We start from the raw sequence: 288,358 nt of genomic DNA on the forward strand, positions 1-288,358 counted from the left end.
AGGAATTATTACATTCTGTTCCCAATCTTTTGGTATTCTCTCTTTTGCCCATATTAGTCTGTAAAAGTCCCATATTAATTTTTCTATTTCCTTTCCACCATATTTTATAAATTCTGGATGTATATTATCCCAACCGGGTGCTTTACCAGTTCTTAAGGATTTAATTGCCTCTTGTACTTCTTTTAGTTGGATTTCTCCCTCAGCTTCCACGTTCTCATTTTCTTCCCTCATGGGTCTTTCCTCATACAATTCCTCTTCTTCTTCTCAAAACGTTTCCGCATAATATCCATTCCACGTATCTAAAACTTCCTTCATATTGGTTTTCACCTCGTTATTCTTGTTTTTGATGTTCCATATTTTCTTTCCTCGTTTTCCTTTCAGATTTTTCAACACATGCCAAAATTTTCTTGGATTATTTTTATGATTTTCTTCTATTTCCTTTCCAAATTGTTCCCAGGTTTCTTTCTCCGCTGTTCTCACTATCCGTTTTGCTGTATCTCTTGCCTGTATATAAGTTTCTTTGTCCTCCATTCTTTTGGTCTTTAAGTATTTTAGCCACGCTTTCTTTTTAATTGCAACTTTTTCTTTCACATTATTGCTCCACCATCTTGTCTGCTTCTTTTTATTTGTTATCTTTACTCTTCCACATATTTCTGTTGCAACTTGCTTTCATTAATTTCCATATATTTTCCACATTCCATTCTTGTCCATGGTTTTGTTCTTTTTCTCTAAGTTTTTCTTTCAGTTTCCTCTGAAACTCCTTTCTTTTATGTTGATATTTTAAGTTTAGTAAGGTTTATCTTAATTGGTGCAGGTAGTGGTTTGAATCGGGTCGTCATTACTAGTAGTCTATGTTGATTACTGAGCTCGGCGCTGCGAAAAACTCTTACATCCATTACATCATAATGGGTGTTTTTTTGTATATACGCAGTAATCTATTGTGCTCTGTGCTCCTCAAAGATAGTTTGATGTATTCTTTTATGCGGGAAGAAGGAGTTTCCGATGCGTAGCTCGTTATCAATACAGAACTCCAGCATTTTATCTCCATTGCTGTTTCGGGTCTTTTCAGCACCATACCTTCCCAAACTTCCATGTCCTCGTCTAATTTCATTTCCCACTCTAGCATTCCAATCTCCCATTCCGTTACATTTCTAGCCTTATCTAATATTTGTTGGTGGGAGTTGTAATATAGTTGTTTTTCTAGTTCATCTTTATCCTCTGTAGGAGCGTATACTTGTATAATGGCAATCCTACGGGTTAAATCCAATTCCAAATTCAGTCTTATTATCATAGAGTTAACTGCTTTCCAGTCAGTTACTCTAGTGTTCAGTCTTTCGCTAATAATAATTCCCACACCTTCTTTTGTACAGCTCCTTCCTTCTACTCCTGAATACCTTAGAACGTATCCATTTTCCATGTCAACCTCTCCTGATCCTTTCTTTTTGACTTCACTAATTCCTAATATTTCTAGTTTGTATTTCTCCATTTCCATTACAATCTCCACTTCCTTTCCTGAGAGGGAGGTTCCAAATCTCATAGTCCGTTTTACCTTGCATTGTCGTCGTTGTTTACTCTGTTCGGCTTCCATTCCTGTGTTTCTCTGAATATGTATTTATTTCACTTCATGTGGGTTATTAGCCCTACGATGAAGCTAGGGCAGTGGGAGGAGTGCTCCCTTTAAGCTTCTGCCCTTGCTTGGTTTTCTTTCTGGGTTTGCTCCCATAGCCTTCGGGTCAAAACCCTTACCACAAGGCAGTGGGGTTGTAGCTCTTCCGCCTCTTAGGATGTTGGAACTCTACAATCTCTTCCATCTCTAGAGCCGTTGGCCGGTTTTCTGTTAGGGTTCCTTCCCTTAGTCCTTGGGGGTTCCCTACCCCACCTTCAAGGCAGTAGGGGCAGTGCTCATTTAATGGAGGCACTTCCTCGCCATGTCACAATGCTGTCATTGGGCTTTTCTGGGTTCTTATTGAGTACGGACTTGCCAATGACCATCCTCCCCAGGCCCTGTTAGCATTGTCGCCTCCGTCCGGGACTGCTTATTTGGCATTGCCTTATTCGCAGCTAACCACCATATCTGGTGGTCGTTCGCTATCCGCCACCTGCGACCCGCCCAGTTGCTGAGACTCGCATCGGAATAAAGCTTCATAGAGGCTTCTACCGATGGGATAGTCAAAATCAAATAATTAAAACGCTTTTCAGGCACTGAAAAGCATAATAATACAACATTTTTGTGAAAATCATCTCTGGCTTAGTCTATGTAGAAAAGGAGTTTCAAACGAGTACTAGCATTGAAAGAGAATTTCTCAAGAAATCAAGTTTTGATCCCATAGTCGAAGTGAAATAATTATAACCCTTTTCGGGCTCTGAAAAACATAATATGGCTTGGTCTGTAGAGAAAATGAGTTTCAAACGAGTAATAGCATTGAACATGAATTTCTCGAGAAATCAAATTTTTTACTTATAGTCAAAATGAAATTATTAAAACGCTTTTCATGCTCTGAAATGCATAATAATACCACATTTCTATGAAAATCATCTCTGGCTAGGCCTGTATAGAAAACGAGTTTCAAACAAGTACTAACATTGAACACGAATTTCTCGAAAAATCGAGTTTTGATCCCATAGTAAAAATGTGATAATTAAAACGCTTTTCAGGGTCTGAAAAGCATAATAATATAACATTTTTATGAAAATCATGTCTGGCTAGGTCTGTATAGAAAATGAGTTTCAAACGAGTAGCTACTAGCAATGAACACGTATTGCTCGAGAAATCAAATTTTGATATTATAGTCAAAATGTGATAATTTCAACGCTTCTCAATCTCTCAAAAGCATAATAATACAATATATATATGAAAATCATCTCTGGTCTCGTCTGTAGAGAAGATCAGTTTTATACGACTATTAGCATTGAACGCGAATTTCTAGAAAAATCAAGTTTTGATCCTATAGTCAAAATTTTTTACTCTTCTACTTCTTCTTTTGCCTTATGCTCACTTAGGCATCGGGTCCTTTCAGCCACTTCTTGAAAGAAGTTCTACCCTGTGCCAGTCTTGTCACTTCGTCCGGTGTCTTCCCTCTCTTCTGTACCAGTCCATAAATGTACTGGTTCCAGTTCAACCTGGGTCGTCCATTTCCTCTCTTTCCTTCTGGTCGGGCCTGAAATTTTGTTTCGGTTTACGCTCTTCCTCCATCATAATAAGATGTCCCAGCCAGACTAATTCTCTCTTCTCGATGATTTCAATCAGTGGTTCCTGATTCAGGCATTCTCTTCTTATTGTTGTGTTTAGTATCATATCTCTCCTTGTCTTTCCTACAGTTTTTCTTAAGAATTTCATTTCAGTAGCAGTATGTTTGCTCTCCAATTTAATTTGCATTATCCAGGTTTCTGATCCATATAACAGAGTTATATATTTTCATTTTTGTTTCTTTAGTAATCTCCTATTTACCTATAATAGTGTTACTTACATTATTGTACAGATCATTTGTTTTCTGAATTCTGTGATTAATTTCAGAGTCCATTTTCCCGTCCGCAGTTAGCATGGTTCCTCAATATTCAAACTGTTCTACTTGTTCTAAGGTCTTATTATTCCAATGAATGCGCATCCTAGCTGGTTCTTGTATAGTGAAGTGCACGACTTTCGTCTTGCTAACATTGGTTTCCATCTCTCGTTCTTTGAATGCTCGGCCCCACTCTAGGACAGCATTTTGTAGGCTGTTGCTATCTTTTGCTAGGTGAACAATATCATCAGCGTATACTAATGTTTGTACCCATCTTTTAATTACCAATTTTACATTTTCTTGTTCTTCTTTTGCATTGCTTTATAATTTGAACCATGAATAATATGAAAAGAAGAGGACTAAGTCCATCACTTTGTTTTACACCTTTTCTGATATTAAATTCGTTGGAGGATTGTCCACTTATTCTAACAGTTCCTTTAACGTTCTTATATAGACTTTGAATTATTCTAGTTAGTTTTGACGTTACTTGGAACTGATGAAGGGCCTTCCATATTTGTCCTCTTGGTACTCTGTCGAAGGCAGACTTTAAGTCAATAAAAGCTGTAAATATTTCCCCTCCTCTGCTTAGTATCTTCTCTATTGCGTTCCTCAGGGAGAAGATTAGATCTTGAGTTTGACGATGAGGCCTGAAACCTGCTTGCTCTTCTTCCAATTTATCTTCCACTTGTGGCCTTCATCTTTTTTCTATAATGTGTGGATATAGTTTCTGGGCCACTGGCGCTAAGCATATTGCTCTATTGTTTGAGCAATCGAGGGTACTTCCTTTTTTATGTATAGGAATTATTACATTCTGTTAACAATCTTTTGGTATTCTCTCTGTTGCCCATATTAGTCTGTAAAAGTCCCAAATTCATTTTTCTATTTCCTTTTATCCATATTTTATAAATTCTGGATGTATATTATGACAAACGGGTGCTTTACCAGTTCTTATGGATTTAATTGCCTCTTGTACTTCTTTTAGTTGGATTTCTCCCTCAGCTTCCACGTTCTCATTTTCTTCCCTCATGCGTCTTTCCTCATACAATTCCTCTTCTTCTTCTCAAAACGTTTCCGCATAATATTCATTCCACGTATCTAAAACTTCCTTCATATTGGTTTTCACCTCGTTATTCTTGATTTTGATATCCCTTATTTTCTTTCCTCGTTTTCCTTTCAGATTTTTCAACACATGCCAAAATTTTCTTGGATTATTTTTATGATTTTCTTCTATTTCTTTTCCAAATTGTTCCCAGGTTTCCTTCTCAGCTGTTCTCACTATCCGTCTTGCTGTATCTCTTGCCTGTATATAAGCTTCTTTGTCCTCCATTCTTTTGGTCTTTAAGTATTTTAGCCACGCTTTCTTTTCAATTGCAACTTTTTCTTTCACATTATTGCTCCACCATCTTGTCTGCTTCTTTTTATTTGTTATCTTTACTATTCCACATATTTCTGTTGCAACTTTCTTTCATTACTTTCCATATATTTTCCACATTCCATTCTTGTCCATGGTTATGTTCTTTTTCTCTAAGTTTTTCTTTCAGTTTCCTCTGAAACACCTTTCTTTTATTTTGGGTTTCTAATGTTGATATTTTAAGTTTAGTAAGGTTTATCTTAATTGGTGAATTTCTCGAGAAATCAAATTTTTTACTTATAGTCAAAATGAAATTATTAAAACGCTTTTCATGCTCTGAAATGCATAATAATACAACATTTTTATGAAAATCATCTCTGGCTTGGTCTGTAGAGAAGATTAGTAACATAATAGTATTGGCATTGAAAATGAATTTTTCGACAAATCAAGTTTTAATACTACAGTCGTAATGTCAGAATTAAAACGTTTTTCAGGCTATGAAATGCATAATAATACAACATTTTTATGAAAATCATCTATTGCTTGTTCTGTATAGAAAATCAGTTCCAAACGAGCGCAGCATTGAACGTGAATTTCTTGATTAATCAGGTTTTGATAATATAGTCAAAATGTAAAAATTAAAACGCATTTGAGGCTCTGAGTGGCATAATAATTCAACATTTTAATTAAATTCTTCTCTGGCTTGGTCTGATGAGAAATTGAGTTTCAAACGAGAACTAGCATTGAACGTGAAATTCTCGAAAAATCAAGTTTTGAAGCCATTGTCGAAATGTAATAATTAAAACGCTTTTCCGTCTCTGAAAAGCACAGTGGAGCAACATTTTTATGAAAATCATTTCTGGCTTGGCCTGCATATTCCTTATTTTCTTTCCTCGTTTTCCTTTCAGATTTTTCAACACATGCCAAAATTTTCTTGGATAATTTTTGTGATTTTCTTCTATTTCTTTTCCAAATTGTTCCCAGGTTTCCTTCAGGCTGTTCTCACTATCCGTCTTGCTGTATCTCTTGCCTGTATATAAGCTTCTTGGTCCTCCATTCTTTTGGTCTTTAAGTATTTTAGCCACGCTTTCTTTTCAATTGCAACTTTTTCTTTCACATTATTGCTCCACCATCTTTTCTGCTTCTTTTTATTTGTTATCTTTACTATTCCACATATTTCTGTTGCAACTTTCTTTCATTACTTTCCATATATTTTCCACATTCCATTCTTGTCCATGGTTTTTTTTTTCTCAAAGTTTTTCTTTCAGTTTCCTCTGAAACACCTTTCTTTTATTTTGGGTTTCTAATGTTGATATTTTAAGTTTAGTAAGGTTTATCTTAATTGGTGCAGGTAGTGGTTTGAATCGTGTCGTCATTACTAGTAGTCTATGTTGAGTACTGAGCTCGGCGCTGCGAAAAACTCTTACATCCATTACATCATAATGGGTGTTTTTTTTTTGTATATACGCAGTAATCTATTGTGCTCTGTGCTCCTCAAAGGTAATTTGATGTATTCTTTTATGCGGGAAGAAGGAGTTTCCGATGCGTAGTTCGTTATCAATACAGAACTCCAGCATTTTATCTCCATTGCTGTTTCGGGTCCTTTCAGCACCATACCTTCCCAAACTTCCATGTCCTCGTCTAATTTCATTTCCCACTCTAGCATTCCAATCTCCCATTATAATAACTTTTTCCGTTACATTTCTAGCCTTATCTAATATTTGTTGGTGGGAGTTGTAATATAGTTCTTTTTCTAGTTCATCTTTATCCTCTGTAGGAGCGTATACTTGTATAATGGCTATCCTACGGGTTAAATCCAATTCCAAATTCAGTCTTATTATCATAGAGTTAACTGCTTTCCAGTCAGTTACTCTAGTGTTCAGTCTTTCGCTAATAATAATTCCCACACCTTCTTTTGCACAGCTCCTTCCTTCTACTCCTGAATACCTTAGAACGTATCCATTTTCCATGTCAACCTCTCCTGATCCTTTCTTTTTGGCTTCACTAATTCCTAATATTTCTAGTTTGTATTTCTCCATTTTCTTTACAATCTCCACTTCCTTTCCTGAGAGGGAGGTGATGTTCCAGGTTCCAAATCTCATAGTCCGTTTTACCTTGCATTGTCGTCGTTGTTTACTCTGTTCGGCTTCTATTCCTCTGTTTCTCTGAATATGTATTTATTTCACATCATGTGGGTTATTAGCCCTACGATGAAGCTAGGGCAGTGGGAAGAGTGCTACCTTTAAGCCTCTGCCCTTGCTTTTTTTTTCTGGGTTTGCTCCCATAGCCTTCGGGTCAAAACTCTTACCACAAGGCAGTGGGGTTGTAGCTCTTCCGCCTCTTAGGAGGTTGGGACTCTACAATCTTTTCCATCTCTAGAGCCGTTGGCCGGTTTTCTGTTAGGGTTCCTTCAAGGCAGTAGGGGCAGTGCTCATTTAAAGGCGGCACTTCCTCGCCATGTCACAATGCTGTCATTGGGCTTTTCTGGGTTCTTATTGAGTACGGACTTGCCAAAGACCATCCTCCCCAGGCCCTGTTAGCATTGTCGCCTCGGTCCGCGACTGCTTATTTGGCATTGCCTTATTCGCAGCTAACCACCATATCTGGTGGTCGTTCGCTATCCGCCACCTGCGACCCGCCCAGTTGCTGAGACTCGCATCGGAATAAAGCTTCATAGAGGCTTCTAAAGATGGGATAGTCAAAATCAAATAATTAAAACGCTTTTCAGACTCTGAAAAGCATAATAATACAACATTTTTGTGAAAATCATCTCTGGCTTAGTCTGTATAGAAAAGGAGTTTCAGAAGAGTACTAGCATTGAAAGAGAATTTCTCAAGAAATCAAGTTTTGATCCCATAGTCGAAGTGAAATAATTAAAACCCTTTTCGGGCTCTGAAAAACATAATATGGCTTGGTCTGTAGAGAAAATGAGTTTCAAACGAGTCAAGCATTGAACATGAATTTCTCGCGAAATCAAATTTTTTACTTATAGACATAATGAAATTATTAAAACGCTTTTCATGCTCTGAAATGCATAATAATACAACATTTCTATGAAAATCATTTGTGGCTAGGCCTGTATAGAAAACGAGTTTCAAACAAGTACTAACATTGAACACGAATTTCTCGAAAAATCGAGTTTTGATCTCATAGTAAAAATGTGATAATTAAAACGCTTTTCAGGGTCTGAAAAGCATAATAATATAACATATTTATGAAAATCATGTCTGGCTTGGTGTGTATAGAAAATGAGTTTCAAACGTGTACTAGCTTTGAATACAAATTTCTTGAAAAGTCAAGTTTTGTTCCTATTGTCAAAATGAAATAATTAAAACCCTTTTCAGTGTCTGAAAGCATAATAATACAACATTTTTATGAAAATCATGTCTGGCTTGGTCTGTAGTAACATAATAGTATTGTCATTGAAAATGAATTTTTCGACCAATCAAGTTATAATCCTACAGTCGTAATGTCACAATTAAAACGTTTTTCAGGCTATGAAATGCATAATAATACAACATTTTTATGAAAATCATCTATTGCTTGTTCTGTATAGAAAATCAGTTCCAAACGAGCGCGGCATTGAACGTGAATTTCTTGATTAATCAGGTTTTGATAATATAGTCAAAATGTAAAAATTAAAACGCATTTGAGGCTCTGAGTAGCATAATAATTCAACATTTTAATTAAATTCTTCTCTGGCTTGGTCTGTAGAGAAAATGAGTTTCAAACGAGAACTAGCTTAGAACGTGAAATTCTCGAAAAATCAAGTTTTGAAGCCATTGTCGAAATGTAATAATTAAAACGCTTTTCCGTCTCTGAAAAGCACAGTAGACCAACATTTTTATGAAAATCATTTCTGGCTTGGCCTGCATATGAAATGAGTTTCAAGTGAGTATTAGCATTGAACGCGAAATTCTCGAAAAATCAAGTTTTGATGCTGTAGTCGATATGTCAGAATTAAAACCATTTACAGGCGCTGAGAAGCATAATAATACAACATTTTTGTAAAAATCATCTCTGGCTAGGTCTGTATAGAAAATGAGTTTCAAACGAGTAGTTACTAGCAATGAAAACGTATTGCTCGAGAAATCAAATTTTGATATTATAGTCAAAATGTGATAATTTCAACGCTTCTCAATCTCTCAAAAGCATAATAATACAATATATATATGAAAATCATCTCTGGTTTCGTCTGTAGAGAAGATCAGTTTTATACGACTATTAGCATTGAACGCGAATTTCTAGAAAAATCAAGTTTTGATCCTATAGTCAAAATTTTTTACTCTTCTACTTCTTCTTTTGCCTTATGCTCACTTAGGCATCGGGTCCTTTCAGCCACTTCTTGAAAGAAGTTCTACCCTGTGCCAGTCTTGTCACTTCGTCCGGTGTCTTCCCTCTCTTCTGTACCAGTCCATAAATGTACTGGTTCCAGTTCAACCTGGGTCGTCCATTTCCTCTCTTTCCTTCTGGTCGGGCCTGAAATTTTGTTTCGGTTTACGCTCTTCCTCCATCATAATAAGATGTCCCAGCCAGCCTAATTCTCTCTTCTCGATGATTTCAATCAGTGGTTCCTGATTCAGGCATTCTCTTCTTATTGTTGTGTTTAGTATCATATCTCTCCTTGTCTTTCCTACAGTTTTTCTTAAGAATTTCATTTCAGTAGCAGTATGTCTGCTCTCCAATTTAATTTGCATTATCCAGCTTTCTGATCCATATAATAGAGTTATATATTTTCATTTTTGTTTCTTTACTAATCTCCTATTTACCTATAATAGTGTTACTAACATTATTGTACAGATCATTTGCTTTCTGAATTCTGTGATTAATTTCAGAGTCCATATTCCCGTCCGCAGTTAGCATGGTTCCTAAATATTCAAACTGTTCTACTTGTTCTAAGGTCTTATTATTCCAATGAATGCGCATCCTAGCTGGTTCTTGTATAGTGAAGTGCACGACTTTCGTCTTGCTAACATTGATTTCCATCTTTCGTTCTTTGAATGCTCGGCCCCACTCTAGGACAGCATTTTGTAGGCTGTTGCTATCTTTTGCTAGGTGAACAATATCATCAGCGTATACTAATGTTTGTACCCATCTTTTAATTACCAATTTTACATTTTCTTGTTCTTCTTTTGCATTGCTTTATAATTTGAACCATGAATAATATGAAAAGAAGAGGACTAAGTCCATCACCTTGTTTTACACCTTTTCTGATATTAAATTCGTTGGAGGATTGTCCATTTATTCTAACAGTTCCTTTAACGTTCTTATATACACTTTGAATTATTCTAGTTAGTTTTGACGTTACTTGGAACTGATGAAGGGCCTTCCATATTTGTCCTCTTGGTACTCTGTCGAAGGCAGACTTTAAGTCAATAAAAGCTGTAAATATTTCCCCTCCTCTGCTTAGTATCTTCTCTATTGCGTTCCTCAGGGAGAAGATTAGATCTTGAGTTTGACGATGAGGCCTGAAACCTGCTTGCTCTTCTTCCAATTTATCTTCCACTTGTTGCCTTAATCTTTTTTCTATAATGTGTGAATATAGTTTCTGGGCCACTGGCGCTAAGCATATTGCTCTATAATTTGAGCAATCGAGGGTACTTCCTTTTTTATGTATAGGAATTATTACATTCTGTTCCCAATCTTTTGGTATTCTCTCTTTTGCCCATATTAGTCTGTAAAAGTCCCATATTCATTTTTCTATTTCCTTTCCTCCATATTTTATAAATTCTGGATGTGTATTATGACAAACGGGTGCTTTACCAGTTCTTATGGATTTAATTGCCTCTTGTACTTCTTTTAGTTGGATTTCTCCCTCAGCTTCCACGTTCTCATTTTCTTCCCTCATGGGTCTTTCCTCATACAATTTCTCTTCTTCTTCTCAAAACGTTTCCGCATAATATTCATTCTACGTATCTAAAACTTCCTTCATATTGGTTTTCACCTCGTTATTCTTGTTTTTGATATTCCTTATTTTCTTTCCTCGTTTTCCTTTCAGATTTTTCAACACATGCCAAAATTTTCTTGGATTATTTTTATGATTTTCTTCTATTTCTTTTCCAAATTGTTCCCAGGTTTCCTTCTCAGCTGTTCTCACTATCCGTCTTGCTGTATCTCTTGCCTTTATATAAGCTTCTTGGTCCTCCATTCTTATGGTCTTTAAGTATTTTAGCCATGCTTTCTTTTCAATTGCAACTTTTTCTTTCACATTATTGAAACACCATCTTGTCTGCTTCTTTTTATTTGTTATCTTTACAATTCCACATATTTCTGTTGCAACTTTCTTTCATTACTTTCCATATATTTTCCACATTCCATTCTTGTCCATGGTTATGTTCTTTTTCTCTAAGTTTTTCTTTCAGTTTCCTCTGAAACACCTTTCTTTTATTTTGGGTTTCTAATGTTGATATTTTAAGTTTAGTAAGGTTTACCTTAATTGGTGCAGGTAGTGGTTTGAATCGTGTCGTCATTACTAGTAGTCTATCTTGAGTACTGAGCTCGGCGCTGCGAAAAACTCTTACATCCATTACATCATAATGGGTGTTTTTTTTTGTATATACGCAGTAATCTATTGTGCTCTGTGCTCCTCAAAGGTAATTTGATGTATTCTTTTATGCGGGAAGAAGGAGTTTCCGATGCGTAGCTCGTTATCAATACAGAACTCGAGCATTTTATCTCCATTGCTTTTTCGGGTCTTTTCAGCACCATACCTTCCCAAACTTCCATGTCCTCGTCTAATTTCATTTCCCTCTCTAGCATTCCAATCTCCCATTATAATAACGTTTTCCGTTACATTTCTAGCCTTATCTAATATTTGATGGTGGGAGTTGTAATATAGTTCTTTTTCTAGTTCATCTTTATCCTCTGTAGGAGCGTATACTTGTATAATGGCAATCCTACGGGTTAAATCCAATTCCAAATTCAGTCTTATTATCATAGAGTTAACTGCTTTCCAGTCAGTTACTCTAGTGTTCAGTCTTTCGCTAATAATAATTCCCACACCTTCTTTTGCACAGCTCCTTCCTTCTACTCCTGAATACCTTAGAACGTATAAATTTTCCATGTCAACCTCTCCTGATCCTTTCTTTTTGACTTCACTAATTCCTAATATTTCTAGTTTGTATTTCTCCATTTCCTTTACAATCTCCACTTCCTTTCCTGAGAGGGAGGTGATGTTCCAGGTTCCAAATCTCATAGTCCGTTTTACCTTGCATTGTCGTCGTTGTTTACTCTGTTCGGCTTCTATTCCTGTGTTTCTCTGAATATGTATTTATTTCACATGATGTGGGTTATTAGCCCTACGATGAAGCTAGGGGAGTGGGAGGAGTGCTCCCTTTAAGCCTCTGCCCTTGCTTGGTTTTCTTTCTGGGTTTGCTCCCATAGCCTTCGGGTCAAAACTCTTACGACAAGGCAGTGGGGTTGTAGCTCTTCCGCCTCTTAGGATGTTGGGACTCTACAATCTTTTCCATCTCTAGAGCCGTTGGCCGGTTTTCTGTTACGGTTCCTTCCCTTAGTCCTTGGGAGTTCCCTACCCTACCTTCAAGGCAGTAGGGGCAGTGCTCATTTAATGGCGGCACATCCTCGCCATGTCACAATGGGCTTTTCTGGGTTCTTATTGAGTACGGACTTGCCAAAGACCATCCTCCCCAGGCCCTGTTAGCATTGTCGCCTCGGTCCGCGACTGCTTATTTGGCATTGCCTTATTCGCAGCTAACCACCATATCTGGTGGTCGTTCGCTATCCGCCACCTGCGACCCGCCCAGTTGCTGAGACTCGCATCGGAATAAAGCTTCATAGAGGCTTCTAAAGATGGGATAGTCAAAATCAAATAATTAAAACGCTTTTCAGACTCTGAAAAGCATAATAATACAACATTTTTGTGAAAATCATCTCTGGCTTAGTCTGTATAGAAAAGGAGTTTCAGAAGAGTACTAGCATTGAAAGAGAATTTCTCAAGAAATCAAGTTTTGATCCCATAGTCGAAGTGAAATAATTAAAACCCTTTTCGGGCTCTGAAAAACATAATATGGCTTGGTCTGTAGAGAAAATGAGTTTCAAACGAGTCAAGCATTGAACATGAATTTCTCGAGAAATCAAATTTTTTACTTATAGACATAATGAAATTATTAAAACGCTTTTCATGCTCTGAAATGCATAATAATACAACATTTCTATGAAAATCATTTGTGGCTAGGCCTGTATAGAAAACGAGTTTCAAACAAGTACTAACATTGAACACGAATTTCTCGAAAAATCGAGTTTTGATCTGATAGTAAAAATGTGATAATTAAAACGCTTTTCAGGGTCTGAAAAGTATAATAATATAACATATTTATGAAAATCATGTCTGGCTTGGTGTGTATAGAAAATGAGTTTCAAACGTGTACTAGCTTTGAATACAAATTTCTTGAAAAGTCAAGTTTTGTTCCTATTGTCAAAATGAAATAATTAAAACCCTTTTCAGTGTCTGAAAGCATAATAATACAACATTTTTATGAAAATCATGTCTGGCTTGGTCTGTAGTAACATAATAGTATTGTCATTGAAAATGAATTTTTCGACAAATCAAGTTATAATCCTACAGTCGTAATGTCACAATTAAAACGTTTTTCAGGCTATGAAATGCATAATAATACAACATTTTTATTAAAATCATCTATGGCTTGGTCTGTAGAGAAAATGAGTTTGAAACGAGTAATAGCATTGAACGCGAATTTCTCGAAATATCAAGTTTTTAACCTATAGTCGAAATGTGATAATTTAAAAGTTTTTCAGGCTCTGAGAAGCATAATAATTCATCACTTTAAAGAGAATCATCTCTGTCTTGTTCTGTATAGAAAATCAGTTCCAAACGAGCACGGCATTGAACGTGAATTTCTTGATTAATCAGGTTTTGATAATATAGTCAAAATGTAATAATTAAAACGCTTTTGAGGCTCTGAATAGCATAATAATTCAACATTTTATTTAAATTCTTCTCTGGCTTGGTCTGTAGAGAAAATGAGTTTCAAACGAGATCTAGCATTGAACGTGAAATTCTCGAAAAGTCAAGTTTTGAAGCCATTGTCGAAATGTAATAATTAAAACGCTTTTCCGTCTCTGAAAAGCACAGTAGAGCAACATTTTTATGAAAATCATTTCTGGCTTAGCCTGCATATGAAATGAGTTTCAAGTGAGTATTAGCATTGAACGCGAATTTCTCGAAAATCAAGTTTTGATCATATTGTCGAAATGTAATAATAAAATCGCTTTTCAAACTCTGAAAAGCATAATAATACAAAATTTTTAAGAAAATCCTGTTTGGCTGGTTCTCTATAGATAATGATTTTCAAGCGAGTTTTAGCTTTGAACGCAAATTTCTCGAAAAATCAAGTTTTGATGCTGTAGTCGATATGTCAGAATTGAAACCATTTACAGGCGCTGAGAAGCATAATAATACAACATTTTTGTGAAAATCATCTCTGGCTAGGTCTGTATAGAAAATGAGTTTCAAACGAGTAGCTACTAGCAATGGACACGTATTTCTCGAGAAATCAAATTTTGATATTACAGTCAAAATGTGATAATTTCAACGCTTCTCAGTCTCTCAAAAGCATAATAATACAATATATTTATGAAAATCATCTCCGGATTCTCTCTTCTCGATGATTTCAATCAGTGGTTCCTGATTCAGGCATTCTCTTCTTATTGTTGTGTTTCGTATCATATCTCTCCTTGTCTTTCCTACAGTTTTTCTTATGAATTTCATTTCAGTAGCAGTATGTCTGCTCTCCAATTTAATTTGCATTATCCAGCTTTCTGATCCATATAATAGCGTGGGGAGATAGACTGTTTATATATTTTCATTTTTGTTTCTTTACTAATCTCCTATTTACCTATAATAGTGTTACTAACATTGTAGTACAGATTATTTGCTTTCTGAATTCTGTGATTAATTTCAGAGTCCATTTTCCCGTCCGCAGTTAGCATGGTTCCTAAATATTCAAACTGTTCTACTTGTTCTAAGGTCTTATTATTCCAATGAATGCGCATCCTTGCTGGTTCTTGTTCAGTGAAGTGCACGACTTTCGTCTTGCTAACATTGATTTCCATCTTTCGTTCTTTGAATGCTCGGCCCCACTCTAGGACAGCATTTTGTAGGCTGTTGCTATCTTTTGCTAGGTGAACAATATCATCAGCGTATACTAATGTTTGTAACCATCTTTTAATTACCAATTTTACATTTTCTTGTTCTTCTTTTGCATTGCTTTATAATTTGCTCCATGAATAATATGAAAAGAAGAGGACTAAGTCCATCACCTTGTTTTACACCTTTTCTGATATTAAATTCTTTGGAGGATTGTCAATTTATTCTAACAGTTCCTTTAACGTTCTTATATAGACTTTGAATTATTCTAGTTAGTTTTGACGTTACTTGGAACTGATGAAGGGCCTTCCATATTTGTCCTCTTGGTACTCTGTCGAAGGCAGACTTTAAGTCAATAAAAGCTGTAAATATTTCCCCTCCTCTGCTTAGTATCTTCTCTATTGCGTTCCTCAGGGAGAAGATTAGATCTTGAGTTTGACGATGAGGCCTGAAACCTGCTTGCTCTTCTTCCAATTTATCTTCCACTTGTTGCCTTAATCTTTTTTCTATAATGTGTGAATATAGTTTCTGGGCCACTGGCGCTAAGCATATTGCTCTAGAGTTTGAGCAATCGAGGGTACTTCCTTTTTTATGTATAGGAATTATTACATTCTGTTCCCAATCTTTTGGTATTCTCTCTGTTGCCCATATTAGTCTGTAAAAGTCCCATATTCATTTTTCTATTTCCTTTCCACCATATTTTATAAATTCTGGATGTATATTATCCCAACCGGGTGCTTTACCAGTTCTTAAGGATTTAATTGCCTCTTGTACTTCTTTTAGTTGGATTTCTCCCTCAGCTTCCACGTTCTCATTTTCTTCCCTCATGGGTCTTTCCTCATACAATTCCTCTTCTTCTTCTCAAAACGTTTCCGCATAATATTCATTCCACGTATCTAAAACTTCCTTCATGTTGGTTTTCAGCTCGTTATTCTTGTTTTTGATATTCCTTATTTTCTTTCCTCGTTTTCCTTTCAGATTTTTCAACACATGCCAAAATTTTCTTGGATTATTTTTATGATTTTCTTCTATTTCCTTTCCAAATTGTTCCCAGGTTTCTTTCTCCGCTGTTCTCACTATCCGTTTTGCTGTATCTCTTGCCTGTATATAAGTTTCTTTGTCCTCCATTCTTTTGGTCTTTAAGTATTTTAGCCACGCTTTCTTTTTAATTGCAACTTTTTCTTTCACATTATTGCTCCACCATCTTGTCTGCTTCTTTTTATTTGTTATCTTTACTCTTCCACATATTTCTGTTGCAACTTGCTTTCATTAATTTCCATATATTTTCCACATTCCATTCTTGTCCATGGTTTTGTTCTTTTTCTCTAAGTTTTTCTTTCAGTTTCCTCTGAAACTCCTTTCTTTTATGTTGATATTTTAAGTTTAGTAAGGTTTATCTTAATTGGTGCAGGTAGTGGTTTGAATCGGGTCGTCATTACTAGTAGTCTATGTTGATTACTGAGCTCGGCGCTGCGAAAAACTCTTACATCCATTACATCATAATGGGTGTTTTTTTGTATATACGCAGTAATCTATTGTGCTCTGTGCTCCTCAAAGATAGTTTGATGTATTCTTTTATGCGGGAAGAAGGAGTTTCCGATGCGTAGCTCGTTATCAATACAGAACTCCAGCATTTTATCTCCATTGCTGTTTCGGGTCTTTTCAGCACCATACCTTCCCAAACTTCCATGTCCTCGTCTAATTTCATTTCCCACTCTAGCATTCCAATCTCCCATTCCGTTACATTTCTAGCCTTATCTAATATTTGTTGGTGGGAGTTGTAATATAGTTGTTTTTCTAGTTCATCTTTATCCTCTGTAGGAGCGTATACTTGTATAATGGCAATCCTACGGGTTAAATCCAATTCCAAATTCAGTCTTATTATCATAGAGTTAACTGCTTTCCAGTCAGTTACTCTAGTGTTTAGTCTTTCGCTAATAATAATTCCCACACCTTCTCTTGCACAGCTCCTTCCTTCTACTCCTTCTACTCCTTAGAACGTATCCATTTTCCTTGTCAACCTCTCGAGATTCTTTCTTTTTGACTTCACTAATTCCTAATATTTCTAGTTTGTATTTCTCCATTTCCTTTACAATCTCCACTTCCTTTCCTGAGAGGGAGGTGATGTTCCAGGTTCCAAATCTCATAGTCCGTTTTACCTTGCATTGTCGTCGTTGTTTACTCTGTTCGGCTTCTATTCCTGTGTTTCTCTGAATATGTATTTATTTCACTTCATGTGGGTTATTAGCCCTACGATGAAGCTAGGGCAGTGGGAGGAGTGCTCCCTTTAAGCCTCTGCCCTTGCTTGGTTTTCTTTCTGGGTTTGCTCCCATAGCCTTCGGGTCAAAACCCTTACCACAAGGCAGTGGGGTTGTAGCTCTTCCGCCTCTTAGGATGTTGGAACTCTACAATCTTTTCCATCTCTAGAGCCGTTGGCCGGTTTTCTGTTAGGGTTCCTTCCCTTAGTCCTTGGGGGTTCCCTACCCTACCTTCAAGGCAGTAGGGGCAGTGCTCATTTAATGGCGGCACTTCCTCGCCATGTCACAATGCTGTCATTGGGCTTTTCTGGGTTCTTATTGAGTACGGACTTGCCAAAGACCATCCTCCCCAGGCCCTGTTAGCATTGTCGCCTCGGTCCGGGACTGCTTATTTGGCATTGCCTTATTCGGTGGTCGTTCGCTATCCGCCACCTGCGACCCGCCCAGTTGCTGAGACTCGCATCGGAATAAAGCTTCATAGAGGCTTCTACCGATGGGATAGTCAAAATCAATGATTAAAACGCTTTTCAGGCTCTGAAAAGCATAACAATACAACATTTTTGTGAAAATCATCTCTGGCTTAGTCTGTATAGAAAAGGAGTTTCAAACGAGTAGCTACTAGCAATGAACACGTATTTCTCGAGAAATCAAATTTTGATATTATAGTCAAAATGTGATAATTTCAACGCTTCTCAGTCTCTCAAAAGCATAATAATACAATATATTTATGAAAATCATCTCCGGTTTCGTCTGTAGAGAAGATCAGTTTTATACGACTATTAGCATTGAACGCGAATTTCTAGAAAAATCAAGTTTTGATCCTATGGTCAAAATTTTTTACTCTTCTTCTTCTTCTTCTCCCTTATGCTCACTTAGGCATCGCGTCCTTTCAGTCACTTCTTGAAAGAAGTTCTATCCTGTGCCAGTCTTTTTACTTCGTCCGGTGTCTTCCCTCTCTTCTGTACCAGTCCATAAATGTACTGGTTCCAGTTCAACCTGGGTCGTCCCCTTCCTCTCTTTCCTTCTGGTCGGGCCTCAAATATTTGTTTCGGTTTACGCTCTTCCTCGATCATAATAAGATGTCCCTGCCAGCCTAATTCTCTCTTCTCGATGATTTCAATCAGTGGTTCCTGATTCAGGCATTCTCTTCTTATTGTTGTGTTTCGTATCATATCTCTCCTTGTCTTTCCTACAGTTTTTCTTAAGAATTTCATTTCAGTAGCAGTATGTCTGCTCTCCAATTTAATTTGCATTATCCAGCTTTCTGATCAATATAATACCGTGGGGAGATAGACTGTTTTATATATTTTCATTTTTGTATCTTTACTAATCTCCTATTTACCTATAATAGTGTTACTAACATTATAGTACAGATTATTTGCTTTCTGAATTCTGTGATTAATTTCAGAGTCCATTTTCCCGTCCGCAGTTTGCATGGTTCCTAAATATTCAAACTGTTCTACTTGTTCTAAGGTCTTATTATTCCAATGAATGCGCATCCTTGCTGGTTCTTGTTCAGTGAAGTGCACGACTTTCGTCTTGCTAACATTGATTTCCATCTTTCGTTCTTTGAATGCTCGGCCCCACTCTAGGACAGCATTTTGTAGGCTGTTGCTATCTTTTGCTAGGTGAACAATATCATTAGCGTATACTAATGTTTGTACCCATCTTTTAATTACCAATTTTACATTTTCTTGTTCTTCTTTTTTTTGCTATATAATTTGCTCCATGAATAATATGAAAAGAAGAGGACTAAGTCCATCACCTTGTTTTACACCTTTTCTGATATTAAATTCGTTGGAGGATTGTCCATTTATTCTAACAGTTCCTTTAACGTTCTTATATAGACTTTGAATTATTCTAGTTAGTTTTGACGTTACTTGGAACTGATGAAGGGCCTTCCATATTTGTCCTCTTGGTACTCTGTCGAAGGCAGACTTTAAGTCAATAAAAGCTGTAAATATTTCCCCTCCTCTGCTTAGTATCTTCTCTATTGCGTTCCTCAGGGAGAAGATTAGATCTTGAGTTTGACGATGAGGCCTGAAACCTGCTTGCTCTTCTTCCAATTTATCTTCCACTTGTTGCCTTAATCTTTTTTCTATAATGTGTGAATATAGTTTCCGGGCCACTGGCGCTAAGCATATTGCTCTATAGTTTGAGCAATCGAGGGTACTTCCTTTTTTATGTATAGGAATTATTACATTCTGTTCCCAATCTTTTGGTATTCTCTCTTTTGCCCATATTAGTCTGTAAAAGTCCCATATTAATTTTTCTATTTCCTTTCCACCATATTTTATAAATTCTGGATGTATATTATCCCAACCGGGTGCTTTACCAGTTCTTAAGGATTTAATTGCCTCTTGTACTTCTTTTAGTTGGATTTCTCCCTCAGCTTCCACGTTCTCATTTTCTTCCCTCATGGGTCTTTCCTCATAGAATTCCTCTTCTTCTTCTCAAAACGTTTCCGCATAATATCCATTCCACGTATCTAAAACTTCCTTCATATTGGTTTTCACCTCGTTATTCTTGTTTTTGATGTTCCATATTTTCTTTCCTCGTTTTCCTTTCAGATTTTTCAACACATGCCAAAATTTTCTTGGATTATTTTTATGATTTTCTTCTATTTCCTTTCCAAATTGTTCCCAGGTTTCTTTCTCCGCTGTTCTCACTATCCGTTTTGCTGTATCTCTTGCCTGTATATAAGCTTCTTTGTCCTCCATTCTTTTGGTCTTTAAGTATTTTAGCCACGCTTTCTTTTTAATTGCAACTTTTTCTTTCACATTATTGCTCCACCATCTTGTCTGCTTCTTTTTATTTGTTATCTTTACTATTCCACATATTTCTGTTGCAACTTTCTTTCATTACTTTCCATATATTTTCCACATTCCATTCTTGTCCATGGTTTTGTTCTTTTTCTCTAAGTTTTTCTTTCAGTTTCCTCTGAAACTGCTTTCTTTTATTTTGGGTTTCTAATGTTGATATTTTAAGTTTAGTAAGTTTTATCTTAATTGGTGCAGGTAGTGGTTTGAATCGTGTCGTCATTACTAGTAGTCTATGTTGATTACTGAGCTCGGCGCTGCGAAAAACTCTTACATCCATTACATCATAATGGGTGTTTCTTTGTATATACGCAGTAATCTATTGTGCTCTGTGCACCTCAAAGGTAATTTGATGTATTCTTTTATGCGGGAAGAAGGAGTTCTCGATGCGTAGCTCGTTATCAATACAGAACTCCAGCATTTTATCTCCATTGCTGTTTCGGGTCTTTTCAGCACCATACCTTCCCAAACTTCCATGTCCTCGTCTAATTTCATTTCCCACTCTAGCATTCCAAACTCCCATTATAATAACGTTTTCCGTTACATTTCTAGCCTTATCTAATATTTGTTGGTGGAAGTTGTAATATAGTTCTTTTTCTAGTTCATCTTTATCCTCTGTAGGAGCGTATACTTGTATAATGGCAATCCTACGGGTTAAATCCAATTCCAAATTCAGTCTTATTATCATAGAGTTAATTGCTTTCCAGTCAGTTACTCTAGTGTTCAGTCTTTCGCTAATAATAATTCCCACACCTTCTTTTGTACAGCTCCTTCCTTCTACTCCTGAATACCTTAGAACGTATCCATTTTCCATGTCAACCTCTCCTGATCCTTTCTTTTTGACTTCACTAATTCCTAATATTTCTAGTTTGTATTTCTCCATTTCCATTACAATCTCCACTTCCTTTCCTGAGAGGGAGGTTCCAAATCTCATAGTCCGTTTTACCTTGCATTGTCGTCGTTGTTTACTCTGTTCGGCTTCCATTCCTGTGTTTCTCTGAATATGTATTTATTTCACTTCATGTGGGTTATTAGCCCTACGATGAAGCTAGGGCAGTGGGAGGAGTGCTCCCTTTAAGCCTCTGCCCTTGCTTGGTTTTCTTTCTGGGTTTGCTCCCATAGCCTTCGGGTCAAAACCCTTACCACAAGGCAGTGGGGTTGTAGCTCTTCCGCCTCTTAGGATGTTGGAACTCTACAATCTCTTCCATCTCTAGAGCCGTTGGCCGGTTTTCTGTTAGGGTTCCTTCCCTTAGTCCTTGGGGGTTCCCTACCCCACCTTCAAGGCAGTAGGGGCAGTGCTCATTTAAAGGCGGCACTTCCTCGCCATGTCACAATGCTGTCATTGGGCTTTTCTGGGTTCTTATTGAGTACGGACTTGCCAAAGACCATCCTCCCCAGGCCCTGTTAGCATTGTCCATTCGGTAAGGGACTGCTTATTTCGCATTGCCTTATTCGCAGCTAACCACCATATCTGGTGCTCGTTCACTATCCGCCACCTGCGACCCGCCCAGTTGCTGAGACTCGCATCGGAATAAAGCTTCATAGAGGTTTCTCCCGATGGGATAGTCAAAATCAAATAATTAAAACGCTTTTCAGACTCTGAAAAGCATAATAATACAACATTTTTGTGAAAATCATCTCTGGCTTAGTCTGTATAGAAAAGGAGTTTCAAAAGAGTACTAGCATTGAAAGAGAATTTCTCAAGAAATCAAGTTTTGATCCCGTAGTCGAAGTGAAATAATTAAAACCCTTTTCGGGCTCTGAAAAACATAATATGGCTTGGTCTGTAGAGAAAATGAGTTTCAAACGAGTAAAGCATTGAACATGAATTTCTCGAGAAATCAAATTTTTTACTTATAGTCATAATGAAATTATTAAAACGCTTTTCATGCTCTGAAATGCATAATAATACAACATTTCTATGAAAATCATTTGTGGCTAGGCCTGTATAGAAAACGAGTTTCAAACAAGTACTAACATTGAACACGAATTTCTCGAAAAATCGAGTTTTGATCCCATAGTAAAAATGTGATAATTAAAACGCTTTTCAGGGTCTGAAAAGCATAATAATATAACATTTTTATGAAAATCATGTCTGGCTAGGTCTGTATAGAAAATGAGTTTCAAACGAGTAGCTACTAGCAATGAACACGTATTGCTCGAGAAATCAAATTTTGATATTATAGTCAAAATGTGATAATTTCAACGCTTCTCAATCTCTCAAAAGCATAATAATACAATATATATATGAAAATCATCTCTGGTTTCGTCTGTAGAGAAGATCAGTTTTATACGACTATTAGCATTGAACGCGAATTTCTAGAAAAATCAAGTTTTGATCCTATAGTCAAAATTTTTTACTCTTCTACTTCTTCTTTTGCCTTATGCTCACTTAGGCATCGGGTCCTTTCAGCCACTTCTTGAAAGAAGTTCTACCCTGTGCCAGTCTTGTCACTTCGTCCGGTGTCTTCCCTCTCTTCTGTACCAGTCCATAAATGTACTGGTTCCAGTTCAACCTGGGTCGTCCATTTCCTCTCTTTCCTTCTGGTCGGGCCTGAAATTTTGTTTCGGTTTACGCTCTTCCTCCATCATAATAAGATGTCCCAGCCAGACTAATTCTCTCTTCTCGATGATTTCAATCAGTGGTTCCTGATTCAGGCATTCTCTTCTTATTGTTGTGTTTAGTATCATATCTCTCCTTGTCTTTCCTACAGTTTTTCTTAAGAATTTCATTTCAGTAGCAGTATGTTTGCTCTCCAATTTAATTTGCATTATCCAGGTTTCTGATCCATATAACAGAGTTATATATTTTCATTTTTGTTTCTTTAGTAATCTCCTATTTACCTATAATAGTGTTACTTACATTATTGTACAGATCATTTGTTTTCTGAATTCTGTGATTAATTTCAGAGTCCATTTTCCCGTCCGCAGTTAGCATGGTTCCTCAATATTCAAACTGTTCTACTTGTTCTAAGGTCTTATTATTCCAATGAATGCGCATCCTAGCTGGTTCTTGTATAGTGAAGTGCACGACTTTCGTCTTGCTAACATTGATTTCCATCTCTCGTTCTTTGAATGCTCGGCCCCACTCTAGGACAGCATTTTGTAGGCTGTTGCTATCTTTTGCTAGGTGAACAATATCATCAGCGTATACTAATGTTTGTACCCATCTTTTAATTACCAATTTTACATTTTCTTGTTCTTCTTTTGCATTGCTTTATAATTTGAACCATGAATAATATGAAAAGAAGAGGACTAAGTCCATCACTTTGTTTTACACCTTTTCTGATATTAAATTCGTTGGAGGATTGTCCACTTATTCTAACAGTTCCTTTAACGTTCTTATATAGACTTTGAATTATTCTAGTTAGTTTTGACGTTACTTGGAACTGATGAAGGGCCTTCCATATTTGTCCTCTTGGTACTCTGTCGAAGGCAGACTTTAAGTCAATAAAAGCTGTAAATATTTCCCCTCCTCTGCTTAGTATCTTCTCTATTGCGTTCCTCAGGGAGAAGATTAGATCTTGAGTTTGACGATGAGGCCTGAAACCTGCTTGCTCTTCTTCCAATTTATCTTCCACTTGTGGCCTTCATCTTTTTTCTATAATGTGTGAATATAGTTTCTGGGCCACTGGCGCTAAGCATATTGCTCTATTGTTTGAGCAATCGAGGGTACTTCCTTTTTTATGTATAGGAATTATTACATTCTGTTAACAATCTTTTGGTATTCTCTCTGTTGCCCATATTAGTCTGTAAAAGTCCCATATTCATTTTTCTATTTCCTTTTATCCATATTTTATAACTTCTGGATGTATATTATGACAAACGGGTGCTTTACCAGTTCTTATGGATTTAATTGCCTCTTGTACTTCTTTTAGTTGGATTTCTCCCTCAGCTTCCACGTTCTCATTTTCTTCCCTCATGCGTCTTTCCTCATACAATTCCTCTTCTTCTTCTCAAAACGTTTCCGCATAATATTCATTCCACGTATCTAGAACTTCCTTCATATTGGTTTTCACCTCGTTATTCTTGATTTTGATATCCCTTATTTTCTTTCCTCGTTTTCCTTTCAGATTTTTCAACACATGCCAAAATTTTCTTGGATTATTTTTATGATTTTCTTCTATTTCTTTTCCAAATGGTTCCCAGGTTTCCTTCTCAGCTGTTCTCACTATCCGTCTTGCTGTATCTCTTGCCTGTATATAAGCTTCTTTGTCCTCCATTCTTTTGGTCTTTAAGTATTTTAGCCACGCTTTCTTTTCAATTGCAACTTTTTCTTTCACATTATTGCTCCACCATCTTGTCTGCTTCTTTTTATTTGTTATCTTTACTATTCCACATATTTCTGTTGCAACTTTCTTTCATTACTTTCCATATATTTTCCACATTCCATTCTTGTCCATGGTTATGTTCTTTTTCTCTAAGTTTTTCTTTCAGTTTCCTCTGAAACACCTTTCTTTTATTTTGGGTTTCTAATGTTGATATTTTAAGTTTAGTAAGGTTTATCTTAATTGGTGCAGGTAGTGGTTTGAATCGTGTCGTCATTACTAGTAGTCTATGTTGAGTACTGAGCTCGGCGCTGCGAGAAACTCTTACATCCATTACATCATAATGGGTGTTTTTTTTTTGTATATACGCAGTAATCTATTGTGCTCTGTGCTCCTCAAAGGTAATTTGATGTATTCTTTTATGCGGGAAGGAGTTTCCGATGCGTAGTTCGTTATCAATACAGAACTCCATCATTTTATCTCCATTGCTGTTTCGGGTCCTTTCAGCACCATACCTTCCCAAACTTCCATGTCCTCGTCTAATTTCATTTCACACTCTAGCATTCCAATCTCCCATTATAATAACTTTTTCCGTTACATTTCTAGCCTTATCTAATATTTGTTGGTGGGAGTTGTAATATAGTTCCTTTTCTAGTTCATCTTTATCCTCTGTAGCAGCGTATACTTGTATAATGGCTATCCTACGGGTTAAATCCAAATCCAAATTCAGTCTTATTATCATAGAGTTAACTGCTTTCCAGTCAGTTACTCTAGTGTTCAGTCTTTCGCTAATAATAATTCCCACACCTTCTTTTGCACAGCTCCTTCCTTCTACTCCTGAATACCTTAGAACGTATCCATTTTCCATGTCAACCTCTCCTGATGCTTTCTTTTTGGCTTCACTAATTCCTAATATTTCTAGTTTGTATTTCTCCATTTTCTTTACAATCTCCACTTCCTTTCCTGAGAGGGAGGTGATGTTCCAGGTTCCAAATCTCATAGTCCGTTTTACCTTGCATTGTCGTCGTTGTTTACTCTGTTCGGCTTCTATTCCTGTGTTTCTCTGAATATGTATTTATTTCACTTCATGTGGGTTATTAGCCCTACGATGAAGCTAGGGCAGTGGGAAGAGTGCTCCCTTTAAGCCTCTGCCCTTGCTCTTTTTTTCTGGGTTTGCTCCCATAGCCTTCGGGTCAAAACTCTTACCACAAGGCAGTGGGGTTGTAGCTCTTCCGCCTCTTAGGATGTTGGGACTCTACAATCTTTTCCATCTCTAGAGCCGTTAGCCGGTTTTCTGTTAGGGTTCCTTCCCTTAGTCATTGGGAGTTCCCTACCCTACCTTCAAGGCAGTAGGGGCAGTGCTCATTTAATGGCGGCACTTCCTCGCCATGTCACAATGCTGTCATTGGGCTTTTCTGGGTTCTTATTGAGTACGGACTTGCCAAAGACCATCCTCCCCAGACCCTGTTAGCATTGTCGATTCGGTCCGGGACTGCTTATTTGGCATTGCCTTATTCGCAGCTAACAACCATATCTGGTGCTCGTTCACTATCCGCCACCTGCGACCCGCCCAGTTGCTGAGACTCGCATCGGAATAAAGCTTCATAGAGGTTTCTACCGATGGGATAGTCAAAATCAAATAATTAAAACGCTTTTCAGACTCTGAAAAGCATAATAATACAACATTTTTGTGAAAATCATCTCTGGCTTAGTCTGTATAGAAAAGGAGTTTCAAAAGAGTACTAGCATTGAAAGAGAATTTCTCAAGAAATCAAGTTTTGATCCCATAGTCGAAGTGAAATAATTAAAACCCTTTTCGGGCTCTGAAAAACATAATATGGCTTGGTCTGTAGAGAAAATGAGTTTCAAACGAGTAAAGCATTGAACATGAATTTCTCGAGAAATCAAATTTTTTACTTATGATAATGAAATTATTAAAACGCTTTTCATGCTCTGAAATGCATAATAACACAACATTTCTATGAAAATCATTTGTGGCTAGGCCTGTATAGAAAACGAGTTTCAAACAAGTACTAACATTGAACACGAATTTCTCTAAAAATCGAGTTTTGATCCCATAGTAAAGATGTGATAATTAAAACGCTTTTCAGGGTCTGAAAAGCATAATAATATAACATTTTTTATGAAAATCATGTCTGGCTTGGTGTGTATAGAAAATGAGTTTCAAACATGTACTTGCATTGAACACAAATTTCTTGAAAAATCAAGTTTTGTTCCTTATGTTAAAAATTAAATAATTAAAACGCTTTTCAGGGTCTGAAAAGTATAATAATACAACATTTTTATGAAAATCATCTCTGGCTTGGTCTGGTGAGAAGATTAGTAACATAATAGTATTGGCATTGAAAATGAATTTTTCGACAAATCAAGTTTTAATACTACAGTCGTAATGTCAGAATTAAAACATTTTTCAGGCTATGAAATGCATAATAATACAACATTTTTATGAAAATCATCTATTGCTTGTTCTGTATAGAAAATCAGTTCCAAACGAGCGCGGCATTGAACGTGAATTTCTTGATTAATCAGGTTTTGATAATATAGTCAAAATGTAAAAATTAAAACGCATTTGAGGCTCTGAGTGGCATAATAATTCAACATTTTAATTAAATTCTTCTCTGGCTTGGTCTGATGAGAAAATGAGTTTCAAACGAGAACTAGCATTGAAAGTGAAATTCTCGAAAAATCAAGTTTTGAAACCATTGTCGAAATGTAATAATTAAAACTCTTTTCCGTCTCTGAAAAGCACAGTGGAGCAACATTTTTATGAAAATCATTTCTGGCTTGGCCTGCATATGAAATGAGTTTCAAGTGAGTATTAGCATTGAACGCGAATTTCTCGAAAAATCAAGTTTTGATCATATAGTTGAAATGTAATAATAAAATCGCTTTACAAACTCTGAAAAGCATAACAATACAAAATTTTTAAGAATATCATCTTTAGCTGGTTCTCTATAGATAATGATTTTCAAGCGAGTTTTAGCTTTGAACGCGAATTTCTCGAAAAATCAAGTTTTGATGCTGTAGTCGATATGTCAGAATTAAAACCATTTACAGGCGCTGAGAAGCATAATAATACAACATTTTTGTGAAAATCATCTCTGGCTAGGTCTGTATAGAAAATGAGTTTCAAACGAGTAGCTACTAGCAATGAACACGTATTGCTCGAGAAATCAAATTTTGATATTATAGTCAAAATGTGATAATTTCAACGCTTCTCAATCTCTCAAAAGCATAATAATACAATATATATATGAAAATCATCTCTGGTTTCGTCTGTAGAGAAGATCAGGTTTATACGACTATTAGCATTGAACGCGAATTTCTAGAAAAATCAAGTTTTGATCCTATAGTCAAAATTTTTTACTCTTCTACTTCTTCTTTTGCCTTATGCTCACTTAGGCATCGGGTCCTTTCAGCCACTTCTTGAAAGAAGTTCTACCCTGTGCCAGTCTTGTCACTTCGTCCGGTGTCTTCCCTCTCTTCTGTACCAGTCCATAAATGTACTGGTTCCAGTTCAACCTGGGTCGTCCATTTCCTCTCTTTCCTTCTGGTCGGGCCTCAAATATTTGTTTCGGTTTACGCTCTTCCTCCATCATAATAAGATGTCCCAGCCAGCCTAATTCTCTCTTCTCGATGATTTCAATCAGTGGTTCCTGATTCAGGCATTCTCTTCTTATTGTTGTGTTTAGTATCATATCTCTCCTTGTCTTTCCTACAGTTTTTCTTAAGAATTTCATTTCAGTAGCAGTATGTCTGCTCTCCAATTTAATTTGCATTATCCAGCTTTCTGCTCCATATAATAGAGTTATATATTTTCATTTTTGTTTCTTTACTAATCTCCTATTTACCTATAATAGTGTTACTAACATTATTGTACAGATCATTTGCTTTCTGAATTCTGTGATTAATTTCAGAGTCCATTTTCCCGTCCGCAGTTAGCATGGTTCCTAAATATTGAAACTGTTCTACTTGTTCTAAGGTCTTATTATTCCAATGAATGCGCAACCTTGCTGGTTCTTGTTTAGTGAAGTGCACGACTTTCGTCTTGCTAACATTGATTTCCATCTTTCGTTCTTTGAATGCTCGGCCCCACTCTAGGACAGCATTTTGTAGGCTGTTGCTATCTTTTGCTAGGTGAACAATATCATCAGCGTATACTAATGTTTGTACCCATCTTTTAATTACCAATTTTACATTTTCTTGTTCTTCTTTTGCATTGCTTTATAATTTGAACCATGAATAATATGAAAAGAAGAGGACTAAGTCCATCACCTTGTTTTACACCTTTTCTGATATTAAATTCGTTGGAGGATTGTCCATTTATTCTAACAGTTCCTTTAACGTTCTTACATAGACTTTGAATTATTCTAGATAGTTTTGACGTTACTTGGAACTGATGAAGGGCCTTCCATATTTGTCCTCTTGGTACTCTGTCGAAGGCAGACTTTAAGTCAATAAAAGCTGTAAATATTTCCCCTCCTCTGCTTAGTATCTTCTCTATTGCGTTCCTCAGGGAGAAGATTAGATCTTGAGTTTGACGATGAGGCCTGAAACCTGCTTGCTCTTCTTCCAATTTATCTTCCACTTGTGGCCTTAATCTTTTTTCTATAATGTGTGAATATAGTTTCTGGGCCACTGGCGCTAAGCATATTGCTCTATAGTTTGAGCAATCGAGGGTACTTCCTTTTTTATGTATTGGAATTATTACATTCTGTTCCCAATCTTTTGTTATTCTCTCTGTTGCCCATATTAGTCTGTAAAAGTCCCATATTCATTTTTCTATTTCCTTTCCTCCATATTTTATAAATTCTGGATGTATATTATGACAAACGGGTGCTTTACCAGTTCTTATGGATTTAATTGCCTCTTGTACTTCTTTTAGTTGGATTTCTCCCTCAGCTTCCACGTTCTCATTTTCTTCCCTCATGGGTTTTTCCTCATACAATTACTCTTCTTCTTCTCAAAACGTTTCCGCATAATATTCATTCCACGTATCTAAAACTTCCTTCATATTGGTTTTCACCTCGTTATTCTTGTTTTTGATATTCCTTATTTTCTTTCCTCGTTTTCCTTTCAGATTTTTCAACACATGCCAAAATTTTCTTGGATTATTTTTATGATTTTCTTCTATTTCTTTTCCAAATTGTTCCCAGGTTTCCTTCTCAGCTGTTCTCACTATCCGTCTTGCTGTATCTCTTGCCTGTATATAAGCTTCTTTGTCCTCCATTCTTTTGGTCTTTAAGTATTTTAGCCATGCTTTCTTTTTAATTGCTACTTTTTCTTTCACATTATTGCTCCACCATCTTGTCTGCTTCTTTTTATTTGTTATCTTTACTATTCCACATATTTCTGTTGCAACTTTCTTTCATTACTTTCCATATATTTTCCACATTCCATTCTTGTCCATGGTTTTGTTCTTTTTCTCTAAGCTTTTCTTTCAGTTTCCTTTGAAACTCCTTTCTTTTATTTTGGGTTTCTAATGTTGATATTTTAAGTTTAGTAAAAACTTGGTGCAGGTAGTGGTTTGAATCGTGTCGTCATTACTAGTAGTCTATGTTGAGTACTGAGCTCGGCGCTGCGAAAAACTCTTACATCCCTTACATCATAATGGGTGTTTTTTGTATATACGCAGTAATCTATTGTGCTCTGTGCTCTTCAAAGGTAATTTGATGTATTCTTTTATGCGGGAAGAAGGAGTTTCAGATGCGTAGCTCGTTATCAATACAGAACTCCAGCATTTTATCTCCATTGCTGTTTCGGGTCTTTTCAGCACCATACCTTCCCAAACTTCCATGTCCTCGTCTAATTTCATTTCCCACTCTAGCATTCCAATCTCCCATTATAATAACGTTTTCCGTTACATTTCTAGCCTTATCTAATATTTGTTGGTGGGAGTTGTAATATAGTTCTTTTTCTAGTTCATCTTTATCCTCTGTAGGAGCGTATACTTGTATAATGGCAAACCTACGGGTTAAATCCAATTCCAAATTCAGTCTTATTATCATAGAGTTAACTGCTTTCCAGTCAGTTACTCTAGTGTTCAGTCTTTCGCTAATAATAATTCCCACACCTTCTTTTGCACAGCTCCTTCCTTCTACTCCTGAATACCTTAGAACGTATCCATTTTCCATGTCAACCTCTCCTGATCCTTGCTTTTTGACTTCACTAATTCCTAATATTTCTAGTTTGTATTTCTCCATTTCCTTTACAATCTCCACTTCCTTTCCTGAGAGGGAGGTGATGTTCCTGGTTCCAAATCTCATAGTCCGTTTTACCTTGCATTGTCGTCGTTGTTTACTCTGTTCGGCTTCCATTCCTGTGTTTCTCTGAATATGTATTTATTTCACTTCATGTGGGTTATTAGCCCTACGATGAAGCTAGGGCAGTGGGAGGAGTGCTCACTTTAAGCCTCTGCCCTTGCTTGGTTTTCTTTCTGGGTTTGCTCCCATAGCCTTCGGGTCAAAACTCTTACCACAAGGCAGTGGGGTTGTAGCTCTTCCGCCTCTTAGGATGTTGGGACTCTACAATCTTTTCCATCTCTAGAGCCGTTGGCCGGTTTTCTGTTACGGTTCCTTTCCTTAGTCCTTGGGATTTCCCTACCCTACCTTCAAGGCAGTAGGGGCAGTGCTCATTTAATGGCGGCACTTCCTCGCCATGTCACAATGCTGTCATTGGGCTTTTCTGGGTTCTTATTGAGTACGGACTTGCCAAAGACCATCCTCCCCAGGCCCTGTTAGCATTGTCGCCTCGGTCCGGGACTGCTTATTTGGCATTGCCTTATTCGCAGCTAACCACCATATCTGGTGGTCGTTCGCTATCCGCCACCTGCGACCCGCCAAGTTGCTGAGACTCGCATCGGAATAAAGCTTCATAGAGGCTTCTACTGATGGGATAGTCAAAATCAAACAATTAAAACGCTTTTCAGGCTCTGAAAAGCATAATAATACAACATTTTTGTGAAAACCATCTCTGGCTTAGTCTGTATAGAAAAGGAGTTTCAAACGAGTACTAGCATTGAACATGAATTTCTCGAGAAATCAAATTTTTTACTTATAGTCAAAATGAAATTATTAAAACGCTTTTCATGCTCTGAAATGCATAATAATACAACATTTTTATGAAAATCATCTCTGGCTTGGTCTGTAGAGAAGATTAGTAACATAATAGTATTGGCATTGAAAATGAATTTTTCGACAAATCAAGTTTTAATACTACAGTCGTAATGTCAGAATTAAAACGTTTTTCAGGCTATGAAATGCATAATAATACAACATTTTTATGAAAATCATCTATTGCTTGTTCTGTATAGAAAATCAGTTCCAAACGAGCGCAGCATTGAACGTGAATTTCTTGATTAATCAGGTTTTGATAATATAGTCAAAATGTAAAAATTAAAACGCATTTGAGGCTCTGAGTGGCATAATAATTCAACATTTTAATTAAATTCTTCTCTGGCTTGGTCTGATGAGAAAATGAGTTTCAAACGAGAACTAGCATTGAACGTGAAATTCTCGAAAAATCAAGTTTTGAAGCCATTGTCGAAATGTAATAATTAAAACGCTTTTCCGTCTCTGAAAAGCACAGTGGAGCAACATTTTTATGAAAATCATTTCTGGCTTGGCCTGCATATTCCTTATTTTCTTTCCTCGTTTTCCTTTCAGATTTTTCAACACATGCCAAAATTTTCTTGGATAATTTTTGTGATTTTCTTCTATTTCTTTTCCAAATTGTTCCCAGGTTTCCTTCAGGCTGTTCTCACTATCCGTCTTGCTGTATCTCTTGCCTGTATATAGGCTTCTTGGTCCTCCATTCTTTTGATCTTTAAGTATTTTAGCCACGCTTTCTTTTCAATTGCAACATTTTCTTTCACATTATTGCTCCACCATCTTTTCTGCTTCTTTTTATTTGTTATCTTTACTATTCCACATATTTCTGTTGCAACTTTCTTTCATTACTTTCCATATATTTTCCACATTCCATTCTTGTCCATGGTTTTTTTTTTCTCAAAGTTTTTCTTTCAGTTTCCTCTGAAACATCTTTCTTTTATTTTGGGTTTCTAATGTTGATATTTTAAGTTTAGTAAGGTTTATCTTAATTGGTGCAGGTAGTGGTTTGAATCGTGTCGTCATTACTAGTAGTGTATGTTGAGTACTGAGCTCGGCGCTGCGAAAAACTCTTACATCCATTACATCATAATGGGTGTTTTTTTTTTGTATATACGCAGTAATCTATTGTGCTCTGTGCTCCTCAAAGGTAATTTGATGTATTCTTTTATGCGGGAAGAAGGAGTTTCCGATGCGTAGTTCGTTATCAATACAGAACTCCAGCATTTTATCTCCATTGCTGTTTCGGGTCCTTTCAGCACCATACCTTCCCAAACTTCCATGTCCTCGTCTAATTTCATTTCCCACTCTAGCATTCCAATCTCCCATTATAATAACTTTTTCCGTTACATTTCTAGCCTTATCTAATATTTGTTGGTGGGAGTTGTAATATAGTTCTTTTTCTAGTTCATCTTTATCCTCTGTAGGAGCGTATACTTGTATAATGGCTATCCTACGGGTTAAATCCAATTCCAAATTCAGTCTTATTATCATAGAGTTAACTGCTTTCCAGTCAGTTACTCTAGTGTTCAGTCTTTCGCTAATAATAATTCCCACACCTTCTTTTGCACAGCTCCTTCCTTCTACTCCTGAATACCTTAGAACGTATCCATTTTCCATGTCAACCCCTCCTGATGCTTTCTTTTTGGCTTCACTAATTCCTAATATTTCTAGTTTGTATTTCTCCATTTTCTTTACAATCTCCACTTCCTTTCCTGAGAGGGAGGTGATGTTCCAGGTTCCAAATCTCATAGTCCGTTTTACCTTGCATTGTCGTCGTTGTTTACTCTGTTCGGCTTCTATTCCTGTGTTTCTCTGAATATGTATTTATTTCACTTCATGTGGGTTATTAGCCCTACGATGAAGCTAGGGCAGTGGGAAGAGTGCTCCCTTTAAGCCTCTGCCCTTGCTCTTTTTTTCTGGGTTTGCTCCCATAGCCTTCGGGTCAAAACTCTTACCACAAGGCAGTGGGGTTGTAGCTCTTCCGCCTCTTAGGATGTTGGGACTCTACAAACTTTTCCATCTCTAGAGCCGTTGGCCGGTTTTCTGTTAGGGTTCCTTCCCTTAGTCATTGGGAGTTCCCTACCCTACCTTCAAGGCAGTAGGGGCAGTGCTCATTTAATGGCGGCACTTCCTCGCCATGTCACAATGCTGTCATTGGGCTTTTCTGGGTTCTTATTGAGTACGGACTTGCCAAAGACCATCCTCCCCAGACCCTGTTAGCATTGTCGATTCGGTCCGGGACTGCTTATTTGGCATTGCCTTATTCGCAGCTAACAACCATATCTGGTGCTCGTTCACTATCCGCCACCTGCGACCCGCCCAGTTGCTGAGACTCGCATCGGAATAAAGCTTCATAGAGGTTTCTACCGATGGGATAGTCAAAATCAAATAATTAAAACGCTTTTCAGACTCTGAAAAGCATAATAATACAACATTTTTGTGAAAATCATCTCTGGCTTAGTCTGTATAGAAAAGGAGTTTCAAAAGAGTACTAGCATTGAAAGAGAATTTCTCAAGAAATCAAGTTTTGATCCCATAGTCGAAGTGAAATAATTAAAACCCTTTTCGGGCTCTGAAAAACATAATATGGCTTGGTCTGTAGAGAAAATGAGTTTCAAACGAGTAAAGCATTGAACATGAATTTCTCGAGAAATCAAATTTTTTACTTATGATAATGAAATTATTAAAACGCTTTTCATGCTCTGAAATGCATAATAACACAACATTTCTATGAAAATCATTTGTGGCTAGGCCTGTATAGAAAACGAGTTTCAAACAAGTACTAACATTGAACACGAATTTCTCTAAAAATCGAGTTTTGATCCCATAGTAAAGATGTGATAATTAAAACGCTTTTCAGGGTCTGAAAAGCATAATAATATAACATTTTTTATGAAAATCATGTCTGGCTTGGTGTGTATAGAAAATGAGTTTCAAACATGTACTTGCATTGAACACAAATTTCTTGAAAAATCAAGTTTTGTTCCTTATGTTAAAAATTAAATAATTAAAACGCTTTTCAGGGTCTGAAAAGTATAATAATACAACATTTTTATGAAAATCATCTCTGGCTTGGTCTGGTGAGAAGATTAGTAACATAATAGTATTGGCATTGAAAATGAATTTTTCGACAAATCAAGTTTTAATACTACAGTCGTAATGTCAGAATTAAAACATTTTTCAGGCTATGAAATGCATAATAATACAACATTTTTATGAAAATCATCTATTGCTTGTTCTGTATAGAAAATCAGTTCCAAACGAGCGCGGCATTGAACGTGAATTTCTTGATTAATCAGGTTTTGATAATATAGTCAAAATGTAAAAATTAAAACGCATTTGAGGCTCTGAGTAGCATAATAATTCAACATTTTAATTAAATTCTTCTCTGGCTTGGTCTGATGAGAAAATGAGTTTCAAACGAGAACTAGCATTGAAAGTGAAATTCTCGAAAAATCAAGTTTTGAAACCATTGTCGAAATGTAATAATTAAAACGCTTTTCCGTCTCTGAAAAGCACAGTGGAGCAACATTTTTATGAAAATCATTTCTGGCTTGGCCTGCATATGAAATGAGTTTCAAGTGAGTATTAGCATTGAACGCGAATTTCTCGAAAAATCAAGTTTTGATCATATAGTTGAAATGTAATAATAAAATCGCTTTACAAACTCTGAAAAGCATAACAATACAAAATTTTTAAGAATATCATCTTTAGCTGGTTCTCTATAGATAATGATTTTCAAGCGAGTTTTAGCTTTGAACGCGAATTTCTCGAAAAATCAAGTTTTGATGCTGTAGTCGATATGTCAGAATTAAAACCATTTACAGGCGCTGAGAAGCATAATAATACAACATTTTTGTGAAAATCATCTCTGGCTAGGTCTGTATAGAAAATGAGTTTCAAACGAGTAGCTACTAGCAATGAACACGTATTGCTCGAGAAATCAAATTTTGATATTATAGTCAAAATGTGATAATTTCAACGCTTCTCAATCTCTCAAAAGCATAATAATATATATATATATGAAAATCATCTCTGGTTTCGTCTGTAGAGAAGATCAGTTTTATACGACTATTAGCATTGAACGCGAATTTCTAGAAAAATCAAGTTTTGATCCTATAGTCAAAATTTTTTACTCTTCTACTTCTTCTTTTGCCTTATGCTCACTTAGGCATCGGGTCCTTTCAGCCACTTCTTGAAAGAAGTTCTACCCTGTGCCAGTCTTGTCACTTCGTCCGGTGTCTTCCCTCTCTTCTGTACCAGTCCATAAATGTACTGGTTCCAGTTCAACCTGGGTCGTCCATTTCCTCTCTTTCCTTCTGGTCGGGCCTCAAATATTTGTTTCGGTTTACGCTCTTCCTCCATCATAATAAGATGTCCCAGCCAGCCTAATTCTCTCTTCTCGATGATTTCAATCAGTGGTTCCTGATTCAGGCATTCTCTTCTTATTGTTGTGTTTAGTATCATATCTCTCCTTGTCTTTCCTACAGTTTTTCTTAAGAATTTCATTTCAGTAGCAGTATGTCTGCTCTCCAATTTAATTTGCATTATCCAGCTTTCTGCTCCATATAATAGAGTTATATATTTTCATTTTTGTTTCTTTACTAATCTCCTATTTACCTATAATAGTGTTACTAACATTATTGTACAGATCATTTGCTTTCTGAATTCTGTGATTAATTTCAGAGTCCATTTTCCCGTCCGCAGTTAGCATGGTTCCTAAATATTGAAACTGTTCTACTTGTTCTAAGGTCTTATTATTCCAATGAATGCGCAACCTTGCTGGTTCTTGTTTAGTGAAGTGCACGACTTTCGTCTTGCTAACATTGATTTCCATCTTTCGTTCTTTGAATGCTCGGCCCCACTCTAGGACAGCATTTTGTAGGCTGTTGCTATCTTTTGCTAGGTGAACAATATCATCAGCGTATACTAATGTTTGTACCCATCTTTTAATTACCAATTTTACATTTTCTTGTTCTTCTTTTGCATTGCTTTATAATTTGAACCATGAATAATATGAAAAGAAGAGGACTAAGTCCATCACCTTGTTTTACACCTTTTCTGATATTAAATTCGTTGGAGGATTGTCCATTTATTCTAACAGTTCCTTTAACGTTCTTACATAGACTTTGAATTATTCTAGATAGTTTTGACGTTACTTGGAACTGATGAAGGGCCTTCCATATTTGTCCTCTTGGTACTCTGTCGAAGGCAGACTTTAAGTCAATAAAAGCTGTAAATATTTCCCCTCCTCTGCTTAGTATCTTCTCTATTGCGTTCCTCAGGGAGAAGATTAGATCTTGAGTTTGACGATGAGGCCTGAAACCTGCTTGCTCTTCTTCCAATTTATCTTCCACTTGTGGCCTTAATCTTTTTTCTATAATGTGTGAATATAGTTTCTGGGCCACTGGCGCTAAGCATATTGCTCTATAGTTTGAGCAATCGAGGGTACTTCCTTTTTTATGTATTGGAATTATTACATTCTGTTCCCAATCTTTTGTTATTCTCTCTGTTGCCCATATTAGTCTGTAAAAGTCCCATATTCATTTTTCTATTTCCTTTCCTCCATATTTTATAAATTCTGGATGTATATTATGACAAACGGGTGCTTTACCAGTTCTTATGGATTTAATTGCCTCTTGTACTTCTTTTAGTTGGATTTCTCCCTCAGCTTCCACGTTCTCATTTTCTTCCCTCATGGGTTTTTCCTCATACAATTACTCTTCTTCTTCTCAAAACGTTTCCGCATAATATTCATTCCACGTATCTAAAACTTCCTTCATATTGGTTTTCACCTCGTTATTCTTGTTTTTGATATTCCTTATTTTCTTTCCTCGTTTTCCTTTCAGATTTTTCAACACATGCCAAAATTTTCTTGGATTATTTTTATGATTTTCTTCTATTTCTTTTCCAAATTGTTCTCAGCTGTTCTCACTATCCGTCTTGCTGTATCTCTTGCCTGTATATAAGCTTCTTTGTCCTCCATTCTTATGGTCTTTAAGTATTTTAGCCATGCTTTCTTTTCAATTGCAACTTTTTCTTTCACATTATTGCTCCACCATCTTGTCTGCTTCTTTTTATTTGTTATCTTTACAATTCCACATATTTCTGTTGCAACTTTCTTTCATTACTTTCCATATATTTTCCACATTCCATTCTTGTCCATGGTTATGTTCTTTTTCTCTAAGTTTTTCTTTCAGTTTCCTCTGAAACACCTTTCTTTTATTTTGGGTTTCTAATGTTCATATTTTAAGTTTAGTTACGTTTACCTTAATTGGTGCAGGTAGTGGTTTGAATCGTGTCGTCATTACTAGTAGTCTATGTTGAGTACTGAGCTCGGCGCTGCGAAAAACTCTTACATCCATTACATCATAATGGGTGTTTTTTTGTATATACGCAGTAATCTATTGTGCTCTGTGCTCCTCAAAGGTAATTTGATGTATTCTTTTATGCGGGAAGAAGGAGTTTCCGATGCGTAGCTCGTTATCAATACAGAACTCGAGCATTTTATCTCCATTGCTTTTTCGGGTCTTTTCAGCACCATACCTTCCCAAACTTCCATGTCCTCGTCTAATTTCATTTCCCTCTCTAGCATTCCAATCTCCCATTATAATAACGTTTTCCGTTACATTTCTAGCCTTATCTAATATTTGATGGTGGGAGTTGTAATATAGTTCTTTTTCTAGTTCATCTTTATCCTCTGTAGGAGCGTATACTTGTATAATGGCAATCCTACGGGTTAAATCCAATTCCAAATTCAGTCTTATTATCATAGAGTTAACTGCTTTCCAGTCAGTTACTCTAGTGTTCAGTCTTTCGCTAATAATAATTCCCACACCTTCTTTTGCACAGCTCCTTCCTTCTACTCCTGAATACCTTAGAACGTATAAATTTTCCATGTCAACCTCTCCTGATCCTTTCTTTTTGACTTCACTAATTCCTAATATTTCTAGTTTGTATTTCTCCATTTCCTTTACAATCTCCACTTCCTTTCCTGAGAGGGAGGTGATGTTCCAGGTTCCAAATCTCATAGTCCGTTTTACCTTGCATTGTCGTCGTTGTTTACTCTGTTCGGCTTCTATTCCTGTGTTTCTCTGAATATGTATTTATTTCACATGATGTGGGTTATTAGCCCTACGATGAAGCTAGGGGAGTGGGAGGAGTGCTCCCTTTAAGCCTCTGCCCTTGCTTGGTTTTCTTTCTGGGTTTGCTCCCATAGCCTTCGGGTCAAAACTCTTACGACAAGGCAGTGGGGTTGTAGCTCTTCCGCCTCTTAGGATGTTGGGACTCTACAATCTTTTCCATCTCTAGAGCCGTTGGCCGGTTTTCTGTTACGGTTCCTTCCCTTAGTCCTTGGGAGTTCCCTACCCTACCTTCAAGGCAGTAGGGGCAGTGCTCATTTAATGGCGGCACATCCTCGCCATGTCACAATGCTGTCATTGGGCTTTTCTGGGTTCTTATTGAGTACGGACTTGCCAAAGACCATCCTCCCCAGGCCCTGTTAGCATTGTCGCCTCGGTCCATGACTGCTTATTTCGCATTGCCTTATTCGCAGCTAACCACCATATCTGGTGGTCGTTCGCTATCCGCCACCTGCGACCCGCCCAGTTGCTGAGACTCGCATCGGAATAAAGCTTCATAGAGGCTTCTAAAGATGGGATAGTCAAAATCAAATAATTAAAACGCTTTTCAGACTCTGAAAAGCATAATAATACAACATTTTTGTGAAAATCATCTCTGGCTTAGTCTGTATAGAAAAGGAGTTTCAGAAGAGTACTAGCATTGAAAGAGAATTTCTCAAGAAATCAAGTTTTGATCCCATAGTCGAAGTGAAATAATTAAAACCCTTTTCGGGCTCTGAAAAACATAATATGGCTTGGTCTGTAGAGAAAATGAGTTTCAAACGAGTCAAGCATTGAACATGAATTTCTCGAGAAATCAAATTTTTTACTTATAGATATAATGAAATTATTAAAACGCTTTTCATGCTCTGAAATGCATAATAATACAACATTTCTATGAAAATCATTTGTGGCTAGGCCTGTATAGAAAACGAGTTTCAAACAAGTACTAACATTGAACACGAATTTCTCGAAAAATCGAGTTATGATCCCATAGTAAAGATGTGATAATTAAAACGCTTTTCAGGGTCTGAAAAGCATAATAATATAACATTTTTATGAAAATCATGTCTGGCTTGGTGTGTATAGAAAATGAGATTCAAACGTGTACTAGCATTGAACACAAATTTCTTGAAAAATCAAGTTTTGTTCCTATTGTTAAAAATTAAATAATTAAAACGCTTCTCAGGGTCTGAAAAGTATAATAATACAACATTTTTATGAAAATCATCTCTGGCTTGGTCTGTAGAGAAGATTAGTAACATAATAGTATTGGCATTGAAAATGAATTTTTCGACAAATCAAGTTTTAATCCTACAGTCGTAATGTCAGAATTAAAACGTTTTTTAGGCTATGAAATGCATAATAATACAACATTTTTATGAAAATCATCTATTGCTTGTTCTGTATAGAAAATCAGTTCCAAACGAGCACGGCATTGAACGTGAATTTCTTGATTAATCAGGTTTTGATAATATAGTCAAAATGAAAAAAATAAAACGCTTTTGAGGCTCTGAATAGCATAATAATTCAACATTTTAATTAAATTCTTTTCTGGCTTGGTCTGTAGAGAAAATGAGTTTCAAACGAGAACTAGCATAGAACGTGAAATTCTCGAAAAATCAAGTTTTGAAGCCATTGTCGAAATGTAATAATTAAAACGCTTTTCCGTCTCTGAAAAGCACAGTAGAGCAACATTTTTATTAAAATCATTTCTGGCTTGGCCTGCATATGAAATGAGTTTCAAGTGAGTATTAGCATTGAACGCGAAATTCTCGAAAAATCAAGTTTTGATCATATAGTTGAAATGTAATAATAAAATCGCTTTACAAACTCTGAAAAGCATAATAATACAAAATTTTTAAGAAAATCATCTTTAGCTGGTTCTCTATAGATAATGATTTTCAAGCGAGTTTTAGCTTTGAAAGCGAATTTCTCGAAAAATCAAGTTTTGATGCTGTAGTCGATATGTCAGAATTAAAACCATTTACCGGCGCTGAGAAGCATAATAATACAACATTTTTGTGAAAATCATCTCTGGCTAGGTCTGTATAGAAAATGAGTTTCAAACGAGTAGCTACTAGCAATGAACACGTATTGCTCGAGAAATCAAATTTTGATATTATAGTCAAAATGTGATAATTTCAACGCTTCTCAATCTCTCAAAAGCATAATAATATATATATATATGAAAATCATCTCTGGTTTCGTCTGTAGAGAAGATCAGTTTTATACGACTATTAGCATTGAACGCGAATTTTTAGAAAAATCAAGTTTTGATCCTATAGTCAAAATTTTTTACTCTTCTACTTCTTCTTTTGCCTTATGCTCACTTAGGCATCGGGTCCTTTAAGCCACTTCTTGAAAGAAGTTCTACCCTGTGCCAGTCTTGTCACTTCGTCCGGTGCCTTCCCTCTCTTCTGTACCAGTCCATAAATGTACTGGTTCCAGTTCAACCTGGGTCGTCCATTTCCTCTCTTTCCTTCTGGTCGGGCCTCAAATATTTGTTTCGGTTTACGCTCTTCCTCCATCATAATAAGATGTCCCAGCCAGCCTAATTCTCTCTTCTCGATGATTTCAATCAGTGGTTCCTGATTCAGGCATTCTCTTCTTATTGTTGTGTTTCGTATCATATCTCTCCTTGTCTTTCCTACAGTTTTTCTTAAGAATTTCATTTCAGTAGCAGTATGTCTGCTCTCCAATTTAATTTGCATTATCCAGCTTTCTGATCCATATAATAGAGTTATATATTTTCATTTTTGTTTCTTTACTAATCTCCTATTTACCTATAATAGTGTTACTAACATTATTGTACAGATCATTTGCTTTCTGAATTCTGTGATTAATTTCAGAGTCCATTTTCCCGTCCGCAGTTAGCATGGTTCCTAAATATTGAAACTGTTCTACTTGTTCTAAGGTCTTATTATTCCAATGAATGCGCATCCTAGCTGGTTCTTGTATAGTGAAGTGCACGACTTTCGTCTTGCTAACATTGATTTCCATCTTTCGTTCTTTGAATGCTCGGCCCCACTCTAGGACAGCATTTTGTGGGCTGTTGCTATCTTTTGCTAGGTGAACAATATCATCAGCGTATACTAATGTTTGTACCCATCTTTTAATTACCAATTTTACATTTTCTTGTTCTTCTTTTGCATTGCTTTATAATTTGAACCATGAAAAATATGAAAAGAAGAGGACTAAGTCCATCACCTTGTTTTACACCTTTTCTGATATTAAATTCGTTAGAGGATTGTCCATTTATTCTAGCAGTTCCTTTAACGTTCTTATATAGACTTTGAATTATTCTAGTTAGTTTTGACGTTACTTGGAACTGATGAAGGGCCTTCCATATTTGTCCTCTTGGTACTCTGTCGAAGGCAGACTTTAAGTCAATAAAAGCAGTAAATATTTCCCCTCCTCTGCTTAGTATCTTCTCTATTGCGTTCCTCAGGGAGAAGAATAGATCTTGAGTTTGACGATGAGGCCTGAAACCTGCTTGCTCTTCTTCCAATTTATCTTCCACTTGTTGCCTTAATCTTTTTTCTATAATGTGTGAATATAGTTTCTGGGCCACTGGCGCTAAGCATATTGCTCTATAGTTTGAGCAATCGAGGGTACTTCCTTTTTTATGTATAGGAATTATTACATTCTGTTCCCAATCTTTTGGTATTCTCTCTTTTGCCCATATTAGTCTGTAAAAGTCCCATATTCATTTTTCTATTTCCTTTCCTCCATATTTTATAAATTCTGGATGTGTATTATGACAAACGGGTGCTTTACCAGTTCTTATGGATTTAATTGCCTCTTGTACTTCTTTTAGTTGGATTTCTCCCTCAGCTTCCACGTTCTCATTTTCTTCCCTCATGGGTCTTTCCTCATACAATTACTCTTCTTCTTCTCAAAACGTTTCCGCATAATATTCATTCTACGTATCTAAAACATCCTTCATATTGGTTTTCACCTCGTTATTCATGTTTTTCATATTCCTTATTTTCTTTCCTCGTTTTCCTTTCAGATTTTTCAACACATGCCAAAATTTTCTTGGATTATTTTTATGATTTTCTTCTATTTCTTTTCCAAATTGTTCTCAGCTGTTCTCACTATCCGTCTTGCTGTATCTCTTGCCTGTATATAAGCTTCTTTGTCCTCCATTCTTATGGTCTTTAAGTATTTTAGCCATGCTTTCTTTTCAATTGCAACTTTTTTTTCACATTATTGCTCCACCATCTTGTCTGCTTCTTTTTATTTGTTATCTTTACAATTCCACATATTTCTGTTGCAACTTTCTTTCATTACTTTCCATATATTTTCCACATTCCATTCTTGTCCATGGTTATGTTCTTTTTCTCTAAGTTTTTCTTTCAGTTTCCTCTGAAACACCTTTCTTTTATTTTGGGTTTCTAATGTTGATATTTTAAGTTTAGTAAGGTTTATCTTAATTGGTGCAGGTAGTGGTTTGAATCGTGTCGTCATTACTAGTAGTCTATGTTGAGTACTGAGCTCGGCGCTGCGAAAAACTCTTACATCCATTACATCATAATGGGTGTTTTTTTTTGTATATACGCAGTAATCTATTGTGCTCTGTGCTCCTCAAAGGTAATTTGATGTATTCTTTTATGCGGGAAGAAGGAGTTTCCGATGCGTAGCTCGTTATCAATACAGAACTCGAGCATTTTATCTCCATTGCTGTTTCGGGTCTTTTCAGCACCATACCTTCCCAAACTTTCATGTCCTCGTCTAATTTCATTTCCCTCTCTAGCATTCCAATCTCCCATTATAATAACGTTTTCCGTTACATTTCTAGCCTTATCTAATATTTGATGGTGGGAGTTGTAATATAGTTCTTTTTCTAGTTCATCTTTATCCTCTGTAGGAGCGTATACTTGTATAATGGCAATCCTACGGGTTAAATCCAATTCCAAATTCAGTCTTATTATCATAGAGTTAACTGCTTTCCAGTCAGTTACTCTAGTGTTCAGTCTTTCGCTAATAATAGTTCCCACACCTTCTTTTGCACAGCTCCTTCCTTCTACTCCTGAATACCTTAGAACGTATCCATTTTCCATGTCAACCTCTCCTGATCCTTTCTTTTTGACTTCACTAATTCCTAATATTTCTAGTTTGTATTTCTCCATTTCCTTTACAATCTCCACTTCCTTTCCTGAGAGGGAGGTGATGTTCCAGGTTCCAAATCTCATAGTCCGTTTTACCTTGCATTGTCGTCGTTGTTTACTCTGTTCGGCTTCTATTCCTGTGTTTCTCTGAATATGTATTTATTTCACATGATGTGGGTTATTAGCCCTACGATGAAGCTAGGGCAGTGGGAGGAGTGCTCCCTTTAAGCCTCTGCCCTTGCTTGGTTTTCTTTCTGGGTTTGCTCCCATAGCCTTCGGGTCAAAACTCTTACGACAAGGCAGTGGGGTTGTAGCTCTTCCGCCTCTTAGGATGTTGGGACTCTACAATCTTTTCCATCTCTAGAGCCGTTGGCCGGTTTTCTGTTACGGTTCCTTCCCTTAGTCCTTGGGAGTTCCCTACCCTACCTTCAAGGCAGTAGGGGCAGTGCTCATTTAATGGCGGCACTTCCTCGCCATGTCACAATGCTGTCATTGGGCTTTTCTGGGTTCTTATTGAGTACGGACTTGCCAAAGACCATCCTCCCCAGGCCCTGTTAGCATTGTCGCCTCGGTCCGGGACTGCTTATTTGGCATTGCCTTATTCGCAGCTAACCACCATATCTGGTGGTCGTTCGCTATCCGCCACCTGCGACCCGCCCAGTTGCTGAGACTCGCATCGGAATAAAGCTTCATAGAGGCTTCTAAAGATGGGATAGTCAAAATCAAATAATTAAAACGCTTTTCAGACTCTGAAAAGCATAATAATACAACATTTTTGTGAAAATCATCTCTGGCTTAGTCTGTATAGAAAAGGAGTTTCACAAGAGTACTAGCATTGAAAGAGAATTTCTCAAGAAATCAAGTTTTGATCCCATAGTCGAAGTGAAATAATTAAAACCCTTTTCGGGCTCTGAAAAACATAATATGGCTTGGTCTGTAGAGAAAATTAGTTTCAAACGAGTAAAGCATTGAACATGAATTTCTCGAGAAATCAAATTTTTTACTTATAGACATAATGAAATTATTAAAACGCTTTTCATGCTCTGAAATGCATAATAATACAACATTTCTATGAAAATCATTTGTGGCTAGGCCTCTATAGAAAACGAGTTTCAAACAAGTACTAACATTGAACACGAATTTCTCGAAAAATCGAGTTTTGATCCCATAGTAAAGATGTGATAATTAAAACGCTTTTCAGGGTCTGAAAAGCATAATAATATAACATTTTTATGAAAATCATGTCTGGCTTGGTGTGTATAGAAAATGAGATTCAAACGTGTACTAGCATTGAACACAAATTTCTTGAAAAATCAAGTTTTATTCCTATTGTTAAAAATTAAAAAATTAAAACGCTTCTCAGGGTCTTAAAAGTATAATAATACAACATTTTTATGAAAATCATCTCTGGCTTGGTCTGTAGAGAAGATTAGTAACATAATAGTATTGGCATTGAAAATGAATTTTTCGACAAATCAAGTTTTAATACTACAGTCGTAATGTCAGAATTAAAACGTTTTTCAGGCTATGAAATGCATAATAATACAACATTTTTATGAAAATCATCTATTGCTTGTTCTGTATAGAAAATCAGTTCCAAACGAGCACGGCATTGAACGTGAATTTCTTGATTAATCAGGTTTTGATAATATAGTCAAAATGAAAAAATAAAACGCTTTTGAGGCTCTGAATAGCATAATAATTCAACATTTTAATTAAATTCTTCTCTGGCTTGGTCTGTAGAGAAAATGAGTTTCAAACGAGAACTAGCATAGAACGTGAAATTCTCGAAAAATCAAGTTTTGAAGCCATTGTCGAAATGTAATAATTAAAACGCTTTTCCGTCTCTGAAAAGCACAGTAGACCAACATTTTTATGAAAATCATTTCTGGCTTGGCCTGCATATGAAATGAGTTTCAAGTGAGTATTAGCATTGAACGCGAAATTCTCGAAAAATCAAGTTTTGATGCTGTAGTCGATATGTCAGAATTAAAACCATTTACAGGCGCTGAGAAGCATAATAATACAACATTTTTGTGAAAATCATCTCTGGCTAGGTCTATATAGAAAATGAGTTTCAAACGAGTAGCTACTAGCAATGAACACGTATTGCTCGAGAAATCAAATTTTGATATTATAGTCAAAATGTGATAATTTCAACGCTTCTCAATCTCTCAAAAGCATAATAATACAATATATATATGAAAATCATCTCTGGTTTCGTCTGTAGAGAAGATCAGGTTTATACGACTATTAGCATTGAACGCGAATTTCTAGAAAAATCAAGTTTTGATCCTATAGTCAAAATTTTTTACTCTTCTACTTCTTCTTTTGCCTTATGCTCACTTAGGCATCGGGTCCTTTCAGCCACTTCTTGAAAGAAGTTCTACCCTGTGCCAGTCTTGTCACTTCGTCCGGTGTCTTCCCTCTCTTCTGTACCAGTCCATAAATGTACTGGTTCCAGTTCAACCTGGGTCGTCCATTTCCTCTCTTTCCTTCTGGTCGGGCCTGAAATTTTGTTTCGGTTTACGCTCTTCCTCCATCATAATAAGATGTCCCAGCCAGCCTAATTCTCTCTTCTCGATGATTTCAATCAGTGGTTCCTGATTCAGGCATTCTCTTCTTATTGTTGTGTTTAGTATCATATCTCTCCTTGTCTTTCCTACAGTTTTTCTTAAGAATTTCATTTCAGTAGCAGTATGTTTGCTCTCCAATTTAATTTGCATTATCCAGCTTTCTGATCCATATAACAGAGTTATATATTTTCATTTTTGTTTCTTTAGTAATCTCCTATTTACCTATAATAGTGTTACTTACATTATTGTACAGATCATTTGTTTTCTGAATTCTGTGATTAATTTCAGAGTCCATTTTCCCGTCCGCAGTTAGCATGGTTCCTAAATATTCAAACTGTTCTACTTGTTCTAAGGTCTTATTATTCCAATGAATGCGCATCCTAGCTGGATCTTGTATAGTGAAGTGCACGACTTTCGTCTTGCTAACATTGATTTCCATCTCTCGTTCTTTGAATGCTCGGCCCCACTCTAGGACAGCATTTTGTAGGCTGTTGCTATCTTTTGCTAGGTGAACAATATCATCAGCGTATACTAATGTTTGTACCCATCTTTTAATTACCAATTTTACATTTTCTTGTTCTTCTTTTGCATTGCTTTATAATTTGAACCATGAATAATATGAAAAGAAGAGGACTAAGTCCATCACCTTGTTTTACACCTTTTCTGATATTAAATTCGTTGGAGGATTGTCCATTTATTCTAAAAATTCCTTTAACGTTCTTATATAGACTTTGAATTATTCTAGATAGTTTTGACGTTACTTGGAACTGATGAAGGGCCTTCCATATTTGTCCTCTTGGTACTCTGTCGAAGGCAGACTTTAAGTCAATAAAAGCTGTAAATATTTCCCCTCCTCTGCTTAGTATCTTCTCTATTGCGTTCCTCCGGGAGAAGATTAGATCTTGAGTTTGACGATGAGGCCTGAAACCTGCTTGCTCTTCTTCCAATTTATCTTCCATTTGTGGCCTTAATCTTTTTTCTATAATGTGTGAATATAGTTTCTGGGCCACTGGCGCTAAGCATAATGCTCTATAATTTGAGCAATCGAGGGTACTTCCTTTTTTATGTATAGGAATTATTACATTCTGTTCCCAATCTTTTGTTATTCTCTCTGTTGCCCATATTAGTCTGTAAAAGTCCCATATTCATTTTTCTATTTCCTTTCCTCCATATTTTATAAATTCTGGATGTATATTATGACAAACGGGTGCTTTACCAGTTCTTATGGATTTAATTGCCTCTTGTACTTCTTTTAGTTGGATTTCTCCCTCAGCTTCCACGTTCTCATTTTCTTCCCTCATGGGTTTTTCCTCATACAATTCCTCTTCTTCTTCTCAAAACGTTTCCGCATAATATTCATTCCACGTATCTAAAACTTCCTTCATATTGGTTTTCACCTCGTTATTCTTGTTTTTGATATTCCTTATTTTCTTTCCTCGTTTTCCTTTCAGATTTTTCAACACATGCCAAAATTTTCTTGGATTATTTTTATGATTTTCTTCTATTTCTTTTCCAAATTGTTCCCAGGTTTCCTTCTCAGCTGTTCTCACTATCCGTCTTGCTGTATCTCTTGCCTGTATATAAGCTTCTTTGTCCTCCATTCTTTTGGTCTTTAAGTATTTTAGCCATGCTTTCTTTTTAATTGCAACTTTTTCTTTCACATTATTGCTCCACCATCTTGTCTGCTTCTTTTTATTTGTTATCTTTACTATTCCACATATTTCTGTTGCAACTTTCTTTCATTACTTTCCATATATTTTCCACATTCCATTCTTGTCCATGGTTTTGTTCTTTCTCTCTAAGCTTTTCTTTCAGTTTCCTCTGAAACACCTTTCTTTTATTTTGGGTTTCTAATGTTGAAATTTTAAGTTTAGTAAAAACTTGGTGCAGGTAGTGGTTTGAATCGTGTCGTCATTACTAGTAGTCTATGTTGAGTACTGAGCTCGGCGCTGCGAAAAACTCTTACATCCATTACATCATAATGGGTGTTTTTTGTATATACGCAGTAATCTATTGTGCTCTGTGCTCTTCAAAGGTAATTTGATGTATTCTTTTATGCGGGAAGAAGGAGTTTCCGATGCGTAGCTCGTTATCAATACAGAACTCCAGCATTTTATCTCCATTGCTGTTTCGGGTCTTTTCAGCACCATACCTTCCCAAACTTCCATGTCCTCGTCTAATTTCATTTCCCACTCTAGCATTCCAATCTCCCATTATAATAACGTTTTCCGTTACATTTCTAGCCTTATCTAATATTTGTTGGTGGGAGTTGTAATATAGTTCTTTTTCTAGTTCATTTTTATCCTCTGTAGGAGCGTATACTTGTATAATGGCAATCCTACGGGTTAAATCCAATTCCAAATTCAGTCTTATTATCATAGAGTTAACTGCTTTCCAGTCAGTTACTCTAGTGTTCAGTCTTTCGCTAATAATAATTCCCACACCTTCTTTTGCACAGCTCCTTCCTTCTACTCCTGAATACCTTAGAACGTATCCATTTTCCATGTCAACCTCTCCTGATCCTTTCTTTTTGACTTCACTAATTCCTAATATTTCTAGTTTGTATTTCTCCATTTCCTTTACAATCTCCACTTCCTTTCCTGAGAGGGAGGTGATGTTCCAGGTTCCAAATCTCATAGTCCGTTTTACCTTGCATTGTCGTCGTTGTTTACTCTGTTCGGCTTCTATTCCTGTGTTTCTCTGAATATGTATTTATTTCACATCATGTGGGTTATTAGCCCTACGATGAAGCTAGGGCAGTGGGAGGAGTGCTCCCTTTAAGCCTCTGCCCTTGCTTGGTTTTCTTTCTGGGTTTGCTCCCATAGCCTTCGGGTCAAAACTCTTACCACAAGGCAGTGGGGTTGTAGCTCTTCCGCCTCTTAGGATGTTGGGACTCTACAATCTTTTCCATCTCTAGAGCCGTTGGCCGGTTTTCTGTTACGGTTCCTTCCCTTAGTCCTTGGGAGTTCCCTACCCTACCTTCAAGGCAGTAGGGGCAGTGCTCATTTAATGGCGGCACTTCCTCGCCATGTCACAATGCTGTCATTGGGCTTTTCTGGGTTCTTATTGAGTACGGACTTGGCAAAGACCATCCTCCCCAGGCCCTGTTAGCATTGTCGCCTCGGTCCGGGACTGCTTATATCGCATTGCCTTATTCGCAGCTAACCACCATATCTGGTGGTCGTTCGCTATGCGCCACCTGCGACCCGCCCAGTTGCTGAGACTCGCATCGGAATAAAGCTTCATAGAGGCTTCTACCGATGGGATAGTCAAAATCAAATAATTAAAACGCTTTTCAGACTCTGAAAAGCATAATAATACAACATTTTTGTGAAAATCATCTCTGGCTTAGTCTGTATAGAAAAGGAGTTTCAGAAGAGTACTAGCATTGAAAGAGAATTTCTCAAGAAATCAAGTTTTGATCCCATAGTCGAAGTGAAATAATTAAAATCCTTTTCGGGCTCTGAAAAACATAATATGGCTTGGTCTGTAGAGAAAATGAGTTTCAAACGAGTAAAGCATTGAACATGAATTTCTCGAGAAATCAAATTTTTTACTTATAGACATAATGAAATTATTAAAACGCTTTTCATGCTCTGAAATGCATAATAATACAACATTTCTATGAAAATCATTTGTGGCTAGGCCTTTATAGAAAACGAGTTTCAAACATGTACTAACATTGAACACGAACTTCTCGAAAAATCGAGTTTTGATCCCATAGTAAAGATGTGATAATTAAAACGCTTTTCAGGGTCTGAAAAGCATAATAATATAACATTTTTATGAAAATCATCTATGGCTTGGTCTGTAGAGAAGATTAGTAACATAATAGTATTGGCATTGAAAATGAATTTTTCGACAAATCAAGTTTTAATACTACAGTCGTAATGTCAGAATTAAAACGTTTTTCAGGCTATGAAATGCATAATAATACAACATTTTTATGAAAATCATCTATTGCTTGTTCTGTATAGAAAATCAGTTCCAAACGAGCACGGCATTGAACGTGAATTTCTTGATTAATCAGGTTTTGATAATATAGTCAAAATGAAAAAAATAAAACGCTTTGAGGCTCTGAATAGCATAATAATTCAACATTTTAATTAAATTCTTCTCTGGCTTGGTCTGTAGAGAAAATGAGTTTCAAACGAGAACTAGCATTGAACGTGAAATACTCGAAAAATCAAGTTTTGAAGCCATTGTCGAAATGTAATAATTAAAACGGTTTTCCGTCTCTGAAAAGCACAGTTGAGCAACATTTTTATGAAAATCATTTCTGGCTTGGCCTGCACATGAAATGTGTTTCAAGTTTGTATTAGTATTGAACGCGAATTTCTCGAAAAATCAAGTTTTGATCATATAGTCGAAATGTAATAATAAAATCGCTTTACAAACTCTGAAAAGCATAATAATACAAGATTTTTAAGAAAATCATCTTTGGCTGGTTCTCTATAGATAATGATTTTCAAGCGAGTTTTAGCTTTGAACGCGAATTTCTCGAAAAATCAAGTTTTGATGCTGTAGTCGATATGTCAGAATTAAAACCATTTACAGGCGCTGAGAAGCATAATAATACAACATTTTTGTGAAAATCATCTCTGGCTAGATCTGTATAGAAAATGAGTTTCAAACGAGTAGCTACTAGCAATGAACACGTATTTCTCGAGAAATCAAATTTTGATATTATAGTCAAAATGTGATAATTTGAACGCTTCTCGGTCTCTCAAAAGCATAATAATACAATATACGAGGGGGTGCTGGTAATTTCTTAGCCTTACCGCCTTCATGTTGTCTTATTTTCATGAATTTGATCTTAAATTGCAGCTTAATGTCTGTATATTGTTGGTAGAGAAAAGTATATTTGTACGTCTAATGGATTTTTGTTTATTTCAGATGTGACTGAAAGATCTCAGCACCTGAAGCAACATTTACAATAAAAGATCATAGAATGGTGATAAATTTTTTATTCCTGTAGAGAAAGTCCGGCAAGGAGATACATGACACGTTGGTGCAGACTTTGGGGGACCATGCCCCTGCATATGCCATTGTTAAGAACTGGGTAGCTAAATTTAAAACCTGCCATTTCAGCACAGATGATGAGCCACACACAGGAAGGCCAGCATGTGTGGTTGTTCCGGAAGTAATCGATGCTGTGCATGATCTAATTCTTCAAGATCGGCGAATTTCCACTAAAATCATTGCAGAGTTTCTAAACATCTTCCGTGAAAGAGTTGGTGTTATTATCCATGACCATCTAGGTATGAGTAAGGTTTCAGCAAAGTGGATCCACGAAACTTTTGAACGCTGATCAGCACCGTGACAGGGTGGGGACATCCAAAGTGATTCTTGATTATTTTCAAAAGGATGTGTCCACATTTTTGTCTCGATTGGTGACTGAGGATGAGACCTGGATCTACCTCTATGATAATGAAACAAAAGAACAGTCAAAGGCATGGACCCACTCTGAGTCACCACGGCCAAAGAAGGCCCGTGTGCAAAAGATGGCAGCCAAGGTGATGGCCAGTGTTTTTTAGGACAAAGACGGTGTACTGCTAATTGACTTTTTGGAAAAGGGTTCAACTATTACAGGCGCATATTATTCATCACTTCTTGATAATTTGAAGCAGACAATTAAGTCCAAACGACGCGGAAAATTGACAAATGGAATTCTGTATTTGCACGACAATGCCTCTCCACACACTGCAGGCAGCAAAAATTAAAGGATTTGAAGTTCACAGTTTTGGAACACCCTGCTGATTCGCCAGATCTGGCCCCTTCTGACTACTTCCTATTTCCAAATCTCAAGAAATTTCTGAAGGGGTCAGATTTGGGTCACTTTCTGAGGCACAGGATGCTGTACGTACGTGGTTTGCGGACCAACCAAAAGAAATTTTTTTGGGGGGTTACAACAACTGGAGAAAAGACTAAGGAAGTGTGTTCACCTCAGAGGGGATTATGTTGAATAAAAAAAATTGATTCCCATCTCTGTCTCATTCGTTTCTTGCAAAGGCTAAGAAATTACCAGCACCCCCTCGTATTTATGAAAATCATCTCTGGTTTCGTCTGTAGAGAAGATCAGTTTTATACGACTATTAGCATTGAACGCGAATTTCTAGAAAAATCAAGTTTTGATCCTATGGTCAAAATTTTTTACTCTTCTTCTTCTTCTTCTACATTATGCTCACTTAGGCGTCTTGTCATTTCAGCCACTTCTTGAAAGAAGTTCTATCCTGTGCCAGTCTTTTCACTTCGTCCGGTATCTTCCCTCTCTTCTGTACCAGTCCATAAATGTACTGGTTCCAGTTCAACCTGTGTCGTCCCCTTCCTCTCTTTACTTCTGGTCGGGCCTCAAATATATGTTTCGGTTTACGCTCTTCCTCCATCATAATAAGATGTCCCAGCCAGACTAATTCTCTCTTCTCGATGATTTCAATCAGTGGTTCCTGATTCAGGCATTCTCTTCTTATTGTTGTGTTTCGTATCATATCTCTCCTTGTCTTTCCTACAGTTTTTCTTAAGAATTTCATTTCAGTAGCAGTATGTCTGCTCTCCAATTTAATTTGCATTATCCAGCTTTCTGATCCATATAATAGCGTGGGGAGATAGACGGTTTTATATATTTTCATTCTTGTTTCTTTACTAATCTCCTATTTACCTATAATAGTGTTACTAATATTATAGTACAGATTATTTGCTTTCTGAATTCTGTGATTAATTTCAGAGTCCATTTTCCCGTCCGCAGTTAGCATGGTTCCTAAATATTCAAACTGTTCTACTTGTTCTAAGGTCTTATTATTCCAATGAATGCGCATCCTTGCTGGTTCTTGTTTAGTGAAGTGCACGACTTTCGTCTTGCTAACATTGATTTCCATCTTTCGTTCTTTGAATGCTCGGCCCCACTCTAGGACAGCATTTTGTAGGCTGTTGCTATCTTTTGCTAGGTGAACAATATCATCAGCGTTTACTAATGTTTGTACCCATCTATTAATTACCAATTTTACATTTTCTTGTTCTTCTTTTGCATTGCTTTATAATTTGATCCATGAATAATATGAAAAGAAGAGGACTAAGTCCATCACCTTGTTTTACACCTTTTCTGATATTAAATTCGTTGGAGGATTGTCCATTTATTCTAACAGTTCCTTTAACGTTCTTATATAGACTTTGAATTATTCTAGTTAGTTTTGACGTTACTTGGAACTGATGAAGGGCCTTCCATATTTGTCCTCTTGGTACTCTGTCGAAGGCAGACTTTAAGTCAATAAAAGCTGTAAATATTTCCCCTCCGCTGCTTAGTATCTTCTCTATTGCGTTCCTCAGGGAGAAGATTAGATCTTGAGTTTGACGATGAGGCCTGAAATCTGCTTGCTCTTCTTCCAATTTATCTTCCACTTGTTGCCTTAATCTTTTTTCTATAATGTGTGAATATAGTTTCTGGGCCACTGGCGCTAAGCATATTGCTCTATAGTTTGAGCAATCGAGGGTACTTCCTTTTTTATGTATAGGAATTATTACATTCTGTTCCCAATCTTTTGGTATTCTCTCTGTTGCCCATATTAGTCTGTAAAAGTCCCATATTCATTTTTCTATTTCCTTTCCTCCATATTTTATAAATTCTGGATGTATATTATCCCAACTGGGTGCTTTACCAGTTCTTAAGGATTTAATTGCCTCTTGTACTTCTTTTAGTTGGATTTCTCCCTCAGCTTCCACGTTCTCATTTTCTTCCCTCATGGGTCTTTCCTCATACAATTCCTTTTCTTCTTCTCAAAACGTTTCCGCATAATATTCATTCCACGTATCTAAAACTTCCTTCATATTGGTTTTCAGCTCGTTATTGTTGTTTTTGATATTCCATATTTTCTTTCCTCGTTTTCCTTTCAGATTTTTCAACACATGCCAAAATTTTCTTCGATTATTTTTATGATTTTCTTCTATTTCCTTTCCAAATTGTTCCCAGGTTTCTTTCTCCGCTGTTCTCACTATCCGTTTTGCTGTATCTCTTGCCTGTATATAAGCTTCTTTGTCCTCCATTCTTTTGGTCTTTAAGTATTTTAGCCACGCTTTCTTTTCAATTGCAACTTTTTCTTTCACATTATTGCTCCACCATCTTGTCTGCTTCATTTTATTTGTTATCTTTACTATTCCACATATTTCTGTTGCAACTTTCTCTCATTAATTTCCATATATTTTCCACATTCCATTCTTGTCCATGGTTTTGTTCTCTTTCTCTAAGTTTTTCTTTCAGTTTCCTCTGAAACTCCTTTATTTTATTTTGGGTTTCTAATGTTGATATTTTAAGTTTAGTAAGGTTTATCTTAATTGGTGCAGGTAGTGGTTTGAAACGTGTCGTCATTACTAGTAGTCTATGTTGAGTACTGAGCTCGGCGCTGCGAAAAACTCTTACATCATAATGTGTGTTTTTTTGTATATACGCAGTAATCTATTGTGCTCTGTGCTCCTCAAAGGTAATTTGATGTATTCTTTTATGCGGGAAGAAGGAGTTTCCGATGCGTAGCTTGTTATCAATACAAAACTCCAGCATTTTATCTCCATTGCTGTTTCGGGTCTTTTCAGCACCATACCTTCCCAAACTTCCATGTCCTCGTCTAATTTCATTTCCCACTCTAGCTTTCCAATCTCCCATTATAATAACGTTTTCCGTTACATTTCTAGCCTTATCTAATATTTGTTGGTGGGAGTTGTAATATAGTTGTCTTTCTAGTTCATCTTTATCCTCTGTAGGAGCGTATACTTGTATAATGGCAATCCTACGGGTTAAATCCAATTCCAAATTCAGTCCTTTTATCATAGAGTTAACTGCTTTCCAGTCAGTTACTCTAGTGTTCAGTCTTTCGCTAATAATAATTCCCACACCTTCTTTTGCACAGCTCCTTCCTTCTACTCCTGAATACCTTAGAACGTATCCATTTTCCATGTCAACCTCTCCTGATCCTTTCTTTTTGACTTCACTAGCCTTCATAGCCTTCGGGTCAAAACCCTTACCACAAGGCAGTGGGGTTGTAGCTCTTCCGCCTCTTAGGATGTTGGGACTCTACAATGTTTTCCATCTCTAGAGCCGTTGGCCGGTTTTCTGTTAGGGTTCCTTCCCTTAGTCCTTGGGGGTTCCCTACCCTACCTTCAAGGCAGTAGGGGCAGTGCTCGTTTAATGGCGGCACTTCCTCGCCATGTCACAATGCTGTCATTGGGCTTTTCTGGGTTCTTATTGAGTACGGACTTGCCAAAGACCATTCTCCCCAGGCCCTGTTAGCATTGTCGCCTCGGTCCGGGACTGCTTATTTGGCATTGCCTTATTCGCAGCTAACCACCATATCTGGTGAACGTGAAATTCACGAAAAATCAAGTTTTGAAGCCATTGTCGAAATGTAATAATTAAAACGCTTTTCCGTCTCTGAAAAGCACAGTAGAGCAAAATTTTTATGAAAATCATTTCTGGCTTGGCCTGCATATGAAATGAGTTTCAAGTGAGTTTTAGCTTTGAACGCGAATTTCTCGAAAAATCAAGTTTTGATTCTGTAGTCGATATGTCAGAATTAAAACCATTTACAGGCGCTGAGAAGCATAATAATACAACATTTTTGTGAAAATCATCTCTGGCTAGGTCTGTATAGAAAATGAGTTTCAAACGAGTAGCTACTAACAATGAACACGTATTGCTCGAGAAATCAAATTTTGATATTATAGTCAAAATGTGATAATTTCAACGCTTCTCAGTCTCTCAAAAGCATGATAATACAATACATTTATGAAAATAATCTCTGGCTTCGTCTGTAGAGAAGATCAGTTTAATACGACTATTAGCATTGAACGCGAATTTCTAGAAAAATCAAGTTTTGATCCTATGGTCAAAATTTTTTACTCTTCTTCTTCTTCTACTCCCTTATGCTCACTTAGGCATCGGGTCCTTTCAGCCACTTCTTGAAAGAAGTTCTATCCTGTGCCAGTCTTTACACTTCGTCCTGTGTCTTCCCTCTCTTCTGTACCAGTCCATAAATGTACTGGTTCCCGTTCAACCTGGGTCGTCCCCTTCCTCTCTTTCCTTCTGGTCGGGCCTCAAATATTTGTTTCGGTTTACGCTCTTCCTCCTTCATAATAAGATGTCCCAGCCAGACTAATTCTCTCTTCTCGATGATTTCAATCAGTGGTTCCTGATTCAGGCATTCTCTTCTTATTGTTGTGTTTCGTATCATATCTCTCCTTGTCTTTCCTACAGTTTTTCTTAAGAATTTCATTTCAGTAGCAGTATGTCTGCTCTCCAATTTAATTTGCATTATCCAGCTTTCTGATCCATATAATAGCGTGGGGAGATAGACGGTTTTATATATTTTCATTCTTGTTTCTTTACTAATCTCCTATTTACCTATAATAGTGTTACTAATATTATAGTACAGATTATTTGCTTTCTGAATTCTGTGATTAATTTCAGAGTCCATTTTCCCGTCCGCAGTTTGCATGGTTCCTAAATATTCAAACTGTTCTACTTGTTCTAAGGTCTTATTATTCCAATGAATGCGCATCCTTGCTGGTTCTTGTTCAGTGAAGTGCACGACTTTCGTCTTGCTAACATTGATTTCCATCTTTCGTTCTTTGAATGCTCGGCCCCACTCTAGGACAGCATTTTGTAGGCTGTTGCTATCTTTTGCTAGGTGAACAATATCATCAGCGTTTACTAATGTTTGTACCCATCTATTAATTACCAATTTTACATTTTCTTGTTCTTCTTTTGCATTGCTTTATAATTTGATCCATTAATAATATGAAAAGAAGAGGACTAAGTCCATCACCTTGTTTTACACCTTTTCTGATATTAAATTCGTTGGAGGATTGTCCATTTATTCTAACAGTTCCTTTAACGTTCTTATATAGACTTTGAATTATTCTAGTTAGTTTTGACGTTACTTGGAACTGATGAAGGGCCTTCCATATTTGTCCTCTTGGTACTCTGTCGAAGGCAGACTTTAAGTCAATAAAAGCTGTAAATATTTCCCCTCCGCTGCTTAGTATCTTTTCTATTGCGTTCCTCAGGGAGAAGATTAGATCTTGAGTTTGACGATGAGGCCTGAAATCTGCTTGCTCTTCTTCCAATTTATCTTCCACTTGTTGCCTTAATCTTTTTTCTATAATGTGTGAATATAGTTTCTGGGCCACTGGCGCTAAGCATATTGCTCTATAGTTTGAGCAATCGAGGGTACTTCCTTTTTTATGTATAGGAATTATTACATTCTGTTCCCAATCTTCTGGTATTCTCTCTGTTGCCCATATTAGTCTGTAAAAGTCCCATATTCATTTTTCTATTTCCTTTCCTCCATATTTTATAAATTCTGGATGTATATTATCCCAACTGGGTGCTTTACCAGTTCTTAAGGATTTAATTGCCTCTTGTACTTCTTTTAGTTGGATTTCTCCCTCAGCTTCCACGTTCTCATTTTCTTCCCTCATGGGTCTTTCCTCATACAATTCCTTTTCTTCTTCTCAAAACGTTTCCGCATAATATTCATTCCACGTATCTAAAACTTCCTTCATATTGGTTTTCAGCTCGTTATTGTTGTTTTTGATATTCCATATTTTCTTTCCTCGTTTTCCTTTCAGATTTTTCAACACATGCCAAAATTTTCTTCGATTATTTTTATGATTTTCTTCTATTTCCTTTCCAAATTGTTCCCAGGTTTCTTTCTCCGCTGTTCTCACTATCCGTTTTGCTGTATCTCTTGCCTGTATATAAGCTTCTTTGTCCTCCATTCTTTTGGTCTTTAAGTATTTTAGCCACGCTTTCTTTTCAATTGCAACTTTTTCTTTCACATTATTGCTCCACCATCTTGTCTGCTTCTTTTTATTTGTTATCTTTACTATTCCACATATTTCTGTTTCAACTTTCTCTCATTAATTTCCATATATTTTCCACATTCCATTCTTGTCCATGGTTTTGTTCTCTTTCTCTAAGTTTTTCTTTCAGTTTCCTCTGAAACTCCTTTATTTTATTTTGGGTTTCTAATGTTGATATTTTAAGTTTAGTAAGGTTTATCTTAATTGGTGCAGGTAGTGGTTTGAAACGTGTCGTCATTACTAGTAGTCTATGTTGAGTACTGAGCTCGGCGCTGCGAAAAACTCTTACATCATAATGTGTGTTTTTTTGTATATACGCAGTAATCTATTGTGCTCTGTGCTCCTCAAAGGTAATTTGATGTATTCTTTTATGCGGGAAGAAGGAGTTTCCGCTGCGTAGCTCGTTATCAATACAGAACTCCAGCATTTTATCTCCATTGCTGTTTCGGGTCTTTTCAGCACCATACCTTCCCAAACTTCCATGTCCTCGTCTAATTTCATTTCCCACTCTAGCTTTCCAATCTCACATTATAATAACGTTTTGCGTTACATTTCTAGCCTTATCTAATATTTGTTGGTGGGAGTTGTAATATAGTTGTTTTTCTAGTTCATCTTTATCCTCTGTAGGAGCGTATACTTGTATAATGGCAATCCTACGGGTTAAATCCAATTCCAAATTCAGTCCTTTTATCATAGAGTTAACTGCTTTCCAGCCAGTTACCCCAGTGTTCAGTCTTTCGCTAATAATAATTCCCACACCTTCTTTTGCACAGCTCCTTCCTTCTACTCCTGAATACCTTAGAACGTATCCATTTTCCATGTCAACCTCTCCTGATCCTTTCTTTTTAACTTCACTAATTCCTAATATTTCGAGTTTGTATTTCTCCATTTCCTCTACAATCTCCACTTCCTTTCCTGAGAGGGAGGTGATGTTCCAGGTTCCAAATCTCATAGTCCGTTTTACCTTGCATTGTCGTCGTTGTTTACTCTGTTCGGCTTCTATTCCTGTGTTTCTCTGAATATGTATTTATTTCACTTCATGTGGGTTATTAGCCCTACGATGAACCTTGGGCAGTGGGAGGAGTGCTCCCTTTAAGCCTCTGCCCTTGCTTGGTTTTCTTTCTGGGTTTGCTCCCATAGCCTTCGGGTCAAAACCCTTACCACAAGGCAGTGGGGTTGTAGCTCTTCCGCCTCTTAGGAGGTTGGGACTCTACAATCTTTTCCATCTCTAGAGCCGTTGGCCGGTTTTCTGTTAGGGTTCCTTCTCTTAGTCCTTGGGGGTTGTCTACCCTACCTTCAAGGCAGTAGGGGCAGTGCTCATTTAATGGCGGCACTTCCTCGCCATGTCACAATGCTGTCATTGGGCTTTTCTGGGTTCTTATTGAGTACGGACTTGCCAAAGACCATCCTCCCCAGGCCCTGTTAGCATTGTCGCCTCGGTCCGGGACTGCTTATTTGGCATTGCCTTATTCACAGCTAACCACCATATCTGGTGGTCGTCCGCTATCCGCCACCTGCGACCCGCCCAGTTGCTGATTCTTGCATCGGAATAAAGCTTCATAGAGGCTTCTACCGATGGGATAGTCAAAATCAAATAATTAAAACGCTTTTTAGGCTCTGAAAAACATTATAATACAACATTTTTGTGAAAATCATCTCTGGCTTAGTCTGTATAGAAAAGGAGTTTCAAACGAGTACTACCATTGGAAGAAAATTTCTCAAGAAATCAAATTTTTTACTTATAGTCAAAATGAAATTATTAAAACGCTTTTCATGCTCTGAAATGCATAATAATACAACATTTCTATGAAAATCATCTCTGGCTAGGCCTATATAGAAAACGAGTTTCAACAAGTACTAACATTGAACACGAATTTCTCGAAAAATCGAGTTTTGATCCCATAGTAAAAATGTGATAACTAAAACGCTTTTCAGGGTCTGAAAAGCATAATAATATAACATATTTATGAAAATCATGTCTGGCTTGGTGTGTATAGAAAATGAGTTTCAAACGTGTACTAGCTTTAGATACAAATTTATTGAAAAGTCAAGTTTTGTTCCTATTGTCAAAATGAAATAATTAAAACCCTTTTGAGTGTCTGAAAAGCATAATAATACCACATTTTTATGAAAATCATGTCTGGCTTGGTCTGTAGTAACATAATAGTATTGTCATTGAAAATGAATTTTTCGACAAATCAAGTTATAATCCTACAGTCGTAATGTCACAATTAAAACGTTTTTCAGGCTATGAAATGCAAAATAATACAACATTTTTATTAAAATCATCTATGGCTTGGTCTGTAGAGAAAATGAGTTTGAAACGAGTAATAGCATTGAACGTGAAATTCTCGAAAAATCAAGTTTTGAAGCCATTGTCGAAATGTAATAATTAAAACGCTTTTCCGTCTCTGAAAAGCACAGTAGAGCAACATTTTTATGAAAATCATTTCTGGCTTGGCCTGCATATGAAATGAGTTTCAAGTGAGTATTAGCATTGAACGCGAATTTCTCGAAAATCAAGTTTTGATCATATTGTCGAAATGTAATAATAAAATCGCTTTTCAAACTCTGAAAAGCATAATAATACAAAATTTTTAAGAAAATCCTGTTTGGCTGGTTCTCTATAGATAATGATTTTGAAGCGAGTTTTAGCTTTGAACGCGAATTTCTCGAAAAATCAAGTTTTGATGCTGTAGTCGATATGTCAGAATTGAAACCATTTACAGGCGCTGAGAAGCATAATAATACAACATTTTTGTGAAAATCATCTCTGGCTAGGTCTGTATAGAAAATGAGTTTCAAGCGAGTAGCTACTAGCAATGGACACGTATTTCTCGAGAAATCAAATTTTGATATTACAGTCAAAATGTGATAATTTCAACGCTTCTCAGTCTCTCAAAAGCATAATAATACAATATATTTATGAAAATCATCTCCGGATTCTCTCTTCTCGATGATTTCAATCAGTGGTTCCTGATTCAGGCATTCTCTTCTTATTGTTGTGTTTCGTATCATATCTCTCCTTGTCTTTCCTACAGTTTTTCTTAAGAATTTCATTTCAGTAGCAGTATGCCTGCTCTCCAATTTAATTTGCATTATCCAGCTTTCTGATCCATATAATAGCGTGGGGAGATAGACTGTTTATATATTTTCATTTTTGTTTCTTTACTAATCTCCTATTTACCTATAATAGTGTTACTAACATTGTAGTACAGATTATTTGCTTTCTGAATTCTGTGATTAATTTCAGAGTCCATTTTCCCGTCCGCAGTTAGCATGGTTCCTAAATATTCAAACTGTTCTACTTGTTCTAAGGTCTTATTATTCCAATGAATGCGCATCCTTGCTGGTTCTTGTTCAGTGAAGTGCACGACTTTCGTCTTGCTAACATTGATTTCCATCTTTCGTTCTTTGAATGCTCGGCCCCACTCTAGGACAGCATTTTGTAGGCTGTTGCTATCTTTTGCTAGGTGAACAATATCATCAGCGTATACTAATGTTTGTACCCATCTTTATATTACCAATTTTACATTTTCTTGTTCTTCTTTTGCATTGCTTTATAATTTGCTCCATGAATAATATGAAAAGAAGAGGACTAAGTCCATCACCTTGTTTTACACCTTTTCTGATATTAAATTCTTTGGAGGATTGTCAATTTATTCTAACAGTTCCTTTAACGTTCTTATATAGACTTTGAATTATTCTAGTTAGTTTTGACGTTACTTGGAACTGATGAAGGGCCTTCCATATTTGTCCTCTTGGTACTCTGTCGAAGGCAGACTTTAAGTCAATAAAAGCTGTAAATATTTCCCCTCCTCTGCTAAGTATCTTCTCTATTGCGTTCCTCAGGGAGAAGATTAGATCTTGAGTTTGACGATGAGGCCTGAAACCTGCTTGCTCTTCTTCCAATTTATCTTCCACTTGTTGCCTTAATCTTTTTTCTATAATGTGTGAATATAGTTTCTGGGCCACTGGCGCTAAGCATATTGCTCTAGAGTTTGAGCAATCGAGGGTACTTCCTTTTTTATGTATAGGAATTATTACATTCTGTTCCCAATCTTTTGGTATTCTCTCTGTTGCCCATATTAGTCTGTAAAAGTCCCATATTCATTTTTCTATTTCCTTTCCACCATATTTTATAAATTCTGGATGTATATTATCCCAACCGGGTGCTTTACCAGTTCTTAAGGATTTAATTGCCTCTTGTACTTCTTTTAGTTGGATTTCTCCCTCAGCTTCCACGTTCTCATTTTCTTCCCTCATGGGTCTTTCCTCATACAATTCCTCTTCTTCTTCTCAAAACGTTTCCGCATAATATTCATTCCACGTATCTAAAACTTCCTTCATGTTGGTTTTCAGCTCGTTATTCTTGTTTTTGATATTCCTTATTTTCTTTCCTCGTTTTCCTTTCAGATTTTTCAACACATGCCAAAATTTTCTTGGATTATTTTTATGATTTTCTTCTATTTCCTTTCCAAATTGTTCCCAGGTTTCTTTCTCCGCTGTTCTCACTATCCGTTTTGCTGTATCTCTTGCCTGTATATAAGTTTCTTTGTCCTCCATTCTTTTGGTCTTTAAGTATTTTAGCCACGCTTTCTTTTTAATTGCAACTTTTTCTTTCACATTATTGCTCCACCATCTTGTCTGCTTCTTTTTATTTGTTATCTTTACTCTTCCACATATTTCTGTTGCAACTTGCTTTCATTAATTTCCATATATTTTCCACATTCCATTCTTGTCCATGGTTTTGTTCTTTTTCTCTAAGTTTTTCTTTCAGTTTCCTCTGAAACTCCTTTCTTTTATGTTGATATTTTAAGTTTAGTAAGGTTTATCTTAATTGGTGCAGGTAGTGGTTTGAATCGGGTCGTCATTACTAGTAGTCTATGTTGATTACTGAGCTCGGCGCTGCGAAAAACTCTTACATCCATTACATCATAATGGGTGTTTTTTTGTATATACGCAGTAATCTATTGTGCTCTGTGCTCCTCAAAGATAATTTGATGTATTCTTTTATGCGGGAAGAAGGAGTTTCCGATGCGTAGCTCGTTATCAATACAGAACTCCAGCATTTTATCTCCATTGCTGTTTCGGGTCTTTTCAGCACCATACCTTCCCAAACTTCCATGTCCTCGTCTAATTTCATTTCCCACTCTAGCATTCCAATCTCCCATTATAATAACGTTTTCCGTTACATTTCTAGCCTTATCTAATATTTGTTGGTGGGAGTTGTAATATAGTTGTTTTTCTAGTTCATCTTTATCCTCTGTAGGAGCGTATACTTGTATAATGGCAATCCTACGGGTTAAATCCAATTCCAAATTCAGTCTTATTATCATAGAGTTAACTGCTTTCCAGTCAGTTACTCTAGTGTTTAGTCTTTCGCTAATAATAATTCCCACACCTTCTTTTGCACAGCTCCTTCCTTCTATTCCTTCTACTCCTTAGAACGTATCCATTTTCCTTGTCAACCTCTCTTGATTCTTTCTTTTTGACTTCACTAATTCCTAATATTTCTAGTTTGTATTTCTCCATTTCCTTTACAATCTCCACTTCCTTTCCTGAGAGGGAGGTGATGTTCCAGGTTCCAAATCTCATAGTCCGTTTTACCTTGCATTGTCGTCGTAGTTTACTCTGTTCGGCTTCTATTCCTGTGTTTCTCTGAATATGTATTTATTTCACTTCATGTGGGTTATTAGCCCTACGATGAAGCTAGGGCAGTGGGAGGAGTGCTCCCTTTAAGCCTCTGCCCTTGCTTGGTTTTCTTTCTGGGTATGCTCCCATAGCCTTCGGGTCAAAACCCTTACCACAAGGCAGTGGGGTTGTAGCTCTTCCGCCTCTTAGGATGTTGGAACTCTACAATCTTTTCCATCTCTAGAGCCGTTGGCCGGTTTTCTGTTACGGTTCCTTCCCTTAGTCCTTGGGGGTTCCCTACCCTACCTTCAAGGCAGCAGGGGCAGTGCTCATTTAATGGCGGCACTTCCTCGCCATGTCACAATGCTGTCATTGGGCTTTTCTGGGTTCTTATTGAGTACGGACTTGCCAAAGACCATCCTCCCCAGGCCCTGTTAGCATTGTCACCTCGGTCCGGGACTGCTTATTTGGCATTGCCTTATTCGGTGGTCGTTCGCTATCCGCCACCTGCGACCCGCCAAGTTGCTGAGACTCGCATCGGAATAAAGCTCCATAGAGGCTTCTACCGATGGGATAGGCAAAATCAAATGATTAAAACGCTTTTCAGGCTCTGAAAAGCATAATAATACAACATTTTTGTGAAAATCATCTCTGGCTTAGTCTGTATAGAAAAGGAGTTTCAAACGAGTAGCTACTAGCAATGAACACGTATTTTTCGAGAAATCAAATTTTGATATTATAGTCAAAATGTGATAATTTCAACGCTTCTCAGTCTCTCAAAAGCATAATAATACAATATATTTATGAAAATCATCTCCGGTTTCGTCTGTAGAGAAGATCAGTTTTATACGACTATTAGCATTGAACGCGAATTTCTAGAAAAATCAAGTTTTGATCCTATGGTCAAAATTTTTTACTCTTCTTCTTCTTCTTCTCCCTTATGCTCACTTAGTCATCGGGTCCTTTCAGCCACTTCTTGAAAGAAGTTCTATCCTGTGCCAGTCTTTTCAATTCGTCCGGTGTCTTCCCTCTCTTCTGTACCAGTCCATAAATGTACTGGTTCCAGTTCAACCTGGGTCGTCCCCTTCCTCTCTTTCCTTCTGGTCGGGCCTCAAATATTTGTTTCGGTTTACGCTCTTCCTCCATCATAATAAGATGTCCCAGCCAGCCTAATTCTCTCTTCTCGATGATTTCAATCAGTGGTTCCTGATTCAGGCATTCTCTTCTTATTGTTATGTTTCGTATCATATCTCTCCTTGTCTTTCCTACAGTTTTTCTTAAGAATTTCATTTCAGTAGCAGTATGTCTGCTCTCCAATTTAATTTGCATTATCCAGCTTTCTGATCCATATAATAGCGTGGGGAGATAGACTGTTTTATATATTTTCATTTTTGTTTCTTTACTAATCTCCTATTTACCTATAATAGTGTTACTAACATTATAGTACAGATTATTTGCTTTCTGAATTCTGTGATTAATTTCAGAGTCCATTTTCCCGTCCGCAGTTAGCATGGTTCCTAAATATTCAAACTGTTCTACTTGTTCTAAGGTCTTATTATTCCAATGAATGCGCATCCTTGCTGGTTCTTGTTTAGTGAAGTGCACGACTTTCGTCTTGCTAACATTGATTTCCATCTTTCGTTCTTTGAATGCTCGGCCCCACTCTAGGACAGCATTTAGTAGGCTGTTGCTATCTTTTGCTAGGTGAGTTGTAATGTAGTTCTTTTTCTAGTTCATCTTTATCCTCTGTAGGAGCGTATACTTGTATAATGGCAATCCTACGGGTTAAATCCAATTCCAAATTCAGTCTTATTATCATAGAGTTAACTGCTTTCCAGTCAGTTACTCTAGTGTTCAGTCTTTCGCTAATAATAATTCCCACACCTTCTTTTGCACAGCTCCTTCCTTCTACTCCTGAATACCTTAGAACGTATCCATTTTCCATGTCAACCTCTCCTGATCCTTTCTTTTTGACTTCACTAATTCCTAATATTTCTAGTTTGTATTTCTCCATTTCCTTTACAATCTCCACTTCCTTTCCTGAGAGGGAGGTGATGTTCCAGGTTCCAAATCTCATAGTCCGTTTCACCTTGCATTGTCGTCGTTGTTTACTCTGTTCGCCTCGGTCCGGGACTGCTTATTTGGCATTTGTGTTTCTCTGAATATGTATTTATTTCACTTCATGTGGGTTATTAGCCCTACGATGAAGCTAGGGCAGTGGGAGGAGTGCTCCCTTTAAGCCTCTGCCCTTGCTTGGTTTTCTTTCTGGGTTTGCTCCCATAGCCTTCGGGTCAAAACCCTTACCACAAGGCAGTGGGGTTGTAGCTCTTCCGCCTCTTAGGATGTTGGAACTCTACAATCTCTTCCATCTCTAGAGCCGTTGGCCGGTTTTCTGTTAGGGTTCCTTCCCTTAGTCCTTGGGGGTTCCCTACCCTACCTTCAAGGCAGTAGGGGCAGTGCTCATTTAATGGAGGCACTTCCTCCCCATGTCACAATGCTGTCATTGGGCTTTTCTGGGTTCTTATTGAGTACGGACTTGCCAATGACCATCCTCCCCAGGCCCTGTTAGCATTGTCGCCTCGGTCCGGGACTGCTTATTTGGCATTGCCTTATTCGCAGCTAACCACCATATCTGGTGGTCGTTCGCTATCCGCCACCTGCGACCCGCCCAGTTGCTGAGACTCGCATCGGAATAAAGCTTCATAGAGGCTTCTACCGATGGGATAGTCAAAATCAAATAATTAAAACGCTTTTCAGGCTCTGAAAAGCATAATAATACAACATTTTTGTGAAAATCATCTCTGCCTTAGTCTATGTAGAAAAGGAGTTTCAAACGAGTACTAGCATTGAAAGAGAATTTCTCGAGAAATCAAGTTTTGATCCCATAGTCGAAGTGAAATAATTAAAACCCTTTTCAGGCTCTGAAAAACATAATATGGCTTGGTCTGTAGAGAAAATGAGTTTCAAACGAGTAATAGCATTGAACATGAATTTCTCGAGAAATCAAATTTTTTACTTATAGTCAAAATGAAATTATTAAAACGCTTTTCATGCTCTGAAATGCATAATAATACAACATTTCTATGAAAATCATCTCTGGCTAGGCCTGTATAGAAAACGAGTTTCAAACAAGTACTAACATTGAACACGAATTTCTCGAAAAATCGAGTTTTGATCCCATAGTAAAAATGTGATAATTAAAGCGCTTTTCAGGGTCTGAAAAGCATAATAATATAACATTTTTATGAAAATCACGTCTGGCTTGGTGTGTATAGAAAATGAGTTTCAAACGTGTACTAGCATTGAACACAAATTTCTTCAAAAATCAAGTTTTGTTCCTATTGTCAAAATGAAATAATTAAAACGCTTTTCAGGGTCTGAAAAGCATTATAATAAAACATTTTTATGAAAATCGTCTCTGGCTTGGTCAGTAGAGAAGATTAGTAACACAATAGTATTGGCATTGAAAATGAATTTTTCGACAAATCAAGTTTTAATCCTACAGTCGTAATGTCAGAAGTAAAACGTTTTTCAGGCTATGAAATGCATAATAATACAACATTTTTATGAAAATCATCTATGGCTTGGTCTGTAGAAAAAATGAGTTTCAATCGAGTAATAGCATTGAACGCGAATTTCACGAAATATCAAGTTTTTAAGCTATAGTCGAAATGTGATAATTTAAAAGTTTTTCAGGCTCTGAAAAGCATAATAATTCATCACTTTAAAGAGAATCATCTCTGTCTTGTTCTGTATAGAAAATCAGTTCCACTTCATGTGGGTTATTAGCCCTACGATGAAGCTAGGGCAGTGGGAGGAGTGCTCCCTTTAAGCCTCAGCCCTTGCATGGTTTTCTTTCTGGTTTTGCTCCCATAGCCTTCGGGTCAAAACCCTTACCACAAGGCAGTGTGGTTGTAGCTCTTCCGCCTCTTAGGAGGTTGGGACTCTACAATCTTTTCCATCTCTAGAGCCGTTGGCCGGTTTTCTGTTAGGGTTCCATCCCTTAGTCTGTTAGGGTTCCCTACCCTACCTTCAAGGCAGTAGGGGCAGTGCTCATTTAATGGCGGCACTTCCTCGCCATGTCGCAATGCTGTCATTGGGCTTTTCTGGGTTCTTATTGAGTACGGACTTGCCAAAGACCATCCTCCCCAGGCCCTGTTAGCATTGTCGCCTCGGTCCGGGACTGCTTATTTGGCATTGCCTTATTCGCAGCTAACCACTTTATCTGGTGGTCGTTCGCTATCCGCCACCTGCGACCCGCCCAGTTGCTGATTCTTGCATCGGAATAAAGCTTCATAGAGGCTTCTACCGATGGGATAGTCAAAATCAAATAATTAGAACGCTTTTCAGGTTCTGAAAAGCATTATAATACAACATTTTTGTGAAAATCATCTCTGGCTTAGTCTGTATAGAAAAGGAGTTTCAAACGAGTAATAGCATTGAAAGAAAATTTCTCGGGAAATCAAATTTTTTACTTATTGTCAAAATGAAATTATTAAAACGCTTTTCATGCTCTGAAATGCATAATAATACAACAACATATGAAAATCATCTCTGGCTAGGCCTGTATAGAAAACGAGTTTCAAACAAGTACTAACATTGAACACGAATTTCTGGGAAAATCGAGTTTTGATCTCATAGTAAAAATGTGATAATTAAAACACTTTTCAGGGTCTGAAAAGCATAATAATATAACATTTTTATGAAAATCATGTCTGGCTTGGTGTGTATAGAGAATGAGTTTCAAACGTGTACTAGCTTTGAATACAAATTTCTTGAAAGGTCAAGTTTTGTTCCTATTGTCAAAATGAAATAATCAAAACCTTTTTCAGGGTCTGAGAAGCGTAATAATACAACATTTTTATGAAAATCATCTCTGGCTTGGTCTGTAGAGAAGATTAGTAACATAATAGTATTGTCATTGAAAATGAATTTTTCGACAAATCAAGTTATAATCCTACAGTCGTAATGTCAGAATTAAAACGTTTTTCAGGCTATAAAATGCATAATAATACAACATTTTTATGAAAATCATCTATGGCTTGGTCTGTAGAGAAAATGAGTTTCAAACGAGTAATAGCATTGAACGCGAATTTCTCGAAATATCAAGTTTTTAACCTATAGTCGAAATGTTATAATTTAAAAGTTTTTCATAATAAGATGTCCCAGCAAGCCTAATTCTCTCTTCTCGATGATTTCAATCAGTGGTTCCTGATTCAGGCATTCTCTTCTTATTGTTGTGTTTCGTATCATATCTCTCCTTGTCTTTCCTACAGTTTTTCTTAAGAATTTCATTTCAGTAGCAGTATGTCTGCTCTCCAATTTAATTTGCATTATCCAGCTTTCTGATCCATATAATAGCGTGGGGAGATAGACTGTTTTATATATTTTCATTTTTGTTTCTTTACTAATCTCCTATTTACCTATAATAGTGTTACTAACATTATAGTACAGATTATTTGCTTTCTGAATTCTGTGATTAATTTCAGAGTCCATTTTCCCGTCCGCAGTTAGCATGGTTCCTAAATATTCAAACTGTTGTACTTGTTCTAAGGTCTTATTATTCCAATGAATGCGCATCCTTGCTGGTTCTTGTTTAGTGAAGTGCACGACTTTCGTCTTGCTAACATTGATTTCCATCTTTCGTTCTTTGAATGCTCGGCCCCACTCTAGGACAGCATTTAGTAGGCTGTTGCTATCTTTTGCTAGGTGAACAATATTATCAGCGTATACTAATGTTTGTACCCATCTTTATATTACCAATTTTACATTTTCTTGTTCTTCTTTTGCATTGCTTTATAATTTGATCCATGAATAATATGAAAAGAAGAGGACATCACCTTGTTTTACACCTTTTCTGATATTAAATTCGTTGGAGGATTGTCCATTCATTCTAACAGTTCCTTTAACGTTCTTATATAGACTTTGAATTATTCTAGTTAGTTTTGACGTTACTTGGAACTGATGAAGGGCCTTCCATATTTGTCCTCTTGGTACTCTGTCGAAGGCAGACTTTAAGTCAATAAAAGCTGTAAATATTTCCCCTCCTCTGCTTAGTATCTTCTCTATTGCGTTCCTCAGGGAGAAGATTAGATCTTGAGTTTGACGATGAGGCCTGAAACCTGCTTGCTCTTCTTCCAATTTATCTTCCACTTGTTGCCTTAATCTTTTTTCTATAATGTGTGAATATAGTTTCTGGGCCACTGGCGCTAAGCATATTGCTCTATAGTTTGAGCAATCCTTTTTTATGTATAGGAATTATTACATTCTGTTCCCAATCTTTTGGTATTCTCTCTGTTGCCCATATTAGTCTGTAAAAGTCCCATATTCATTTTTCTATTTCCTTTCCACCATATTTTATAAATTCTGGATGTATATTATCCCAACCGGGTGGTTTACCAGTTCTTAAGGATTTAATTGCCTCTTGTACTTATTTTAGTTGGATTTCTCCCTCAGCTTCCACGTTCTCATTTTCTTCCCTCATACAATTCCTCTTCTTCTTCTCAAAACGTTTCCGCATAATATTTATTCCACGTATCTAAAACTTCCTTCATGTTGGTTTTCAGCTCGTTATTCTTGTTTTTGATATTCCTTATTTTCTTTCCTCGTTTTCCTTTCAGATTTTTCAACAACATGCCAAAATTTTCTTGGATTATTTTCATGATTTTCTTCTATTTCCTTTCCAAATTGTTCCCAGGTTTCTCTCTCCGCTGTTCTCACTATCCGTTTTGCTGTATCTCTTGCCTGTATATAAGCTTCTTTGTCCTCCATTCTTTTGGTCTTTAAGTATTTTAGCCACGCTTTCTTTTTAATTGCAACTTTTTCTTTCACATTATTGAAACACCATCTTGTGTGCTTCTTTTTATTTGTTATCTTTACTATTCCACATATTTCTGTTGCAACTTTCTTTCATTACTTTCCATATATTTTCCACATTCCATTCTTGTCCATGGTTTTGTTCTTTTTCTCTAAGTTTTTCTTTCAGTTTCCTCTGAAACTCCTTTCTTTTATTTTGGGTTTCTAATGTTGATATTTTAAGTTTAGTAAGGTTTATCTTAATTGGTGCAGGTAGTGGTTTGAATCGTGTCGTCATTACTAGTAGTCTATGTTGAGTACTGAGCTCGGCGCTGCGAAAAACTCTTACATCCATTACATCATAATCGGTGTTTTTCTTGTGTATATGCAGTAATCTATTGTGCTCTGTGCTCCTCAAAGATAATTTGATGTATTCTTTTATGCGGGTAGAAGGAGTTTCCGATGCGTAGCTCGTTATCAATACAGAACTCCAGCATTTTATCTCCATTGCTGTTTCGGGTCTTTTCAGCACCATACCTTCCCAAACTTCCATGTCCTCGTCTAATTTCATTTCCCACTCTAGCATTCCAATCTCCCATTATAATAACGTTTTCCCTTACATTTCTAGCCTTATCTAATATTTGTTGGTGGGAGTTGTAATGTAGTTCTTTTTCTAGTTCATCTTTATCCTCTGTAGGAGCGTATACTTGTATAATGGCAATCCTACGGGTTAAATCCAATTCCAAATTCAGTCTTATTATCATAGAGTTAACTGCTTTCCAGTCAGTTACTCTAGTGTTCAGTCTTTCGCTAATAATAATTCCCACACCTTCTTTTGCACAGCTCCTTCCTTCTACTCCTGAATACCTTAGAACGTATCCATTTTCCATGTCAACCTCTCCTGATCCTTTCTTTTTGACTTCACTAATTCCTAATATTTCTAGTTTGTATTTCTCCATTTCCTTTACAATCTCCACTTCCTTTCCTGAGAGGGAGGTGATGTTCCAGGTTCCAAATCTCATAGTCCGTTTCACCTTGCATTGTCGTCGTTGTTTACTCTGTTCGCCTCGGTCCGGGACTGCTTATTTGGCATTTGTGTTTCTCTGAATATGTATTTATTTCACTTCAAGTGGGTTATTAGCCCTACGATGAAGCTAGGGCAGTGGGAGGAGTGCTCCCTTTAAGCCTCAGCCCTTGCATGGTTTTCTTTCTGGTTTTGCTCCCATAGCCTTCGGGTCAAAACCCTTACCACAAGGCAGTGTGGTTGTAGCTCTTCCGCCTCTTAGGAGGTTGGGACTCTACAATCTTTTCCATCTCTAGAGCCGTTGGCCGGTTTTCTGTTAGGGTTCCATCCCTTAGTCTGTTAGGGTTCCCTACCCTACCTTCAAGGCAGTAGGGGCAGTGCACATTTAATGGCGGCACTTCCTCGCCATGTCGCAATGCTGTCATTGGGCTTTTCTGGGTTCTTATTGAGTACGGACTTGCCAAAGACCATCCTCCCCAGGCCCTGTTAGCATTGTCGCCTCGGTCCGGGACTGCTTATTTGGCATTGCCTTATTCGCAGCTAACCACTTTATCTGGTGGTCGTTCGCTATCCGCCACCTGCGACCCGCCCAGTTGCTGAGACTCGCATCGGAATAAAGCTTCATAGAGGCTTCTACCGATGGGATAGTCAAAATCAAATAATTAAAACGCTTTTCAGGCACTGAAAAGCATAATAATACAACATTTTTGTGAAAATCATCTCTGGCTTAGTCTATGTAGAAAAGGAGTTTCAAACGAGTACTAGCATTGAAAGAGAATTTCTCAAGAAATCAAGTTTTGATCCCATAGTCGAAGTGAAATAATTATAACCCTTTTCGGGCTCTGAAAAACATAATATGGCTTGGTCTGTAGAGAAAATGAGTTTCAAACGAGTAATAGCATTGAACATGAATTTCTCGAGAAATCAAATTTTTTACTTATAGTCAAAATGAAATTATTAAAACGCTTTTCATGCTCTGAAATGCATAATAATACAACATTTCTATGAAAATCATCTCTGGCTAGGCCTGTATAGAAAACGAGTTTCAAACAAGTACTAACATTGAACACGAATTTCTCGAAAAATCGAGTTTTGATCCCACAGTAAAAATGTGATAATTAAAACGCTTTTCAGGGTCTGAAAAGCATAATAATATAACATTTTTATGAAAATCATGTCTGGCTAGGTCTGTATAGAAAATGAGTTTCAAACGAGTAGCTACTAGCAATGAACACGTATTGCTCGAGAAATCAAATTTTGATATTATAGTCAAAATGTGATAATTTCAACGCTTCTCAATCTCTCAAAAGCATAATAATACAATATATATATGAAAATCATCTCTGGTTTCGTCTGTAGAGAAGATCAGTTTTATACGACTATTAGCATTGAACGCGAATTTCTAGAAAAATCAAGTTTTGATCCTATAGTCAAAATTTTTTACTCTTCTACTTCTTCTTTTGCCTTATGCTCACTTAGGCATCGGGTCCTTTCAGCCACTTCTTGAAAGAAGTTCTACCCTGTGCCAGTCTTGTCACTTCGTCCGGTGTCTTCCCTCTCTTCTGTACCAGTCCATAAATGTACTGGTTCCAGTTCAACCTGGGTCGTCCATTTCCTCTCTTTCCTTCTGGTCGGGCCTGAAATTTTGTTTCGGTTTACGCTCTTCCTCCATCATAATAAGATGTCCCAGCCAGCCTAATTCTCTCTTCTCGATGATTTCAATCAGTGGTTCCTGATTCAGGCATTCTCTTCTTATTGTTGTGTTTAGTATCATATCTCTCCTTGTCTTTCCTACAGTTTTTCTTAAGAATTTCATTTCAGTAGCAGTATGTTTGCTCTCCAATTTAATTTGCATTATCCAGGTTTCTGATCCATATAACAGAGTTATATATTTTCATTTTTGTTTCTTTAGTAATCTCCTATTTACCTATAATAGTGTTACTTACATTATTGTACAGATCATTTGTTTTCTGAATTCTGTGATTAATTTCAGAGTCCATTTTCCCGTCCGCAGTTAGCATGGTTCCTCAATATTCAAACTGTTCTACTTGTTCTAAGGTCTTATTATTCCAATGAATGCGCATCCTAGCTGGTTCTTGTATAGTGAAGTGCACGACTTTCGTCTTGCTAACATTGATTTCCATCTCTCGTTCTTTGAATGCTCGGCCCCACTCTAGGACAGCATTTTGTAGGCTGTTGCTATCTTTTGCTAGGTGAACAATATCATCAGCGTATACTAATGTTTGTACCCATCTTTTAATTACCAATTTTACATTTTCTTGTTCTTCTTTTGCATTGCTTTATAATTTGAACCATGAATAATATGAAAAGAAGAGGACTAAGTCCATCACTTTGTTTTACACCTTTTCTGATATTAAATTCGTTGGAGGATTGTCCACTTATTCTAACAGTTCCTTTAACGTTCTTATATAGACTTTGAATTATTCTAGTTAGTTTTGACGTTACTTGGAACTGATGAAGGGCCTTCCATATTTGTCCTCTTGGTACTCTGTCGAAGGCAGACTTTAAGTCAATAAAAGCTGTAAATATTTCCCCTCCTCTGCTTAGTATCTTCTCTATTGCGTTCCTCAGGGAGAAGATTAGATCTTGAGTTTGACGATGAGGCCTGAAACCTGCTTGCTCTTCTTCCAATTTATCTTCCACTTGTGGCCTTCATCTTTTTTCTATAATGTGTGAATATAGTTTCTGGGCCACTGGCGCTAAGCATATTGCTCTATTGTTTGAGCAATCGAGGGTACTTCCTTTTTTATGTATAGGAATTATTACATTCTGTTAACAATCTTTTGGTATTCTCTCTGTTGCCCATATTAGTCTGTAAAAGTCCCATATTCATTTTTCTATTTCCTTTTATCCATATTTTATAAATTCTGGATGTATATTATGACAAACGGGTGCTTTACCAGTTCTTATGGATTTAATTGCCTCTTGTACTTCTTTTAGTTGGATTTCTCCCTCAGCTTCCACGTTCTCATTTTCTTCCCTCATGGGTTTTTCCTCATACAATTCCTCTTCTTCTTCTCAAAACGTTTCCGCATAATATTCATTCCACGTATCTAAAACTTCCTTCATATTGGTTTTCACCTCGTTATTCTTGATTTTGATATCCCTTATTTTCTTTCCTCGTTTTCCTTTCAGATTTTTCAACACATGCCAAAATTTTCTTGGATTATTTTTATGATTTTCTTCTATTTCTTTTCCAAATTGTTCCCAGGTTTCCTTCTCAGCTGTTCTCACTATCCGTCTTGCTGTATCTCTTGCCTGTATATAAGCTTCTTTGTCCTCCATTCTTTTGGTCTTTAAGTATTTTAGCCACGCTTTCTTTTCAATTGCAACTTTTTCTTTCACATTATTGCTCCACCATCTTGTCTGCTTCTTTTTATTTGTTATCTTTACTATTCCACATATTTCTGTTGCAACTTTCTTTCATTACTTTCCATATATTTTCCACATTCCATTCTTGTCCATGGTTATGTTCTTTTTCTCTAAGTTTTTCTTTCAGTTTCCTCTGAAACACCTTTCTTTTATTTTGGGTTTCTAATGTTGATATTTTAAGTTTAGTAAGGTTTATCTTAATTGGTGCAGGTAGTGGTTTGAATCGTGTCGTCATTACTAGTAGTGTATGTTGAGTACTGAGCTCGGCGCTGCGAAAAACTCTTACATCCATTACATCATAATGGGTGTTTTTTTTTTGTATATACGCAGTAATCTATTGTGCTCTGTGCTCCTCAAAGGTAATTTGATGTATTCTTTTATGCGGGAAGGAGTTTCCGATGCGTAGTTCGTTATCAATACAGAACTCCATCATTTTATCTCCATTGCTGTTTCGGGTCCTTTCAGCACCATACCTTCCCAAACTTCCATGTCCTCGTCTAATTTCATTTCCCACTCTAGCATTCCAATCTCCCATTATAATAACTTTTTCCGTTACATTTCTAGCCTTATCTAATATTTGTTGGTGGGAGTTGTAATATAGTTCCTTTTCTAGTTCATCTTTATCCTCTGTAGCAGCGTATACTTGTATAATGGCTATCCTACGGGTTAAATCCAATTCCAAATTCAGTCTTATTATCATAGAGTTAACTGCTTTCCAGTCAGTTACTCTAGTGTTCAGTCTTTCGCTAATAATAATTCCCACACCTTCTTTTGCACAGCGCCTTCCTTCTACTCCTGAATACCTTAGAACGTATCCATTTTCCATGTCAACCTCTCCTGATGCTTTCTTTTTGGCTTCACTAATTCCTAATATTTCTAGTTTGTATTTCTCCATTTTCTTTACAATCTCCACTTCCTTTCCTGAGAGGGAGGTGATGTTCCAGGTTCCAAATCTCATAGTCCGTTTTACCTTGCATTGTCGTCCTTGTTTACTCTGTTCGGCTTCTATTCCTGTGTTTCTCTGAATATGTATTTATTTCACTTCATGTGGGTTATTAGCCCTACGATGAAGCTAGGGCAGTGGGAAGAGTGCTCCCTTTAAGCCTCTGCCCTTGCTTTTTTTTCTGGGTTTGCTCCCATAGCCTTCGGGTCAAAACTCTTACCACAAGGCAGTGGGGTTGTAGCTCTTCCGCCTCTTAGGAGGTTGGGACTCTACAATCTTTTCCATCTCTAGAGCCGTTGGCCGGTTTTCTGTTAGGGTTCCTTCCCTTAGTCATTGGGAGTTCCCTACCCTACCTTCAAGGCAGTAGGTGCAGTGCTCATTTAATGGCGGCACTTCCTCGCCATGTCACAATGCTGTCATTGGGCTTTTCTGGGTTCTTATTGAGTACGGACTTGCCAAAGACCATCCTCCCCAGACCCTGTTAGCATTGTCGATTCGGTCCGGGACTGCTTATTTCGCATTGCCTTATTCGCAGCTAACAACCATATCTGGTGCTCGTTCACTATCCGCCACCTGCGACCCGCCCAGTTGCTGAGACTCGCATCGGAATAAAGCTTCATAGAGGTTTCTACCGATGGGATAGTCAAAATCAAATAATTAAAACGCTTTTCAGACTCTGAAAAGCATAATAATACAACATTTTTGTGAAAATCATCTCTGGCTTAGTCTGTATAGAAAAGGAGTTTCAAAAGAGTACTAGCATTGAAAGAGAATTTCTCAAGAAATCAAGTTTTGATCCCATAGTCGAAGTGAAATAATTAAAACCCTTTTCGGGCTCTGAAAAACATAATATGGCTTGGTCTGTAGAGAAAATGAGTTTCAAACGAGTAAAGCATTGAACATGAATTTCTCGAGAAATCAAATTTTTTACTTATAGTCATAATGAAATTATTAAAACGCTTTTCATGCTCTGAAATGCATAATAACACAACATTTCTATGAAAATCATTTGTGGCTAGGCCTGTATAGAAAACGAGTTTCAAACAAGTACTAACATTGAACACGAATTTCTCGAAAAATCGAGTTTTGATCCCATAGTAAAGATGTGATAATTAAAACGCTTTTCAGGGTCTGAAAAGCATAATAATATAACATTTTTTATGAAAATCATGTCTGGCTTGGTGTGTATAGAAAATGAGTTTCAAACATGTACTTGCATTGAACACAAATTTCTTGAAAAATCAAGTTTTGTTCCTATTGTTAAAAATTAAATAATTAAAACGCTTTTCAGGGTCTGAAAAGTATAATAATACAACATTTTTATGAAAATCATCTCTGGCTTGGTCTGGTGAGAAGATTAGTAACATAATAGTATTGGCATTGAAAATGAATTTTTCGACAAATCAAGTTTTAATACTACAGTCGTAATGTCAGAATTAAAACATTTTTCAGGCTATGAAATGCATAATAATACAACATTTTTATGAAAATCATCTATTGCTTGTTCTGTATAGAAAATCAGTTCCAAACGAGCGCGGCATTGAACGTGAATTTCTTGATTAATCAGGTTTTGATAATATAGTCAAAATGTAAAAATTAAACGCATTTGAGGCTCTGAGTAGCATAATAATTCAACATTTTAATTAAATTCTTCTCTGGCTTGGTCTGATGAGAAAATGAGTTTCAAACGAGAACTAGCATTGAAAGTGAAATTCTCGAAAAATCAAGTTTTGAAACCATTGTCGAAATGTAATAATTAAAACGCTTTTCCGTCTCTGAAAAGCACAGTGGAGCAACATTTTTATGAAAATCATTTCTGGCTTGGCCTGCATATGAAATGAGTTTCAAGTGAGTATTAGCATTGAACGCGAATTTCTCGAAAAATCAAGTTTTGATCATATAGTTGAAATGTAATAATAAAATCGCTTTACAAACTCTGAAAAGCATAACAATACAAAATTTTTAAGAATATCATCTTTAGCTGGTTCTCTATAGATAATGATTTTCAAGCGAGTTTTAGCTTTGAACGCGAATTTCTCGAAAAATCAAGTTTTGATGCTGTAGTCGATATGTCAGAATTAAAACCATTTACAGGCGCTGAGAAGCATAATAATACAACATTTTTGTGAAAATCATCTCTGGCTAGGTCTGTATAGAAAATGAGTTTCAAACGAGTAGCTACTAGCAATGAACACGTATTGCTCGAGAAATCAAATTTTGATATTATAGTCAAAATGTGATAATTTCAACGCTTCTCAATCTCTCAAAAGCATAATAATATATATATATATATGAAAATCATCTCTGGTTTCGTCTGTAGAGAAGATCAGTTTTATACGACTATTAGCATTGAACGCGAATTTCTAGAAAAATCAAGTTTTGATCCTATAGTCAAAATTTTTTACTCTTCTACTTCTTCTTTTGCCTTATGCTCACTTAGGCATCGGGTCCTTTCAGCCACTTCTTGAAAGAAGTTCTACCCTGTGCCAGTCTTGTCACTTCGTCCGGTGTCTTCCCTCTCTTCTGTACCAGTCCATAAATGTACTGGTTCCAGTTCAACCTGGGTCGTCCATTTCCTCTCTTTCCTTCTGGTCGGGCCTCAAATATTTGTTTCGGTTTACGCTCTTCCTCCATCATAATAAGATGTCCCAGCCAGCCTAATTCTCTCTTCTCGATGATTTCAATCAGTGGTTCCTGATTCAGGCATTCTCTTCTTATTGTTGTGTTTAGTATCATATCTCTCCTTGTCTTTCCTACAGTTTTTCTTAAGAATTTCATTTCAGTAGCAGTATGTCTGCTCTCCAATTTAATTTGCATTATCCAGCTTTCTGCTCCATATAATAGAGTTATATATTTTCATTTTTGTTTCTTTAGTAATCTCCTATTTACCTATAATAGTGTTACTAACATTATTGTACAGATCATTTGCTTTCTGAATTCTGTGATTAATTTCAGAGTCCATTTTCCCGTCCGCAGTTAGCATGGTTCCTAAATATTGAAACTGTTCTACTTGTTCTAAGGTCTTATTATTCCAATGAATGCGCATCCTAGCTGGTTCTTGTATAGTGAAGTGCACGACTTTCGTGTTGCTAACATTGATTTCCATCTTTCGTTCTTTGAATGCTCGGCCCCACTCTAGGACAGCATTTTGTAGGCTGTTGCTATCTTTTGCTAGGTGAACAATATCATCAGCGTATACTAATGTTTGTACCCATCTTTTAATTACCAATTTTACATTTTCTTGTTCTTCTTTTGCATTGCTTTATAATTTGAACCATGAATAATATGAAAAGAAGAGGACTAAGTCCATCACCTTGTTTTACACCTTTTCTGATATTAAATTCGTTGGAGGATTGTCCATTTATTCTAACAGTTCCTTTAACGTTCTTACATAGACTTTGAATTATTCTAGTTAGTTTTGACGTTACTTGGAACTGATGAAGGGCCTTCCATATTTGTCCTCTTGGTACTCTGTCGAAGGCAGACTTTAAGTCAATAAAAGCTGTAAATATTTCCCCTCCTCTGCTTAGTATCTTCTCTATTGCGTTCCTCAGGGAGAAGATTAGATCTTGAGTTTGACGATGAGGCCTGAAACCTGCTTGCTCTTCTTCCAATTTATCTTCCACTTGTGGCCTTAATCTTTTTTCTATAATGTGTGAATATAGTTTCTGGGCCACTGGCGCTAAGCATATTGCTCTATAGTTTGAGCAATCGAGGGTACTTCCTTTTTTATGTATTGGAATTATTACATTCTGTTCCCAATCTTTTGTTATTCTCTCTGTTGCCCATATTAGTCTGTAAAAGTCCCATATTCATTTTTCTATTTCCTTTCCTCCATATTTTATAAATTCTGGATGTATATTATGACAAACGGGTGATTTACCAGTTCTTATGGATTTAATTGCCTCTTGTACTTCTTTTAGTTGGATTTCTCCCTCAGCTTCCACGTTCTCATTTTCTTCCCTCATGGGTTTTTCCTCATACAATTACTCTTCTTCTTCTCAAAACGTTTCCGCATAATATTCATTCCACGTATCTAAAACTTCCTTCATATTGGTTTTCACCTCGTTATTCTTGTTTTTGATATTCCTTATTTTCTTTCCTCGTTTTCCTTTCAGATTTTTCAACACATGCCAAAATTTTCTTGGATTATTTTTATGATTTTCTTCTATTTCTTTTCCAAATTGTTCCCAGGTTTCCTTCTCAGCTGTTCTCACTATCCGTCTTGCTGTATCTCTTGCCTTTATATAAGCTTCTTTGTCCTCCATTCTTATGGTCTATAAGTATTTTAGCCATGCTTTCTTTTCAATTGCAACTTTTTCTTTCACATTATTGCTCCACCATCTTGTCTGCTTCTTTTTATTTGTTATCTTTACAATTCCACATATTTCTGTTGCAACTTTCTTTCATTACTTTCCATATATTTTCCACATTCCATTCTTGTCCATGGTTTTGTTCTTTTTCTCTAAGCTTTTCTTTCAGTTTCCTTTGAAACTCCTTTCTTTTATTTTGGGTTTCTAATGTTGATATTTTAAGTTTAGTAAAAACTTGGTGCAGGTAGTGGTTTGAATCGTGTCGTCATTACTAGTAGTCTATGTTGAGTACTGAGCTCGGCGCTGCGAAAAACTCTTACATCCATTACATCATAATGGGTGTTTTTTGTATATACGCAGTAATCTATTGTGCTCTGTGCTCTTCAAAGGTAATTTGATGTATTCTTTTATGCGGGAAGAAGGAGTTTCAGATGCGTAGCTCGTTATCAATACAGAACTCCAGCATTTTATCTCCATTGCTGTTTCGGGTCTTTTCAGCACCATACTTTCCCAAACTTCCATGTCCTCGTCTAATTTCATTTCCCACTCTAGCATTCCAATCTCCCATTATAATAACGTTTTCCGTTACATTTCTAGCCTTATCTAATATTTGTTGGTGGGAGTTGTAATATAGTTCTTTTTCTAGTTCATCTTTATCCTCTGTAGGAGCGTATACTTGTATAATGGCAAACCTACGGGTTAAATCCAATTCCAAATTCAGTCTTATTATCATAGAGTTAACTGCTTTCCAGTCAGTTACTCTAGTGTTCAGTCTTTCGCTAATAATAATTCCCACACCTTCTTTTGCACAGCTCCTTCCTTCTACTCCTGAATACCTTAGAACGTATCCATTTTCCATGTCAACCTCTCCTGATCCTTTCTTTTTGACTTCACTAATTCCTAATATTTCTAGTTTGTATTTCTCCATTTCCTTTACAATCTCCACTTCCTCTCCTGAGAGGGAGGTGATGTTCCTGGTTCCAAATCTCATAGTCCGTTTTACCTTGCATTGTCGTCGTTGTTTACTCTGTTCGGCTTCCATTCCTGTGTTTCTCTGAATATGTATTTATTTCACTTCATGTGGGTTATTAGCCCTACGATGAAGCTAGGGCAGTGGGAGGAGTGCTCACTTTAAGCCTCTGCCCTTGCTTGGTTTTCTTTCTGGGTTTGCTCCCATAGCCTTCGGGTCAAAACTCTTACCACAAGGCAGTGGGGTTGTAGCTCTTCCGCCTCTTAGGATGTTGGGACTCTACAATCTTTTCCATCTCTAGAGCCGTTGGCCGGTTTTCTGTTACGGTTCCTTTCCTTAGTCCTTGGGATTTCCCTACCCTACCTTCAAGGCAGTAGGGGCAGTGCTCATTTAATGGCGGCACTTCCTCGCCATGTCACAATGCTGTCATTGGGCTTTTCTGGGTTCTTATTGAGTACGGACTTGCCAAAGACCATCCTCCCCAGGCCCTGTTAGCATTGTCGCCTCGGTCCGGGACTGCTTATTTGGCATTGCCTTATTCGCAGCTAACCACCATATCTGGTGGTCGTTCGCTATCCGCCACCTGCGACCCGCCAAGTTGCTGAGACTCGCATCGGAATAAAGCTTCATAGAGGCTTCTACTGATGGGATAGTCAAAATCAAATAATTAAAACGCTTTTCAGGCTCTGAAAAGCATAATAATACAACATTTTTGTGAAAACCATCTCTGGCTTAGTCTGTATAGAAAAGGAGTTTCAAACGAGTACTAGCATTGAACATGAATTTCTCGAGAAATCAAATTTTTTACTTATAGTCAAAATGAAATTATTAAAACGCTTTTCATGCTCTGAAATGCATAATAATACAACATTTTTATGAAAATCATCTCTGGCTTGGTCTGTAGAGAAGATTAGTAACATAATAGTATTGGCATTGAAAATGAATTTTTCGACAAATCAAGTTTTAATACTACAGTCGTAATGTCAGAATTAAAACGTTTTTCAGGCTATGAAATGCATAATAATACAACATTTTTATGAAAATCATCTATTGCTTGTTCTGTATAGAAAATCAGTTCCAAACGAGCGCAGCATTGAACGTGAATTTCTTGATTAATCAGGTTTTGATAATATAGTCAAAATGTAAAAATTAAAACGCATTTGAGGCTCTGAGTGGCATAATAATTCAACATTTTAATTAAATTCTTCTCTGGCTTGGTCTGATGAGAAAATGAGTTTCAAACGAGAACTAGCATTGAACGTGAAATTCTCGAAAAATCAAGTTTTGAAGCCATTGTCGAAATGTAATAATTAAAACGCTTTTCCGTCTCTGAAAAGCACAGTGGAGCAACATTTTTATGAAAATCATTTCTGGCTTGGCCTGCATATTCCTTATTTTCTTTCCTCGTTTTCCTTTCAGATTTTTCAACACATGCCAAAATTTTCTTGGATAATTTTTGTGATTTTCTTCTATTTCTTTTCCAAATTGTTCCCAGGTTTCCTTCAGGCTGTTCTCACTATCCGTCTTGCTGTATCTCTTGCCTGTATATAAGCTTCTTGGTCCTCCATTCTTTTGGTCTTTAAGTATTTTAGCCACGCTTTCTTTTCAATTGCAACTTTTTCTTTCACATTATTGCTCCACCATCTTTTCTGCTTCTTTTTATTTGTTATCTTTACTATTCCACATATTTCTGTTGCAACTTTCTTTCATTACTTTCCATATATTTTCCACATTCCATTCTTGTCCATGGTTATGTTCTTTTTCTCTAAGTTTTTCTTTCAGTTTCCTCTGAAACACCTTTCTTTTATTTTGGGTTTCTAATGTTGATATTTTAAGTTTAGTAAGGTTTATCTTAATTGGTGCAGGTAGTGGTTTGAATCGTGTCGTCATTACTAGTAGTGTATGTTGAGTACTGAGCTCGGCGCTGCGAAAAACTCTTACATCCATTACATCATAATGGGTGTTTTTTTTTTGTATATACGCAGTAATCTATTGTGCTCTGTGCTCCTCAAAGGTAATTTGATGTATTCTTTTATGCGGGAAGAAGGAGTTTCCGATGCGTAGTTCGTTATCAATACAGAACTCCAGCATTTTATCTCCATTGCTGTTTCGGGTCCTTTCAGCACCATACCTTCCCAAACTTCCATGTCCTCGTCTAATTTCATTTCCCACTCTAGAATTCCAATCTCCCATTATAATAACTTTTTCCGTTACATTTCTAGCCTTATCTAATATTTGTTGGTGGGAGTTGTAATATAGTTCTTTTTCTAGTTCATCTTTATCCTCTGTAGGAGCGTATACTTGTATAATGGCTATCCTACGGGTTAAATCCAATTCCAAATTCAGTCTTATTATCATAGAGTTAACTGCTTTCCAGTCAGTTACTCTAGTGTTCAGTCTTTCGCTAATAATAATTCCCACACCTTCTTTTGCACAGCTCCTTCCTTCTACTCCTGAATACCTTAGAACGTATCCATTTTCCATGTCAACCTCTCCTGATGCTTTCTTTTTGGCTTCACTAATTCCTAATATTTCTAGTTTGTATTTCTCCATTTTCTTTACAATCTCCACTTCCTTTCCTGAGAGGGAGGTGATGTTCCAGGTTCCAATACTCATAGTCCGTTTTACCTTGCATTGTCGTCGTTGTTTACTCTGTTCGGCTTCTATTCCTGTGTTTCTCTGAATATGTATTTATTTCACATCATGTGGGTTATTAGCCCTACGATGAAGCTAGGGCAGTGGGAAGAGTGCTACCTTTAAGCCTCTGCCCTTGCTTCTTTTTTTTTTTCTGGGTTTGCTCCCATAGCCTTCGGGTCAAAACTCTTACCACAAGGCAGTGGGGTTGTAGCTCTTCCCCTCTTAGGAGGTTGGGACTCTACAATCTTTTCCATCTCTAGAGCCGTTGGCCGGTTTTCTGTTAGGGTTCCTTCCCTTAGTCATTGGGAGTTCCCTACCCTACCTTCAAGGCAGTAGGGGCAGTGCTCATTTAAAGGCGGCACTTCCTCGCCATGTCACAATGCTGTCATTGGGCTTTTCTGGGTTCTTATTGAGTACGGACTTGCCAAAGACCATCCTCCCCAGGCCCTGTTAGCATTGTCCATTCGGTAAGGGACTGCTTATTTCGCATTGCCTTATTCGCAGCTAACCACCATATCTGGTGCTCGTTCACTATCCGCCACCTGCGACCCGCCCAGTTGCTGAGACTCGCATCGGAATAAAGCTTCATAGAGGTTTCTACCGATGGGATAGTCAAAATCAAATAATTAAAACGCTTTTCAGACTCTGAAAAGCATAATAATACAACATTTTTGTGAAAATCATCTCTGGCTTAGTCTGTATAGAAAAGGAGTTTCAAAAGAGTACTAGCATTGAAAGAGAATTTCTCAAGAAATCAAGTTTTGATCCCGTAGTCGAAGTGAAATAATTAAAACCCTTTTCGGGCTCTGAAAAACATAATATGGCTTGGTCTGTAGAGAAAATGAGTTTCAAACGAGTAAAGCATTGAACATGAATTTCTCGAGAAATCAAATTTTTTACTTATAGTCATAATGAAATTATTAAAACGCTTTTCATGCTCTGAAATGCATAATAATACAACATTTCTATGAAAATCATTTGTGGCTAGGCCTGTATAGAAAACGAGTTTCAAACAAGTACTAACATTGAACACGAATTTCTCGAAAAATCGAGTTTTGATCCCATAGTAAAGATGTGATAATTAAAACGCTTTTCAGGGTCTGAAAAGCATAATAATATAACATTTTTTATGAAAATTATGTCTGGCTTGGTGTGTATAGAAAATGAGTTTCAAACATGTACTTGCATTGAACACAAATTTCTTGAAAAATCAAGTTTTGTTCCTATTGTTAAAAATTAAATAATTAAAACGCTTCTCAGGGTCTGAAAAGTATAATAATACAACATTTTTATGAAAATCATCTCTGGCTTGGTCAGGTGAGAAGATTAGTAACATAATAGTATTGGCATTGAAAATGAATTTTTCGACAAATCAAGTTTTAATCCTACAGTCGTAATGTCAGAATTAAAACGTTTTTCAGGCTATGAAATGCATAATAATACAACATTTTTATGAAAATCATCTATTGCTTGTTCAGTATAGAAAATCAGTTCCAAACGAGCGCGGCATTGAACGTGAATTTCTTGATTAATCAGGTTTTGATAATATAGTCAAAATGTAAAAATTAAAACGCATTTGAGGCTCTGAGTAGCATAATAATTCAACATTTTAATTAAATTCTTCTCTGGCTTGGTCTGATGAGAAAATGAGTTTCAAACGAGAACTAGCATTGAACGTGAAATTCTCGAAAAATCAAGTTTTGAAGCCATTGTCGAAATGTAATAATTAAAACGCTTTTCCGTCTCTGAAAAGCACAGTGGAGCAACATTGTTATGAAAATCATTTCTGGCTTGGCCTGCATATGAAATGAGTTTCAAGTGAGTATAAGCATTGAACGCGAATTTCTCGAAAAATCAAGTTTTGATCATATAGTTGAAATGTAATAATAAAATCGCTTTACAAACTCTGAAAAGCATAAAAATACAAAATTTTTAAGAAAATCATCTTTGGCTGGTTCTCTATTGATAATGATTTTCAAGCCAGTTTTAGCTTTGAACGCGAATTTCTCGAAAAATCAAGTTTTGATGCTGTAGTCGATATGTCAGAATTAAAACCATTTACAGGCGCTGAGAAGCATAATAATACAACATTTTTGTGAAAATCATCTCTGGCTAGGTCTGTATAGAAAATGAGTTTCAAACGAGTAGCTACTAGCAATGAACACGTATTGCTCGAGAAATCAAATTTTGATATGATAGTCAAAATGTGATAATTTCAACGCTTCTCAATCTCTCAAAAGCATAATAATATATATATATATATATATGAAAATCATCTCTGGTTTCGTCTGTAGAGAAGATCAGTTTTATACGACTATTAGCATTTAACGCGAATTTCTAGAAAAATCAAGTTTTGATCCTATAGTCAAAATTTTTTACTCTTCTACTTCTTCTTTTGCCTTATGCTCACTTAGGCATCGGGTCCTTTCAGCCACTTCTTGAAAGAAGTTCTACCCTGTGCCAGTCTTGTCACTTCGTCCGGTGTCTTCCCTCTCTTCTGTACCAGTCCATAAATGTTCTGGTTCCAGTTCAACCTGGGTCGTCCCCTTCCTCTCTTTCCTTCTGGTCGGGCCTCAAATATATGTTTCGGTTTACGCTCTTCCTCCATCATAATAAGATGTCCCAGCCAGCCTAATTCTCTCTTCTCGATGATTTCAATCAGTGGTTCCTGATTCAGGCATTCTCTTCTTATTGTTGTGTTTAGTATCATATCTCTCCTTGTCTTTCCTACAGTTTTTCTTAAGAATTTCATTTCAGTAGCAGTATGTCTGCTCTCCAATTTAATTTGCATTATCCAGCTTTCTGATCCATATAATAGAGTTATATATTTTCATTTTTGTTTCTTTACTAATCTCCTATTTACCTATAATAGTGTTACTAACATTATTGTACAGATCATTTGCTTTCTGAATTCTGTGATTAATTTCAGAGTCCATTTTCCCGTCCGCAGTTAGCATGGTTCCTAAATATTCAAACTGTTCTACTTGTTCTAAGGTCTTATTATTCCAATGAATGCGCATCCTAGCTGGTTCTTGTATAGTGAAGTGCACGACTTTCGTCTTGCTAACATTGATTTCCATTTTTCGTTCTTTGAATGCTCGGCCCCACTCTAGGACAGCATTTTGTAGGCTGTTGCTATCTTTTGCTAGGTGAACAATATCATCAGCGTATACTAATGTTTGTACCCATCTTTTAATTACCAATTTTACATTTTCTTGTTCTTCTTTTGCATTGCTTTATAATTTGAACCATGAATAATATGAAAAGAAGAGGACTAAGTCCATCACCTTGTTTTACACCTTTTCTGATATTAAATTCGTTGGAGGATTGTCCATTTATTCTAACAGTTCCTTTAACGTTCTTATATAGACTTTGAATTATTCTAGTTAGTTTTGACGTTACTTGGAACTGATGAAGGGCCTTCCATATTTGTCCTCTTGGTACTCTGTCGAAGGCAGACTTTAAGTCAATAAAAGCTGTAAATATTTCCCCTCCTCTGCTTAGTATCTTCTCTATTGCGTTCCTCAGGGAGAAGATTAGATCTTGAGTTTGACGATGAGGCCTGAAACCTGCTTGCTCTTCTTCCAATTTATCTTCCACTTGTTGCCTTAATCTTTTTTCTATAATGTGTGAATATATTTTCCGGGCCACTGGCGCTAAGCATATTGCTCTATAGTTTGAGCAATCGAGGGTACTTCCTTTTTTATGTATAGGAATTATTACATTCTGTTCCCAATCTTTTGGTATTCTCTCTTTTGCCCATATTAGTCTGTAAAAGTCCCATATTAATTTTTCTATTTCCTTTCCACCATATTTTATAAATTCTGGATGTATATTATCCCAACCGGGTGCTTTACCAGTTCTTAAGGATTTAATTGCCTCTTGTACTTCTTTTAGTTGGATTTCTCCCTCAGCTTCCACGTTCTCATTTTCTTCCCTCATGGGTCTTTCCTCATACAATTCCTCTTCTTCTTCTCAAAACGTTTCCGCATAATATCCATTCCACGTATCTAAAACTTCCTTCATATTGGTTTTCACCTCGTTATTCTTGTTTTTGATGTTCCATATTTTCTTTCCTCGTTTTCCTTTCAGATTTTTCAACACATGCCAAAATTTTCTTGGATTATTTTTATGATTTTCTTCTATTTCCTTTCCAAATTGTTCCCAGGTTTCTTTCTCCGCTGTTCTCACTATCCGTTTTGCTGTATCTCTTGCCTGTATATAAGCTTCTTTGTCCTCCATTCTTTTGGTCTTTAAGTATTTTAGCCACGCTTTCTTTTTAATTGCAACTTTTTCTTTCACATTATTGCTCCACCATCTTGTCTGCTTCTTTTTATTTGTTATCTTTACTATTCCACATATTTCTGTTGCAACTTTCTTTCATTACTTTCCATATATTTTCCACATTCCATTCTTGTCCATGGTTTTGTTCTTTTTCTCTAAGTTTTTCTTTCAGTTTCCTCTGAAACTGCTTTCTTTTATATTGGGTTTCTAATGTTGATATTTTAAGTTTAGTAAGTTTTATCTTAATTGGTGCAGGTAGTGGTTTGAATCGTGTCGTCATTACTAGTAGTCTATGTTGATTACTGAGCTCGGCGCTGCGAAAAACTCTTACATCCATTACATCATAATGGGTGTTTTTTTTTGTATATACGCAGTAATCTATTGTGCTCTGTGCACCTCAAAGGTAATTTGATGTATTCTTTTATGCGGGAAGAAGGAGTTTTCGATGCGTAGCTCGTTATCAATACAGAACTCCAGCATTTTATCTCCATTGCTGTTTCGGGTCCTTTCAGCACCATACCTTCCCAAACTTCCATGTCCTCGTCTAATTTCATTTCCCACTCTAGCATTCCAAACTCCCATTATAATAACGTTTTCCGTTACATTTCTAGCCTTATCTAATATTTGTTGGTGGAAGTTGTAATATAGTTCTTTTTCTAGTTCATCTTTATCCTCTGTAGGAGCGTATACTTGTATAATGGCAATCCTACGGGTTAAATCCAATTCCAAATTCAGTCTTATTATCATAGAGTTAACTGCTTTCCAGTCAGTTACTCTAGTGTTCAGTCTTTCGCTAATAATAATTCCCACACCTTCTTTTGTACAGCTCCTTCCTTCTACTCCTGAATACCTTAGAACGTATCCATTTTCCATGTCAACCTCTCCTGATCCTTTCTTTTTGACTTCACTAATTCCTAATATTTCTAGTTTGTATTTCTCCATTTCCATTACAATCTCCACTTCCTTTCCTGAGAGGGAGGTTCCAAATCTCATAGTCCGTTTTACCTTGCATTGTCGTCGTTGTTTACTCTGTTCGGCTTCCATTCCTGTGTTTCTCTGAATATGTATTTATTTCACTTCATGTGGGTTATTAGCCCTACGATGAAGCTAGGGCAGTGGGAGGAGTGCTCCCTTTAAGCCTCTGCCCTTGCTTGGTTTTCTTTCTGGGTTTGCTCCCATAGCCTTCGGGTCAAAACCCTTACCACAAGGCAGTGGGGTTGTAGCTCTTCCGCCTCTTAGGATGTTGGAACTCTACAATCTCTTCCATCTCTAGAGCCGTTGGCCGGTTTTCTGTTAGGGTTCCTTCCCTTAGTCCTTGGGGGTTCCCTACCCCACCTTCAAGGCAGTAGGGGCAGTGCTCATTTAATGGAGGCACTTCCTCGCCATGTCACAATGCTGTCATTGGGCTTTTCTGGGTTCTTATTGAGTACGGACTTGCCAATGACCATCCTCCCCAGGCCCTGTTAGCATTGTCGCCTCCGTCCGGGACTGCTTATTTGGCATTGCCTTATTCGCAGCTAACCACCATATCTGGTGGTCGTTCGCTATCCGCCACCTGCGACCCGCCCAGTTGCTGAGACTCGCATCGGAATAAAGCTTCATAGAGGCTTCTACCGATGGGATAGTCAAAATCAAATAATTAAAACGCTTTTCAGGCACTGAAAAGCATAATAATACAACATTTTTGTGAAAATCATCTCTGGCTTAGTCTATGTAGAAAAGGAGTTTCAAACGAGTACTAGCATTGAAAGAGAATTTCTCAAGAAATCAAGTTTTGATCCCATAGTCGAAGTGAAATAATTATAACCCTTTTCGGGCTCTGAAAAACATAATATGGCTTGGTCTGTAGAGAAAATGAGTTTCAAACGAGTAATAGCATTGAACATGAATTTCTCGAGAAATCAAATTTTTTACTTATAGTCAAAATGAAATTATTAAAATGCTTTTCATGCTCTGAAATGCATAATAATACAACATTTCTATGAAAATCATCTCTGGCTAGGCCTGTATAGAAAACGAGTTTCAAACAAGTACTAACATTGAACACGAATTTCTCGAAAAATCGAGTTTTGATCCCATAGTAAAAATGTGATAATTAAAACGCTTTTCAGGGTCTGAAAAGCATAATAATATAACATTTTTATGAAAATCATGTCTGGCTAGGTCTGTATAGAAAATGAGTTTCAAACGAGTAGCTACTAGCAATGAACACGTATTGCTCGAGAAATCAAATTTTGATATTATAGTCAAAATGTGATAATTTCAACGCTTCTCAATCTCTCAAAAGCATAATAATACAATATATATATGAAAATCATCTCTGGTTTCGTCTGTAGAGAAGATCAGGTTTATACGACTATTAGCATTGAACGCGAATTTCTAGAAAAATCAAGTTTTGATCCTATAGTCAAAATTTTTTACTCTTCTACTTCTTCTTTTGCTTTATGCTCACTTAGGCATCGGGTCCTTTCAGCCACTTCTTGAAAGAAGTTCTACCCTGTGCCAGTCTTGTCACTTCGTCCGGTGTCTTCCCTCTCTTCTGTACCAGTCCATAAATGTACTGGTTCCAGTTCAACCTGGGTCGTCCATTTCCTCTCTTTCCTTCTGGTCGGGCCTGAAATTTTGTTTCGGTTTACGCTCTTCCTCCATCATAATAAGATGTCCCAGCCAGCCTAATTCTCTCTTCTCGATGATTTCAATCAGTGGTTCCTGATTCAGGCATTCTCTTCTTATTGTTGTGTTTAGTATCATATCTCTCCTTGTCTTTCCTACAGTTTTTCTTAAGAATTTCATTTCAGTAGCAGTATGTTTGCTCTCCAATTTAATTTGCATTATCCAGGTTTCTGATCCATATAACAGAGTTATATATTTTCATTTTTGTTTCTTTAGTAATCTCCTATTTACCTATAATAGTGTTACTTACATTATTGTACAGATCATTTGTTTTCTGAATTCTGTGATTAATTTCAGAGTCCATTTTCCCGTCCGCAGTTAGCATGGTTCCTCAATATTCAAACTGTTCTACTTGTTCTAAGGTCTTATTATTCCAATGAATGCGCATCCTAGCTGGTTCTTGTATAGTGAAGTGCACGACTTTCGTCTTGCTAACATTGATTTCCATCTCTCGTTCTTTGAATGCTCGGCCCCACTCTAGGACAGCATTTTGTAGGCTGTTGCTATCTTTTGCTAGGTGAACAATATCATCAGCGTATACTAATGTTTGTACCCATCTTTTAATTACCAATTTTACATTTTCTTGTTCTTCTTTTGCATTGCTTTATAATTTGAACCATGAATAATATGAAAAGAAGAGGACTAAGTCCATCACCTTGTTTTACACCTTTTCTGATATTAAATTCGTTGGAGGATTGTCCATTTATTCTAAAAATTCCTTTAACGTTCTTATATAGACTTTGAATTATTCTAGTTAGTTTTGACGTTACTTGGAACTGATGAAGGGCCTTCCATATTTGTCCTCTTGGTACTCTGTCGAAGGCAGACTTTAAGTCAATAAAAGCTGTAAATATTTCCCCTCCTCTGCTTAGTATCTTCTCTATTGCGTTCCTCCGGGAGAAGATTAGATCTTGAGTTTGACGATGAGGCCTGAAACCTGATTGCTCTTCTTCCAATTTATCTTCCACTTGTGGCCTTAATCTTTTTTCTATAATGTGTGAATATAGTTTCTGGGCCACTGGCGCTAAGCATAATGCTCTATAGTTTGAGCAATCGAGGGTACTTCCTTTTTTATGTATAGGAATTATTACATTCTGTTCCCAATCTTTTGTTATTCTCTCTGTTGCCCATATTAGTCTGTAAAAGTCCCATATTCATTTTTCTATTTCCTTTCCTCCATATTTTATAAATTCTGGATGTATATTATGACAAACGGGTGCTTTACCAGTTCTTATGGATTTAATTGCCTCTTGTACTTCTTTTAGTTGGATTTCTCCCTCAGCTTCCACGTTCTCATTTTCTTCCCTCATGGGTTTTTCCTCATACAATTCCTCTTCTTCTTCTCAAAACGTTTCCGCATAATATTCATTCCACGTATCTAAAACTTCCTTCATATTGGTTTTCACCTCGTTATTCTTGTTTTTGATATTCCTTATTTTCTTTCCTCGTTTTCCTTTCAGATTTTTCAACACATGCCAAAATTTTCTTGGATTATTTTTATGATTTTCTTCTATTTCTTTTCCAAATTGTTCCCAGGTTTCCTTCTCAGCTGTTCTCACTATCCGTCTTGCTGTATCTCTTGCCTGTATATAAGCTTCTTTGTCCTCCATTCTTTTGGTCTTTAAGTATTTTAGCCATGCTTTCTTTTTAATTGCAACTTTTTCTTTCACATTATTGCTCCACCATCTTGTCTGCTTCTTTTTATTTGTTATCTTTACTATTCCACATATTTCTGTTGCAACTTTCTTTCATTACTTTCCATATATTTTCCACATTCCATTCTTGTCCATGGGTTTGTTCTTTCTCTCTAAGCTTTTCTTTCAGTTTCCTCTGAAACTCCTTTCTTTTATTTTGGGTTTCTAATGTTGAAATTTTAAGTTTAGTAAAAACTTGGTGCAGGTAGTGGTTTGAATCGTGTCGTCATTACTAGTAGTCTATGTTGAGTACTGAGCTCGGCGCTGCGAAAAACTCTTACATCCATTACATCATAATGGGTGTTTTTTGTATATACGCAGTAATCTATTGTGCTCTGTGCACCTCAAAGGTAATTTGATGTATTCTTTTATGCGGGAAGAAGGAGTTTTCGATGCGTAGCTCGTTATCAATACAGAACTCCAGCATTTTATCTCCATTGCTGTTTCGGGTCTTTTCAGCACCATACCTTCCCAAACTTCCATGTCCTCGTCTAATTTCATTTCCCACTCTAGCATTCCAAACTCCCATTATAATAACGTTTTCCGTTACATTTCTAGCCTTATCTAATATTTGTTGGTGGAAGTTGTAATATAGTTCTTTTTCTAGTTCATCTTTATCCTCTGTAGGAGCGTATACTTGTATAATGGCAATCCTACGGGTTAAATCCAATTCCAAATTCAGTCTTATTATCATAGAGTTAACTGCTTTCCAGTCAGTTACTCTAGTGTTCAGTCTTTCGCTAATAATAATTCCCACACCTTCTTTTGTACAGCTCCTTCCTTCTACTCCTGAATACCTTAGAACGTATCCATTTTCCATGTCAACCTCTCCTGATCCTTTCTTTTTGACTTCACTAATTCCTAATATTTCTAGTTTGTATTTCTCCATTTCCATTACAATCTCCACTTCCTTTCCTGAGAGGGAGGTTCCAAATCTCATAGTCCGTTTTACCTTGCATTGTCGTCGTTGTTTACTCTGTTCGGCTTCCATTCCTGTGTTTCTCTGAATATGTATTTGTTTCACTTCATGTGGGTTATTAGCCCTACGATGAAGCTAGGGCAGTGGGAGGAGTGCTCCCTTTAAGCCTCTGCCCTTGCTTGGTTTTCTTTCTGGGTTTGCTCCCATAGCCCTCGGGTCAAAACCCTTACCACAAGGCAGTGGGGTTGTAGCTCTTCCGCCTCTTAGGATGTTGGAACTCTACAATCTCTTCCATCTCTAGAGCCGTTGGCCGGTTTTCTGTTAGGGTTCCTTCCCTTAGTCCTTGGGGGTTCCCTACCCCACCTTCAAGGCAGTAGGGGCAGTGCTCATTTAATGGAGGCACTTCCTCGCCATGTCACAATGCTGTCATTGGGCTTTTCTGGGTTCTTATTGAGTACGGACTTGCCAATGACCATCCTCCCCAGGCCCTGTTAGCATTGTCGCCTCCGTCCGGGACTGCTTATTTGGCATTGCCTTATTCGCAGCTAACCACCATATCTGGTGGTCGTTCGCTATCCGCCACCTGCGACCCGCCCAGTTGCTGAGACTCGCATCGGAATAAAGCTTCATAGAGGCTTCTACCGATGGGATAGTCAAAATCAAATAATTAAAACGCTTTTCAGGCACTGAAAAGCATAATAATACAACATTTTTGTGAAAATCATCTCTGGCTTAGTCTATGTAGAAAAGGAGTTTCAAACGAGTACTAGCATTGAAAGAGAATTTCTCAAGAAATCAAGTTTTGATCCCATAGTCGAAGTGAAATAATTATAACCCTTTTCGGGCTCTGAAAAACATAATATGGCTTGGTCTGTAGAGAAAATGAGTTTCAAACGAGTAATAGCATTGAACATGAATTTCTCGAGAAATCAAATTTTTTACTTATAGTCAAAATGAAATTATTAAAACGCTTTTCATGCTCTGAAATGCATAATAATACAACATTTCTATGAAAATCATCTCTGGCTAGGCCTGTATAGAAAACGAGTTTCAAACAAGTACTAACATTGAACACGAATTTCTCGAAAAATCGAGTTTTGATCCCATAGTAAAAATGTGATAATTAAAACGCTTTTCAGGGTCTGAAAAGCATAATAATATAACATTTTTATGAAAATCATGTCTGGCTAGGTCTGTATAGAAAATGAGTTTCAAACGAGTAGCTACTAGCAATGAACACGTATTGCTCGAGAAATCAAATTTTGATATTATAGTCAAAATGTGATAATTTCAACGCTTCTCAATCTCTCAAAAGCATAATAATACAATATATATATGAAAATCATCTCTGGTTTCGTCTGTAGAGAAGATCAGTTTTATACGACTATTAGCATTGAACGCGAATTTCTAGAAAAATCAAGTTTTGATCCTATAGTCAAAATTTTTTACTCTTCTACTTCTTCTTTTGCCTTATGCTCACTTAGGCATCGGGTCCTTTCAGCCACTTCTTGAAAGAAGTTCTACCCTGTGCCAGTCTTGTCACTTCGTCCGGTGTCTTCCCTCTCTTCTGTACCAGTCCATAAATGTACTGGTTCCAGTTCAACCTGGGTCGTCCATTTCCTCTCTTTCCTTCTGGTCGGGCCTCAAATATTTGTTTCGGTTTACGCTCTTCCTCCATCATAATAAGATGTCCCAGCCAGCCTAATTCTCTCTTCTCGATGATTTCAATCAGTGGTTCCTGATTCAGGCATTCTCTTCTTATTGTTGTGTTTAGTATCATATCTCTCCTTGTCTTTCCTACAGTTTTTCTTAAGAATTTCATTTCAGTAGCAGTATGTTTGCTCTCCAATTTAATTTGCATTATCCAAGTTTCTGATCCATATAACAGAGTTATATATTTTCATTTTTGTTTCTTTAGTAATCTCCTATTTACCTATAATAGTGTTACTTACATTATTGTAGAGATCATTTGTTTTCTGAATTCTGTGATTAATTTCAGAGTCCATTTTCCCGTCCGCAGTTAGCATGGTTCCTCAATATTCAAACTGTTCTACTTGTTCTAAGGTCTTATTATTCCAATGAATGCGCATCCTAGCTGGTTCTTGTATAGTGAAGTGCACGACTTTCGTCTTGCTAACATTGATTTCCATCTCTCGTTCTTTGAATGCTCGGCCCCACTCTAGGACAGCATTTTGTAGGCTGTTGCTATCTTTTGCTAGGTGAACAATATCATCAGCGTATACTAATGTTTGTACCCATCTTTTAATTACCAATTTTACATTTTCTTGTTCTTCTTTTGCATTGCTTTATAATTTGAACCATGAATAATATGAAAAGAAGAGGACTAAGTCCATCACTTTGTTTTACACCTTTTCTGATATTAAATTCGTTGGAGGATTGTCCACTTATTCTAACAGTTCCTTTAACGTTCTTATATAGACTTTGAATTATTCTAGTTAGTTTTGACGTTACTTGGAACTGATCAAGGGCCTTCCATATTTGTCCTCTTGGTACTCTGTCGAAGGCAGACTTTAAGTCAATAAAAGCTGTAAATATTTCCCCTCCTCTGCTTAGTATCTTCTCTATTGCGTTCCTCAGGGAGAAGATTAGATCTTGAGTTTGACGATGAGGACTGAAACCTGCTTGCTCTTCTTCCAATTTATCTTCCACTTGTGGCCTTCATCTTTTTTCTATAATGTGTGAATATAGTTTCTGGGCCACTGGCGCTAAGCATATTGCTCTATTGTTTGAGCAATCGAGGGTACTTCCTTTTTTATGTATAGGAATTATTACATTCTGTTAACAATCTTTTGGTATTCTCTCTGTTGCCCATATTAGTCTGTAAAAGTCCCATATTCATTTTTCTATTTCCTTTTATCCATATTTTATAAATTCTGGATGTATATTATGACAAACGGGTGCTTTACCAGTTCTTATGGATTTAATTGCCTCTTGTACTTCTTTTAGTTGGATTTCTCCCTCAGCTTCCACGTTCTCATTTTCTTCCCTCATGCGTCTTTCCTCATACAATTCCTCTTCTTCTTCTCAAAACGTTTCCGCATAATATTCATTCCACGTATCTAAAACTTCCTTCATATTGGTTTTCACCTCGTTATTCTTGATTTTGATATCCCTTATTTTCTTTCCTCGTTTTCCTTTCAGATTTTTCAACACATGCCAAAATTTTCTTGGATTATTTTTATGATTTTCTTCTATTTCTTTTCCAAATTGTTCCCAGGTTTCCTTCTCAGCTGTTCTCACTATCCGTCTTGCTGTATCTCTTGCCTGTATATAAGCTTCTTTGTCCTCCATTCTTTTGGTCTTTAAGTATTTTAGCCACGCTTTCTTTTCAATTGCAACTTTTTCTTTCACATTATTGCTCCACCATCTTGTCTGCTTCTTTTTATTTGTTATCTTTACTATTCCACATATTTCTGTTGCAACTTTCTTTCATTACTTTCCATATATTTTCCACATTCCATTCTTGTCCATGGTTATGTTCTTTTTCTCTAAGTTTTTCTTTCAGTTTCCTCTGAAACACCTTTCTTTTATTTTGGGTTTCTAATGTTGATATTTTAAGTTTAGTAAGGTTTATCTTAATTGGTGCAGGTAGTGGTTTGAATCGTGTCGTCATTACTAGTAGTGTATGTTGAGTACTGAGCTCGGCGCTGCGAAAAACTCTTACATCCATTACATCATAATGGGTGTTTTTTTTTTGTATATACGCAGTAATCTATTGTGCTCTGTGCTCCTCAAAGGTAATTTGATGTATTCTCTTATGCGGGAAGGAGTTTCCGATGCGTAGTTCGTTATCAATACAGAACTCCATCATTTTATCTCCATTGCTGTTTCGGGTCCTTTCAGCACCATACCTTCCCAAACTTCCATGTCCTCGTCTAATTTCATTTCCCACTCTAGCATTCCAATCTCCCATTATAATAACGTTTTCCGTTACATTTCTAGCCTTATCTAATATTTGTTGGTGGGAGTTGTAATATAGTTCCTTTTCTAGTTCATCTTTATCCTCTGTAGCAGCGTATACTTGTATAATGGCTATCCTACGGGTTAAATCCAATTCCAAATTCAGTCTTATTATCATAGAGTTAACTGCTATCCAGTCAGTTACTCTAGTGTTCAGTCTTTCGCTAATAATAATTCCCACACCTTCTTTTGCACAGCTCCTTCCTTCTACTCCTGAATGCCTTAGAACGTATCCATTTTCCATGTCAACCTCTCCTGATGCTTTCTTTTTGGCTTCACTAATTCCTAATATTTCTAGTTTGTATTTCTCCATTTTCTTTACAATCTCCACTTCCTTTCCTGAGAGGGAGGTGATGTTCCAGGTTCCAAATCTCATAGTCCGTTTTACCTTGCATTGTCGTCGTTGTTTACTCTGTTCGGCTTCTATTCCTGTGTTTCTCTGAATATGTATTTATTTCACTTCATGTGGGTTATTAGCCCTACGATGAAGCTAGGGCAGTGGGAAGAGTGCTCCCTTTAAGCCTCTGCCCTTGCTTTTTTTTTCTGGGTTTGCTCCCATAGCCTTCGGGTCAAAACTCTTACCACAAGGCAGTGGGGTTGTAGCTCTTCCGCCTCTTAGGAGGTTGGGACTCTACAATCTTTTCCATCTCTAGAGCCGTTGGCCGGTTTTCTGTTAGGGTTCCTTCCCTTAGTCATTGGGAGTTCCCTACCCTACCTTCAAGGCAGTAGGGGCAGTGCTCATTTAATGGCGGCACTTCCTCGCCATGTCACAATGCTGTCATTGGGCTTTTCTGGGTTCTTATTGAGTACGGACTTGCCAAAGACCATCCTCCCCAGACCCTGTTAGCATTGTCGATTCGGTCCGGGACTGCTTATTTCGCATTGCCTTATTCGCAGCTAACAACCATATCTGGTGCTCGTTCACTATCCGCCACCTGCGACCCGCCCAGTTGCTGAGACTCGCATCGGAATAAAGCTTCATAGAGGTTTCTACCGATGGGATAGTCAAAATCAAATAATTAAAACGCTTTTCAGACTCTGAAAAGCATAATAATACAACATTTTTGTGAAAATCATCTCTGGCTTAGTCTGTATAGAAAAGGAGTTTCAAAAGAGTACTAGCATTGAAAGAGAATTTCTCAAGAAATCAAGTTTTGATCCCATAGTCGAAGTGAAATAATTAAAACCCTTTTCGGGCTCTGAAAAACATAATATGGCTTGGTCTGTAGAGAAAATGAGTTTCAAACGAGTAAAGCATTGAACATGAATTTCTCGAGAAATCAAATTTTTTACTTATAGTCATAATGAAATTATTAAAACGCTTTTCATGCTCTGAAATGCATAATAACACAACATTTCTATGAAAATCATTTGTGGCTAGGCCTGTATAGAAAACGAGTTTCAAACAAGTACTAACATTGAACACGAATTTCTCGAAAAATCGAGTTTTGATCCCATAGTAAAGATGTGATAATTAAAACGCTTTTCAGGGTCTGAAAAGCATAATAATATAACATTTTTTATGAAAATCATGTCTGGCTTGGTGTGTATAGAAAATGAGTTTCAAACATGTACTTGCATTGAACACAAATTTCTTGAAAAATCAAGTTTTGTTCCTATTGTTAAAAATTAAATAATTAAAACGCTTTTCAGGGTCTGAAAAGTATAATAATACAACATTTTTATGAAAATCATCTCTGGCTTGGTCTGGTGAGAAGATTAGTAACATAATAGTATTGGCATTGAAAATGAATTTTTCGACAAATCAAGTTTTAATACTACAGTCGTAATGTCAGAATTAAAACATTTTTCAGGCTATGAAATGCATAATAATACAACATTTTTATGAAAATCATCTATTGCTTGTTCTGTATAGAAAATCAGTTCCAAACGAGCGCGGCATTGAACGTGAATTTCTTGATTAATCAGGTTTTGATAATATAGTCAAAATGTAAAAATTAAAACGCATTTGAGGCTCTGAGTAGCATAATAATTCAACATTTTAATTAAATTCTTCTCTGGCTTGGTCTGATGAGAAAATGAGTCTCAAACGAGAACTAGCATTGAAAGTGAAATTCTCGAAAAATCAAGTTTTGAAACCATTGTCGAAATGTAATAATTAAAACGCTTTTCCGTCTCTGAAAAGCACAGTGGAGCAACATTTTTATGAAAATCATTTCTGGCTTGGCCTGCATATGAAATGAGTTTCAAGTGAGTATTAGCATTGAACGCGAATTTCTCGAAAAATCAAGTTTTGATCATATAGTTGAAATGTAATAATAAAATCGCTTTACAAACTCTGAAAAGCATAACAATACAAAATTTTTAAGAATATCATCTTTAGCTGGTTCTCTATAGATAATGATTTTCAAGCGAGTTTTAGCTTTGAACGCGAATTTCTCGAAAAATCAAGTCTTGATGCTGTAGTCGATATGTCAGAATTAAAACCATTTACAGGCGCTGAGAAGCATAATAATACAACATTTTTGTGAAAATCATCTCTGGCTAGGTCTGTATAGAAAATGAGTTTCAAACGAGTAGCTACTAGCAATGAACACGTATTGCTCGAGAAATCAAATTTTGATATTATAGTCAAAATGTGATAATTTCAACGCTTCTCAATCTCTCAAAAGCATAATAATATATATATATATGAAAATCATCTCTGGTTTCGTCTGTAGAGAAGATCAGTTTTATACGACTATTAGCATTGAACGCGAATTTCTAGAAAAATCAAGTTTTGATCCTATAGTCAAAATTTTTTACTCTTCTACTTGTTCTTTTGCCTTATGCTCACTTAGGCATCGGGTCCTTTCAGCCACTTCTTGAAAGAAGTTCTACCCTGTGCCAGTCTTGTCACTTCGTCCGGTGTCTTCCCTCTCTTCTGTACCAGTCCATAAATGTACTGGTTCCAGTTCAACCTGGGTCGTCCATTTCCTCTCTTTCCTTCTGGTCGGGCCTCAAATATTTGTTTCGGTTTACGCTCTTCCTCCATCATAATAAGATGTCCCAGCCAGCCTAATTCTCTCTTCTCGATGATTTCAATCAGTGGTTCCTGATTCAGGCATTCTCTTCTTATTGTTGTGTTTAGTATCATATCTCTCCTTGTCTTTCCTACAGTTTTTCTTAAGAATTTCATTTCAGTAGCAGTATGTCTGCTCTCCAATTTAATTTGCATTATCCAGCTTTCTGCTCCATATAATAGAGTTATATATTTTCATTTTTGTTTCTTTACTAATCTCCTATTTACCTATAATAGTGTTACTAACATTATTGTACAGATCATTTGCTTTCTGAATTCTGTGATTAATTTCAGAGTCCATTTTCCCGTCCGCAGTTAGCATGGTTCCTAAATATTGAAACTGTTCTACTTGTTCTAAGGTCTTATTATTCCAATGAATGCGCATCCTAGCTGGATCTTGTATAGTGAAGTGCACGACTTTCGTGTTGCTAACATTGATTTCCATCTTTCGTTCTTTGAATGCTCGGCCCCACTCTAGGACAGCATTTTGTAGGCTGTTGCTATCTTTTGCTAGGTGAACAATATCATCAGCGTATACTAATGTTTGTACCCATCTTTTAATTACCAATTTTACATTTTCTTGTTCTTCTTTTGCATTGCTTTATAATTTGAACCATGAATAATATGAAAAGAAGAGGACTAAGTCCATCACCTTGTTTTACACCTTTTCTGATATTAAATTCGTTGGAGGATTGTCCATTTATTCTAACAGTTCCTTTAACGTTCTTACATAGACATTGAATTATTCTAGATAGTTTTGACGTTACTTGGAACTGATGAAGGGCCTTCCATATTTGTCCTCTTGGTACTCTGTCGAAGGCAGACTTTAAGTCAATAAAAGCTGTAAATATTTCCCCCCCTCTGCTTAGTATCTTCTCTATTGCGTTCCTCAGGGAGAAGATTAGATCTTGAGTTTGACGATGAGGCCTGAAACCTGCTTGCTCTTCTTCCAATTTATCTTCCACTTGTGGCCTTAATCTTTTTTCTATAATGTGTGAATATAGTTTCTGGGCCACTGGCGCTAAGCATATTGCTCTATAGTTTGAGCAATCGAGGGTACTTCCTTTTTTATGTATTGGAATTATTACATTCTGTTCCCAATCTTTTGTTATTCTCTCTGTTGCCCATATTAGTCTGTAAAAGTCCCATATTCATTTTTCTATTTCCTTTCCTCCATATTTTATAAATTCTGGATGTATATTATGACAAACGGGTGCTTTACCAGTTCTTATGGATTTAATTGCCTCTTGTACTTCTTTTAGTTGGATTTCTCCCTCAGCTTCCACGTTCTCATTTTCTTCCCTCATGGGTTTTTCCTCATACAATTACTCTTCTTCTTCTCAAAACGTTTCCGCATAATATTCATTCCACGTATCTAAAACTTCCTTCATATTGGTTTTCACCTCGTTATTCTTGTTTTTGATATTCCTTATTTTCTTTCCTCGTTTTCCTTTCAGATTTTTCAACACATGCCAAAATTTTCTTGGATTATTTTTATGATTTTCTTCTATTTCTTTTCCAAATTGTTCCCAGGTTTCCTTCTCAGCTGTTCTCACTATCCGTCTTGCTGTATCTCTTGCCTGTATATAAGCTTCTTTGTCCTCCATTCTTTTGGTCTTTAAGTATTTTAGCCATGCTTTCTTTTTAATTGCTACTTTTTCTTTCACATTATTGCTCCACCATCTTGTCTGCTTCTTTTTATTTGTTATCTTTACTATTCCACATATTTCTGTTGCAACTTTCTTTCATTACTTTCCATATATTTTCCACATTCCATTCTTGTCCATGGTTTTGTTCTTTTTCTCTAAGCTTTTCTTTCAGTTTCCTTTGAAACTCCTTTCTTTTATTTTGGGTTTCTAATGTTGATATTTTAAGTTTAGTAAAAACTTGGTGCAGGTAGTGGTTTGAATCGTGTCGTCATTACTAGTAGTCTATGTTGAGTACTGAGCTCGGCGCTGCGAAAAACTCTTACATCCCTTACATCATAATGGGTGTTTTTTGTATATACGCAGTAATCTATTGTGCTCTGTGCTCTTCAAAGGTAATTTGATGTATTCTTTTATGCGGGAAGAAGGAGTTTCAGATGCGTAGCTCGTTATCAATACAGAACTCCAGCATTTTATCTCCATTGCTGTTTCGGGTCTTTTCAGCACCATACCTTCCCAAACTTCCATGTCCTCGTCTAATTTCATTTCCCACTCTAGCATTCCAATCTCCCATTATAATAACGTTTTCCGTTACATTTCTAGCCTTATCTAATATTTGTTGGTGGGAGTTGTAATATAGTTCTTTTTCTAGTTCATCTTTACCCTCTGTAGGAGCGTATACTTGTATAATGGCAAACCTACGGGTTAAATCCAATTCCAAATTCAGTCTTATTATCATAGAGTTAACTGCTTTCCAGTCAGTTACTCTAGTGTTCAGTCTTTCGCTAATAATAATTCCCACACCTTCTTTTGCACAGCTCCTTCCTTCTACTCCTGAATACCTTAGAACGTATCCATTTTCCATGTCAACCTCTCCTGATCCTTTCTTTTTGACTTCACTAATTCCTAATATTTCTAGTTTGTATTTCTCCATTTCCTTTACAATCTCCACTTCCTCTCCTGAGAGGGAGGTGATGTTCCTGGTTCCAAATCTCATAGTCCGTTTTACCTTGCATTGTCGTCGTTGTTTACTCTGTTCGGCTTCCATTCCTGTGTTTCTCTGAATATGTATTTATTTCACTTCATGTGGGTTATTAGCCCTACGATGAAGCTAGGGCAGTGGGAGGAGTGCTCACTTTAAGCCTCTGCCCTTGCTTGGTTTTCTTTCTGGGTTTGCTCCCATAGCCTTCGGGTCAAAACTCTTACCACAAGGCAGTGGGGTTGTAGCTCTTCCGCCTCTTAGGATGTTGGGACTCTACAATCTTTTCCATCTCTAGAGCCGTTGGCCGGTTTTCTGTTACGGTTCCTTTCCTTAGTCCTTGGGATTTCCCTACCCTACCTTCAAGGCAGTAGGGGCAGTGCTCATTTAATGGCGGCACTTCCTCGCCATGTCACAATGCTGTCATTGGGCTTTTCTGGGTTCTTATTGAGTACGGACTTGCCAAAGACCATCCTCCCCAGGCCCTGTTAGCATTGTCGCCTCGGTCCGGGACTGCTTATTTGGCATTGCCTTATTCGCAGCTAACCACCATATCTGGTGGTCGTTCGCTATCCGCCACCTGCGACCCGCCAAGTTGCTGAGACTCGCATCGGAATAAAGCTTCATAGAGGCTTCTACTGATGGGATAGTCAAAATCAAATAATTAAAACGCTTTTCAGGCTCTGAAAAGCATAATAATACAACATTTTTGTGAAAACCATCTCTGGCTTAGTCTGTATAGAAAAGGAGTTTCAAACGAGTACTAGCATTGAACATGAATTTCTCGAGAAATCAAATTTTTTACTTATAGTCAAAATGAAATTATTAAAACGCTTTTCATGCTCTGAAATGCATAATAATACAACATTTTTATGAAAATCATCTCTGGCTTGGTCTGTAGAGAAGATTAGTAACATAATAGTATTGGCATTGAAAATGAATTTTTCGACAAATCAAGTTTTAATACTACAGTCGTAATGTCAGAATTAAAACGTTTTTCAGGCTATGAAATGCATAATAATACAACATTTTTATGAAAATCATCTATTGCTTGTTCTGTATAGAAAATCAGTTCCAAACGAGCGCAGCATTGAACGTGAATTTCTTGATTAATCAGGTTTTGATAATATAGTCAAAATGTAAAAATTAAAACGCATTTGAGGCTCTGAGTGGCATAATAATTCAACATTTTAATTAAATTCTTCTCTGGCTTGGTCTGATGAGAAAATGAGTTTCAAACGAGAACTAGCATTGAACGTGAAATTCTCGAAAAATCAAGTTTTGAAGCCATTGTCGAAATGTAATAATTAAAACGCTTTTCCGTCTCTGAAAAGCACAGTGGAGCAACATTTTTATGAAAATCATTTCTGGCTTGGCCTGCATATTCCTTATTTTCTTTCCTCGTTTTCCTTTCAGATTTTTCAACACATGTCAAAATTTTCTTGGATAATTTTTGTGATTTTCTTCTATTTCTTTTCCAAATTGTTCCCAGGTTTCCTTCAGGCTGTTCTCACTATCCGTCTTGCTGTATCTCTTGCCTGTATATAAGCTTCTTGGTCCTCCATTCTTTTGGTCTTTAAGTATTTTAGCCACGCTTTCTTTTCAATTGGAACTTTTTCTTTCACATTATTGCTCCACCATCTTTTCTGCTTCTTTTTATTTGTTATCTTTACTATTCCACATATTTCTGTTGCAACTTTCTTTCATTACTTTCCATATATTTTCCACATTCCATTCTTGTCCATGTTTTTTTTTTTCAAAGTTTTTCTTTCAGTTTCCTCTGAAACACCTTTCTTTTATTTTGGGTTTCTAATGTTGATATTTTAAGTTTAGTAAGGTTTATCTTAATTGGTGCAGGTAGTGGTTTGAATCGTGTCGTCATTACTAGTAGTGTATGTTGAGTACTGAGCTCGGCGCTGCGAAAAACTCTTACATCCATTACATCATAATGGGTGTTTTTTTTTTGTATATACGCAGTAATCTATTGTGCTCTGTGCTCCTCAAAGGTAATTTGATGTATTCTTTTATGCGGGAAGAAGGAGTTTCCGATGCGTAGTTCGTTATCAATACAGAACTCCAGCATTTTATCTCCATTGCTGTTTCGGGTCCTTTCAGCACCATACCTTCCCAAACTTCCATGTCCTCGTCTAATTTCATTTCCCACTCTAGCATTCCAATCTCCCATTATAATAACTTTTTCCGTTACATTTCTAGCCTTATCTAATATTTGTTGGTGGGAGTTGTAATATAGTTCTTTTTCTAGTTCATCTTTATCCTCTGTAGGAGCGTATACTTGTATAATGGCTATCCTACGGGTTAAATCCAATTCCAAATTCAGTCTTATTATCATAGAGTTAACTGCTTTCCAGTCAGTTACTCTAGTGTTCAGTCTTTCGCTAATAATAATTCCCACACCTTCTTTTGCACAGCTCCTTCCTTCTATTCCTTCTACTCCTTAGAACGTATCCATTTTCCATGTCAACCTCTCCTGATGCTTTCTTTTTGGCTTCACTAATTCCTAATATTTCTAGTTTGTATTTCTCCATTTTCTTTACAATCTCCACTTCCTTTCCTGAGAGGGAGGTGATGTTCCAGGTTCCAAATCTCATAGTCCGTTTTACCTTGCATTGTCGTCGTTGTTTACTCTGTTCGGCTTCTATTCCTGTGTTTCTCTGAATATGTATTTATTTCACATCATGTGGGTTAGTAGCCCTACGATGAAGCTAGGGCAGTGGGAAGAGTGCTACCTTTAAGCCTCTGCCCTTGCTTTTTTTTTCTGGGTTTGCTCCCATAGCCTTCGGGTCAAAACTCTTACCACAAGGCAGTGGGGTTGTAGCTCTTCCGCCTCTTAGGAGGTTGGGACTCTACAATCTTTTCCATCTCTAGAGCCGTTGGCCGGTTTTCTGTTATGGTTCCTTCCCTTAGTCATTGGGAGTTCCCTACCCTACCTTCAAGGCAGTAGGGGCAGTGCTCATTTAAAGGCGGCACTTCCTCGCCATGTCACAATGCTGTCATTGGGCTTTTCTGGGTTCTTATTGAGTACGGACTTGCCAAAGACCATCCTCCCCAGGCCCTGTTAGCATTGTCCATTCGGTAAGGGACTGCTTATTTCGCATTGCCTTATTCGCAGCTAACCACCATATCTGGTGCTCGTTCACTATCCGCCACCTGCGACCCGCCCAGTTGCTGAGACTCGCATCGGAATAAAGCTTCATAGAGGTTTCTCCCGATGGGATAGTCAAAATCAAATAATTAAAACGCTTTTCAGACTCTGAAAAGCATAATAATACAACATTTTTGTGAAAATCATCTCTGGCTTAGTCTGTATAGAAAAGGAGTTTCAAAAGAGTACTAGCATTGAAAGAGAATTTCTCAAGAAATCAAGTTTTGATCCCGTAGTCGAAGTGAAATAATTAAAACCCTTTTCGGGCTCTGAAAAACATAATATGGCTTGGTCTGTAGAGAAAATGAGTTTCAAACGAGTAAAGCATTGAACATGAATTTCTCGAGAAATCAAATTTTTTACTTATAGTCATAATGAAATTATTAAAACGCTTTTCATGCTCTGAAATGCATAATAATACAACATTTCTATGAAAATCATTTGTGGCTAGGCCTGTATAGAAAACGAGTTTCAAACAAGTACTAACATTGAACACGAATTTCTCGAAAAATCGAGTTTTGATCCCATAGTAAAGATGTGATAATTAAAACGCTTTTCAGGGTCTGAAAAGCATAATAATATAACATTTTTTATGAAAATTATGTCTGGCTTGGTGTGTATAGAAAATGAGTTTCAAACATGTACTTGCATTGAACACAAATTTCTTGAAAAATCAAGTTTTGTTCCTATTGTTAAAAATTAAATAATTAAAACGCTTCTCAGGGTCTGAAAAGTATAATAATACAACATTTTTATGAAAATCATCTCTGGCTTGGTCAGGTGAGAAGATTAGTAACATAATAGTATTGGCATTGAAAATGAATTTTTCGACAAATCAAGTTTTAATCCTACAGTCGTAATGTCAGAATTAAAACGTTTTTCAGGCTATGAAATGCATAATAATACAACATTTTTATGAAAATCATCTATTGCTTGTTCTGTATAGAAAATCAGTTCCAAACGAGCGCGGCATTGAACGTGAATTTCTTGATTAATCAGGTTTTGATAATATAGTCAAAATGTAAAAATTAAAACGCATTTGAGGCTCTGAGTAGCATAATAATTCAACATTTTAATTAAATTCTTCTCTGGCTTGGTCTGATGAGAAAATGAGTTTCAAACGAGAACTAGCATTGAACGTGAAATTCTCGAAAAATCAAGTTTTGAAGCCATTGTCGAAATGTAATAATTAAAACGCTTTTCCGTCTCTGAAAAGCACAGTGGAGCAACATTGTTATGAAAATCATTTCTGGCTTGGCCTGCATATGAAATGAGTTTCAAGTGAGTATTAGCATTGAACGCGAATTTCTCGAAAAATCAAGTTTTGATCATATAGTTGAAATGTAATAATAAAATCGCTTTACAAACTCTGAAAAGCATAATAATACAAAATTTTTAAGAAAATCATCTTTGGCTGGTTCTCTATTGATAATGATTTTCAAGCCAGTTTTAGCTTTGAACGCGAATTTCTCGAAAAATCAAGTTTTGATGCTGTAGTCGATATGTCAGAATTAAAACCATTTACAGGCGCTGAGAAGCATAATAATACAACATTTTTGTGAAAATCATCTCTGGCTAGGTCTGTATAGAAAATGAGTTTCAAACGAGTAGCTACTAGCAATGAACACGTATTGCTCGAGAAATCAAATTTTGATATGATAGTCAAAATGTGATAATTTCAACGCTTCTCAATCTCTCAAAAGCATAATAATATATATATATATATATATGAAAATCATCTCTGGTTTCGTCTGTAGAGAAGATCAGTTTTATACGACTATTAGCATTTAACGCGAATTTCTAGAAAAATTAAGTTTTGATCCTATAGTCAAAATTTTTTACTCTTCTACTTCTTCTTTTGCCTTATGCTCACTTAGGCATCGGGTCCTTTCAGCCACTTCTTGAAAGAAGTTCTACCCTGTGCCAGTCTTGTCACTTCGTCCGGTGTCTTCCCTCTCTTCTGTACCAGTCCATAAATGTTCTGGTTCCAGTTCAACCTGGGTCGTCCCCTTCCTCTCTTTCCTTCTGGTCGGGCCTCAAATATATGTTTCTGTTTACGCTCTTCCTCCATCATAATAAGATGTCCCAGCCAGCCTAATTCTCTCTTCTCGATGATTTCAATCAGTGGTTCCTGATTCAGGCATTCTCTTCTTATTGTTGTGTTTAGTATCATATCTCTCCTTGTCTTTCCTACAGTTTTTCTTAAGATTTTCATTTCAGTAGCAGTATGTCTGCTCTCCAATTTAATTTGCATTATCCAGCTTTCTGATCCATATAATAGAGTTATATATTTTCATTTTTGTTTCTTTACTAATCTCCTATTTACCTATAATAGTGTTACTAACATTATTGTACAGATCATTTGCTTTCTGAATTCTGTGATTAATTTCAGAGTCCATTTTCCCGTCCGCAGTTAGCATGGTTCCTAAATATTCAAACTGTTCTACTTGTTCTAAGGTCTTATTATTCCAATGAATGCGCATCCTAGCTGGTTCTTGTATAGTGAAGTGCACGACTTTCGTCTTGCTAACATTGATTTCCATTTTTCGTTCTTTGAATGCTCGGCCCCACTCTAGGACAGCATTTTGTAGGCTGTTGCTATCTTTTGCTAGGTGAACAATATCATCAGCGTATACTAATGTTTGTACCCATCTTTTAATTACCAATTTTACATTTTCTTGTTCTTCTTTTGCATTGCTTTATAATTTGAACCATGAATAATATGAAAAGAAGAGGACTAAGTCCATCACCTTGTATTACACCTTTTCTGATATTAAATTCGTTGGAGGATTGTCCATTTATTCTAACAGTTCCTTTAACGTTCTTACATACACTTTGAATTATTCTAGTTAGTTTTGACGTTACTTGGAACTGATGAAGGGCCTTCCATATTTGTCCTCTTGGTACTCTGTCGAAGGTAGACTTTAAGTCAATAAAAGCTGTAAATATTTCCCCTCCTCTGCTTAGTATCTTCTCTATTGCGTTCCTCAGGGAGAAGATTAGATCTTGAGTTTGACGATGAGGCCTGAAACCTGCTTGCTCTTCTTCCAATTTATCTTCCACTTGTTGCCTTAATCTTTTTTCTATAATGTGTGAATATAGTTTCTGGGCCACTGGCGCTAAGCATATTGCTCTATAGTTTGAGCAATCGAGGGTACTTCCTTTTTTATGTATAGGAATTATTACATTCTGTTCCCAATCTTTTGGTATTCTCTCTTTTGCCCATATTAGTCTGTAAAAGTCCCATATTCATATTTCTATTTCCTTTCCTCCATATTTTATAAATTCTGGATGTGTATTATGACAAACGGGTGCTTTACCAGTTCTTATGGATTTAATTGCCTCTTGTACTTCTTTTAGTTGGATTTCTCCCTCAGCTTCCACGTTCTCATTTTCTTCCCTCATGGGTCTTTCCTCATACAATTTCTCTTCTTCTTCTCAAAACGTTTCCGCATAATATTCATTCTACGTATCTAAAACTTCCTTCATATTGGTTTTCACCTCGTTATTCTTGTTTTTGATATTCCTTATTTTCTTTCCTCGTTTTCCTTTCAGATTTTTCAACACATGCCAAAATTTTCTTGGATTATTTTTATGATTTTCTTCTATTTCTTTTCCAAATTGTTCCCAGGTTTCCTTCTCAGCTGTTCTCACTATCCGTCTTGCTGTATCTCTTGCCTTTATATAAGCTTCTTTGTCCTCCATTCTTATGGTCTTTAAGTATTTTAGCCATGCTTTCTTTTCAATTGCAACTTTTTCTTTCACATTATTGCTCCACCATCTTGTCTGCTTCTTTTTATTTGTTATCTTTACTATTCCACATATTTCTGTTGCAACTTTCTTTCATTACTTTCCATATATTTTCCACATTCCATTCTTGTCCATGGTTATGTTCTTTTTCTCTAAGTTTTTCTTTCAGTTTCCTCTGAAACACCTTTCTTTTATTTTGGGTTTCTAATGTTGATATTTTAAGTTTAGTAAGGTTTATCTTAATTGGTGCAGGTAGTGGTTTGAATCGTGTCGTCATTACTAGTAGTCTATGTTGAGTACTGAGCTCGGCGCTGCGAAAAACTCTTACATCCATTACATCATAATGGGTGTTTTTTTTGTATATACGCAGTAATCTATTGTGCTCTGTGCTCCTCAAAGGTAATTTGATGTATTCTTTTATGCGGGAAGAAGGAGTTTCCGATGCGTAGCTCGTTATCAATACAGAACTCGAGCATTTTATCTCCATTGCTTTTTCGGGTCTTTTCAGCACCATACCTTCCCAAACTTCCATGTCCTCGTCTAATTTCATTTCCCTCTCTAGCATTCCAATCTCCCATTATAATAACGTTTTCCGTTACATTTCTAGCCTTATCTAATATTTGATGGTGGGAGTTGTAATATAGTTCTTTTTCTAGTTCATCTTTATCCTCTGTAGGAGCGTATACTTGTATAATGGCAATCCTACGGGTTAAATCCAATTCCAAATTCAGTCTTATTATCATAGAGTTAACTGCTTTCCAGTCAGTTACTCTAGTGTTCAGTCTTTCGCTAATAATAATTCCCACACCTTCTTTTGCACAGCTCCTTCCTTCTACTCCTGAATACCTTAGAACGTATAAATTTTCCATGTCAACCTCTCCTGATCCTTTCTTTTTGACTTCATTAATTCCTAATATTTCTAGTTTGTATTTCTCCATTTCCTTTACAATCTCCACTTCCTTTCCTGAGAGGGAGGTGATGTTCCAGGTTCCAAATCTCATAGTCCGTTTTACCTTGCATTGTCGTCGTTGTTTACTCTGTTCGGCTTCTATTCCTGTGTTTCTCTGAATATGTATTTATTTCACATGATGTGGGTTATTAGCCCTACGATGAAGCTAGGGGAGTGGGAGGAGTGCTCCCTTTAAGCCTCTGCCCTTGCTTGGTTTTCTTTCTGGGTTTGCTCCCATAGCCTTCGGGTCAAAACTCTTACCACAAGGCAGTGGGGTTGTAGCTCTTCCGCCTCTTAGGATGTTGGGACTCTACAATCTTTTCCATCTCTAGAGCCGTTGGCCGGTTTTCTGTTACGGTTCCTTCCCTTAGTCCTTGGGAGTTCCCTACCCTACCTTCAAGGCAGTAGGGGCAGTGCTCATTTAATGGCGGCACATCCTCGCCATGTCACAATGCTGTCATTGGGCTTTTCTGGGTTCTTATTGAGTACGGACTTGCCAAAGACCATCCTCCCCAGGCCCTGTTAGCATTGTCGCCTCGGTCCGGGACTGCTTATTTCGCATTGCCTTATTCGCAGCTAACCACCATATCTGGTGGTCGTTCGCTATCCGCCACCTGCGACCCGCCCAGTTGCTGAGACTCGCATCGGAATAAAGCTTCATAGAGGCTTCTAAAGATGGGATAGTCAAAATCAAATAATTAAAACGCTTTTCAGACTCTGAAAAGCATAATAATACAACATTTTTGTGAAAATCATCTCTGGCTTAGTCTGTATAGAAAAGGAGTTTCACAAGAGTACTAGCATTGAAAGAGAATTTCTCAAGAAATCAAGTTTTGATCCCATAGTCGAATTGAAATAATTAAAACCCTTTTCGGGCTCTGAAAAACATAATATGGCTTGGTCTGTAGAGAAAATTAGTTTCAAACGAGTCAAGCATTGAACATGAATTTCTCGAGAAATCAAATTTTTTACTTATAGACATAATGAAATTATTAAAACGCTTTTCATGCTCTGAAATGCATAATAATACAACATTTCTATGAAAATCATTTGTGGCTAGGCCTGTATAGAAAACGAGTTTCAAACAAGTACTAACATTGAACACGAATTTCTCGAAAAATCGAGTTTTGTTCCCATAGTAAAGATGTGATAATTAAAACGCTTTTCAGGGTCTGAAAAGCATAATAATATAACATTTTTATGAAAATCATGTCTGGCTTGGTGTGTATAGAAAATGAGATTCAAACGTGTACTAGCATTGAACACAAATTTCTTGAAAAATCAAGTTTTATTCCTATTGTTAAAAATTAAAAAATTAAAACGCTTCTCAGGGTCTGAAAAGTATAATAATACATTTTTATGAAAATCATCTCTGGCTTGGTCTGTAGAGAAGATTAGTAACATAATAGTATTGGCATTGAAAATGAATTTTTCGACAAATCAAGTTTTAATCCTACAGTCGTAATGTCAGAATTAAAACATTTTTCAGGCTATGAAATGCATAATAATACAACATTTTTATGAAAATCATCTATTGCTTGTTCTGTATAGAAAATCAGTTCCAAACGAGCGCGGCATTGAACGTGAATTTCTTGATTAATCAGGTTTTGATAATATAGTCAAAATGTAAAAATTAAAACGCATTTGAGGCTCTGAGTAGCATAATAATTCAACATTTTAATTAAATTCTTCTCTGGCTTGGTCTGATGAGAAAATGAGTTTCAAACGAGAACTAGCATTGAAAGTGAAATTCTCGAAAAATCAAGTTTTGAAACCATTGTCGAAATGTAATAATTAAAACGCTTTTCCGTCTCTGAAAAGCACAGTGGAGCAACATTTTTATGAAAATCATTTCTGGCTTGGCCTGCATATGAAATGAGTTTCAAGTGAGTATTAGCATTGAACGCGAATTTCTCGAAAAATCAAGTTTTGATCATATAGTTGAAATGTAATAATAAAATCGCTTTACAAACTCTGAAAAGCATAACAATACAAAATTTTTAAGAATATCATCTTTAGCTGGTTCTCTATAGATAATGATTTTCAAGCGAGTTTTAGCTTTGAACGCGAATTTCTCGAAAAATCAAGTTTTGATGCTGTAGTCGATATGTCAGAATTAAAACCATTTACAGGCGCTGAGAAGCATAATAATACAACATTTTTGTGAAAATCATCTCTGGCTAGGTCTGTATAGAAAATGAGTTTCAAACGAGTAGCTACTAGCAATGAACACGTATTGCTCGAGAAATCAAATTTTGATATTATAGTCAAAATGTGATAATTTCAACGCTTCTCAATCTCTCAAAAGCATAATAATATATATATATATGAAAATCATCTCTGGTTTCGTCTGTAGAGAAGATCAGTTTTATACGACTATTAGCATTGAACGCGAATTTCTAGAAAAATCAAGTTTTGATCCTATAGTCAAAATTTTTTACTCTTCTACTTCTTCTTTTGCCTTATGCTCACTTAGGCATCGGGTCCTTTCAGCCACTTCTTGAAAGAAGTTCTACCCTGTGCCAGTCTTGTCACTTCGTCCGGTGTCTTCCCTCTCTTCTGTACCAGTCCATAAATGTACTGGTTCCAGTTCAACCTGGGTCGTCCATTTCCTCTCTTTCCTTCTGGTCGGGCCTCAAATATTTGTTTCGGTTTACGCTCTTCCTCCATCATAATAAGATGTCCCAGCCAGCCTAATTCTCTCTTCTCGATGATTTCAATCAGTGGTTCCTGATTCAGGCATTCTCTTCTTATTGTTGTGTTTAGTATCATATCTCTCCTTGTCTTTCCTACAGTTTTTCTTAAGAATTTCATTTCAGTAGCAGTATGTTTGCTCTCCAATTTAATTTGCATTATCCAGCTTTCTGATCCATATAACAGAGTTATATATTTTCATTTTTGTTTCTTTAGTAATCTCCTATTTACCTATAATAGTGTTACTTACATTATTGTACAGATCATTTGTTTTCTGAATTCTGTGATTAATTTCAGAGTCCATTTTCCCGTCCGCAGTTAGCATGGTTCCTCAATATTCAAACTGTTCTACTTGTTCTAAGGTCTTATTATTCCAATGAATGCGCATCCTAGCTGGTTCTTGTATAGTGAAGTGCACGACTTTCGTCTTGCTAACATTGATTTCCATCTCTCGTTCTTTGAATGCTCGGCCCCACTCTAGGACAGCATTTTGTAGGCTGTTGCTATCTTTTGCTAGGTGAACAATATCATCAGCGTATACTAATGTTTGTACCCATCTTTTAATTACCAATTTTACATTTTCTTGTTCTTCTTTTGCATTGCTTTATAATTTGAACCATGAATAATATGAAAAGAAGAGGACTAAGTCCATCACTTTGTTTTACACCTTTTCTGATATTAAATTCGTTGGAGGATTGTCCACTTATTCTAACAGTTCCTTTAACGTTCTTATATAGACTTTGAATTATTCTAGTTAGTTTTGACGTTACTTGGAACTGATGAAGGGCCTTCCATATTTGTCCTCTTGGTACTCTGTCGAAGGCAGACTTTAAGTCAATAAAAGCTGTAAATATTTCCCCTCCTCTGCTTAGTATCTTCTCTATTGCGTTCCTCAGGGAGAAGATTAGATCTTGAGTTTGACGATGAGGCCTGAAACCTGCTTGCTCTTCTTCCAATTTATCTTCCACTTGTGGCCTTCATCTTTTTTCTATAATGTGTGAATATAGTTTCTGGGCCACTGGCGCTAAGCATATTGCTCTATTGTTTGAGCAATCGAGGGTACTTCCTTTTTTATGTATAGGAATTATTACATTCTGTTAACAATCTTTTGGTATTCTCTCTGTTGCCCATATTAGTCTGTAAAAGTCCCATATTCATTTTTCTATTTCCTTTTATCCATATTTTATAACTTCTGGATGTATATTATGACAAACGGGTGCTTTACCAGTTCCTATGGATTTAATTGCCTCTTGTACTTCTTTTAGTTGGATTTCTCCCTCAGCTTCCACGTTCTCATTTTCTTCCCTCATGCGTCTTTCCTCATACAATTCCTCTTCTTCTTCTCAAAACGTTTCCGCATAATATTCATTCCACGTATCTAAAACTTCCTTCATATTGGTTTTCACCTCGTTATTCTTGATTTTGATATCCCTTATTTTCTTTCCTCGTTTTCCTTTCAGATTTTTCAACACATGCCAAAATTTTCTTGGATTATTTTTATGATTTTCTTCTATTTCTTTTCCAAATTGTTCCCAGGTTTCCTTCTCAGCTGTTCTCACTATCCGTCTTGCTGTATCTCTTGCCTGTATATAAGCTTCTTTGTCCTCCATTCTTTTGGTCTTTAAGTATTTTAGCCACGCTTTCTTTTCAATTGCAACTTTTTCTTTCACATTATTGCTCCACCATCTTGTCTGCTTCTTTTTATTTGTTATCTTTACTATTCCACATATTTCTGTTGCAACTTTCTTTCATTACTTTCCATATATTTTCCACATTCCATTCTTGTCCATGGTTATGTTCTTTTTCTCTAAGTTTTTCTTTCAGTTTCCTCTGAAACACCTTTCTTTTATTTTGGGTTTCTAATGTTGATATTTTAAGTTTAGTAAGGTTTATCTTAATTGGTGCAGGTAGTGGTTTGAATCGTGTCGTCATTACTAGTAGTCTATGTTGAGTACTGAGCTCGGCGCTGCGAAAAACTCTTACATCCATTACATCATAATGGGTGTTTTTTTTTTGTATATACGCAGTAATCTATTGTGCTCTGTGCTCCTCAAAGGTAATTTGATGTATTCTTTTATGCGGGAAGGAGTTTCCGATGCGTAGTTCGTTATCAATACAGAACTCCATCATTTTATCTCCATTGCTGTTTCGGGTCCTTTCAGCACCATACCTTCCCAAACTTCCATGTCCTCGTCTAATTTCATTTCCCACTCTAGCATTCCAATCTCCCATTATAATAACTTTTTCCGTTACATTTCTAGCCTTATCTAATATTTGTTGGTGGGAGTTGTAATATAGTTCCTTTTCTAGTTCATCTTTATCCTCTGTAGCAGCGTATACTTGTATAATGGCTATCCTACGGGTTAAATCCAAATCCAAATTCAGTCTTATTATCATAGAGTTAACTGCTTTCCAGTCAGTTACTCTAGTGTTCAGTCTTTCGCTAATAATAATTCCCACACCTTCTTTTGCACAGCTCCTTCCTTCTACTCCTGAATACCTTAGAACGTATCCATTTTCCATGTCAACCTCTCCTGATGCTTTCTTTTTGGCTTCACTAATTCCTAATATTTCTAGTTTGTATTTCTCCATTTTCTTTACAATCTCCACTTCCTTTCCTGAGAGGGAGGTGATGTTCCAGGTTCCAAATCTCATAGTCCGTTTTACCTTGCATTGTCGTCGTTGTTTACTCTGTTCGGCTTCTATTCCTGTGTTTCTCTGAATATGTATTTATTTCACTTCATGTGGGTTATTAGCCCTACGATGAAGCTAGGGCAGTGGGAAGAGTGCTCCCTTTAAGCCTCTGCCCTTGCTTTTTTTTTCTGGGTTTGCTCCCATAGCCTTCGGGTCAAAACTCTTACCACAAGGCAGTGGGGTTGTAGCTCTTCCGCCTCTTAGGATGTTGGGACTCTACAATCTTTTCCATCTCTAGAGCCGTTGGCCGGTTTTCTGTTAGGGTTCCTTCCCTTAGTCATTGGGAGTTCCCTACCCTACCTTCAAGGCAGTAGGGGCAGTGCTCATTTAATGGCGGCACTTCCTCGCCATGTCACAATGCTGTCATTGGGCTTTTCTGGGTTCTTATTGAGTACGGACTTGCCAAAGACCATCCTCCCCAGACCCTGTTAGCATTGTCGATTCGGTCCGGGACTGCTTATTTGGCATTGCCTTATTCGCAGCTAACAACCATATCTGGTGCTCGTTCACTATCCGCCACCTGCGACCCGCCCAGTTGCTGAGACTCGCATCGGAATAAAGCTTCATAGAGGTTTCTACCGATGGGATAGTCAAAATCAAATAATTAAAACGCTTTTCAGACTCTGAAAAGCATAATAATACAACATTTTTGTGAAAATCATCTCTGGCTTAGTCTGTATAGAAAAGGAGTTTCAAAAGAGTACTAGCATTGAAAGAGAATTTCTCAAGAAATCAAGTTTTGATCCCATAGTCGAAGTGAAATAATTAAAACCCTTTTCGGGCTCTGAAAAACATAATATGGCTTGGTCTGTAGAGAAAATGAGTTTCAAACGAGTAAAGCATTGAACATGAATTTCTCGAGAAATCAAATTTTTTACTTATGATAATGAAATTATTAAAACGCTTTTCATGCTCTGAAATGCATAATAACACAACATTTCTATGAAAATCATTTGTGGCTAGGCCTGTATAGAAAACGAGTTTCAAACAAGTACTAACATTGAACACGAATTTCTCGAAAAATCGAGTTTTGATCCCATAGTAAAGATGTGATAATTAAAACGCTTTTCAGGGTCTGAAAAGCATAATAATATAACATTTTTTGTGAAAATCATGTCTGGCTTGGTGTGTATAGAAAATGAGTTTCAAACCTGTACTTGCATTGAACACAAATTTCTTGAAAAATCAAGTTTTGTTCCTATTGTTAAAAATTAAATAATTAAAACGCTTTTCAGGGTCTGAAAAGTATAATAATACAACATTTTTATGAAAATCATCTCTGGCTTGGTCTGGTGAGAAGATTAGTAACATAATAGTATTGGCATTGAAAATGAATTTTTCGACAAATCAAGTTTTAATACTACAGTCGTAATGTCAGAATTAAAACATTTTTCAGGCTATGAAATGCATAATAATACAACATTTTTATGAAAATCATCTATTGCTTGTTCTGTATAGAAAATCAGTTCCAAACGAGCGCGGCATTGAACGTGAATTTCTTGATTAATCAGGTTTTGATAATATAGTCAAAATGTAAAAATTAAAACGCATTTGAGGCTCTGAGTAGCATAATAATTCAACATTTTAATTAAATTCTTCTCTGGCTTGGTCTGATGAGAAAATGAGTTTCAAACGAGAACTAGCATTGAAAGTGAAATTCTCGAAAAATCAAGTTTTGAAACCATTGTCGAAATGTAATAATTAAAACGCTTTTCCGTCTCTGAAAAGCACAGTGGAGCAACATTTTTATGAAAATCATTTCTGGCTTGGCCTGCATATGAAATGAGTTTCAAGTGAGTATTAGCATTGAACGCGAATTTCTCGAAAAATCAAGTTTTGATCATATAGTTGAAATGTAATAATAAAATCGCTTTACAAACTCTGAAAAGCATAACAATACAAAATTTTTAAGAATATCATCTTTAGCTGGTTCTCTATAGATAATGATTTTCAAGCGAGTTTTAGCTTTGAACGCGAATTTCTCGAAAAATCAAGTTTTGATGCTGTAGTCGATATGTCAGAATTAAAACCATTTACAGGCGCTGAGAAGCATAATAATACAACATTTTTGTGAAAATCATCTCTGGCTAGGTCTGTATAGAAAATGAGTTTCAAACGAGTAGCTACTAGCAATGAACACGTATTGCTCGAGAAATCAAATTTTGATATTATAGTCAAAATGTGATAATTTCAACGCTTCTCAATCTCTCAAAAGCATAATAATATATATATATATGAAAATCATCTCTGGTTTCGTCTGTAGAGAAGATCAGTTTTATACGACTATTAGCATTGAACGCGAATTTCTAGAAAAATCAAGTTTTGATCCTATAGTCAAAATTTTTTACTCTTCTACTTCTTCTTTTGCCTTATGCTCACTTAGGCATCGGGTCCTTTCAGCCACTTCTTGAAAGAAGTTCTACCCTGTGCCAGTCTTGTCACTTCGTCCGGTGTCTTCCCTCTCTTCTGTACCAGTCCATAAATGTACTGGTTCCAGTTCAACCTGGGTCGTCCATTTCCTCTCTTTCCTTCTGGTCGGGCCTCAAATATTTGTTTCGGTTTACGCTCTTCCTCCATCATAATAAGATGTCCCAGCCAGCCTAATTCTCTCTTCTCGATGATTTCAATCAGTGGTTCCTGATTCAGGCATTCTCTTCTTATTGTTGTGTTTAGTATCATATCTCTCCTTGTCTTTCCTACAGTTTTTCTTAAGAATTTCATTTCAGTAGCAGTATGTCTGCTCTCCAATTTAATTTGCATTATCCAGCTTTCTGATCCATATAATAGAGTTATATATTTTCATTTTTGTTTCTTTACTAATCTCCTATTTACCTATAATAGTGTTACTAACATTATTGTACAGATCATTTGCTTTCTGAATTCTGTGATTAATTTCAGAGTCCATTTTCCCGTCCGCAGTTAGCATGGTTCCTAAATATTGAAACTGTTCTACTTGTTCTAAGGTCTTATTATTCCAATGAATGCGCAACCTTGCTGGTTCTTGTTTAGTGAAGTACACGACTTTCGTCTTGCTAACATTGATTTCCATCTTTCGTTCTTTGAATGCTCGGCCCCACTCTAGGACAGCATTTTGTAGGCTGTTGCTATCTTTTGCTAGGTGAACAATATCATCAGCGTATACTAATGTTTGTACCCATCTTTTAATTACCAATTTTACATTTTCTTGTTCTTCTTTTGCATTGCTTTATAATTTGAACCATGAATAATATGAAAAGAAGAGGACTAAGTCCATCACCTTGTTTTACACCTTTTCTGATATTAAATTCGTTGGAGGATTGTCCATTTATTCTAACAGTTCCTTTAACGTTCTTACATAGACTTTGAATTATTCTAGATAGTTTTGACGTTACTTGGAACTGATGAAGGGCCTTCCATATTTGTCCTCTTGGTACTCTGTCGAAGGCAGACTTTAAGTCAATAAAAGCTGTAAATATTTCCCCTCCTCTGCTTAGTATCTTCTCTATTGCGTTCCTCAGGGAGAAGATTAGATCTTGAGTTTGACGATGAGGCCTGAAACCTGCTTGCTCTTCTTCCAATTTATCTTCCACTTGTGGCCTTAATCTTTTTTCTATAATGTGTGAATATAGTTTCTGGGCCACTGGCGCTAAGCATATTGCTCTATAGTTTGAGCAATCGAGGGTACTTCCTTTTTTATGTATTGGAATTATTACATTCTGTTCCCAATCTTTTGTTATTCTCTCTGTTGCCCATATTAGTCTGTAAAAGTCCCATATTCATTTTTCTATTTCCTTTCCTCCATATTTTATAAATTCTGGATGTGTATTATGACAAACGGGTGCTTTACCAGTTCTTATGGATTTAATTGCCTCTTGTACTTCTTTTAGTTGGATTTCTCCCTCAGCTTCCACGTTCTCATTTTCTTCCCTCATGGGTTTTTCCTCATACAATTACTCTTCTTCTTCTCAAAACGTTTCCGCATAATATTCATTCCACGTATCTAAAACTTCCTTCATATTGGTTTTCACCTCGTTATTCTTGTTTTTGATATTCCTTATTTTCTTTCCTCGTTTTCCTTTCAGATTTTTCAACACATGCCAAAATTTTCTTGGATTATTTTTATGATTTTCTTCTATTTCTTTTCCAAATTGTTCTCAGCTGTTCTCACTATCCGTCTTGCTGTATCTCTTGCCTGTATATAAGCTTCTTTGTCCTCCATTCTTATGGTCTTTAAGTATTTTAGCCATGCTCTCTTTTCAATTGCAACTTTTTCTTTCACATTATTGCTCCACCATCTTGTCTGCTTCTTTTTATTTGTTATCTTTACAATTCCACATATTTCTGTTGCAACTTTCTTTCATTACTTTCCATATATTTTCCACATTCCATTCTTGTCCATGGTTATGTTCTTTTTCTCTAAGTTTTTCTTTCAGTTTCCTCTGAAACACCTTTCTTTTATTTTGGGTTTCTAATGTTGATATTTTAAGTTTAGTAAGGTTTATCTTAATTGGTGCAGGTAGTGGTTTGAATCGTGTCGTCATTACTAGTAGTCTATGTTGAGTACTGAGCTCGGCGCTGCGAAAAACTCTTACATCCATTACATCATAATGGGTGTTTTTTTTTTGTATATACGCAGTAATCTATTGTGCTCTGTGCTCCTCAAAGGTAATTTGATGTATTCTTTTATGCGGGAAGGAGTTTCCGATGCGTAGTTCGTTATCAATACAGAACTCCATCATTTTATCTCCATTGCTGTTTCGGGTCCTTTCAGCACCATACCTTCCCAAACTTCCATGTCCTCGTCTAATTTCATTTCCCACTCTAGCATTCCAATCTCCCATTATAATAACTTTTTCCGTTACATTTCTAGCCTTATCTAATATTTGTTGGTGGGAGTTGTAATATAGTTCCTTTTCTAGTTCATCTTTATCCTCTGTAGGAGCGTATACTTGTATAATGGCAATCCTACGGGTTAAATCCAATTCCAAATTCAGTCTTATTATCATAGAGTTAACTGCTTTCCAGTCAGTTACTCTAGTGTTCAGTCTTTCGCTAATAATAGTTCCCACACCTTCTTTTGCACAGCTCCTTCCTTCTACTCCTGAATACCTTAGAACGTATCCATTTTCCATGTCAACCTCTCCTGATCCTTTCTTTTTGACTTCACTAATTCCTAATATTTCTAGTTTGTATTTCTCCATTTCCTTTACAATCTCCACTTCCTTTCCTGAGAGGGAGGTGATGTTCCAGGTTCCAAATCTCATAGTCCGTTTTACCTTGCATTGTCGTCGTTGTTTACTCTGTTCGGCTTCTATTCCTGTGTTTCTCTGAATATGTATTTATTTCACATCATGTGGGTTATTAGCCCTACGATGAAGCTAGGGCAGTGGGAGGAGTGCTCCCTTTAAGCCTCTGCCCTTGCTTGGTTTTCTTTCTGGGTTTGCTCCCATAGCCTTCGGGTCAAAACTCTTACGACAAGGCAGTGGGGTTGTAGCTCTTCCGCCTCTTAGGATGTTGGGACTCTACAATCTTTTCCATCTCTAGAGCCGTTGGTAGGTTTTCTGTTACGGTTCCTTCCCTTAGTCCTTGGGAGTTCCCTACCCTACCTTCAAGGCAGTAGGGGCAGTGCTCATTTAATGGCGGCACTTCCTCGCCATGTCACAATGCTGTCATTGGGCTTTTCTGGGTTCTTATTGAGTACGGACTTGCCAAAGACCATCCTCCCCAGGCCCTGTTAGCATTGTCGCCTCGGTCCGGGACTGCTTATTTGGCATTGCCTTATTCGCAGCTAACCACCATATCTGGTGGTCGTTCGCTATCCGCCACCTGCGACCCGCCCAGTTGCTGAGACTCGCATCGGAATAAAGCTTCATAGAGGCTTCTAAAGATGGGATAGTCAAAATCAAATAATTAAAACGCTTTTCAGACTCTGAAAAGCATAATAATACAACATTTTTGTGAAAATCATCTCTGGCTTAGTCTGTATAGAAAAGGAGTTTCACAAGAGTACTAGCATTGAAAGAGAATTTCTCAAGAAATCAAGTTTTGATCCCATAGTCGAAGTGAAATAATTAAAACCCTTTTCGGGCTCTGAAAAACATAATATGGCTTGGTCTGTAGAGAAAATTAGTTTCAAACGAGTAAAGCATTGAACATGAATTTCTCGAGAAATCAAATTTTTTACTTATAGACATAATGAAATTATTAAAACGCTTTTCATGCTCTGAAATGCATAATAATACAACATTTCTATGAAAATCATTTGTGGCTAGGCCTGTATAGAAAACGAGTTTCAAACAAGTACTAACATTGAACACGAATTTCTCGAAAAATCGAGTTTTGATCCCATAGTAAAGATGTGATAATTAAAACGCTTTTCAGGGTCTGAAAAGCATAATAATATAACATTTTTATGAAAATCATGTCTGGCTTGGTGTGTATAGAAAATGAGATTCAAACGTGTACTAGCATTGAACACAAATTTCTTGAAAAATCAAGTTTTATTCCTATTGTTAAAAATTAAAAAATTAAAACGCTTCTCAGGGTCTTAAAAGTATAATAATACAACATTTTTATGAAAATCATCTCTGGCTTGGTCTGTAGAGAAGATTAGTAACATAATAGTATTGGCATTGAAAATGAATTTTTCGACAAATCAAGTTTTAATACTACAGTCGTAATGTCAGAATTAAAACGTTTTTCAGGCTATGAAATGCATAATAATACAACATTTTTATGAAAATCATCTATTGCTTGTTCTGTATAGAAAATCAGTTCCAAACGAGCACGGCATTGAACGTGAATTTCTTGATTAATCAGGTTTTGATAATATAGTCAAAATGAAAAAAATAAAACGCTTTTGAGGCTCTGAATAGCATAATAATTCAACATTTTAATTAAATTCTTCTCTGGCTTGGTCTGTAGAGAAAATGAGTTTCAAACGAGAACTAGCATAGAACGTGAAATTCTCGAAAAATCAAGTTTTGAAGCCATTGTCGAAATGTAATAATTAAAACGCTTTTCCGTCTCTGAAAAGCACAGTAGACCAACATTTTTATGAAAATCATTTCTGGCTTGGCCTGCATATGAAATGAGTTTCAAGTGAGTATTAGCATTGAACGCGAAATTCTCGAAATATCAAGTTTTGATGCTGTAGTCGATATGTCAGAATTAAAACCATTTACAGGCGCTGAGAAGCATAATAATACAACATTTTTGTGAAAATCATCTCTGGCTAGGTCTGTATAGAAAATGAGTTTCAAACGAGTAGCTACTAGCAATGAACACGTATTGCTCGAGAAATCAAATTTTGATATTATAGTCAAAATGTGATAATTTCAACGCTTCTCAATCTCTCAAAAGCATAATAATACAATATATATATGAAAATCATCTCTGGTTTCGTCTGTAGAGAAGATCAGGTTTATACGACTATTAGCATTGAACGCGAATTTCTAGAAAAATCAAGTTTTGATCCTATAGTCAAAATTTTTTACTCTTCTACTTCTTCTTTTGCCTTATGCTCACTTAGGCATCGGGTCCTTTCAGCCACTTCTTGAAAGAAGTTCTACCCTGTGCCAGTCTTGTCACTTCGTCCGGTGTCTTCCCTCTCTTCTGTACCAGTCCATAAATGTACTGGTTCCAGTTCAGCCTGGGTCGTCCATTTCCTCTCTTTCCTTCTGGTCGGGCCTGAAATTTTGTTTCGGTTTACGCTCTTCCTCCATCATAATAAGATGTCCCAGCCAGCCTAATTCTCTCTTCTCGATGATTTCAATCAGTGGTTCCTGATTCAGGCATTCTCTTCTTATTGTTGTGTTTAGTATCATATCTCTCCTTGTCTTTCCTACAGTTTTTCTTAAGAATTTCATTTCAGTAGCAGTATGTCTGCTCTCCAATTTAATTTGCATTATCCAGCTTTCTGATCCATATAATAGAGTTATATATTTTCATTTTTGTTTCTTTACTAATCTCCTATTTACCTATAATAGTGTTACTAACATTATTGTACAGATCATTTGCTTTCTGAATTCTGTGATTAATTTCAGAGTCCATTTTCCCGTCCGCAGTTAGCATGATTCCTAAATATTCAAACTGTTCTACTTGTTCTAAGGTCTTATTATTCCAATGAATGCGCATCCTAGCTGGTTCTTGTATAGTGAAGTGCACGACTTTCGTCTTGCTAACATTGATTTCCATTTTTCGTTCTTTGAATGCTCGGCCCCACTCTAGGACAGCATTTTGTAGGCTGTTGCTATCTTTTGCTAGGTGAACAATATCATCAGCGTATACTAATGTTTGTACCCATCTTTTAATTACCAATTTTACATTTTCTTGTTCTTCTTTTGCATTGCTTTATAATTTGAACCATGAATAATATGAAAAGAAGAGGACTAAGTCCATCACCTTGTTTTACACCTTTTCTGATATTAAATTCGTTGGAGGATTGTCCATTTATTCTAACAGTTCCTTTAACGTTCTTATATACACTTTGAATTATTCTAGTTAGTTTTGACGTTACTTGGAACTGATGAAGGGTCTTCCATATTTGTCCTCTTGGTACTCTGTCGAAGGCAGACTTTAAGTCAATAAAAGCTGTAAATATTTCCCCTCCTCTGCTTAGTATCTTCTCTATTGCGTTCCTCAGGGAGAAGATTAGATCTTGAGTTTGACGATGAGGCCTGAAACCTGCTTGCTCTTCTTCCAATTTATCTTCCACTTGTTGCCTTAATCTTTTTTCTATAATGTGTGAATATAGTTTCTGGGCCACTGGCGCTAAGCATATTGCTCTATAGTTTGAGCAATCGAGGGTACTTCCTTTTTTATGTATAGGAATTATTACATTCTGTTCCCAATCTTTTGGTATTCTCTCTTTTGCCCATATTAGTCTGTAAAAGTCCCATATTCATTTTTCTATTTCCTTTCCTCCATATTTTATAAATTCTGGATGTGTATTATGACAAACGGGTGCTTTACCAGTTCTTATGGATTTAATTGCCTCTTGTACTTCTTTTAGTTGGATTTCTCCCTCAGCTTCCACGTTCTCATTTTCTTCCCTCATGGGTCTTTCCTCATACAATTTCTCTTCTTCTTCTCAAAACGTTTCCGCATAATATTCATTCTACGTATCTAAAACTTCCTTCATATTGGTTTTCACCTCGTTATTCTTGTTTTTGATATTCCTTATTTTCTTTCCTCGTTTTCCTTTCAGATTTTTCAACACATGCCAAAATTTTCTTGGATTATTTTCATGATTTTCTTCTATTTCTTTTCCAAATTGTTCCCAGGTTTCCTTCTCAGCTGTTCTCACTATCCGTCTTGCTGTATCTCTTGCCTGTATATAAGCTTCTTTGTCCTCCATTCTTATGGTCTTTAAGTATTTTAGCCATGCTTTCTTTTCAATTGCAACTTTTTCTTTCACATTATTGCTCCACCATCTTGTCTGCTTCTTTTTATTTGTTATCTTTACAATTCCACATATTTCTGTTGCAACTTTCTTTCATTACTTTCCATATATTTTCCACATTCCATTCTTGTCCATGGTTATGTTCTTTTTCTCTAAGTTTTTCTTTCAGTTTCCTCTGAAACACCTTTCTTTTATTTTGGGTTTCTAATGTTCATATTTTAAGTTTAGTAAGGTTTACCTTAATTGGTGCAGGTAGTGGTTTGAATCGTGTCGTCATTACTAGTAGTCTATGTTGAGTACTGAGCTCGGCGCTGCGAAAAACTCTTACATCCATTACATCATAATGGGTGTTTTTTTTGTATATACGCAGTAATCTATTGTGCTCTGTGCTCCTCAAAGGTAATTTGATGTATTCTTTTATGCGGGAAGAAGGAGTTTCCGATGCGTAGCTCGTTATCAATACAGAACTCGAGCATTTTATCTCCATTGCTTTTTCGGGTCTTTTCAGCACCATACCTTCCCAAACTTCCATGTCCTCGTCTAATTTCATTTCCCTCTCTAGCATTCCAATCTCCCATTATAATAACGTTTTCCGTTACATTTCTAGCCTTATCTAATATTTGATGGTGGGAGTTGTAATATAGTTCTTTTTCTAGTTCATCTTTATCCTCTGTAGGAGCGTATACTTGTATAATGGCAATCCTACGGGTTAAATCCAATTCCAAATTCAGTCTTATTATCATAGAGTTAACTGCTTTCCAGTCAGTTACTCTAGTGTTCAGTCTTTCGCTAATAATAATTCCCACACCTTCTTTTGCACAGCTCCTTCCTTCTACTCCTGAATACCTTAGAACGTATAAATTTTCCATGTCAACCTCTCCTGATCCTTTCTTTTTGACTTCACTAATTCCTAATATTTCTAGTTTGTATTTCTCCATTTCCTTTACAATCTCCACTTCCTTTCCTGAGAGGGAGGTGATGTTCCAGGTTCCAAATCTCATAGTCCGTTTTACCTTGCATTGTCGTCGTTGTTTACTCTGTTCGGCTTCTATTCCTGTGTTTCTCTGAATATGTATTTATTTCACATGATGTGGGTTATTAGCCCTACGATGAAGCTAGGGGAGTGGGAGGAGTGCTCCCTTTAAGCCTCTGCCCTTGCTTGGTTTTCTTTCTGGGTTTGCTCCCATAGCCTTCGGGTCAAAACTCTTACGACAAGGCAGTGGGGTTGTAGCTCTTCCGCCTCTTAGGATGTTGGGACTCTACAATCTTTTCCATCTCTAGAGCCGTTGGCCGGTTTTCTGTTACGGTTCCTTCCCTTAGTCCTTGGGAGTTCCCTACCCTACCTTCAAGGCAGTAGGGGCAGTGCTCATTTAATGGCGGCACATCCTCGCCATGTCACAATGCTGTCATTGGGCTTTTCTGGGTTCTTATTGAGTACGGACTTGCCAAAGACCATCCTCCCCAGGCCCTGTTAGCATTGTCGCCTCGGTCCGGGACTGCTTATTTCGCATTGCCTTATTCGCAGCTAACCACCATATCTGGTGGTCGTTCGCTATCCGCCACCTGCGACCCGCCCAGTTGCTGAGACTCGCATCGGAATAAAGCTTCATAGAGGCTTCTAAAGATGGGATAGTCAAAATCAAATAATTAAAACGCTTTTCAGACTCTGAAAAGCATAATAATACAACATTTTTGTGAAAATCATCTCTGGCTTAGTCTGTATAGAAAAGGAGTTTCAGAAGAGTACTAGCATTGAAAGAGAATTTCTCAAGAAATCAAGTTTTGATCCCATAGTCGAAGTGAAATAATTAAAACCCTTTTCGGGCTCTGAAAAACATAATATGGCTTGGTCTGTAGAGAAAATGAGTTTCAAACGAGTCAAGCATTGAACATGAATTTCTCGAGAAATCAAATTTTTTACTTATAGATATAATGAAATTATTAAAACGCTTTTCATGCTCTGAAATGCATAATAATACAACATTTCTATGAAAATCATTTGTGGCTAGGCCTGTATAGATAACGAGTTTCAAACAAGTACTAACATTGAACACGAATTTCTCGAAAAATCGAGTTATGATCCCATAGTAAAGATGTGATAATTAAAACGCTTTTCAGGTTCTGAAAAGCATAATAATATAACATTTTTATGAAAATCATGTCTGGCTTGGTGTGTATAGAAAATGAGATTCAAACGTGTACTAGCATTGAACACAAATTTCTTGAAAAATCAAGTATTGTTCCTATTGTTAAAAATTAAATAATTAAAACGCTTCTCAGGGTCTGAAAAGTATAATAATACAACATTTTTATGAAAATCATCTCTGGCTTGGTCTGTAGAGAAGATTAGTAACATAATAGTATTGGCATTGAAAATGAATTTTTCGACAAATCAAGTTTTAATCCTACAGTCGTAATGTCAGAATTAAAACGTTTTTTAGGCTATGAAATGCATAATAATACAACATTTTTATGAAAATCATGTATTGCTTGTTCTGTATAGAAAATCAGTTCCAAACGAGCACGGCATTGAACGTGAATTTCTTGATTAATCAGGTTTTGATAATATAGTCAAAATGAAAACAATAAAACGCTTTTGAGGCTCTGAATAGCATAATAATTCAACATTTTAATTAAATTATTTTCTGGCTTGGTCTGTAGAGAAAATGAGTTTCAAACGAGAATTAGCATAGAACGTGAAATTCTCGAAAAATCAAGTTTTGAAGCCATTGTCGAAATGTAATAATTAAAACGCTTTTCCGTCTCTGAAAAGCACAGTAGAGCAACATTTTTATTAAAATCATTTCTGGCTTGGCCTGCATATGAAATGAGTTTCAAGTGAGTATTAGCATTGAACGCGAAATTCTCGAAAAATCAAGTTTTGATCATATAGTTGAAATGTAATAATAAAATCGCTTTACAAACTCTGAAAAGCATAATAATACAAAATTTTTAAGAAAATCATCTTTAGCTGGTTCTCTATAGATAATGATTTTCAAGCGAGTTTTAGCTTTGAACGCGAATTTCTCGAAAAATCAAGTTTTGATGCTGTAGTCGATATGTCAGAATTAAAACCATTTACCGGCGCTGAGAAGCATAATAATACAACATTTTTGTGAAAATCATCTCTGGCTAGGTCTGTATAGAAAATGAGTTTCAAACGAGTAGCTACTAGCAATGAACACGTATTGCTCGAGAAATCAAATTTTGATATTATAGTCAAAATGTGATAATTTCAACGCTTCTCAATCTCTCAAAAGCATAATAATATATATATATATGAAAATCATCTCTGGTTTCGTCTGTAGAGAAGATCAGTTTTATACGACTATTAGCATTGAACGCGAATTTTTAGAAAAATCAAGTTTTGATCCTATAGTCAAAATTTTTTACTCTTCTACTTCTTCTTTTGCCTTATGCTCACTTAGGCATCGGGTCCTTTCAGCCACTTCTTGAAAGAAGTTCTACCCTGTGCCAGTCTTGTCACTTCGTCCGGTGTCTTCCCTCTCTTCTGTACCAGTCCATAAATATACTGGTTCCAGTTCAACCTGGGTCGTCCATTTCCTCTCTTTCCTTCTGGTCGGGCCTCAAATATTTGTTTCGGTTTACGCTCTTCCTCCATCATAATAAGATGTCCCAGCCAGCCTAATTCTCTCTTCTCGATGATTTCAATCAGTGGTTCCTGATTCAGGCATTCTCTTCTTATTGTTGTGTTTCGTATCATATCTCTCCTTGTCTTTCCTACAGTTTTTCTTAAGAATTTCATTTCAGTAGCAGTATGTCTGCTCTCCAATTTAATTTGCATTATCCAGCTTTCTGATCCATATAATAGAGTTATATATTTTCATTTTAGTTTCTTTACTAATCTCCTATTTACCTATAATAGTGTTACTAACATTATTGTACAGATCATTTGCTTTCTGAATTCTGTGATTAATTTCAGAGTCCATTTTCCCGTCCGCAGTTAGCATGGTTTCCAAATATTCAAACTGTTCTACTTGTTCTAAGGTCTTATTATTCCAATGAATGCGCATCCTAGCTGGTTCTTGTATAGTGAAGTGCACGACTTTCGTCTTGCTAACATTGATTTCCATCTTTCGTTCTTTGAATGCTCGGCCCCACTCTAGGACAGCATTTTGTAGGCTGTTGCTATCTTTTGCTAGGTGAACAATATCATCAGCGTATACTAATGTTTGTACCCATCTTTTAATTACCAATTTTACATTTTCTTGTTCTTCTTTTGCATTGCTTTATAATTTGAACCATGAAAAATATGAAAAGAAGAGGACTAAGTCCATCACCTTGTTTTACACCTTTTCTGATATTAAATTCGTTAGAGGATTGTCCATTTATTCTAGCAGTTCCTTTAACGTTCTTATATAGACTTTGAATTATTCTAGTTAGTTTTGACGTTACTTGGAACTGATGAAGGGCCTTCCATATTTGTCCTCTTGGTACTCTGTCGAAGGCAGACTTTAAGTCAATAAAAGCAGTAAATATTTCCCCTCCTCTGCTTAGTATCTTCTCTATTGCGTTCCTCAGGGAGAAGAATAGATCTTGAGTTTGACGATGAGGCCTGAAACCTGCTTGCTCTTCTTCCAATTTATCTTCCACTTGTTGCCTTAATCTTTTTTCTATAATGTGTGAATATAGTTTCTGGGCCACTGGCGCTAAGCATATTGCTCTATAGTTTGAGCAATCGAGGGTACTTCCTTTTTTATGTATAGGAATTATTACATTCTGTTCCCAATCTTTTGGTATTCTCTCTTTTGCCCATATTAGTCTGTAAAAGTCCCATATTCATTTTTCTATTTCCTTTCCTCCATATTTTATAAATTCTGGATGTGTATTATGACAAACGGGTGCTTTACCAGTTCTTATGGATTTAATTGCCTCTTGTACTTCTTTTAGTTGGATTTCTCCCTCAGCTTCCACGTTCTCATTTTCTTCCCTCATGGGTCTTTCCTCATACAATTCCTCTTCTTCTTCTCAAAACGTTTCCGCATAATATTCATTCTACGTATCTAAAACATCCTTCATATTGGTTTTCACCTCGTTATTCTTGTTTTTCATATTCCTTATTTTCTTTCCTCGTTTTCCTTTCAGATTTTTCAACACATGCCAAAATTTTCTTGGATTATTTTTATGATTTTCTTCTATTTCTTTTCCAAATTGTTCTCAGCTGTTCTCACTATCCGTCTTGCTGTATCTCTTGCCTGTATATAAGCTTCTTTGTCCTCCATTCTTATGGTCTTTAAGTATTTTAGCCATGCTTTCTTTTCAATTGCAACTTTTTTTTCACATTATTGCTCCACCATCTTGTCTGCTTCTTTTTATTTGTTATCTTTACAATTCCACATATTTCTGTTGCAACTTTCTTTCATTACTTTCCATATATTTTCCACATTCCATTCTTGTCCATGGTTATGTTCTTTTTCTCTAAGTTTTTCTTTCAGTTTCCTCTGAAACACCTTTCTTTTATTTTGGGTTTCTAATGTTGATATTTTAAGTTTAGTAAGGTTTATCTTAATTGGTGCAGGTAGTGGTTTGAATCGTGTCGTCATTACTAGTAGTCTATGTTGAGTACTGAGCTCGGCTCTGCGAAAAACTCTTACATCCATTACATCATAATGGGTGTTTTTTTTTGTATATACGCAGTAATCTATTGTGCTCTGTGCTCCTCAAAGGTAATTTGATGTATTCTTTTATGCGGGAAGAAGGAGTTTCCGATGCGTAGCTCGTTATCAATACAGAACTCGAGCATTTTATCTCCATTGCTGTTTCGGGTCTTTTCAGCACCATACCTTCCCAAACTTCCATGTCCTCGTCTAATTTCATTTCCCTCTCTAGCATTCCAATCTCCCATTATAATAACGTTTTCCGTTACATTTCTAGCCTTATCTAATATTTGATGGTGGGAGTTGTAATATAGTTCTTTTTCTAGTTCATCTTTATCCTCTGTAGGAGCGTATACTTGTATAATGGCAATCCTACGGGTTAAATCCAATTCCAAATTCAGTCTTATTATCATAGAGTTAACTGCTTTCCAGTCAGTTACTCTAGTGTTCAGTCTTTCGCTAATAATAGTTCCCACACCTTCTTTTGCACAGCTCCTTCCTTCTACTCCTGAATACCTTAGAACGTATCCATTTTCCATGTCAACCTCTCCTGATCCTTTCTTTTTGACTTCACTAATTCCTAATATTTCTAGTTTGTATTTCTCCATTTCCTTTACAATCTCCACTTCCTTTCCTGAGAGGGAGGTGATGTTCCAGGTTCCAAATCTCATAGTCCGTTTTACCTTGCATTGTCGTCGTTGTTTACTCTGTTCGGCTTCTATTCCTGTGTTTCTCTGAATATGTATTTATTTCACATCATGTGGGTTATTAGCCCTACGATGAAGCTAGGGCAGTGGGAGGAGTGCTCCCTTTAAGCCTCTGCCCTTGCTTGGTTTTCTTTCTGGGTTTGCTCCCATAGCCTTCGGGTCAAAACTCTTACGACAAGGCAGTGGGGTTGTAGCTCTTCCGCCTCTTAGGATGTTGGGACTCTACAATCTTTTCCATCTCTAGAGCCGTTGGCCGGTTTTCTGTTACGGTTCCTTCCCTTAGTCCTTGGGAGTTCCCTACCCTACCTTCAAGGCAGTAGGGGCAGTGCTCATTTAATGGCGGCACTTCCTCGCCATGTCAAAATGCTGTCATTGGGCTTTTCTGGGTTCTTATTGAGTACGGACTTGCCAAAGACCATCCTCCCCAGGCCCTGTTAGCATTGTCGCCTCGGTCCGGGACTGCTTATTTGGCATTGCCTTATTCGCAGCTAACCACCATATCTGGTGGTCGTTCGCTATCCGCCACCTGCGACCCGCCCAGTTGCTGAGACTCGCATCGGAATAAAGCTTCATAGAGGCTTCTAAAGATGGGATAGTCAAAATCAAATAATTAAAACGCTTTTCAGACTCTGAAAAGCATAATAATACAACATTTTTGTGAAAATCATCTCTGGCTTAGTCTGTATAGAAAAGGAGTTTCACAAGAGTACTAGCATTGAAAGAGAATTTCTCAAGAAATCAAGTTTTGATCCCATAGTCGAAGTGAAATAATTAAAACCCTTTTCGGGCTCTGAAAAACATAATATGGCTTGGTCTGTAGAGAAAATTAGTTTCAAACGAGTAAAGCATTCAACATGAATTTCTTGAAAAATCAAGTTTTATTCCTATTGTTAAAAATTAAAAAATTAAAACGCTTCTCAGGGTCTTAAAAGTATAATAATACAACATTTTTATGAAAATCATCTCTGGCTTGGTCTGTAGAGAAGATTAGTAACATAATAGTATTGGCATTGAAAATGAATTTTTCGACAAATCAAGTTTTAATACTACAGTCGTAATGTCAGAATTAAAACGTTTTTCAGGCTATGAAATGCATAATAATACAACATTTTTATGAAAATCATCTATTGCTTGTTCTGTATAGAAAATCAGTTCCAAACGAGCACGGCATTGAACGTGAATTTCTTGATTAATCAGGTTTTGATAATATAGTCAAAATGAAAAAAATAAAACGCTTTTGAGGCTCTGAATAGCATAATAATTCAACATTTTAATTAAATTCTTCTCTGGCTTGGTCTGTAGAGAAAATGAGTTTCAAACGAGAACTAGCATAGAACGTGAAATTCTCGAAAAATCAAGTTTTGAAGCCATTGTCGAAATGTAATAATTAAAACGCTTTTCCGTCTCTGAAATGCACAGTAGACCAACATTTTTATGAAAATCATTTCTGGCTTGGCCTGCATATGAAATGAGTTTCAAGTGAGTATTAGCATTGAACGCGAAATTCTCGAAATATCAAGTTTTGATGCTGTAGTCGATATGTCAGAATTAAAACCATTTACAGGCGCTGAGAAGCATAATAATACAACATTTTTGTGAAAATCATCTCTGGCTAGGTCTGTATAGAAAATGAGTTTCAAACGAGTAGCTACTAGCAATGAACACGTATTGCTCGAGAAATCAAATTTTGATATTATAGTCAAAATGTGATAATTTCAACGCTTCTCAATCTCTCAAAAGCATAATAATACAATATATATATGAAAATCATCTCTGGTTTCGTCTGTAGAGAAGATCAGGTTTATACGACTATTAGCATTGAACGCGAATTTCTAGAAAAATCAAGTTTTGATCCTATAGTCAAAATTTTTTACTCTTCTACTTCTTCTTTTGCCTTATGCTCACTTAGGCATCGGGTCCTTTCAGCCACTTCTTGAAAGAAGTTCTACCCTGTGCCAGTCTTGTCACTTCGTCCGGTGTCTTCCCTCTCTTCTGTACCAGTCCATAAATGTACTGGTTCCAGTTCAGCCTGGGTCGTCCATTTCCTCTCTTTCCTTCTGGTCGGGCCTGAAATTTTGTTTCGGTTTACGCTCTTCCTCCATCATAATAAGATGTCCCAGCCAGCCTAATTCTCTCTTCTCGATGATTTCAATCAGTGGTTCCTGATTCAGGCATTCTCTTCTTATTGTTGTGTTTAGTATCATATCTCTCCTTCTCTTTCCTACAGTTTTTCTTAAGAATTTCATTTCAGTAGCAGTATGTTTGCTCTCCAATTTAATTTGCATTATCCAGCTTTCTGATCCATATAACAGAGTTATATATTTTCATTTTTGTTTCTTTAGTAATCTCCTATTTACCTATAATAGTGTTACTTACATTATTGTACAGATCATTTGTTTTCTGAATTCTGTGATTAATTTCAGAGTCCATTTTCCCGTCCGCAGTTAGCATGGTTCCTCAATATTCAAACTGTTCTACTTGTTCTAAGGTCTTATTATTCCAATGAATGCGCATCCTAGCTGGTTCTTGTATAGTGAAGTGCACGACTTTCGTCTTGCTAACATTGATTTCCATCTCTCGTTCTTTGAATGCTCGGCCCCACTCTAGGACAGCATTTTGTAGGCTGTTGCTATCTTTTGCTAGGTGAACAATATCATCAGCGTATACTAATGTTTGTACCCATCTTTTAATTACCAATTTTACATTTTCTTGTTCTTCTTTTGCATTGCTTTATAATTTGAACCATGAATAATATGAAAAGAAGAGGACTAAGTCCATCACCTTGTTTTACACCTTTTCTGATATTAAATTCGTTGGAGGATTGTCCATTTATTCTAAAAATTCCTTTAACGTTCTTATATAGACTTTGAATTATTCTAGATAGTTTTGACGTTACTTGGAACTGATGAAGGGCCTTCCATATTTGTCCTCTTGGTACTCTGTCGAAGGCAGACTTTAAGTCAATAAAAGCTGTAAATATTTCCCCTCCTCTGCTTAGTATCTTCTCTATTGCGTTCCTCCGGGAGAAGATTAGATCTTGAGTTTGACGATGAGGCCTGAAACCTGCTTGCTCTTCTTCCAATTTATCTTCCATTTGTGGCCTTAATCTTTTTTCTATAATGTGTGAATATAGTTTCTGGGCCACTGGCGCTAAGCATAATGCTCTATAGTTTGAGCAATCGAGGGTACTTCCTTTTTTATGTATAGGAATTATTACATTCTGTTCCCAATCTTTTGTTATTCTCTCTGTTGCCCATATTAGTCTGTAAAAGTCCCATATTCATTTTTCTATTTCCTTTCCTCCATATTTTATAAATTCTGGATGTATATTATGACAAACGGGTGCTTTACCAGTTCTTATGGATTTAATTGCCTCTTGTACTTCTTTTAGTTGGATTTCTTCCCTCATGGGTTTTTCCTCATACAATTCCTCTTCTTCTTCTCAAAACGTTTCCGCATAATATTCATTCCACGTATCTAAAACTTCCTTCATATTGGTTTTCACCTCGTTATTCTTGTTTTTGATATTCCTTATTTTCTTTCCTCGTTTTCCTTTCAGATTTTTCAACACATGCCAAAATTTTCTTGGATTATTTTTATGATTTTCTTCTATTTCTTTTCCAAATTGTTCCCAGGTTTCCTTCTCAGCTGTTCTCACTATCCGTCTTGCTGTATCTCTTGCCTGTATATAAGCTTCTTTGTCCTCCATTCTTTTGGTCTTTAAGTATTTTAGCCATGCTTTCTTTTTAATTGCAACTTTTTCTTTCACATTATTGCTCCACCATCTTGTCTGCTTCTTTTTATTTGTTATCTTTACTATTCCACATATTTCTGTTGCAACTTTCTTTCATTACTTTCCATATATTTTCCACATTCCATTCTTGTCCATGGTTTTGTTCTTTCTCTCTAAGCTTTTCTTTCAGTTTCCTCTGAAACTCCTTTCTTTTATTTTGGGTTTCTAATGTTGAAATTTTAAGTTTAGTAAAAACTTGGTGCAGGTAGTGGTTTGAATCGTGTCGTCATTACTAGTAGTCTATGTTGAGTACTGAGCTCGGCGCTGCGAAAAACTCTTACATCCATTACATCATAATGGGTGTTTTTTGTATATACGCAGTAATCTATTGTGCTCTGTGCTCTTCAAAGGTAATTTGATGTATTCTTTTATGCGGGAAGAAGGAGTTTCCGATGCGTAGCTCGTTATCAATACAGAACTCCAGCATTTTATCTCCATTGCTGTTTCGGGTCTTTTCAGCACCATACCTTCCCAAACTTCCATGTCCTCGTCTAATTTCATTTCCCACTCTAGCATTCCAATCTCCCATTATAATAACGTTTTCCGTTACATTTCTAGCCTTATCTAATATTTGTTGGTGGGAGTTGTAATATAGTTCTTTTTCTAGTTCATTTTTATCCTCTGTAGGAGCGTATACTTGTATAATGGCAATCCTACGGGTTAAATCCAATTCCAAATTCAGTCTTATTATCATAGAGTTAACTGCTTTCCAGTCAGTTACTCTAGTGTTCAGTCTTTCGCTAATAATAATTCCCACACCTTCTTTTGCACAGCTCCTTCCTTCTACTCCTGAATACCTTAGAACGTATCCATTTTCCATGTCAACCTCTCCTGATCCTTTCTTTTTGACTTCACTAATTCCTAATATTTCTAGTTTGTATTTCTCCATTTCCTTTACAATCTCCACTTCCTTTCCTGAGAGGGAGGTGATGTTCCAGGTTCCAAATCTCATAGTCCGTTTTACCTTGCATTGTCGTCGTTGTTTACTCTGTTCGGCTTCTATTCCTGTGTTTCTCTGAATATGTATTTATTTCACATCATGTGGGTTATTAGCCCTACGATGAAGCTAGGGCAGTGGGAGGAGTGCTCCCTTTAAGCCTCTGCCCTTGCTTGGTTTTCTATCTGGGTTTGCTCCCATAGCCTTCGGGTCAAAACTCTTACCACAAGGCAGTGGGGTTGTAGCTCTTCCGCCTCTTAGGATGTTGGGACTCTACAATCTTTTCCATCTCTAGAGCCGTTGGCCGGTTTTCTGTTACGGTTCCTTCCCTTAGTCCTTGGGAGTTCCCTACCCTACCTTCAAGGCAGTAGGGGCAGTGCTCATTTAATGGCGGCACTTCCTCGCCATGTCACAATGCTGTCATTGGGCTTTTCTGGGTTCTTATTGAGTACGGACTTGGCAAAGACCATCCTCCCCAGGCCCTGTTAGCATTGTCGCCTCGGTCCGGGACTGCTTATATCGCATTGCCTTATTCGCAGCTAACCACCATATCTGGTGGTCGTTCGCTATGCGCCACCTGCGACCCGCCCAGTTGCTGAGACTCGCATCGGAATAAAGCTTCATAGAGGCTTCTACCGATGGGATAGTCAAAATCAAATAATTAAAACGCTTTTCAGACTCTGAAAAGCATAATAATACAACATTTTTGTGAAAATCATCTCTGGCTTAGTCTGTATAGAAAAGGAGTTTCAGAAGAGTACTAGCATTGAAAGAGAATTTCTCAAGAAATCAAGTTTTGATCCCATAGTCGAAGTGAAATAATTAAAATCCTTTTCGGGCTCTGAAAAACATAATATGGCTTGGTCTGTAGAGAAAATGAGTTTCAAACGAGTAAAGCATTGAACATGAATTTCTCGAGAAATCAAATTTTTTACTTATAGACATAATGAAATTATTAAAACGCTTTTCATGCTCTGAAATGCATAATAATACAACATTTCTATGAAAATCATTTGTGGCTAGGCCTTTATAGAAAACGAGTTTCAAACATGTACTAACATTGAACACGAACTTCTCGAAAAATCGAGTTTTGATCCCATAGTAAAGATGTGATAATTAAAACGCTTTTCAGGGTCTGAAAAGCATAATAATATAACATTTTTATGAAAATCATCTATGGCTTGGTCTGTAGAGAAGATTAGTAACATAATAGTATTGGCATTGAAAATGAATTTTTCGACAAATCAAGTTTTAATACTACAGTCGTAATGTCAGAATTAAAACGTTTTTCAGGCTATGAAATGCATAATAATACAACATTTTTATGAAAATCATCTATTGCTTGTTCTGTATAGAAAATCAGTTCCAAACGAGCACGGCATTGAACGTGAATTTCTTGATTAATCAGGTTTTGATAATATAGTCAAAATGAAAAAAATAAAACGCTTTTGAGGCTCTGAATAGCATAATAATTCAACATTTTAATTAAATTCTTCTCTGGCTTGGTCTGTAGAGAAAATGAGTTTCAAACGAGAACTAGCATTGAACGTGAAATACTCGAAAAATCAAGTTTTGAAGCCATTGTCGAAATGTAATAATTAAAACGCTTTTCCGTCTCTGAAAAGCACAGTTGAGCAACATTTTTATGAAAATCATTTCTGGCTTGGCCTGCACATGAAATGTGTTTCAAGTTTGTATTAGTATTGAACGCGAATTTCTCGAAAAATCAAGTTTTGATCATATAGTCGAAATGTAAGAATAAAATCGCTTTACAAACTCTGAAAAGCATAATAATACAAGATTTTTAAGAAAATCATCTTTGGCTGGTTCTCTATAGATAATGATTTTCAAGCGAGTTTTAGCTTTGAACGCGAATTTCTCGAAAAATCAAGTTTTGATGCTGTAGTCGATATGTCAGAATTAAAACCATTTACAGGCGCTGAGAAGCATAATAATACAACATTTTTGTGAAAATCATCTCTGGCTAGATCTGTATAGAAAATGAGTTTCAAACGAGTAGCTACTAGCAATGAACACGTATTTCTCGAGAAATCAAATTTTGATATTATAGTCAAAATGTGATAATTTGAACGCTTCTCGGTCTCTCAAAAGCATAATAATACAATATACGAGGGGGTGCTGGTAATTTCTTAGCCTTACCGCCTTCATGTTGTCTTATTTTCATGAATTTGATCTTAAATTGCAGCTTAATGTCTGTATATTGTTGGTAGAGAAAAGTATATTTGTACGTCTAATGGATTTTTGTTTATTTCAGATGTGACTGAAAGATCTCAGCACCTGAAGCAACATTTACAATAAAAGATCATAGAATGGTGATAAATTTTTTATTCCTGTAGAGAAAGTCCGGCAAGGAGATACATGACACGTTGGTGCAGACTTTGGGGGACCATGCCCCTGCATATGCCATTGTTAAGAACTGGGTAGCTAAATTTAAAACCTGCCATTTCAGCACAGATGATGAGCCACACACAGGAAGGCCAGCATGTGTGGTTGTTCCGGAAGTAATCGATGCTGTGCATGATCTAATTCTTCAAGATCGGCGAATTTCCACTAAAATCATTGCAGAGTTTCTAAACATCTTCCGTGAAAGAGTTGGTGTTATTATCCATGACCATCTAGGTATGAGTAAGGTTTCAGCAAAGTGGATCCACGAAACTTTTGAACGCTGATCAGCACCGTGACAGGGTGGGGACATCCAAAGTGATTCTTGATTATTTTCAAAAGGATGTGTCCACATTTTTGTCTCGATTGGTGACTGAGGATGAGACCTGGATCTACCTCTATGATAATGAAACAAAAGAACAGTCAAAGGCATGGACCCACTCTGAGTCACCACGGCCAAAGAAGGCCCGTGTGCAAGAGACGGCAGCCAAGGTGATGGCCAGTGTTTTTTAGGACAAAGACGGTGTACTGCTAATTGACATTTTGGAAAAGGGTTCAACTATTACAGGCGCATATTATTCATCACTTCTTGATAATTTGAAGCAGACAATTAAGTCCAAACGACGCGGAAAATTGACAAATGGAATTCTGTATTTGCACGACAATGCCTCTCCACACACTGCAGGCAGCAAAAATTAAAGGATTTGAAGTTCACAGTTTTGGAACACCCTGCTGATTCGCCAGATCTGGCCCCTTCTGACTACTTCCTATTTCCAAATCTCAAGAAATTTCTGAAGGGGTCAGATTTGGGTCACTTTCTGAGGCACAGGATGCTGTACGTACGTGGTTTGCGGACCAACCAAAAGAAATTTTTTTGGGGGGTTACAACAACTGGAGAAAAGACTAAGGAAGTGTGTTCACCTCAGAGGGGATTATGTTGAATAAAAAAAATTGATTCCCATCTCTGTCTCATTCGTTTCTTGCAAAGGCTAAGAAATTACCAGCACCCCCTCGTATTTATGAAAATCATCTCTGGTTTCGTCTGTAGAGAAGATCAGTTTTATACGACTATTAGCATTGAACGCGAATTTCTAGAAAAATCAAGTTTTGATCCTATGGTCAAAATTTTTTACTCTTCTTCTTCTTCTTCTACATTATGCTCACTTAGGCGTCTTGTCATTTCAGCCACTTCTTGAAAGAAGTTCTATCCTGTGCCAGTCTTTTCACTTCGTCCGGTATCTTCCCTCTCTTCTGTACCAGTCCATAAATGTACTGGTTCCAGTTCAACCTGTGTCGTCCCCTTCCTCTCTTTACTTCTGGTCGGGCCTCAAATATATGTTTCGGTTTACGCTCTTCCTCCATCATAATAAGATGTCCCAGCCAGACTAATTCTCTCTTCTCGATGATTTCAATCAGTGGTTCCTGATTCAGGCATTCTCTTCTTATTGTTGTGTTTCGTATCATATCTCTCCTTGTCTTTCCTACAGTTTTTCTTAAGAATTTCATTTCAGTAGCAGTATGTCTGCTCTCCAATTTAATTTGCATTATCCAGCTTTCTGATCCATATAATAGCGTGGGGAGATAGACGGTTTTATATATTTTCATTCTTGTTTCTTTACTAATCTCCTATTTACCTATAATAGTGTTACTAATATTATAGTACAGATTATTTGCTTTCTGAATTCTGTGATTAATTTCAGAGTCCATTTTCCCGTCCGCAGTTAGCATGGTTCCTAAATATTCAAACTGTTCTACTTGTTCTAAGGTCTTATTATTCCAATGAATGCGCATCCTTGCTGGTTCTTGTTTAGTGAAGTGCACGACTTTCGTCTTGCTAACATTGATTTCCATCTTTCGTTCTTTGAATGCTCGGCCCCACTCTAGGACAGCATTTTGTAGGCTGTTGCTATCTTTTGCTAGGTGAACAATATCATCAGCGTTTACTAATGTTTGTACCCATCTATTAATTACCAATTTTACATTTTCTTGTTCTTCTTTTGCATTGCTTTATAATTTGATCCATGAATAATATGAAAAGAAGAGGACTAAGTCCATCACCTTGTTTTACACCTTTTCTGATATTAAATTCGTTGGAGGATTGTCCATTTATTCTAACAGTTCCTTTAACGTTCTTATATAGACTTTGAATTATTCTAGTTAGTTTTGACGTTACTTGGAACTGATGAAGGGCCTTCCATATTTGTCCTCTTGGTACTCTGTCGAAGGCAGACTTTAAGTCAATAAAAGCTGTAAATATTTCCCCTCCGCTGCTTAGTATCTTTTCTATTGCGTTCCTCAGGGAGAAGATTAGATCTTGAGTTTGACGATGAGGCCTGAAATCTGCTTGCTCTTCTTCCAATTTATCTTCCACTTGTTGCCTTAATCTTTTTTCTATAATGTGTGAATATAGTTTCTGGGCCACTGGCGCTAAGCATATTGCTCTATAGTTTGAGCAATCGAGGGTACTTCCTTTTTTATGTATAGGAATTATTACATTCTGTTCCCAATCTTTTGGTATTCTCTCTGTTGCCCATATTAGTCTGTAAAAGTCCCATATTCATTTTTCTATTTCCTTTCCTCCATATTTTATAAATTCTGGATGTATATTATCCCAACTGGGTGCTTTACCAGTTCTTAAGGATTTAATTGCCTCTTGTACTTCTTTTAGTTGGATTTCTCCCTCAGCTTCCACGTTCTCATTTTCTTCCCTCATGGGTCTTTCCTCATACAATTCCTTTTCTTCTTCTCAAAACGTTTCCGCATAATATTCATTCCACGTATCTAAAACTTCCTTCATATTGGTTTTCAGCTCGTTATTGTTGTTTTTGATATTCCATATTTTCTTTCCTCGTTTTCCTTTCAGATTTTTCAACACATGCCAAAATTTTCTTCGATTATTTTTATGATTTTCTTCTATTTCCTTTCCAAATTGTTCCCAGGTTTCTTTCTCCGCTGTTCTCACTATCCGTTTTGCTGTATCTCTTGCCTGTATATAAGCTTCTTTGTCCTCCATTCTTTTGGTCTTTAAGTATTTTAGCCACGCTTTCTTTTCAATTGCAACTTTTTCTTTCACATTATTGCTCCACCATCTTGTCTGCTTCATTTTATTTGTTATCTTTACTATTCCACATATTTCTGTTGCAACTTTCTCTCATTAATTTCCATATATTTTCCACATTCCATTCTTGTCCATGGTTTTGTTCTCTTTCTCTAAGTTTTTCTTTCAGTTTCCTCTGAAACTCCTTTATTTTATTTTGGGTTTCTAATGTTGATATTTTAAGTTTAGTAAGGTTTATCTTAATTGGTGCAGGTAGTGGTTTGAAACGTGTCGTCATTACTAGTAGTCTATGTTGAGTACTGAGCTCGGCGCTGCGAAAAACTCTTACATCATAATGTGTGTTTTTTTGTATATACGCAGTAATCTATTGTGCTCTGTGCTCCTCAAAGGTAATTTGATGTATTCTTTTATGCGGGAAGAAGGAGTTTCCGATGCGTAGCTTGTTATCAATACAGAACTCCAGCATTTTATCTCCATTGCTGTTTCGGGTCTTTTCAGCACCATACCTTCCCAAACTTCCATGTCCTCGTCTAATTTCATTTCCCACTCTAGCTTTCCAATCTCCCATTATAATAACGTTTTCCGTAACATTTCTAGCCTTATCTAATATTTGTTGGTGGGAGTTGTAATATAGTTGTTTTTCTAGTTCATCTTTATCCTCTGTAGGAGCGTATACTTGTATAATGGCAATCCTACGGGTTAAATCCAATTCCAAATTCAGTCCTTTTATCATAGAGTTAACTGCTTTCCAGTCAGTTACTCTAGTGTTCAGTCTTTCGCTAATAATAATTCCCACACCTTCTTTTGCACAGCTCCTTCCTTCTACTCCTGAATACCTTAGAACGTATCCATTTTCCATGTCAACCTCTCCTGATCCTTTCTTTTTGACTTCACTAGCCTTCATAGCCTTCGGGTCAAAACCCTTACCACAAGGCAGTGGGGTTGTAGCTCTTCCGCCTCTTAGGATGTTGGGACTCTACAATGTTTTCCATCTCTAGAGCCGTTGGCCGGTTTTCTGTTAGGGTTCCTTCCCTTAGTCCTTGGGGGTTCCCTACCCTACCTTCAAGGCAGTAGGGGCAGTGCTCGTTTAATGGCGGCACTTCCTCGCCATGTCACAATGCTGTCATTGGGCTTTTCTGGGTTCTTATTGAGTACGGACTTGCCAAAGACCATTCTCCCCAGGCCCTGTTAGCATTGTCGCCTCGGTCCGGGACTGCTTATTTGGCATTGCCTTATTCGCAGCTAACCACCATATCTGGTGAACGTGAAATTCACGAAAAATCAAGTTTTGAAGCCATTGTCGAAATGTAATAATTAAAACGCTTTTCCGTCTCTGAAAAGCACAGTAGAGCAAAATTTTTATGAAAATCATTTCTGGCTTGGCCTGCATATGAAATGAGTTTCAAGTGAGTTTTAGCTTTGAACGCGAATTTCTCGAAAAATCAAGTTTTGATTCTGTAGTCGATATGTCAGAATTAAAACCATTTACAGGCGCTGAGAAGCATAATAATACAACATTTTTGTGAAAATCATCTCTGGCTAGGTCTGTATAGAAAATGAGTTTCAAACGAGTAGCTACTAACAATGAACACGTATTGCTCGAGAAATCAAATTTTGATATTATAGTCAAAATGTGATAATTTCAACGCTTCTCAGTCTCTCAAAAGCATGATAATACAATACATTTATGAAAATAATCTCTGGCTTCGTCTGTAGAGAAGATCAGTTTAATACGACTATTAGCATTGAACGCGAATTTCTAGAAAAATCAAGTTTTGATCCTAGGGTCAAAATTTTTTACTCTTCTTCTTCTTCTACTCCCTTATGCTCACTTAGGCATCGGGTCCTTTCAGCCACTTCTTGAAAGAAGTTCTATCCTGTGCCAGTCTTTACACTTCGTCCTGTGTCTTCCCTCTCTTCTGTACCAGTCCATAAATGTACTGGTTCCCGTTCAACCTGGGTCGTCCCCTTCCTCTCTTTCCTTCTGGTCGGGCCTCAAATATTTGTTTCGGTTTACGCTCTTCCTCCTTCATAATAAGATGTCCCAGCCAGACTAATTCTCTCTTCTCGATGATTTCAATCAGTGGTTCCTGATTCAGGCATTCTCTTCTTATTGTTGTGTTTCGTATCATATCTCTCCTTGTCTTTCCTACAGTTTTTCTTAAGAATTTCATTTCAGTAGCAGTATGTCTGCTCTCCAATTTAATTTGCATTATCCAGCTTTCTGATCCATATAATAGCGTGGGGAGATAGACGGTTTTATATATTTTCATTCTTGTTTCTTTACTAATCTCCTATTTACCTATAATAGTGTTACTAATATTATAGTACAGATTATTTGCTTTCTGAATTCTGTGATTAATTTCAGAGTCCATTTTCCCGTCCGCAGTTTGCATGGTTCCTAAATATTCAAACTGTTCTACTTGTTCTAAGGTCTTATTATTCCAATGAATGCGCATCCTTGCTGGTTCTTGTTCAGTGAAGTGCACGACTTTCGTCTTGCTAACATTGATTTCCATCTTTCGTTCTTTGAATGCTCGGCCCCACTCTAGGACAGCATTTTGTAGGCTGTTGCTATCTTTTGCTAGGTGAACAATATCATCAGCGTTTACTAATGTTTGTACCCATCTATTAATTACCAATTTTACATTTTCTTGTTCTTCTTTTGCATTGCTTTATAATTTGATCCATGAATAATATGAAAAGAAGAGGACTAAGTCCATCACCTTGTTTTACACCTTTTCTGATATTAAATTCGTTGGAGGATTGTCCATTTATTCTAACAGTTCCTTTAACGTTCTTATATAGACTTTGAATTATTCTAGTTAGTTTTGACGTTACTTGGAACTGATGAAGGGCCTTCCATATTTGTCCTCTTGGTACTCTGTCGAAGGCAGACTTTAAGTCAATAAAAGCTGTAAATATTTCCCCTCCGCTGCTTAGTATCTTTTCTATTGCGTTCCTCAGGGAGAAGATTAGATCTTGAGTTTGACGATGAGGCCTGAAATCTGCTTGCTCTTCTTCCAATTTATCTTCCACTTGTTGCCTTAATCTTTTTTCTATAATGTGTGAATATAGTTTCTGGGCCACTGGCGCTAAGCATATTGCTCTATAGTTTGAGCAATCGAGGGTACTTCCTTTTTTATGTATAGGAATTATTACATTCTGTTCCCAATCTTTTGGTATTCTCTCTGTTGCCCATATTAGTCTGTAAAAGTCCCATATTCATTTTTCTATTTCCTTTCCTCCATATTTTATAAATTCTGGATGTATATTATCCCAACTGGGTGCTTTACCAGTTCTTAAGGATTTAATTGCCTCTTGTACTTCTTTTAGTTGGATTTCTCCCTCAGCTTCCACGTTCTCATTTTCTTCCCTCATGGGTCTTTCCTCATACAATTCCTTTTCTTCTTCTCAAAACGTTTCCGCATAATATTCATTCCACGTATCTAAAACTTCCTTCATATTGGTTTTCAGCTCGTTATTGTTGTTTTTGATATTCCATATTTTCTTTCCTCGTTTTCCTTTCAGATTTTTCAACACATGCCAAAATTTTCTTCGATTATTTTTATGATTTTCTTCTATTTCCTTTCCAAATTGTTCCCAGGTTTCTTTCTCCGCTGTTCTCACTATCCGTTTTGCTGTATCTCTTGCCTGTATATAAGCTTCTTTGTCCTCCATTCTTTGGTCTTTAAGTATTTTAGCCACGCTTTCTTTTCAATTGCAACTTTTTCTTTCACATTATTGCTCCACCATCTTGTCTGCTTCTTTTTATTTGTTATCTTTACTATTCCACATATTTCTGTTTCAACTTTCTCTCATTAATTTCCATATATTTTCCACATTCCATTCTTGTCCATGGTTTTGTTCTCTTTCTCTAAGTTTTTCTTTCAGTTTCCTCTGAAACTCCTTTATTTTATTTTGGGTTTCTAATGTTGATATTTTAAGTTTAGTAAGGTTTATCTTAATTGGTGCAGGTAGTGGTTTGAAACGTGTCGTCATTACTAGTAGTCTATGTTGAGTACTGAGCTCGGCGCTGCGAAAAACTCTTACATCCATTACATCATAATGGGTGTTTTTTTTGTATATACGCAGTAATCTATTGTGCTCTGTGCTCCTCAAAGGTAATTTGATGTATTCTTTTATGCGGGAAGAAGGAGTTTCCGCTGCGTAGCTCGTTATCAATACAGAACTCCAGCATTTTATCTCCATTGCTGTTTCGGGTCTTTTCAGCACCATACCTTCCCAAACTTCCATGTCCTCGTCTAATTTCATTTCCCACTCTAGCTTTCCAATCTCACATTATAATAACGTTTTGCGTTACATTTCTAGCCTTATCTAATATTTGTTGGTGGGAGTTGTAATATAGTTGTTTTTCTAGTTCATCTTTATCCTCTGTAGGAGCGTATACTTGTATAATGGCAATCCTACGGGTTAAATCCAATTCCAAATTCAGTCCTTTTATCATAGAGTTAACTGCTTTCCAGTCAGTTACCCCAGTGTTCAGTCTTTCGCTAATAATAATTCCCACACCTTCTTTTGCACAGCTCCTTCCTTCTACTCCTGAATACCTTAGAACGTATCCATTTTCCATGTCAACCTCTCCTGATCCTTTCTTTTTAACTTCACTAATTCCTAATATTTCGAGTTTGTATTTCTCCATTTCCTCTACAATCTCCACTTCCTTTCCTGAGAGGGAGGTGATGTTCCAGGTTCCAAATCTCATAGTCCGTTTTACCTTGCATTGTCGTCGTTGTTTACTCTGTTCGGCTTCTATTCCTGTGTTTCTCTGAATATGTATTTATTTCACTTCATGTGGGATATTAGCCCTACGATGAACCTTGGGCAGTGGGAGGAGTGCTCCCTTTAAGCCTCTGCCCTTGCTTGGTTTTCTTTCTGGGTTTGCTCCCATAGCCTTCGGGTCAAAACCCTTACCACAAGGCAGTGGGGTTGTAGCTCTTCCGCCTCTTAGGAGGTTGGGACTCTACAATCTTTTCCATCTCTAGAGCCGTTGGCCGGTTTTCTGTTAGGGTTCCTTCTCTTAGTCCTTGGGGGTTGTCTACCCTACCTTCAAGGCAGTAGGGGCAGTGCTCATTTAATGGCGGCACTTCCTCGCCATGTCACAATGCTGTCATTGGGCTTTTCTGGGTTCTTATTGAGTACGGACTTGCCAAAGACCATCCTCCCCAGGCCCTGTTAGCATTGTCGCCTCGGTCCGGGACTGCTTATTTGGCATTGCCTTATTCACAGCTAACCACCATATCTGGTGGTCGTCCGCTATCCGCCACCTGCGACCCGCCCAGTTGCTGATTCTTGCATCGGAATAAAGCTTCATAGAGGCTTCTACCGATGGGATAGTCAAAATCAAATAATTAAAACGCTTTTTAGGCTCTGAAAAACATTATAATACAACATTTTTGTGAAAATCATCTCTGGCTTAGTCTGTATAGAAAAGGAGTTTCAAACGAGTACTACCATTGGAAGAAAATTTCTCAAGAAATCAAATTTTTTACTTATAGTCAAAATGAAATTATTAAAACGCTTTTCATGCTCTGAAATGCATAATAATACAACATTTCTATGAAAATCATCTCTGGCTAGGCCTATATAGAAAACGAGTTTCAACAAGTACTAACATTGAACACGAATTTCTCGAAAAATCGAGTTTTGATCCCATAGTAAAAATGTGATAACTAAAACGCTTTTCAGGGTCTGAAAAGCATAATAATATAACATATTTATGAAAATCATGTCTGGCTTGGTGTGTATAGAAAATGAGTTTCAAACGTGTACTAGCTTTAGATACAAATTTATTGAAAAGTCAAGTTTTGTTCCTATTGTCAAAATGAAATAATTAAAACCCTTTTGAGTGTCTGAAAAGCATAATAATACCACATTTTTATGAAAATCATGTCTGGCTTGGTCTGTAGTAACATAATAGTATTGTCATTGAAAATGAATTTTTCGACAAATCAAGTTATAATCCTACAGTCGTAATGTCACAATTAAAACGTTTTTCAGGCTATGAAATGCATAATAATACAACATTTTTATTAAAATCATCTATGGCTTGGTCTGTAGAGAAAATGAGTTTGAAACGAGTAATAGCATTGAACGTGAAATTCTCGAAAAATCAAGTTTTGAAGCCATTGTCGAAATGTAATAATTAAAACGCTTTTCCGTCTCTGAAAAGCACAGTAGAGCAACATTTTTATGAAAATCATTTCTGGCTTGGCCTGCATATGAAATGAGTTTCAAGTGAGTATTAGCATTGAACGCGAATTTCTCGAAAATCAAGTTTTGATCATATTGTCGAAATGTAATAATAAAATCGCTTCTCAAACTCTGAAAAGCATAATAATACAAAATTTTTAAGAAAATCCTGTTTGGCTGGTTCTCTATAGATAATGATTTTGAAGCGAGTTTTAGCTTTGAACGCGAATTTCTCGAAAAATCAAGTTTTGATGCTGTAGTCGATATGTCAGAATTGAAACCATTTACAGGCGCTGAGAAGCATAATAATACAACATTTTTGTGAAAATCATCTCTGGCTAGGTCTGTATAGAAAATGAGTTTCAAGCGAGTAGCTACTAGCAATGGACACGTATTTCTCGAGAAATCAAATTTTGATATTACAGTCAAAATGTGATAATTTCAACGCTTCTCAGTCTCTCAAAAGCATAATAATACAATATATTTATGAAAATCATCTCCGGATTCTCTCTTCTCGATGATTTCAATCAGTGGTTCCTGATTCAGGCATTCTCTTCTTATTGTTGTGTTTCGTATCATATCTCTCCTTGTCTTTCCTACAGTTTTTCTTAAGAATTTCATTTCAGTAGCAGTATGCCTGCTCTCCAATTTAATTTGCATTATCCAGCTTTCTGATCCATATAATAGCGTGGGGAGATAGACTGTTTATATATTTTCATTTTTGTTTCTTTACTAATCTCCTATTTACCTATAATAGTGTTACTAACATTGTAGTACAGATTATTTGCTTTCTGAATTCTGTGATTAATTTCAGAGTCCATTTTCCCGTCCGCAGTTAGCATGGTTCCTAAATATTCAAACTGTTCTACTTGTTCTAAGGTCTTATTATTCCAATGAATGCGCATCCTTGCTGGTTCTTGTTCAGTGAAGTGCACGACTTTCGTCTTGCTAACATTGATTTCCATCTTTCGTTCTTTGAATGCTCGGCCCCACTCTAGGACAGCATTTTGTAGGCTGTTGCTATCTTTTGCTAGGTGAACAATATCATCAGCGTATACTAATGTTTGTACCCATCTTTATATTACCAATTTTACATTTTCTTGTTCTTCTTTTGCATTGCTTTATAATTTGCTCCATGAATAATATGAAAAGAAGAGGACTAAGTCCATCACCTTGTTTTACACCTTTTCTGATATTAAATTCTTTGGAGCATTGTCAATTTATTCTAACAGTTCCTTTAACGTTCTTATATAGACTTTGAATTATTCTAGTTAGTTTTGACGTTACTTGGAACTGATGAAGGGCCTTCCATATTTGTCCTCTTGGTACTCTGTCGAAGGCAGACTTTAAGTCAATAAAAGCTGTAAATATTTCCCCTCCTCTGCTAAGTATCTTCTCTATTGCGTTCCTCAGGGAGAAGATTAGATCTTGAGTTTGACGATGAGGCCTGAAACCTGCTTGCTCTTCTTCCAATTTATCTTCCACTTGTTGCCTTAATCTTTTTTCTATAATGTGTGAATATAGTTTCTGGGCCACTGGCGCTAAGCATATTGCTCTAGAGTTTGAGCAATCGAGGGTACTTCCTTTTTTATGTATAGGAATTATTACATTCTGTTCCCAATCTTTTGGTATTCTCTCTGTTGCCCATATTAGTCTGTAAAAGTCCCATATTCATTTTTCTATTTCCTTTCCACCATATTTTATAAATTCTGGATGTATATTATCCCAACCGGGTGCTTTACCAGTTCTTAAGGATTTAATTGCCTCTTGTACTTCTTTTAGTTGGATTTCTCCCTCAGCTTCCACGTTCTCATTTTCTTCCCTCATGGGTCTTTCCTCATACAATTCCTCTTCTTCTTCTCAAAACGTTTCCGCATAATATTCATTCCACGTATCTAAAACTTCCTTCATGTTGGTTTTCAGCTCGTTATTCTTGTTTTTGATATTCCTTATTTTCTTTCCTCGTTTTCCTTTCAGATTTTTCAACACATGCCAAAATTTTCTTGGATTATTTTTATGATTTTCTTCTATTTCCTTTCCAAATTGTTCCCAGGTTTCTTTCTCCGCTGTTCTCACTATCCGTTTTGCTGTATCTCTTGCCTGTATATAAGTTTCTTTGTCCTCCATTCTTTTGGTCTTTAAGTATTTTAGCCACGCTTTCTTTTTAATTGCAACTTTTTCTTTCACATTATTGCTCCACCATCTTGTCTGCTTCTTTTTATTTGTTATTTTTACTCTTCCACATATTTCTGTTGCAACTTGCTTTCATTAATTTCCATATATTTTCCACATTCCATTCTTGTCCATGGTTTTGTTCTTTTTCTCTAAGTTTTTCTTTCAGTTTCCTCTGAAACTCCTTTCTTTTATGTTGATATTTTAAGTTTAGTAAGGTTTATCTTAATTGGTGCAGGTAGTGGTTTGAATCGGGTCGTCATTACTAGTAGTCTATGTTGATTACTGAGCTCGGCGCTGCGAAAAACTCTTACATCCATTACATCATAATGGGTGTTTTTTTGTATATACGCAGTAATCTATTGTGCTCTGTGCTCCTCAAAGATAATTTGATGTATTCTTTTATGCGGGAAGAAGGAGTTTCCGATGCGTAGCTCGTTATCAATACAGAACTCCAGCATTTTATCTCCATTGCTGTTTCGGGTCTTTTCAGCACCATACCTTCCCAAACTTCCATGTCCTCGTCTAATTTCATTTCCCACTCTAGCATTCCAATCTCCCATTATAATAACGTTTTCCGTTACATTTCTAGCCTTATCTAATATTTGTTGGTGGGAGTTGTAATATAGTTGTTTTTCTAGTTCATCTTTATCCTCTGTAGGAGCGTATACTTGTATAATGGCTACCTACGGGTTAAATCCAATTCCAAATTCAGTCTTATTATCATAGAGTTAACTGCTTTCCAGTCAGTTACTCTAGTGTTTAGTCTTTCGCTAATAATAATTCCCACACCTTCTTTTGCACAGCTCCTTCCTTCTATTCCTTCTACTCCTTAGAACGTATCCATTTTCCTTGTCAACCTCTCTTGATTCTTTCTTTTTGACTTCACTAATTCCTAATATTTCTAGTTTGTATTTCTCCATTTCCTTTACAATCTCCACTTCCTTTCCTGAGAGGGAGGTGATGTTCCAGGTTCCAAATCTCATAGTCCGTTTTACCTTGCATTGTCGTCGTAGTTTACTCTGTTCGGCTTCTATTCCTGTGTTTCTCTGAATATGTATTTATTTCACTTCATGTGGGTTATTAGCCCTACGATGAAGCTAGGGCAGTGGGAGGAGTGCTCCCTTTAAGCCTCTGCCCTTGCTTGGTTTTCTTTCTGGGTATGCTCCCATAGCCTTCGGGTCAAAACCCTTACCACAAGGCAGTGGGGTTGTAGCTCTTCCGCCTCTTAGGATGTTGGAACTCTACAATCTTTTCCATCTCTAGAGCCGTTGGCCGGTTTTCTGTTAGGGTTCCTTCCCTTAGTCCTTGGGGGTTCCCTACCCTACCTTCAAGGCAGCAGGGGCAGTGCTCATTTAATGGCGGCACTTCCTCGCCATGTCACAATGCTGTCATTGGGCTTTTCTGGGTTCTTATTGAGTACGGACTTGCCAAAGACCATCCTCCCCAGGCCCTGTTAGCATTGTCACCTCGGTCCGGGACTGCTTATTTGGCATTGCCTTATTCGGTGGTCGTTCGCTATCCGCCACATGCGACCCGCCAAGTTGCTGAGACTCGCATCGGAATAAAGCTCCATAGAGGCTTCTACCGATGGGATAGGCAAAATCAAATGATTAAAACGCTTTTCAGGCTCTGAAAAGCATAATAATACAACATTTTTGTGAAAATCATCTCTGGCTTAGTCTGTATAGAAAAGGAGTTTCAAACGAGTAGCTACTAGCAATGAACACGTATTTTTCGAGAAATCAAATTTTGATATTATAGTCAAAATGTGATAATTTCAACGCTTCTCAGTCTCTCAAAAGCATAATAATACAATATATTTATGAAAATCATCTCCGGTTTCGTCTGTAGAGAAGATCAGTTTTATACGACTATTAGCATTGAACGCGAATTTCTAGAAAAATCAAGTTTTGATCCTATGGTCAAAATTTTTTACTCTTCTTCTTCTTCTTCTCCCTTATGCTCACTTAGTCATCGGGTCCTTTCAGCCACTTCTTGAAAGAAGTTCTATCCTGTGCCAGTCTTTTCACTTCTACCGGTGTCTTCCCTCTCTTCTGTACCAGTCCATAAATGTACTGGTTCCAGTTCAACCTGGGTCGTCCCCTTCCTCTCTTTCCTTCTGGTCGGGCCTCAAATATTTGTTTCGGTTTACGCTCTTCCTCCATCATAATAAGATGTCCCAGCCAGCCTAATTCTCTCTTCTCGATGATTTCAATCAGTGGTTCCTGATTCAGGCATTCTCTTCTTATTGTTGTGTTTCGTATCATATCTCTCCTTGTCTTTCCTACAGTTTTTCTTAAGAATTTCATTTCAGTAGCAGTATGTCTGCTCTCCAATTTAATTTGCATTATCCAGCTTTCTGATCCATATAATAGCGTGGGGAGATAGACTGTTTTATATATTTTCATTTTTGTTTCTTTACTAATCTCCTATTTACCTATAATAGTGTTACTAACATTATAGTACAGATTATTTGCTTTCTGAATTCTGTGATTAATTTCAGAGTCCATTTTCCCGTCCGCAGTTAGCATGGTTCCTAAATATTCAAACTGTTCTACTTGTTCTAAGGTCTTATTATTCCAACGAATGCACATCCTTGCTGGTTCTTGTTTAGTGAAGTGCACGACTTTCGTCTTGCTAACATTGATTTCCATCTTTCGTTCTTTGAATGCTCGGCCCCACTCTAGGACAGCATTTAGTAGGCTGTTGCTATCTTTTGCTAGGTGAGTTGTAATGTAGTTCTTTTTCTAGTTCATCTTTATCCTCTGTAGGAGCGTATACTTGTATAATGGCAATCCTACGGGTTAAATCCAATTCCAAATTCAGTCTTATTATCATAGAGTTAACTGCTTTCCAGTCAGTTACTCTAGTGTTCAGTCTTTCGCTAATAATAATTCCCACACCTTCTTTTGCACAGCTCCTTCCTTCTACTCCTGAATACCTTAGAACGTATCCATTTTCCATGTCAACCTCTCCTGATCCTTTCTTTTTGACTTCACTAATTCCTAATATTTCTAGTTTGTATTTCTCCATTTCCTTTACAATCTCCACTTCCTTTCCTGAGAGGGAGGTGATGTTCCAGGTTCCAAATCTCATAGTCCGTTTCACCTTGCATTGTCGTCGTTGTTTACTCTGTTCGCCTCGGTCCGGGACTGCTTATTTGGCATTTGTGTTTCTCTGAATATGTATTTATTTCACTTCATGTGGGTTATTAGCCCTACGATGAAGCTAGGGCAGTGGGAGGAGTGCTCCCTTTAAGCCTCTGCCCTTGCTTGGTTTTCTTTCTGGGTTTGCTCCCATAGCCTTCGGGTCAAAACCCTTACCACAAGGCAGTGGGGTTGTAGCTCTTCCGCCTCTTAGGATGTTGGAACTCTACAATCTCTTCCATCTCTAGAGCCGTTGGCCGGTTTTCTGTTAGGGTTCCTTCCCTTAGTCCTTGGGGGTTCCCTACCCTACCTTCAAGGCAGTAGGGGCAGTGCTCATTTAATGGAGGCACTTCCTCCCCATGTCACAATGCTGTCATTGGGCTTTTCTGGGTTCTTATTGAGTACGGACTTGCCAATGACCATCCTCCCCAGGCCCTGTTAGCATTGTCGCCTCGGTCCGGGACTGCTTATTTGGCATTGCCTTATTCGCAGCTAACCACCATATCTGGTGGTCGTTCGCTATCCGCCACCTGCGACCCGCCCAGTTGCTGAGACTCGCATCGGAATAAAGCTTCATAGAGGCTTCTACCGATGGGATAGTCAAAATCAAATAATTAAAACGCTTTTCAGGCTCTGAAAAGCATAATAATACAACATTTTTGTGAAAATCATCTCTGCCTTAGTCTATGTAGAAAAGGAGTTTCAAACGAGTACTAGCATTGAAAGAGAATTTCTCGAGAAATCAAGTTTTGATCCCATAGTCGAAGTGAAATAATTAAAACCCTTTTCAGGCTCTGAAAAACATAATATGGCTTGGTCTGTAGAGAAAATGAGTTTCAAACGAGTAATAGCATTGAACATGAATTTCTCGAGAAATCAAATTTTTTACTTATAGTCAAAATGAAATTATTAAAACGCTTTTCATGCTCTGAAATGCATAATAATACAACATTTCTATGAAAATCATCTCTGGCTAGGCCTGTATAGAAAACGAGTTTCAAACAAGTACTAACATTGAACACGAATTTCTCGAAAAATCGAGTTTTGATCCCATAGTAAAAATGTGATAATTAAAGCGCTTTTCAGGGTCTGAAAAGCATAATAATATAACATTTTTATGAAAATCACGTCTGGCTTGGTGTGTATAGAAAATGAGTTTCAAACGTGTACTAGCATTGAACACAAATTTCTTCAAAAATCAAGTTTTGTTCCTATTGTCAAAATGAAATAATTAAAACGCTTTTCAGGGTCTGAAAAGCATTATAATAAAACATTTTTATGAAAATCGTCTCTGGCTTGGTCAGTAGAGAAGATTAGTAACACAATAGTATTGGCATTGAAAATGAATTTTTCGACAAATCAAGTTTTAATCCTACAGTCGTAATGGCTGAAGTAAAACGTTTTTCAGGCTATGAAATGCATAATAATACAACATTTTTATGAAAATCATCTATGGCTTGGTCTGTAGAAAAAATGAGTTTCAATCGAGTAATAGCATTGAACGCGAATTTCACGAAATATCAAGTTTTTAAGCTATAGTCGAAATGTGATAATTTAAAAGTTTTTCAGGCTCTGAAAAGCATAATAATTCATCACTTTAAGGAGAATCATCTCTGTCTTGTTCTGTATAGAAAATCAGTTCCACTTCATGTGGGTTATTAGCCCTACGATGAAGCTAGGGCAGTGGGAGGAGTGCTCCCTTTAAGCCTCAGCCCTTGCATGGTTTTCTTTCTGGTTTTGCTCCCATAGCCTTCGGGTCAAAACCCTTACCACAAGGCAGTGTGGTTGTAGCTCTTCCGCCTCTTAGGAGGTTGGGACTCTACAATCTTTTCCATCTCTAGAGCCGTTGGCCGGTTTTCTGTTAGGGTTCCATCCCTTAGTCTGTTAGGGTTCCCTACCCTACCTTCAAGGCAGTAGGGGCAGTGCTCATTTAATGGCGGCACTTCCTCGCCATGTCGCAATGCTGTCATTGGGCTTTTCTGGGTTCTTATTGAGTACGGACTTGCCAAAGACCATCCTCCCCAGGCCCTGTTAGCATTGTCGCCTCGGTCCGGGACTGCTTATTTGGCATTGCCTTATTCGCAGCTAACCACTTTATCTGGTGGTCGTTCGCTATCCGCCACCTGCGACCCGCCCAGTTGCTGATTCTTGCATCGGAATAAAGCTTCATAGAGGCTTCTACCGATGGGATAGTCAAAATCAAATAATTAGAACGCTTTTCAGGTTCTGAAAAGCATTATAATACAACATTTTTGTGAAAATCATCTCTGGCTTAGTCTGTATAGAAAAGGAGTTTCAAACGAGTAATAGCATTGAAAGAAAATTTCTCGGGAAATCAAATTTTTTGCTTATTGTCAAAATGAAATTATTAAAACGCTTTTCATGCTCTGAAATGCATAATAATACAACAACATATGAAAATCATCTCTGGCTAGGCCTGTATAGAGAACGAGTTTCAAACAAGTACTAACATTGAACACGAATTTCTGGGAAAATCGAGTTTTGATCTCATAGTAAAAATGTGATAATTAAAACACTTTTCAGTGTCTGAAAAGCATAATAATATAACATTTTTATGAAAATCATGTCTGGCTTGGTGTGTATAGAGAATGAGTTTCAAACGTGTACTAGCTTTGAATACAAATTTCTTGAAAGGTCAAGTTTTGTTCCTATTGTCAAAATGAAATAATCAAAACCTTTTTCAGGGTCTGAGAAGCGTAATAATACAACATTTTTATGAAAATCATCTCTGGCTTGGTCTGTAGAGAAGATTAGTAACATAATAGTATTGTCATTGAAAATGAATTTTTCGACAAATCAAGTTATAATCCTACAGTCGTAATGTCAGAATTAAAACGTTTTTCAGGCTATGAAATGCATAATAATACAACATTTTTATGAAAATCATCTATGGCTTGGTCTGTAGAGAAAATGAGTTTCAAACGAGTAATAGCATTGAACGCGAATTTCTCAAAATATCAAGTTTTTAACCTATAGTCGAAATGTTATAATTTAAAAGTTTTTCATAATAAGATGTCCCAGCAAGCCTAATTCTCTCTTCTCGATGATTTCAATCAGTGGTTCCTGATTCAGGCATTCTATTCTTATTGTTGTGTTTCGTATCATATCTCTCCTTGTCTTTCCTACAGTTTTTCTTAAGAATTTCATTTCAGTAGCAGTATGTCTGCTCTCCAATTTAATTTGCATTATCCAGCTTTCTGATCCATATAATAGCGTGGGGAGATAGACTGTTTTATATATTTTCATTTCTGTTTCTTTACTAATCTCCTATTTACCTATAATAGTGTTACTAACATTATAGTACAGATTATTTGCTTTCTGAATTCTGTGATTAATTTCAGAGTCCATTTTCCCGTCCGCAGTTAGCATGGTTCCTAAATATTCAAACTGTTGTACTTGTTCTAAGGTCTTATTATTCCAATGAATGCGCATCCTTGCTGGTTCTTGTTTAGTGAAGTGCACGACTTTCGTGTTGCTAACATTGATTTCCATCTTTCGTTCTTTGAATGCTCGGCCCCACTCTAGGACAGCATTTTGTAGGCTGTTGCTATCTTTTGCTAGGTGAACAATATTATCAGCGTATACTAATGTTTGTACCCATCTTTATATTACCAATTTTACATTTTCTTGTTCTTCTTTTGCATTGCTTTATAATTTGATCCATGAATAATATGAAAAGAAGAGGACATCACCTTGTTTTACACCTTTTCTGATATTAAATTCGTTGGAGGATTGTCCATTCATTCTAACAGTTCCTTTAACGTTCTTATATAGACTTTGAATTATTCTAGTTAGTTTTGACGTTACTTGGAACTGATGAAGGGCCTTCCATATTTGTCCTCTTGGTACTCTGTCGAAGGCAGACTTTAAGTCAATAAAAGCTGTAAATATTTCCCCTCCTCTGCTTAGTATCTTCTCTATTGCGTTCCTCAGGGAGAAGATTAGATCTTGAGTTTGACGATGAGGCCTGAAACCTGCTTGCTCTTCTTCCAATTTATCTTCCACTTGTTGCCTTAATCTTTTTTCTATAATGTGTGAATATAGTTTCTGGGCCACTGGCGCTAAGCATATTGCTCTATAGTTTGAGCAATCCTTTTTTATGTATAGGAATTATTACATTCTGTTCCCAATCTTTTGGTATTCTCTCTGTTGCCCATATTAGTCTGTAAAAGTCCCATATTCATTTTTCTATTTCCTTTCCACCATATTTTATAAATTCTGGATGTATATTATCCCAACCGGGTGGTTTACCAGTTCTTAAGGATTTAATTGCCTCTTGTACTTATTTTAGTTGGATTTCTCCCTCAGCTTCCACGTTCTCATTTTCTTCCCTCATACAATTCCTCTTCTTCTTCTCAAAACGTTTCCGCATAATATTTATTCCACGTATCTAAAACTTCCTTCATGTTGGTTTTCACCTCGTTATTCTTGTTTTTGATATTCCTTATTTTCTTTCCTCGTTTTCCTTTCAGATTTTTCAACAACATGCCAAAATTTTCTTGGATTATTTTCATGATTTTCTTCTATTTCCTTTCCAAATTGTTCCCAGGTTTCTCTCTCCGCTGTTCTCACTATCCGTTTTGCTGTATCTCTTGCCTGTATATAAGCTTCTTTGTCCTCCATTCTTTTGGTCTTTAAGTATTTTAGCCACGCTTTCTTTTTAATTGCAACTTTTTCTTTCACATTATTGAAACACCATCTTGTGTGCTTCTTTTTATTTGTTATCTTTACTATTCCACATATTTCTGTTGCAACTTTCTTTCATTACTTTCCATATATTTTCCACATTCCATTCTTGTCCATGGTTTTGTTCTTTTTCTCTAAGTTTTTCTTTCAGTTTCCTCTGAAACTCCTTTCTTTTATTTTGGGTTTCTAATGTTGATATTTTAAGTTTAGTAAGGTTTATCTTAATTGGTGCAGGTAGTGGTTTGAATCGTGTCGTCATTACTAGTAGTCTATGTTGAGTACTGAGCTCGGCGCTGCGAAAAACTCTTACATCCATTACATCATAATCGGTGTTTTTCTTGTGTATATGCAGTAATCTATTGTGCTCTGTGCTCCTCAAAGATAATTTGATGTATTCTTTTATGCGGGTAGAAGGAGTTTCCGATGCGTAGCTCGTTATCAATACAGAACTCCAGCATTTTATCTCCATTGCTGTTTCGGGTCTTTTCAGCACCATACCTTCCCAAACTTCCATGTCCTCGTCTAATTTCATTTCCCACTCTAGCATTCCAATCTCCCATTATAATAACGTTTTCCCTTACATTTCTAGCCTTATCTAATATTTGTTGGTGGGAGTTGTAATGTAGTTCTTTTTCTAGTTCATCTTTATCCTCTGTAGGAGCGTATACTTGTATAATGGCAATCCTACGGGTTAAATCCAATTCCAAATTCAGTCTTATTATCATAGAGTTAACTGCTTTCCAGTCAGTTACTCTAGTGTTCAGTCTTTCGCTAATAATAATAACCCACACCTTCTTTTGCACAGCTCCTTCCTTCTACTCCTGAATACCTTAGAACGTATCCATTTTCAATGTCAACCTCTCCTGATCCTTTCTTTTTGACTTCACTAATTCCTAATATTTCTAGTTTGTATTTCTCCATTTCCTTTACAATCTCCACTTCCTTTCCTGAGAGGGAGGTGATGTTCCAGGTTCCAAATCTCATAGTCCGTTTCACCTTGCATTGTCGTCGTTGTTTACTCTGTTCGCCTCGGTCCGGGACTGCTTATTTGGCATTTGTGTTTCTCTGAATATGTATTTATTTCACTTCAAGTGGGTTATTAGCCCTACGATGAAGCTAGGGCAGTGGGAGGAGTGCTCCCTTTAAGCCTCAGCCCTTGCATGGTTTTCTTTCTGGTTTTGCTCCCATAGCCTTCGGGTCAAAACCCTTACCACAAGGCAGTGTGGTTGTAGCTCTTCCGCCTCTTAGGAGGTTGGGACTCTACAATCTTTTCCATCTCTAGAGCCGTTGGCCGGTTTTCTGTTAGGGTTCCATCCCTTAGTCTGTTAGGGTTCCCTACCCTACCTTCAAGGCAGTAGGGGCAGTGCTCATTTAATGGCGGCACTTCCTCGCCATGTCGCAATGCTGTCATTGGGCTTTTCTGGGTTCTTATTGAGTACGGACTTGCCAAAGACCATCCTCCCCAGGCCCTGTTAGCATTGTCGCCTCGGTCCGGGACTGCTTATTTGGCATTGCCTTATTCGCAGCTAACCACTTTATCTGGTGGTCGTTCGCTATCCGCCACCTGCGACCCGCCCAGTTGCTGAGACTCGCATCGGAATAAAGCTTCATAGAGGCTTCTACCGATGGGATAGTCAAAATCAAATAATTAAAACGCTTTTCAGGCACTGAAAAGCATAATAATACAACATTTTTGTGAAAATCATCTCTGGCTTAGTCTATGTAGAAAAGGAGTTTCAAACGAGTACTAGCATTGAAAGAGAATTTCTCAAGAAATCAAGTTTTGATCCCATAGTCGAAGTGAAATAATTATAACCCTTTTCGGGCTCTGAAAAACATAATATGGCTTGGTCTGTAGAGAAAATGAGTTTCAAACGAGTAATAGCATTGAACATGAATTTCTCGAGAAATCAAATTTTTTACTTATAGTCAAAATGAAATTATTAAAACGCTTTTCATGCTCTGAAATGCATAATAATACAACATTTCTATGAAAATCATCTCTGGCTAGGCCTGTATAGAAAACGAGTTTCAAACAAGTACTAACATTGAACACGAATTTCTCGAAAAATCGAGTTTTGATCCCATAGTAAAAATGTGATAATTAAAACGCTTTTCAGGGTCTGAAAAGCATAATAATATAACATTTTTATGAAAATCATGTCTGGCTAGGTCTGTATAGAAAATGAGTTTCAAACGAGTAGCTACTAGCAATGAACACGTATTGCTCGAGAAATCAAATTTTGATATTATAGTCAAAATGTGATAATTTCAACGCTTCTCAATCTCTCAAAAGCATAATAATACAATATATATATGAAAATCATCTCTGGTTTCGTCTGTAGAGAAGATCAGTTTTATACGACTATTAGCATTGAACGCGAATTTCTAGAAAAATCAAGTTTTGATCCTATAGTCAAAATTTTTTACTCTTCTACTTCTTCTTTTGCCTTATGCTCACTTAGGCATCGGGTCCTTTCAGCCACTTCTTGAAAGAAGTTCTACCCTGTGCCAGTCTTGTCACTTCGTCCGGTGTCTTCCCTCTCTTCTGTACCAGTCCATAAATGTACTGGTTCCAGTTCAACCTGGGTCGTCCATTTCCTCTCTTTCCTTCTGGTCGGGCCTGAAATTTTGTTTCGGTTTACGCTCTTCCTCCATCATAATAAGATGTCCCAGCCAGCCTAATTCTCTCTTCTCGATGATTTCAATCAGTGGTTCCTGATTCAGGCATTCTCTTCTTATTGTTGTGTTTAGTATCATATCTCTCCTTGTCTTTCCTACAGTTTTTCTTAAGAATTTCATTTCAGTAGCAGTATGTTTGCTCTCCAATTTAATTTGCATTATCCAGGTTTCTGATCCATATAACAGAGTTATATATTTTCATTTTTGTTTCTTTAGTAATCTCCTATTTACCTATAATAGTGTTACTTACATTATTGTACAGATCATTTGTTTTCTGAATTCTGTGATTAATTTCAGAGTCCATTTTCCCGTCCGCAGTTAGCATGGTTCCTCAATATTCAAACTGTTCTACTTGTTCTAAGGTCTTATTATTCCAATGAATGCGCATCCTAGCTGGTTCTTGTATAGTGAAGTGCACGACTTTCGTCTTGCTAACATTGATTTCCATCTCTCGTTCTTTGAATGCTCGGCCCCACTCTAGGACAGCATTTTGTAGGCTGTTGCTATCTTTTGCTAGGTGAACAATATCATCAGCGTATACTAATGTTTGTACCCATCTTTTAATTACCAATTTTACATTTTCTTGTTCTTCTTTTGCATTGCTTTATAATTTGAACCATGAATAATATGAAAAGAAGAGGACTAAGTCCATCACTTTGTTTTACACCTTTTCTGATATTAAATTCGTTGGAGGATTGTCCACTTATTCTAACAGTTCCTTTAACGTTCTTATATAGACTTTGAATTATTCTAGTTAGTTTTGACGTTACTTGGAACTGATGAAGGGCCTTCCATATTTGTCCTCTTGGTACTCTGTCGAAGGCAGACTTTAAGTCAATAAAAGCTGTAAATATTTCCCCTCCTCTGCTTAGTATCTTCTCTATTGCGTTCCTCAGGGAGAAGATTAGATCTTGAGTTTGACGATGAGGCCTGAAACCTGCTTGCTCTTCTTCCAATTTATCTTCCACTTGTGGCCTTCATCTTTTTTCTATAATGTGTGAATATAGTTTCTGGGCCACTGGCGCTAAGCATATTGCTCTATTGTTTGAGCAATCGAGGGTACTTCCTTTTTTATGTATAGGAATTATTACATTCTGTTAACAATCTTTTGGTATTCTCTCTGTTGCCCATATTAGTCTGTAAAAGTCCCATATTCATTTTTCTATTTCCTTTTATCCATATTTTATAAATTCTGGATGTATATTATGACAAACGGGTGCTTTACCAGTTCTTATGGATTTAATTGCCTCTTGTACTTCTTTTAGTTGGATTTCTCCCTCAGCTTCCACGTTCTCATTTTCTTCCCTCATGCGTCTTTCCTCATACAATTCCTCTTCTTCTTCTCAAAACGTTTCCGCATAATATTCATTCCACGTATCTAAAACTTCCTTCATATTGGTTTTCACCTCGTTATTCTTGATTTTGATATCCCTTATTTTCTTTCCTCGTTTTCCTTTCAGATTTTTCAACACATGCCAAAATTTTCTTGGATTATTTTTATGATTTTCTTCTATTTCTTTTCCAAATTGTTCCCAGGTTTCCTTCTCAGCTGTTCTCACTATCCGTCTTGCTGTATCTCTTGCCTGTATATAAGCTTCTTTGTCCTCCATTCTTTTGGTCTTTAAGTATTTTAGCCACGCTTTCTTTTCAATTGCAACTTTTTCTTTCACATTATTGCTCCACCATCTTGTCTGCTTCTTTTTATTTGTTATCTTTACTATTCCACATATTTCTGTTGCAACTTTCTTTCATTACTTTCCATATATTTTCCACATTCCATTCTTGTCCATGGTTTTTTTTTCTCAAAGTTTTTCTTTCAGTTTCCTCTGAAACACCTTTCTTTTATTTTGGGTTTCTAATGTTGATATTTTAAGTTTAGTAAGGTTTATCTTAATTGGTGCAGGTAGTGGTTTGAATCGTGTCGTAATTACTAGTAGTGTATGTTGAGTACTGAGCTCGGCGCTGCGAAAAACTCTTACATCCATTACATCATAATGGGTGTTTTTTTTTTGTATATACGCAGTAATCTATTGTGCTCTGTGCTCCTCAAAGGTAATTTGATGTATTCTTTTATGCGGGAAGGAGTTTCCGATGCGTAGTTCGTTATCAATACAGAACTCCATCATTTTATCTCCATTGCTGTTTCGGGTCCTTTCAGCACCATACCTTCCCAAACTTCCATGTCCTCGTCTAATTTCATTTCCCACTCTAGCATTCCAATCTCCCATTATAATAACTTTTTCCGTTACATTTCTAGCCTTATCTAATATTTGTTGGTGGGAGTTGTAATATAGTTCCTTTTCTAGTTCATCTTTATCCTCTGTAGCAGCGTATACTTGTATAATGGCTATCCTACGGGTTAAATCCAATTCCAAATTCAGTCTTATTATCATAGAGTTAACTGCTTTCCAGTCAGTTACTCTAGTGTTCAGTCTTTCGCTAATAATAATTCCCACACCTTCTTTTGCACAGCTCCTTCCTTCTACTCCTGAATACCTTAGAACGTATCCATTTTCCATGTCAACCTCTCCTGATGCTTTCTTTTTGGCTTCACTAATTCCTAATATTTCTAGTTTGTATTTCTCCATTTTCTTTACAATCTCCACTTCCTTTCCTGAGAGGGAGGTGATGTTCCAGGTTCCAAATCTCATAGTCCGTTTTACCTTGCATTGTCGTCCTTGTTTACTCTGTTCGGCTTCTATTCCTGTGTTTCTCTGAATATGTATTTATTTCACTTCATGTGGGTTATTAGCCCTACGATGAAGCTAGGGCAGTGGGAAGAGTGCTCCCTTTAAGCCTCTGCCCTTGCTTTTTTTTTCTGGGTTTGCTCCCATAGCCTTCGGGTCAAAACTCTTACCACAAGGCAGTGGGGTTGTAGCTCTTCCGCCTCTTAGGAGGTTGGGACTCTACAATCTTTTCCATCTCTAGAGCCGTTGGCCGGTTTTCTGTTAGGGTTCCTTCCCTTAGTCATTGGGAGTTCCCTACCCTACCTTCAAGGCAGTAGGGGCAGTGCTCATTTAATGGCGGCACTTCCTCGCCATGTCACAATGCTGTCATTGGGCTTTTCTGGGTTCTTATTGAGTACGGACTTGCCAAAGACCATCCTCCCCAGACCCTGTTAGCATTGTCGATTCGGTCCGGGACTGCTTATTTCGCATTGCCTTATTCGCAGCTAACAACCATATCTGGTGCTCGTTCACTATCCGCCACCTGCGACCCGCCCAGTTGCTGAGACTCGCATCGGAATAAAGCTTCATAGAGGTTTCTACCGATGGGATAGTCAAAATCAAATAATTAAAACGCTTTTCAGACTCTGAAAAGCATAATAATACAACATTTTTGTGAAAATCATCTCTGGCTTAGTCTGTATAGAAAAGGAGTTTCAAAAGAGTACTAGCATTGAAAGAGAATTTCTCAAGAAATCAAGTTTTGATCCCATAGTCGAAGTGAAATAATTAAAACCCTTTTCGGGCTCTGAAAAACATAATATGGCTTGGTCTGTAGAGAAAATGAGTTTCAAACGAGTAAAGCATTGAACATGAATTTCTCGAGAAATCAAATTTTTTACTTATAGTCATAATGAAATTATTAAAACGCTTTTCATGCTCTGAAATGCATAATAACACAACATTTCTATGAAAATCATTTGTGGCTAGGCCTGTATAGAAAACGAGTTTCAAACAAGTACTAACATTGAACACGAATTTCTCGAAAAATCGAGTTTTGATCCCATAGTAAAGATGTGATAATTAAAACGCTTTTCAGGGTCTGAAAAGCATAATAATATAACATTTTTTATGAAAATCATGTCTGGCTTGGTGTGTATAGAAAATGAGTTTCAAACATGTACTTGCATTGAACACAAATTTCTTGAAAAATCAAGTTTTGTTCCTATTGTTAAAAATTAAATAATTAAAACGCTTTTCAGGGTCTGAAAAGTATAATAATACAACATTTTTATGAAAATCATCTCTGGCTTGGTCTGGTGAGAAGATTAGTAACATAATAGTATTGGCATTGAAAATGAATTTTTCGACAAATCAAGTTTTAATACTACAGTCGTAATGTCAGAATTAAAACATTTTTCAGGCTATGAAATGCATAATAATACAACATTTTTATGAAAATCATCTATTGCTTGTTCTGTATAGAAAATCAGTTCCAAACGAGCGCGGCATTGAACGTGAATTTCTTGATTAATCAGGTTTTGATAATATAGTCAAAATGTAAAAATTAAACGCATTTGAGGCTCTGAGTAGCATAATAATTCAACATTTTAATTAAATTCTTCTCTGGCTTGGTCTGATGAGAAAATGAGTTTCAAACGAGAACTAGCATTGAAAGTGAAATTCTCGAAAAATCAAGTTTTGAAACCATTGTCGAAATGTAATAATTAAAACGCTTTTCCGTCTCTGAAAAGCACAGTGGAGCAACATTTTTATGAAAATCATTTCTGGCTTGGCCTGCATATGAAATGAGTTTCAAGTGAGTATTAGCATTGAACGCGAATTTCTCGAAAAATCAAGTTTTGATCATATAGTTGAAATGTAATAATAAAATCGCTTTACAAACTCTGAAAAGCATAACAATACAAAATTTTTAAGAATATCATCTTTAGCTGGTTCTCTATAGATAATGATTTTCAAGCGAGTTTTAGCTTTGAACGCGAATTTCTCGAAAAATCAAGTTTTGATGCTGTAGTCGATATGTCAGAATTAAAACCATTTACAGGCGCTGAGAAGCATAATAATACAACATTTTTGTGAAAATCATCTCTGGCTAGGTCTGTATAGAAAATGAGTTTCAAACGAGTAGCTACTAGCAATGAACACGTATTGCTCGAGAAATCAAATTTTGATATTATAGTCAAAATGTGATAATTTCAACGCTTCTCAATCTCTCAAAAGCATAATAATATATATATATATATGAAAATCATCTCTGGTTTCGTCTGTAGAGAAGATCAGTTTTATACGACTATTAGCATTGAACGCGAATTTCTAGAAAAATCAAGTTTTGATCCTATAGTCAAAATTTTTTACTCTTCTACTTCTTCTTTTGCCTTATGCTCACTTAGGCATCGGGTCCTTTCAGCCACTTCTTGAAAGAAGTTCTACCCTGTGCCAGTCTTGTCACTTCGTCCGGTGTCTTCCCTCTCTTCTGTACCAGTCCATAAATGTACTGGTTCCAGTTCAACCTGGGTCGTCCATTTCCTCTCTTTCCTTCTGGTCGGGCCTCAAATATTTGTTTCGGTTTACGCTCTTCCTCCATCATAATAAGATGTCCCAGCCAGCCTAATTCTCTCTTCTCGATGATTTCAATCAGTGGTTCCTGATTCAGGCATTCTCTTCTTATTGTTGTGTTTAGTATCATATCTCTCCTTGTCTTTCCTACAGTTTTTCTTAAGAATTTCATTTCAGTAGCAGTATGTCTGCTCTCCAATTTAATTTGCATTATCCAGCTTTCTGCTCCATATAATAGAGTTATATATTTTCATTTTTGTTTCTTTAGTAATCTCCTATTTACCTATAATAGTGTTACTAACATTATTGTACAGATCATTTGCTTTCTGAATTCTGTGATTAATTTCAGAGTCCATTTTCCCGTCCGCAGTTAGCATGGTTCCTAAATATTGAAACTGTTCTACTTGTTCTAAGGTCTTATTATTCCAATGAATGCGCATCCTAGCTGGTTCTTGTATAGTGAAGTGCACGACTTTCGTGTTGCTAACATTGATTTCCATCTTTCGTTCTTTGAATGCTCGGCCCCACTCTAGGACAGCATTTTGTAGGCTGTTGCTATCTTTTGCTAGGTGAACAATATCATCAGCGTATACTAATGTTTGTACCCATCTTTTAATTACCAATTTTACATTTTCTTGTTCTTCTTTTGCATTGCTTTATAATTTGAACCATGAATAATATGAAAAGAAGAGGACTAAGTCCATCACCTTGTTTTACACCTTTTCTGATATTAAATTCGTTGGAGGATTGTCCATTTATTCTAACAGTTCCTTTAACGTTCTTACATAGACTTTGAATTATTCTAGTTAGTTTTGACGTTACTTGGAACTGATGAAGGGCCTTCCATATTTGTCCTCTTGGTACTCTGTCGAAGGCAGACTTTAAGTCAATAAAAGCTGTAAATATTTCCCCTCCTCTGCTTAGTATCTTCTCTATTGCGTTCCTCAGGGAGAAGATTAGATCTTGAGTTTGACGATGAGGCCTGAAACCTGCTTGCTCTTCTTCCAATTTATCTTCCACTTGTGGCCTTAATCTTTTTTCTATAATGTGTGAATATAGTTTCTGGGCCACTGGCGCTAAGCATATTGCTCTATAGTTTGAGCAATCGAGGGTACTTCCTTTTTTATGTATTGGAATTATTACATTCTGTTCCCAATCTTTTGTTATTCTCTCTGTTGCCCATATTAGTCTGTAAAAGTCCCATATTCATTTTTCTATTTCCTTTCCTCCATATTTTATAAATTCTGGATGTATATTATGACAAACGGGTGATTTACCAGTTCTTATGGATTTAATTGCCTCTTGTACTTCTTTTAGTTGGATTTCTCCCTCAGCTTCCACGTTCTCATTTTCTTCATTCATGGGTTTTTCCTCATACAATTACTCTTCTTCTTCTCAAAACGTTTCCGCATAATATTCATTCCACGTATCTAAAACTTCCTTCATATTGGTTTTCACCTCGTTATTCTTGTTTTTGATATTCCTTATTTTCTTTCCTCGTTTTCCTTTCAGATTTTTCAACACATGCCAAAATTTTCTTGGATTATTTTTATGATTTTCTTCTATTTCTTTTCCAAATTGTTCCCAGGTTTCCTTCTCAGCTGTTCTCACTATCCGTCTTGCTGTATCTCTTGCCTTTATATAAGCTTCTTTGTCCTCCATTCTTATGGTCTATAAGTATTTTAGCCATGCTTTCTTTTCAATTGCAACTTTTTCTTTCACATTATTGCTCCACCATCTTGTCTGCTTCTTTTTATTTGTTATCTTTACAATTCCACATATTTCTGTTGCAACTTTCTTTCATTACTTTCCATATATTTTCCACATTCCATTCTTGTCCATGGTTTTGTTCTTTTTCTCTAAGCTTTTCTTTCAGTTTCCTTTGAAACTCCTTTCTTTTATTTTGGGTTTCTAATGTTGATATTTTAAGTTTAGTAAAAACTTGGTGCAGGTAGTGGTTTGAATCGTGTCGTCATTACTAGTAGTCTATGTTGAGTACTGAGCTCGGCGCTGCGAAAAACTCTTACATCCATTACATCATAATGGGTGTTTTTTGTATATACGCAGTAATCTATTGTGCTCTGTGCTCTTCAAAGGTAATTTGATGTATTCTTTTATGCGGGAAGAAGGAGTTTCAGATGCGTAGCTCGTTATCAATACAGAACTCCAGCATTTTATCTCCATTGCTGTTTCGGGTCTTTTCAGCACCATACCTTCCCAAACTTCCATGTCCTCGTCTAATTTCATTTCCCACTCTAGCATTCCAATCTCCCATTATAATAACGTTTTCCGTTACATTTCTAGCCTTATCTAATATTTGTTGGTGGGAGTTGTAATATAGTTCTTTTTCTAGTTCATCTTTATCCTCTGTAGGAGCGTATACTTGTATAATGGCAAACCTACGGGTTAAATCCAATTCCAAATTCAGTCTTATTATCATAGAGTTAACTGCTTTCCAGTCAGTTACTCTAGTGTTCAGTCTTTCGCTAATAATAATTCCCACACCTTCTTTTGCACAGCTCCTTCCTTCTACTCCTGAATACCTTAGAACATATCCATTTTCCATGTCAACCTCTCCTGATCCTTTCTTTTTGACTTCACTAATTCCTAATATTTCTAGTTTGTATTTCTCCATTTCCTTTACAATCTCCACTTCCTCTCCTGAGAGGGAGGTGATGTTCCTGGTTCCAAATCTCATAGTCCGTTTTACCTTGCATTGTCGTCGTTGTTTACTCTGTTCGGCTTCCATTCCTGTGTTTCTCTGAATATGTATTTATTTCACTTCATGTGGGTTATTAGCCCTACGATGAAGCTAGGGCAGTGGGAGGAGTGCTCACTTTAAGCCTCTGCCCTTGCTTGGTTTTCTTTCTGGGTTTGCTCCCATAGCCTTCGGGTCAAAACTCTTACCACAAGGCAGTGGGGTTGTAGCTCTTCCGCCTCTTAGGATGTTGGGACTCTACAATCTTTTCCATCTCTAGAGCCGTTGGCCGGTTTTCTGTTACGGTTCCTTTCCTTAGTCCTTGGGATTTCCCTACCCTACCTTCAAGGCAGTAGGGGCAGTGCTCATTTAATGGCGGCACTTCCTCGCCATGTCACAATGCTGTCATTGGGCTTTTCTGGGTTCTTGTTGAGTACGGACTTGCCAAAGACCATCCTCCCCAGGCCCTGTTAGCATTGTCGCCTCGGTCCGGGACTGCTTATTTGGCATTGCCTTATTCGCAGCTAACCACCATATCTGGTGGTCGTTCGCTATCCGCCACCTGCGACCCGCCAAGTTGCTGAGACTCGCATCGGAATAAAGCTTCATAGAGGCTTCTACTGATGGGATAGTCAAAATCAAATAATTAAAACGCTTTTCAGGCTCTGAAAAGCATAATAATAAAACATTTTTGTGAAAACCATCTCTGGCTTAGTCTGTATAGAAAAGGAGTTTCAAACGAGTACTAGCATTGAACATGAATTTCTCGAGAAATCAAATTTTTTACTTATAGTCAAAATGAAATTATTAAAACGCTTTTCATGCTCTGAAATGCATAATAATACAACATTTTTATGAAAATCATCTCTGGCTTGGTCTGTAGAGAAGATTAGTAACATAATAGTATTGGCATTGAAAATGAATTTTTCGACAAATCAAGTTTTAATACTACAGTCGTAATGTCAGAATTAAAACGTTTTTCAGGCTATGAAATGCATAATAATACAACATTTTTATGAAAATCATCTATTGCTTGTTCTGTATAGAAAATCAGTTCCAAACGAGCGCAGCATTGAACGTGAATTTCTTGATTAATCAGGTTTTGATAATATAGTCAAAATGTAAAAATTAAAACGCATTTGAGGCTCTGAGTGGCATAATAATTCAACATTTTAATTAAATTCTTCTCTGGCTTGGTCTGATGAGAAAATGAGTTTCAAACGAGAACTAGCATTGAACGTGAAATTCTCGAAAAATCAAGTTTTGAAGCCATTGTCGAAATGTAATAATTAAAACGCTTTTCCGTCTCTGAAAAGCACAGTGGAGCAACATTTTTATGAAAATCATTTCTGGCTTGGCCTGCATATTCCTTATTTTCTTTCCTCGTTTTCCTTTCAGATTTTTCAACACATGCCAAAATTTTCTTGGATAATTTTTGTGATTTTCTTCTATTTCTTTTCCAAATTGTTCCCAGGTTTCCTTCAGGCTGTTCTCACTACCCGTCTTGCTGTATCTCTTGCCTGTATATAAGCTTCTTTGTCCTCCATTCTTATGGTCTTTAAGTATTTTAGCCATGCTTTCTTTTCAATTGCAACTTTTTCTTTCACATTATTGCTCCACCATCTTGTCTGCTTCTTTTTATTTGTTATCTTTACAATTCCACATATTTCTGTTGCAACTTTCTTTCATTACTTTCCATATATTTTCCACATTCCATTCTTGTCCATGGTTATGTTCTTTTTCTCTAAGTTTTTCTTTCAGTTTCCTCTGAAACACCTTTCTTTTATTTTGGGTTTCTAATGTTGATATTTTAAGTTTAGTAAGGTTTACCTTAATTGGTGCAGGTAGTGGTTTGAATCGTGTCGTCATTACTAGTAGTCTATGTTGAGTACTGAGCTCGGCGCTGCGAAAAACTCTTACATCCATTACATCATAATGGGTGTTATTTTTGTATATACGCAGTAATCTATTGTGCTCTGTGCTCCTCAAAGGTAATTTGATGTATTCTTTTATGCGGGAAGAAGGAGTTTCCGATGCGTAGCTCGTTATCAATACAGAACTCGAGCATTTTATCTCCATTGCTTTTTCGGGTCTTTCAGCACCATACCTTCCCAAACTTCCATGTCCTCGTCTAATTTCATTTCCCTCTCTAGCATTCCAATCTCCCATTATAATAACGTTTTCCGTTACATTTCTAGCCTTATCTAATATTTGATGGTGGGAGTTGTAATATAGTTCTTTTTCTAGTTCATCTTTATCCTCTGTAGGAGCGTATACTTGTATAATGGCAATCCTACGGGTTAAATCCAATTCCAAATTCAGTCTTATTATCATAGAGTTAACTGCTTTCCAGTCAGTTACTCTAGTGTTCAGTCTTTCGCTAATAATAATTCCCACACCTTCTTTTGCACAGCTCCTTCCTTCTACTCCTGAATACCTTAGAACGTATAAATTTTCCATGTCAACCTCTCCTGATCCTTTCTTTTTGACTTCACTAATTCCTAATATTTCTAGTTTGTATTTCTCCATTTCCTTTACAATCTCCACTTCCTTTCCTGAGAGGGAGGTGATGTTCCAGGTTCCAAATCTCATAGTCCGTTTTACCTTGCATTATCGTCGTTGTTTACTCTGTTCGGCTTCTATTCCTGTGTTTCTCTGAATATGTATTTATTTCACATGATGTGGGTTATTAGCCCTACGATGAAGCTAGGGGAGTGGGAGGAGTGCTCCCTTTAAGCCTCTGCCCTTGCTTGGTTTTCTTTCTGGGTTTGCTCCCATAGCCTTCGGGTCAAAACTCTTACGACAAGGCAGTGGGGTTGTAGCTCTTCCGCCTCTTAGGATGTTGGGACTCTACAATCTTTTCCATCTCTAGAGCCGTTGGCCGGTTTTCTGTTACGGTTCCTTCCCTTAGTCCTTGGGAGTTCCCTACCCTACCTTCAAGGCAGTAGGGGCAGTGCTCATTTAATGGCGGCACATCCTCGCCATGTCACAATGCTGTCATTGGGCTTTTCTGGGTTCTTATTGAGTACGGACTTGCCAAAGACCATCCTCCCCAGGCCCTGTTAGCATTGTCGCCTCGGTCCGGGACTGCTTATTTCGCATTGCCTTATTCGCAGCTAACCACCATATCTGGTGGTCGTTCGCTATCCGCCACCTGCGACCCGCCCAGTTGCTGAGACTCGCATCGGAATAAAGCTTCATAGAGGCTTCTAAAGATGGGATAGTCAAAATCAAATAATTAAAACGCTTTTCAGACTCTGAAAAGCATAATAATACAACATTTTTGTGAAAATCATCTCTGGCTTAGTCTGTATAGAAAAGGAGTTTCAGAAGAGTACTAGCATTGAAAGAGAATTTCTCAAGAAATCAAGTTTTGATCCCATAGTCGAAGTGAAATAATTAAAACCCTTTTCGGGCTCTGAAAAACATAATATGGCTTGGTCTGTAGAGAAAATGAGTTTCAAACGAGTCAAGCATTGAACATGAATTTCTCGAGAAATCAAATTTTTTACTTATAGACATAATGAAATTATTAAAACGCTTTTCATGCTCTGAAATGCATAATAATACAACATTTCTATGAAAATCATTTGTGGCTAGGCCTGTATAGAAAACGAGTTTCAAACAAGTACTAACATTGAACACGAATTTCTCGAAAAATCGAGTTTTGATCCCATAGTAAAAATGTGATAATTAAAACGCTTTTCAGGGTCTGAAAAGCATAATAATATAACATATTTATGAAAATCATGTCTGGCTTGGTGTGTATAGAAAATGAGTTTCAAACGTGTACTAGCTTTGAATACAAATTTCTTGAAAAGTCAAGTTTTGTTCCTATTGTCAAAATGAAATAATTAAAACCCTTTTCAGTGTCTGAAAAGCATAATAATACAACATTTTTATGAAAATCATGTCTGGCTTGGTCTGTAGTAACAAAATAGTATTGTCATTGAAAATGAATTTTTCGACAAATCAAGTTATAATCCTACAGTCGTAATGTCACAATTAAAACATTTTTCAGGCTATGAAATGCATAATAATACAACATTTTTATTAAAATCATCTATGGCTTGGTCTGTAGAGAAAATGAGTTTGAAACGAGTAATAGCATTGAACGCGAATTTCTCGAAATATCAAGTTTTTAACCTATAGTCGAAATGTGATAATTTAAAAGTTTTTCAGGCTCTGAGAAGCATAATAATTCATCACTTTAAAGAGAATCATCTCTGTCTTGTTCTGTATAGAAAATCAGTTCCAAAAGAGCACGGCATTGAACGTGAATTTCTTGATTAATCAGGTTTTGATAATATAGTCAAAATGTAATAATTAAAACGCTTTTGAGGCTCTGAATAGCATAATAATTCAACATTTTATTTAAATTCTTCTCTGGCTTGGTCTGTAGAGAAAATGAGTTTCAAACGAGATCTAGCATTGAACGTGAAATTCTCGAAAAATCAAGTTTTGAAGCCATTGTCGAAATGTAATAATTAAAACGCTTTTCCGTCTCTGAAAAGCACAGTAGAGCAACATTTTTATGAAAATCATTTCTGGCTTAGCCTGCATATGAAATGAGTTTCAAGTGAGTATTAGCATTGAACGCGAATTTCTCGAAAATCAAGTTTTGATCATATTGTCGAAATGTAATAATAAAATCGCTTTTCAAACTCTGAAAAGCATAATAATACAAAATTTTTAAGAAAATCCTGTTTGGCTGGTTCTCTATAGATAATGATTTTCAAGCGAGTTTTAGCTTTGAACGCAAATTTCTCGAAAAATCAAGTTTTGATGCTGTAGTCGATATGTCAGAATTGAAACCATTTACAGGCGCTGAGAAGCATAATAATACAACATTTTTGTGAAAATCATCTCTGGCTAGGTCTGTATAGAAAATGAGTTTCAAACGAGAGCTACTAGCAATGGACACGTATTTCTCGAGAAATCAAATTTTGATATTACAGTCAAAATGTGATAATTTCAACGCTTCTCAGTCTCTCAAAAGCATAATAATACAATATATTTATGAAAATCATCTCCGGATTCTCTCTTCTCGATGATTTCAATCAGTGGTTCCTGATTCAGGCATTCTCTTCTTATTGTTGTGTTTCGTATCATATCTCTCCTTGTCTTTCCTACAGTTTTTCTTATGAATTTCATTTCAGTAGCAGTATGTCTGCTCTCCAATTTAATTTGCATTATCCAGCTTTCTGATCCATATAATACCGTGGGGAGATAGACTGTTTTATATATTTTCATTTTTGTTTCTTTACTAATCTCCTATTTACCTATAATAGTGTTACTAACATTATAGTACAGATTATTTGCTTTCTGAATTCTGTGATTAATTTCAGAGTCCATTTTCCCGTCCGCAGTTAGCATGGTTCCTAAATATTCAAACTGTTCTACTTGTTCTAAGGTCTTATTATTCCAATGAATGCGCATCCTTGCTGGTTCTTGTTTAGTGAAGTGCACGACTTTCGTCTTGCTAACATTGATTTCCATCTTTCGTTCTTTGAATCCTCGGCCCCACTCTAGGACAGCATTTAGTAGGCTGTTGCTATCTTTTGCTAGGTGAACAATATCATTAGCGTATACTAATGTTTGTACCCATCTTTTAATTACCAATTTTACATTTTCTTGTTCTTCTTTTTTTTGCTATATAATTTGCTCCATGAATAATATGAAAAGAAGAGGACTAAGTCCATCACCTTGTTTTACACCTTTTCTGATATTAAATTCGTTGGAGGATTGTCCATTTATTCTAACAGTTCCTTTAACGTTCTTATATAGACTTTGAATTATTCTAGTTAGTTTTGACGTTACTTGGAACTGATGAAGGGCCTTCCATATTTGTCCTCTTGGTACTCTGTCGAAGGCAGACTTTAAGTCAATAAAAGCTGTAAATATTTCCCCTCCTCTGCTTAGTATCTTCTCTATTGCGTTCCTCAGGGAGAAGATTAGATCTTGAGTTTGACGATGAGGCCTGAAACCTGCTTGCTCTTCTTCCAATTTATCTTCCACTTGTTGCCTTAATCTTTTTTCTATAATGTGTGAATATATTTTCCGGGCCACTGGCGCTAAGCATATTGCTCTATAGTTTGAGCAATCGAGGGTACTTCCTTTTTTATGTATAGGAATTATTACATTCTGTTCCCAATCTTTTGGTATTCTCTCTTTTGCCCATATTAGTCTGTAAAAGTCCCATATTAATTTTTCTATTTCCTTTCCACCATATTTTATAAATTCTGGATGTATATTATCCCAACCGGGTGCTTTACCAGTTCTTAAGGATTTAATTGCCTCTTGTACTTCTTTTAGTTGGATTTCTCCCTCAGCTTCCACGTTCTCATTTTCTTCCCTCATGGGTCTTTCCTCATACAATTCCTCTTCTTCTTCTCAAAACGTTTCCGCATAATATCCATTCCACGTATCTAAAACTTCCTTCATATTGGTTTTCACCTCGTTATTCTTGTTTTTGATGTTCCATATTTTCTTTCCTCGTTTTCCTTTCAGATTTTTCAACACATGCCAAAATTTTCTTGGATTATTTTTATGATTTTCTTCTATTTCCTTTCCAAATTGTTCCCAGGTTTCTTTCTCCGCTGTTCTCACTATCCGTTTTGCTGTATCTCTTGCCTGTATATAAGCTTCTTTGTCCTCCATTCTTTTGGTCTTTAAGTATTTTAGCCACGCTTTCTTTTTAATTGCAACTTTTTCTTTCACATTATTGCTCCACCATCTTGTCTGCTTCTTTTTATTTGTTATCTTTACTATTCCACATATTTCTGTTGCAACTTTCTTTCATTACTTTCCATATATTTTCCACATTCCATTCTTGTCCATGGTTTTGTTCTTTTTCTCTAAGTTTTTCTTTCAGTTTCCTCTGAAACTGCTTTCTTTTATATTGGGTTTCTAATGTTGATATTTTAAGTTTAGTAAGTTTTATCTTAATTGGTGCAGGTAGTGGTTTGAATCGTGTCGTCATTACTAGTAGTCTATGTTGATTACTGAGCTCGGCGCTGCGAAAAACTCTTACATCCATTACATCATAATGGGTGTTTTTTTTTTGTATATACGCAGTAATCTATTGTGCTCTGTGCACCTCAAAGGTAATTTGATGTATTCTTTTATGCGGGAAGAAGGAGTTTTCGATGCGTAGCTCGTTATCAATACAGAACTCCAGCATTTTATCTCCATTGCTGTTTCGGGTCTTTTCAGCACCATACCTTCCCAAACTTCCATGTCCTCGTCTAATTTCATTTCCCACTCTAGCATTCCAAACTCCCATTATAATAACGTTTTCCGTTACATTTCTAGCCTTATCTAATATTTGTTGGTGGAAGTTGTAATATAGTTCTTTTTCTAGTTCATCTTTATCCTCTGTAGGAGCGTATACTTGTATAATGGCAATCCTACGGGTTAAATCCAATTCCAAATTCAGTCTTATTATCATAGAGTTAACTGCTTTCCAGTCAGTTACTCTAGTGTTCAGTCTTTCGCTAATAATAATTCCCACACCTTCTTTTGTACAGCTCCTTCCTTTTACTCCTGAATACCTTAGAACGTATCCATTTTCCATGTCAACCTCTCCTGATCCTTTCTTTTTGACTTCACTAATTCCTAATATTTCTAGTTTGTATTTCTCCATTTCCATTACAATCTCCACTTCCTTTCCTGAGAGGGAGGTTCCAAATCTCATAGTCCGTTTTACCTTGCATTGTCGTCGTTGTTTACTCTGTTCGGCTTCCATTCCTGTGTTTCTCTGAATATGTATTTATTTCACTTCATGTGGGTTATTAGCCCTACGATGAAGCTAGGGCTGTGGGAGGAGTGCTCCCTTTAAGCCTCTGCCCTTGCTTGGTTTTCTTTCTGGGTTTGCTCCCATAGCCTTCGGGTCAAAACCCTTACCACAAGGCAGTGGGGTTGTAGCTCTTCCGCCTCTTAGGATGTTGGAACTCTACAATCTCTTCCATCTCTAGAGCCGTTGGCCGGTTTTCTGTTAGGGTTCCTTCCCTTAGTCCTTGGGGGTTCCCTACCCCACCTTCAAGGCAGTAGGGGCAGTGCTCATTTAATGGAGGCACTTCCTCGCCATGTCACAATGCTGTCATTGGGCTTTTCTGGGTTCTTATTGAGTACGGACTTGCCAATGACCATCCTCCCCAGGCCCTGTTAGCATTGTCGCCTCCGTCCGGGACTGCTTATTTGGCATTGCCTTATTCGCAGCTAACCACCATATCTGGTGGTCGTTCGCTATCCGCCACCTGCGACCCGCCCAGTTGCTGAGACTCGCATCGGAATAAAGCTTCATAGAGGCTTCTACCGATGGGATAGTCAAAATCAAATAATTAAAACGCTTTTCAGGCACTGAAAAGCATAATAATACAACATTTTTGTGAAAATCATCTCTGGCTTAGTCTATGTAGAAAAGGAGTTTCAAACGAGTACTAGCATTGAAAGAGAATTTCTCAAGAAATCAAGTTTTGATCCCATAGTCGAAGTGAAATAATTATAACCCTTTTCGGGCTCTGAAAAACATAATATGGCTTGGTCTGTAGAGAAAATGAGTTTCAAACGAGTAATAGCATTGAACATGAATTTCTCGAGAAATCAAATTTTTTACTTATAGTCAAAATGAAATTATTAAAACGCTTTTCATGCTCTGAAATGCATAATAATACAACATTTCTATGAAAATCATCTCTGGCTAGGCCTGTATAGAAAACGAGTTTCAAACAAGTACTAACATTGAACACGAATTTCTCGAAAAATCGAGTTTTGATCCCATAGTAAAAATGTGATAATTAAAACGCTTTTCAGGGTCTGAAAAGCATAATAATATAACATTTTTATGAAAATCATGTCTGGCTAGGTCTGTATAGAAAATGAGTTTCAAACGAGTAGCTACTAGCAATGAACACGTATTGCTCGAGAAATCAAATTTTGATATTATAGTCAAAATGTGATAATTTCAACGCTTCTCAATCTCTCAAAAGCATAATAATACAATATATATATGAAAATCATCTCTGGTTTCGTCTGTAGAGAAGATCAGTTTTATACGACTATTAGCATTGAACGCGAATTTCTAGAAAAATCAAGTTTTGATCCTATAGTCAAAATTTTTTACTCTTCTACTTCTTCTTTTGCCTTATGCTCACTTAGGCATCGGGTCCTTTCAGCCACTTCTTGAAAGAAGTTCTACCCTGTGCCAGTCTTGTCACTTCGTCCGGTGTCTTCCCTCTCTTCTGTACCAGTCCATAAATGTACTGGTTCCAGTTCAACCTGGGTCGTCCATTTCCTCTCTTTCCTTCTGGTCGGGCCTGAAATTTTGTTTCGGTTTACGCTCTTCCTCCATCATAATAAGATGTCCCAGCCAGCCTAATTCTCTCTTCTCGATGATTTCAATCAGTGGTTCCTGATTCAGGCATTCTCTTCTTATTGTTGTGTTTAGTATCATATCTCTCCTTGTCTTTCCTACAGTTTTTCTTAAGAATTTCATTTCAGTAGCAGTATGTTTGCTCTCCAATTTAATTTGCATTATCCAGGTTTCTGATCCATATAACAGAGTTATATATTTTCATTTTTGTTTCTTTAGTAATCTCCTATTTACCTATAATAGTGTTACTTACATTATTGTACAGATCATTTGTTTTCTGAATTCTGTGATTAATTTCAGAGTCCATTTTCCCGTCCGCAGTTAGCATGGTTCCTCAATATTCAAACTGTTCTACTTGTTCTAAGGTCTTATTATTCCAATGAATGCGCATCCTAGCTGGTTCTTGTATAGTGAAGTGCACGACTTTCGTCTTGCTAACATTGATTTCCATCTCTCGTTCTTTGAATGCTCGGCCCCACTCTAGGACAGCATTTTGTAGGCTGTTGCTATCTTTTGCTAGGTGAACAATATCATCAGCGTATACTAATGTTTGTACCCATCTTTTAATTACCAATTTTACATTTTCTTGTTCTTCTTTTGCATTGCTTTATAATTTGAACCATGAATAATATGAAAAGAAGAGGACTAAGTCCATCACTTTGTTTTACACCTTTTCTGATATTAAATTCGTTGGAGGATTGTCCACTTATTCTAACAGTTCCTTTAACGTTCTTATATAGACTTTGAATTATTCTAGTTAGTTTTGACGTTACTTGGAACTGATGAAGGGCCTTCCATATTTGTCCTCTTGGTACTCTGTCGAAGGCAGACTTTAAGTCAATAAAAGCTGTAAATATTTCCCCTCCTCTGCTTAGTATCTTCTCTATTGCGTTCCTCAGGGAGAAGATTAGATCTTGAGTTTGACGATGAGGCCTGAAACCTGCTTGCTCTTCTTCCAATTTATCTTCCACTTGTGGCCTTCATCTTTTTTCTATAATGTGTGAATATAGTTTCTGGGCCACTGGCGCTAAGCATATTGCTCTATTGTTTGAGCAATCGAGGGTACTTCCTTTTTTATGTATAGGAATTATTACATTCTCTTCCCAATCTTTTGGTATTCTCTCTGTTGCCCATATTAGTCTGTAAAAGTCCCATATTCATTTTTCTATTTCCTTTTATCCATATTTTATAAATTCTGGATGTATATTATGACAAACGGGTGCTTTACCAGTTCTTATGGATTTAATTGCCTCTTGTACTTCTTTTAGTTGGATTTCTCCCTCAGCTTCCACGTTCTCATTTTCTTCCCTCATGCGTCTTTCCTCATACAATTCCTCTTCTTCTTCTCAAAACGTTTCCGCATAATATTCATTCCACGTATCTAAAACTTCCTTCATATTGGTTTTCACCTCGTTATTCTTGATTTTGATATCCCTTATTTTCTTTCCTCGTTTTCCTTTCAGATTTTTCAACACATGCCAAAATTTTCTTGGATTATTTTTATGATTTTCTTCTATTTCTTTTCCAAATTGTTCCCAGGTTTCCTTCTCAGCTGTTCTCACTATCCGTCTTGCTGTATCTCTTGCCTGTATATAAGCTTCTTTGTCCTCCATTCTTTTGGTCTTTAAGTATTTTAGCCACGCTTTCTTTTCAATTGCAACTTTTTCTTTCACATTATTGCTCCACCATCTTGTCTGCTTCTTTTTATTTGTTATCTTTACTATTCCACATATTTCTGTTGCAACTTTCTTTCATTACTTTCCATATATTTTCCACATTCCATTCTTGTCCATGGTTATGTTCTTTTTCTCTAAGTTTTTCTTTCAGTTTCCTCTGAAACACCTTTCTTTTATTTTGGGTTTCTAATGTTGATATTTTAAGTTTAGTAAGGTTTATCTTAATTGGTGCAGGTAGTGGTTTGAATCGTGTCGTCATTACTAGTAGTGTATGTTGAGTACTGAGCTCGGCGCTGCGAAAAACTCTTACATCCATTACATCATAATGGGTGTTTTTTTTTTGTATATACGCAGTAATCTATTGTGCTCTGTGCTCCTCAAAGGTAATTTGATGTATTCTTTTATGCGGGAAGGAGTTTCCGATGCGTAGTTCGTTATCAATACAGAACTCCATCATTTTATCTCCATTGCTGTTTCGGGTCCTTTCAGCACCATACCTTCCCAAACTTCCATGTCCTCGTCTAATTTCATTTCCCACTCTAGCATTCCAATCTCCCATTATAATAACTTTTTCCGTTACATTTCTAGCCTTATCTAATATTTGTTGGTGGGAGTTGTAATATAGTTCCTTTTCTAGTTCATCTTTATCCTCTGTAGCAGCGTATACTTGTATAATGGCTATCCTACGGGTTAAATCCAATTCCAAATTCAGTCTTATTATCATAGAGTTAACTGCTATCCAGTCAGTTACTCTAGTGTTCAGTCTTTCGCTAATAATAATTCCCACACCTTCTTTTGCACAGCTCCTTCCTTCTACTCCTGAATACCTTAGAACGTATCCATTTTACATGTCAACCTCTCCTGATGCTTTCTTTTTGGCTTCACTAATTCCTAATATTTCTAGTTTGTATTTCTCCATTTTCTTTACAATCTCCACTTCCTTTCCTGAGAGGGAGGTGATGTTCCAGGTTCCAAATCTCATAGTCCGTTTTACCTTGCATTGTCGTCGTTGTTTACTCTGTTCGGCTTCTATTCCTGTGTTTCTCTGAATATGTATTTATTTCACTTCATGTGGGTTATTAGCCCTACGATGAAGCTAGGGCAGTGGGAAGAGTGCTCCCTTTAAGCCTCTGCCCTTGCTTTTTTTTTCTGGGTTTGCTCCCATAGCCTTCGGGTCAAAACTCTTACCACAAGGCAGTGGGGTTGTAGCTCTTCCGCCTCTTAGGAGGTTGGGACTCTACAATCTTTTCCATCTCTAGAGCCGTTGGCCGGTTTTCTGTTAGGGTTCCTTCCCTTAGTCATTGGGAGTTCCCTACCCTACCTTCAAGGCAGTAGGGGCAGTGCTCATTTAATGGCGGCACTTCCTCGCCATGTCACAATGCTGTCATTGGGCTTTTCTGGGTTCTTATTGAGTACGGACTTGCCAAAGACCATCCTCCCCAGACCCTGTTAGCATTGTCGATTCGGTCCGGGACTGCTTATTTCGCATTGCCTTATTCGCAGCTAACAACCATATCTGGTGCTCGTTCACTATCCGCCACCTGCGACCCGCCCAGTTGCTGAGACTCGCATCGGAATAAAGCTTCATAGAGGTTTCTACCGATGGGATAGTCAAAATCAAATAATTAAAACGCTTTTCAGACTCTGAAAAGCATAATAATACAACATTTTTGTGAAAATCATCTCTGGCTTAGTCTGTATAGAAAAGGAGTTTCAAAAGAGTACTAGCATTGAAAGAGAATTTCTCAAGAAATCAAGTTTTGATCCCATAGTCGAAGTGAAATAATTAAAACCCTTTTCGGGCTCTGAAAAACATAATATGGCTTGGTCTGTAGAGAAAATGAGTTTCAAACGAGTAAAGCATTGAACATGAATTTCTCGAGAAATCAAATTTTTTACTTATAGTCATAATGAAATTATTAAAACGCTTTTCATGCTCTGAAATGCATAATAACACAACATTTCTATGAAAATCATTTGTGGCTAGGCCTGTATAGAAAACGAGTTTCAAACAAGTACTAACATTGAACACGAATTTCTCGAAAAATCGAGTTTTGATCCCATAGTAAAGATGTGATAATTAAAACGCTTTTCAGGGTCTGAAAAGCATAATAATATAACATTTTTTATGAAAATCTGGTCTGGCTTGGTGTGTATAGAAAATGAGTTTCAAACATGTACTTGCATTGAACACAAATTTCTTGAAAAATCAAGTTTTGTTCCTATTGTTAAAAATTAAATAATTAAAACGCTTTTCAGGGTCTGAAAAGTATAATAATACAACATTTTTATGAAAATCATCTCTGGCTTGGTCTGGTGAGAAGATTAGTAACATAATAGTATTGGCATTGAAAATGAATTTTTCGACAAATCAAGTTTTAATACTACAGTCGTAATGTCAGAATTAAAACATTTTTCAGGCTATGAAATGCATAATAATACAACATTTTTATGAAAATCATCTATTGCTTGTTCTGTATAGAAAATCAGTTCCAAACGAGCGCGGCATTGAACGTGAATTTCTTGATTAATCAGGTTTTGATAATATAGTCAAAATGTAAAAATTAAAACGCATTTGAGGCTCTGAGTAGCATAATAATTCAACATTTTAATTAAATTCTTCTCTGGCTTGGTCTGATGAGAAAATGAGTTTCAAACGAGAACTAGCATTGAAAGTGAAATTCTCGAAAAATCAAGTTTTGAAACCATTGTCGAAATGTAATAATTAAAACGCTTTTCCGTCTCTGAAAAGCACAGTGGAGCAACATTTTTATGAAAATCATTTCTGGCTTGGCCTGCATATGAAATGAGTTTCAAGTGAGTATTAGCATTGAACGCGAATTTCTCCAAAAATCAAGTTTTGATCATATAGTTGAAATGTAATAATAAATACGCTTTACAAACTCTGAAAAGCATAACAATACAAAATTTTTAAGAATATCATCTTTAGCTGGTTCTCTATAGATAATGATTTTCAAGCGAGTTTTAGCTTTGAACGCGAATTTCTCCAAAATTCAAGTTTTGATGCTGTAGTCGATACGTCAGAATTAAAACCATTTACAGGCGCTGAGAAGCATAATAATACAACATTTTTGTGAAAATCATCTCTGGCTAGGTCTGTATAGAAAATGAGTTTCAAACGAGTAGCTACTAGCAATGAACACGTATTGCTCGAGAAATCAAATTTTGATATTATAGTCAAAATGTGATAATTTCAACGCTTCTCAATCTCTCAAAAGCATAATAATATATATATATATGAAAATCATCTCTGGTTTCGTCTGTAGAGAAGATCAGTTTTATACGACTATTAGCATTGAACGCGAATTTCTAGAAAAATCAAGTTTTGATCCTATAGTCAAAATTTTTTACTCTTCTACTTCTTCTCTTGCCTTATGCTCACCTAGGCATCGGGTCCTTTCAGCCACTTCTTGAAAGAAGTTCTACCCTGTGCCAGTCTTGTCACTTCGTCCGGTGTCTTCCCTCTCTTCTGTACCAGTCCATAAATGTACTGGTTCCAGTTCAACCTGGGTCGTCCATTTCCTCTCTTTCCTTCTGGTCGGGCCTCAAATATTTGTTTCGGTTTACGCTCTTCCTCCATCATAATAAGATGTCCCAGCCAGCCTAATTCTCTCTTCTCGATGATTTCAATCAGTGGTTCCTGATTCAGGCATTCTCTTCTTATTGTTGTGTTTAGTATCATATCTCTCCTTGTCTTTCCTACAGTTTTTCTTAAGAATTTCATTTCAGTAGCAGTATGTCTGCTCTCCAATTTAATTTGCATTATCCAGCTTTCTGCTCCATATAATAGAGTTATATATTTTCATTTTTGTTTCTTTAGTAATCTCCTATTTACCTATAATAGTGTTACTAACATTATTGTACAGATCATTTGCTTTCTGAATTCTGTGATTAATTTCAGAGTCCATTTTCCCGTCCGCAGTTAGCATGGTTCCTAAATATTGAAACTGTTCTACTTGTTCTAAGGTCTTATTATTCCAATGAATGCGCATCCTAGCTGGTTCTTGTATAGTGAAGTGCACGACTTTCGTGTTGCTAACATTGATTTCCATCTTTCGTTCTTTGAATGCTCGGCCCCACTCTAGGACAGCATTTTGTAGGCTGTTGCTATCTTTTGCTAGGTGAACAATATCATCAGCGTATACTAATGTTTGTACCCATCTTTTAATTACCAATTTTACATTTTCTTGTTCTTCTTTTGCATTGCTTTATAATTTGAACCATGAATAATATGAAAAGAAGAGGACTAAGTCCATCACCTTGTTTTACACCTTTTCTGATATTAAATTCGTTGGAGGATTGTCCATTTATTCTAACAGTTCCTTTAACGTTCTTACATAGACTTTGAATTATTCTAGATAGTTTTGACGTTACTTGGAACTGATGAAGGGCCTTCCATATTTGTCCTCTTGGTACTCTGTCGAAGGCAGACTTTAAGTCAATAAAAGCTGTAAATATTTCCCCTCCTCTGCTTAGTATCTTCTCTATTGCGTTCCTCAGGGAGAAGATTAGATCTTGAGTTTGACGATGAGGCCTGAAACCTGCTTGCTCTTCTTCCAATTTATCTTCCACTTGTGGCCTTAATCTTTTTTCTATAATGTGTGAATATAGTTTCTGGGCCACTGGCGCTAAGCATATTGCTCTATAGTTTGAGCAATCGAGGGTACTTCCTTTTTTATGTATTGGAATTATTACATTCTGTTCCCAATCTTTTGTTATTCTCTCTGTTGCCCATATTAGTCTGTAAAAGTCCCATATTCATTTTTCTATTTCCTTTCCTCCATATTTTATAAATTCTGGATGTATATTATGACAAACGGGTGCTTTACCAGTTCTTATGGATTTAATTGCCTCTTGTACTTCTTTTAGTTGGATTTCTCCCTCAGCTTCCACGTTCTCATTTTCTTCCCTCATGGGTTTTTCCTCATACAATTACTCTTCTTCTTCTCAAAACGTTTCCGCATAATATTCATTCCACGTATCTAAAACTTCCTTCATATTGGTTTTCACCTCGTTATTCTTGTTTTTGATATTCCTTATTTTCTTTCCTCGTTTTCCTTTCAGATTTTTCAACACATGCCAAAATTTTCTTGGATTATTTTTATGATTTTCTTCTATTTCTTTTCCAAATTGTTCCCAGGTTTCCTTCTCAGCTGTTCTCACTATCCGTCTTGCTGTATCTCTTGCCTGTATATAAGCTTCTTTGTCCTCCATTCTTTTGGTCTTTAAGTATTTTAGCCATGCTTTCTTTTTAATTGCTACTTTTTCTTTCACATTATTGCTCCACCATCTTGTCTGCTTCTTTTTATTTGTTATCTTTACTATTCCACATATTTCTGTTGCAACTTTCTTTCATTACTTTCCATATATTTTCCACATTCCATTCTTGTCCATGGTTTTGTTCTTTTTCTCTAAGCTTTTCTTTCAGTTTCCTTTGAAACTCCTTTCTTTTATTTTGGGTTTCTAATGTTGATATTTTAAGTTTAGTAAAAACTTGGTGCAGGTAGTGGTTTGAATCGTGTCGTCATTACTAGTAGTCTATGTTGAGTACTGAGCTCGGCGCTGCGAAAAACTCTTACATCCCTTACATCATAATGGGTGTTTTTTGTATATACGCAGTAATCTATTGTGCTCTGTGCTCTTCAAAGGTAATTTGATGTATTCTTTTATGCGGGAAGAAGGAGTTTCAGATGCGTAGCTCGTTATCAATACAGAACTCCAGCATTTTATCTCCATTGCTGTTTCGGGTCTTTTCAGCACCATACCTTCCCAAACTTCCATGTCCTCGTCTAATTTCATTTCCCACTCTAGCATTCCAATCTCCCATTATAATAACGTTTTCCGTTACATTTCTAGCCTTATCTAATATTTGTTGGTGGGAGTTGTAATATAGTTCTTTTTCTAGTTCATCTTTATCCTCTGTAGGAGCGTATACTTGTATAATGGCAAACCTACGGGTTAAATCCAATTCCAAATTCAGTCTTATTATCATAGAGTTAACTGCTTTCCAGTCAGTTACTCTAGTGTTCAGTCTTTCGCTAATAATAATTCCCACACCTTCTTTTGCACAGCTCCTTCCTTCTACTCCTGAATACCATAGAACGTATCCATTTTCCATGTCAACCTCTCCTGATCCTTTCTTTTTGACTTCACTAATTCCTAATATTTCTAGTTTGTATTTCTCCATTTCCTTTACAATCTCCACTTCCTTTCCTGAGAGGGAGGTGATGTTCCTGGTTCCAAATCTCATAGTCCGTTTTACCTTGCATTGTCGTCGTTGTTTACTCTGTTCGGCTTCCATTCCTGTGTTTCTCTGAATATGTATTTATTTCACTTCATGTGGGTTATTAGCCCTACGATGAAGCTAGGGCAGTGGGAGGAGTGCTCACTTTAAGCCTCTGCCCTTGCTTGGTTTTCTTTCTGGGTTTGCTCCCATAGCCTTCGGGTCAAAACTCTTACCACAAGGCAGTGGGGTTGTAGCTCTTCCGCCTCTTAGGATGTTGGGACTCTAAAATCTTTTCCATCTCTAGAGCCGTTGGCCGGTTTTCTGTTACGGTTCCTTTCCTTAGTCCTTGGGATTTCCCTACCCTACCTTCAAGGCAGTAGGGGCAGTGCTCATTTAATGGCGGCACTTCCTCGCCACGTCACAATGCTGTCATTGGGCTTTTCTGGGTTCTTATTGAGTACGGACTTGCCAAAGACCATCCTCCCCAGGCCCTGTTAGCATTGTCGCCTCGGTCCGGGACTGCTTATTTGGCATTGCCTTATTCGCAGCTAACCACCATATCTGGTGGTCGTTCGCTATCCGCCACCTGCGACCCGCCAAGTTGCTGAGACTCGCATCGGAATAAAGCTTCATAGAGGCTTCTACTGATGGGATAGTCAAAATCAAATAATTAAAACGCTTTTCAGGCTCTGAAAAGCATAATAATACAACATTTTTGTGAAAACCATCTCTGGCTTAGTCTGTATAGAAAAGGAGTTTCAAACGAGTACTAGCATTGAACATGAATTTCTCGAGAAATCAAATTTTTTACTTATAGTCAAAATGAAATTATTAAAACGCTTTTCATGCTCTGAAATGCATAATAATACAACATTTTTATGAAAATCATCTCTGGCTTGGTCTGTAGAGAAGATTAGTAACATAATAGTATTGGCATTGAAAATGAATTTTTCGACAAATCAAGTTTTAATACTACAGTCGTAATGTCAGAATTAAAACGTTTTTCAGGCTATGAAATGCATAATAATACAACATTTTTATGAAAATCATCTATTGCTTGTTCTGTATAGAAAATCAGTTCCAAACGAGCGCAGCATTGAACGTGAATTTCTTGATTAATCAGGTTTTGATAATATAGTCAAAATGTAAAAATTAAAACGCATTTGAGGCTCTGAGTGGCATAATAATTCAACATTTTAATTAAATTCTTCTCTGGCTTGGTCTGATGAGAAAATGAGTTTCAAACGAGAACTAGCATTGAACGTGAAATTCTCGAAAAATCAAGTTTTGAAGCCATTGTCGAAATGTAATAATTAAAACGCTTTTCCGTCTCTGAAAAGCACAGTGGAGCAACATTTTTATGAAAATCATTTCTGGCTTGGCCTGCATATTCCTTATTTTCTTTCCTCGTTTTCCTTTCAGATTTTTCAACACATGCCAAAATTTTCTTGGATAATTTTTGTGATTTTCTTCTATTTCTTTTCCAAATTGTTCCCAGGTTTCCTTCAGGCTGTTCTCACTATCCGTCTTGCTGTATCTCTTGCCTGTATATAAGCTTCTTGGTCCTCCATTCTTTTGGTCTTTAAGTATTTTAGCCACGCTTTCTTTTCAATTGCAACTTTTTCTTTCACATTATTGCTCCACCATCTTTTCTGCTTCTTTTTATTTGTTATCTTTACTATTCCACATATTTCTGTTGCAACTTTCTTTCATTACTTTCCATATATTTTCCACATTCCATTCTTGTCCATGTTTTTTTTTTTTCTCAAAGTTTTTCTTTCAGTTTCCTCTGAAACACCTTTCTTTTATTTTGGGTTTCTAATGTTGATATTTTAAGTTTAGTAAGGTTTATCTTAATTGGTGCAGGTAGTGGTTTGAATCGTGTCGTCATTACTAGTAGTGTATGTTGAGTACTGAGCTCGGCGCTGCGAAAAACTCTTACATCCATTACATCATAATGGGTGTTTTTTTTTTGTATATACGCAGTAATCTATTGTGCTCTGTGCTCCTCAAAGGTAATTTGATGTATTCTTTTATGCGGGAAGAAGGAGTTTCCGATGCGTAGTTCGTTATCAATACAGAACTCCATCATTTTATCTCCATTGCTGTTTCGGGTCCTTTCAGCACCATACCTTCCCAAACTTCCATGTCCTCGTCTAATTTCATTTCCCACTCTAGCATTCCAATCTCCCATTATAATAACTTTTTCCGTTACATTTCTAGCCTTATCTAATATTTGTTGGTGGGAGTTGTAATATAGTTCTTTTTCTAGTTCATCTTTATCCTCTGTAGGAGCGTATACTTGTATAATGGCTATCCTACGGGTTAAATCCAATTCCAAATTCAGTCTTATTATCATAGAGTTAACTGCTTTCCAGTCAGTTACTCTAGTGTTCAGTCTTTCGCTAATAATAATTCCCACACCTTCTTTTGCACAGCTCCTTCCTTCTACTCCTGAATACCTTAGAACGTATCCATTTTCCATGTCAACCTCTCCTGATGCTTTCTTTTTGGCTTCACTAATTCCTAATATTTCTAGTTTGTATTTCTCCATTTTCTTTACAATCTCCACTTCCTTTCCTGAGAGGGAGGTGATGTTCCAGGTTCCAAATCTCATAGTCCGTTTTACCTTGCATTGTCGTCGTTGTTTACTCTGTTCGGCTTCTATTCCTGTGTTTCTCTGAATATGTATTTATTTCACATCATGTGGGTTATTAGCCCTACGATGAAGCTAGGGCAGTGGGAAGAGTGCTACCTTTAAGCCTCTGCCCTTGCTTTTTTTTTCTGGGTTTGCTCCCATAGCCTTCGGGTCAAAACTCTTACCACAAGGCAGTGGGGTTGTAGCTCTTCCGCCTCTTAGGAGGTTGGGACTCTACAATCTTTTCCATCTCTAGAGCCGTTGGCCGGTTTTCTGTTAGGGTTCCTTCCCTTAGTCATTGGGAGTTCCCTACCCTACCTTCAAGGCAGTAGGGGCAGTGCTCATTTAAAGGCGGCACTTCCTCGCCATGTCACAATGCTGTCATTGGGCTTTTCTGGGTTCTTATTGAGTACGGACTTGCCAAAGACCATCCTCCCCAGGCCCTGTTAGCATTGTCCATTCGGTAAGGGACTGCTTATTTCGCATTGCCTTATTCGCAGCTAACCACCATATCTGGTGCTCGTTCACTATCCGCCACCTGCGACCCGCCCAGTTGCTGAGACTCGCATCGGAATAAAGCTTCATAGAGGTTTCTACCGATGGGATAGTCAAAATCAAATAATTAAAACGCTTTTCAGACTCTGAAAAGCATAATAATACAACATTTTTGTGAAAATCATCTCTGGCTTAGTCTGTATAGAAAAGGAGTTTCAAAAGAGTACTAGCATTGAAAGAGAATTTCTCAAGAAATCAAGTTTTGATCCCGTAGTCGAAGTGAAATAATTAAAACCCTTTTCGGGCTCTGAAAAACATAATATGGCTTGGTCTGTAGAGAAAATGAGTTTCAAACGAGTAAAGCATTGAACATGAATTTCTCGAGAAATCAAATTTTTTACTTATAGTCATAATGAAATTATTAAAACGCTTTTCATGCTCTGAAATGCATAATAATACAACATTTCTATGAAAATCATTTGTGGCTAGGCCTGTATAGAAAACGAGTTTCAAACAAGTACTAACATTGAACACGAATTTCTCGAAAAATCGAGTTTTGATCCCATAGTAAAGATGTGATAATTAAAACGCTTTTCAGGGTCTGAAAAGCATAATAATATAACATTTTTTATGAAAATTATGTCTGGCTTGGTGTGTATAGAAAATGAGTTTCAAACATGTACTTGCATTGAACACAAATTTCTTGAAAAATCAAGTTTTGTTCCTATTGTTAAAAATTAAATAATTAAAACGCTTCTCAGGGTCTGAAAAGTATAATAATACAACATTTTTATGAAAATCATCTCTGGCTTGGTCAGGTGAGAAGATTAGTAACATAATAGTATTGGCATTGAAAATGAATTTTTCGACAAATCAAGTTTTAATCCTACAGTCGTAATGTCAGAATTAAAACGTTTTTCAGGTTATGAAATGCATAATAATACAACATTTTTATGAAAATCATCTATTGCTTGTTCTGTATAGAAAATCAGTTCCAAACGAGCGCGGCATTGAACGTGAATTTCTTGATTAATCAGGTTTTGATAATATAGTCAAAATGTAAAAATTAAAACGCATTTGAGGCTCTGAGTAGCATAATAATTCAACATTTTAATTAAATTCTTCTCTGGCTTGGTCTGATGAGAAAATGAGTTTCAAACGAGAACTAGCATTGAACGTGAAATTCTCGAAAAATCAAGTTTTGAAGCCATTGTCAAAATGTAATAATTAAAACGCTTTTCCGTCTCTGAAAAGCACAGTGGAGCAACATTGTTATGAAAATCATTTCTGGCTTGGCCTGCATATGAAATGAGTTTCAAGTGAGTATTAGCATTGAACGCGAATTTCTCGAAAAATCAAGTTTTGATCATATAGTTGAAATGTAATAATAAAATCGCTTTACAAACTCTGAAAAGCATAATAATACAAAATTTTTAAGAAAATCATCTTTGGCTGGTTCTCTATTGATAATGATTTTCAAGCCAGTTTTAGCTTTGAACGCGAATTTCTCGAAAAATCAAGTTTTGATGCTGTAGTCGATATGTCAGAATTAAAACCATTTACAGGCGCTGAGAAGCATAATAATACAACATTTTTGTGAAAATCATCTCTGGCTAGGTCTGTATAGAAAATGAGTTTCAAACGAGTAGCTACTAGCAATGAACACGTATTGCTCGAGAAATCAAATTTTGATATGATAGTCAAAATGTGATAATTTCAACGCTTCTCAATCTCTCAAAAGCATAATAATATATATATATATATATATGAAAATCATCTCTGGTTTCGTCTGTAGAGAAGATCAGTTTTATACGACTATTAGCATTTAACGCGAATTTCTAGAAAAATCAAGTTTTGATCCTATAGTCAAAATTTTTTACTCTTCTACTTCTTCTTTTGCCTTATGCTCACTTAGGCATCGGGTCCTTTCAGCCACTTCTTGAAAGAAGTTCTACCCTGTGCCAGTCTTGTCACTTCGTCCGGTGTCTTCCCTCTCTTCTGTACCAGTCCATAAATGTTCTGGTTCCAGTTCAACCTGGGTCGTCCCCTTCCTCTCTTTCCTTCTGGTCGGGCCTCAAATATATGTTTCTGTTTACGCTCTTCCTCCATCATAATAAGATGTCCCAGCCAGCCTAATTCTCTCTTCTCGATGCTTTCAATCAGTGGTTCCTGATTCAGGCATTCTCTTCTTATTGTTGTGTTTAGTATCATATCTCTCCTTGTCTTTCCTACAGTTTTTCTTAAGAATTTCATTTCAGTAGCAGTATGTCTGCTCTCCAATTTAATTTGCATTATCCAGCTTTCTGATCCATATAATAGAGTTATATATTTTCATTTTTGTTTCTTTACTAATCTCCTATTTACCTATAATAGTGTTACTAACATTATTGTACAGATCATTTGCTTTCTGAATTCTGTGATTAATTTCAGAGTCCATTTTCCCGTCCGCAGTTAGCATGGTTCCTAAATATTCAAACTGTTCTACTTGTTCTAAGGTCTTATTATTCCAATGAATGCGCATCCTAGCTGGTTCTTGTATAGTGAAGTGCACGACTTTCGTCTTGCTAACATTGATTTCCATTTTTCGTTCTTTGAATGCTCGGCCCCACTCTAGGACAGCATTTAGTAGGCTGTTGCTATCTTTTGCTAGGTGAACAATATCATCAGCGTATACTAATGTTTGTACCCATCTTTTAATTACCAATTTTACATTTTCTTGTTCTTCTTTTGCATTGCTTTATAATTTGAACCATGAATAATATGAAAAGAAGAGGACTAAGTCCATCACCTTGTTTTACACCTTTTCTGATATTAAATTCGTTGGAGGATTGTCCATTTATTCTAACAGTTCCTTTAACGTTCTTATATACACTTTGAATTATTCTAGTTAGTTTTGACGTTACTTGGAACTGATGAAGGGCCTTCCATATTTGTCCTCTTGGTACTCTGTCGAAGGTAGACTTTAAGTCAATAAAAGCTGTAAATATTTCCCCTCCTCTGCTTAGTATCTTCTCTATTGCGTTCCTCAGGGAGAAGATTAGATCTTGAGTTTGACGATGAGGCCTGAAACCTGCTTGCTCTTCTTCCAATTTATCTTCCACTTGTTGCCTTAATCTTTTTTCTATAATGTGTGAATATAGTTTCTGGGCCACTGGCGCTAAGCATATTGCTCTATAGTTTGAGCAATCGAGGGTACTTCCTTTTTTATGTATAGGAATTATTACATTCTGTTCCCAATCTTTTGGTATTCTCTCTTTTGCCCATATTAGTCTGTAAAAGTCCCATATTCATTTTTCTATTTCCTTTCCTCCATATTTTATAAATTCTGGATGTGTATTATGACAAACGGGTGCTTTACCAGTTCTTATGGATTTAATTGCCTCTTGTACTTCTTTTAGTTGGATTTCTCCCTCAGCTTCCACGTTCTCATTTTCTTCCCTCATGGGTCTTTCCTCATACAATTTCTCTTCTTCTTCTCAAAACGTTTCCGCATAATATTCATTCTACGTATCTAAAACTTCCTTCATATTGGTTTTCACCTCGTTATTCTTGTTTTTGATATTCCTTATTTTCTTTCCTCGTTTTCCTTTCAGATTTTTCAACACATGCCAAAATTTTCTTGGATTATTTTTATGATTTTCTTCTATTTCTTTTCCAAATTGTTCCCAGGTTTCCTTCTCAGCTGTTCTCACTATCCGTCTTGCTGTATCTCTTGCCTTTATATAAGCTTCTTTGTCCTCCATTCTTATGGTCTTTAAGTATTTTAGCCATGCTTTCTTTTCAATTGCAACTTTTTCTTTCACATTATTGCTCCACCATCTTGTCTGCTTCTTTTTATTTGTTATCTTTACAATTCCACATATTTCTGTTGCAACTTTCTTTCATTACTTTCCATATATTTTCCACATTCCATTCTTGTCCATGGTTATGTTCTTTTTCTCTAAGTTTTTCTTTCAGTTTCCTCTGAAACACCTTTCTTTTATTTTGGGTTTCTAATGTTGATATTTTAAGTTTAGTAAGGTTTATCTTAATTGGTGCAGGTAGTGGTTTGAATCGTGTCGTCATTACTAGTAGTCTATGTTGAGTACTGAGCTCGGCGCTGCGAAAAACTCTTACATCCATTACATCATAATGGGTGTTTTTTTTGTATATACGCAGTAATCTATTGTGCTCTGTGCTCCTCAAAGGTAATTTGATGTATTCTTTTATGCGGGAAGAAGGAGTTTCCGATGCGTAGCTCGTTATCAATACAGAACTCGAGCATTTTATCTCCATTGCTTTTTCGGGTCTTTTCAGCACCATACCTTCCCAAACTTCCATGTCCTCGTCTAATTTCATTTCCCTCTCTAGCATTCCAATCTCCCATTATAATAACGTTTTCCGTTACATTTCTAGCCTTATCTAATATTTGATGGTGGGAGTTGTAATATAGTTCTTTTTCTAGTTCATCTTTATCCTCTGTAGGAGCGTATACTTGTATAATGGCAATCCTAAGGGTTAAATCCAATTCCAAATTCAGTCTTATTATCATAGAGTTAACTGCTTTCCAGTCAGTTACTCTAGTGTTCAGTCTTTCGCTAATAATAATTCCCACACCTTCTTTTGCACAGCTCCTTCCTTCTACTCCTGAATACCTTAGAACGTATAAATTTTCCATGTCAACCTCTCCTGATCCTTTCTTTTTGACTTCACTAATTCCTAATATTTCTAGTTTGTATTTCTCCATTTCCTTTACAATCTCCACTTCCTTTCCTGAGAGGGAGGTGATGTTCCAGGTTCCAAATCTCATAGTCCGTTTTACCTTGCATTGTCGTCGTTGTTTACTCTGTTCGGCTTCTATTCCTGTGTTTCTCTGAATATGTATTTATTTCACATGATGTGGGTTATTAGCCCTACGATGAAGCTAGGGGAGTGGGAGGAGTGCTCCCTTTAAGCCTCTGCCCTTGCTTGGTTTTCTTTCTGGGTTTGCTCCCATAGCCTTCGGGTCAAAACTCTTACGACAAGGCAGTGGGGTTGTAGCTCTTCCGCCTCTTAGGATGTTGGGACTCTACAATCTTTTCCATCTCTAGAGCCGTTGGCCGGTTTTCTGTTACGGTTCCTTCCCTTAGTCCTTGGGAGTTCCCTACCCTACCTTCAAGGCAGTAGGGGCAGTGCTCATTTAATGGCGGCACATCCTCGCCATGTCACAATGCTGTCATTGGGCTTTTCTGGGTTCTTATTGAGTACGGACTTGCCAAAGACCATCCTCCCCAGGCCCTGTTAGCATTGTCGCCTCGGTCCGGGACTGCTTATTTCGCATTGCCTTATTCGCAGCTAACCACCATATCTGGTGGTCGTTCGCTATCCGCCACCTGCGACCCGCCCAGTTGCTGAGACTCGCATCGGAATAAAGCTTCATAGAGGCTTCTAAAGATGGGATAGTCAAAATCAAATAATTAAAACGCTTTTCAGACTCTGAAAAGCATAATAATACAACATTTTTGTGAAAATCATCTCTGGCTTAGTCTGTATAGAAAAGGAGTTTCAGAAGAGTACTAGCATTGAAAGAGAATTTCTCAAGAAATCAAGTTTTGATCCCATAGTCGAAGTGAAATAATTAAAACCCTTTTCGGGCTCTGAAAAACATAATATGGCTTGGTCTGTAGAGAAAATGAGTTTCAAACGAGTCAAGCATTGAACATGAATTTCTCGAGAAATCAAATTTTTTACTTATAGACATAATGAAATTATTAAAACGCTTTTCATGCTCTGAAATGCATAATAATACAACATTTCTATGAAAATCATTTGTGGCTAGGCCTGTATAGAAAACGAGTTTCAAACAAGTACTAACATTGAACACGAATTTCTCGAAAAATCGAGTTATGATCCCATAGTAAAGATGTGATAATTAAAACGCTTTTCAGGGTCTGAAAAGTATAATAATATAACATTTTTATGAAAATCATGTCTGGCTTGGTGTGTATAGAAAATGAGATTCAAACGTGTACTAGCATTGAACACAAATTTCTTGAAAAATCAAGTTTTGTTCCTATTGTTAAAAATTAAATAATTAAAACGCTTCTCAGGGTCTGAAAAGTATAATAATACAACATTTTTATGAAAATCATCTCTGGCTTGGTCTGTAGAGAAGATTAGTAACATAATAGTATTGGCATTGAAAATGAATTTTTCGACAAATCAAGTTTTAACCCTACAGTCGTAATGTCAGAATTAAAACGTTTTTTAGGCTATGAAATGCATAAAAATACAACATTTTTATGAAAATCATCTATTGCTTGTTCTGTATAGAAAATCAGTTCCAAACGAGCACGGCATTGAACGTGAATTTCTTGATTAATCAGGTTTTGATAATATAGTCAAAATGAAAAAAATAAAACGCTTTTGAGGCTCTGAATAGCATAATAATTCAACATTTTAATTAAATTCTTTTCTGGCTTGGTCTGTAGAGAAAATGAGTTTCAAACGAGAACTAGCATAGAACGTGAAATTCTCGAAAAATCAAGTTTTGAAGCCATTGTCGAAATGTAATAATTAAAACGCTTTTCCGTCTCTGAAAAGCACAGTAGAGCAACATTTTTATTAAAATCATTTCTGGCTTGGCCTGCATATGAAATGAGTTTCAAGTGAGTATTAGCATTGAACGCGAAATTCTCGAAAAATCAAGTTTTGATCATATAGTTGAAATGTAATAATAAAATCGCTTTACAAACTCTGAAAAGCATAATAATACAAAATTTTTAAGATAATCATCTTTAGCTGGTTCTCTATAGATAATGATTTTCAAGCGAGTTTTAGCTTTGAACGCGAATTTCTCGAAAAATCAAGTTTTGATGCTGTAGTCGATATGTCAGAATTAAAACCATTTACAGGCGCTGAGAAGCATAATAATACAACATTTTTGTGAAAATCATCTCTGGCTAGGTCTGTATAGAAAATGAGTTTCAAACGAGTAGCTACTAGCAATGAACACGTATTGCTCGAGAAATCAAATTTTGATATTATAGTCAAAATGTGATAATTTCAACGCTTCTCAATCTCTCAAAAGCATAATAATATATATATATATGAAAATCATCTCTGGTTTCGTCTGTAGAGAAGATCAGTTTTATACGACTATTAGCATTGAACGCGAATTTTTAGAAAAATCAAGTTTTGATCCTATAGTCAAAATTTTTTACTCTTCTACTTCTTCTTTTGCCTTATGCTCACTTAGGCATCGGGTCCTTTCAGCCACTTCTTGAAAGAAGTTCTACCCTGTGCCAGTCTTGTCACTTCGTCCGGTGTCTTCCCTCTCTTCTGTACCAGTCCATAAATGTACTGGTTCCAGTTCAACCTGGGTCGTCCATTTCCTCTCTTTCCTTCTGGTCGGGCCTCAAATATTTGTTTCGGTTTACGCTCTTCCTCCATCATAATAAGATGTCCCAGCCAGCCTAATTCTCTCTTCTCGATGATTTCAATCAGTGGTTCCTGATTCAGGCATTCTCTTCTTATTGTTGTGTTTCGTATCATATCTCTCCTTGTCTTTCCTACAGTTTTTCTTAAGAATTTCATTTCAGTAGCAGTATGTCTGCTCTCCAATTTAATTTACATTATCCAGCTTTCTGATCCATATAATAGAGTTATATATTTTCATTTTTGTTTCCTTACTAATCTCCTATTTACCTATAATAGTGTTACTAACATTATTGTACAGATCATTTGCTTTCTGAATTCTGTGATTAATTTCAGAGTCCATTTTCCCGTCCGCAGTTAGCATGGTTCCTAAATATTCAAACTGTTCTACTTGTTCTAAGGTCTTATTATTCCAATGAATGCGCATCCTTGCTGGTTCTTGTTTAGTGAAGTGCACGACTTTCGTCTTGCTAACATTGATTTCCATCTTTCGTTCTTTGAATGCTCGGCCCCACTCTAGGACAGCATTTTGTAGGCTGTTGCTATCTTTTGCTAGGTGAACAATATCATCAGCGTATACTAATGTTTGTACCCATCTTTTAATTACCAATTTTACATTTTCTTGTTCTTCTTTTGCATTGCTTTATAATTTGAACCATGAAAAATATGAAAAGAAGAGGACTAAGTCCATCACCTTGTTTTACACCTTTTCTGATATTAAATTCGTTAGAGGATTGTCCATTTATTCTAGCAGTTCCTTTAACGATCTTATATAGACTTTGAATTATTCTAGTTAGTTTTGACGTTACTTGGAACTGATGAAGGGCCTTCCATATTTGTCCTCTTGGTACTCTGTCGAAGGCAGACTTTAAGTCAATAAAAGCAGTAAATATTTCCCCTCCTCTGCTTAGTATCTTCTCTATTGCGTTCCTCAGGGAGAAGAATAGATCTTGAGTTTGACAATGAGGCCTGAAACCTGCTTGCTCTTCTTCCAATTTATCTTCCACTTGTTGCCTTAATTTTTTTTCTATAATGTGTGAATATAGTTTCTGGGCCACTGGCGCTAAGCATATTGCTCTATAGTATGAGCAATCGAGGGTACTTCCTTTTTTATGTATAGGAATTATAACATTCTGTTCCCAATCTTTTGGTATTCTCTCTTTTGCCCATATTAGTCTGTAAAAGTCCCATATTCATTTTTCTATTTCCTTTCCTCCATATTTTATAAATTCTGGATGTGTATTATGACAAACGGGTGCTTTACCAGTTCTTATGGATTTAATTGCCTCTTGTACTTCTTTTAGTTGGATTTCTCCCTCAGCTTCCACGTTCTCATTTTCTTCCCTCATGGGTCTTTCCTCATACAATTCCTCTTCTTCTTCTCAAAACGTTTCCGCATAATATTCATTCTACGTATCTAAAACATCCTTCATATTGGTTTTCACCTCGTTATTCTTGTTTTTCATATTCCTTATTTTCTTTCCTCGTTTTCCTTTCAGATTTTTCAACACATGCCAAAATTTTCTTGGATTATTTTTATGATTTTCTTCTATTTCTTTTCCAAATTGTTCTCAGCTGTTCTCACTATCCGTCTTGCTGTATCTCTTGCCTGTATATAAGCTTCTTTGTCCTCCATTCTTATGGTCTTTAAGTATTTTAGCCATGCTTTCTTTTCAATTGCAACTTTTTTTTCACATTATTGCTCCACCATCTTGTCTGCTTCTTTTTATTTGTTATCTTTACAATTCCACATATTTCTGTTGCAACTTTCTTTCATTACTTTCCATATATTTTCCACATTCCATTCTTGTCCATGGTTATGTTCTTTTTCTCTAAGTTTTTCTTTCAGTTTCCTCTGAAACACCTTTCTTTTATTTTGGGTTTCTAATGTTGATATTTTAAGTTTAGTAAGGTTTATCTTAATTGGTGCAGGTAGTGGTTTGAATCGTGTCGTCATTACTAGTAGTCTATGTTGAGTACTGAGCTCGGCGCTGCGAAAAACTCTTACATCCATTACATCATAATGGGTGTTTTTTTTTGTATATACGCAGTAATCTATTGTGCTCTGTGCTCCTCAAAGGTAATTTGATGTATTCTTTTATGCGGGAAGAAGGAGTTTCCGATGCGTAGCTCGTTATCAATACAGAACTCGAGCATTTTATCTCCATTGCTGTTTCGGGTCTTTTCAGCACCATACCTTCCCAAACTTCCATGTCCTCGTCTAATTTCATTTCCCTCTCTAGCATTCCAATCTCCCATTATAATAACGTTTTCCGTTACATTTCTAGCCTTATCTAATATTTGATGGTGGGAGTTGTAATATAGTTCTTTTTCTAGTTCATCTTTATCCTCTGTAGGAGCGTATACTTGTATAATGGCAATCCTACGGGTTAAATCCAATTCCAAATTCAGTCTTATTATCATAGAGTTAACTGCTTTCCAGTCAGTTACTCTAGTGTTCAGTCTTTCGCTAATAATAGTTCCCACACCTTCTTTTGCACAGCTCCTTCCTTCTACTCCTGAATACCTTAGAACGTATCCATTTTCCATGTCAACCTCTCCTGATCCTTTCTTTTTGACTTCACTAATTCCTAATATTTCTAGTTTGTATTTCTCCATTTCCTTTACAATCTCCACTTCCTTTCCTGAGAGGGAGGTGATGTTCCAGGTTCCAAATCTCATAGTCCGTTTTACCTTGCATTGTCGTCGTTGTTTACTCTGTTCGGCTTCTATTCCTGTGTTTCTCTGAATATGTATTTATTTCACATCATGTGGGTTATTAGCCCTACGATGAAGCTAGGGCAGTGGGAGGAGTGCTCCCTTTAAGCCTCTGCCCTTGCTTGGTTTTCTTTCTGGGTTTGCTCCCATAGCCTTCGGGTCAAAACTCTTACGACAAGGCAGTGGGGTTGTAGCTCTTCCGCCTCTTAGGATGTTGGGACTCTACAATCTTTTCCATCTCTAGAGCCGTTGGCCGGTTTTCTGTTACGGTTCCTTCCCTTAGTCCTTGGGAGTTCCCTACCCTACCTTCAAGGCAGTAGGGGCAGTGCTCATTTAATGGCGGCACTTCCTCGCCATGTCACAATGCTGTCATTCGGCTTTTCTGGGTTCTTATTGAGTACGGACTTGCCAAAGACCATCCTCCCCAGGCCCTGTTAGCATTGTCGCCTCGGTCCGGGACTGCTTATTTGGCATTGCCTTATTCGCAGCTAACCACCATATCTGGTGGTCGTTCGCTATCCGCCACCTGCGACCCGCCCAGTTGCTGAGACTCGCATCGGAATAAAGCTTCATAGAGGCTTCTAAAGATGGGATAGTCAAAATCAAATAATTAAAACGCTTTTCAGACTCTGAAAAGCATAATAATACAACATTTTTGTGAAAATCATCTCTGGCTTAGTCTGTATAGAAAAGGAGTTTCACAAGAGTACTAGCATTGAAAGAGAATTTCTCAAGAAATCAAGTTTTGATCCCATAGTCGAAGTGAAATAATTAAAACCCTTTTCGGGCTCTGAAAAACATAATATGGCTTGGTCTGTAGAGAAAATTAGTTTCAAACGAGTCAAGCATTGAACATGAATTTCTCGAGAAATCAAATTTTTTACTTATAGACATAATGAAATTATTAAAACGCTTTTCATGCTCTGAAATGCATAATAATACAACATTTCTATGAAAATCATTTGTGGCTAGGCCTTTATAGAAAACGAGTTTCAAACATGTACTAACATTGAACACGAACTTCTCGAAAAATCGAGTTTTGATCCCATAGTAAAGATGTGATAATTAAAACGCTTTTCAGGGTCTGAAAAGCATAATAATATAACATTTTTATGAAAATCATCTATGGCTTGGTCTGTAGAGAAGATTAGTAACATAATAGTATTGGCATTGAAAATGAATTTTTCGACAAATCAAGTTTTAATACTACAGTCGTAATGTCAGAATTAAAACGTTTTTCAGGCTATGAAATGCATAATAATACAACATTTTTATGAAAATCATCTATTGCTTGTTCTGTATAGAAAATCAGTTCCAAACGAGCACGGCATTGAACGTGAATTTCTTGATTAATCAGGTTTTGATAATATAGTCAAAATGAAAAAAATAAAACGCTTTTGAGGCTCTGAATAGCATAATAATTCAACATTTTAATTAAATTCTTCTCTGGCTTGGTCTGTAGAGAAAATGAGTTTCAAACGAGAACTAGCATAGAACGTGAAATTCTCGAAAAATCAAGTTTTGAAGCCATTGTCGAAATGTAATAATTAAAACGCCTTTCCGTCTCTGAAAAGCACAGTAGACCAACATTTTTATGAAAATCATTTCTGGCTTGGCCTGCATATGAAATGAGTTTCAAGTGAGTATTAGCATTGAACGCGAAATTCTCGAAAAATCAAGTTTTGATGCTGTAGTCGATATGTCAGAATTAAAACCATTTACAGTCGCTGAGAAGCATAATAATACAACATTTTTGTGAAAATCATCTCTGGCTAGGTCTGTATAGAAAATGAGTTTCAAACGAGTAGCTACTAGCAATGAACACGTATTGCTCGAGAAATCAAATTTTGATATTATAGTCAAAATGTGATAATTTCAACGCTTCTCAATCTCTCAAAAGCATAATAATACAATATATATATGAAAATCATCTCTGGTTTCGTCTGTAGAGAAGATCAGGTTTATACGACTATTAGCATTGAACGCGAATTTCTAGAAAAATCAAGTTTTGATCCTATAGTCAAAATTTTTTACTCTTCTACTTCTTCTTTTGCCTTATGCTCACTTAGGCATCGGGTCCTTTCAGCCACTTCTTGAAAGAAGTTCTACCCTGTGCCAGTCTTGTCACTTCGTCCGGTGTCTTCCCTCTCTTCTGTACCAGTCCATAAATGTACTGGTTCCAGTTCAACCTGGGTCGTCCATTTCCTCTCTTTCCTTCTGGTCGGGCCTGAAATTTTGTTTCGGTTTACGCTCTTCCTCCATCATAATAAGATGTCCCAGCCAGCCTAATTCTCTCTTCTCGATGATTTCAATCAGTGGTTCCTGATTCAGGCATTCTCTTCTTATTGTTGTGTTTAGTATCATATCTCTCCTTGTCTTTCCTACAGTTTTTCTTAAGAATTTCATTTCAGTAGCAGTATGTTTGCTCTCCAATTTAATTTGCATTATCCAGGTTTCTGATCCATATAACAGAGTTATATATTTTCATTTTTGTTTCTTTAGTAATCTCCTATTTACCTATAATAGTGTTACTTACATTATTGTACAGATCATTTGTTTTCTGAATTCTGTGATTAATTTCAGAGTCCATTTTCCCGTCCGCAGTTAGCATGGTTCCTCAATATTCAAACTGTTCTACTTGTTCTAAGGTCTTATTATTCCAATGAATGCGCATCCTAGCTGGTTCTTGTATAGTGAAGTGCACGACTTTCGTCTTGCTAACATTGATTTCCATCTCTCGTTCTTTGAATGCTCGGCCCCACTCTAGGACAGCATTTTGTAGGCTGTTGATATCTTTTGCTAGGTGAACAATATCATCAGCGTATACTAATGTTTGTACCCATCTTTTAATTACCAATTTTACATTTTCTTGTTCTTCTTTTGCATTGCTTTATAATTTGAACCATGAATAATATGAAAAGAAGAGGACTAAGTCCATCACCTTGTTTTACACCTTTTCTGATATTAAATTCGTTGGAGGATTGTCCATTTATTCTAAAAATTCCTTTAACGTTCTTATATAGACTTTGAATTATTCTAGATAGTTTTGACGTTACTTGGAACTGATGAAGGGCCTTCCATATTTGTCCTCTTGGTACTCTGTCGAAGGCAGACTTTAAGTCAATAAAAGCTGTAAATATTTCCCCTCCTCTGCTTAGTATCTTCTCTATTGCGTTCCTCCGGGAGAAGATTAGATCTTGAGTTTGACGATGAGGCCTGAAACCTGCTTGCTCTTCTTCCAATTTATCTTCCATTTGTGGCCTTAATCTTTTTTCTATAATGTGTGAATATAGTTTCTGGGCCACTGGCGCTAAGCATAATGCTCTATAGTTTGAGCAATCGAGGGTACTTCCTTTTTTATGTATAGGAATTATTACATTCTGTTCCCAATCTTTTGTTATTCTCTCTGTTGCCCATATTAGTCTGTAAAAGTCCCATATTCATTTTTCTATTTCCTTTCCTCCATATTTTATAAATTCTGGATGTATATTATGACAAACGGGTGCTTTACCAGTTCTTATGGATTTAATTGCCTCTTGTACTTCTTTTAGTTGGATTTCTCCCTCAGCTTCCACGTTCTCATTTTCTTCCCTCATGGGTTTTTCCTCATACAATTCCTCTTCTTCTTCTCAAAACGTTTCCGCATAATATTCATTCCACGTATCTAAAACTTCCTTCATATTGGTTTTCACCTCGTTATTCTTGTTTTTGATATTCCTTATTTTCTTTCCTCGTTTTCCTTTCAGATTTTTCAACACATGCCAAAATTTTCTTGGATTATTTTTATGATTTTCTTCTATTTCTTTTCCAAATTGTTCCCAGGTTTCCTTCTCAGCTGTTCTCACTATCCGTCTTGCTGTATCTCTTGCCTGTATATAAGCTTCTTTGTCCTCCATTCTTTTGGTCTTTAAGTATTTTAGCCATGCTTTCTTTTTAATTGCAACTTTTTCTTTCACATTATTGCTCCACCATCTTGTCTGCTTCTTTTTATTTGTTATCTTTACTATTCCACATATTTCTGTTGCAACTTTCTTTCATTACTTTCCATATATTTTCCACATTCCATTCTTGTCCATGGTTTTGTTCTTTCTCTCTAAGCTTTTCTTTCAGTTTCCTCTGAAACTCCTTTCTTTTATTTTGGGTTTCTAATGTTGAAATTTTAAGTTTAGTAAAAACTTGGTGCAGGTAGTGGTTTGAATCGTGTCGTCATTACTAGTAGTCTATGTTGAGTACTGAGCTCGGCGCTGCGAAAAACTCTTACATCCATTACATCATAATGGGTGTTTTTTGTATATACGCAGTAATCTATTGTGCTCTGTGCACCTCAAAGGTAATTTGATGTATTCTTTTATGCGGGAAGAAGGAGTTTTCGATGCGTAGCTCGTTATCAATACAGAACTCCAGCATTTTATCTCCATTGCTGTTTCGGGTCTTTTCAGCACCATACCTTCCCAAACTTCCATGTCCTCGTCTAATTTCATTTCCCACTCTAGCATTCCAAACTCCCATTATAATAACGTTTTCCGTTACATTTCTAGCCTTATCTAATATTTGTTGGTGGAAGTTGTAATATAGTTCTTTTTCTAGTTCATCTTTATCCTCTGTAGGAGCGTATACTTGTATAATGGCAATCCTACGGGTTAAATCCAATTCCAAATTCAGTCTTATTATCATAGAGTTAACTGCTTTCCAGTCAGTTACTCTAGTGTTCAGTCTTTCGCTAATAATAATTCCCACACCTTCTTTTGTACAGCTCCTTCCTTCTACTCCTGAATACCTTAGAACGTATCCATTTTCCATGTCAACCTCTCCTGATCCTTTCTTTTTGACTTCACTAATTCCTAATATTTCTAGTTTGTATTTCTCCATTTCCATTACAATCTCCACTTCCTTTCCTGAGAGGGAGGTTCCAAATCTCATAGTCCGTTTTACCTTGCATTGTCGTCGTTGTTTACTCTGTTCGGCTTCCATTCCTGTGTTTCTCTGAATATGTATTTATTTCACTTCATGTGGGTTATTAGCCCTACGATGAAGCTAGGGCAGTGGGAGGAGTGCTCCCTTTAAGCCTCTGCCCTTGCTTGGTTTTCTTTCTGGGTTTGCTCCCATAGCCTTCGGGTCAAAACCCTTACCACAAGGCAGTGGGGTTGTAGCTCTTCCGCCTCTTAGGATGTTGGAACTCTACAATCTCTTCCATCTCTAGAGCCGTTGGCCGGTTTTCTGTTAGGGTTCCTTCCCTTAGTCCTTGGGGGTTCCCTACCCCACCTTCAAGGCAGTAGGGGCAGTGCTCATTTAATGGAGGCACTTCCTCGCCATGTCACAATGCTGTCATTGGGCTTTTCTGGGTTCTTATTGAGTACGGACTTGCCAATGACCATCCTCCCCAGGCCCTGTTAGCATTGTCGCCTCCGTCCGGGACTGCTTATTTGGCATTGCCTTATTCGCAGCTAACCACCATATCTGGTGGTCGTTCGCTATCCGCCACCTGCGACCCGCCCAGTTGCTGAGACTCGCATCGGAATAAAGCTTCATAGAGGCTTCTACCGATGGGATAGTCAAAATCAAATAATTAAAACGCTTTTCAGGCACTGAAAAGCATAATAATACAACATTTTTGTGAAAATCATCTCTGGCTTAGTCTATGTAGAAAAGGAGTTTCAAACGAGTACTAGCATTGAAAGAGAATTTCTCAAGAAATCAAGTTTTGATCCCATAGTCGAAGTGAAATAATTATAACCCTTTTCGGGCTCTGAAAAACATAATATGGCTTGGTCTGTAGAGAAAATGAGTTTCAAACGAGTAATAGCATTGAACATGAATTTCTCGAGAAATCAAATTTTTTACTTATAGTCAAAATGAAATTATTAAAACGCTTTTCATGCTCTGAAATGCATAATAATACAACATTTCTATGAAAATCATCTCTGGCTAGGCCTGTATAGAAAACGAGTTTCAAACAAGTACTAACATTGAACACGAATTTCTCGAAAAATCGAGTTTTGATCCCATAGTAAAAATGTGATAATTAAAACGCTTTTCAGGGTCTGAAAAGCATAATAATATAACATTTTTATGAAAATCATGTCTGGCTAGGTCTGTATAGAAAATGAGTTTCAAACGAGTAGCTACTAGCAATGAACACGTATTGCTCGAGAAATCAAATTTTGATATTATAGTCAAAATGTGATAATTTCAACGCTTCTCAATCTCTCAAAAGCATAATAATACAATATATATATGAAAATCATCTCTGGTTTCGTCTGTAGAGAAGATCAGTTTTATACGACTATTAGCATTGAACGCGAATTTCTAGAAAAATCAAGTTTTGATCCTATAGTCAAAATTTTTTACTCTTCTACTTCTTCTTTTGCCTTATGCTCACTTAGGCATCGGGTCCTTTCAGCCACTTCTTGAAAGAAGTTCTACCCTGTGCCAGTCTTGTCACTTCGTCCGGTGTCTTCCCTCTCTTCTGTACCAGTCCATAAATGTACTGGTTCCAGTTCAACCTGGGTCGTCCATTTCCTCTCTTTCCTTCTGGTCGGGCCTCAAATATTTGTTTCGGTTTACGCTCTTCCTCCATCATAATAAGATGTCCCAGCCAGCCTAATTCTCTCTTCTCGATGATTTCAATCAGTGGTTCCTGATTCAGGCATTCTCTTCTTATAGTTGTGTTTAGTATCATATCTCTCCTTGTCTTTCCTACAGTTTTTCTTAAGAATTTCATTTCAGTAGCAGTATGTTTGCTCTCCAATTTAATTTGCATTATCCAAGTTTCTGATCCATATAACAGAGTTATATATTTTCATTTTTGTTTCTTTAGTAATCTCCTATTTACCTATAATAGTGTTACTTACATTATTGTACAGATCATTTGTTTTCTGAATTCTGTGATTAATTTCAGAGTCCATTTTCCCGTCCGCAGTTAGCATGGTTCCTCAATATTCAAACTGTTCTACTTGTTCTAAGGTCTTATTATTCCAATGAATGCGCATCCTAGCTGGTTCTTGTATAGTGAAGTGCACGACTTTCGTCTTGCTAACATTGATTTCCATCTCTCGTTCTTTGAATGCTCGGCCCCACTCTAGGACAGCATTTTGTAGGCTGTTGCTATCTTTTGCTAGGTGAACAATATCATCAGCGTATACTAATGTTTGTACCCATCTTTTAATTACCAATTTTACATTTTCTTGTTCTTCTTTTGCATTGCTTTATAATTTGAACCATGAATAATATGAAAAGAAGAGGACTAAGTCCATCACTTTGTTTTACACCTTTTCTGATATTAAATTCGTTGGAGGATTGTCCACTTATTCTAACAGTTCCTTTAACGTTCTTATATAGACTTTGAATTATTCTAGTTAGTTTTGACGTTACTTGGAACTGATGAAGGGCCTTCCATATTTGTCCTCTTGGTACTCTGTCGAAGGCAGACTTTAAGTCAATAAAAGCTGTAAATATTTCCCCTCCTCTGCTTAGTATCTTCTCTATTGCGTTCCTCAGGGAGAAGATTAGATCTTGAGTTTGACGATGAGGACTGAAACCTGCTTGCTCTTCTTCCAATTTATCTTCCACTTGTAGCCTTCATCTTTTTTCTATAATGTGTGAATATAGTTTCTGGGCCACTGGCGCTAAGCATATTGCTCTATTGTTTGAGCAATCGAGGGTACTTCCTTTTTTATGTATAGGAATTATTACATTCTGTTAACAATCTTTTGGTATTCTCTCTGTTGCCCATATTAGTCTGTAAAAGTCCCATATTCATTTTTCTATTTCCTTTTATCCATATTTTATAAATTCTGGATGTATATTATGACAAACGGGTGCTTTACCAGTTCTTATGGATTTAATTGCCTCTTGTACTTCTTTTAGTTGGATTTCTCCCTCAGCTTCCACGTTCTCATTTTCTTCCCTCATGCGTCTTTCCTCATACAATTCCTCTTCTTCTTCTCAAAACGTTTCCGCATAATATTCATTCCACGTATCTAAAACTTCCTTCATATTGGTTTTCACCTCGTTATTCTTGATTTTGATATCCCTTATTTTCTTTCCTCGTTTTCCTTTCAGATTTTTCAACACATGCCAAAATTTTCTTGGATTATTTTTATGATTTTCTTCTATTTCTTTTCCAAATTGTTCCCAGGTTTCCTTCTCAGCTGTTCTCACTATCCGTCTTGCTGTATCTCTTGCCTGTATATAAGCTTCTTTGTCCTCCATTCTTTTGGTCTTTAAGTATTTTAGCCACGCTTTCTTTTCAATTGCAACTTTTTCTTTCACATTATTGCTCCACCATCTTGTCTGCTTCTTTTTATTTGTTATCTTTACTATTCCACATATTTCTGTTGCAACTTTCTTTCATTACTTTCCATATATTTTCCACATTCCATTCTTGTCCATGGTTATGTTCTTTTTCTCTAAGTTTTTCTTTCAGTTTCCTCTGAAACACCTTTCTTTTATTTTGGGTTTCTAATGTTGATATTTTAAGTTTAGTAAGGTTTATCTTAATTGGTGCAGGTAGTGGTTTGAATCGTGTCGTCATTACTAGTAGTGTATGTTGAGTACTGAGCTCGGCGCTGCGAAAAACTCTTACATCCATTACATCATAATGGGTGTTTTTTTTTTTGTATATACGCAGTAATCTATTGTGCTCTGTGCTCCTCAAAAGTAATTTGATGTATTCTTTTATGCGGGAAGGAGTTTCCGATGCGTAGTTCGTTATCAATACAGAACTCCATCATTTTATCTCCATTGCTGTTTCGGGTCCTTTCAGCACCATACCTTCCCAAACTTCCATGTCCTCGTCTAATTTCATTTCCCACTCTAGCATTCCAATCTCCCATTATAATAACTTTTTCCGTTACATTTCTAGCCTTATCTAATATTTGTTGGTGGGAGTTGTAATATAGTTCCTTTTCTAGTTCATCTTTATCCTCTGTAGCAGCGTATACTTGTATAATGGCTATCCTACGGGTTAAATCCAATTCCAAATTCAGTCTTATTATCATAGAGTTAACTGCTATCCAGTCAGTTACTCTAGTGTTCAGTCTTTCGCTAATAATAATTCCCACACCTTTTGCACAGCTCCTTCCTTCTACTCCTGAATACCTTAGAACGTATCCATTTTCCATGTCAACCTCTCCTGATGCTTTCTTTTTGGCTTCACTAATTCCTAATATTTCTAGTTTGTATTTCTCCATTTTCTTTACAATCTCCACTTCCTTTCCTGAGAGGGAGGTGATGTTCCAGGTTCCAAATCTCATAGTCCGTTTTACCTTGCATTGTCGTCGTTGTTTACTCTGTTCGGCTTCTATTCCTGTGTTTCTCTGAATATGTATTTATTTCACTTCATGTGGGTTATTAGCCCTACGATGAAGCTAGGGCAGTGGGAAGAGTGCTCCCTTTAAGCCTCTGCCCTTGCTTTTTTTTTCTGGGTTTGCTCCCATAGCCTTCGGGTCAAAACTCTTACCACAAGGCAGTGGGGTTGTAGCTCTTCCGCCTCTTAGGAGGTTGGGACTCTACAATCTTTTCCATCTCTAGAGCCGTTGGCCGGTTTTCTGTTAGGGTTCCTTCCCTTAGTCATTGGGAGTTCCCTACCCTACCTTCAAGGCAGTAGGGGCAGTGCTCATTTAATGGCGGCACTTCCTCGCCATGTCACAATGCTGTCATTGGGCTTTTCTGGGTTCTTATTGAGTACGGACTTGCCAAAGACCATCCTCCCCAGACCCTGTTAGCATTGTCGATTCGGTCCGGGACTGCTTATTTCGCATTGCCTTATTCGCAGCTAACAACCATATCTGGTGCTCGTTCACTATCCGCCACCTGCGACCCGCCCAGTTGCTGAGACTCGCATCGGAATAAAGCTTCATAGAGGTTTCTACCGATGGGATAGTCAAAATCAAATAATTAAAACGCTTTTCAGACTCTGAAAAGCATAATAATACAACATTTTTGTGAAAATCATCTCTGGCTTAGTCTGTATAGAAAAGGAGTTTCAAAAGAGTACTAGCATTGAAAGAGAATTTCTCAAGAAATCAAGTTTTGATCCCATAGTCGAAGTGAAATAATTAAAACCCTTTTCGGGCTCTGAAAAACATAATATGGCTTGGTCTGTAGAGAAAATGAGTTTCAAACGAGTAAAGCATTGAACATGAATTTCTCGAGAAATCAAATTTTTTACTTATAGTCATAATGAAATTATTAAAACGTTTTTAATGGTTTGAAATGTATAATAACACAACATTTCTATGAAAATCATTTGTGGCTAGGCCTGTATAGAAAACGAGTTTCAAACAAGTACTAACATTGAACACGAATTTCTCGAAAAATCGAGTTTTGATCCCATAGTAAAGATGTGATAATTAAAACGCTTTTCAGGGTCTGAAAAGCATAATAATATAACATTTTTTATGAAAATCATGTCTGGCTTGGTGTGTATAGAAAATGAGTTTCAAACATGTACTTGCATTGAACACAAATTTCTTGAAAAATCAAGTTTTGTTCCTATTGTTAAAAATTAAATAATTAAAACGCTTTTCAGGGTCTGAAAAGTATAATAATACAACATTTTTATGAAAATCATCTCTGGCTTGGTCTGGTGAGAAGATTAGTAACATAATAGTATTGGCATTGAAAATGAATTTTTCGACAAATCAAGTTTTAATACTACAGTCGTAATGTCAGAATTAAAACATTTTTCAGGCTGTGAAATGCATAATAATACAACATTTTTATGAAAATCATCTATTGCTTGTTCTGTATAGAAAATCAGTTCCAAACGAGCGCGGCATTGAACGTGAATTTCTTGATTAATCAGGTTTTGATAATATAGTCAAAATGTAAAAATTAAAACGCATTTGAGGCTCTGAGTAGCATAATAATTCAACATTTTAATTAAATTCTTCTCTGGCTTGGTCTGATGAGAAAATGAGTTTCAAACGAGAACTAGCATTGAAAGTGAAATTCTCGAAAAATCAAGTTTTGAAACCATTGTCGAAATGTAATAATTAAAACGCTTTTCCGTCTCTGAAAAGCACAGTGGAGCAACATTTTTATGAAAATCATTTCTGGCTTGGCCTGCATATGAAATGAGTTTCAAGTGAGTATTAGCATTGAACGCGAATTTCTCGAAAAATCAAGTTTTGATCATATAGTTGAAATGTAATAATAAAATCGCTTTACAAACTCTGAAAAGCATAACAATACAAAATTTTTAAGAATATCATCTTTAGCTGGTTCTCTATAGATAATGATTTTCAAGCGAGTTTTAGCTTTGAACGCGAATTTCTCGAAAAATCAAGTTTTGATGCTGTAGTCGATATGTCAGAATTAAAACCATTTACAGGCGCTGAGAAGCATAATAATACAACATTTTTGTGAAAATCATCTCTGGCTAGGTCTGTATAGAAAATGAGTTTCAAACGAGTAGCTACTAGCAATGAACACGTATTGCTCGAGAAATCAAATTTTGATATTATAGTCAAAATGTGATAATTTCAACGCTTCTCAATCTCTCAAAAGCATAATAATATATATATATATGAAAATCATCTCTGGTTTCGTCTGTAGAGAAGATCAGTTTTATACGACTATTAGCATTGAACGCGAATTTCTAGAAAAATCAAGTTTTGATCCTATAGTCAAAATTTTTTACTCTTCTACTTCTTCTTTTGCCTTATGCTCACTTAGGCATCGGGTCCTTTCAGCCACTTCTTGAAAGAAGTTCTACCCTGTGCCAGTCTTGTCACTTCGTCCGGTGTCTTCCCTCTCTTCTGTACCAGTCCATAAATGTACTGGTTCCAGTTCAACCTGGGTCGTCCATTTCCTCTCTTTCCTTCTGGTCGGGCCTCAAATATTTGTTTCGGTTTACGCTCTTCCTCCATCATAATAAGATGTCCCAGCCAGCCTAATTCTCTCTTCTCGATGATTTCAATCAGTGGTTCCTGATTCAGGCATTCTCTTCTTATTGTTGTGTTTAGTATCATATCTCTCCTTGTCTTTCCTACAGTTTTTCTTAAGAATTTCATTTCAGTAGCAGTATGTCTGCTCTCCAATTTAATTTGCATTATCCAGCTTTCTGCTCCATATAATAGAGTTATATATTTTCATTTTTGTTTCTTTACTAATCTCCTATTTACCTATAATAGTGTTACTAACATTATTGTACAGATCATTTGCTTTCTGAATTCTGTGATTAATTTCAGAGTCCATTTTCCCGTCCGCAGTTAGCATGGTTCCTAAATATTGAAACTGTTCTACTTGTTCTAAGGTCTTATTATTCCAATGAATGCGCATCCTAGCTGGATCTTGTATAGTGAAGTGCACGACTTTCGTGTTGCTAACATTGATTTCCATCTTTCGTTCTTTGAATGCTCGGCCCCACTCTAGGACAGCATTTTGTAGGCTGTTGCTATCTTTTGCTAGGTGAACAATATCATCAGCGTATACTAATGTTTGTACCCATCTTTTAATTACCAATTTTACATTTTCTTGTTCTTCTTTTGCATTGCTTTATAATTTGAACCATGAATAATATGAAAAGAAGAGGACTAAGTCCATCACCTTGTTTTACACCTTTTCTGATATTAAATTCGTTGGAGGATTGTCCATTTATTCTAACAGTTCCTTTAACGTTCTTACATAGACATTGAATTATTCTAGATAGTTTTGACGTTACTTGGAACTGATGAAGGGCCTTCCATATTTGTCCTCTTGGTACTCTGTCGAAGGCAGACTTTAAGTCAATAAAAGCTGTAAATATTTCCCCCCCTCTGCTTAGTATCTTCTCTATTGCGTTCCTCAGGGAGAAGATTAGATCTTGAGTTTGACGATGAGGCCTGAAACCTGCTTGCTCTTCTTCCAATTTATCTTCCACTTGTGGCCTTAATCTTTTTTCTATAATGTGTGAATATAGTTTCTGGGCCACTGGCGCTAAGCATATTGCTCTATAGTTTGAGCAATCGAGGGTACTTCCTTTTTTATGTATTGGAATTATTACATTCTGTTCCCAATCTTTTGTTATTCTCTCTGTTGCCCATATTAGTCTGTAAAAGTCCCATATTCATTTTTCTATTTCCTTTCCTCCATATTTTATAAATTCTGGATGTATATTATGACAAACGGGTGCTTTACCAGTTCTTATGGATTTAATTGCCTCTTGTACTTCTTTTAGTTGGATTTCTCCCTCAGCTTCCACGTTCTCATTTTCTTCCCTCATGGGTTTTTCCTCATACAATTACTCTTCTTCTTCTCAAAACGTTTCCGCATAATATTCATTCCACGTATCTAAAACTTCCTTCATATTGGTTTTCACCTCGTTATTCTTGTTTTTGATATTCCTTATTTTCTTTCCTCGTTTTCCTTTCAGATTTTTCAACACATGCCAAAATTTTCTTGGATTATTTTTATGATTTTCTTCTATTTCTTTTCCAAATTGTTCCCAGGTTTCCTTCTCAGCTGTTCTCACTATCCGTCTTGCTGTATCTCTTGCCTGTATATAAGCTTCTTTGTCCTCCATTCTTTTGGTCTTTAAGTATTTTAGCCATGCTTTCTTTTTAATTGCTACTTTTTCTTTCACATTATTGCTCCACCATCTTGTCTGCTTCTTTTTATTTGTTATCTTTACTATTCCACATATTTCTGTTGCAACTTTCTTTCATTACTTTCCATATATTTTCCACATTCCATTCTTGTCCATGGTTTTGTTCTTTTTCTCTAAGCTTTTCTTTCAGTTTCCTTTGAAACTCCTTTCTTTTATTTTGGGTTTCTAATGTTGATATTTTAAGTTTAGTAAAAACTTGGTGCAGGTAGTGGTTTGAATCGTGTCGTCATTACTAGTAGTCTATGTTGAGTACTGAGCTCGGCGCTGCGAAAAACTTTTACATCCCTTACATCATAATGGGTGTTTTTTGTATATACGCAGTAATCTATTGTGCTCTGTGCTCTTCAAAGGTAATTTGATGTATTCTTTTATGCGGGAAGAAGGAGTTTCAGATGCGTAGCTCGTTATCAATACAGAACTCCAGCATTTTATCTCCATTGCTGTTTCGGGTCTTTTCAGCACCATACCTTCCCAAACTTCCATGTCCTCGTCTAATTTCATTTCCCACTCTAGCATTCCAATCTCCCATTATAATAACGTTTTCCGTTACATTTCTAGCCTTATCTAATATTTGTTGGTGGGAGTTGTAATATAGTTCTTTTTCTAGTTCATCTTTATCCTCTGTAGGAGCGTATACTTGTATAATGGCAATCCTACGGGTTAAATCCAATTCCAAATTCAGTCTTATTATCATAGAGTTAACTGCTTTCCAGTCAGTTACTCTAGTGTTCAGTCTTTCGCTAATAATAATTCCCACACCTTCTTTTGCACAGCTCCTTCCTTCTACTCCTGAATACCTTAGAACGTATCCATTTTCCATGTCAACCTCTCCTGATCCTTTCTTTTTGACTTCACTAATTCCTAATATTTCTAGTTTGTATTTCTCCATTTCCTTTACAATCTCCACTTCCTCTCCTGAGAGGGAGGTGATGTTCCTGGTTCCAAATCTCATAGTCCGTTTTACCTTGCATTGTCGTCGTTGTTTACTCTGTTCGGCTTCCATTCCTGTGTTTCTCTGAATATGTATTTATTTCACTTCATGTGGGTTATTAGCCCTACGATGAAGCTAGGGCAGTGGGAGGAGTGCTCACTTTAAGCCTCTGCCCTTGCTTGGCTTTCTTTCTGGGTTTGCTCCCATAGCCTTCGGGTCAAAACTCTTACCACAAGGCAGTGGGGTTGTAGCTCTTCCGCCTCTTAGGATGTTGGGACTCTACAATCTTTTCCATCTCTAGAGCCGTTGGCCGGTTTTCTGTTACGGTTCCTTTCCTTAGTCCTTGGGATTTCCCTACCCTACCTTCAAGGCAGTAGGGGCAGTGCTCATTTAATGGCGGCACTTCCTCGCCATGTCACAATGCTGTCATTGGGCTTTTCTGGGTTCTTATTGAGTACGGACTTGCCAAAGACCATCCTCCCCAGGCCCTGTTAGCATTGTCGCCTCGGTCCGGGACTGCTTATTTGGCATTGCCTTATTCGCAGCTAACCACCATATCTGGTGGTCGTTCGCTATCCGCCACCTGCGACCCGCCAAGTTGCTGAGACTCGCATCGGAATAAAGCTTCATAGAGGCTTCTACTGATGGGATAGTCAAAATCAAATAATTAAAACGCTTTTCAGGCTCTGAAAAGCATAATAATACAACATTTTTGTGAAAACCATCTCTGGCTTAGTCTGTATAGAAAAGGAGTTTCAAACGAGTACTAGCATTGAACATGAATTTCTCGAGAAATCAAATTTTTTACTTATAGTCAAAATGAAATTATTAAAACGCTTTTCATGCTCTGAAATGCATAATAATACAACATTTTTATGAAAATCATCTCTGGCTTGGTCTGTAGAGAAGATTAGTAACATAATAGTATTGGCATTGAAAATGAATTTTTCGACAAATCAAGTTTTAATACTACAGTCGTAATGTCAGAATTAAAACGTTTTTCAGGCTATGAAATGCATAATAATACAACATTTTTATGAAAATCATCTATTGCTTGTTCTGTATAGAAAATCAGTTCCAAACGAGCGCAGCATTGAACGTGAATTTCTTGATTAATCAGGTTTTGATAAAATAGTCAAAATGTAAAAATTAAAACGCATTTGAGTCTCTGAGTGGCATAATAATTCAACATTTTAATTAAATTCTTCTCTGGCTTGGTCTGATGAGAAAATGAGTTTCAAACGAGAACTAGCATTGAACGTGAAATTCTCGAAAAATCAAGTTTTGAAGCCATTGTCGAAATGTAATAATTAAAACGCTTTTCCGTCTCTGAAAAGCACAGTGGAGCAACATTTTTATGAAAATCATTTCTGGCTTGGCCTGCATATTCCTTATTTTCTTTCCTCGTTTTCCTTTCAGATTTTTCAACACATGCCAAAATTTTCTTGGATAATTTTTGTGATTTTCTTCTATTTCTTTTCCAAATTGTTCCCAGGTTTCCTTCAGGCTGTTCTCACTATCCGTCTTGCTGTATCTCTTGCCTGTATATAAGCTTCTTGGTCCTCCATTCTTTTGGTCTTTAAGTATTTTAGCCACGCTTTCTTTTCAATTGCAACTTTTTCTTTCACATTATTGCTCCACCATCTTTTCTGCTTCTTTTTATTTGTTATCTTTACTATTCCACATATTTCTGTTGCAACTTTCTTTCATTACTTTCCATATATTTTCCACATTCCATTCTTGTCCATGTTTTTTTTTTTCTCAAAGTTTTTCTTTCAGTTTCCTCTGAAACACCTTTCTTTTATTTTGGGTTTCTAATGTTGATATTTTAAGTTTAGTAAGGTTTATCTTAATTGGTGCAGGTAGTGGTTTGAATCGTGTCGTCATTACTAGTAGTGTATGTTGAGTACTGAGCTCGGCGCTGCGAAAAACTCTTACATCCATTACATCATAATGGGTGTTTTTTTTTTGTATATACGCAGTAATCTATTGTGCTCTGTGCTCCTCAAAGGTAATTTGATGTATTCTTTTATGCGGGAAGAAGGAGTTTCCGATGCGTAGTTCGTTATCAATACAGAACTCCAGCATTTTATCTCCATTGCTGTTTCGGGTCCTTTCAGCACCATACCTTCCCAAACTTCCATGTCCTCGTCTAATTTCATTTCCCACTCTAGCATTCCAATCTCCCATTATAATAACTTTTTCCGTTACATTTCTAGCCTTATCTAATATTTGTTGGTGGGAGTTGTAATATAGTTCTTTTTCTAGTTCATCTTTATCCTCTGTAGGAGCGTATACTTGTATAATGGCTATCCTACGGGTTAAATCCAATTCCAAATTCAGTCTTATTATCATAGAGTTAACTGCTTTCCAGTCAGTTACTCTAGTGTTCAGTCTTTCGCTAATAATAATTCCCACACCTTCTTTTGCACAGCTCCTTCCTTCTACTCCTGAATACCTTAGAACGTATCCATTTTCCATGTCAACCTCTCCTGATGCTTTCTTTTTGGCTTCACTAATTCCTAATATTTCTAGTTTGTATTTCTCCATTTTCTTTACAATCTCCACTTCCTTTCCTGAGAGGGAGGTGATGTTCCAGGTTCCAAATCTCATAGTCCGTTTTACCTTGCATTGTCGTCGTTGTTTACTCTGTTCGGCTTCTATTCCTGTGTTTCTCTGAATATGTATTTATTTCACTTCATGTGGGTTATTAGCCCTACGATGAAGCTAGGGCAGTGGGAAGAGTGCTCCCTTTAAGCCTCTGCCCTTGCTTTTTTTTTCTGGGTTTGCTCCCATAGCCTTCGGGTCAAAACTCTTACCACAAGGCAGTGGGGTTGTAGCTCTTCCGCCTCTTAGGAGGTTGGGACTCTACAATCTTTTCCATCTCTAGAGCCGTTGGCCGGTTTTCTGTTAGGGTTCCTTCCCTTAGTCATTGGGAGTTCCCTACCCTACCTTCAAGGCAGTAGGGGCAGTGCTCATTTAATGGCGGCACTTCCTCGCCATGTCACAATGCTGTCATTGGGCTTTTCTGGGTTCTTATTGAGTACGGACTTGCCAAAGACCATCCTCCCCAGACCCTGTTAGCATTGTCGATTCGGTCCGGGACTGCTTATTTCGCATTGCCTTATTCGCAGCTAACAACCATATCTGGTGCTCGTTCACTATCCGCCACCTGCGACCCGCCCAGTTGCTGAGACTCGCATCGGAATAAAGCTTCATAGAGGTTTCTACCGATGGGATAGTCAAAATCAAATAATTAAAACGCTTTTCAGACTCTGAAAAGCATAATAATACAACATTTTTGTGAAAATCATCTCTGGCTTAGTCTGTATAGAAAAGGAGTTTCAAAAGAGTACTAGCATTGAAAGAGAATTTCTCAAGAAATCAAGTTTTGATCCCATAGTCGAAGTGAAATAATTAAAACCCTTTTCGGGCTCTGAAAAACATAATATGGCTTGGTCTGTAGAGAAAATGAGTTTCAAACGAGTAAAGCATTGAACATGAATTTCTCGAGAAATCAAATTTTTTACTTATAGTCATAATGAAATTATTAAAACGTTTTTAATGGTTTGAAATGTATAATAACACAACATTTCTATGAAAATCATTTGTGGCTAGGCCTGTATAGAAAACGAGTTTCAAACAAGTACTAACATTGAACACGAATTTCTCGAAAAATCGAGTTTTGATCCCATAGTAAAGATGTGATAATTAAAACGCTTTTCAGGGTCTGAAAAGCATAATAATATAACATTTTTTATGAAAATCATGTCTGGCTTGGTGTGTATAGAAAATGAGTTTCAAACATGTACTTGCATTGAACACAAATTTCTTGAAAAATCAAGTTTTGTTCCTATTGTTAAAAATTAAATAATTAAAACGCTTTTCAGGGTCTGAAAAGTATAATAATACAACATTTTTATGAAAATCATCTCTGGCTTGGTCTGGTGAGAAGATTAGTAACATAATAGTATTGGCATTGAAAATGAATTTTTCGACAAATCAAGTTTTAATACTACAGTCGTAATGTCAGAATTAAAACATTTTTCAGGCTGTGAAATGCATAATAATACAACATTTTTATGAAAATCATCTATTGCTTGTTCTGTATAGAAAATCAGTTCCAAACGAGCGCGGCATTGAACGTGAATTTCTTGATTAATCAGGTTTTGATAATATAGTCAAAATGTAAAAATTAAAACGCATTTGAGGCTCTGAGTAGCATAATAATTCAACATTTTAATTAAATTCTTCTCTGGCTTGGTCTGATGAGAAAATGAGTTTCAAACGAGAACTAGCATTGAAAGTGAAATTCTCGAAAAATCAAGTTTTGAAACCATTGTCGAAATGTAATAATTAAAACGCTTTTCCGTCTCTGAAAAGCACAGTGGAGCAACATTTTTATGAAAATCATTTCTGGCTTGGCCTGCATATGAAATGAGTTTCAAGTGAGTATTAGCATTGAACGCGAATTTCTCGAAAAATCAAGTTTTGATCATATAGTTGAAATGTAATAATAAAATCGCTTTACAAACTCTGAAAAGCATAACAATACAAAATTTTTAAGAATATCATCTTTAGCTGGTTCTCTATAGATAATGATTTTCAAGCGAGTTTTAGCTTTGAACGCGAATTTCTCGAAAAATCAAGTTTTGATGCTGTAGTCGATATGTCAGAATTAAAACCATTTACAGGCGCTGAGAAGCATAATAATACAACATTTTTGTGAAAATCATCTCTGGCTAGGTCTGTATAGAAAATGAGTTTCAAACGAGTAGCTACTAGCAATGAACACGTATTGCTCGAGAAATCAAATTTTGATATTATAGTCAAAATGTGATAATTTCAACGCTTCTCAATCTCTCAAAAGCATAATAATATATATATATATGAAAATCATCTCTGGTTTCGTCTGTAGAGAAGATCAGTTTTATACGACTATTAGCATTGAACGCGAATTTCTAGAAAAATCAAGTTTTGATCCTATAGTCAAAATTTTTTACTCTTCTACTTCTTCTTTTGCCTTATGCTCACTTAGGCATCGGGTCCTTTCAGCCACTTCTTGAAAGAAGTTCTACCCTGTGCCAGTCTTGTCACTTCGTCCGGTGTCTTCCCTCTCTTCTGTACCAGTCCATAAATGTACTGGTTCCAGTTCAACCTGGGTCGTCCATTTCCTCTCTTTCCTTCTGGTCGGGCCTCAAATATTTGTTTCGGTTTACGCTCTTCCTCCATCATAATAAGATGTCCCAGCCAGCCTAATTCTCTCTTCTCGATGATTTCAATCAGTGGTTCCTGATTCAGGCATTCTCTTCTTATTGTTGTGTTTAGTATCATATCTCTCCTTGTCTTTCCTACAGTTTTTCTTAAGAATTTCATTTCAGTAGCAGTATGTCTGCTCTCCAATTTAATTTGCATTATCCAGCTTTCTGCTCCATATAATAGAGTTATATATTTTCATTTTTGTTTCTTTACTAATCTCCTATTTACCTATAATAGTGTTACTAACATTATTGTACAGATCATTTGCTTTCTGAATTCTGTGATTAATTTCAGAGTCCATTTTCCCGTCCGCAGTTAGCATGGTTCCTAAATATTGAAACTGTTCTACTTGTTCTAAGGTCTTATTATTCCAATGAATGCGCATCCTAGCTGGATCTTGTATAGTGAAGTGCACGACTTTCGTGTTGCTAACATTGATTTCCATCTTTCGTTCTTTGAATGCTCGGCCCCACTCTAGGACAGCATTTTGTAGGCTGTTGCTATCTTTTGCTAGGTGAACAATATCATCAGCGTATACTAATGTTTGTACCCATCTTTTAATTACCAATTTTACATTTTCTTGTTCTTCTTTTGCATTGCTTTATAATTTGAACCATGAATAATATGAAAAGAAGAGGACTAAGTCCATCACCTTGTTTTACACCTTTTCTGATATTAAATTCGTTGGAGGATTGTCCATTTATTCTAACAGTTCCTTTAACGTTCTTACATAGACATTGAATTATTCTAGATAGTTTTGACGTTACTTGGAACTGATGAAGGGCCTTCCATATTTGTCCTCTTGGTACTCTGTCGAAGGCAGACTTTAAGTCAATAAAAGCTGTAAATATTTCCCCCCCTCTGCTTAGTATCTTCTCTATTGCGTTCCTCAGGGAGAAGATTAGATCTTGAGTTTGACGATGAGGCCTGAAACCTGCTTGCTCTTCTTCCAATTTATCTTCCACTTGTGGCCTTAATCTTTTTTCTATAATGTGTGAATATAGTTTCTGGGCCACTGGCGCTAAGCATATTGCTCTATAGTTTGAGCAATCGAGGGTACTTCCTTTTTTATGTATTGGAATTATTACATTCTGTTCCCAATCTTTTGTTATTCTCTCTGTTGCCCATATTAGTCTGTAAAAGTCCCATATTCATTTTTCTATTTCCTTTCCTCCATATTTTATAAATTCTGGATGTATATTATGACAAACGGGTGCTTTACCAGTTCTTATGGATTTAATTGCCTCTTGTACTTCTTTTAGTTGGATTTCTCCCTCAGCTTCCACGTTCTCATTTTCTTCCCTCATGGGTTTTTCCTCATACAATTACTCTTCTTCTTCTCAAAACGTTTCCGCATAATATTCATTCCACGTATCTAAAACTTCCTTCATATTGGTTTTCACCTCGTTATTCTTGTTTTTGATATTCCTTATTTTCTTTCCTCGTTTTCCTTTCAGATTTTTCAACACATGCCAAAATTTTCTTGGATTATTTTTATGATTTTCTTCTATTTCTTTTCCAAATTGTTCCCAGGTTTCCTTCTCAGCTGTTCTCACTATCCGTCTTGCTGTATCTCTTGCCTGTATATAAGCTTCTTTGTCCTCCATTCTTTTGGTCTTTAAGTATTTTAGCCATGCTTTCTTTTTAATTGCTACTTTTTCTTTCACATTATTGCTCCACCATCTTGTCTGCTTCTTTTTATTTGTTATCTTTACTATTCCACATATTTCTGTTGCAACTTTCTTTCATTACTTTCCATATATTTTCCACATTCCATTCTTGTCCATGGTTTTGTTCTTTTTCTCTAAGCTTTTCTTTCAGTTTCCTTTGAAACTCCTTTCTTTTATTTTGGGTTTCTAATGTTGATATTTTAAGTTTAGTAAAAACTTGGTGCAGGTAGTGGTTTGAATCGTGTCGTCATTACTAGTAGTCTATGTTGAGTACTGAGCTCGGCGCTGCGAAAAACTTTTACATCCCTTACATCATAATGGGTGTTTTTTGTATATACGCAGTAATCTATTGTGCTCTGTGCTCTTCAAAGGTAATTTGATGTATTCTTTTATGCGGGAAGAAGGAGTTTCAGATGCGTAGCTCGTTATCAATACAGAACTCCAGCATTTTATCTCCATTGCTGTTTCGGGTCTTTTCAGCACCATACCTTCCCAAACTTCCATGTCCTCGTCTAATTTCATTTCCCACTCTAGCATTCCAATCTCCCATTATAATAACGTTTTCCGTTACATTTCTAGCCTTATCTAATATTTGTTGGTGGGAGTTGTAATATAGTTCTTTTTCTAGTTCATCTTTATCCTCTGTAGGAGCGTATACTTGTATAATGGCAATCCTACGGGTTAAATCCAATTCCAAATTCAGTCTTATTATCATAGAGTTAACTGCTTTCCAGTCAGTTACTCTAGTGTTCAGTCTTTCGCTAATAATAATTCCCACACCTTCTTTTGCACAGCTCCTTCCTTCTACTCCTGAATACCTTAGAACGTATCCATTTTCCATGTCAACCTCTCCTGATCCTTTCTTTTTGACTTCACTAATTCCTAATATTTCTAGTTTGTATTTCTCCATTTCCTTTACAATCTCCACTTCCTCTCCTGAGAGGGAGGTGATGTTCCTGGTTCCAAATCTCATAGTCCGTTTTACCTTGCATTGTCGTCGTTGTTTACTCTGTTCGGCTTCCATTCCTGTGTTTCTCTGAATATGTATTTATTTCACTTCATGTGGGTTATTAGCCCTACGATGAAGCTAGGGCAGTGGGAGGAGTGCTCACTTTAAGCCTCTGCCCTTGCTTGGCTTTCTTTCTGGGTTTGCTCCCATAGCCTTCGGGTCAAAACTCTTACCACAAGGCAGTGGGGTTGTAGCTCTTCCGCCTCTTAGGATGTTGGGACTCTACAATCTTTTCCATCTCTAGAGCCGTTGGCCGGTTTTCTGTTACGGTTCCTTTCCTTAGTCCTTGGGATTTCCCTACCCTACCTTCAAGGCAGTAGGGGCAGTGCTCATTTAATGGCGGCACTTCCTCGCCATGTCACAATGCTGTCATTGGGCTTTTCTGGGTTCTTATTGAGTACGGACTTGCCAAAGACCATCCTCCCCAGGCCCTGTTAGCATTGTCGCCTCGGTCCGGGACTGCTTATTTGGCATTGCCTTATTCGCAGCTAACCACCATATCTGGTGGTCGTTCGCTATCCGCCACCTGCGACCCGCCAAGTTGCTGAGACTCGCATCGGAATAAAGCTTCATAGAGGCTTCTACTGATGGGATAGTCAAAATCAAATAATTAAAACGCTTTTCAGGCTCTGAAAAGCATAATAATACAACATTTTTGTGAAAACCATCTCTGGCTTAGTCTGTATAGAAAAGGAGTTTCAAACGAGTACTAGCATTGAACATGAATTTCTCGAGAAATCAAATTTTTTACTTATAGTCAAAATGAAATTATTAAAACGCTTTTCATGCTCTGAAATGCATAATAATACAACATTTTTATGAAAATCATCTCTGGCTTGGTCTGTAGAGAAGATTAGTAACATAATAGTATTGGCATTGAAAATGAATTTTTCGACAAATCAAGTTTTAATACTACAGTCGTAATGTCAGAATTAAAACGTTTTTCAGGCTATGAAATGCATAATAATACAACATTTTTATGAAAATCATCTATTGCTTGTTCTGTATAGAAAATCAGTTCCAAACGAGCGCAGCATTGAACGTGAATTTCTTGATTAATCAGGTTTTGATAAAATAGTCAAAATGTAAAAATTAAAACGCATTTGAGTCTCTGAGTGGCATAATAATTCAACATTTTAATTAAATTCTTCTCTGGCTTGGTCTGATGAGAAAATGAGTTTCAAACGAGAACTAGCATTGAACGTGAAATTCTCGAAAAATCAAGTTTTGAAGCCATTGTCGAAATGTAATAATTAAAACGCTTTTCCGTCTCTGAAAAGCACAGTGGAGCAACATTTTTATGAAAATCATTTCTGGCTTGGCCTGCATATTCCTTATTTTCTTTCCTCGTTTTCCTTTCAGATTTTTCAACACATGCCAAAATTTTCTTGGATAATTTTTGTGATTTTCTTCTATTTCTTTTCCAAATTGTTCCCAGGTTTCCTTCAGGCTGTTCTCACTATCCGTCTTGCTGTATCTCTTGCCTGTATATAAGCTTCTTGGTCCTCCATTCTTTTGGTCTTTAAGTATTTTAGCCACGCTTTCTTTTCAATTGCAACTTTTTCTTTCACATTATTGCTCCACCATCTTTTCTGCTTCTTTTTATTTGTTATCTTTACTATTCCACATATTTCTGTTGCAACTTTCTTTCATTACTTTCCATATATTTTCCACATTCCATTCTTGTCCATGTTTTTTTTTTTCTCAAAGTTTTTCTTTCAGTTTCCTCTGAAACACCTTTCTTTTATTTTGGGTTTCTAATGTTGATATTTTAAGTTTAGTAAGGTTTATCTTAATTGGTGCAGGTAGTGGTTTGAATCGTGTCGTCATTACTAGTAGTGTATGTTGAGTACTGAGCTCGGCGCTGCGAAAAACTCTTACATCCATTACATCATAATGGGTGTTTTTTTTTTGTATATACGCAGTAATCTATTGTGCTCTGTGCTCCTCAAAGGTAATTTGATGTATTCTTTTATGCGGGAAGAAGGAGTTTCCGATGCGTAGTTCGTTATCAATACAGAACTCCAGCATTTTATCTCCATTGCTGTTTCGGGTCCTTTCAGCACCATACCTTCCCAAACTTCCATGTCCTCGTCTAATTTCATTTCCCACTCTAGCATTCCAATCTCCCATTATAATAACTTTTTCCGTTACATTTCTAGCCTTATCTAATATTTGTTGGTGGGAGTTGTAATATAGTTCTTTTTCTAGTTCATCTTTATCCTCTGTAGGAGCGTATACTTGTATAATGGCTATCCTACGGGTTAAATCCAATTCCAAATTCAGTCTTATTATCATAGAGTTAACTGCTTTCCAGTCAGTTACTCTAGTGTTCAGTCTTTCGCTAATAATAATTCCCACACCTTCTTTTGCACAGCTCCTTCCTTCTACTCCTGAATACCTTAGAACGTATCCATTTTCCATGTCAACCTCTCCTGATGCTTTCTTTTTGGCTTCACTAATTCCTAATATTTCTAGTTTGTATTTCTCCATTTTCTTTACAATCTCCACTTCCTTTCCTGAGAGGGAGGTGATGTTCCAGGTTCCAAATCTCATAGTCCGTTTTACCTTGCATTGTCGTCGTTGTTTACTCTGTTCGGCTTCTATTCCTGTGTTTCTCTGAATATGTATTTATTTCACATCATGTGGGTTATTAGCCCTACGATGAAGCTAGGGCAGTGGGAAGAGTGCTACCTTTAAGCCTCTGCCCTTGCTTTTTTTTTCTGGGTTTGCTCCCATAGCCTTCGGGTCAAAACTCTTACCACAAGGCAGTGGGGTTGTAGCTCTTCCGCCTCTTAGGAGGTTGGGACTCTACAATCTTTTCCATCTCTAGAGCCGTTGGCCGGTTTTCTGTTAGGGTTCCTTCCCTTAGTCATTGGGAGTTCCCTACCCTACCTTCAAGGCAGTAGGGGCAGTGCTCATTTAAAGGCGGCACTTCCTCGCCATGTCACAATGCTGTCATTGGGCTTTTCTGGGTTCTTATTGAGTACGGACTTGCCAAAGACCATCCTCCCCAGGCCCTGTTAGCATTGTCCATTCGGTAAGGGACTGCTTATTTCGCATTGCCTTATTCGCAGCTAACCACCATATCTGGTGCTCGTTCACTATCCGCCACCTGCGACCCGCCCAGTTGCTGAGACTCGCATCGGAATAAAGCTTCATAGAGGTTTCTACCGATGGGATAGTCAAAATCAAATAATTAAAACGCTTTTCAGACTCTGAAAAGCATAATAATACAACATTTTTGTGAAAATCATCTCTGGCTTAGTCTGTATAGAAAAGGAGTTTCAAAAGAGTACTAGCATTGAAAGAGAATTTCTCAAGAAATCAAGTTTTGATCCCGTAGTCGAAGTGAAATAATTAAAACCCTTTTCGGGCTCTGAAAAACATAATATGGCTTGGTCTGTAGAGAAAATGAGTTTCAAACGAGTAAAGCATTGAACATGAATTTCTCGAGAAATCAAATTTTTTACTTATAGTCATAATGAAATTATTAAAACGCTTTTCATGCTCTGAAATGCATAATAATACAACATTTCTATGAAAATCATTTGTGGCTAGGCCTGTATAGAAAACGAGTTTCAAACAAGTACTAACATTGAACACGAATTTCTCGAAAAATCGAGTTTTGATCCCATAGTAAAGATGTGATAATTAAAACGCTTTTCAGGGTCTGAAAAGCATAATAATATAACATTTTTTATGAAAATTATGTCTGGCTTGGTGTGTATAGAAAATGAGTTTCAAACATGTACTTGCATTGAACACAAATTTCTTGAAAAATCAAGTTTTGTTCCTATTGTTAAAAATTAAATAATTAAAACGCTTCTCAGGGTCTGAAAAGTATAATAATACAACATTTTTATGAAAATCATCTCTGGCTTGGTCAGGTGAGAAGATTAGTAACATAATAGTATTGGCATTGAAAATGAATTTTTCGACAAATCAAGTTTTAATCCTACAGTCGTAATGTCAGAATTAAAACGTTTTTCAGGCTATGAAATGCATAAAAATACAACATTTTTATGAAAATCATCTATTGCTTGTTCTGTATAGAAAATCAGTTCCAAACGAGCGCGGCATTGAACGTGAATTTCTTGATTAATCAGGTTTTGATAATATAGTCAAAATGTAAAAATTAAAACGCATTTGAGGCTCTGAGTAGCATAATAATTCAACATTTTAATTAAATTCTTCTCTGGCTTGGTCTGATGAGAAAATGAGTTTCAAACGAGAACTAGCATTGAACGTGAAATTCTCGAAAAATCAAGTTTTGAAGCCATTGTCGAAATGTAATAATTAAAACGCTTTTCCGTCTCTGAAAAGCACAGTGGAGCAACATTGTTATGAAAATCATTTCTGGCTTGGCCTGCATATGAAATGAGTTTCAAGTGAGTATTAGCATTGAACGCGAATTTCTCGAAAAATCAAGTTTTGATCATATAGTTGAAATGTAATAATAAAATCGCTTTACAAACTCTGAAAAGCATAATAATACAAAATTTTTAAGAAAATCATCTTTGGCTGGTTCTCTATTGATAATGATTTTCAAGCCAGTTTTAGCTTTGAACGCGAATTTCTCGAAAAATCAAGTTTTGATGCTGTAGTCGATATGTCAGAATTAAAACCATTTACAGGCGCTGAGAAGCATAATAATACAACATTTTTGTGAAAATCATCTCTGGCTAGGTCTGTATAGAAAATGAGTTTCAAACGAGTAGCTACTAGCAATGAACACGTATTGCTCGAGAAATCAAATTTTGATATGATAGTCAAAATGTGATAATTTCAACGCTTCTCAATCTCTCAAAAGCATAATAATATATATATATATATATATGAAAATCATCTCTGGTTTCGTCTGTAGAGAAGATCAGTTTTATACGACTATTAGCATTTAACGCGAATTTCTAGAAAAATTAAGTTTTGATCCTATAGTCAAAATTTTTTACTCTTCTACTTCTTCTTTTGCCTTATGCTCACTTAGGCATCGGGTCCTTTCAGCCACTTCTTGAAAGAAGTTCTACCCTGTGCCAGTCTTGTCACTTCGTCCGGTGTCTTCCCTCTCTTCTGTACCAGTCCATAAATGTTCTGGTTCCAGTTCAACCTGGGTCGTCCCCTTCCTCTCTTTCCTTCTGGTCGGGCCTCAAATATATGTTTCTGTTTACGCTCTTCCTCCATCATAATAAGATGTCCCAGCCAGCCTAATTCTCTCTTCTCGATGATTTCAATCAGTGGTTCCTGATTCAGGCATTCTCTTCTTATTGTTGTGTTTAGTATCATATCTCTCCTTGTCTTTCCTACAGTTTTTCTTAAGAATTTCATTTCAGTAGCAGTATGTCTGCTCTCCAATTTAATTTGCATTATCCAGCTTTCTGATCCATATAATAGAGTTATATATTTTCATTTTTGTTTCTTTACTAATCTCCTATTTACCTATAATAGTGTTACTAACATTATTGTACAGATCATTTGCTTTCTGAATTCTGTGATTAATTTCAGAGTCCATTTTCCCGTCCGCAGTTAGCATGGTTCCTAAATATTGAAACTGTTCTACTTGTTCTAAGGTCTTATTATTCCAATGAATGCGCATCCTAGCTGGTTCTTGTATAGTGAAGTGCACGACTTTCGTCTTGCTAACATTGATTTCCATTTTTCGTTCTTTGAATGCTCGGCCCCACTCTAGGACAGCATTTTGTAGGCTGTTGCTATCTTTTGCTAGGTGAACAATATCATCAGCGTATACTAATGTTTGTACCCATCTTTTAATTACCAATTTTACATTTTCTTGTTCTTCTTTTGCATTGCTTTATAATTTGAACCATGAATAATATGAAAAGAAGAGGACTAAGTCCATCACCTTGTTTTACACCTTTTCTGATATTAAATTCGTTGGAGGATTGTCCATTTATTCTAACAGTTCCTTTAACGTTCTTATATACACTTTGAATTATTCTAGTTAGTTTTGACGTTACTTGGAACTGATGAAGGGCCTTCCATATTTGTCCTCTTGGTACTCTGTCGAAGGCAGACTTTAAGTCAATAAAAGCTGTAAATATTTCCCCTCCTCTGCTTAGTATCTTCTCTATTGCGTTCCTCAGGGAGAAGATTAGATCTTGAGTTTGACGATGAGGCCTGAAACCTGCTTGCTCTTCTTCCAATTTATCTTCCACTTGTTGCCTTAATCTTTTTTCTATAATGTGTGAATATAGTTTCTGGGCCACTGGCGCTAAGCATATTGCTCTATAGTTTGAGCAATCGAGGGTACTTCCTTTTTTATGTATAGGAATTATTACATTCTGTTCCCAATCTTTTGGTATTCTCTCTTTTGCCCATATTAGTCTGTAAAAGTCCCATATTCATTTTTCTATTTCCTTTCCTCCATATTTTATAAATTCTGGATGTGTATTATGACAAACGGGTGCTTTACCAGTTCTTATGGATTTAATTGCCTCTTGTACTTCTTTTAGTTGGATTTCTCCCTCAGCTTCCACGTTCTCATTTTCTTCCCTCATGGGTCTTTCCTCATACAATTTCTCTTCTTCTTCTCAAAACGTTTCCGCATAATATTCATTCTACGTATCTAAAACTTCCTTCATATTGGTTTTCACCTCGTTATTCTTGTTTTTGATATTCCTTATTTTCTTTCCTCATTTTCCTTTCAGATTTTTCAACACATGCCAAAATTTTCTTGGATTATTTTTATGATTTTCTTCTATTTCTTTTCCAAATTGTTCCCAGGTTTCCTTCTCAGCTGTTCTCACTATCCGTCTTGCTGTATCTCTTGCCTTTATATAAGCTTCTTTGTCCTCCATTCTTATGGTCTTTAAGTATTTTAGCCATGCTTTCTTTTCAATTGCAACTTTTTCTTTCACATTATTGCTCCACCATCTTGTCTGCTTCTTTTTATTTGTTATCTTTACTATTCCACATATTTCTGTTGCAACTTTCTTTCATTACTTTCCATATATTTTCCACATTCCATTCTTGTCCATGGTTATGTTCTTTTTCTCTAAGTTTTTCTTTCAGTTTCCTCTGAAACACCTTTCTTTTATTTTGGGTTTCTAATGTTGATATTTTAAGTTTAGTAAGGTTTATCTTAATTGGTGCAGGTAGTGGTTTGAATCGTGTCGTCATTACTAGTAGTCTATGTTGAGTACTGAGCTCGGCGCTGCGAAAAACTCTTACATCCATTACATCATAATGGGTGTTTTTTTTGTATATACGCAGTAATCTATTGTGCTCTGTGCTCCTCAAAGGTAATTTGATGTATTCTTTTATGCGGGAAGAAGGAGTTTCCGATGCGTAGCTCGTTATCAATACAGAACTCGAGCATTTTATCTCCATTGCTTTTTCGGGTCTTTTCAGCACCATACCTTCCCAAACTTCCATGTCCTCGTCTAATTTCATTTCCCTCTCTAGCATTCCAATCTCCCATTATAATAACGTTTTCCGTTACATTTCTAGCCTTATCTAATATTTGATGGTGGGAGTTGTAATATAGTTCTTTTTCTAGTTCATCTTTATCCTCTGTAGGAGCGTATACTTGTATAATGGCAATCCTACGGGTTAAATCCAATTCCAAATTCAGTCTTATTATCATAGAGTTAACTGCTTTCCAGTCAGTTACTCTAGTGTTCAGTCTTTCGCTAATAATAATTCCCACACCTTCTTTTGCACAGCTCCTTCCTTCTACTCCTGAATACCTTAGAACGTATAAATTTTCCATGTCAACCTCTCCTGATCCTTTCTTTTTGACTTCATTAATTCCTAATATTTCTAGTTTGTATTTCTCCATTTCCTTTACAATCTCCACTTCCTTTCCTGAGAGGGAGGTGATGTTCCAGGTTCCAAATCTCATAGTCCGTTTTACCTTGCATTGTCGTCGTTGTTTACTCTGTTCGGCTTCTATTCCTGTGTTTCTCTGAATATGTATTTATTTCACATGATGTGGGTTATTAGCCCTACGATGAAGCTAGGGGAGTGGGAGGAGTGCTCCCTTTAAGCCTCTGCCCTTGCTTGGTTTTCTTTCTGGGTTTGCTCCCATAGCCTTCGGGTCAAAACTCTTACCACAAGGCAGTGGGGTTGTAGCTCTTCCGCCTCTTAGGATGTTGGGACTCTACAATCTTTTCCATCTCTAGAGCCGTTGGCCGGTTTTCTGTTACGGTTCCTTCCCTTAGTCCTTGGGAGTTCCCTACCCTACCTTCAAGGCAGTAGGGGCAGTGCTCATTTAATGGCGGCACATCCTCGCCATGTCACAAAGCTGTCATTGGGCTTTTCTGGGTTCTTATTGAGTACGGACTTGCCAAAGACCATCCTCCCCAGGCCCTGTTAGCATTGTCGCCTCGGTCCGGGACTGCTTATTTCGCATTGCCTTATTCGCAGCTAACCACCATATCTGGTGGTCGTTCGCTATCCGCCACCTGCGACCCGCCCAGTTGCTGAGACACGCATCGGAATAAAGCTTCATAGAGGCTTCTAAAGATGGGATAGTCAAAATCAAATAATTAAAACGCTTTTCAGACTCTGAAAAGCATAATAATACAACATTTTTGTGAAAATCATCTCTGGCTTAGTCTGTATAGAAAAGGAGTTTCACAAGAGTACTAGCATTGAAAGAGAATTTCTCAAGAAATCAAGTTTTGATCCCATAGTCGAAGTGAAATAATTAAAACCCTTTTCGGGCTCTGAAAAACATAATATGGCTTGGTCTGTAGAGAAAATTAGTTTCAAACGAGTCAAGCATTGAACATGAATTTCTCGAGAAATCAAATTTTTTACTTATAGACATAATGAAATTATTAAAACGCTTTTCATGCTCTGAAATGCATAATAATACAACATTTCTATGAAAATCATTTGTGGCTAGGCCTGTATAGAAAACGAGTTTCAAACAAGTACTAACATTGAACACGAATTTCTCGAAAAATCGAGTTTTGTTCCCATAGTAAAGATGTGATAATTAAAACGCTTTTCAGGGTCTGAAAAGCATAATAATATAACATTTTTATGAAAATCATGTCTGGCTTGGTGTGTATAGAAAATGAGATTCAAACGCGTACTAGCATTGAACACAAATTTCTTGAAAAATCAAGTTTTATTCCTATTGTTAAAAATTAAAAAATTAAAACGCTTCTCAGGGTCTGAAAAGTATAATAATACATTTTTATGAAAATCATCTCTGGCTTGGTCTGTAGAGAAGATTAGTAACATAATAGTATTGGCATTGAAAATGAATTTTTCGACAAATCAAGTTTTAATCCTACAGTCGTAATGTCAGAATTAAAACGTTTTTTAGGCTATGAAATGCATAATAATACAACATTTTTATGAAAATCATCTATTGCTTGTTCTGTATAGAAAATCAGTTCCAAACGAGCACGGCATTGAACGTGAATTTCTTGATTAATCAGGTTTTGATAATATAGTCAAAATGAAAAAAATAAAACGCTTTTGAGGCTCTGAATAGCATAATAATTCAACATTTTAATTAAATTCTTCTCTGGCTTGGTCTGTAGAGAAAATGAGTTTCAAACGAGAACTAGCATAGAACGTGAAATTCTCGAAAAATCAAGTTTTGAAGCCATTGTCGAAATGTAATAATTAAAACGCTTTTCCGTCTCTGAAAAGCACAGTAGACCAACATTTTTATGAAAATCATTTCTGGCTTGGCCTGCATATGAAATGAGTTTCAAGTGAGTATTAGCATTGAACGCGAAATTCTCGAAAAATCAAGTTTTGATGCTGTAGTCGATATGTCAGAATTAAAACCATTTACAGTCGCTGAGAAGCATAATAATACAACATTTTTGTGAAAATCATCTCTGGCTAGGTCTGTATAGAAAATGAGTTTCAAACGAGTAGCTACTAGCAATTAACACGTATTGCTCGAGAAATCAAATTTTGATATTATAGTCAAAATGTGATAATTTCAACGCTTCTCAATCTCTCAAAAGCATAATAATACAATATATATATGAAAATCATCTCTGGTTTCGTCTGTAGAGAAGATCAGGTTTATACGACTATTAGCATTGAACGCGAATTTCTAGAAAAATCAAGTTTTGATCCTATAGTCAAAATTTTTTACTCTTCTACTTCTTCTTTTGCCTTATGCTCACTTAGGCATCGGGTCCTTTCAGCCACTTCTTGAAAGAAGTTCTACCCTGTGCCAGTCTTGTCACTTCGTCCGGTGTCTTCCCTCTCTTCTGTACCAGTCCATAAATGTACTGGTTCCAGTTCAACCTGGGTCGTCCATTTCCTCTCTTTCCTTCTGGTCGGGCCTGAAATTTTGTTTCGGTTTACGCTCTTCCTCCATCATAATAAGATGTCCCAGCCAGCCTAATTCTCTCTTCTCGATGATTTCAATCAGTGGTTCCTGATTCAGGCATTCTCTTCTTATTGTTGTGTTTAGTATCATATCTCTCCTTGTCTTTCCTACAGTTTTTCTTAAGAATTTCATTTCAGTAGCAGTATGTTTGCTCTCCAATTTAATTTGCATTATCCAGGTTTCTGATCCATATAACAGAGTTATATATTTTCATTTTTGTTTCTTTAGTAATCTCCTATTTACCTATAATAGTGTTACTTACATTATTGTACAGATCATTTGTTTTCTGAATTCTGTGATTAATTTCAGAGTCCATTTTCCCGTCCGCAGTTAGCATGGTTCCTCAATATTCAAACTGTTCTACTTGTTCTAAGGTCTTATTATTCCAATGAATGCGCATCCTTGCTGGTTCTTGTATAGTGAAGTGCACGACTTTCGTCTTGCTAACATTGATTTCCATCTCTCGTTCTTTGAATGCTCGGCCCCACTCTAGGACAGCATTTTGTAGGCTGTTGCTATCTTTTGCTAGGTGAACAATATCATCAGCGTATACTAATGTTTGTACCCATCTTTTAATTACCAATTTTACATTTTCTTGTTCTTCTTTTGCATTGCTTTATAATTTGAACCATGAATAATATGAAAAGAAGAGGACTAAGTCCATCACCTTGTTTTACACCTTTTCTGATATTAAATTCGTTGGAGGATTGTCCATTTATTCTAAAAATTCCTTTAACGTTCTTATATAGACTTTGAATTATTCTAGATAGTTTTGACGTTACTTGGAACTGATGAAGGGCCTTCCATATTTGTCCTCTTGGTACTCTGTCGAAGGCAGACTTTAAGTCAATAAAAGCTGTAAATATTTCCCCTCCTCTGCTTAGTATCTTCTCTATTGCGTTCCTCCGGGAGAAGATTAGATCTTGAGTTTGACGATGAGGCCTGAAACCTGCTTGCTCTTCTTCCAATTTATCTTCCATTTGTGGCCTTAATCTTTTTTCTATAATGTGTGAATATAGTTTCTGGGCCACTGGCGCTAAGCATAATGCTCTATAGTTTGAGCAATCGAGGGTACTTCCTTTTTTATGTATAGGAATTATTACATTCTGTTCCCAATCTTTTGTTATTCTCTCTGTTGCCCATATTAGTCTGTAAAAGTCCCATATTCATTTTTCTATTTCCTTTCCTCCATATTTTATAAATTCTGGATGTATATTATGACAAACGGGTGCTTTACCAGTTCTTATGGATTTAATTGCCTCTTGTACTTCTTTTAGTTGGATTTCTCCCTCAGCTTCCACGTTCTCATTTTCTTCCCTCATGGGTTTTTCCTCATACAATTCCTCTTCTTCTTCTCAAAACGTTTCCGCATAATATTCATTCCACGTATCTAAAACTTCCTTCATATTGGTTTTCACCTCGTTATTCTTGTTTTTGATATTCCTTATTTTCTTTCCTCGTTTTCCTTTCAGATTTTTCAACACATGCCAAAATTTTCTTGGATTATTTTTATGATTTTCTTCTATTTCTTTTCCAAATTGTTCCCAGGTTTCCTTCTCAGCTGTTCTCACTATCCGTCTTGCTGTATCTCTTGCCTGTATATAAGCTTCTTTGTCCTCCATTCTTTTGGTCTTTAAGTATTTTAGCCATGCTTTCTTTTTAATTGCAACTTTTTCTTTCACATTATTGCTCCACCATCTTGTCTGCTTCTTTTTATTTGTTATCTTTACTATTCCACATATTTCTGTTGCAACTTTCTTTCATTACTTTCCATATATTTTCCACATTCCATTCTTGTCCATGGTTTTGTTCTTTCTCTCTAAGCTTTTCTTTCAGTTTCCTCTGAAACTCCTTTCTTTTATTTTGGGTTTCTAATGTTGAAATTTTAAGTTTAGTAAAAACTTGGTGCAGGTAGTGGTTTGAATCGTGTCGTCATTACTAGTAGTCTATGTTGAGTACTGAGCTCGGCGCTGCGAAAAACTCTTACATCCATTACATCATAATGGGTGTTTTTTGTATATACGCAGTAATCTATTGTGCTCTGTGCTCTTCAAAGGTAATTTGATGTATTCTTTTATGCGGGAAGAAGGAGTTTCCGATGCGTAGCTCGTTATCAATACAGAACTCCAGCATTTTATCTCCATTGCTGTTTCGGGTCTTTTCAGCACCATACCTTCCCAAACTTCCATGTCCTCGTCTAATTTCATTTCCCACTCTAGCATTCCAATCTCCCATTATAATAACGTTTTCCGTTACATTTCTAGCCTTATCTAATATTTGTTGGTGGGAGTTGTAATATAGTTCTTTTTCTAGTTCATTTTTATCCTCTGTAGGAGCGTATACTTGTATAATGGCAATCCTACGGGTTAAATCCAATTCCAAATTCAGTCTTATTATCATAGAGTTAACTGCTTTCCAGTCAGTTACTCTAGTGTTCAGTCTTTCGCTAATAATAATTCCCACACCTTCTTTTGCACAGCTCCTTCCTTCTACTCCTGAATACCTTAGAACGTATCCATTTTCCATGTCAACCTCTCCTGATCCTTTCTTTTTGACTTCACTAATTCCTAATATTTCTAGTTTGTATTTCTCCATTTCCTTTACAATCTCCACTTCCTTTCCTGAGAGGGAGGTGATGTTCCAGGTTCCAAATCTCATAGTCCGTTTTACCTTGCATTGTCGTCGTTGTTTACTCTGTTCGGCTTCTATTCCTGTGTTTCTCTGAATATGTATTTATTTCACATCATGTGGGTTATTAGCCCTACGATGAAGCTAGGGCAGTGGGAGGAGTGCTCCCTTTAAGCCTCTGCCCTTGCTTGGTTTTCTTTCTGGGTTTGCTCCCATAGCCTTCGGGTCAAAACTCTTACCACAAGGCAGTGAGGTTGTAGCTCTTCCGCCTCTTAGGATGTTGGGACTCTACAATCTTTTCCATCTCTAGAGCCGTTGGCCGGTTTTCTGTTACGGTTCCTTCCCTTAGTCCTTGGGAGTTCCCTACCCTACCTTCAAGGCAGTAGGGGCAGTGCTCATTTAATGGCGGCACTTCCTCGCCATGTCACAATGCTGTCATTGGGCTTTTCTGGGTTCTTATTGAGTACGGACTTGCCAAAGACCATCCTCCCCAGGCCCTGTTAGCATTGTCGCCTCGGTCCGGGACTGCTTATATCGCATTGCCTTATTCGCAGCTAACCACCATATCTGGTGGTCGTTCGGTATGCGCCACCTGCGACCCGCCCAGTTGCTGAGACTCGCATCGGAATAAAGCTTCATAGAGGCTTCTACCGATGGGATAGTCAAAATCAAATAATTAAAACGCTTTTCAGACTCTGAAAAGCATAATAATACAACATTTTTGTGAAAATCATCTCTGGCTTAGTCTGTATAGAAAAGGAGTTTCAGAAGAGTACTAGCATTGAAAGAGAATTTCTCAAAAAATCAAGTTTTGATCCCATAGTCGAAGTGAAATAATTAAAATCCTTTTCGGGCTCTGAAAAACATAATATGGCTTGGTCTGTAGAGAAAATGAGTTTCAAACGAGTAAAGCATTGAACATGAATTTCTCGAGAAATCAAATTTTTTACTTATAGACATAATGAAATTATTAAAACGCTTTTCATGCTCTGAAATGCATAATAATACAACATTTCTATGAAAATCATTTGTGGCTAGGCCTTTATAGAAAACGAGTTTCAAACATGTACTAACATTGAACACGAACTTCTCGAAAAATCGAGTTTTGATCCCATAGTAAAGATGTGATAATTAAAACGCTTTTCAGGGTCTGAAAAGCATAATAATATAACATTTTTATGAAAATCATCTATGGCTTGGTCTGTAGAGAAGATTAGTAACATAATAGTATTGGCATTGAAAATGAATTTTTCGACAAATCAAGTTTTAATACTACAGTCGTAATGTCAGAATTAAAACGTTTTTCAGGCTATGAAATGCATAATAATACAACATTTTTATGAAAATCATCTATTGCTTGTTCTGTATAGAAAATCAGTTCCAAACGAGCACGGCATTGAACGTGAATTTCTTGATTAATCAGGTTTTGATAATATAGTCAAAATGAAAAAAATAAAACGCTTTTGAGGCTCTGAATAGCATAATAATTCAACATTTTAATTAAATTCTTCTCTGGCTTGGTCTGTAGAGAAAATGAGTTTCAAACGAGAACTAGCATTGAACGTGAAATACTCGAAAAATCAAGTTTTGAAGCCATTGTCGAAATGTAATAATTAAAACGCTTTTCCGTCTCTGAAAAGCACAGTTGAGCAACATTTTTATGAAAATCATTTCTGGCTTGGCCTGCACATGAAATGTGTTTCAAGTTTGTATTAGTATTGAACGCGAATTTCTCGAAAAATCAAGTTTTGATCATATAGTCGAAATGTAATAATAAAATCGCTTTACAAACTCTGAAAAGCATAATAATACAAAATTTTTAAGAAAATCATCTTTGGCTGGTTCTCTATAGATAATGATTTTCAAGCGAGTTTTAGCTTTGAACGCGAATTTCTCGAAAAATCAAGTTTTGATGCTGTAGTCGATATGTCAGAATTAAAACCATTTACAGGCGCTGAGAAGCATAATAATACAACATTTTTGTGAAAATCATCTCTGGCTAGATCTGTATAGAAAATGAGTTTCAAACGAGTAGCTACTAGCAATGAACACGTATTTCTCGAGAAATCAAATTTTGATATTATAGTCAAAATGTGATAATTTGAACGCTTCTCGGTCTCTCAAAAGCATAATAATACAATATACGAGGGGGTGCTGGTAATTTCTTAGCCTTACCGCCTTCATGTTGTCTTATTTTCATGAATTTGATCTTAAATTGCAGCTTAATGTCTGTATATTGTTGGTAGAGAAAAGTATATTTGTACGTCTAATGGATTTTTGTTTATTTCAGATGTGACTGAAAGATCTCAGCACCTGAAGCAACATTTACAATAAAAGATCATAGAATGGTGATAAATTTTTTATTCCTGTAGAGAAAGTCCGGCAAGGAGATACATGACACGTTGGTGCAGACTTTGGGGGACCATGCCCCTGCATATGCCATTGTTAAGAACTGGGTAGCTAAATTTAAAACCTGCCATTTCAGCACAGATGATGAGCCACACACAGGAAGGCCAGCATGTGTGGTTGTTCCGGAAGTAATCGATGCTGTGCATGATCTAATTCTTCAAGATCGGCGAATTTCCACTAAAATCATTGCAGAGTTTCTAAACATCTTCCGTGAAAGAGTTGGTGTTATTATCCATGACCATCTAGGTATGAGTAAGGTTTCAGCAAAGTGGATCCACGAAACTTTTGAACGCTGATCAGCACCGTGACAGGGTGGGGACATCCAAAGTGATTCTTGATTATTTTCAAAAGGATGTGTCCACATTTTTGTCTCGATTGGTGACTGAGGATGAGACCTGGATCTACCTCTATGATAATGAAACAAAAGAACAGCCAAAGGCATGGACCCACTCTGAGTCACCACGGCCAAAGAAGGCCCGTGTGCAAAAGACGGCAGCCAAGGTGATGGCCAGTGTTTTTTAGGACAAAGACGGTGTACTGCTAATTGACATTTTGGAAAAGGGTTCAACTATTACAGGCGCATATTATTCATCACTTCTTGATAATTTGAAGCAGACAATTAAGTCCAAACGACGCGGAAAATTGACAAATGGAATTCTGTATTTGCACGACAATGCCTCTCCACACACTGCAGGCAGCAAAAATTAAAGGATTTGAAGTTCACAGTTTTGGAACACCCTGCTGATTCGCCAGATCTGGCCCCTTCTGACTACTTCCTATTTCCAAATCTCAAGAAATTTCTGAAGGGGTCAGATTTGGGTCACTTTCTGAGGCACAGGATGCTGTACGTACGTGGTTTGCGGACCAACCAAAAGAAATTTTTTTGGGGGGTTACAACAACTGGAGAAAAGACTAAGGAAGTGTGTTCACCTCAGAGGGGATTATGTTGAATAAAAAAAATTGATTCCCATCTCTGTCTCATTCGTTTCTTGCAAAGGCTAAGAAATTACCAGCACCCCCTCGTATTTATGAAAATCATCTCTGGCTTCGTCTGTAGAGAAGATCAGTTTTATACGACTATTAGCATTGAACGCGAATTTCTAGAAAAATCAAGTTTTGATCCTATGGTCAAAATTTTTTACTCTTCTTCTTCTTCTTCTACATTATGCTCACTTAGGCGTCTTGTCATTTCAGCCACTTCTTGAAAGAAGTTCTATCCTGTGCCAGTCTTTTCACTTCGTCCGGTATCTTCCCTCTCTTCTGTACCAGTCCATAAATGTACTGGTTCCAGTTCAACCTGTGTCGTCCCCTTCCTCTCTTTACTTCTGGTCGGGCCTCAAATATATATGTTTCGGTTTACGCTCTTCCTCCATCATAATAAGATGTCCCAGCCAGACTAATTCTTTCTTCTCGATGATTTCAATCAGTGGTTCCTGATTCAGGCATTCTCTTCTTATTGTTGTGTTTCGTATCATATCTCTCCTTGTCTTTCCTACAGTTTTTCTTAAGAATTTCATTTCAGTAGCAGTATGTCTGCTCTCCAATTTAATTTGCATTATCCAGCTTTCTGATCCATATAATAGCGTGGGGAGATAGACGGTTTTATATATTTTCATTCTTGTTTCTTTACTAATCTCCTATTTACCTATAATAGTGTTACTAATATTATAGTACAGATTATTTGCTTTCTGAATTCTGTGATTAATTTCAGAGTCCATTTTCCCGTCCGCAGTTAGCATGGTTCCTAAATATTCAAACTGTTCTACTTGTTCTAAGGTCTTATTATTCCAATGAATGCGCATCCTTGCTGGTTCTTGTTTAGTGAAGTGCACGACTTTCGTCTTGCTAACATTGATTTCCATCTTTCGTTCTTTGAATGCTCGGCCCCACTCTAGGACAGCATTTTGTAGGCTGTTGCTATCTTTTGCTAGGTGAACAATATCATCAGCGTTTACTAATGTTTGTACCCATCTATTAATTACCAATTTTACATTTTCTTGTTCTTCTTTTGCATTGCTTTATAATTTGATCCATGAATAATATGAAAAGAAGAGGACTAAGTCCATCACCTTGTTTTACACCTTTTCTGATATTAAATTCGTTGGAGGATTGTCCATTTATTCTAACAGTTCCTTTAACGTTCTTATATAGACTTTGAATTATTCTAGTTAGTTTTGACGTTACTTGGAACTGATGATTTGTCCTCTTGGTACTCTGTCGAAGGCAGACTTTAAGTCAATAAAAGCTGTAAATATTTCCCCTCCGCTGCTTAGTATCTTTTCTATTGCGTTCCTCAGGGAGAAGATTAGATCTTGAGTTTGACGATGAGGCCTGAAATCTGCTTGCTCTTCTTCCAATTTATCTTCCACTTGTTGCCTTAATCTTTTTTCTATAATGTGTGAATATAGTTTCTGGGCCACTGGCGCTAAGCATATTGCTCTATAGTTTGAGCAATCGAGGGTACTTCCTTTTTTATGTATAGGAATTATTACATTCTGTTCCCAATCTTTTGGTATTCTCTCTGTTGCCCATATTAGTCTGTAAAAGTCCCATATTCATTTTTCTATTTCCTTTCCTCCATATTTTATAAATTCTGGATGTATATTATCCCAACTGGGTGCTTTACCAGTTCTTAAGGATTTAATTGCCTCTTGTACTTCTTTTAGTTGGATTTCTCCCTCAGCTTCCACGTTCTCATTTTCTTCCCTCATGGGTCTTTCCTCATACAATTCCTTTTCTTCTTCTCAAAACGTTTCCGCATAATATTCATTCCACGTATCTAAAACTTCCTTCATATTGGTTTTCAGCTCGTTATTGTTGTTTTTGATATTCCATATTTTCTTTCCTCGTTTTCCTTTCAGATTTTTCAACACATGCCAAAATTTTCTTCGATTATTTTTATGATTTTCTTCTATTTCCTTTCCAAATTGTTCCCAGGTTTCTTTCTCCGCTGTTCTCACTATCCGTTTTGCTGTATCTCTTGCCTGTATATAAGCTTCTTTGTCCTCCATTCTTTTGGTCTTTAAGTATTTTAGCCACGCTTTCTTTTCAATTGCAACTTTTTCTTTCACATTATTGCTCCACCATCTTGTCTGCTTCATTTTATTTGTTATCTTTACTATTCCACATATTTCTGTTGCAACTTTCTCTCATTAATTTCCATATATTTTCCACATTCCATTCTTGTCCATGGTTTTGTTCTCTTTCTCTAAGTTTTTCTTTCAGTTTCCTCTGAAACTCCTTTATTTTATTTTGGGTTTCTAATGTTGATATTTTAAGTTTAGTAAGGTTTATCTTAATTGGTGCAGGTAGTGGTTTGAAACGTGTCGTCATTACTAGTAGTCTATGTTGAGTACTGAGCTCGGCGCTGCGAAAAACTCTTACATCATAATGTGTGTTTTTTTGTATATACGCAGTAATCTATTGTGCTCTGTGCTCCTCAAAGGTAATTTGATGTATTCTTTTATGCGGGAAGAAGGAGTTTCCGATGCGTAGCTTGTTATCAATACAGAACTCCAGCATTTTATCTCCATTGCTGTTTCGGGTCTTTTCAGCACCATACCTTCCCAAACTTCCATGTCCTCGTCTAATTTCATTTCCCACTCTAGCTTTCCAATCTCCCATTATAATAACGTTTTCCGTAACATTTCTAGCCTTATCTAATATTTGTTGGTGGGAGTTGAAATATAGTTGTTTTTCTAGTTCATCTTTATCCTCTGTAGGAGCGTATACTTGTATAATGGCAATCCTACGGGTTAAATCCAATTCCAAATTCAGTCCTTTTATCATAGAGTTAACTGCTTTCCAGTCAGTTACTCTAGTGTTCAGTCTTTCGCTAATAATAATTCCCACACCTTCTTTTGCACAGCTCCTTCCTTCTACTCCTGAATACCTTAGAACGTATCCATTTTCCATGTCAACCTCTCCTGATCCTTTCTTTTTGACTTCACTAGCCTTCATAGCCTTCGGGTCAAAACCCTTACCACAAGGCAGTGGGGTTGTAGCTCTTCCGCCTCTTAGGATGTTGGGACTCTACAATGTTTTCCATCTCTAGAGCCGTTGGCCGGTTTTCTGTTAGGGTTCCTTCCCTTAGTCCTTGGGGGTTCCCTACCCTACCTTCAAGGCAGTAGGGGCAGTGCTCGTTTAATGGCGGCACTTCCTCGCCATGTCACAATGCTGTCATTGGGCTTTTCTGGGTTCTTATTGAGTACGGACTTGCCAAAGACCATTCTCCCCAGGCCCTGTTAGCATTGTCGCCTCGGTCCGGGACTGCTTATTTGGCATTGCCTTATTCGCAGCTAACCACCATATCTGGTGAACGTGAAATTCACGAAAAATCAAGTTTTGAAGCCATTGTCGAAATGTAATAATTAAAACGCTTTTCCGTCTCTGAAAAGCACAGTAGAGCAAAATTTTTATGAAAATCATTTTTGGCTTGGCCTGCATATGAAATGAGTTTCAAGTGAGTTTTAGCTTTGAACGCGAATTTCTCGAAAAATCAAGTTTTGATTCTGTAGTCGATATGTCAGAATTAAAACCATTTACAGGCGCTGAGAAGCATAATAATACAACATTTTTGTGAAAATCATCTCTGGCTAGGTCTGTATAGAAAATGAGTTTCAAACGAGTAGCTACTAACAATGAACACGTATTTCTCGAGAAATCAAATTTTGATATTATAGTCAAAATGTGATAATTTCAACGCTTCTCAGTCTCTCAAAAGCATGATAATACAATACATTTATGAAAATAATCTCTGGCTTCGTCTGTAGAGAAGATCAGTTTAATACGACTATTAGCATTGAACGCGAATTTCTAGAAAAATCAAGTTTTGATCCTATGGTCAAAATTTTTTACTCTTCTTCTTCTTCTACTCCCTTATGCTCACTTAGGCATCGGGTCCTTTCAGCCACTTCTTGAAAGAAGTTCTATCCTGTGCCAGTCTTTACACTTCGTCCTGTGTCTTCCCTCTCTTCTGTACCAGTCCATAAATGTACTGGTTCCCGTTCAACCTGGGTCGTCCCCTTCCTCTCTTTCCTTCTGGTCGGGCCTCAAATATTTGTTTCGGTTTACGCTCTTCCTCCTTCATAATAAGATGTCCCAGCCAGACTAATTCTCTCTTCTCGATGATTTCAATCAGTGGTTCCTGATTCAGGCATTCTCTTCTTATTGTTGTGTTTCGTATCATATCTCTCCTTGTCTTTCCTACAGTTTTTCTTAAGAATTTCATTTCAGTAGCAGTATGTCTGCTCTCCAATTTAATTTGCATTATCCAGCTTTCTGATCCATATAATAGCGTGGGGAGATAGACGGTTTTATATATTTTCATTCTTGTTTCTTTACTAATCTCCTATTTACCTATAATAGTGTTACTAATATTATAGTACAGATTATTTGCTTTCTGAATTCTGTGATTAATTTCAGAGTCCATTTTCCCGTCCGCAGTTTGCATGGTTCCTAAATATTCAAACTGTTCTACTTGTTCTAAGGTCTTATTATTCCAATGAATGCGCATCCTTGCTGGTTCTTGTTCAGTGAAGTGCACGACTTTCGTCTTGCTAACATTGATTTCCATCTTTCGTTCTTTGAATGCTCGGCCCCACTCTAGGACAGCATTTTGTAGGCTGTTGCTATCTTTTGCTAGGTGAACAATATCATCAGCGTTTACTAATGTTTGTACCCATCTATTAATTACCAATTTTACATTTTCTTGTTCTTCTTTTGCATTGCTTTATAATTTGATCCATGAATAATATGAAAAGAAGAGGACTAAGTCCATCACCTTGTTTTACACCTTTTCTGATATTAAATTCGTTGGAGGATTGTCCATTTATTCTAACAGTTCCTTTAACGTTTTTATATAGACTTTGAATTATTCTAGTTAGTTTTGACGTTACTTGGAACTGATGAAGGGCCTTCCATATTTGTCCTCTTGGTACTCTGTCGAAGGCAGACTATAAGTCAATAAAAGCTGTAAATATTTCCCCTCCGCTGCTTAGTATCTTTTCTATTGCGTTCCTCAGGGAGAAGATTAGATCTTGAGTTTGACGATGAGGCCTGAAATCTGCTTGCTCTTCTTCCAATTTATCTTCCACTTGTTGCCTTAATCTTTTTTCTATAATGTGTGAATATAGTTTCTGGGCCACTGGCGCTAAGCATATTGCTCTATAGTTTGAGCAATCGAGGGTACTTCCTTTTTTATGTATAGGAATTATTACATTCTGTTCCCAATCTTTTGGTATTCTCTCTGTTGCCCATATTAGTCTGTAAAAGTCCCATATTCATTTTTCTATTTCCTTTCCTCCATTTTTTATAAATTCTGGATGTATATTATCCCAACTGGGTGCTTTACCAGTTCTTAAGGATTTAATTGCCTCTTGTACTTCTTTTAGTTGGATTTCTCCCTCAGCTTCCACGTTCTCATTTTCTTCCCTCATGGGTCTTTCCTCATACAATTCCTTTTCTTCTTCTCAAAACGTTTCCGCATAATATTCATTCCACGTATCTAAAACTTCCTTCATATTGGTTTTCAGCTCGTTATTGTTGTTTTTGATATTCCATATTTTCTTTCCTCGTTTTCCTTTCAGATTTTTCAACACATGCCAAAATTTTCTTCGATTATTTTTATGATTTTCTTCTATTTCCTTTCCAAATTGTTCCCAGGTTTCTTTCTCCGCTGTTCTCACTATCCGTTTTGCTGTATCTCTTGCCTGTATATAAGCTTCTTTGTCCTCCATTCTTTTGGTCTTTAAGTATTTTAGCCACGCTTTCTTTTCAATTGCAACTTTTTCTTTCACATTATTGCTCCACCATCTTGTCTGCTTCTTTTTATTTGTTATCTTTACTATTCCACATATTTCTGTTTCAACTTTCTCTCATTAATTTCCATATATTTTCCACATTCCATTCTTGTCCATGGTTTTGTTCTCTTTCTCTAAGTTTTTCTTTCAGTTTCCTCTGAAACTCCTTTATTTTATTTTGGGTTTCTAATGTTGATATTTTAAGTTTAGTAAGGTTTATCTTAATTGGTGCAGGTAGTGGTTTGAAACGTGTCGTCATTACTAGTAGTCTATGTTGAGTACTGAGCTCGGCGCTGCGAAAAACTCTTACATCATAATGTGTGTTTTTTTGTATATACGCAGTAATCTATTGTGCTCTGTGCTCCTCAAAGGTAATTTGATGTATTCTTTTATGCGGGAAGAAGGAGTTTCCGCTGCGTAGCTCGTTATCAATACAGAACTCCAGCATTTTATCTCCATTGCTGTTTCGGGTCTTTTCAGCACCATACCTTCCCAAACTTCCATGTCCTCGTCTAATTTCATTTCCCACTCTAGCTTTCCAATCTCCCATTATAATAACGTTTTCCGTTACATTTCTAGCCTTATCTAATATTTGTTGGTGGGAGTTGTAATATAGTTGTTTTTCTAGTTCATCTTTATCCTCTGTAGGAGCGTATACTTGTATAATGGCAATCCTACGGGTTAAATCCAATTCCAAATTCAGTCCTTTTATCATAGAGTTAACTGCTTTCCAGTCAGTTACCCCAGTGTTCAGTCTTTCGCTAATAATAATTCCCACACCTTCTTTTGCACAGCTCCTTCCTTCTACTCCTGAATACCTTAGAACGTATCCATTTTCCATGTCAACCTCTCCTGATCCTTTCTTTTTAACTTCACTAATTCCTAATATTTCGAGTTTGTATTTCTCCATTTCCTCTACAATCTCCACTTCCTTTCCTGAGAGGGAGGTGATGTTCCAGGTTCCAAATCTCATAGTCCGTTTTACCTTGCATTGTCGTCGTTGTTTACTCTGTTCGGCTTCTATTCCTGTGTTTCTCTGAATATGTATTTATTTCACTTCATGTGGGTTATTAGCCCTACGATGAACCTTGGGCAGTGGGAGGAGTGCTCCCTTTAAGCCTCTGCCCTTGCTTGGTTTTCTTTCTGGGTTTGCTCCCATAGCCTTCGGGTCAAAACCCTTACCACAAGGCAGTGGGGTTGTAGCTCTTCCGCCTCTTAGGAGGTTGGGACTCTACAATCTTTTCCATCTCTAGAGCCGTTGGCCGGTTTTCTGTTAGGGTTCCTTCTCTTAGTCCTTGGGGGTTGTCTACCCTACCTTCAAGGCAGTAGGGGCAGTGCTCATTTAATGGCGGCACTTCCTCGCCATGTCACAATGCTGTCATTGGGCTTTTCTGGGTTCTTATTGAGTACGGACTTGCCAAAGACCATCCTCCCCAGGCCCTGTTAGCATTGTCGCCTCGGTCCGGGACTGATTATTTGGCATTGCCTTATTCACAGCTAACCACCATATCTGGTGGTCGTCCGCTATCCGCCACCTGCGACCCGCCCAGTTGCTGATTCTTGCATCGGAATAAAGCTTCATAGAGGCTTCTACCGATGGGATAGTCAAAATCAAATAATTAAAACGCTTTTTAGGCTCTGAAAAACATTATAATACAACATTTTTGTGAAAATCATCTCTGGCTTAGTCTGTATAGAAAAGGAGTTTCAAACGAGTACTACCATTGGAAGAAAATTTCTCAAGAAATCAAATTTTTTACTTATAGTCAAAATGAAATTATTAAAACGCTTTTCATGCTCTGAAATGCATAATAATACAACATTTCTATGAAAATCATCTCTGGCTAGGCCTATATAGAAAACGAGTTTCAAACAAGTACTAACATTGAACACGAATTTCTCGAAAAATCGAGTTTTGATCCCATAGTAAAAATGTGATAACTAAAACGCTTTTCAGGGTCTGAAAAGCATAATAATATAACATTTTTATGAAAATCATGTCTGGCTTGGTGTGTATAGAAAATGAGTTTCAAACGTGTACTAGCTTTAGATACAAATTTCTTGAAAAGTCAAGTTTTGTTCCTATTGTCAAAATGAAATAATTAAAACCCTTTTGAGTGTCTGAAAAGCATAATAATACAACATTTTTATGAAAATCATGTCTGGCTTGGTCTGTAGTAACATAATAGTATTGTCATTGAAAATGAATTTTTCGACAAATCAAGTTATAATCCTACAGTCGTAATGTCACAATTAAAACGTTTTTCAGGCTATGAAATGCATAATAATACAACATTTTTATTAAAATCATCTATGGCTTGGTCTGTAGAGAAAATGAGTTTGAAACGAGTAATAGCATTGAACGTGAAATTCTCGAAAAATCAAGTTTTGAAGCCATTGTCGAAATGTAATAATTAAAACGCTTTTCCGTCTCTGAAAAGCACAGTAGAGCAACATTTTTATGAAAATCATTTCTGGCTTGGCCTGCATATGAAATGAGTTTCAAGTGAGTATTAGCATTGAACGCGAATTTCTCGAAAATCAAGTTTTGATCATATTGTCGAAATGTAATAATAAAATCGCTTTTCAAACTCTGAAAAGCATAATAATACAAAATTTTTAAGAAAATCCTGTTTGGCTGGTTCTCTATAGATAATGATTTTGAAGCGAGTTTTAGCTTTGAACGCGAATTTCTCGAAAAATCAAGTTTTGATGCTGTAGTCGATATGTCAGAATTGAAACCATTTACAGGCGCTGAGAAGCATAATAATACAACATTTTTGTGAAAATCATCTCTGGCTAGGTCTGTATAGAAAATGAGTTTCAAGCGAGTAGCTACTAGCAATGGACACGTATTTCTCGAGAAATCAAATTTTGATATTACAGTCAAAATGTGATAATTTCAACGCTTCTCAGTCTCTCAAAAGCATAATAATACAATATATTTATGAAAATCATCTCCGGATTCTCTCTTCTCGATGATTTCAATCAGTGGTTCCTGATTCAGGCATTCTCTTCTTATTGTTGTGTTTCGTATCATATCTCTCCTTGTCTTTCCTACAGTTTTTCTTAAGAATTTCATTTCAGTAGCAGTATGCCTGCTCTCCAATTTAATTTGCATTATCCAGCTTTCTGATCCATATAATAGCGTGGGGAGATAGACTGTTTATATATTTTCATTTTTGTTTCTTTACTAATCTCCTATTTACCTATAATAGTGTTACTAACATTGTAGTACAGATTATTTGCTTTCTGAATTCTGTGATTAATTTCAGAGTCCATTTTCCCGTCCGCAGTTAGCATGGTTCCTAAATATTCAAACTGTTCTACTTGTTCTAAGGTCTTATTATTCCAATGAATGCGCATCCTTGCTGGTTCTTGTTTAGTGAAGTGCACGACTTTCGTCTTGCTAACATTGATTTCCATCTTTCGTTCTTTGAATGCTCGGCCCCACTTTAGGACAGCATTTTGTAGGCTGTTGCTATCTTTTGCTAGGTGAACAATATCATCAGCGTATACTAATGTTTGTACCCATCTTTATATTACCAATTTTACATTTTCTTGTTCTTCTTTTGCATTGCTTTATAATTTGCTCCATGAATAATATGAAAAGAAGAGGACTAAGTCCATCACCTTGTTTTACACCTTTTCTGATATTAAATTCTTTGGAGGATTGTCAATTTATTCTAACAGTTCCTTTAACGTTCTTATATAGACTTTGAATTATTCTAGTTAGTTTTGACGTTACTTGGAACTGATGAAGGGCCTTCCATATTTGTCCTCTTGGTACTCTGTCGAAGGCAGACTTTAAGTCAATAAAAGCTGTAAATATTTCCCCTCCTCTGCTAAGTATCTTCTCTATTGCGTTCACAGGGAGAAGATTAGATCTTGAGTTTGACGATGAGGCCTGAAACCTGCTTGCTCTTCTTCCAATTTATCTTCCACTTGTTGCCTTAATCTTTTTTCTATAATGTGTGAATATAGTTTCTGGGCCACTGGCGCTAAGCATATTGCTCTAGAGTTTGAGCAATCGAGGGTACTTCCTTTTTTATGTATAGGAATTATTACATTCTGTTCCCAATCTTTTGGTATTCTCTCTGTTGCCCATATTAGTCTGTAAAAGTCCCATATTCATTTTTCTACTTCCTTTCCACCATATTTTATAAATTCTGGATGTATATTATCCCAACCGGGTGCTTTACCAGTTCTTAAGGATTTAATTGCCTCTTGTACTTCTTTTAGTTGGATTTCTCCCTCAGCTTCCACGTTCTCATTTTCTTCCCTCATGGGTCTTTCCTCATACAATTCCTCTTCTTCTTCTCAAAACGTTTCCGCATAATATTCATTCCACGTATCTAAAACTTCCTTCATGTTGGTTTTCAGCTCGTTATTCTTGTTTTTGATATTCCTTATTTTCTTTCCTCGTTTTCCTTTCAGATTTTTCAACACATGCCAAAATTTTCTTGGATTATTTTTATGATTTTCTTCTATTTCCTTTCCAAATTGTTCCCAGGTTTCTTTCTCCGCTGTTCTCACTATCCATTTTGCTGTATCTCTTGCCTGTATATAAGTTTCTTTGTCCTCCATTCTTTTGGTCTTTAAGTATTTTAGCCACGCTTTCTTTTTAATTGCAACTTTTTCTTTCACATTATTGCTCCACCATCTTGTCTGCTTCTTTTTATTTGTTATTTTTACTCTTCCACATATTTCTGTTGCAACTTTCTTTCATTAATTTCCATATATTTTCCACATTCCATTCTTGTCCATGGTTTTGTTCTTTTTCTCTAAGTTTTTCTTTCAGTTTCCTCTGAAACTCCATTCTTTTATGTTGATATTTTAAGTTTAGTAAGGTTTATCTTAATTGGTGCAGGTAGTGGTTTGAATCGGGTCGTCATTACTAATAGTCTATTTTGATTACTGAGCTCGGCGCTGCGAAAAACTCTTACATCCATTACATCATAATGGGTGTTTTTTTGTATATACGCAGTAATCTATTGTGCTCTGTGCTCCTCAAAGATAATTTGATGTATTCTTTTATGCGGGAAGAAGGAGTTTCCGATGCGTAGCTCGTTATCAATACAGAACTCCAGCATTTTATCTCCATTGCTGTTTCGGGTCTTTTCAGCACCATACCTTCCCAAACTTCCATGTCCTCGTCTAATTTCATTTCCCACTCTAGCATTCCAATCTCCCATTATAATAACGTTTTCCGTTACATTTCTAGCCTTATCTAATATTTGTTGGTGGGAGTTGTAATATAGTTGTTTTTCTAGTTCATCTTTATCCTCTGTAGGAGCGTATACTTGTATAATGGCAATCCTACGGGTTAAATCCAATTCCAAATTCAGTCTTATTATCATAGAGTTAACTGCTTTCCAGTCAGTTACTCTAGTGTTTAGTCTTTCGCTAATAATAATTCCCACACCTTCTTTTGCACAGCTCCTTCCTTCTATTCCTTCTACTCCTTAGAACGTATCCATTTTCCTTGTCAACCTCTCTTGATTCTTTCTTTTTGACTTCACTAATTCCTAATATTTCTAGTTTGTATTTCTCCATTTCCTTTACAATCTCCACTTCCTTTCCTGAGAGGGAGGTGATGTTCCAGGTTCCAAATCTCATAGTCCGTTTTACCTTGCATTGTCGTCGTAGTTTACTCTGTTCGGCTTCTATTCCTGTGTTTCTCTGAATATGTATTTATTTCACTTCATGTGGGTTATTAGCCCTACGATGAAGCTAGGGCAGTGGGAGGAGTGCTCCCTTTAAGCCTCTGCCCTTGCTTGGTTTTCTTTCTGGGTATGCTCCCATAGCCTTCGGGTCAAAACCCTTACCACAAGGCAGTGGGGTTGTAGCTCTTCCGCCTCTTAGGATGTTGGAACTCTACAATCTTTTCCATCTCTAGAGCCGTTGGCCGGTTTTCTGTTAGGGTTCCTTCCCTTAGTCCTTGGGGGTTCCCTACCCTACCTTCAAGGCAGCAGGGGCAGTGCTCATTTAATGGCGGCACTTCCTCGCCATGTCACAATGCTGTCATTGGGCTTTTCTGGGTTCTTATTGAGTACGGACTTGCCAAAGACCATCCTCCCCAGGCCCTGTTAGCATTGTCACCTCGGTCCGGGACTGCTTATTTGGCATTGCCTTATTCGGTGGTCGTTCGCTATCCGCCACCTGCGACCCGCCAAGTTGCTGAGACTCGCATCGGAATAAAGCTCCATAGAGGCTTCTACCGATGGGATAGGCAAAATCAAATGATTAAAACGCTTTTCAGGCTCTGAAAAGCATAATAATACAACATTTTTGTGAAAATCATCTCTGGCTTAGTCTGTATAGAAAAGGAGTTTCAAACGAGTAGCTACTAGCAATGAACACGTATTTCTCGAGAAATCAAATTTTGATATTATAGTCAAAATGTGATAATTTCAACGCTTCTCAGTCTCTCAAAAGCATAATAATACAATATATTTATGAAAATCATCTCCGGTTTCGTCTGTAGAGAAGATCAGTTTTATACGACTATTAGCATTGAACGCGAATTTCTAGAAAAATCAAGTTTTGATCCTATGGTCAAAATTTTTTACTCTTCTTCTTCTTCTTCTCCCTTATGCTCACTTAGTCATCGGGTCCTTTCAGCCACTTCTTGAAAGAAGTTCTATCCTGTGCCAGTCTTTTCACTTCGTCCGGTGTCTTCCCTCTCTTCTGTACCAGTCCATAAATGTACTGGTTCCAGTTCAACCTGGGTCGTCCCCTTGCTCTCTTTCCTTCTGGTCGGGCCTCAAATATTTGTTTCGGTTTACGCTCTTCCTCCATCATAATAAGATGTCCCAGCCAGCCTAATTCTCTCTTCTCGATGATTTCAATCAGTGGTTCCTGATTCAGGCATTCTCTTCTTATTGTTGTGTTTCGTATCATATCTCTCCTTGTCTTTCCTACAGTTTTTCTTAAGAATTTCATTTCAGTAGCAGTATGTCTGCTCTCCAATTTAATTTGCATTATCCAGCTTTCTGATCCATATAATAGCGTGGGGAGATAGACTGTTTTATATATTTTCATTTTTGTTTCTTTACTAATCTCCTATTTACCTATAATAGTGTTACTAACATTATAGTACAGATTATTTGCTTTCTGAATTCTGTGATTAATTTCAGAGTCCATTTTCCCGTCCGCAGTAAGCATGGTTCCTAAATATTCAAACTGTTCTACTTGTTCTAAGGTCTTATTATTCCAATGAATGCGCATCCTTGCTGGTTCTTGTTTAGTGAAGTGCACGACTTTCGTCTTGCTAACATTGATTTCCATCTTTCGTTCTTTGAATGCTCGGCCCCACTCTAGGACAGCATTTAGTAGGCTGTTGCTATCTTTTGCTAGGTGAGTTGTAATGTAGTTCTTTTTCTAGTTCATCTTTATCCTCTGTAGGAGCGTATACTTGTATAATGGCAATCCTACGGGTTAAATCCAATTCCAAATTCAGTCTTATTATCATAGAGTTAACTGCTTTCCAGTCAGTTACTCTAGTGTTCAGTCTTTCGCTAATAATAATTCCCACACCTTCTTTTGCACAGCTCCTTCCTTCTACTCCTGAATACCTTAGAACGTATCCATTTTCCATGTCAACCTCTCCTGATCCTTTCTTTTTGACTTCACTAATTCCTAATATTTCTAGTTTGTATTTCTCCATTTCCTTTACAATCTCCACTTCCTTTCCTGAGAGGGAGGTGATGTTCCAGGTTCCAAATCTCATAGTCCGTTTCACCTTGCATTGTCGTCGTTGTTTACTCTGTTCGCCTCGGTCCGGGACTGCTTATTTGGCATTTGTGTTTCTCTGAATATGTATTTATTTCACTTCATGTGGGTTATTAGCCCTACGATGAAGCTAGGGCAGTGGGAGGAGTGCTCCCTTTAAGCCTCTGCCCTTGCTTGGTTTTCTTTCTGGGTTTGCTCCCATAGCCTTCGGGTCAAAACCCTTACCACAAGGCAGTGGGGTTGTAGCTCTTCCGCCTCTTAGGATGTTGGAACTCTACAATCTCTTCCATCTCTAGAGCCGTTGGCCGGTTTTCTGTTAGGGTTCCTTCCCTTAGTCCTTGGGGGTTCCCTACCCTACCTTCAAGGCAGTAGGGGCAGTGCTCATTTAATGGAGGCACTTCCTCGCCATGTCACAATGCTGTCATTGGGCTTTTCTGGGTTCTTATTGAGTACGGACTTGCCAATGACCATCCTCCCCAGGCCCTGTTAGCATTGTCGCCTCGGTCCGGGACTGCTTATTTGGCATTGCCTTATTCGCAGCTAACCACTTTATCTGGTGGTCGTTCGCTATCCGCCACCTGCGACCCGCCCAGTTGCTGAGAATCGCATCGGAATAAAGCTTCATAGAGGCTTCTACCGATGGGATAGTCAAAATCAAATAATTAAAACGCTTTTCAGGCTCTGAAAAGCATAATAATACAACATTTTTGTGAAAATCATCTCTGCCTTAGTCTATGTAGAAAAGGAGTTTCAAACGAGTACTAGCATTGAAAGAGAATTTCTCGAGAAATCAAGTTTTGATCCCATAGTCGAAGTGAAATAATTAAAACCCTTTTCAGGCTCTGAAAAACATAATATGGCTTGGTCTGTAGAGAAAATGAGTTTCAAACGAGTAATAGCATTGAACATGAATTTCTCGAGAAATCAAATTTTTTACTTATAGTCAAAATGAAATTATTAAAACGCTTTTCATGCTCTGAAATGCATAATAATACAACATTTCTATGAAAATCATCTCTGGCTAGGCCTGTATAGAAAACGAGTTTCAAACAAGTACTAACATTGAACACGAATTTCTCGAAAAATCGAGTTTTGATCCCATAGTAAAAATGTGATAATTAAAACGCTTTTCAGGGTCTGAAGAGCATAATAATATAACATTTTTATGAAAATCACGTCTGGCTTGGTGTGTATAGAAAATGAGTTTCAAACGTGTACTAGCATTGAACACAAATTTCTTCAAAAATCAAGTTTTGTTCCTATTGTCAAAATGAAATAATTAAAACGCTTTTCAGGGTCTGAAAAGCATTATAATAAAACATTTTTATGAAAATCGTCTCTGGCTTGGTCAGTAGAGAAGATTAGTAACACAATAGTATTGGCATTGAAAATGAATTTTTCGACAAATCAAGTTTTAATCCTACAGTCGTAATGTCAGAAGTAAAACGTTTTTCAGGCTATGAAATGCATAATAATACAACATTTTTATGAAAATCATCTATGGCTTGGTCTGTAGAAAAAATGAGTTACAATCGAGTAATAGCATTGAACGCGAATTTCACGAAATATCAAGTTTTTAAGCTATAGTCGAAATGTGATAATTTAAAAGTTTTTCAGGCTCTGAAAAGCATAATAATTCATCACTTTAAAGAGAATCATCTCTGTCTTGTTCTGTATAGAAAATCAGTTCCACTTCATGTGGGTTATTAGCCCTACGATGAAGCTAGGGCAGTGGGAGGAGTGCTCCCTTTAAGCCTCAGCCCTTGCATGGTTTTCTTTCTGGTTTTGCTCCCATAGCCTTCGGGTCAAAACCCTTACCACAAGGCAGTGTGGTTGTAGCTCTTCCGCCTCTTAGGAGGTTGGGACTCTACAATCTTTTCCATCTCTAGAGCCGTTGGCCGGTTTTCTGTTAGGGTTCCATCCCTTAGTCTGTTAGGGTTCCCTACCCTACCTTCAAGGCAGTAGGGGCAGTGCTCATTTAATGGCGGCACTTCCTCGCCATGTCGCAATGCTGTCATTGGGCTTTTCTGGGTTCTTATTGAGTACGGACTTGCCAAAGACCATCCTCCCCAGGCCCTGTTAGCATTGTCGCCTCGGTCCGGGACTGCTTATTTGGCATTGCCTTATTCGCAGCTAACCACTTTATCTGGTGGTCGTTCGCTATCCGCCACCTGCGACCCGCCCAGTTGCTGATTCTTGCATCGGAATAAAGCTTCATAGAGGCTTCTACCGATGGGATAGTCAAAATCAAATAATTAGAACGCTTTTCAGGTTCTGAAAAGCATTATAATACAACATTTTTGTGAAAATCATCTCTGGCTTAGTCTGTATAGAAAAGGAGTTTCAAACGAGTAATAGCATTGAAAGAAAATTTCTCGGGAAATCAAATTTTTTACTTATTGTCAAAATGAAATTATTAAAACGCTTTTCATGCTCTGAAATGCATAATAATACAACATTTCTATGAAAATCATCTCTGGCTAGGCCTGTATAGAAAACGAGTTTCAAACAAGTACTAACATTGAACACGAATTTCTGGGAAAATCGAGTTTTGATCTCATAGTAAAAATGTGATAATTAAAACACTTTTCAGGGTCTGAAAAGCATAATAATATAACATTTTTATGAAAATCATGTCTGGCTTGGTGTGTATAGAGAATGAGTTTCAAACGTGTACTAGCTTTGAATACAAATTTCTTGAAAGGTCAAGTTTTGTTCCTATTGTCAAAATGAAATAATCAAAACCTTTTTCAGGGTCTGAGAAGCGTAATAATACAACATTTTTATGAAAATCATCTCTGGCTTGGTCTGTAGAGAAGATTAGTAACATAATAGTATTGTCATTGAAAATGAATTTTTCGACAAATCAAGTTATAATCCTACAGTCGTAATGTCAGAATTAAAACGTTTTTCAGGCTATGAAATGCATAATAATACAACATTTTTATGAAAATCATCTATGGCTTGGTCTGTAGAGAAAATGAGTTTCAAACGAGTAATAGCATTGAACGCGAATTTCTCGAAATATCAAGTTTTTAACCTATAGTCGAAATGTTATAATTTAAAAGTTTTTCAGGCTCTGAAAAGCATAATAATTCATCACTTTAAAGAGAATCATCTCTCTCTTGTTCTGTATAGAAAATCAGTTCCAAACGAGCACGGCATTGAACGTGAATTTCTTGATTAATCAGGTTTTGTTAATATAGTCAAAATGTAATAATTAAAACGCTTTTGAGGCTCTGAATAGCATAATAATTCAACATTTTAATTAAATTCTTCTCTGGCTTGGTCTGCAGAGAAAAAGAGTTTCAAACGAGAACTAGCATTGAACGTGAAATTCTCGAAAAATCAAGTTTTGAAGCCATTGTCGAAATGTAATAATTAAAACGCTTTTCTGTCTCTCAAGAGCACAGTAGAGCAACATTTTTATGAAAAACATTTCTGGCTTGGCCTGCATATGAAATGAGTTTCAAGTGAGTTTTAGCTTTGAACGCGAATTTCTCGAAAAATCAAGTTTTGATGCTGTAGTCGATATGTCAGAATTAAAACCATTTACAGGCGCTGAGAAGCATAATAATACAACATTTTTGTGAAAATCATCTCTGGCTAGGTCTGTATAGAAAATGAGTTTCAAACGAGTAGCTACTAGCATTGAACACGTATTTCTCGAGAAATCAAATTTTGATATTATAGTCACAATGTGATAATTTCAACGCTTCTCAGTCTCTAAAAAGCATAATAATACAATATTTTTATGAAAATCATCTCCGGTTTCGTCTGTAGAGAAGATCAGTTTTATACGACTATTAGCATTGAACGCGAATTTCTAGAAAAATCAAGTTTTGATCCTATGGTCAAAATTATTTACTCTTCTTCTTCTTCTTCTCCCTTATGCTCACTTAGGCATGGGGACCTTTCAGCCACTTCTTGCAAGAAGTTCTATCCTGTGCCAGTCTTTTCACTTCGTCCGGTGTCTTCCTTGTCTTCTGTGCCAGTCCATAAATGGACTGGTTCCAGTTCAACCTGGGTCGTCCCCTACCTCTCTTTCCTTCTGGTCGGGCAACAAATATTTGTTTCGGTTTACGCTCTTCCTCCATCATAATAAGATGTCCCAGCAAGCCTAATTCTCTCTTCTCGATGATTTCAATCAGTGGTTCCTGATTCAGGCATTCTCTTCTTATTGTTGTGTTTCGTATCATATCTCTCCTTGTCTTTCCTACAGTTTTTCTTAAGAATTTCATTTCAGTAGCAGTATGTCTGCTCTCCAATTTAATTTGCATTATCCAGCTTTCTGATCCATATAATAGCGTGGGGAGATAGACTGTTTTATATATTTTCATTTTTGTTTCTTTACTAATCTCCTATTTACCTATAATAGTGTTACTAACATTATAGTACAGATTATTTGCTTTCTGAATTCTGTGATTAATTTCAGAGTCCATTTTCCCGTCCGCAGTTAGCATGGTTCCTAAATATTCAAACTGTTGTACTTGTTCTAAGGTCTTATTATTCCAATGAATGCGCATCCTTGCTGGTTCTTGTTTAGTGAAGTGCACGACTTTCGTCTTGCTAACATTGATTTCCATCTTTCGTTCTTTGAATGCTCGGCCCCACTCTAGGACAGCATTTAGTAGGCTGTTGCTATCTTTTGCTAGGTGAACAATATTATCAGCGTATACTAATGTTTGTACCCATCTTTATATTACCAATTTTACATTTTCTTGTTCTTCTTTTGCATTGCTTTATAATTTGATCCATGAATAATATGAAAAGAAGAGGACATCACCTTGTTTTACACCTTTTCTGATATTAAATTCGTTGGAGGATTGTCCATTCATTCTAACAGTTCCTTTAACGTTCTTATATAGACTTTGAATTATTCTAGTTAGTTTTGACGTTACTTGGAACTGATGAAGGGCCTTCCATATTTGTCCTCTTGGTACTCTGTCGAAGGCAGACTTTAAGTCAATAAAAGCTGTAAATATTTCCCCTCCTCTGCTTAGTATCTTCTCTATTGCGTTCCTCAGGGAGAAGATTAGATCTTGAGTTTGACGATGAGGCCTGAAACCTGCTTGCTCTTCTTCCAATTTATCTTCCACTTGTTGCCTTAATCTTTTTTCTATAATGTGTGAATATAGTTTCTGGGCCACTGGCGCTAAGCATATTGCTCTATAGTTTGAGCAATCCTTTTTTATGTATAGGAATTATTACATTCTGTTCCCAATCTTTTGGTATTCTCTCTGTTGCCCATATTAGTCTGTAAAAGTCCCATATTCATTTTTCTATTTCCTTTCCACCATATTTTATAAATTCTGGATGTATATTATCCCAACCGGGTGGTTTACCAGTTCTTAAGGATTTAATTGCCTCTTGTACTTATTTTAGTTGGATTTCTCCCTCAGCTTCCACGTTCTCATTTTCTTCCCTCATACAATTCCTCTTCTTCTTCTCAAAACGTTTCCGCATAATATTTATTCCACGTATCTAAAACTTCCTTCATGTTGGTTTTCAGCTCGTTATTCTTGTTTTTGATATTCCTTATTTTCTTTCCTCGTTTTCCTTTCAGATTTTTCAACAACATGCCAAAATTTTCTTGGATTATTTTCATGATTTTCTTCTATTTCCTTTCCAAATTGTTCCCAGGTTTCTCTCTCCGCTGTTCTCACTATCCGTTTTGCTGTATCTCTTGCCTGTATATAAGCTTCTTTGTCCTCCATTCTTTAGGTCTTTAAGTATTTTAGCCACGCTTTCTTTTTAATTGCAACTTTTTCTTTCACATTATTGAAACACCATCTTGTGTGCTTCTTTTTATTTGTTATCTTTACTATTCCACATATTTCTGTTGCAACTTTCTTTCATTACTTTCCATATATTTTCCACATTCCATTCTTGTCCATGGTTTTGTTCTTTTTCTCTAAGTTTTTCTTTCAGTTTCCTCTGAAACTCCTTTCTTTTATTTTGGGTTTCTAATGTTGATATTTTAAGTTTAGTAAGGTTTATCTTAATTGGTGCAGGTAGTGGTTTGAATCGTGTCGTCATTACTAGTAGTCTATGTTGAGTACTGAGCTCGGCGCTGCGAAAAACTCTTACATCCATTACATCATAATCGGTGTTTTTCTTGTGTATATGCAGTAATCTATTGTGCTCTGTGCTCCTCAAAGATAATTTGATGTATTCTTTTATGCGGGTAGAAGGAGTTTCCGATGCGTAGCTCGTTATCAATACAGAACTCCAGCATTTTATCTCCATTGCTGTTTCGGGTCTTTTCAGCACCATACCTTCCCAAACTTCCATGTCCTCGTCTAATTTCATTTCCCACTCTAACATTCCAATCTCCCATTATAATAACGTTTTCCCTTACATTTCTAGCCTTATCTAATATTTGTTGGTGGGAGTTGTAATGTAGTTCTTTTTCTAGTTCATCTTTATCCTCTGTAGGAGCGTATACTTGTATAATGGCAATCCTACGGGTTAAATCCAATTCCAAATTCAGTCTTATTATCATAGAGTTAACTGCTTTCCAGTCAGTTACTCTAGTGTTCAGTCTTTCGCTAATAATAATTCCCACACCTTCTTTTGCACAGCTCCTTCCTTCTACTCCTGAATACCTTAGAACGTATCCATTTTCCATGTCAACCTCTCCTGATCCTTTCTTTTTGACTTCACTAATTCCTAATATTTCTAGTTTGTATTTCTCCATTTCCTTTACAATCTCCACTTCCTTTCCTGAGAGGGAGGTGATGTTCCAGGTTCCAAATCTCATAGTCCGTTTCACCTTGCATTGTCGTCGTTGTTTACTCTGTTCGCCTCGGTCCGGGACTGCTTATTTGGCATTTGTGTTTCTCTGAATATGTATTTATTTCACTTCAAGTGGGTTATTAGCCCTACGATGAAGCTAGGGCAGTGGGAGGAGTGCTCCCTTTAAGCCTCAGCCCTTGCATGGTTTTCTTTCTGGTTTTGCTCCCATAGCCTTCGGGTCAAAACCCTTACCACAAGGCAGTGTGGTTGTAGCTCTTCCGCCTCTTAGGAGGTTGGGACTCTACAATCTTTTCCATCTCTAGAGCCGTTGGCCGGTTTTCTGTTAGGGTTCCATCCCTTAGTCTGTTAGGGTTCCCTACCCTACCTTCAAGACAGTAGGGGCAGTGCTCATTTAATGGCGGCACTTCCTCGCCATGTCGCAATGCTGTCATTGGGCTTTTCTGGGTTCTTATTGAGTACGGACTTGCCAAAGACCATCCTCCCCAGGCCCTGTTAGCATTGTCGCCTCGGTCCGGGACTGCTTATTTGGCATTGCCTTATTCGCAGCTAACCACTTTATCTGGTGGTCGTTCGCTATCCGCCACCTGCGACCCGCCCAGTTGCTGATTCTTGCATCGGAATAAAGCTTCATAGAGGCTTCTACCGATGGGATAGTCAAAATCAAATAATTAGAACGCTTTTCAGGTTCTGAAAAGCATTATAATACAACATTTTTGTGAAAATCATCTCTGGCTTAGTCTGTATAGAAAAGGAGTTTCAAACGAGTAATAGCATTGAAAGAAAATTTCTCGAGAAATCAAATTTTTTACTTATTGTCAAAATGAAATTATTAAAACGCTTTTCATGCTCTGAAATGCATAATAATACAACATTTCTATGAAAATCATCTCTGGCTAGGCCTGTATAGAAAACGAGTTTCAAACAAGTACTAACATTGAACACGAATTTCTGGGAAAATCGAGTTTTGATCTCATAGTAAAAATGTGATAATTAAAACACTTTTCAGGGTCTGAAAAGCATAATAATATAACATTTTTATGAAAATCATGTCTGGCTTGGTGTGTATAGAGAATGAGTTTCAAACGTGTACTAGCTTTGAATACAAATTTCTTGAAAGGTCAAGTTTTGTTCCTATTGTCAAAATGAAATAATCAAAACCTTTTTCAGGGTCTGAGAAGCGTAATAATACAACATTTTTATGAAAATCATCTCTGGCTTGGTCTGTAGAGAAGATTAGTAACATAATAGTATTGTCATTGAAAATGAATTTTTCGACAAATCAAGTTATAATCCTACAGTCGTAATGTCAGAATTAAAACGTTTTTCAGGCTATGAAATGCATAATAATACAACATTTTTATGAAAATCATCTATGGCTTGGTCTGTAGAGAAAATGAGTTTCAAACGAGTAATAGCATTGAACGCGAATTTCTCGAAATATCAAGTTTTTAACCTATAGTCGAAATGTTATAATTTAAAAGTTTTTCAGGCTCTGAAAAGCATAATAATTCATCACTTTAAAGAGAATCATCTCTCTCTTGTTCTGTATAGAAAATCAGTTCCAAACGAGCACAGCATTGAACGTGAATTTCTTGATTAATCAGGTTTTGTTAATATAGTCAAAATGTAATAATTAAAACGCTTTTGAGGCTCTGAATAGCATAATAATTCAACATTTTAATTAAATTCTTCTCTGGCTTGGTCTGCAGAGAAAAAGAGTTTCAAACGAGAACTAGCATTGAACGTGAAATTCTCGAAAAATCAAGTTTTGAAGCCATTGTCGAAATGTAATAATTAAAACGTTTTTCTGTCTCTCAAGAGCACAGTAGAGCAACATTTTTATGAAAAACATTTCTGGCTTGGCCTGCATATGAAATGAGTTTCAAGTGAGTTTTAGCTTTGAACGCGAATTTCTCGAAAAATCAAGTTTTGATGCTGTAGTCGATATGTCAGAATTAAAACCATTTACAGGCGCTGAGAAGCATAATAATACAACATTTTTGTGAAAATCATCTCTGGCTAGGTCTGTATAGAAAATGAGTTTCAAACGAGTAGCTACTAGCATTGAACACGTATTTCTCGAGAAATCAAATTTTGATATTATAGTCACAATGTGATAATTTCAACGCTTCTCAGTCTCTAAAAAGCATAATAATACAATATTTTTATGAAAATCATCTCCGGTTTCGTCTGTATAGAAAAGGAGTTTCAAACGAGTACTACCATTGGAAGAAAATTTCTCAAGAAATCAAATTTTTTACTTATAGTCAAAATGAAATTATTAAAACGCTTTTCATGCTCTGAAATGCATAATAATACAACATTTCTATGAAAATCATCTCTGGCTAGGCCTATATAGAAAACGAGTTTCAAACAAGTCCTAACATTGAACACGAATTTCTCGAAAAATCGAGTTTTGATCCCATAGTAAAAATGTGATAACTAAAACGCTTTTCAGGGTCTGAAAAGCATAATAATATAACATTTTTATGAAAATCATGTCTGGCTTGGTGTGTATAGAAAATGAGTTTCAAACGTGTACTAGCTTTAGATACAAATTTCTTGAAAAGTCAAGTTTTGTTCCTATTGTCAAAATGAAATAATTAAAACCCTTTTGAGTGTCTGAAAAGCATAATAATACAACATTTTTATGAAAATCATGTCTGGCTTGGTCTGTACTAACATAATAGTATTGTCATTGAAAATGAATTTTTCGACAAATCAAGTTATAATCCTACAGTCGTAATGTCACAATTAAAACGTTTTTCAGGCTATGAAATGCATAATAATACAACATTTTTATTAAAATCATCTATGGCTTGGTCTGTAGAGAAAATGAGTTTGAAACGAGTAATAGCATTGAACGTGAAATTCTCGAAAAATCAAGTTTTGAAGCCATTGTCGAAATGTAATAATTAAAACGCTTTTCCGTCTCTGAAAAGCACAGTAGAGCAACATTTTTATGAAAATCATTTCTGGCTTGGCCTGCATATGAAATGAGTTTCAAGTGAGTATTAGCATTGAACGCGAATTTCTCGAAAATCAAGTTTTGATCATATTGTCGAAATGTAATAATAAAATCGCTTTTCAAACTCTGAAAAGCATAATAATACAAAATTTTTAAGAAAATCCTGTTTGGCTGGTTCTCTATAGATAATGATTTTGAAGCGAGTTTTAGCTTTGAACGCGAATTTCTCGAAAAATCAAGTTTTGATGCTGTAGTCGATATGTCAGAATTGAAACCATTTACAGGCGCTGAGAAGCATAATAATACAACATTTTTGTGAAAATCATCTCTGGCTAGGTCTGTATAGAAAATGAGTTTCAAGCGAGTAGCTACTAGCAATGGACACGTATTTCTCGAGAAATCAAATTTTGATATTACAGTCAAAATGTGATAATTTCAACGCTTCTCAGTCTCTCAAAAGCATAATAATACAATATATTTATGAAAATCATCTCCGGATTCCCTCTTCTCGATGATTTCAATCAGTGGTTCCTGATTCAGGCATTCTCTTCTTATTGTTGTGTTTCGTATCATATCTCTCCTTGTCTTTCCTACAGTTTTTCTTAAGAATTTCATTTCAGTAGCAGTATGCCTGCTCTCCAATTTAATTTGCATTATCCAGCTTTCTGATCCATATAATAGCGTGGGGAGATAGACTGTTTATATATTTTCATTTTTGTTTCTTTACTAATCTCCTATTTACCTATAATAGTGTTACTAACATTGTAGTACAGATTATTTGCTTTCTGAATTCTGTGATTAATTTCAGAGTCCATTTTCCCGTCCGCAGTTAGCATGGTTCCTAAATATTCAAACTGTTCTACTTGTTCTAAGGTCTTATTATTCCAATGAATGCGCATCCTTGCTGGTTCTTGTTTAGTGAAGTGCACGACTTTCGTCTTGCTAACATTGATTTTCATCTTTCGTTCTTTGAATGCTCGGCCCCACTCTAGGACAGCATTTTGTAGGCTGTTGCTATCTTTTGCTAGGTGAACAATATCATCAGCGTATACTAATGTTTGTACCCATCTTTATATTACCAATTTTACATTTTCTTGTTCTTCTTTTGCATTGCTTTATAATTTGCTCCATGAATAATATGAAAAGAAGAGGACTAAGTCCATCACCTTGTTTTACACCTTTTCTGATATTAAATTCTTTGGAGGATTGTCAATTTATTCTAACAGTTCCTTTAACGTTCTTATATAGACTTTGAATTATTCTAGTTAGTTTTGACGTTACTTGGAACTGATGAAGGGCCTTCCATATTTGTCCTCTTGGTACTCTGTCGAAGGCAGACTTTAAGTCAATAAAAGCTGTAAATATTTCCCCTCCTCTGCTAAGTATCTTCTCTATTGCGTTCCTCAGGGAGAAGATTAGATCTTGAGTTTGACGATGAGGCCTGAAACCTGCTTGCTCTTCTTCCAATTTATCTTCCACTTGTTGCCTTAATCTTTTTTCTATAATGTGTGAATATAGTTTCTGGGCCACTGGCGCTAAGCATATTGCTCTAGAGTTTGAGCAATCGAGGGTACTTCCTTTTTTATGTATAGGAATTATTACATTCTGTTCCCAATCTTTTGGTATTCTCTCTGTTGCCCATATTAGTCTGTAAAAGTCCCATATTCATTTTTCTATTTCCTTTCCACCATATTTTATAAATTCTGGATGTATATTATCCCAACCGGGTGCTTTACCAGTTCTTAAGGATTTAATTGCCTCTTGTACTTCTTTTAGTTGGATTTCTCCCTCAGCTTCCACGTTCTCATTTTCTTCCCTCATGGGTCTTTCCTCATACAATTCCTCTTCTTCTTCTCAAAACGTTTCCGCATAATATTCATTCCACGTATCTAAAACTTCCTTCATGTTGGTTTTCAGCTCGTTATTCTTGTTTTTGATATTCCTTATTTTCTTTCCTCGTTTTCCTTTCAGATTTTTCAACACATGCCAAAATTTTCTTGGATTATTTTTATGATTTTCTTCTATTTCCTTTCCAAATTGTTCCCAGGTTTCTTTCTCCGCTGTTCTCACTATCCGTTTTGCTGTATCTCTTGCCTGTATATAAGTTTCTTTGTCCTCCATTCTTTTGGTCTTTAAGTATTTTAGCCACGCTTTCTTTTTAATTGCAACTTTTTCTTTCACATTATTGCTCCACCATCTTGTCTGCTTCTTTTTATTTGTTATTTTTACTCTTCCACATATTTCTGTTGCAACTTGCTTTCATTAATTTCCATATATTTTCCACATTCCATTCTTGTCCATGGTTTTGTTCTTTTTCTCTAAGTTTTTCTTTCAGTTTCCTCTGAAACTCCATTCTTTTATGTTGATATTTTAAGTTTAGTAAGGTTTATCTTAATTGGTGCAGGTAGTGGTTTGAATCGGGTCGTCATTACTAGTAGTCTATGTTGATTACTGAGCTCGGCGCTGCGAAAAACTCTTACATCCATTACATCATAATGGGTGTTTTTTTGTATATACGCAGTAATCTATTGTGCTCTGTGCTCCTCAAAGATAATTTGATGTATTCTTTTATGCGGGAAGAAGGAGTTTCCGATGCGTAGCTCGTTATCAATACAGAACTCCAGCATTTTATCTCCATTGCTGTTTCGGGTCTTTTCAGCACCATACCTTCCCAAACTTCCATGTCCTCGTCTAATTTCATTTCCCACTCTAGCATTCCAATCTCCCATTATAATAACGTTTTCCGTTACATTTCTAGCCTTATCTAATATTTGTTGGTGGGAGTTGTAATATAGTTGTTTTTCTAGTTCATCTTTATCCTCTGTAGGAGCGTATACTTGTATAATGGCAATCCTACGGGTTAAATCCAATTCCAAATTCAGTCTTATTATCATAGAGTTAACTGCTTTCCAGTCAGTTACTCTAGTGTTTAGTCTTTCGCTAATAATAATTCCCACACCTTCTTTTGCACAGCTCCTTCCTTCTATTCCTTCTACTCCTTAGAACGTATCCATTTTCCTTGTCAACCTCTCTTGATTCTTTCTTTTTGACTTCACTAATTCCTAATATTTCTAGTTTGTATTTCTCCATTTCCTTTACAATCTCCACTTCCTTTCCTGAGAGGGAGGTGATGTTCCAGGTTCCAAATCTCATAGTCCGTTTTACCTTGCATTGTCGTCGTAGTTTACTCTGTTCGGCTTCTATTCCTGTGTTTCTCTGAATATGTATTTATTTCACTTCATGTGGGTTATTAGCCCTACGATGAAGCTAGGGCAGTGGGAGGAGTGCTCCCTTTAAGCCTCTGCCCTTGCTTGGTTTTCTTTCTGGGTATGCTCCCATAGCCTTCGGGTCAAAACCCTTACCACAAGGCAGTGGGGTTGTAGCTCTTCCGCCTCTTAGGATGTTGGAACTCTACAATCTTTTCCATCTCTAGAGCCGTTGGCCGGTTTTCTGTTAGGGTTCCTTCCCTTAGTCCTTGGGGGTTCCCTACCCTACCTTCAAGGCAGCAGGGGCAGTGCTCATTTAATGGCGGCACTTCCTCGCCATGTCACAATGCTGTCATTGGGCTTTTCTGGGTTCTTATTGAGTACGGACTTGCCAAAGACCATCCTCCCCAGGCCCTGTTAGCATTGTCACCTCGGTCCGGGACTGCTTATTTGGCATTGCCTTATTCGCAGCTAACCACTTTATCTGGTGGTCGATCGCTATCCGCCACCTGCGACCCGCCCAGTTGCTGAGACTTGCATCGGAATAAAGCTCCATAGAGGCTTCTACCGATGGGATAGGCAAAATCAAATGATTAAAACGCTTTTCAGGCTCTGAAAAGCATAATAATACAACATTTTTGTGAAAATTATCTCTGGCTTAGTCTGTATAGAAAAGGAGTTTCAAACGAGTAGCTACTAGCAATGAACACGTATTTCTCGAGAAATCAAATTTTGATATTATAGTCAAAATGTGATAATTTCAACGCTTCTCAGTCTCTCAAAAGCATAATAATACAATATATTTATGAAAATCATCTCCGGTTTCGTCTGTAGAGAAGATCAGTTTTATACGACTATTAGCATTGAACGCGAATTTCTAGAAAAATCAAGTTTTGATCCTATGGTCAAAATTTTTTACTCTTCTTCTTCTTCTTCTCCCTTATGCTCACTTAGTCATCGGGTCCTTTCAGCCACTTCTTGAAAGAAGTTCTATCCTGTGCCAGTCTTTTCACTTCGTCCGGTATCTTCCCTCTCTTCTGTACCAGTCCATAAATGTACTGGTTCCAGTTCAACCTGGGTCGTCCCCTTCCTCTCTTTCCTTCTGGTCGGGCCTCAAATATTTGTTTCGGTTTACGCTCTTCCTCCATCATAATAAGATGTCCCAGCCAGCCTAATTCTCTCTTCTCGATGATTTCAATCAGTGGTTCCTGATTCAGGCATTCTCTTCTTATTGTTGTGTTTCGTATCATATCTCTCCTTGTCTTTCCTACAGTTTTTCTTAAGAATTTCATTTCAGTAGCAGTATGTCTGCTCTCCAATTTAATTTGCATTATCCAGCTTTCTGATCCATATAATAGCGTGGGGAGATAGACTGTTTTATATATTTTCATTTTTGTTTCTTTACTAATCTCCTATTTACCTATAATAGTGTTACTAACATTATAGTACAGATTATTTGCTTTCTGAATTCTGTGATTAATTTCAGAGTCCATTTTCCCGTCCGCAGTTAGCATGGTTCCTAAATATTCAAACTGTTGTACTTGTTCTAAGGTCTTATTATTCCAATGAATGCGCATCCTTGCTGGTTCTTGTTTAGTGAAGTGCACGACTTTCGTCTTGCTAACATTGATTTCCATCTTTCGTTCTTTGAATGCTCGGCCCCACTCTAGGACAGCATTTAGTAGGCTGTTGCTATCTTGTGCTAGGTGAGTTGTAATGTAGTTCTTTTTCTAGTTCATCTTTATCCTCTGTAGGAGCGTATACTTGTATAATGGCAATCCTACGGGTTAAATCCAATTCCAAATTCAGTCTTATTATCATAGAGTTAACTGCTTTCCAGTCAGTTACTCTAGTGTTCAGTCTTTCGCTAATAATAATTCCCACACCTTCTTTTGCACAGCTCCTTCCTTCTACTCCTGAATACCTTAGAACGTATCCATTTTCCATGTCAACCTCTCCTGATCCTTTCTTTTTGACTTCACTAATTCCTAATATTTCTAGTTTGTATTTCTCCATTTCCTTTACAATCTCCACTTCCTTTCCTGAGAGGGAGGTGATGTTCCAGGTTCCAAATCTCATAGTCCGTTTCACCTTGCATTGTCGTCGTTGTTTACTCTGTTCGCCTCGGTCCGGGACTGCTTATTTGGCATTTGTGTTTCTCTGAATATGTATTTATTTCACTTCATGTGGGTTATTAGCCCTACGATGAAGCTAGGGCAGTGGGAGGAGTGCTCCCTTTAAGCCTCTGCCCTTGCTTGGTTTTCTTTCTGGGTTTGCTCCCATAGCCTTCGGGTCAAAACCCTTACCACAAGGCAGTGGGGTTGTAGCTCTTCCGCCTCTTAGGATGTTGGAACTCTACAATCTCTTCCATCTCTAGAGCCGTTGGCCGGTTTTCTGTTAGGGTTCCTTCCCTTAGTCCTTGGGGGTTCCCTACCCTACCTTCAAGGCAGTAGGGGCAGTGCTCATTTAATGGAGGCACTTCCTCGCCATGTCACAATGCTGTCATTGGGCTTTTCTGGGTTCTTATTGAGTACGGACTTGCCAATGACCATCCTCCCCAGGCCCTGTTAGCATTGTCGCCTCGGTCCGGGACTGCTTATTTGGCATTGCCTTATTCGCAGCTAACCACCATATCTGGTGGTCGTTCGCTATCCGCCACCTGCGACCCGCCCAGTTGCTGAGACTCGCATCGGAATAAAGCTTCATAGAGGCTTCTACCGATGGGATAGTCAAAATCAAATAATTAAAACGCTTTTCAGGCTCTGAAAAGCATAATAATACAACATTTTTGTGAAAATCATCTCTGCCTTAGTCTATGTAGAAAAGGAGTTTCAAACGAGTACTAGCATTGAAAGAGAATTTCTCGAGAAATCAAGTTTTGATCCCATAGTCGAAGTGAAATAATTAAAACCCTTTTCAGGCTCTGAAAAACATAATATGGCTTGGTCTGTAGAGAAAATGAGTTTCAAACGAGTAATAGCATTGAACATGAATTTCTCGAGAAATCAAATTTTTTACTTATAGTCAAAATGAAATTATTAAAACGCTTTTCATGCTCTGAAATGCATAATAATACAACATTTCTATGAAAATCATCTCTGGCTAGGCCTGTATAGAAAACGAGTTTCAAACAAGTACTAACATTGAACACGAATTTCTCGAAAAATCGAGTTTTGATCCCATAGTAAAAATGTGATAATTAAAACGCTTTTCAGGGTCTGAAGAGCATAATAATATAACATTTTTATGAAAATCACGTCTGGCTTGGTGTGTATAGAAAATGAGTTTCAAACGTGTACTAGCATTGAACACAAATTTCTTCAAAAATCAAGTTTTGTTCCTATTGTCAAAATGAAATAATTAAAACGCTTTTCAGGGTCTGAAAAGCATTATAATAAAACATTTTTATGAAAATCGTCTCTGGCTTGGTCAGTAGAGAAGATTAGTAACACAATAGTATTGGCATTGAAAATGAATTTTTCGACAAATCAAGTTTTAATCCTACAGTCGTAATGTCAGAAGTAAAACGTTTTTCAGGCTATGAAATGCATAATAATACAACATTTTTATGAAAATCATCTATGGCTTGGTCTGTAGAAAAAATGAGTTACAATCGAGTAATAGCATTGAACGCGAATTTCACGAAATATCAAGTTTTTAAGCTATAGTCGAAATGTGATAATTTAAAAGTTTTTCAGGCTCTGAAAAGCATAATAATTCATCACTTTAAAGAGAATCATCTCTGTCTTGTTCTGTATAGAAAATCAGTTCCACTTCATGTGGGTTATTAGCCCTACGATGAAGCTAGGGCAGTGGGAGGAGTGCTCCCTTTAAGCCTCAGCCCTTGCATGGTTTTCTTTCTGGTTTTGCTCCCATAGCCTTCGGGTCAAAACCCTTACCACAAGGCAGTGTGGTTGTAGCTCTTCCGCCTCTTAGGAGGTTGGGACTCTACAATCTTTTCCATCTCTAGAGCCGTTGGCCGGTTTTCTGTTAGGGTTCCATCCCTTAGTCTGTTAGGGTTCCCTACCCTACCTTCAAGGCAGTAGGGGCAGTGCTCATTTAATGGCGGCACTTCCTCGCCATGTCGCAATGCTGTCATTGGGCTTTTCTGGGTTCTTATTGAGTACGGACTTGCCAAAGACCATCCTCCCCAGGCCCTGTTAGCATTGTCGCCTCGGTCCGGGACTGCTTATTTGGCATTGCCTTATTCGCAGCTAACCACTTTATCTGGTGGTCGTTCGCTATCCGCCACCTGCGACCCGCCCAGTTGCTGATTCTTGCATCGGAATAAAGCTTCATAGAGGCTTCTACCGATGGGATAGTCAAAATCAAATAATTAGAACGCTTTTCAGGTTCTGAAAAGCATTATAATACAACATTTTTGTGAAAATCATCTCTGGCTTAGTCTGTATAGAAAAGGAGTTTCAAACGAGTAATAGCATTGAAAGAAAATTTCTCGGGAAATCAAATTTTTTACTTATTGTCAAAATGAAATTATTAAAACGCTTTTCATGCTCTGAAATGCATAATAATACAACATTTCTATGAAAATCATCTCTGGCTAGGCCTGTATAGAAAACGAGTTTCAAACAAGTACTAACATTGAACACGAATTTCTGGGAAAATCGAGTTTTGATCTCATAGTAAAAATGTGATAATTAAAACACTTTTCAGGGTCTGAAAAGCATAATAATATAACATTTTTATGAAAATCATGTCTGGCTTGGTGTGTATAGAGAATGAGTTTCAAACGTGTACTAGCTTTGAATACAAATTTCTTGAAAGGTCAAGTTTTGTTCCTATTGTCAAAATGAAATAATCAAAACCTTTTTCAGGGTCTGAGAAGCGTAATAATACAACATTTTTATGAAAATCATCTCTGGCTTGGTCTGTAGAGAAGATTAGTAACATAATAGTATTGTCATTGAAAATGAATTTTTCGACAAATCAAGTTATAATCCTACAGTCGTAATGTCAGAATTAAAACGTTTTTCAGGCTATGAAATGCATAATAATACAACATTTTTATGAAAATCATCTATGGCTTGGTCTGTAGAGAAAATGAGTTTCAAACGAGTAATAGCATTGAACGCGAATTTCTCGAAATATCAAGTTTTTAACCTATAGTCGAAATGTTATAATTTAAAAGTTTTTCAGGCTCTGAAAAGCATAATAATTCATCACTTTAAAGAGAATCATCTCTCTCTTGTTCTGTATAGAAAATCAGTTCCAAACGAGCACGGCATTGAACGTGAATTTCTTGATTAATCAGGTTTTGTTAATATAGTCAAAATGTAATAATTAAAACGCTTTTGAGGCTCTGAATAGCATAATAATTCAACATTTTAATTAAATTCTTCTCTGGCTTGGTCTGCAGAGAAAAAGAGTTTCAAACGAGAACTAGCATTGAACGTGAAATTCTCGAAAAATCAAGTTTTGAAGCCATTGTCGAAATGTAATAATTAAAACGCTTTTCTGTCTCTCAAGAGCACAGTAGAGCAACATTTTTATGAAAAACATTTCTGGCTTGGCCTGCATATGAAATGAGTTTCAAGTGAGTTTTAGCTTTGAACGCGAATTTCTCGAAAAATCAAGTTTTGATGCTGTAGTCGATATGTCAGAATTAAAACCATTTACAGGCGCTGAGAAGCATAATAATACAACATTTTTGTGAAAATCATCTCTGGCTAGGTCTGTATAGAAAATGAGTTTCAAACGAGTAGCTACTAGCATTGAACACGTATTTCTCGAGAAATCAAATTTTGATATTATAGTCACAATGTGATAATTTCAACGCTTCTCAGTCTCTAAAAAGCATAATAATACAATATTTTTATGAAAATCATCTCCGGTTTCGTCTGTAGAGAAGATCAGTTTTATACGACTATTAGCATTGAACGCGAATTTCTAGAAAAATCAAGTTTTGATCCTATGGTCAAAATTATTTACTCTTCTTCTTCTTCTTCTCCCTTATGCTCACTTAGGCATGGGGACCTTTCAGCCACTTCTTGCAAGAAGTTCTATCCTGTGCCAGTCTTTTCACTTCGTCCGGTGTCTTCCTTGTCTTCTGTGCCAGTCCATAAATGGACTGGTTCCAGTTCAACCTGGGTCGTCCCCTACCTCTCTTTCCTTCTGGTCGGGCCTCAAATATTTGTTTCGGTTTACGCTCTTCCTCCATCATAATAAGATGTCCCAGCAAGCCTAATTCTCTCTTCTCGATTATTTCAATCAGTGGTTCCTGATTCAGGCATTCTCTTCTTATTGTTGTGTTTCGTATCATATCTCTCCTTGTCTTTCCTACAGTTTTTCTTAAGAATTTCATTTCAGTAGCAGTATGTCTGCTCTCCAATTTAATTTGCATTATCCAGCTTTCTGATCCATATAATAGCGTGGGGAGATAGACTGTTTTATATATTTTCATTTTTGTTTCTTTACTAATCTCCTATTTACCTATAATAGTGTTACTAACATTATAGTACAGATTATTTGCTTTCTGAATTCTGTGATTAATTTCAGAGTCCATTTTCCCGTCCGCAGTTAGCATGGTTCCTAAATATTCAAACTGTTGTACTTGTTCTAAGGTCTTATTATTCCAATGAATGCGCATCCTTGCTGGTTCTTGTTTAGTGAAGTGCACGACTTTCGTCTTGCTAACATTGATTTCCATCTTTCGTTCTTTGAATGCTCGGCCCCACTCTAGGACAGCATTTAGTAGGCTGTTGCTATCTTTTGCTAGGTGAACAATATTATCAGCGTATACTAATGTTTGTACCCATCTTTATATTACCAATTTTACATTTTCTTGTTCTTCTTTTGCATTGCTTTATAATTTGATCCATGAATAATATGAAAAGAAGAGGACATCACCTTGTTTTACACCTTTTCTGATATTAAATTCGTTGGAGGATTGTCCATTCATTCTAACAGTTCCTTTAACGTTCTTATATAGACTTTGAATTATTCTAGTTAGTTTTGACGTTACTTGGAACTGATGAAGGGCCTTCCATATTTGTCCTCTTGGTACTCTGTCGAAGGCAGACTTTAAGTCAATAAAAGCTGTAAATATTTCCCCTCCTCTGCTTAGTATCTTCTCTATTGCGTTCCTCAGGGAGAAGATTAGATCTTGAGTTTGACGATGAGGCCTGAAACCTGCTTGCTCTTCTTCCAATTTATCTTCCACTTGTTGCCTTAATCTTTTTTCTATAATGTGTGAATATAGTTTCTGGGCCACTGGCGCTAAGCATATTGCTCTATAGTTTGAGCAATCCTTTTTTATGTATAGGAATTATTACATTCTGTTCCCAATCTTTTGGTATTCTCTCTGTTGCCCATATTAGTCTGTAAAAGTCCCATATTCATTTTTCTATTTCCTTTCCACCATATTTTATAAATTCTGGATGTATATTATCCCAACCGGGTGGTTTACCAGTTCTTAAGGATTTAATTGCCTCTTGTACTTATTTTAGTTGGATTTCTCCCTCAGCTTCCACGTTCTCATTTTCTTCCCTCATACAATTCCTCTTCTTCTTCTCAAAACGTTTCCGCATAATATTTATTCCACGTATCTAAAACTTCCTTCATGTTGGTTTTCAGCTCGTTATTCTTGTTTTTGATATTCCTTATTTTCTTTCCTCGTTTTCCTTTCAGATTTTTCAACAACATGCCAAAATTTTCTTGGATTATTTTCATGATTTTCTTCTATTTCCTTTCCAAATTGTTCCCAGGTTTCTCTCTCCGCTGTTCTCACTATCCGTTTTGCTGTATCTCTTGCCTGTATATAAGCTTCTTTGTCCTCCATTCTTTTGGTCTTTAAGTATTTTAGCCACGCTTTCTTTTTAATTGCAACTTTTTCTTTCACATTATTGAAACACCATCTTGTGTGCTTCTTTTTATTTGTTATCTTTACTATTCCACATATTTCTGTTGCAACTTTCTTTCATTACTTTCCATATATTTTCCACATTCCATTCTTGTCCATGGTTTTGTTCTTTTTCTCTAAGTTTTTCTTTCAGTTTCCTCTGAAACTCCTTTCTTTTATTTTGGGTTTCTAATGTTGATATTTTAAGTTTAGTAAGGTTTATCTTAATTGGTGCAGGTAGTGGTTTGAATCGTGTCGTCATTACTAGTAGTCTATGTTGAGTACTGAGCTCGGCGCTGCGAAAAACTCTTACATCCATTACATCATAATCGGTGTTTTTCTTGTGTATATGCAGTAATCTATTGTGCTCTGTGCTCCTCAAAGATAATTTGATGTATTCTTTTATGCGGGTAGAAGGAGTTTCCGATGCGTAGCTCGTTATCAATACAGAACTCCAGCATTTTATCTCCATTGCTGTTTCGGGTCTTTTCAGCACCATACCTTCCCAAACTTCCATGTCCTCGTCTAATTTCATTTCCCACTCTAACATTCCAATCTCCCATTATAATAACGTTTTCCCTTACATTTCTAGCCTTATCTAATATTTGTTGGTGGGAGTTGTAATGTAGTTCTTTTTCTAGTTCATCTTTATCCTCTGTAGGAGCGTATACTTGTATAATGGCAATCCTACGGGTTAAATCCAATTCCAAATTCAGTCTTATTATCATAGAGTTAACTGCTTTCCAGTCAGTTACTCTAGTGTTCAGTCTTTCGCTAATAATAATTCCCACACCTTCTTTTGCACAGCTCCTTCCTTCTACTCCTGAATACCTTAGAACGTATCCATTTTCCATGTCAACCTCTCCTGATCCTTTCTTTTTGACTTCACTAATTCCTAATATTTCTAGTTTGTATTTCTCCATTTCCTTTACAATCTCCACTTCCTTTCCTGAGAGGGAGGTGATGTTCCAGGTTCCAAATCTCATAGTCCGTTTCACCTTGCATTGTCGTCGTTGTTTACTCTGTTCGCCTCGGTCCGGGACTGCTTATTTGGCATTTGTGTTTCTCTGAATATGTATTTATTTCACTTCAAGTGGGTTATTAGCCCTACGATGAAGCTAGGGCAGTGGGAGGAGTGCTCCCTTTAAGCCTCAGCCCTTGCATGGTTTTCTTTCTGGTTTTGCTCCCATAGCCTTCGGGTCAAAACCCTTACCACAAGGCAGTGTGGTTGTAGCTCTTCCGCCTCTTAGGAGGTTGGGACTCTACAATCTTTTCCATCTCTAGAGCCGTTGGCAGGTTTTCTGTTAGGGTTCCTTCCCTTAGTCTGTTAGGGTTCCCTACCCTACCTTCAAGACAGTAGGTGCGGTGCTCATTTAATGGCGGCACTTCCTCGCCATGTCGCAATGCTGTCATTGGGCTTTTCTGGGTTCTTATTGAGTACGGACTTGCCAAAGACCATCCTCCCCAGGCCCTGTTAGCATTGTCGCCTCGGTCCGGGACTGCTTATTTGGCATTGCCTTATTCGCAGCTAACCACTTTATCTGGTGGTCGTTCGCTATCCGCCACCTGCGACCCGCCCAGTTGCTGATTCTTGCATCGGAATAAAGCTTCATAGAGGCTTCTACCGATGGGATAGTCAAAATCAAATAATTAGAACGCTTTTCAGGTTCTGAAAAGCATTATAATACAACATTTTTGTGAAAATCATCTCTGGCTTAGTCTGTATAGAAAAGGAGTTTCAAACGAGTAATAGCATTGAAAGAAAATTTCTCGAGAAATCAAATTTTTTACTTATTGTCAAAATGAAATTATTAAAACGCTTTTCATGCTCTGAAATGCATAATAATACAACATTTCTATGAAAATCATCTCTGGCTAGGCCTGTATAGAAAACGAGTTTCAAACAAGTACTAACATTGAACACGAATTTCTGGGAAAATCGAGTTTTGATCTCATAGTAAAAATGTGATAATTAAAACACTTTTCAGGGTCTGAAAAGCATAATAATATAACATTTTTATGAAAATCATGTCTGGCTTGGTGTGTATAGAGAATGAGTTTCAAACGTGTACTAGCTTTGAATACAAATTTCTTGAAAGGTCAAGTTTTGTTCCTATTGTCAAAATGAAATAATCAAAACCTTTTTCAGGGTCTGAGAAGCGTAATAATACAACATTTTTATGAAAATCATCTCTGGCTTGGTCTGTAGAGAAGATTAGTAACATAATAGTATTGTCATTGAAAATGAATTTTTCGACAAATCAAGTTATAATCCTACAGTCGTAATGTCAGAATTAAAACGTTTTTCAGGCTATGAAATGCATAATAATACAACATTTTTATGAAAATCATCTATGGCTTGGTCTGTAAAGAAAATGAGTTTCAAACGAGTAATAGCATTGAACGCGAATTTCTCGAAATATCAAGTTTTTAACCTATAGTCGAAATGTTATAATTTAAAAGTTTTTCAGGCTCTGAAAAGCATAATAATTCATCACTTTAAAGAGAATCATCTCTCTCTTGTTCTGTATAGAAAATCAGTTCCAAACGAGCACGGCATTGAACGTGAATTTCTTGATTAATCAGGTTTTGTTAATATAGTCAAAATGTAATAATTAAAACGCTTTTGAGGCTCTGAATAGCATAATAATTCAACATTTTAATTAAATTCTTCTCTGGCTTGGTCTGCAGAGAAAAAGAGTTTCAAACGAGAACTAGCATTGAACGTGAAATTCTCGAAAAATCAAGTTTTGAAGCCATTGTCGAAATGTAATAATTAAAACGCTTTTCTGTCTCTCAAGAGCACAGTAGAGCAACATTTTTATGAAAAACATTTCTGGCTTGGCCTGCATATGAAATGAGTTTCAAGTGAGTTTTAGCTTTGAACGCGAATTTCTCGAAAAATCAAGTTTTGATGCTGTAGTCGATATGTCAGAATTAAAACCATTTACAGGCGCTGAGAAGCATAATAATACAACATTTTTGTGAAAATCATCTCTGGCTAGGTCTGTATAGAAAATGAGTTTCAAACGAGTAGCTACTAGCATTGAACACGTATTTCTCGAGAAATCAAATTTTGATATTATAGTCACAATGTGATAATTTCAACGCTTCTCAGTCTCTAAAAAGCATAATAATACAATATTTTTATGAAAATCATCTCCGGTTTCGTCTGTAGAGAAGATCAGTTTTATACGACTATTTGCATTGAACGCGAATTTCTAGATAAATCAAGTTTTGATCCTATGGTCAAAATTATTTACTCTTCTTCTTCTTCTTCTCCCTTATGCTCACTTATGCATGGGGACCTTTCAGCCACTTCTTGCAAGAAGTTCTATCCTGTGCCAGTCTTTTCACTTCGTCCGGTGTCTTCCTTGTCTTCTGTGCCAGTCCATAAATGGACTGGTTCCAGTTCAACCTGGGTCGTCCCCTACCTCTCTTTCCTTCTGGTCGGGCCTCAAATATTTGTTTCGGTTTACGCTCTTCCTCCATCATAATAAGATGTCCCAGCAAGCCTAATTCTCTCTTCTCGATGATTTCAATCAGTGGTTCCTGATTCAGGCATTCTCTTCTTATTGTTGTGTTTCGTATCATATCTCTCCTTGTCTTTCCTACAGTTTTTCTTAAGAATTTCATTTCAGTAGCAGTATGTCTGCTCTCCAATTTAATTTGCATTATCCAGCTTTCTGATCCATATAATAGCGTGGGGAGATAGACTGTTTTATATATTTTCATTTTTGTTTCTTTACTAATCTCCTATTTACCTATAATAGTGTTACTAACATTATAGTACAGATTATTTGCTTTCTGAATTCTGTGATTAATTTCAGAGTCCATTTTCCCGTCCGCAGTTAGCATGGTTCCTAAATATTCAAACTGTTGTACTTGTTCTAAGGTCTTATTATTCCAATGAATGCGCATCCTTGCTGGTTCTTGTTTAGTGAAGTGCACGACTTTCGTCTTGCTAACATTGATTTCCATCTTTCGTTCTTTGAATGCTCGGCCCCACTCTAGGACAGCATTTAGTAGGCTGTTGCTATCTTTTGCTAGGTGAACAATATTATCAGCGTATACTAATGTTTGTACCCATCTTTATATTACCAATTTTACATTTTCTTGTTCTTCTCTTGCATTGCTTTATAATTTGATCCATGAATAATATGAAAAGAAGAGGACATCACCTTGTTTTACACCTTTTCTGATATTAAATTCGTTGGAGGATTGTCCATTCATTCTAACAGTTCCTTTAACGTTCTTATATAGACTTTGAATTATTCTAGTTAGTTTTGACGTTACTTGGAACTGATGAAGGGCCTTCCATATTTGTCCTCTTGGTACTCTGTCGAAGGCAGACTTTAAGTCAATAAAAGCTGTAAATATTTCCCCTCCTCTGCTTAGTATCTTCTCTATTGCGTTCCTCAGGGAGAAGATTAGATCTTGAGTTTGACGATGAGGCCTGAAACCTGCTTGCTCTTCTTCCAATTTATCTTCCACTTGTTGCCTTAATCTTTTTTCTATAATGTGTGAATATAGTTTCTGGGCCACTGGCGCTAAGCATATTGCTCTATAGTTTGAGCAATCGAGGGTACTTCCTTTTTTATGTATAGGAACTATTACATTCTGTTCCCAATCTTTTGGTATTCTCTCTGTTGCCCATATTAGTCTGTAAAAGTCCCATATTCATTTTTCTATTTCCTTTCCTCCATATTTTATAAATTCTGGATGTATATTATCCCAACCGGGTGGTTTACCAGTTCTTAAGGATTTAATTGCCTCTTGTACTTATTTTAGTTGGATTTCTCCCTCAGCTTCCACGTTCTCATTTTCTTCCCTCATACAATTCCTCTTCTTCTTCTCAAAACGTTTCCGCATAATATTTATTCCACGTATCTAAAACTTCCTTCATGTTGGTTTTCAGCTCGTTATTCTTGTTTTTGATATTCCTTATTTTCTTTCCTCGTTTTCCTTTCAGATTTTTCAACAACATGCCAAAATTTTCTTGGATTATTTTCATGATTTTCTTCTATTTCCTTTCCAAATTGTTCCCAGGTTTCTCTCTCCGCTGTTCTCACTATCCGTTTTGCTGTATCTCTTGCCTGTATATAAGCTTCTTTGTCCTCCATTCTTTTGGTCTTTAAGTATTTTAGCCACGCTTTCTTTTTAATTGCAACTTTTTCTTTCACATTATTGAAACACCATCTTGTGTGCTTCTTTTTATTTGTTATCTTTACTATTCCACATATTTCTGTTGCAACTTTCTTTCATTACTTTCCATATATTTTCCACATTCCATTCTTGTCCATGGTTTTGTTCTTTTTCTCTAAGTTTTTCTTTCAGTTTCCTCTGAAACTCCTTTCTTTTATTTTGGGTTTCTAATGTTGATATTTTAAGTTTAGTAAGGTTTATCTTAATTGGTGCAGGTAGTGGTTTGAATCGTGTCGTCATTACTAGTAGTCTATGTTGAGTACTGAGCTCGGCGCTGCGAAAAACTCTTACATCCATTACATCATAATCGGTGTTTTTCTTGTGTATATGCAGTAATCTATTGTGCTCTGTGCTCCTCAAAGATAATTTGATGTATTCTTTTATGCGGGTAGAAGGAGTTTCCGATGCGTAGCTCGTTATCAATACAGAACTCCAGCATTTTATCTCCATTGCTGTTTCGGGTCTTTTCAGCACCATACCTTCCCAAACTTCCATGTCCTCGTCTAATTTCATTTCCCACTCTAGCATTCCAATCTCCCATTATAATAACGTTTTCCCTTACATTTCTAGCCTTATCTAATATTTGTTGGTGGGAGTTGTAATGTAGTTCTTTTTCTAGTTCATCTTTATCCTCTGTAGGAGCGTATACTTGTATAATGGCAATCCTACGGGTTAAATATAATTCCAAATTCAGTCTTATTATCATAGAGTTAACTGCTTTCCAGTCAGTTACTCTAGTGTTCAGTCTTTCGCTAATAATAATTCCCACACCTTCTTTTGCACAGCTCCTTCCTTCTACTCCTGAATACCTTAGAACGTATCCATTTTCCATGTCAACCTCTCCTGATCCTTTCTTTTTGACTTCACTAATTCCTAATATTTCTAGTTTGTATTTCTCCATTTCCTTTACAATCTCCACTTCCTTTCCTGAGAGGGAGGTGATGTTCCAGGTTCCAAATCTCATAGTCCGTTTCACCTTGCATTGTCGTCGTTGTTTACTCTGTTCGCCTCGGTCCGGGACTGCTTATTTGGCATTTGTGTTTCTCTGAATATGTATTTATTTCATTTCAAGTGGGTTATTAGCCCTACGATGAAGCTAGGGCAGTGGGAGGAGTGCTCCCTTTAAGCCTCAGCCCTTGCATGGTTTTCTTTCTGGGTTTGCTCCCATAGCCTTGGTGTCAAAACCCTTACCACAAGGCAGTGGGGTTGTAGCTCTTCCGCCTCTTAGGAGGTTGGAACTCTACAATCCTTTCCATCTCTAGAGCCGTTGGCCGGTTTTCTGTTAGGGTTCCTTCCCTTAGTCTGTTAGGGTTCCCTACCCTACCTTCAAGGCAGTAACGGCAGTGCTCATTTAATGGCGGCACTTCCTCGACATGTCGCAATGCTGTCATTGGGCTTTTCTGGGTTCTTATTGAGTACTGACTTGCCAAAGACCATCCTCCCCAGGCCCTGTTAGCATTGTCGCCTCGGTCCGGGACTGCTTATTTGGCATTGCCTTATTCGCAGCTAACCACCATATCTGGTGGTCGTTCGCTATCCGCCACCTGCGACCCGCCCAGTTGCTGATTCTTGCATCGGAATAAAGCTTCATAGAGGCTTCTACCGATGGGATAGTCAAAATCAAATAATTAAAACGCTTTTCAGGCTCTGAAAAGCATTATAATACAACATTTTTGTGAAAATCATCTCTGGCTTAGTCTGTATAGAAAAGGAGTTTCAAACGAGTACTAGCATTGAAAGAAAATTTCTCGAGAAATCAAATTTTTTACTTATTGTCAAAATGAAATTATTAAAACGCTTTTCATGCTCTGAAATGCATAATAATACAACATTTCTATGAAAATCATCTCTGGCTAGGCCTGTATAGAAAACGAGTTTCAAACAAGTACTAATATTGAACACGAATTTCTCGAAAAATCCAGTTTTGATCTCATAGTAAAAATGTGATAATTAAAACGCTTTTCAGGGTCTGAAAAGCATAATAATATAACATTTTTATGAAAATCATGTCTGGCTTGGTGTGTATAGAAAATGATTTTCAAACGTGTACTAGCTTTGAATACAAATTTCTTAAAAAGTCAAGTTTTGTTCCTATTGTCAAAATGAAATAATCAAAACCCTTTTCAGGGTCTGAAAAGCATAATAATAAAACATTTTTATGAAAATCATCTCTGGCTTGGTCTGTAGAGAAGATTAGTAATATAATAGTAATGTCATTGAAAATGAATTTTTCGACAAATCAAGTTATAATCCTACAGTCGTAATGTCAGAATTAAAACGTTTTTCAGGCTATGAAATGCATAATAATACAACATTTTTATGAAAATCATCTATGGCTTGGTCTGTAGAGAAAATGAGTTTCAAACGAGTAATAGCATTGAACGCGAATTTCTCGAAATATCAAGTTTTTAACCTATAGTCGAAATGTGATAATTTAAAAGTTTTTCAGGCTCTGAAAAGCATAATACTAATTCATCACTTTAAAGAGAATCATCTCTCTCATGTTCTCTATAGAAAATCAGTTCTAAACGAGCACGGCATTGAACGTGAATTTCTTGATTAATCAGGTTTTGATAATATAGTCAAAATGTAATAATTAAAACGCTTTTGAGGCTCTGAATAGCATAATAATTCAACATTTTAATTAAATTCTTCTCTGGCTTGGTCTGCAGAGAAAAAGAGTTTCAAACGAGAACTAGCATTGAACGTGAAATTCTCGAGAAATCAAGTTTTGAAGCCATTGTCGAAATTTAATAATTAAAACTCTTTTCAGTCTCTCAAGAGCACAGTAGAGCAACATTTTTATGAAAAACATTTCTGGCTTGGCCTGCATATGAAATGAGTTTCAAGTGAATTTTAGCTTTGAACGCGAATTTCTCGAAAAATCAAGTTTTGATTCTGTAGTCGATATGTCAGAATTAAAACCATTTATAGGCGCTGAGAAGCATAATAATACAACATTTTTGTGAAAATCATCTCTGGCTAGGTCTGTATAGAAAATGAGTTTCAAACGAGTGGCTACTAACAATGAACACGTATTTCTCGAGAAATCAAATTTTGATATTATAGTCAAAATGAGATAATTTCAACGCTTCTCAGTCTCTCAAAAGCATAATAATACAATATATTTATGAAAATAATCTCTGACTTCGTCTGTAGAAAAGATCAGTTTTATACGACTATTAGCATTGAACGCGAATTTCTAGATAAATCAAGTTTTGATCCTATGGTCAAAATTATTTACTCTTCTTCTTCTTCTTCTCCCTTATGCTCACTTAGGCATGGGGACCTTTCAGCCACTTCTTGCAAGAAGTTCTATCCTGTGCCAGTCTTTTCACTTCGTCCGGTGTCTTCCTTGTCTTCTGTGCCAGTCCATAAATGGACTGGTTCCAGTTCAACCTGGGTCGTCCCCTACCTCTCTTTCCTTCTGGTCGGGCCTCAAATATTTGTTTCGGTTTACGCTCTTCCTCCATCATAATAAGATGTCCCAGCAAGCCTAATTCTCTCTTCTCGATTATTTCAATCAGTGGTTCCTGATTCAGGCATTCTCTTCTTATTGTTGTGTTTCGTATCATATCTCTCCTTGTCTTTCCTACAGTTTTTCTTAAGAATTTCATTTCAGTAGCAGTATGTCTGCTCTCCAATTTAATTTGCATTATCCAGCTTTCTGATCCATATAATAGCGTGGGGAGATAGACTGTTTTATATATTTTCATTTTTGTTTCTTTACTAATCTCCTATTTACCTATAATAGTGTTACTAACATTATAGTACAGATTATTTGCTTTCTGAATTCTGTGATTAATTTCAGAGTCCATTTTCCCGTCCGCAGTTAGCATGGTTCCTAAATATTCAAACTGTTGTACTTGTTCTAAGGTCTTATTATTCCAATGAATGCGCATCCTTGCTGGTTCTTGTTTAGTGAAGTGCACGACTTTCGTCTTGCTAACATTGATTTCCATCTTTCGTTCTTTGAATGCTCGGCCCCACTCTAGGACAGCATTTAGTAGGCTGTTGCTATCTTTTGCTAGGTGAACAATATTATCAGCGTATACTAATGTTTGTACCCATCTTTATATTACCAATTTTACATTTTCTTGTTCTTCTTTTGCATTGCTTTATAATTTGATCCATGAATAATATGAAAAGAAGAGGACATCACCTTGTTTTACACCTTTTCTGATATTAAATTCGTTGGAGGATTGTCCATTCATTCTAACAGTTCCTTTAACGTTCTTATATAGACTTTGAATTATTCTAGTTAGTTTTGACGTTACTTGGAACTGATGAAGGGCCTTCCATATTTGTCCTCTTGGTACTCTGTCGAAGGCAGACTTTAAGTCAATAAAAGCTGTAAATATTTCCCCTCCTCTGCTTAGTATCTTCTCTATTGCGTTCCTCAGGGAGAAGATTAGATCTTGAGTTTGACGATGAGGCCTGAAACCTGCTTGCTCTTCTTCCAATTTATCTTCCACTTGTTGCCTTAATCTTTTTTCTATAATGTGTGAATATAGTTTCTGGGCCACTGGCGCTAAGCATATTGCTCTATAGTTTGAGCAATCCTTTTTTATGTATAGGAATTATTACATTCTGTTCCCAATCTTTTGTTATTCTCTCTGTTGCCCATATTAGTCTGTAAAAGTCCCATATTCATTTTTCTATTTCCTTTCCACCATATTTTATAAATTCTGGATGTATATTATCCCAACCGGGTGGTTTACCAGTTCTTAAGGATTTAATTGCCTCTTGTACTTATTTTAGTTGGATTTCTCCCTCAGCTTCCACGTTCTCATTTTCTTCCCTCATACAATTCCTCTTCTTCTTCTCAAAACGTTTCCGCATAATATTTATTCCACGTATCTAAAACTTCCTTCATGTTGGTTTTCAGCTCGTTATTCTTGTTTTTGATATTCCTTATTTTCTTTCCTCGTTTTCCTTTCAGATTTTTCAACAACATGCCAAAATTTTCTTGGATTATTTTCATGATTTTCTTCTATTTCCTTTCCAAATTGTTCCCAGGTTTCTCTCTCCGCTGTTCTCACTATCCGTTTTGCTGTATCTCTTGCCTGTATATAAGCTTCTTTGTCCTCCATTCTTTTGGTCTTTAAGTATTTTAGCCACGCTTTCTTTTTAATTGCAACTTTTTCTTTCACATTATTGAAACACCATCTTGTGTGCTTCTTTTTATTTGTTATCTTTACTATTCCACATATTTCTGTTGCAACTTTCTTTCATTACTTTCCATATATTTTCCACATTCCATTCTTGTCCATGGTTTTGTTCTTTTTCTCTAAGTTTTTCTTTCAGTTTCCTCTGAAACTCCTTTCTTTTATTTTGGGTTTCTAATGTTGATATTTTAAGTTTAGTAAGGTTTATCTTAATTGGTGCAGGTAGTGGTTTGAATCGTGTCGTCATTACTAGTAGTCTATGTTGAGTACTGAGCTCGGCGCTGCGAAAAACTCTTACATCCATTACATCATAATCGGTGTTTTTCTTGTGTATATGCAGTAATCTATTGTGCTCTGTGCTCCTCAAAGATAATTTGATGTATTCTTTTATGCGGGTAGAAGGAGTTTCCGATGCGTAGCTCGTTATCAATACAGAACTCCAGCATTTTATCTCCATTGCTGTTTCGGGTCTTTTCAGCACCATACCTTCCCAAACTTCCATGTCCTCGTCTAATTTCATTTCCCACTCTAGCATTCCAATCTCCCATTATAATAACGTTTTCCCTTACATTTCTAGCCTTATCTAATATTTGTTGGTGGGAGTTGTAATGTAGTTCTTTTTCTAGTTCATCTTTATCCTCTGTAGGAGCGTATACTTGTATAATGGCAATCCTACGGGTTAAATCCAATTCCAAATTCAGTCTTATTATCATAGAGTTAACTGCTTTCCAGTCAGTTACTCTAGTGTTCAGTCTTTCGCTAATAATAATTCCCACACCTTCTTTTGCACAGCTCCTTCCTTCTACTCCTGAATACCTTAGAACGTATCCATTTTCCATGTCAACCTCTCCTGATCCTTTCTTTTTGACTTCACTAATTCCTAATATTTCTAGTTTGTATTTCTCCATTTCCTTTACAATCTCCACTTCCTTTCCTGAGAGGGAGGTGATGTTCCAGGTTCCAAATCTCATAGTCCGTTTCACCTTGCATTGTCGTCGTTGTTTACTCTGTTCGCCTCGGTCCGGGACTGCTTATTTGGCATTTGTGTTTCTCTGAATATGTATTTATTTCACTTCAAGTGGGTTATTAGCCCTACGATGAAGCTAGGGCAGTGGGAGGAGTGCTCCCTTTAAGCCTCAGCCCTTGCATGGTTTTCTTTCTGGGTTTGCTCCCATAGCCTTGGTGTCAAAACCCTTACCACAAGGCAGTGGGGTTGTAGCTCTTCCGCCTCTTAGGAGGTTGGAACTCTACAATCCTTTCCATCTCTAGAGCCGTTGGCCGGTTTTCTGTTAGGGTTCCTTCCCTTAGTCTGTTAGGGTTCCCTACCCTACCTTCAAGGCAGTAAGGGCAGTGCTCATTTAATGGCGGCACTTCCTCGACATGTCACAATGCTGTCATTGGGCTTTTCTGGGTTCTTATTGAGTACTAACTTGCCAAAGACCATCCTCCCCAGGCCCTGTTAGCATTGTCGCCTCGGTCCGGGACTGCTTATTTGGCATTGCCTTATTCGCAGCTAACCACCATATCTGGTGGTCGTTCGCTATCCGCCACCTGCGACCCGCCCAGTTGCTGATTCTTGCATCGGAATAAAGCTTCATAGAGGCTTCTACCGATGGGATAGTCAAAATCAAATAATTAAAACGCTTTTCAGGCTCTGAAAAGCATTATAATACAACATTTTTGTGAAAATCATCTCTGGCTTAGTCTGTATAGAAAACGAGTTTCAAACAAGTACTAACATTGAACACGAATTTCTCGAAAAATCCAGTTTTGATCTCATAGTAAAATTGTGATAATTAAAACGCTTTTCAGGGTCTGAAAAGCATAATAATATAACATTTTTATGAAAATCATGTCTGGCTTGGTGTGTATAGAAAATGATTTTCAAACGTGTACTAGCTTTGAATACAAATTTCTTAAAAAGTCAAGTTTTGTTCCTATTGTCAAAATGAAATAATCAAAACCCTTTTCAGGGTCTGAAAAGCATAATAATAAAACATTTTTATGAAAATCATCTCTGGCTTGGTCTGTAGAGAAGATTAGTAATATAATAGTAATGTCATTGAAAATGAATTTTTCGACAAATCAAGTTATAATCCTACAGTCGTAATGTCAGAATTAAAACGTTTTTCAGGCTATGAAATGCATAATAATACAACATTTTTATGAAAATCATCTATGGCTTGGTCTGTAGAGAAAATGAGTTTCAAACGAGTAATAGCATTGAACGCGAATTTTTTCGAATTATCAAGTTTTTAACCTATAGTCGAAATGTGATAATTTAAAAGATTTTTCAGGTTCTGAAAAGCATAATAATTCATCACTTTAAAGAGAATCATCTCTCTCATGTTCTCTATAGAAAATCAGTTCCAAACGAGCACGGCATTGAACGTGAATTTCTTGATTAATCAGGTTTTGTTAATCTAGTCAAAATGTAATAATTAAAACGCTTTTGAGGCTCTGAATAGCATAATAATTCAACATTTTAATTAAATTCTTCTCTGGCTTGGTCTGCAGAGAAAAAGAGTTTCAAACGAGAACTAGCATTGAACGTGAAATTCTCGAGAAATCAAGTTTTGAAGCCATTGTCGAAATTTAATAATTAAAACTCTTTTCAGTCTCTCAAGAGCACAGTAGAGCAACATTTTTATGAAAAACATTTCTGGCTTGGCCTGCATATGAAATGAGTTTCAAGTGAATTTTAGCTTTGAACGCGAATTTCTCGAAAAATCAAGTTTTGATTCTGTAGTCGATATGTCAGAATTAAAACCATTTATAGGCGCTGAGAAGCATAATAATACAACATTTTTGTGAAAATCATCTCTGGCTAGGTCTGTATAGAAAATGAGTTTCAAACGAGTGGCTACTAACAATGAACACGTATTTCTCGAGAAATCAAATTTTGATATTATAGTCAAAATGTGATAATTTCAACGCTTCTCAGTCTCTCAAAAGCATAATAATACAATATATTTATGAAAATAATCTCTGGCTTCGTCTGTAGAAAAGATCAGTTTTATACGACTATTAGCATTGAACGCGAATTTCTAGAAAAATCAAGTTTTGATCCTATGGTCAAAAATTTTTACTCTTCTTCTTCTTCTACTCCCTTATGCTCACTTAGGCATCGGGTCCTTTCAGCCACTTCTGGAAAGAAGTTCTATCCTGTGCCAGTCTTTTCACTTCGTCCTGTGTCTTCCCTCTCTTCTGTACCAGTCTATAAATGTACTGGTTCCAGTTCAACCTGGGTCGTCCCCTTCCTCTCTTTCCTTCTGGTCGGGACTCAAATATTTGTTTCGGTTTACGCTCTTCCTCCATCATAATAAGATGTTCCAGCTAGCCTAATTCTCTCTTCTCGATGATTTCAATCAGTGGTTCCTGATTCAGGCATTCTCTTCTTATTGTTGTGTTTCGTATCATATCTCTCCTTGTCTTTCCTACAGTTTTTCTTAAGAATTTCATTTCAGTAGCAGTATGTCTGATCTCCAATTTAATTTGCATTATCCAGCTTTCTGATCCATATAATAGCTTGGGGAGTTAGACTGTTTTATATATTTTCATTTTTGTTTCTTTACTAATCTCCTATTTACCTATAATAGTGTTACTAACATTATAGTACAGATTATTTGCTTTCTGAATTCTGTGATTAATTTCAGAGTCCATTTTCCCGTCCACAGTTAGCATGGTTCCTAAATATTCAAACTGTTCTACTTGTTCTAAGGTCTTATTATTCCAATGAATGCGCATCCTTGCTGGTTCTTGTTTAGTGAAGTGCACGACTTTCGTCTTGCTAACATTGATTTCCATCTTTCGTTCTTTGAATGCTCGGCCAAACTCTAGGACAGCATTTAGTAGGCTGTTGCTATCTTTTGCTAGGTGAACAATATCATCAGCGTATACTAATGTTTTTAATTACCAATTTTACATTTTCTTGTTCTTCTTTTGCATTGCTTTATAATTTGATCCATGAATAATATGAAAAGAAGAGGACATCACCTTGTTTTACACCTTTTCTGATATTAAATTCGTTGGAGGATTGTCCATTCATTCTAACAGTTCCTTTAACGTTCTTATATAGACTTTGAATTATTCTAGTTAGTTTTGACGTTACTTGGAACTGATGAAGGGCCTTCCATATTTGTCCTCTTGGTACTCTGTCGAAGGCAGACTTTAAGTCAATAAAAGTTGTAAATACTTCCCCTCCTCTGCTTAGTATCTTCTCTATTGCGTTCCTCAGGGAGAAGATTAGATCTTGAGTTTGACGATGAGGCCTGAAACCTGCTTGCTCTTCTTCCAATTCATCTTCCACTTGTTGCCTTAATTTTTTTCTATAATGTGTGAATATAGTTTCTGGGCCACTGGCGCTAAGCATAATGCACTATAGTTTGAGCAATCGAGGGTACTTCCTCTTTTATGTATAGGAATTATTACATTCTGTTCCCAATATTTTGGTATTCTCTCTGTTGCCCATATTAGTCTGTAAAAGTCCCATATTCATTTTTCTATTTCCTTTCCACCATATTTTATAAATTCTGGATGTATATTATCCCAACCGTGTGGTTTACCAGTTCTTAAGGATTTAATTGCCTCTCGTACTTCTTTTAGTTGGATTTCTCCCTCAGCTTCCACGTTCTCATTTTCTTCCCTCATGGGTCTTTCCTCATACAATTCCTCTTCTTCTTCTCAAAACGTTTCCGCATAATATTCATTCCACGTATCTAAAACTTCCTTCATGTTGGTTTTCACCTCGTTATTCTTGTTTTTGATATTCCTTATTTTCTTTCCTCGTTTTCCTTTCAGATTTTTCAACACATGCCAAAATTTTCTCGGATTATTTTTATGATTTTCTTCTATTTCCTTTCCAAATTGTTCCCAGGTTTCTTTCTCCGCTGTTCTCACTATCCGTTTTGCTGTATCTCTTGCCTGTATATAAGCTTCTTTGTCCTCCATTCTTTTGGTCTTTAAGTATTTTAGCCACGCTTTCTTTTTAATTGCAACTTTTTCTTTCACATTATTGCTCCACCATCTTGTCTGCTTCTTTTTATTTGTTATCTTTACTATTCCACATATTTCTGTTGCAACATTCTTTCATTAATTTCCATATATTTTCCACATTCCATTCTTGTTCATGGTTTTGTTCTTTTTCTCTAAGTTCTTCTTTCAGTTTCCTCTGAAACTCCTTTATTTTATTTTGGGTTTCTAATGTTGATATTTTAAGTTTAGTAAGGTTTATCTTAATTGGTGCAGGTAGTGGTTTGAATC

This window comes from Lepisma saccharinum, chromosome 25, assembly GCF_977018435.1.
Source record: "Lepisma saccharinum chromosome 25, izLepSacc3.1, whole genome shotgun sequence".
NCBI lineage: Eukaryota > Metazoa > Arthropoda > Insecta > Zygentoma > Lepismatidae > Lepisma > Lepisma saccharinum.